At 42.1% G+C, this 218650-nt stretch overlaps 1 protein-coding gene across 3 annotated transcripts; it reads left to right on the top strand.

Moving 5' to 3' along the window:
• The first annotated feature begins 323 nt into the window (after positions 1 to 323).
• LRP6 (LDL receptor related protein 6) lies at positions 324 to 150391 on the top strand. 3 transcript variants are annotated; one of them, XM_071551427.1, is made up of 23 exons: positions 324 to 866; positions 17107 to 17500; positions 58769 to 58966; positions 75150 to 75346; positions 76094 to 76225; positions 87034 to 87430; positions 87902 to 88073; positions 110994 to 111210; positions 112512 to 112801; positions 115353 to 115579; positions 118165 to 118349; positions 118764 to 119090; positions 124087 to 124289; positions 127541 to 127752; positions 127943 to 128133; positions 132418 to 132627; positions 133942 to 134067; positions 135424 to 135618; positions 137172 to 137282; positions 138834 to 139064; positions 140264 to 140400; positions 141633 to 141730; positions 144328 to 150391. In XM_071551427.1, exons 1-23 carry the CDS (start codon positions 812 to 814, stop codon positions 144617 to 144619), a joined length of 4797 nt encoding a protein of 1598 aa, XP_071407528.1. In that variant the 5' UTR covers positions 324 to 811; the 3' UTR covers positions 144620 to 150391. The 3 variants fall into 3 exon arrangements, with proteins under 3 accessions (XP_071407528.1, XP_071407527.1, XP_071407529.1); XM_071551426.1 differs by having other exon boundaries at positions 135382 to 135618; XM_071551428.1 differs by lacking the exons at positions 137172 to 137282; positions 138834 to 139064; positions 140264 to 140400; positions 141633 to 141730; positions 144328 to 150391 and adding an exon at positions 136976 to 137165 and having other exon boundaries at positions 135382 to 135618.
• The last annotated feature ends 68259 nt before the right edge of the window (positions 150392 to 218650 follow it).

Here is a 218650-nt window from a genome sequence, read left to right as displayed (position 1 = left end):
CACACGCCCCAACTCCCCGGGCGATGCTCCGCCAGCACAGCCCGCTCGGAGCAGGAAGGGCCCTTTTGTGCCGCCCGCTCGGAGCAGGAAGGGCCCTTTTGTGCCCCCGCTCCAGCAGCGCCGCCGCCGCTCTGGGACACTAAGTAGTCCGGCTCACGCGGCGCGTTGTTCCGCCTCGCAGGCGGAGGGAAGCAAAGTAGTCCCCCTGGAATGCGACAGCGGCCTCTTGGCTCTGGCCCTGGCCTCGAGGGGTGACGCTACTCCAGTCACCGTCCCGGAGGGGGCCCTGCCGGACTTGTGTCGCCTGCGGTGCTGCCGGATATGTGAGCGATTGCACCTGTGTGAGAGAGGCCGCCGCCTCCGCCTCTCTGCTCTGTCCCTTCCCCACGGGCGCGGTGCCGGAGGGCGGGAGCTGCGCCGGGAACCGGACGGGCACGGAGGAGGAGGAGGAGGAGGAAGAGGAGGAGAAGCAGCAGGAGGAGGAGGAGCAGCGGCAGCAGTAGAAGGAGGAGGAGCAGCAGGACTGTATCCTTGCGCTTGTGCGCGCCCGCGGAGGGTGAATGGGGAAGCAGCGCGGCGGTGGCGGCGAGGCCGCTGCTGGCATGGAGGGCAGCGCCCGCTCCCGCCGTGGCGCGCCGGGGAGAATGGCCTGCTAGGGACGCGCGACGGGGAATCTCCGCGGCCGCCCTTCCCCACCTCCCGCTCCCCCTTCCCCGCCGGCTCCCCCGCCCGCCTGGAAGCATGAACTGGCAGCGGAGGTGCTGCTCCTCGCCGCCGCCTCCCCGCCGGTGAGAGCGAGGAGGGAGGGAAGATGGGGGCCGTGCTGCGCAGCCTACTGGCCTGCAGTTTTTGTTCCTTGATGAGAGGTGAGCGGGGCGGGCGGCGACGGGAGGGGCAGGGGGAAAGTTGCAGGGTTGGTGGCGAGGGGCCATGTTTGGGCGTGCGGGAGGGGAGCGGCCAGGCCCGGCTGCTGGCGGGGCGCGGGGCCCGGCGCGGGGGCAGCGCTCCCTCCCTGCCGGCCGCCGCCTCTTCCCCGCTTCAGGAGCAACTTCCCCAGCCGAGCTGGGAGCAGCCCGCCCTGCCAGCGGACACCGGCAGCCTCTCGAGTCGCCCCATTGTTGTTTTCAAGGTGTTTTTTTTCGTTTCTTTTGAAGGGCCCCCCAAACTAGCGCATGCCCCCATCTCTCTTCGCACCCCCAGCAGTCCGTGAGCGCCAGCGGCTCTGGAGCAGAGCTCGGCCGTGCCAGTGTCAGGCGGTGTTCCCATCACCAGGCTTCTCTCGTTTTCCCCCCGAATATCCGGAGCCTCGCGGGTTCGGTGTTGGGGGGACTGGAAAGTGCCCAGGATCTGGTGCTTCACCGATACTCTTCTCGCAGCGAAGTGAGCGAGAGGAGGAATGAATGTTCCTCTCAGCTGGTCTGGCTCTGCGCTGGGACTTCAGAGAAGTTTGCGTTTCACGGGTGAACCACCACAGATGTTCATTCAGCTTTAAACCAGCAGTCGGGTGCCTTACGAGGGGATGTCACTTAAACTAGCTGAGAATTTTGATTCCACTTCCCGGCTCCAACAAAACTTTTTGTCTTGCAGGGCACAATCTGAAAGAAAACAAGATTTTCTTTCTCTCTCTCTCTTTTTTTTTTTTTTTTTTAATGCGCTAAACCTAACTCTGTGCTGAGTATTGCTGGAAAGAAATCACCTGTGATGTTTGCATACAGCATTTTGCTGCTTGCTCGATTTTTTTCCTACTAGATGGGGAAGAGGTTAATTGCTAACAGTTAATCAACCACAGTGATTTAGAAAATTTGGCTATGCTAGAGCATTTCGATTAAGGTTAAGGTTCGATTAAAGGTAGTGTAGGCTGAAGTAACTGTTCTGTTTCCAGTTACTCGTGAAAACAAAGATTTTCATTTCATCCGTAGCCTTTTTTTCCACTCTGTGCATCTGTTTGCCATATTGTATCCTGTTTGCAGAGATACAAATACACTTATTTCAATGGTATGTGTAACATTTCATACTTCTGTTGTAGCAGTTAAAGTCCAGTTTTCAAAAGTTAAGTTGAATCTGCAGTATAGGGAGAAACTGTTTCTTGATTTATGTTAATAAGTAACAACATGCTCACTCTCAATATACCAGATTTGTCTTTAATGTTCAACCTAGTTCAAATGATGGCACAGAAATAGCTGTTGTATGTGATGTCACACGATATTGTTCCTTTAATTTCTTCAAGTTATTCTTGAAATAGTGACATGTGCTTTTGCAAATTTTTGTGTACTTGATGCTTAATAGGACACTTTCAAGAAGCATTCGGTTTATAAACCTTTCATTTATTTTCTTGGCTCTCTCCTCTATTGCCAAGGACATTTGAATCTAAACAGCATTTTTGTTTCTTCTGTGTTCATGGTTCCCTGCTGTTTTATCACCTACCTGAAGTCATAATCTTCTGTTTGTGACACAATAGTAATTTTCCTACTGGCTAATTGTTGCTTTAGATAAACAGCAGGAACAGCTGAACCATGAACAAACAAAAATCAGATTTTAATGCCTGTATCCTTCCTAATAAACAGTATCTATGCAAGTAGAATTGGTTCAAATAAGAATTGTTGAGTTCAGAAGGGGTGTCAGCAGTTCCTTAATGAGGCAGAGGCAATGCCAGCATGAGTATCAATAAGTTTATACTTGAAAGTAGAGGTGAAGTTCTGACCTTCACTATTTGGTTTGTGCACTCAGTGCTGTGGAGGATGCCAAGCCAACAGTGCTGGAAACAGAAACTCAGAAAACGTCATAGTGTGTGTTTGTGGATTTGCAGCATCCTCTCTGCTTCCAGCCTCCTTGTTCTTGTGAAAAAGCAAATGGACAGAGGTTTACACAACTGAACTGTGACCATTACTCTGAGAAAACTGTGGTAGACTTGTTTAGTGATCTGGTAAGGAATTAAATTTGTACCCTGGAAATACATCGGGACTTGAAGAAGTACAAGGCCTTTACTGGCTAGAAACAGTTGCACAGGGCAAGGCACTTGTCCGTCAAAAATTATCCGAGGACTGTGATAAACCAGATCCTACTGATGTATTCAGGGCAAGGGTTTGGATTTCTAAGAGACAGAAGGTTACTCTCATGACAGCTTGCTGTGGACATTCTGTTTTGGGGTTTTTTTACTGTTACGGCTGGTGGAATAAAGAGGTCACTGGTCTCTGTTCTGTCCTCTTGGCCCCTGCTTTGACTTGGGGTGTTGGGGTTCCACCTTCCTGCCATCAACAGTTCTTCTTGAAGCTGCTACCTGAGGGTGTGTAGGGAGGAGTGAGAGCTGTTTCATGACAGCTTTGAGGTGTTCTTCAGAACAGCTGTGAAACCAATCAGACAGGTAATTTATGTATAACTGACAGCTGCAAAGAGGCAAAAGCGGTGACATCACATCTGTCAGGGTGCTGCAGACAACTGTGAAACTGAGGTTTCAACTTTTTAAAAAGTGATGGAGAGTTCTTTCTCCACCAACATTCAGGGCTCACTTTTTTTCCTGAATTAGTTCTCCAGTCAGCTTGTTTTGGTTTTAAACCCTGACCATGCAGACAATGCATAACGTTCTCATTTGAATAGGAATCTTATAAACGGTGTTTATGAAGACCTGCTGAGTGTTGCAGACCTCTGTGCTTAAGGTCAGTTAGTGAAGAAATGAAAATGGCTCTTTGGTAATGGGCATTTTAAAACTACACTTTTGTCGTATGCGGGACAGTGTTTGCATTAATTAATTTTTACTGATTTAATATTGTTATTGTTTCAATTGGTTTTATTCTCTTGTTACTTGGGTTTCATAAACAGATAGTGGGGGTTTTGCATTTTTATTAGATAGATTTGTTTACATGATTTTAAAAGAGCTAATGATCAAGCCTTGCTAAGCTTGACTGGTCGTGTGTGCAGATATTTTTCTACCAGAAGTCAGAGAAGGGGACAAGGAGTAGGTTTTTACTTCTGAAGCACTCAGGTTAGAAATGAAGTGTGGTGTTTCCAGATAGAGCTATGTTTGTGCCTTCAGGTGAAGGGTCTCTTTACCTAGGACTGTACAATACTTTAGTGTTCTGTATCTTCACCCCAGCTTGAATCAGCCATTTTCTAGTCATGTTTCTTCATTGTGTTATGCCTCAGAAATCAGTGTGCTTTGTCTGCTGTGATTTTCAATAAGTTTTCCTCTTCCATTTCTTCATAGAACAGTCTAAGACTAATGTGATGTAAGATGTTACAAAATTCACCATTACTTTAATAGTTCTTGCAGTTGCATCTCTGTGATATAGTTCACTTACCATCAGATTGCTTTAGCTTTTATTTAAAACTGAAAAATTAGGACTTAAAAAGTTTAATGCCATTTTTTGCTATGTTTTGGAGGAAAGGTGAAGTAGCAGTTTTGTCAAGGTCCACTGAGGGTATAGCGAGGTTCTGGAGTGAAACTGTGTCTGTCTGGTCAGAGGTGTATGCAGATGAAGGGCTTCTTGTATTCCTCAGTGTGAATTATATGAAGATAATCAGGTGGGAAGTTTTGTTATTGTTTCACAGCAATACTGGTGAGGGGAACACAAACTGTATTCATGCTTCTTTTTTTCACTAGTGAATTGATTCGATCTGCATTCCCTGAGTTCTAGATAAGGAATTTGGCTAGAAGCTGTAAAATGTGTAGGTGGGGTTTTTGTTTTGTTTTGTTTTCCAGGAAGATAGGTCAGAATGGGGCATATAGGAACCTTTAAACTCTGTCTTTGGAAGCTGGAGAAATCTGATTCCTTTGGACATCTGCAATCCACCTTTATGAAGATGTTGCATCTCAAAAATGCCAGCTTCAAAAATATTTGCTGCAGTGCATTTGATGGGGGCTTTACTTTTTAGTTCAAATCAAGTAGAGCAAATGTATTTTGTTCTTGCTTCTGAGGGGGTGGGCTAGGGGAAAAAACCAGGGAGGAACAGGTCTCAGTTTCTGATCTGTCACCATTCATCTCCTCTGGCAGCCAGTTTGCAGACTTAAATACAATTTTCTTTGTCTCCAGCATATTTAGAATCATAGAATCGGTTGGGTTGGAAAAGACCGCCAAGATCATAAAGTCCAACCCTTGGTCCAACTCCAGTCCATTTACCAGATCATGGCACTCAGTGCCACATCCAATTTGCGTTTAAAAATCTCCAGTGGTGGTGAATCCACCCCCTCTCTGGGCAGCCCATTCCAATGCCTGATTACTCTCTCTGGAAAGAATTTTTTTTGATATCCAACTTCAATTTCCCCTGGCAGAGCTTGAGCCCGTGCCCCCTTGTCCTATTGCTGAGTGCCTGGGAGAAGAAACCAGCCCCCACCTGGCCAGAACTTCCCTTCAGGTAGTTCTAGACAGTGATGAGGTCACCTCTGAGCCTCCTCTTCTCCAGGCTAAACACCCCCAGCTCCCTCAGCCTCTCCCCATAGGACTTGTGCTCCAGTCCCTTCCCCAGTCTCGTTGCTCTTCTCTGGACCCGCTCCAGCCCCTCAATATCTTTCCTGAACTGAGGGGCCCAGAACTAAACACAACACTCAAGGTGTGGCCTCACCAATGCAGAGTCCAGGGGAAGGGTCACTGCCCTGGTCCTGCTGACCATGCTATTTTTGATCCAGGCCAGGATCCCATTGGCCTTCTTGGCCACCTGGGCACACTGTTGGCTCATGTTGAGCTTCCTGTCAATTAGTCCCCCCAGGTCCCTTTCTGCCTGGCTGCTCTCTAGCCACTCTGCCCAGCCTCATTTAACCTCATTAATTTCCTTTGAAATACTAAATATTTGGTTGCTTTGCCAGTGGTTCTTCAAAAGAGTCCAGCTCCTTGTTCTCTAGGGAAGAGTATGTGTTTTTGTCTAGTGGCACCAGAAATCCAGTTGTAATTAAAGCTTTGTTGCACGCTCCTGCTTCTGGCTGAGCCGGTGCCTCGGCTGTGTCTGGGAGAGTCCTCAGCTCCTCTTTCAGTTCTTTTGAGGAGCCCTCACATTTCAGCCCACTTGCCCGAGAGATTCGGGTAGTGAACTGTACGTGGCTGCCACCCACCTCTTTGGTGGCACGTGGGGGACGTTTGTGCTTTGAAAATGGTTGTTGCCAGTGAAGCAGGATTAGGTTGATAAGGAGTTTCCCCCAGGTGGACTTTTACCAGTAAGTGATTTAAGTTGCTTAGAAGGATATGTGGAGATGCAACTGCCATGCAGACTTCAGGGATGGTGTGTTCACCTTTATAGCTGGCAATGCTCACTTAAAAGTGAGCCCTTGTACCTGCCTGTGCCTGCACAGGAGGTTTAGGGTGAGCACACAGTGAGTGCTGCCACTGATGAGCACTTTGGAATAATGACTCTCCCACAGTGTAATTTCTGTTCAGTGACAGAAATACTTTCTCTCCTGATAACCTTTAGTTTTTCAACTTACACATTACGAGTGGTTTCCAAGTATATATTGTTGCAGAATTAGAGAATATACAGTGCTCTAAACAAAGAACCTGTGTCGTTCTTCTGTGGCCACTGTCCAAGTCTTGGAAGGGGAAAGCTTTAGGACTTTAATAGATTGTACATGAATGCTGGACTGGGACACCCTAAATATTGAATTTTCCAATTTATATATTTGGCAGGCAGGTGGACATAGAGCACCTTCATTAAACCCTCTAATTTATAAATATTTATGTCAGGAGATTAACAACACAAACAGACTTTCTATTTGCTCCGCCTGGACAAACCTGGTCAGAACACAGTGCTTGTATTTGCAAGTAGAAATAAGCTTGGATTTTTGTTCTGTGAAATCGTTATAAAATTAGAGTGATTTTTTTTTTGGTCTCCTTATGAGTATCTTGCTACAGACCTTTCAATTTCAATTTAATTGGCACAGTTCCCCACCAGTTTTGAAATGGAGTTGAACATACAAGTCTGTGAATAGAATGGGAATACTGTTAATACCTTTTTATGTAATACTTTATTCTTATACTTTTAAAAAAAGGAACCAGTCAAAGTCTCGATTAAAAGAAGCAATAGTTTAGTTAGTGATACTTTGTTTCATTTGTAAAGTGTTACAAAACTATTTGGAGAAAGAAGCATATCAGTTTAAAAAGATGGAATGCTTTTCAAGCTTCATTATTTATACAGAGAGAACAATAAGGAAATGTTTTTAATATAAACAGGCACGGAAAAATGGCAACATTCATACAGATATTTTTAGTATCTTGTTACAGGTTCACATTACCTAAATAGAATTACTCCCTTGTGATATAATCAGTGTGGGCAAAAATGGGATTATAGTTTTAATTCTGTTTATTACGGCCATGTGTGAGCTCTTGATGTCAGATTTGAAAAGTAATCATATTTGATACAAAATTTTAATCAACTGGCTGTATAATTTTGGTTATTCAAAAATTGTTTTCCTTCTCTGTGATACCAAACTGTAATGTTCTCTTTTATCTTTTTCTCCTTGTTCCTCCTCTCTGATCCCATCCCAGTCTGTTCCCAGAGGAAAGATGTAGTTTGTATGTAGTTTGCTGGGGTTTTTTTAACTGTTTATGCCTCCAGAACTCCTTGATATTGATGATTTTCCTCTGTCCATTGTCAGAGAGTTCAGGCTTCTAGGAAGTGGCTGATGTGGCTGGAATTCTGGAGATTAAGGGTGTGTGAAAGGTAACAGAAATGTAAGGTGGTGTAGAATTTCAAACTTGATCCCCTTAGTTGTTCTGTTAAAGCAGGGAATAAAACCCTTGCTTATAGTCAAAGTATTAGTGTTAATTAAAATATTAACACTTTGGAAATCCAAGAATTCTCGTGTCCTCACATGGATTAATAGAGAAGGAATATTAAGAATAATAGAAGAGTAGGAATTTGTAAATCTTGTAATGTTCATTTAGAAAATATAGTGATGTTCTAATAACTTAGAAACATAACTGAGGCTCAGCAGTTACTCTGTAGGTAATGGTAAAATTAGTAAGTAAGGTAATTCAGTCCTGGGTGGTTTTGTGTTCATGGGTTTTTCTTTTTGTTTTGGATTACCAGAAATTAGCCCCATTCATCAGGAAAAGACAAGATTGTTCGTCTTGTTCAAGAGATCCTGCATGTGCTTGCTTGTGATGTTGTATGGGGCATGTTTGGTTTGGTTTGGTTGTTTTGGCTTCCTATGTGTCACTACATCTAATGTGAGCCTGTTGAAGACTGAATGTTGATACTGCTGGAATGTGAGTGTTCTTGAGAGTTAAAAATAAAAGTAAGATAGGTACAACCAGGTTTTTTTTCCAAACAAAAATTAATTATGCAATAATTCAAGTATTGTGCACATTGTTCCTTATTCATTGAAAACATTCCCTAACTGCTAATTTGGAGTTGTTACTTATTGTATTAAGCTGTAGCAAGTTTAGTAGTCTTTAGAATTTGAATATTTGAAGTTTGATTTTTGGTTTGGGAACTTTTTTCTTTTGGCTGATGGGAAATTGTTTTAAACTTGCACTGTGATTTTCTTTTCATTTTCTTACAGTGCTGTCTTCTAGTTCAGTGTTAATTCTTGATATTTTTGCAAAATCGTTGATTCTGCCTTAAAGAACATGAGAAACAAAATCTGTGACCTCGTATGGAAAAAAGTGTTGTAGTAGGAGATGCAGCTTTTTCTGTTCTGAATTCATGTTATGATGAACTGGCAAAGGTTCTGTTTGCCAAGCATGAGCTGCAAAGTCTGCCACAAAGGAATAATTGCGTGTGATCATTGCAGCTGATACAGCTGGTACAACATCCACTTGGGTGTTGTAGGACTTGCAGAAAGATGGGGATGAATGTCTTCAGGCAGCACTGCTGCCCCTGCCTCCCGGTGCCTCAAATCCTTCCCATTATTATGTCCCAGCTGAGGTTGGTCACTGACTTTTATCGTGTCCTTGTCAGTGCTGGCAACTTTTTCATTCTATTGGTCATTCTGTCCTCTGGGGTTTTTTATGCTAAATTCTGTGTTCATGCTTGACCACAATTTCCTGATACTGCTTCAAAGATCTAAACTAACAAAAAACCCCGAACCACAAAACAGAAAAAATTAAGTTGTTTGGTTTATTTGCCTTTTATCTGGCAAGACAACTGACACACCTCAAGAAATGTTTTAAAGTATCTTTTAGACCAGCGTGCCATTTTGGATAAATTGTTGTAAAAGCCATCTAAGAGTATCTCAGTGCCTGTGAACTTGCCACCATGGAGAAAGGCCTTGTTTGTTTGAGGGTAAACCATGTGCTGCTGTTCAGGGCTTGGGTTATTTGGTCCATGTAGAACTATTAGCCAGGGATGAGACCCCTTGGCTGAGACTGTTCCCCACGTACTCTCTTCCAGTATAACTGGGGTCCTCCAGCTGTGGACATAAGTGAGCTGGTAGGAGTGACTGTGAGTAAACACTCTCAGCCCACTCGTTATGGGATGTGCACAACAAAATGTGTGCTGTCCAGGCTGGAACACACAATGAACTGCAATTGCTTCAAACTTTGGAGCATTCCTGTCTGAGCTTTCCAGGGTGTACAAGGCCTATGTTGCAGCCTTTATCCTTCCTAGGCTTTAGGAAATGGGCTGCTGCTGTCACTGCATCACTGTTGTGTCTCGGTGCTCTAATTCACTGGAGAGACACTGCACAGTCACTTTCAGCAGCTTCCTGAGGACTATGGTAGAAGTTTCTGGTTTGTTTTCTTGCTGTTAGAAATGCTGTAGAAAGTGATGATTCCAGAAAGCGTGAAGGGTAGTGTTTTGTTTCAGTGTGATCTGGTCATCTTATCTGTTGTCATACTTCTTCAAGTTTAATTTGCAAAATATCATCTCTGTTCAGATGTGGGACTCTAGGGTAGGGTATTAGCCAAACAAGGTTTCTTTTTTTCATGAGCAAAGATGCTGCTAAATGTTTAATTAAACAGATTGTGTTGATTTAAACACGGGTGGTACCAGCCCAACTAGGGAAGTATTGCCAGTGTGTGTGGAGCTGGTGTGACTTCATCTGCACAAGAGTGTGTTATCTGACAACTGTTTGAGAAACTGGAAGAGCATGGAAGGAAGATTGAGGACATGTGAGGAAATGGGAAGTACAATGTTGAAGTTCTTCCGATGTTAATGTGGATCTTGGTACTACTTGATGACACATCCCCGAAGGAGCCTCTACTGGCCTTGGAATTTGCCAGATCACCTTTATTTTGTTGCTGCTTTGTAAACAGAAGGGTAATGGAAGAAAGTGGTAGTTTTATATGGCAATGCAGCTGCAAGCAGGTGGCTGACCACGGAGCAAAGCTCTCTGCTCATCCTGTTGTCAGCAAGAGAGATTCAGCATATGAAGTCAGGAAAATGTCAGTCGTTAAAGTGCCATGTTTTATCCTCATGAGAGTGCAGTGAGGATAGAGAGGAAGTGTTACTGAAAGGTGGACAAAAGTTCAGCATGAGTGTGCTACCCAACGCTGAGAAGAGACATGCTGTGGCAATCCTGCTGTAAGGCTCTGGTGCCAGCAGGATGATTTGGCAACTGGGGCCTGCAATTCAGAAAGTTAATTTGCCTGTGATAGGCCAGAACTTCATGGTGTGCTTCAAACGCGAACGTTTGCTTTAATCTGACACGTCTGTTGGCTTGTTATGTGTGGACCTGGTATTTCTGTCCTTCCCTGTAGTCCTTTTTTTTTCCCTCCCTCTCATTCTCTTGACCACATCCTTCTATCTCTTTAGTAAGATTATTTTTTTCCTGTATTCAGCATTCTAAATGATGCCTTACTGCCTTTGTACCAGGTAGTCCTGCAGGATATCTTGGTCTCTATAGCTAATACCTGGTGAAAGACCTGCAAAACTACAAGTTAAGCTTGGTGCAGAATCCAAGTGCTGTTGGTGCAGAATCCAAGTGCTATTGGTGCTACTTGGTGTCTTTGCTTTTGCACTGATATGGTTACTCATCTCATTCACTGGTCAGCACCACTGTTCTTGTGATCTTTTGAGTTACCATCTGAACAGCCTTGAGTGTCTTTAGCATGGAGAATACACTTAAGGTTAGCTAAAAAGAGGAGAAAAGGTCCTTCCTGCCAATTTGAACTTCCTCATTCTTGTTTACTAAACTCCTGTTTGGCTGTCTTGTTCTGCAAATATATTTTTGAGAACAAGGAGGTTCAGAGAGCAGAGTCTGTTCGTAGTGCAAGTGGAATGGAAGCCACTGGTAAATCAGTTAATTAGTTTTATTAGAAAATAAGTGTGGAATTGTGTATTGTGTGGAATAAATCAGGGAAGTGCTATGATGGAGAACGTGGTGCAAAATCTTGGCCTGTCACTTGCTGTACTGAAAACTTGTAATGTACTTCCTGGTGATTTTGTTGTTTGGTTGAAATTACAAACCATCTCGGTTTAAATTTCTTGAGGCTGGCTCCCTGCTTTTAGGGAAAGTTTAATTTAAGTTTCAAATTGTCTCTCCTCTTAGTTAATACAAGTCCCTCAGGCTTTATTCCCAGTGCTACCTCAGCCTGTCATTCTTGCTTCTCCAAGCAGCAAAGCTCAAACAACCACAGAAAACAAATATATAGAATTCCTTATAAGCGCGACCAATGATGAAGAAATTTGAAACCTGGGGAATGATGGGAGAGACCTCTCAACTGCCAGTTCCAGAATCCTTATGTCAGTCCAGAGATTTCTCATTATGTTCTTGTCTTGGTTCTCTGTGGAACATCTTGGGGATGATTATTATATTTTGAATGGTTTTAAGGAGGTTGCAATTAATGTTCTTTGCTGGTTGTCTATGCCTGTTTCTCTGCCTTTCCTTCTCTTCTGGGCTGAATGTGGGTGCATGTTATTCTGTCCAGGCATCTGGAATCCTCCTCACTGTGCCTCATCCAGGTCAGGTATATTTCCTTGGTACACCTTGTCACTGTCTCCTCTCCATGCTTGCCATCCTCATGGCAGCGTGGTTGGCAGTACCAAGTCATATTTAGATGCTCAGAGTTCTTCAGTAAGACTGTTAAAAGATGGGGGGAGTATCCTCTCAACAGCACCTTCTTCCAATGTGACAATCCATGTGTTTCTTATCAGTGGATCTACTGCATGGATATTTTATTCCAGTGATTGCTCAGTGGTTTCCACAGTGTGAGCTGGGTCACAGTGGGATTCTGGGACAGGTTGCAACAACTTAAGGTGGCCACCTCTAGTCTGAGGAGTCCTTTTCCTTAAATGAAGGTTTACAAACAATTGGTTCAATTAATTAATCAAAACTGTTGCAATCCTTCCTTTCCCTGGTGTGCTATTGCTTATATTTATTTGATTTTTTTTCTGAACTGGTTCTGGATGATGGCTGGCTACAGAACTGCTTTTTAGCAGGTGGTGGGGAGAGCTCAGTGTGGTATTTTCTGCTGGTTTAGCTCCCTGCATGGGAGCTGATGGTGTGGGAAAAGCACTGGTGCCAACATGAAAGAGAAGCTGGCAACCAACAGCTGAAAGGGAAGGCAGGGAGAAAGGATATGGCTGCAGTCACACCTTGAGCAGATCTAGCAGGCTGCCAGTGAAAGCAGGAGAGCTGCTCCCCCCTCATCAACATGCTTCTTACCTTATGTTGGTTTGGGAGTTTGCTGGACCACTTCTTGAATTGATTCAACTTGCTAACCCAGTCAAACCTTTCATTGACATAATGGTTTGAGTCAGGTTGGAGAGGGACCCTTGACTAAATGAGGGGGTAGAGAAGCATTGCTGGGGGTAGGGATGTAGAATAAAGGGTTTGGGGAAAATGAACATCTGCTAATTGCTTTAACCAGGCTAAACTCCATGTCAGAGAGAGAGAGGCACCCAGAGCTGTCCTGGATTGTGGAAGGTGAAAAGAAGAAAATGGGAATTTGTGGAAAAGGCCACTGGGCTACTTAAAGAAAAGCATGACAAATTCTGGCAGCTTTAAGGTGCTGCTTAAACACCAAAATTATTAAAAACCATTTTTAGCTGTGAAGTGATTGTTTTATGCTGGTTCATCCCTTTGCATTCTGTGGGCAGCAGTATTTTTATGCCTGTAGGAGATGCTCACAAATGTACAAAGCAAGGCTTAACTAAAAAAGTGTAAGGGAAACCAGACTTGACTGAGTATCTCGGGGATTGGCAGCTTTCAGTGTGCTGGGGAGAGTGACAGCCAAGAGAAGCACATGATACAAGAACTGGAGTTCAGCAGTGAGAAGAAAGCAGTGAGAATTTTAGTTGTAAAGGTAAGGCAAAAAAGAAATGTCTGGACTTTAATACTGAATGTAGTAAGCTTAAGGAAGGTCTGACTTGAATATCGGAGTTAAAAAGCAGTTATAGGCTCACTGATCACTACTGGAAAGAGTTTATTATGATTTAAATTATTTTTCTTCCAGTTGAAATGTGTTAAACTGGAGTTTTTACAACTTTTGTGTTCTTTAAGGGAACATTTATTCCTGCTAGTGGACTGAACCCTCCCTTACTTTATAACTAAGCAAAGCTTTTACTCTGTATTGGGGGCTTCAGTTAGAAGAATAAACTGCATGTAGACCTCTCAGGTGATGGAAGACATGTTAATACTCACTACTTACTGTTTTAGTTTTTGATTTTCAAGGTGAATGTTTTTTCTTTTAAAATGGTTTGCTTCTCTTCAATGTATTGTAGTTTGTTGCTGTTACAAAATATGTTTTTATGATGTCTATAGAAAGAGAAATAAAAACATGTAAAGAATTCAGCCTCTTAAAAACAAATCTGAGTTGTATCTTTTTGCCCCATTATAACTTAAACTACAAAATAGTTGCATGGCTTTGAAAGGGGATTCTCTTGGACTTCTTCCCTTACGTTATTAGTATAGTTCATAACTTCATTATTCAAGAAGGACTTTTCAGTGTCCTGGTGCTTCTTTCGAAGCTGGGACAGGATGGGATCTTCTGGCACGATCTTCCTTTTGGGTTGCATCTGAGTGAAGTGAATGCAGAGGTGATATAGGTACTAATGCTGCTGCCAACCTCAGTAACTGGTTTTGTAGGACATTGAAGGCTTCATGTTTTCTGGGAAGGATTGAAGGCGATGGGGGAACAAACCTGTTTTTTATTATTTTGCAACAAATGGGTAGCTCAATATCCCAATCTGCCAGCCCTCTGGAATGTGTTACAAGTTGGACTTTGAATCAGTTTGCATGAAGCTACACATCCCAGGTGTAGCTGTGATTCTTCTGACTCATCATTCCCCTAACCTGTACCCTTGTTATGGGTTTAGCCAAGTAGGCCAAGAAGTTAGGCTTTAAAGTTCAGACTAGGCCTGAAATTGTCAGCTGATTTGAGCTGAGCAGGGCTAGCTAACAGCTGTCTTCTTCTAGCCAATAATATTGTATTCCATACCATATTGCATCATCTCAAAGAGTGTAAAATCCAGTGTGTGGGAGTGGCTTGGTCAGTTCCACTATGGCTGGAGTACAGAGAAGACTGCTACAGTTGTTCTCTTCTCTTAGGCCCTGCTCCTGCTGACACTACATAGTATTTTGTTTGAATTCAGGGAAGTAGAAATATTTTGTTGTTATACTTTCTCTTTCTTGCAGGGTGTCTTTTAGAGTACTTATAGATTTAGAGTAATACACTTTGTATTAACTGGAGAGTGGGAAGTTCTTTCTTGTTATACATAACCTGTGTAAGTGTGTGTTATATTGTAGTTTTCTCTTAATTTTCTCTTTTCTGTACAAATACATGTAGTTAGTTTCAGCATAAACCTGGTTTGAGGGTTTTTTTTCCTCTCCCTCTTCTTTTCCCCTAGCTGGTTGGGGGGGGGGGAGGGGGGGAGGAACCCCTTTCACTCTGTCCTGGACAGTTGGCATTTTGTCAGCTCAACCCAAGACAGCCATTGATGAAAAGGAGGTTTCCTCCAGTCCTTTCTCAGCCTGCTTTGAGCTGCAGCAGGGAGTGAGTCACCCACGCACGGTGCTTGTGATGGCTCAGTAGTGCCTTCAGGCCTCGGTGATTACCCTTGACGTGCCTGGTGTTCCAGTTCGGTGCATGAATACTCAGTGTTGCTGGTAATAATGGAGGTTGTGCTTATTTGTGTGGGGATTTACTTTTTTGAAAAAATGCTGGGCATGCTGTCTTGTTAGAGAAATCTCTGCCAGTTGGCTGTACACTTTCCTCTGGTGCACTAGATGACATCAAGCTATTAACTGGATTTTTCAGGATACAATAGTTGCATGCTGGCTTTAAAAATAGAGAGTTTTATTGCGTTACTGTTTTCTTACACGTTGCAGTCTGTTGAATACTTTTTGAAAAACATAAGCAGCCTACACTTCAAGAAAAATCTACTGTAATTAATTTTAAATCTTAGGGGGTGGAAAATTATGCAAGGAAGGGAAGGAGATAGCAAAGTAAGATAATAATAAAACTTACTATAAGGATTCTACTTCAAATTTTAAAAAATCTACTTCTCCATGGAAAGATAATCTCTAAAGTGAATGGTTTTTTGTGCAATAAAAATTGCTTTCTGGAGAGTGGGATACAAACACAAATTTGGTATGATTAAAACCAACAAAGTTTCACCCCTCCTTCCTTCTGTCTAAAGATCATCATAAATCAATTTTTATTCAGTGTTTTTAAATTTAGGATGACAGTCTAAGGAATTTAGTTTAAAAAACCAAACAAACAACAAAAAATCCCCCAAACAACACCAAAACTAACAAAGCCTTTACCCCCAACTACCTCAAAACATATATAGCAGAACTCATTTAATTGGAGGTAAGTGAAGAAACCTTTTAGTTCTTTCAGCTTCTCCCGGTTCACGTGTGACAGTGTATTTGGGAAATTGTTTTGTGGTACAACAGGGAGTACTCTGCTTTTGGAAAGCAGCTTTTGAATTTACTGAAGTTTGTGTTAGTATTTCTAATTTCAGTGTGAGTTTCTCACATGAGGCATTGTATCTCTTCTAGCTGTGTGACCTTGATGTTATCGAGCCATGCACATCTTTGGCTCTTTAAATGTGAACCTCTTGGTTAGGACCTACATCCTGCTGCAAGTTTAAAGTATCCACCTATGCTTATGAATGAATCTGCAAGTTCCTGGGGCAATCTGTGTAGGGACAGGCAGAAGACCAGTTAGTATGACACTCATAGTCTATATGTCTCAAAATGCCTTTATACAGCTCTGTTGCTGCAGTTTCTGAGTAAACGCAGGAAAAGATTGAAATGTTTTCTGATGGTGGATTTAAAAGGATGTAATTGTCTAATACAAATGCAGTATTTTTCTTAACCTTTTGTTGAAGTAGGAATGACGCTAGAATTTGCATGTATATATAAATATAAATACATATACATAGCATGTGGTTAAGGACAATTAAGCAAGCATATTACATCTAAGAAACTGTCTGTTTTCATGGTTACTGCTTTACATGAGTCATCTTAGGTGTTGTTAGGAAAAATATACAGACTGTGGAAACTGACAGAGGAGGCAAATAAAGCCTATAAAATAAAGGCTTTGTGTTAGAGGACTAAACAGAAGTGGTACAGCGGAGTCTGAACGAACTCAGTGTTGTCCATTCCTGTGGAGTTATTTTTCTCCCTACCTCCTCATACCACCTTCAACACCCTAAACCAACACCTTGCACAGTCCCATGTTATGCAATGAATTTTGTATTTTTTGTGCTATATGCAAAGTGTCCGAGATACATAATTTTGGCAAGTATCAATGTGCAGGTGACTTTGATAGCTTGACATGAATTACACTTTTACAGAAGTGGTGTGTGCGTTACTAAATTCTGTAAAGAAAATAATCGTTGCTTAGGTGGGCCAGCACTGAGTGCTTAGAAAACTGCTTTACCCTTGTCTTTCTGATTCTTAAGAGCCTTTCTATACAGAACAGTGCCATTTGGATACTTCAAACCCATATTTTGTTTGTTCTCTCTCTTTAATGTTATTTTAATGAAGCACAACTCAGAATAGTTGTTACAAAGACATGGTCTTCATTTGTGACAAAGTTGAAAAGCTTTGAGTGCTTTTTAGTCCAACTTCTAAGTGTCTCCTCGCTATTTCTTATTTTTTAAAAAATATTCTTACATTGGTAGCTACTAATGGCCTGATGCACCATCACAGTGCAAGTTATATGTGATATGAGTGATGTTAATGCATCTGTCTGTGTGTCCCCCCCCCCCCCCCGTTTCTCCTGTTTGAAGCTGCCCCGCTGTTGCTGTACGCGAACCGACGGGACCTGCGCCTGGTCGATGCTGCCAACGGGAAGGAGAACGCCAGTGTGGTCGTGGGTGGCTTGGAGGACGCAGCGGCCGTGGACTTTGTGTTTGTAAAGGGGTTGATTTACTGGAGTGATGTCAGTGAAGAAGCCATAAAAAGAACAGAATTCAATAAATCTGGGAGTGTACAAAATGTGGTCATTTCTGGACTTCTGTCACCTGATGGGCTGGCGTGTGACTGGCTGGGAGAAAAGTTATACTGGACAGATTCGGAAACAAATCGGATTGAGGTTTCTAATTTAGACGGATCACTGAGAAAAGTTTTGTTTTGGCAAGAGTTGGATCAACCCAGAGCAATTGCCTTAGATCCTGGAAGAGGGTAAGTCTTTGTTAAACCAAAGTAGTTACAAATATCAAAGTTTGCACTATTTCTTGTCTACTGAATGATTTTAAATAGGTGATGGTACTGTTATTGAAATTATCCTAAGCCAGTTGGCATTATTTGCTTCACTTTCTATTAGTGTGATTTGCAATTTGCACCTCTGAAATTGTATTCATAGTGGTTTGTGAACAACTAGAAATTATCAGACTCTTAAAAAAGAACTAGGAACTTCTTTTGGCACTAGTGCAGAAGATTAACAGAAATGGGCAAGTTCTAATGTAAAACATAATACAATCTGCTTTGCTCCAACAGCCATCAGCTGCATGTGGGCAAACAGACTTGTCCCTCTCTGACATGTTAAGTAATGAAATTTTGGAGGTGTAATCATTATTGATATTCATGCTTTATTGGAGTATCTGAAATGAGAGAAATCGGTATGTGGTATTCGTAACAATATGAGATGTGTTTTGGCATTTGAACAGAAAATTGACAGAAAGGTTCCTCTCCCTACCCTTGGAGGAACTTCAGTTTTAAAAAATCCTGTGTTTTGGCTTAGCCTATTCTAGAACTGGTGTAATTTTCTCAACTCTTATTAGAATCCCTGGATATGTCTTACAGTGTAATCTTTTTGCTCTGTTCTTGGGGCAAAGTAGAGTTTTCCAAAAATGCAAAATTCAGTAGTGTTTTGGTGGTGTTACTTAAATGGTTATCTTAAGGTTATCCCATAGATAGTGATGCCTCAAAAACCCTCTGAGGCATCAGTGGTCATCTGTAGTAAAGTGTTTGACTCTCCCAAAGTGGAAAACTAGTGCTGTGTAACCTCTGGCAGATTTTTTTCTGTCTGCAGTATAGCACTTATTTATACTATCTGGTTTTTTTCCCCTGAACAAGCAAGAAAATTAATCTGTTGCACTGCCATTTTACGTATGTTTTTCAAGCTAACTTTTTTTTGGAGGGGTGAATCAGTGCTTTGTTTCTTTGTAAAGATGAGGGTTGTGTTTAGTTGCCTGTCACTTCTTTGCATTCTAATTTGTGTTTGGTTCTTTTTCCTCCAAAAGAAGAAAAATCTCTGCAAAACCTGGCTCTTTTTGTACTTCATAGAAGTACTGTATCTTGAATATTTCCTTTCACAGTTTCAATAGTCCTTTGATGGTTTATAAACAGAAAAGATGTTTAATTTCCGTTACAAATATCTCAGGCTTTGGAAATAACAGAATGGATTGATGCTTTTCCTGTGTATTTCACAACTTGTAAATTGGAGCCAATGATAGTGTTAGTTTTATTTTATTAGGTTCTAAAACAAGTAAGAGTGTAAGAAAAGTGTAATGCTCATGCTCCTCCCACCCACCATCCAAAGACTCAGATTAAAACGAAGGAAAAACACAGTCAAGGTGCTTATGGTTTGGCTTGCACCCAGAGAGACTGAGGTTCTGTTTAGTTAGGAATGTAAGTATGTATGGCCAAACTTTGCGAACGCAGATTTGGGCAGGGCTGTCCCCACGTGGGTGCCCTTCAAGCCTGCACAGTGGATTTTTTAGGTGAGGCACAGCGTGCACAGAACTGGCCCCACCGTTTAAGTCCTGAGGTCCATCTGCCATGGCCGAGAGAGCTTGGACAGTGACAGTGAAGTCCTCAGGACTGCCACAGCACCCGGTACTGACCGGGGCTTACCCTGCTGAGCATCCAAGATCTGATGGGATGGGATGGCAGGGAGGCTTTAACTGCTAGGGGACGGTCCCCACTGAGTCTCGAACTCACGACCTTGTGATCCAGAGTCCGGAGTGCTCACCATTACACCACAGGACCGCCCCTAGTTAGGAATAATGCTTTGTTGTGAAGCCAGCTGGTCTCTTTTTTAGAGCAGTATTTGTATTTTCTGAGTATGGACAGTAATATGCTCAGTGATCTGTACTAAATGATTGCATTCCCTTTCACTCTTTCATAATTCTTTACACCAAGAGGAAAAGACAAGAAGAAAAATGAAATAGATCAAAGGTAAAGCAAGCATGTAACTTGTTCCATATTGATAATCTCTTAAAGCAGTAGGCAAGACTTCAATATCCCTAAATTGAAAACAACTCAAAACAAGGAATCACCAAACTCCCTTCCCCAGCCCAATCAAAATCCCACTAACAAAAACAAAAGACCCTCCAACAACTGTGATTCAGTGACAAAATATTTTTTCTTCTGAATTTTTGAAGATGTCACTTTCTGAGTAGTTATATGAAGGGTATGTTTTAGGAAGGTAATAGAGAAATGTAGCCAGTTTCTGTCTTACCATATTGCAGTTACAAAAATAGCAGTTCTTTTATGCAGTTTTTTAACAGAAAACTTTTCAGCTTTTAATAAATCTGGTTGTATTTCAGAACAGCCTCCAAAGCTCGAAATGTGGATGGAAGGGTGACTTCAGCACAGAGATGTAAATTAAATAAGATAAATGGTTCCCCAAACTGTTCTTGTATGTGCTTCTTTCACTAGTATTTAGATTTTTCAGTCCTGTAATTGTCTTTTGGTTTCATGATGTTGCCTGGCAAATAGGGGTAGAAAGAAGCCATAAAGAATTCTAAGAGCAGTTAATGAAATCCAAAACCTGGAAAAGCAAGACCCTTCTCATTTTCCTGCAGTCCAATCCATCTCCTGTTATGCTCAGCTGGTGTTTATTTCAGATACAGTTTTATGAGATTGTAATTCATGAAAATAAATGATTCAGCAGCAAAACTTACACAAGGGTCATCTTTATCAACAAGTTCAGTTTTTCATCCAAGTTAAATTGTCACATGTAGTTCATCTAAAGTAGAATAGGTAAGTGTTTCATGAGCAAGTTGATTTCAGTACCACACTACTGGCCTCTTCTGTGTTTGTATATATATTTATTAAGTGTATCTATCTTGCTGAAAAGATGAGGATGCCTACTTGGAAATGAAATGTATAAGCCAGCAAGAATATGTAGCCATGAACAGTGCATTTTCTTGGCAGTAAGAAAATTTACTTCCCATGCAGTAAAAATGAAATGTTTTACCTTCTTATTTTCATCTAGAAAGGCATTAAAATCTGATACTTCCAGATTCTTCTTACCAGCCATTTTCTATGTACATTTTGAGGTTTGAGCTTCTTATTGCTCACATTCATACACTACCACTTACATTAATTTTTTCAATTTTAGTTGTCTTGATACTCAATAAAATATTGTGTGTGCCAGGAGGGAGAAGGGAGGGGAGTGTTTGTTCAGCCTTCTTTGAAGTGAGACAGCAGGTTTCAGGGCAGTTTCAAGAAGGCTTCTTGGTTCTATCCATCCTTCCTGAAACTGTTTATTCCTGACTGGTCTTAAACATGAGACCCTTCTTGATAAGATCAGCAGCTGGGAATAACTCGGACACTGCAGTGTTGGCTTTTGCCAGGAGAAAGCCAGGGATTAGGTCACCAAGGGCAGGAGAGCACCAAGTTTCAGAACAGTTCACATTAAAGTTGAGCAAGTGGAACAGAAGTTTCTGCTTCAGCACTCAGGATGGAAAGAAAAAAAAGGCATATGCAGATTCTTGACCAAGTACTGGTTGAAAATGCAGTATTGTACATTTGTGCTGCTGTTTTCTTGTGTTGCTGGGTTTCTGTTTGTTTGTTTGGATTTATTGTTTGTTTTTTTGTTGGTTGGGTTGTTGGTTGGTTGGTTTTTAAAAATTTGTACAGTTCTTTTGTCTTCATGGAAAAGACTTCATTGTAATAGTTACAATTCCTCCAAAATTACTCTTTAGATAACTTGATCAGCTTTCTTCATCAGGAGGGCTATCAAAATGAGCAGGCTTTTCTCACTTCCAGATGTATTGTTTATCACAAAGGGAATTTTAAGTGCCTCCTAGAAGTGGTAACTAATTGCTTGCTTCTCAGGACATGTTTTAAATCAAATTACTATATAGAGTTACCTTAATTGTCAAGCTCTTGTAAAACCTTTGGGTTGTAAAGGTTTTCAGTTAATGAATGGAATTAAGAGCACAAAGAGCTACAGCACTTTTTATGGCAGCTGAAGTTGATTTCTGGATGAAGTACTCCTCATGTTGGGGAAGATCAGCAGGTTTAATGGGTACCCTTCCCCCAACAGACTTATTTTTTCCACACAAAACCTTTGCAGGGAACACATTCTTTCTTTATGGACCTACTTCTTTTGTTTCTTTGAAAGTTGGAAACTTGTGTCTGAATGTGTCAAGCAGAAAAGCAACTGTAGTACAGGACTTGCATCTGCACACAGTAAAACATTTGTGGGAACTGGTAGTACTTTTGCTGAGTGGTACATGTTATACAGGAGTATAAGGAAAGGGAAACAGATGGTTCTAATAACAGTTACAGTATCTTTGATTTTGGGGAAAAAATTAAAAAGGAAAAATACAGGAAATTTTTGGTAAAATCACTTGTACAGTGAAGGGTTGTTGGTTTGTATGCAAGTTAGTATTGCATAAAATGGCACTTTACATGTAAGTTCCCAAAATAATGCAAAGGCTTTGCTTCACACCTTTTCTTGCTCTGCCTTGGGCAGTTTGCATCTGACTGACAATCTTTCTGCTGCTCCTGAGGTTTCACAGGTGGTGGATTAGTGCCCTCAGCTAATTGGCTGCTGTATAGCCTGGCCTGTGTACTAAGGAGTTAATTTTGAGGCTTTATAGGACACTTGTAGACAAATGTTAAACTGATACAAAATCTGCAGACTGCTGTGATATTGGCACAGAGATTTAGAAGGTGTATTTAATCTTTCTTCCCCTAAGGAGGCTCTGTTGATCAGAAGATGTTGGTTGCAAATTCTGGTAACAGCTGAGATTAAACAAACCACAAGGTATTTTTTCGGTTACTTAATGATTAAGCAAAGGCAAAAGATTGCAACTACCTGAAGGGAAGTTCTGGCCAGGTGGGGGCTGGTTTCTTCTCCCAGGCACTCAGCAATAGGACAAGGAGGCACGGGCTCCAGCTCTGCCAGGGGAAATTGAAGTTGGATATCAGAAAAAAATTCTTTCCAGAGACAGTAATCAGGCATTGGAATGGGCTGCCCAGAGAGGGGGTGGATTCCCCAACCCTAGAGACTTTTAAACGCAGATTGGACGTGGCACTGAGTGCCATGGTCTGGTAAATGGACTAGAGTTGGACCAAGGGTTGGACTTGATGATCTTGGAGGTCTTTTCCAACCCAATCGATTCTATGATCCTATGATTCTGATTCTATTGCAGAGGTTGTCCTGGTGAAACTGCCTCAAGAGTGGCCTGCCTTGCCTCTTGGACTGCATGTAACTCTTGGAAGAGCTAAAATGCACCACTGATGTTGTTGGTAGTTGGATGATTCCAGCACAAAAACTGTTGGGTGACCTGAATCTCCAGGCATGGGAGACTACAGAGCAGAGAAAATTGCCTAGGCCAGTATTGTACTGTATGATTCAAACCCCAACGGTGTGCACAACAGTGCTTCATCCTGCAAGAGGCTGGCTTGGCATCTGAAATGTCCTTGCCATGTTCTGCACCTGAGCTATTGTAACTCCCTCTGCTTCTGAAGTAGAAGGTGTTGGTGATTTGGCTCTGGCTCCTGTGAAGATGTTGGTGGCTACTGGGAACAAGATTAGACACTATTCACTTATTTTAATAGGCTTGAATATTAACTCTAGGGGCTTGTTTATATGTTTTTCTTTGTTTTGTTTTGTTTTAATCTTATTGACAGTTAATTTTCAAAGTTTCTGTCACAAAACTGCGAAGTTTGTATGAGATTTGTCATGTTTGGTTCATGTGATGCTGGTTTCCAGTCCAGTGCTAGGATGGATGCTGAAATTGTAAAGGTTTCATTTTATTGCACAGCTCAAAATGTTGGTTTCTTTCTCATCATCTTTTCTCCACATGTGAAGGAGGAGGTGGAGGAGGTAACCAGAAACCCACATATTTAAAACAGAGTGAGGACTTAGAGAGGTGACTTCTCCTGTAATTCTTGCTGTGCTGGTTTAATTGTTACTGCCACTGTCTACCTGTCCTCACCTTACTGTCAGAGGTTGCCAGGAACTCAAAAGAACATACTTGTTAATGTATTTTCTTTATTTTGGTGGTGTTTTATTAGGCTTCCCTGTGTGAAAAAAGATGACAGAGATTGTTAGAAATCCAACTAGAGTGTACAAAATTGATTTGCGTGGTACAAACATTTGTCTTACAGACTCATATAACAAAGTTGTAGGCACTTTTAGCTGTAGGCAAGCTTGAAAATATTCTTTCAAACCCACCTCCTTCATTCAGTTACTGGGCTATAAAACACGACTGTCCCAGCTCAGTTGAGAGCTGGGCTTTCCCTTCTGCCAACTTCCCTGTGAATGAGTTTGTTGCACTCGAAGCACTGCAGAGTTTGTCAGAACACTCCATTAACTGGCTTGTTTTCACTCTGCCTTTGGTTTCAGACTTGTTCCAGTGACACTTGTGAACACAGGATGCAAAATGATGGTCAGTTGACAATTTAAGGGAACTTTCAAGAGGATGATTTGGTCTGTCCCATAGCAAATACTTTGGTGTTGCAGTAATAAGGGTGACAAGAATTAGTAAACTTTATGCAACTTGCCCTAAAATATCAATGTGTGCTTCAGATACTTGAATCCAGTGTTTATCTGATAAGTTAGAACTAAGTATTTAAACTGAGGTAGGAATTTCTGGTCTGCATGAATAACCTCTGATGATGGGCATGCAATTATAACTTAGCATCTAACTTGAGACTATGAAGACCTGTTGTATTTAAAAAAAATTTAAAAATGATTTTAGACTTCTATTAGGCATGATGTTAATTAAAAATTTTTGTTCACACACTTTTAAAAATTAAAATAGTCCTAAGGCAACTTTAAGAAACTATTATCAGGAACTTAAAGGGACCATATTAATTTACAGCAAGAGTTATATGTTGCTCATTCTGTGTTCCTGCTTGAGAAGTCCAAAGTAGCATTGATTGTTAAGGAAGCAGACAGGCTTTAAAAGAATGTCTGTGTGGTTTCTGTGGAAGGGACCAAAGTAAAAAAAAACCCTACAAATAATCCTCTTCTCCCCCAAATGTAACTTGCTCTTTGTCAGGAATTCATTACTTCAGAATCCATGACAGCCATTAAGACTTGTAGCAGGGAGCTGGTGATTGCTCACTGAAACCAGTGCAGCTGACTGAGCTTAATAATTGCAAGAAATTATTTTTATACTTCATCTTGGGGAAAAGTTTTGTTTGTAATCTCTTTAATTTCAAGGCAGGATATTATAGAGGGAATTTTTTTTCAGAAATGATGATGAGCATTGCAATGTGTGTTAAAGCAGAGCTGCACTAGGGGACATTTATTGGCAAAATGAGCCTTTAGTGATTACAGCTCATTGCATTGTGGTTTAAACTTTCTTTGTACATCCTGCAACCATCATCTTCCCTTTCTGAATAAACTTCACTGTCACTAACACACTTTTCTGCCATAGGTGAAATTATACTCACAGTTCTTGCTGTGATAGTTTGTCCAACATTCTGTACCCCCAGCAAAGGCATTTTCAGCAATGTAGGCCCAGGTGCATCTCAGTGGGTAAGAGGAGTGTGGGAGTGTCTGGCTTTATCAGTGATGAGTCTGCTGGTCATGGAGTATGCAGATGAAAAGAGGAGCACGGGAGGAAGAAATCTTATGTTTTCTTCTTTTAGAATCAAGATAGGGTTTGGTGGTGGTGAATTGGGTGTGTCTTCCATCAGTGCTTTGGGAAGTTACTGAAATATGTCCATTTTAGAGTGTGAAGTTTGGTCTTTGTTGGAGAAAATGGAGCAGGAAGTCGCCTTTGTTCCTCGGAGGAAGTTGGTCATTGGATTTATATTGTTGACAAAAAAAAGATTGATTTATGTCTCATTTCTTGAAGAAAGCTGATAAAAAATTCCCTTGCTAGCGTGATTTGAAAGAGACAAGACTAGTAATATTCTTTAGGTAAACTATGGATTAAGTTTGTTTAAAAAATGAAAATTCAGAAATGATTAACAAAGAAAAAAGTCTATAGAAGAACCATCTTTATTTGGCTGTGTTCCTGGAAAAAATAGGATTATTCCTGTGGGATATGAGTGTATTTCAGTACTGTCTTCTTTGTTGAATGGTTAGACAAACTATCACAGGATATAATGTTGTAGAGAAGGTGCTGAGCAGATGCAGGTTTTACAGTTCAGCTAGTGAAAAAGGAGGACATACCAGGGATAAATGTTGAAGTGGCCTAATAAAATATCTACATAAGCCTTTTGAGAACTTGTCTAGTGACCCCAGAACAGGAGGAGATTGGTTCACATTACAGAGTGCCAGGGTTGTCAGCTTAGCCTATATCTGAACCAGGACTATTTTACCACTTCAGCATCTGTGTGTATGACTCAAAAATAAGCTGACAAAGCAAAATTTAGTGCTTTGGATTTCTGCTTGGCACTTGCTCCTTTTAACTCTTTGTTGTATTACTGTAACATAAGCTGTGAGTTTCTGCTCAGTTTGTTTCTTTGGTAGGGGGTGCCCCCGTCCAGGCTGTTTTTAGAACATTGGCCCAGTCATGGATGTTCTGTAATGAAAGAAAGCCATGGGAAAAACCATAGTGGCCTTGTCAGTGGGAGCAGAGTCACTTCGGGTGGTCCAGGGATGCTGCTGTTCCACAGTAATGCTCTACATTTTGAATTGTGTGCTTTGAATGCACATGTGTGGGTGAGAATGTGCATGTAACATGTGTTTGTGGTGTCTAGTCCGTTGTATCTTACACTTGGAATGGCCTGACTCTGTTCTACCTTAAAACCTAAACACGAACAAACTCCCAAAATGCCTCTTTCCTGCCTTTCTCAACCCTCCTAACCAAAAAATCAAACGCAAACAGGAAACCCCAAATGCCCCTAAGTATGGAAACCATTTTTCCCCTTGGACTGATGAATAGAAATATAAAGAACAGAAACTCTTTTTCTGGACCTTAATAGTTGCATCAGAATCCTTCGAATAACACTAAAAAACAAAGTCAGCTTTCTGGGCCTCTTTCTTCCATCTCCTCCCCCACCTCCTTTCTTTCCCCAGGGTTGTTTAACACATGCTTTACATTTTCATTTCTTATTTTCATTTCTCATGGGAACTCTGTCATTTCTCACTTTTAATTCCATGTTTCAACGTAAAGTATCAGTTGTATAAAGTTTTTTTGCCACTTCAAGCAAGAAATAGTAAAGATTGCAAATGATGCAACTAAGAGCACTGTCAAGTCCAAGAGCTTTTTTCTAAATAAATCTGTTAAGTGTGGAATTAATTTTTCTTATTTTAAGGATAAGTGTGATCCCTACTCTAGCAGGTTGTTTAAAAATTCCCTTAGAATTAAAGAAAAATGTCTTGCAAATTAAGCTTGTGTAATTTTTTTGCTGTGTATGGTAGTGATGCATATAAATATCTTCAGTTCTTGAGTAGATTTTTTTAGTGAAACCACCTATGTTTGTCACAGAATAAAACTGCGCCTTATATCATGGTCTAACCTCCATCTTAAATTCTGGCAAACTTACTCCTGAAATAAAAGATGTATGTTAAAAAATTCGTTCAGTGAAGTACATTTTTAGATCTGGATACAAGCCTGGATAGTGTGGGTAAAAATTAAAGTGAGGAGCGTGGGGGAGAGTTAGTCAAGAGGTACGTGTGGCTCAGGCAGGTCTTGAACTGTAAGAACGTCCTGGAAAAACACTTTAAGATGCATAAAACAAAAGCTGCCTATTTCTTACTGTAAGCACTTGAAATACCATGAAGATTGAGCAGTTGTTCACAATCCAGAGTTGTCTGGTTATATTGTCCCTGTATGTGTTGGTAAACTGGTGCTTCACCTGATGGTGAGATTTCACCCAGCTGTTCTGGTAACTGTATGAAGGGTGTACAGTAATTTTCTGTGCTTTCCTGATGAAACAGTTTGGGTTTTTATTGCAATATGGTGACACGCTCTTTTATACAGTAACAATGTACTTATTGTGGCTGGAAGTGATGGCTGGAGGTTCTGACTGAGCTTTTGTGTCACCCTCTCTACACAAGTGTCAAAGTAGTTGCTTGGCTGAGGAGAAGGGTTGCTGGATGTGGAGCTCAAGCCAGCCCTCACCACTGAGCTGGCAGGCACACGATGGCTTGGCCAAGTAGGCAATACCATAACCAGAGATTTGTTTTAGTAAAGGTCTGATTGCTGCTTGTAACCACTAAAAGCTTTAGCATTAAATAAATTATATAGTCTTAATCAACATTTTATAACTACAAACCAAATTTGGATTTAAATGATGGATACAATGAAAGCATGAAAGTACAATGTGTTCTTGAGGTTTGGTAGGAATTTGTTACTTAACTAGAGAAGAATTTTCTCCCTGCATAAAAATGTTCTTGTATTTCAAGGCAGAAATGAGACTTGGAAAACTGAACTGCTAAACTTAGGCAATGAGACTTGAAATACTGAGTTCTTTATATAAATATATTTGTTTTATGTCATTAAAATCTGTGATCTCTCATCAGCTTATGTAACCAGAGCATTTTGGCCCCTGTTCAGGAAGTATGTGAAATATAAAAGTCTCTGCTTGCACTCCCGTTTCCCTGTCTAGGGGAGATTCCCCAAAAACCCATGTTGCAATGTGGCCCTATTGTTCCAAGTTCTGTCTTTGCATCCTCTTTATAGAAAATCACAGAATCGATTGGGTTGGAAAAGACCTCCAAGGTCATCAAGTCCAACCCTTGGGCCAACTCCAGTCCCTTTACCAGATCATGGCACTCAGTGCCACGGCCAATCTCAGTTTAAAAATCTCCAGGGATGGGGAATCCGCCCCCTCTCTGGGCAGCCCATTCCAATGCCTGATTACTCTCTCTGGAAAGAATTTTTTCCTGATCTCCAACTTCAACTTCCCCTGGCAGAGCTTAAGCCCGTGCCCCCTTGTCCTATTGCTGAGTACCTGGGAGAAGAGACCAACCCCCACCAACTTCCCTTCAGGTAGTTCTAGACAGTGCTGAGGTCACCTCTGAGTCTCCCCTTCTCCAGGCTAAACACCCCCAGCTCCCTCAGCCTCTCCCCATAGGACTTGTGCTCCAGTCCCTTCCCCAGCCTTGTTGCTCTTCTCTGGACCCGCTCCAGCCCCTCCATCTCTTTCCTGAACTGAGGGGCCCGGAACTTAACACAGCACTCAAGGTGTGGCCTCACCAATGCAGAGTCCAGGGGAAGGGTCACTGCCCTGGTCCTGCTGGCCACGCTATTTTTGATCCAGGCCAGGATCCCATTGGCCTTTTTGGCCACCTGGGCACACTGTTGGCTCATGTTGAGCTTCCTGTCAATTAGTCCCCCCAGGTCCCTTTCTGCCTGGCTGCTCTCCAGACACTCTGTGCCCAGCCTGAAATGAATGCTATCAACTGGTCTCACACAAATAAAAAAAATGAAAGAGAAAAATCCATTTAGTATATAGAGGATTTCTGTGCATCAGCTCTTAAATGTCCAGCAGGACATACCTGGAATAGAGCCATGCAGTGACTGGGAGAAAACTAAAAATAGTACTGTGCTTTTGATAGTCTTAATGGTCATCCAGGGGCTGTACAGGGACAGTCTTTCCCTTTTCTCCAGTGAGAAAAAGATTACGGATGCCAAAGGGCCACCTGTGCAACAGAGTGGGAAGATTCAGATTCTTGTACTCTGGCCCTCTGGAAATAACTGCTGGTAATCTAAAGCTGAGATCTTATGAACTGAATTTCTCATGTGTGGCTGTGAAAGTACATATGAGGCAGATTGTGGATTTACATAGTTTGGGACTCCTACTCCCACTCACCTGCATGGTTTGTAAAATCTCCCAAAGCAACCTTGTCTGTTCCCTTCATCCTCCTTACAGCATATTAGAAGTGATAAGTGAAAACGCCCGAAAAATAACTGCTAAGAGAAGGTTTTATTCTAATAGCAGTGAGGTATTTATTGACACTGCTGGAGGCAAGCCAGTTCATACTGGGCAAAACTTCCCTAACTTGCTTGTTGAAAATAAGTTATTTTATAGTCTTAAGTCTATAGTTAACACCTTCTAATTTCCATATTAATGACTAGGCGGAATCTTGCGCAGAGCTTTCTTTTTAGCTTCAAATTTGGCTAGTGGTCTCCTGACTTCATCCCTTGGGGTGGTCTTGAAGCATCTTCATCACTGCTGGACTTTTGCCTTTTCTTTGTTTGATGACATGACCTGTAAAACTTGTAAAACCTTGGCTATAACTCTATGAAATCTTGGATCTTTACCATTTCATCCTATTGAAATGTCTAGCTTAGTTTAATGTATGACTTCTAACCATGGTACACTGGTCTCTATCACTGCTAGACAACTTGTACCTGAACAAAGTGGCTCCAGCCCTTCATGCTGTTTAGCGGCCTTGCTGTGCAAACAACATTTTGCAGAGCAGAAATAGAAATTTCACAAAACTGAGGGTTTTGGTCTCTTTTCTCTTTCAAAGCTCCCTTAGAAAAAGGGCCATGTGGCACCCTAGAAATACATAACCTCAGCCAAAACTCTGAATAAAGAGATGTAACTTTGTAAAGGTGGTGGACTACATGATGTTATCCCACATGTGCCCAGCCATGGCTTTTCACTTATGTGAGTGTGTGTATGAATATTTTATCTGTAGAGTTCACCAGTGTGATATTAACAGTATACAGACCAAATGATGGATGTGTAAGAAGTGCCTGAAATCTGTTAAAGCCGACCCATTAAAAACTGAATGGAGTTATGGAAAAACTTGGTTTGGGTGTAGCTCTTTCAGAGACTATATAAAGCCTTTGGTCTTAAATGTTTTACTTAGCAGTTTGTGGACCTGGAGCTGAGGGATTGGAATAGCTATCTATATGTTTAGAAAAAATGGAATAGAGATAAACTTCTGAAGATACTCTAAAATTAAGATACTCTAAAAAATTAAGATTAAGATACTCTAAAAAAATTAAGATACTCTAAAATTAAGTTTATGAAGATGAGAAGTAAAACTTGTCATACTTGACTTGTCATATTGGAAAATGCTGTCTGACAGCTGTTTGTGGACTAGCAGAAATCCTACAGTTAAGGAAAGAAAAGATGAAGGGAAATAAAGTGACCCTAAAAAGTTAAATAGACTTGATCAGAACACTCCTGAAATTGAGTGGAAGGACATCTATGGTAGATACTTGATACTTAAACCTTGACTTGAGTGGTGCCTGTCTAATCTTAAGCTCATGAATGATGTGGCATGATTCTTCCATTGTCAGTTTCTGGGACTGAATTTGTTTGGGAATTGTCATTCCTGAATTCACAATTGCTTGCTCAAGTAAGAAGAGTAATTGTTTTGTGCAGTAAAAGCATCTGTAGAGCCAGTTAGCTCATAAACTGAATCTATGAAGTGAATATACTTTAAAGAAAAAGGTGCTAATGGAAGAGTCAGAAGTATTCTGGGAATGGTTGTACTCAGTGAAGTTTCTGCATTAAATAAAAAGAAGCAAATAATTTACATTCTGAAGTGGAGGAAGATGAGACTTTTTTAAAAAACATATTCATCAAGATCATGAAATTGTGCCATTCTCTTTCTCTTCTCTCCATTTCCCCCACAACATACAACATCCACTTCTCCAAGTTTCAATTTTCAAAGTATGTTTTACCATCAGCTTTTGGAGGGAATGTATATAATCTAAGCACTAAGAGTTTTCTTTCTGGAGTTCTATTTTCCAAAATACCTTTAAAGATGCTTCTTAGATTCTGTCTTGTGAACTGTCTGGCTTTTCAGGCTGGCTTGTTGTGGTGGACTGTAAAGCTTGGACAGATAAAATCACAGTATTAATAATTATTTTGCCATGGCAGTGTTGAGTATCCTGCTTAGGCAGAGAGCTGTGGTTTTGCACAAAGAGAGTGTGTGGCATTGCAGTGTCCAGACTTTAATGATTGTTTCCTTAGTGCAGAACCTGGATACAGAATAAAACTTCTTTTCAGGAACTGCTGAATATTAACTTCAAGGTTTTCCCTGGAGATGGTGAAGGACATGAATAAGCTTAATCTATGTATTTTTTCTGTTAAATAATGAAAGACCAAAATCACATTTAAAACAGTGTGAGGGATGACTGTTCTCCCCTATATAAGTATATGCCAAGTTTGGTTAATGAAAAAGAGTTTAGCTGAGAATTTGAATAATACTCAAGCTAGATAGTGAGAACAAGTGTCTGATTACTTTTACATTTAGTACTTCTTTTAATTCATTTTAGTGAAAAGAATGACTACCTTTTTCTTTGGCACATGTATCTTCCTGACAAATGCAGTGTTCTCATGAACCACGAAACTTGCCATTTTCATGATTTTCTGTTGCTTCTCGATAAGTTTCCTTTGGTGTGAGCACGGTCAAGAAGTTCCTGTGGGTGTAAGACCCAGCTTGTCAAATGTATGTTGAGTGAATGCTTCACTAATGGTTTTGGTGGAGAAGTTCTGGGTCCTTTTTTTAGAAACAATAAGAAAAGTCTATGGGAACAATTAGCCTTTTTATGACTGACTTTGAAGACATTACATGACTTGTTTTTTCATTTCAGCTTCTCCCTCTGGAATTGTGAAGTACTGTCTACAGTCTTCACAGAGATAGTTTGGTGTTTTCTTTGTGTTGCTAAATGTGGAGTTTTCAGTCCTAAAAAAACCATAAAAATTAATACTCCAAAATCATAAAATTATATGAACAATTGATATTTAAAGAGTCAACAAAAAATTGTAGGCAAACTATGTACATAGCAAACCTTTTGACCTTAAATAGTTGTATTTCACCTGGAATTACCCTGTTTTGCATAATCAAAGCCAACACTGTTTTAAGGTAGTTCTGTTTCTGTGCCTGATGAGAAATCATGTAAGTTAATAAAGTGGTAATTTATGACCTGGTGCAGTCTCCACCTAGACATTTACAGGCTGAGTTACACAATTCAAAGGCCTTGTTACATAGTTGATTTCCTTACATCATTTTTTTCAGTGTTTCAGCAATAGGAACTGTTTAGAGGAATAGCCATGCCCAGTTTTATTTCAGAATTTAAGTGTCTTATTTATCCAAGACCTTTTTTTCATGGATAGATTTGTTACCCTCTTTAGGATTCGATGCACTTGAAGTTGTTTTCAAGAACTGAAATTCTCTACAGACAGCTGATGATTTTTAGACAGTGGTGGGCATGGGCAGCATTCTGGTTTGGGGAATAAAGTTGTCCTTCAGCAAGGGCAACTGCAGTTTAGTAGTGGAAGAGTTCTTTTGATTCTTTCAGAATTCAGTTTTATTTTATTCTTGATCTCTTTTTCACAGGATTGACTGAATTTGTGTCTATCACTCTGTTAGCTATTGAAGTGGGAAGTTATGAAAATGGAGTGGGAAGATAGGAGGTTTTTACTTAAATAAAAACAACCAGTAGTGAAGACAATGTGACTTGATAAAGCGTTTCTCTCAAATGCACATGAACACCAAGCTCTGCTTTTTCTCCTTTCTACCACTTCTTTGCAGCCAAAATGTTCTACTGCTATTCCTCTCATCAGAAGTAGAGTTGATTTCACATATCATAAAAGGAAGCAAACTTTTTTGTTGTTTTGACAATCACTTTTTAAGAGTTTCTCTGCTCTTTCAGCCTTTAATCTGCATTGTGATGTTTGTAATGTTTTCTCTGTGTCACTCTTGACATGTTACAGAGCGCATTGAGTGAGTGTTTAACGAAGCAGTTCTTCTGTTTGTATCTTCAGAAGCACAAGAATGTGCCAATGTATCAGCAGAAGTTGGTCTGTGAGGTCATTCCTTTTACTTTTGTTCGTGACAGAAGGAAAGTACCATTCGATTGAATTGGCATTTTAATGGTAACACTGTGTGTATTCAAAAATAAAATAGTCTTCAATATGTGACAATATCCAAGGTGACTGTGAGTGGGGTAAATGTTCTGTACTGGGAGTGCTGTTCATAAAGACTTGGTCACTTGTTTTCTCTTTTGTGTGTAGCTTCTTTTTGCGTAGAAACACTTAAGTACAAAACGGTGTGATTTGTGGAACGATTGTGTGAATAATGTGTGCACCAGCACATGGTCATGGTGGCTGCTGGGGGGGAACCAAAATCCATTTGGAGACATCTTTTGTCACTTGCCCTTGGTTCATGAGTCGATGGGTAGTGGTTGTACGTGCACTCATGGTACAGAACTGCTTCACTGACTTTCTCACTATGTGGGACTGACTGAACATGAGAAGTGGCCAAGTCTGGTTTGTGTAGGTTACAGGGAGCCTGTGCAAAATGATGATGTCCACAGGCTTGGTTTGAAGCCAGGTCTGTTTGAAGACAGCGACTTCAAGAAATGAAAAGTGTCTCCCTGTCTTGGTTTGAGCTGGCAAAATGCCAACCCTCCAAGTACAGGGTTAGAGCCTCTCCCCTAAACACCGAGGAAAGGGAGGAAAAGAGAGGGGAAGGAAAAAAGACAACTTAAGGCCACGTCTATGCTAAAACTACATATATTTTACAGACGGGGGAAAAAAAAGACAACTAGGAGAAAGTACAAATACTCACACAAATTAAGAGCAACAAGGAACAGTTCCTTACTTCCTAGTACACATACAAAGTCCACTATTCTAACCCCCAAAGTATCTTAAAAGACTCAGTCCCCAGAAAACCAGACCTGAGCAGAGGGAGAAGAACCCACAACAAACATTTTACTTCCCAAAACAACTGCTGGGCTGGTGCTGGGCCTGGTCCTCCCCATCTCTCCTGGGACTGCACCGTGTGTGTGTCCTCCCAGCAAGAAGGCTGTGGGGTGACTAACCAAACCACTCCCACACACTGATTCTACTTCCCTGGAAAATGATGTTGTAATATGGTATGGAACAAAACACTATTGGCTAGGAGGAGTCAGCTGTCTGCTTAGCCCAGCCCAGATCAGCTGACAGCCCCCAGGCCTAGGCTGAACTTCAAAAAACTCAAATTTAGGCCCACCTAGGTGAACCTATGACACTCCCCTTTCATCTTGGTCTTTTGTGATCTGATTCTTGGACACAGCAAAAACTATTGCAGCCAGGTATTTTGGTCTTGTCACCTCACAGTAGTAAGACTTCCCAGGCACTGGGATGGAGTTCTCTGAGGGTAAGAGGCAGCAGTGACAGGTTGCACACGGTCTGTCATGGTGTGGCAGTGCTGCAAGTTGTATGCCTGGGTGTGGATATTTTCTGAACTGGGCCATAGTAAGAGCAGTGAGTAGGTATTTACTCTGCAGAGGACTGTTGGTGCTGTAGGAAAAGAGGTTGTTGTCGAATCTGTGTGACCTTGTAAGGAAAATATTTATCCTCTGTCTTTTAAGCTTATAGATGATAGCTTAAAAATCATAATGCTGGACAAAACCCTAAACAGACAGTCACTTAGGGGATCATTTAATTGATGATTTGTTATCTCTAAGGGTGTGAGCTGAGAGTTTTTGATCTAGTAAAGGTCTAAAAGCAACCTAGAAAATGAAGTCAGGAAGCCCAACAGCTGAATATTTTAGTTGAGAGTGAGATGCTATTTAAAGTTAAATGCTGTCAAACCACTTGCATAGATAGTCTCTCAAAGGGAAGATTTCAGTGCATCACTCTTGGTACGATGTAGGCTCAGTTCCTGATCAGGCCATGATATAAAGTAACAGGCATCCAGACAGCATGATAATTCTTAAAAGTCAACAGCTGTTTTAAATAAGTCAGTGTGTAGAAAATAACTGTATAGTTGTGTTGCATCATCTGAGCTTCAGAACTTAATTCTTTAGATAAGCATGTAACCTGACAAGAGCATAGCATATTTAGTGGTGTAATATGCCTAAAAAGAGTTTTGGTGGCAGTGCAGTTTGCCTTATTCCTGTGTTTGAGTGGAATGAGTGATATGTGTGTGTCACTGAGCAAATACACTGCTTACTGCAACGTTTTTCAAGGAATGGATAACTGAAGATTTTATTTTTGGCTCTTCTTTAGGCAGTATCTTGTGGGTTTGGTGCTTGTTTTTATGAGAAATTTTGAACAAATCACTATTCTGACTTTAACTTTGTTTTTCAAGGCATTTGATGTTATTTAGCTAGTTTGTGATCCCAGCACGGTTCTCTGCTTTTCCTTTTTCCTCCTTCCACTCCTGCAGGTGCCTGCTCGAAGAGGTGTCCTGAGATTCTCTCTGCCTGAATGGGCCAGGCTTGGGCCAGTGCTGGGCCAGTCTTCTGTGAGTGTTTTAAAATGACTGGAGCAGCAGCTGTGTCGTTATATATTCCTTCTAGCAGCACTGCCAGTCGAACAATTCAGATGAATTAGAAGGGGAAAAACAAAAATGTATTTCAAAACCAAGATTAAATATAAACACTTCAGGAGTGTTTTGGGAGTACTTTGGGAGACTGTGAGACAGACTCCAGGAATGCTTGTGATAAAAGCACTCTTTGCTGTTACCGCATCCTCAAATGCAAAAAACATGGTGCTAATGTGCTGCTGTCTATAAAGAAACAGACCTGTTGACCTGAGTTGTTAGTTTGAGATAAATCATATAAACTATATCAAATGGTGAAGTAAGAGCTAACACTTTCATTAAAGGAATTTCAGTTAGTTGAAGTTGATGTGGAATTCTATGACAGTTTATTTTTGTAAAAGTGCTGATTCATCAAAATGGACTTTTTTGTCAAAACAAATGTTTCCACAACTTTTTGTTAGGCTGTTGTCCTGGGTCACGTTGGAGCCCTGAGCTTTCTTCTCTGTTGCAGTCATTCCACAGGAGCTTTACACTGGTAAAGTGGTTCAGCTGTGGGGTAGTTTATGATCACCCTGTTCTTAAGTGTTTCTATCCACATAGATCTTTCAGTTATAAATGATTGTCTCATGCTGTAACTTGTAAACTTTGGGTTTGTCTCATTGCTTATAACAAGGCTTAGATGAGAGTATAACACTTACTGCTAAAAGGAAGTACTGCCATTTCCACATCCCCAGTTCTCATTCCTTTGTCAGCTTTTCCTCATTTTGGCACTGCACTGGGTATTGCCCAGATGGAAGGTATGAATAAGGCTTGTCAGGGTCATCAGAATTTTAGTACCTGTCTTGCTGACCCTAGAAGGCAAGAGTGTGATAAAAATAGAGGTTTGTTTTGGTTCATTTTATATTTTCAGGAGGCAAAAAGAGCAGCTGAAGAGAGATGGAGCCTCTTCTCCTTGTCAGAAGTTCTCCTGGTGGTTGACTTGTAGGTGGTTGTAGATTCTGGTTGCATATAGAAATGCTAATTATCTGTTAACTATTTTCATAGGCAATCTTTGTTTTAATAGTTACTAAGCTGTTGTATCAGCTTTCTGATTTTTGTTCACTGGTGTTTTTTCCTCTAAGATTATTACAGATTTTAAGACACTTCTCAAGTCCTAGGCTATCCCTATTTAAAGGTGTGATTTTCATGGTGATTTATCAAAGTCCACACTATGAAATGAAGGAGCATTTTTCTTTTTCACTTTCCAAAAGCAATGATATTAAATTGCAGCAGCAGCCTTCTAATTCACCCTGTGATCTGTTAATCATTCTTCTCAATACTGAGCAGTTTGCTATGTGAAAGTTGTATTGTCTTTAAATAGATGAGCAGATGCAAAAGAGGAAATATAGATAGTTGCTTAACAGACCCTTTTTATCATTTGGTAGATGTTCTTCATCACCTTCTAGCAGAGAATGCATTCTTGCTTCTACAGGTGGTATTGAGAGAACAGAAAAGAAGTGGCATCATTGTACTGCCAAAATAAACAGCTGGTGTGCCTCATCTACCACTCCAATCTTGTCAGAGACAGCTGTTACCTCAATGGTTGAGCTGCTTAATAGTGTGGGGATTGGATTTTGGTGGGGTGGCGTAGTTAGTGACAGATTGTTCTACAAATGAATACCTGTTTTTTCTGATAATTTTGTCTTAAATATGCGTAGGTCAAAAACAGTGTGGGCACAGATTGGTGCTTCCAGCGGAGGGTTGAACGAAACCAAGGGTAAGCCATTCCTACCTGTGGTGCTACAAGAGCTAATGTTTCTTTCTACAGTAAGTTTTTCAGGAGCTCTGCCAGCTGTCTAGCTTTCCACATACTTCATGCATGGATATTTGGTCTCTTGCTACCTTTGCCAATGTGATTAAACCCAAAACTGGTTAGTAGTATTAGCTGGTGATGGATGGCAGTTTTCACTCCTGACCTTGGGTCATGTGTAAGAGTGCAAAGGAAAAGGTTGATGCACAACTTTGCTGTACTCTTAATTAGCTCTTCTGAGATTAGATTTGCGCATCTGAGGTTTATGTAGCTGAGGAAAGCTGTGTTATGTTAAGCTAATGCTGAGCACACATATACAAAAAAAAATCATGGATCAATAGCCTAAAAATAGGGAAAAGCACCATTAGTAGCTAATATATGATGCATGTGTGCATGCTGCAGGTATTTGAGGCCAAAGTCATAAAATAAGTCCCAATTTGGTCTTTGCAATTTGTTGCTCAATTTCGGTCAGGCTGCTCCTCAGCTTCATCTCCCAGTGACCTCCCAGCCTGGTGGCATCGTGTGTCTGTAACAGGGCACCCACATGGGACAGAGCTGCTCCAAATGCTGTAGGGGCTGGACATGCTTCATTCAGTGGCATTGTTTTCATTAAACTTCAAGGAATGTATGATGTGCCTCCTTGTGGAAGACCAGGTTTTCTTTATTCCAGTGTTCACAGCGAAAGTTGCATTGCTGTGGGTCCTCATTTTCAAAGGTTTTGTCCATTGTTCAGCATTAAATACCAGTTCATTTTAGAGGATGCATAACAGAAAAAACAACACACAGATCTCTGGTACTATGTATTTTGCCACAGCCTGTGAGTGAACTTGATTTAAATGGTCTAAGAAAAGTTTGTCCTTTATTTTGACAAAACTCCTCATCTCTGCTTTGACAGAAGTTTCATATCTCTCTAGGAGGAGCTATCTACAGAGGAGGAGATGATGTGTCTGCTTAAATACAGAAGTTGGTGTAGATACTCATAGATATAACTACCTCATTTACATCAATTTGGCCTGGGGACTCTGCCTCTGAAAAGGCAAAAAACCCACATAGTAACCTCTCTTGTCAGGATTTAAATGAAAGCTCAGTTCTTGACAATCTGAGCCAACCTTATTTCTGTTGCTGTTTCCTTGGATCCCTAGAAAGAAAGGATTTTTTGCCTTTCTGATTGAAAATTAGTCAGAAAACAGTCTTTGAGGGGAGATACTCCTTTGCCATACTAAGGTACCCAACTGCCTGAGTTGAGCTGGCCACAATGCCCTTTTACAGTTGTGGAGAAGGGTGGCTTTCGTGTCAGGCTGAGTTGTAACTGTACTGTAACCCTTGCAAAAAGCCACTTCTTTCCACCTTTTATTTGAAGAGCCCAGCTGGTGAGCTCACCCTTTGGAACTGGGTTTTAGAATTCGACATTGTGATTAATGCCACTTACCCTCAGAGGACTCTTTGATTATTTAGAATTAGTAATTCTTTGCTTCATTGCCAGACTTGCTGACTGCAATTGCTTCTATAGACTGGAAAAAAGAAGGAGGAAAAAATGTACCTTCTTGGTTTGAAAAATGACTATTGTTTAACAATCACTTTTAAAAACTAAAATACCCCTAAAATAAAGCAAACACCCGAAATGTGAGTTTATTGGACAATCTCTTAATGTGGTGTAACAGACTGAGAAAAAGGATTTTCTTGCTCTCCTATTCCTGTTCAAGAAACCAGAGCTATAGAACTAGAGATGTGAGTGCAGCCACAAGGCTTTGATCTCATTGCAGTACAGAGATGTGGTGGGATAGCTCATGTGATTGGAATGTTGTCATTAAGGGGTACAAAATGTTTTAGGAAAAATAGACCAGGAAGTCATGGTGGTAGAGTTGCCATCTATGTGAGGCAGCGCTTGGAACGTATTGAGCTCCGTCTTGGTGAGGATGATGAGCAAGGCGAGAGCTTACAGGTCAGGATAAAAGGGCAGACTAATAAGGGCAACACTGTTACAGCTGTGTGCTACCGGATTCCTGATCAAGGGGATGAAGTGGATGAGACCTTCTACAGACAGCTTGAAGCAGTCTCAAAGTCACAGATCCTGGTTATTGTAGGGGACTTTAACTACCCTGACATCTACTGAAGAAGCTACACAGCAAAACACAAACAGTTCATTAGGTTCCTGGAAAGCATTGACAATAATGTCCTGTCACAGGTAGCAGAGGATCCCACACCACAAGGAATGGTGTGCTTTCCACCTCATACTAACCCATAGGGGAGGCCTTGTTGATGTGAAGGCTGGGACACCCTTGGCTGTAGTGAGCATGAGATTGTAGCATACAGTGTTGAATGAAGAGGTAGCAGGACATCAAGCAGGATTTTGACTATGAACTTCAGGTGAGCTAACTTAAGTCTCTCTAGGGATATTCTTGGAAGAATCCCATGGAAGCAGGCCCTGCAGGGAAGAGGGGTTCATGATAGTAAGCTGGTCTTCAAGGCTTACTTGCTTTATGTTCTAAGGCTCAAGAACAATGCATCCCAATGAGAAAGAAATCAGGCCAAGAGCACAAGAAACTTTCTGTTGATGAATAAAGAACTCCTGTCACTGCTCAAGTATAAGCAAAAAGCTGAAAGGAGATAGAAGCAGGGTCAGGCCACTTGGAGTGAATATAGAGAGGTGATCAGGATAAGTGGAAATGAGACTTAGAAAGGGCCTTTTTCAAATACAGAAATAACAAAAGGAAAACAAAGGGATAATATGGACCTATTAGTAAATGAAGGGGGGACTGTGGTAACAGAGGATATAGAGAAGGCAGTTACTGAATGCCTTCTTTGCATCAGTCTTCACTGGTATGACCAGACCTTGGGGATCTCTGACGCAGGAGGCCAGAGGTAAATAAATGTTATGAGGAAAACTATCCCTTGGTTAAGGAGGATTGTGTCAAAGAACATCTAAACAAACTTGGCATCCAGACGTCCATGGTCCCTAACAGAATGCATCTGTGAGTGCAGATACAGCCAGGCCTCTCAGAATCATCTTCGAGAGGTCATGGAGATCAGGAGAAGTGCCTGAGGACCAGAAGAAAGCAAATGTCACTCCAGTCTTCAAAATGGGCAAAAAGGAGGACGCAGGAAACCTGCTGGCCAGTGAGCCTCACCTCCATCCCTGGAAAAGTGATGGAGCACCTCATTCTGGAGGCCATCTCTACCCACATGGAGGGCAAGAAGGTGATCAGGAGTAGTCATCATGGGTTCACAAGGTAAGTCATATTTGACTCACTTGGTTGCCTTCTATGATGAAACAACTACCTGGACGGATAAAGGGAGAGCAGTGGATATTGTCCACCTTGACTTCAGCAAGGCTTTCAATGCTGTCTTTCGTGCCATCTGCATAGACAAACTTGAGAAATGTGGGTTGGATGAGCCGACAATGGGATGTATTGAGAAATGGCTGAGTGGCAGATCCCAGAGGGTTGTTATCAGTGGTACAGAGTCTAGTTGGAGGCCTGTCACTAGTGGTGTCTCCCAAGAGCCTATACTGGGCCCAGTGTTGATTAACTTGCTCATCAATGACTTGGATGAAGTGGTAGGTGCCTCCCCAGCAAGTTCACTGATTATACGAAACCACAGAGTAGCCAATACCCCAGAGCTCTGTGTGGCCATTCAGAGGGATTCTGACAGTTTGGAGAGATGGAGAGACAGGAACTTGAAGTTCAGTGAAGGCAAATGCTGGGTCCTGCACCTGGGGAGAAATACTCCCAGGCACCAGTACAGGCTGGGGGCTGACCTGCTGAAAGCAGTGCTACAGAGAATGACTGTGGGTCATGGTGCACAATAAGCTGTCCATGAGCCAGCAGTGTGCCCTGGGGGCCACAAAGGCAAAGAGAATCCTGGGACGCTTTAGAAATGGCATTTCCAGCAGCAGGTTGTGGTGATCCTGCCCTTCTACTCAGCTCTGGTGAGGTACATCTGGAGTACTGTGTGAAGTTCTGGGCTCCTCAGGACAAGAGAGACATGGAGCTACTGGTGTGAGTCCAGTGGAGGGCAGCAAGGATGATTAATGGACTGGAGCATCTCTTAGAAGGAAAGGCTGAAGGAGCTGGGGCTGTTCAGCCTCAAGAAGACATGACTTAGAGGGGATCTCATCGATGTCTATCTGTATATCTGAAGCGGGGACCAGACTCTGCTCAGTGATGCTGAGCAACAGGACAAGAGGGAACGGGCAGAATCTGATTCCCAGGAAGTTCCACCTAAACATGAGGAAGAACTTCTTTGTTGTCAGTGACTGCACACTGAAACAGGTTGCCCAGAGCAGGTGTGGAGTCTCCTTCATGAGAGATATTCCAGAACCATCTGGATTCAATCCTTTGCCATGTGCTCTAGGGTGACCCTGCTTGAGCAGGGAGATTGGATCAGATGACCCACTGTATTTCCTTCCAACCGGTCTGATTCTGTGATTCCTGCGCTGGAGGCTCCCTATTGGACGTAAAGGTTGGTTCAGTAAGATGACACTTACTTGCATATATTTGAGACTCTTGTGGTGTTTAAAGCATGGTTCCTGATAAAATTGTCATGGTAGAAAGACTCCTTGTATTTCACCTCCATTGAAATGTTTCATCTGTGAAGCAAATTGAAGCCATATACATTTTTCCACCCCCCACTTTTAATAGGAATTCTCATGGTTATAGCATTCATTTCCAAAGCAAATTCAGACAATTGTCTATTAGGCGTTGCAGCCCAGTGTAGAGGAGCATTGAAGTGTTCTGAGTAGAGAAGATTTGTGTACTGAAAATCTCAAGGCATTAAGATTTTATGTATTACTTGGAACTTCATCTGCTTCCCTTCCCTGAGTACAGAGCATGGTATTGAATACTGTCCTAGAAAATGACTTGTGTACAAAATGAATTCTTGCTGCACTGGAAAAGCCATTTCTCAAGTAATTTTGCCAGCTCTTTCAGTTGATCCTGAAGACACTAGACAGTTGGATTTGAGGTGGAAAAAATATCTCAGTAGCCCCACCTTCCTTCTTCACATTTCTGAGTTGTGACTTGGGGATTGGCACTGTTACTGGTGTGGGAAGGGAGTTGGTTAGAAGAAGCCTTCAGGAGCTGGGGCTTGTCCTACTGCCATCAGTAAGTCCATTTTCTTGTCCCATGCTGTGAAAAAGCTGCAGTGCCTATTTTCTTGCATTTTAATTAGTAAAGATAAGGTAAATAAACATTTGTTTCCATTATCAAGTAACAGAGTATATCTTTATAGTCTAGTTTATTCCTTCTGTGCAATTGGTCTAGCTCTATCAAGCTGTTAGTGGCAGGTGTTAAGGAAACTTCCCCATCTGATCATCCAGGGGTCAGTGTGTTGGTCACTCTCTCACCACTTGAGCTGGGACCAAAGCTCCTTTGCAGCTACATACCCCACACTCACGTTCAGACCAGGTGGTTCTTTACTGGCTTGATGCCAGGTTTCCCACAGCAGAGTCTAAGACATTTTGAGCCTTAAAATAGTTTAATCTTGGTGCAATAACTAAGTAACAAAACACCTGGTGTTGGGTGCCTCTGAGGAGGGATCCAGAAAAAAGGAAGGGCTGGCCTTTTGTACCCATGCAGTCTAAACATGGGATAGGCTGGGGGCCTCCTGCCATGTCCCTGAGTGTCCTGGCTGGGGCACAGGACCCCAGGCCCTTGGTTGTGCAAAGGGTCAGTAGCTGGTGGCCTCTTGCTCAGGCTTGGACTGCTCCAGAGCTCAACCTACTGCCTGCACCGCAAGCTACCTGCACGGAATGGACTCCTCTACAGCAGGTGCCACTGTATCACGGTCTTCCCTGGTCTCTCTGTGTCCTCTGCCTCCTCACTGTATCTGTGTACAAAACCAACCTATTCTGGCAGCTCACACTGAAGTCCCCCAAAAAGAAAGAGGAGCGAGGTTATGAGAAGTTAAGACTCCCTTAAATAAATTCACTATTTTTCTTATGCACTTGGGAGAAAGTCACTCTGAATAACTTAATTTAGTTATTTTCCAAACTTCTTTTTTGTCCTTGGTGTGGTAAGCCCAAGATGTGGGATTTTGGTGAGGTTTTTCTGGTTTGTTTTGTTTTGTTTTGTTTTTTTTTCCTTTGGTCAGTTACAGAACTGGAGGTCCATTTTATTACAATTCAGTTCAGAGAAGAGTAGTTAAATAGTAATTGTCAATAAAGCAGATTAAAGCCTTTGGTAAAATTGGATAACAACCATGAAGGGATTACTGTTCATGACTTATAACAAAAGAAAGTATTATCTGAAGCAGGCCACAGAATGGACAGACTAAAGGGGACTTGATGTGAAAGGAATAAATTAAACATAAAGCAAATGTCAATTTTTTTCTAAGTATATGCACTACGTTTTCAGAAATTCGTGCATTTGAAATTTGAGTTCATCCCTGGTACACATAAAGTCTTGAAGAAAAGAAAATCCAATACATATGCACACATAATATGGGATTTTACTTCTCTTATGTTTTGTTGCAAGTGCTGGCTGGTGCAAAACTTAGAGGGGCTGGGTTGTATGAGCATGTTACTGCATTTCCATGAAACATATAAGCTTAAAGGAAAACCCAGAACATAGTTGTGTATATGCATTGGGACAGAAATCATATACATCAAACCCTGGAAATTATGCGTGGCTTGGACACAAGTCTCAAGCTTTCTGCAGTCATGCTCAGGGCTGCCTCTATTCATGAAGCTGCCTTTTGGCCCCAGGCCTTTTCACCCTTACAATTGCACTTGTGACTGTTACAATTTGGGAGCAGAACTGCTTTGCCCTTTTCAGTGCTGTCCTGCTTCCAAGTTTGTTAGAGTGAATCATGGTTTGCTTGGTGGACTTGGATTGATGACGAATAGATGGAGTGTTCAGTCAACCTGAGAAACAACTGAAGGTTTAGTTAATAGTGGAGAGGAACAGTGTTACACCAAGTGCTAAAACATCTGCTTTTGGGTTTAACACTGAGTGGGAACAGTGGGAGAGCAATAATAATGAAAGTGTGGTTTGAGGGACAAGAAATTTGACAAACAATTAGTATCCTTTCAGTCATCCCAGTAAAGCAGTTCCTGTAGAGGCAGAAGGGCTGAACCCACCATTGTATGTCAGTGATCAAAAAGGAGTAGTGTTACAGCTAACACCGATACCTATCATGTTGCATTCCCACTCCTGGAAATTAACAGTTGTACTTTGAAGAGTAGTTGATCTTGCCTGCGATAAAGATTACAGGTCAGAATGTGACACAAGTTTATATATTGGTAACCTATTAAAAATACAATTTTATGTGAATTTGATTGCTAATTATTAGGTTGGTATTCCTTTTGCTTCACTGTAGCTTGCTGTTGAAGTGTAGTTCAACAAGTTCAAGTGTAGTCAAGATACTTTTAACTTTCTGAGTTGACTCCACTTGCCATCGCCCAGGCCCTCAGGTCCCTTTCTGTGGTGCTGCCCTCCAGCATCTCGTCCACCAGTCTGTCTGTCCATGCAGGGTTGCCCTGTCCCAGGTGCAGAGTGGAGTCCTTGCCTTTGTTAAACTTCCCATGGCTGGTGATTGCCCATCTCTCTCATTTGTCATGATCTTTCTGCAGGGCCTTCCTGCCTTCCAGGGAATCAACAGCTCTTCCCAGTTTAGTGTAGTCTGCAAACTTAGTTAGGATCCCTTTGAGTCCTGCATCCAAGTTGTTTATGAAGGTGCTGAAGAGAACTGGGCCAAGGGTGGAGCCCTGTGGAATCCCAGTAGCGACCAGTGCCAGCCTGATGTCACCCTGTTCTCTAGAGCCCTTTGTGCCTGACCCTTGAGCCCGTTGCTCAGCCATCACATCATGTGTTTATCCTGCTGTGGGTTGAAGGATACTGTGAGAGACAGTATCAAAAGCTCTACTGAAATACCAAAGATTACATCAACTGACTTCCTTTAGGTGAGTTCCCTTGTCATAAATGAAAATCAGGCTCAACAGGTGGGACTTTGCTCTTGTGAAGCTGTGCTGCCTGTGACCAACAACTGAACTGGGTTGTCCTTCAGGTACTTTTCAATACCTCCCAGAATAATCTTCTCTGTAATTTTAATGGTTGTTGAAGTGAGCCTGACAGGCCTGTAGTGTCCAGGGTCATCCTTCTTGCCCTTGAAAATGAGGGCAATGTTAGCCAGCTTTGCGTCAACTGGAACACTTTATGTTTGCTCTGCTATGTATAATGTTTCCACATTCCAGGATGGAAACATGAGCCTCCTCTGTAGTTTAGCTCCCTTGAAGCTTTTGTATTTAGTGCAATATTCTAAAGTGTCAGTAACTGCACTCAGAGTTGTATTCAGTTCTGGGTGAAGCTTACCTAAGGCTGGCACCACTGCGAGAAACAAGGTCAACTTTTTATGTACCCCATCTCTGGGATTGCTCCCTTCCCTTGTTACCTCAAACATTTTTCCCCTGTGGCCTCAACTTTTGCTTTCACTCACCTGTTGGCCATGGACAAGAATTTAGACAATTACCTGATGGCAGGATGGGTCCTTTATCCATACTGTATTATTTGTATGCCCTCTAGTACAATGGTTTCCACTTGCAAAGTACATTTAGAATCATAGAATTGATTGGGTTGGAAAAGACCTCCAAGATCATCAAGTCCAACCCTTGGTCCAACTCTAGTCCATTTACTAGATCATGGCACTCAGTGCCACGTCCAATCTGCGTTTAAAAATCTCCAGGGATGGTGAATCCACCCCCTCTCTGGGCAGCCCATTCCAATGCCTGAGCACTCTCTCTGGAAAGAATTTTTTTCTGATCTCCAACTTCAATTTCCCCTGGCAGAGCTTGAGCCCATGCCTCCTTGTCCTATTGCTGAGTGCCTGGGAGAAGAGACCAACCCCCACCTGGCTAGAACTTCCCTTCAGGTAGTTCTAGACAGTACTGAGGTCACCTCTGAGCCTCCTCTTCTCCAGGCTAAACAACCCCAGCTCCCTCAGCCTCTCCCCATAGGGCTTGTGCTCCAGTCCCTTCATCAGCCTTGTTGCTCTTCTCTGGACCTGCTCCAGCCCCTCCATCTCTTCCTGAACTGAGGGGCCCAGAACTGAACACAACACTCAAGGTGTGGCCTCACCAATGCAGAGTACAGGGGAAGGGTCACTGCCCTGGTCCTGCTGGCAATGCTATTTTTGATCCAGGCCAGAATCCCATTGGCCTTCTTGGCATGGTTTCTCCCTGCTTAATACCTTTAGTGTTTCATTCTTCTGCATTGTGCCATATAACATGATGTCTGGCTGATTTTTGTTCAGTCAGAGGTAAACCCTAAGTAAAATACCTGATTTTGAAAAAAAACTATAATTGAATTGACCTAGGTGGGCTTCTTCAGTATCAAGACTGTTTTAGGGTTTTCTGCACATATCCACATTTTTCACCTCTTTGGAGGATTTCTGGGTGAATAACAGAGCATGTGGGTCTTAAATGCTGTGCCCTGATCCCATGGGATTGATGAGTGCAAGATGATTCTTCAGTCCATCCTTCACAAAGCCTGGGCCAGATGAATTCTGGACTGACAGATACCGGTCTTTTCTGTCTGGGCAGGCAACAGCTCGCTGGCTTAAGATGCTTAGAGGTTCTCTGTGTGTGAGATATAAGGGAAGAAAAAGATAACTATTGTTCAGAGAGCACCTGAAGCAAAACATTAGGTGTAAGAAGAAGAGCTGTTGGACTCTTGGTGTCACTGGCTCTTTTCTTCACCTTCTGCACTGATACAGGAGAGAGGTGTAAGGCCTCTGTCAAAAGCAACTGCAAACAGGTAGATGATTTTTATAGGTAAAGTATTTACTGGGCAGGAAAGAAACATTATTTAAGTAAGCAAAATATTGCTGGAATTTTATTTTCTGCTTCTATCAACATCAAAGTTGCACACCAGGAAAACTGGTTTTTTTGCTGACTTTGAAAATCTCTGATTTTCAATAAGATGTGTAATTTCTAGAGGCCACTCATGTATGCAATAGTTCCCCACATTGTTGTTAAATAATTATAATTTCCCTTTCCCAAAATGTTTCAGTATATCATTGTATCATTTCTGTAGTACCTGTTCTCCACTCACCCTCCCATGCAGAGGCCGAGTGTCAAAACTTGTCATTCTATCTAGTTAAATTGTACAAAATGTGATCTTTGTTTTTTCCTTCAGATAGGAAAAGAAGGAAGAGCATTTATCTGCTTGTTTGTAAACAGCTTGTATTTTGTAAAAACTTTTAAATAGTATTTGGTGCAATTATTTTAAATTATGAGAACGGAAGGCAAATGATTAGTATTTTTTTCTAACTGAGCAATTCAGGCTTGAGATGAAAGTTTTAAACTTGAGTGAGTTTTACAGTTGAGTTTTTGGAAGCATACTTGGGGTTTCTTCCCTTAGTGTAATATTTGGTGGGCATTTTCTTTGTGCCTTTTTGCAAAACATCTTGTGAGTGGCTTATGCTTGGGCGAGGAATTGGATTTTTCCCCTTTTTTGGTGTGTCTCTGTGCTGGAAGTGATTTGCATGCAGGGTGTGTGGTTAATGGTGGCTCTGACTCCAAGACCAGGTGAATGACCTGCAAAAGCAGCTTGTAGGGAGAAATGCTAATGACTTGGGTTTAATGCTGTTTTGATTTTTAACTTCAGAATTCAGGTGCATAAATACTAGAAAAGTTGCTGTAGAATACAAAAGCCACTTTTTCCATAAAAAATGACTGCTTAACATTTAACTGTTTATGCTTGGAATGGAGAAGTAAAAGCATTCTTACTTCCTTTATAGAAAAATCTAATTTAGAAAAAGCTTGAGTGAAGTCTCAGACATGTGAGTTATTTGACAATAATGTTTTCAGTATAAAAAATGAAGATGTTTGTTTCACCTGAGTATCCAATCTTTGGCCAGCATTCGGACTGCGTTTAGTGGGCCCTTCTAACTGCTCTGTGAAAACTTTCTTCTCAATAAAAGCCAAGTCCACCCAGGTTTGTATCTCCGGAATTAGGTCTTTAACCAAATCTTCGGTGTAATGTAACCTGTCTCATTATGCATTTAATTACACTTAGTCCTTCTATTTCTAATATTTTTTATCTTCTCTAAAGAAATCTCTCTTCCCCCCCCCCCCCCCTCCACTTTTTTTGTTGTTTATTTGTAGTGAACATAATGTAGCTTTCAGGTTAAAAATAAAGCCTTATTCTCTGTAATTTTATAGTGTGAAAAGACTAATTGGTGTGTTCTTACAGGAGAATAAGCAATTTAGTGAGTCTAGTATAGAAGAAAAAAAACCAACAGCCAAGGCAAATGAAGCTGTTTCAGGAAAGCTGAAATGAATAAATTGCTTGCCTGCATGTTCCTTACTGAGGGTATCAGGTTGGGTTTGGTATCAACAAAATAATAAATCACAAGAACAGGAACTGCACTGAAAACATACTGAACTCCTAGATGAGAAGAATTAATTTGATTTAAAAAAACCCTAAAGAATGATGGTTACATGTAAATAAGCCTGATTTGCATACCAAAAACCAGGATGAAAACTATGAAAAAAAGAATTAGCAGATTGCTGAAATGTGATATGCAGAGTAAGAGTCAGCCTGGTTTAGCAGAACATTAAAGTTCCTTAGGGTTTCTTGGAGGAATCAGGAATCAATAACACCAGAATAATCCAGTTGGTAGTAGTGTACTGAGAGAGGGGCTGAATAACAAGGGGATATTTTACTGATGAAAGACTTGGAATGATAAAAAACACAGAGGAAAAATTGCAGACAGATTTTATGATACTGAACATTGTTGTTTTTCAGCTAATTTTCTCTCCTCATGTTCCTGGCTGAGCCATTCTGCCTTCCTATGTTTTAGCACAGATACCCATTTGATGGTACAGTGAACTGTATCAGGGGATTGGTGGATCCCACTTAGAGTAAACTTCCCTTAAAACAGAGAGTTAAGTGAGTGGGTGTCTTATTTTTGAGGGGAAGAACCAAAATGTTTACCCACTTACGGAGGAGGGGATTCCTCCCCAATAACCACGTCACCCCTTATCAAATTTAAGAAAGGGAACTTTAATCAGAAAATGGATATAAGAAGGATAACTGTTCTTAACTGATATATAGATATATATATATACACACACATATATATATATATATGTTTATATATGTTTTTATATGTATATATATATATGTTTAGATATAGATATAACTGTAAACAGACCAGAGCAAACTGCTTCCAAAACACAAGAAAAAAACCCCGAAACACAACAACCCCCAAACCGTCAGGTTTCCTCCTGGAGAAAAGTTATACTTAAGGACAGTGTCTGTGTCACAGCCCGGCTGGCTGCAGGGTGAGCTCCCAGTCCCTCTCCAGCGAGACAGACGAACGGTGAGCTCTCAGATGAACTCTGTCTCTCCCTCTGTGTTCCTTGTCCTGAACGAAGAAGGAAAGCTGAAAAACGGAGAACCTCAGCGTGTCCCAGAACGCAGCCGTGACCTCTCTCTCTCCCGGGTCGCTGCTGCAGCCAGGGCGGGCCGATCGCGACACTACAGGCGGTGGTGGGATGGGAGCGGAGACAGGGACCCCAGTGCCGAAACCAGGAGCAACAGCAGTGGCAGGAAAAAACTGGCCTACTCCACAGTCCCAGCAAGGAGCAGCAGCAATGGCCTCTCTCCCCCAGCAGCACACACCGCCACAGCCATGTGTGGTCCCCGAGAACAACAGAGACAGTCCAAGCCCATTTCCCAACACATCCTTCCCCAGTCTCCCCCACCCAAAACGATCAAGAAGGAATTGGTAGTAGTTAGCTACTTCTTTTGTTAACTAATGGCATGGGGAGTTACTGACGGGGAAAGAATTTACATTAAAACTACAACAGTGGGTCTTGGTTAAAAACTGTTACTGTTGTAGGCTGAGTGTGCATTAAGGATTCCTAGGATGGTGATACCAGTACATGCCATTGACTGTGAGTGTGGTTGATCTGTGGTATGTAGTATGAACTGCATACCTGGTCTGTAGTTCACAACTCCAGACCTTGCACAGTCATGAGCAGTGGGATGCCCAGACTTGTTTGTTAGAAACAGCCCAGAATGCCAAATGACAGATTTGTCTCTCTCACCATCATTCAGTGGGCAGCACAACGGGCGTGTGTGATTGTGCTCTCTTGCCATGGAGAAGTGTGTGTGTTTCTAGGGCTTCAATTTAAGTATAGAGAAAAATCTTTCTCTGCTTCCTGCATTCAGGACGTATCCGGAGAAATGGAGAATAATTATCCCAGATTTTTACTGAAATATAAAAAAGAAGTTTGATTACGACTGAGCTGGAATGATCCTTATGTGTCAGGGAGTGAAAAATTATGGTAGCAGCTGACTTGTCTAGTTCAACCCAAGGCTCTTTGAAATGACAGAATTCTAAATTCTCATTTATAAACTAAATATTTATAGTGCAACTGTTTATATTTTTAGTGCAAATTCCTGTAAGGGAAGGGATTTATTTCATTGTACAAAGAAGGTAAATTTTACCTGAGAAAGATGATGAACTGTTTTCTCACTCCTTTCCCCTACTTGTTTCAATGTAGCTAAATATTATTTCATACTAGCTTTCATAATTTTGTTCAGTTCACAAGTATGTAAATCTGCACCTTTTAATAGGCTCTTAACTATTTGAAAAGTGTTTCTGTGCGCATGGGCTCCTCTGGGGCAATGCTGAGCAGCTACACCTCGAGGCCCTGCCAGGGCAGACCTTTGTGAGACTCCTCAGCCCTGCAAAGTTACCCAGCTCAGCTTCTTTCCTGGCCTCTTGAGAGATTGTGGCAGTTATTGGTTTGTGGTACTTTTGTTCGTTTGTGTGTTCATTTTTTGAAAGTTTGTCAAAACTGCCAGCTGGTTTGCTTTTCTCTATTTTCTCAGTGTATTTGAAGGACCAAGGTAGGCTGGAAAGCAAGAATTTTTCTTTTCTTATTTTATCCAGCTCCTGTTACATTAACTTATGTTTTAATTTTCTGTTGGCTTACTTGCCACTAAAAGGCTGTCTGACCTTGGCTAGGTCTGGTGTATTATATCTGGAGAGATTCCTGTGCAAAGGGCTGGCTGAGGCCTTCCAAAGCAGATCTGCCTCTTGCTTCTGTCTTGCAGTCAGCAAGGATGGTGTTAATCAGTAACAGAGAGAGGAAATTATCTCTCTTTTTTCTTTTTGCTTAAACTGGGAAAATCGTTGTTTCAAATATTGTTTTTTAAATGCTATGAAGTTTCATGAAGCTTTATTTCCTGCTTGCTCTAGGAGTAACCAGAAAATGGCTTTTGTTTCCCAACTGTGGAAAGCATGTCATTAGACCTTTTGTGTCTGGAGATAGGAAAGGGTAATTTACAAGTTCAAGGAGCAAGAGACCTTTCCACCTGCTCAAATAATTAAAATTCTGCCTTTGTGAGCATTCAGCAAGGAAACAGATACTTCTTGTTTTTTAATGAACCACTTTCTCTTTTTCCTTGGTATCTGTGGCCAAAAGGACAACCATATATATGTGTGACTCTGCAGTGTGTCAGTGTATGTTTGACAGCTAAGTCAAACCTTATTACCTAAAGATTTTCAGAAATGTCTGTGTGAAAATGAAAAACAATGTCTTATCTGTGTTTTGTCCGATTGCTGAGCATATTCTTTAAACTAGAATGCCTGAAAACAGAGGGCATCATGGATAGCTTGAATGCTGAGTTGTTTCTTTTTGGTTATGAAATGAGAATATCATGTAGGTTTGTGCTTCTGTTTTGATTTCTTACAAATGACTTTCAGTGGTTTTACTAAGGCATTCTTTTCAGGGCTTCTGAAAGCCATCTCCAAAATATTTCTTGTTGTTAATTCTGAGCTAGAGACATCTTCTGATCACTTCATCACAGGCTTTCTTCTTTCTAAAAATGGTATGTTTGCATTTATCCCTTATTTTAGAAATTGATTCCAAGAAGAGGGAAGGTCTGGTGATAATTTTATTTCTTCTGCTAGATAAGGTCTGAGTAAGAGACTAAAGCCATCTCTAAAGTGGAAATCCTCATATTACCATATTGGTTACAGATGACTTTTGCCTAATTAATATACTACTTCATGTCCTAGGATAAATGCAGTCATTTGCATGAAAGTGCAATCACCAGGACACCATCTGATCTTAAGGGAACCAATACAGAGTGTACTGGGGAAATACTTGTATGCCTTACAATGCGTGTTCCAGTAGAGCTTTTTCCTGGTGTATATAGTAGATTTGCTTGTGCCTTCTCCCACTTAGCTGAGTCTGTTAAGCATCCCTGGAGTAATTTATTGATAATAACCTTTGTTTCTCCACAAGGTTAGTGCTTTGTTAGCAGTGATGGCATATTAAGGTCTCCCTGTTACAGTGTTTTGAGGAATAAAACCCTGTAATCCAGTGAGGTTATAGAGAGGTACGTTTATTCCAGGCCTGGGCACATGGGGGAAGCTCCTCCAAAACATGTGCACCTGGTTGAGCTAACAAAGGGCTTATATGCAAGTAAGTTATACATATTTATTTTTCTTTCATGCATAAACATTATTTTCTTGTTTGAAAATCCTTTTTCTGTGTCATTCAGTACTGCTATGTGTGTCTGGATTTCATTTTTTATCCCTCTGTGAACTTTCCTCAGAGTCTCTGTTCAGGATACCTGAAGGGTCACTTGATTCAAATGTCTTTTTGTAAACTCTGGAAGAGCCATGAATATTTCTTCTCAACTTAAGAGCTATTTTCAGTAGGCAAAGATGTGTTTATTATGTGTCATTTTCCTGAACTACTCCAGTGCCTATCATTTGACTGTGTATTTTTTGGTTAGATGAGTACCAGCCCTGTTCGTACTGGAACTGGAGCAGGCTTTGTTTCAGGAGGACCACTGCAGACCTGATGAGCTCCACGGAGTTGCTGCACTTCCAGAGTCATTGCAGGCTCTGAAGTTTGGCAGCTGTTTATGTCCCTGTAAAGCTTGGAGGTTCTTAGGGCCTGAAACTGCCATAATTGCGAAGTTGGGGCATTCAGTGTGAAGGAGCTCACCAAATAATTAGCTGTCCCAATTAAGCAGCTGCTCTTCCCACTGAATAACATTCAGGAAGGTAAATGTTTGCCTACCCTGTACAGTGGCCCAATTAACTGCCTTAAAATTGGCTTAGTGTTGCGTGGGGTATCTCTGTTTAATGAGTGAGTCAGCTGTGTGCATCTCAGTGGGGGCTGGTGTTCCAGTGACACTCAGTTCTGTGCAGAATGGTGGGGCTGAGGGGGTCTGCAGCAGTGGTGGGGAGCAATGCATATGAGAAAGTTGCAAAGCTGATGGGTGCTGGTGATAAATTTATCTCCTGTGCAGAAATCACTGCTATATTATAGCATTTGATCTTGGCATTTGTACTCTGTAAGTTTTTTTCTATGGATGTGGGATATTCTGCCATCAGCATGCCTAGACTTCATGGGGTTTGTGGAAAACAAGGGCTTTTTGGAATGGGAACTCTTTATTTATTATATTTGTTCATAGTTCAAAATGGAACCATGAAATGCTACTTTATCCTTTTTCTTTCTTTGTGTTTGTTTTACTATGCAAAAACCTTCTATTTGAAGCAAATCAAAACTGTGAAGATACAGCTGTACAATACATAGTGATTTCTGATGCCTTTTAAGATGAAGTTTTATTGCCTGAATTCATCTTGTGAGATACAAAAATTAAGAAATGCTAGATTTAAAGATGCATAGAAACAAGTTTATAGGAAAAACATAAAACTTCCTCTAGTTCATAATGTTTAATGATGGTATAACGTTTTAAGATAAACCAACATTCTGGGCCACAGTCAAACAAAATACTATTTTTTTTTACTTCAGTCTAAGAACCTTCTTACCTTCTGTAAGTGTATGTCAAATACTTGATGTGCCTTAAGTCCTTAGAGGAGCATGAGTCTCTCAAATTAAAAGCATAGAAAAAAGAAATAGAATCATAGAATCGATTGGGTTGGAAAAGACCTCCGAGATCATCAAGTCCAACCCTTTGTCCAACTCCAGTCCATTTACCAGATCATGGCACTCAGTGCCATGGCCAATCTGCGTTTAAAAATCTCCAGGGATGGTGAATCCACCCCCTCTCTGGGCAGCCCATTCCAATGCCTGATTACTGTCTCTGGAAAGAATTTTTTTCTGATATCCAACTAAAATTTCCCCTGGCAGAGCTTAAGCCTGTGCCCCCTTGTCCTATTGCTGAGTGCCTGGGAGAAGAGACCAACCCCCACCTGGCTAGAACTTCCCTTCAGGTAGTTCTAGACAGTACTGAGGTCACCTCTGAGCCTCCTCTTCTCCAGGTGTTGTAGTTTGGGATTATTATGTAAATTCTCTCCCCTGCCACTTAACTGCCCAGGCCAGCGGTTAACAAAAGAAGTAGTTAACTGTTGATGGCTGGGGTGGGGGCAGCTTTGTCTCTTTTGGTTTCTTTTTTTTTTTGGATTTCTCGGGAGTCTTGGCTCGGCGGAACGGGGGAGTGGGGGCTCGAAGGAGGCAGGCTGCTCTGCTGGTTACTGCTGGGGTTTTTTTCCTGGCTGTCTTGCCGCTGCCCACCTCGGACTACTTTTCCTGCCGCGCTGCTGTTGCTACCTGCCTTGGATTTGCTGCTGGTTGCTCGTACCTTTTCTGCTTCTTGGACGGGGAACACAGGGGGAAGAGACTGAGTCCATCTGAAAGCCCACTGCTCGTCTGTTTCGCTGGAGAGGGACTGAAACTCACTCTGCAGCCAGCCGGGCTGTGACAAGGACACTTAAGTATAACCTTTTCTCCCGGAGAAAAAAACCTGCTGGGTTTTGTTGTTGTTTTGTTTCTTTTGGTTTGTTTTTTTTTCCTCTCTTGTGGTGTTGGGGAAGTGGGTTGTACTAGTCTGTTTACATATATATATATATATATAGCAGTTATCCTTCTTGTATTAAAATTCCTTTTCTTAAATTTGATAAAGAGTGGTGTGATTATTGTGGAGGAGGCCCCTCCCCTGCTTGTGGGTAAAACATTTTGGTTTTTTCGCCTCAAACCGAGACACCAGGCTAAACACCCTCAGCTCCCTCAGCCTCTCCCCATAGGGCTTGTGCTCCAGTCCCTTCACCAGACTTGTTGCTCTTCTCTGGACCCGCTCCAGCCCCTCAATATCTTTCCTGAACTGAGGGGCCCAGAACTGAACACAACACTCAAGGTGTGACCTCACCAATGCAGAGTACAGGGGAAGGGTCACTGCCCTGGTCCTGCTGGCCACGCTATTTTTGATCCAGGCCAGGATCCCATTGGCCTTCTTGGCCACCTGGGCACACTGTTGACTCACGTTGAGCTTCCTGTCAATTATTCCCCCCCCAGGTCCCTTTCTGCCTGGCTGCTCTCCAGCCACTCTGCCCAGCCTGGAGCGCTGCAGGGGGTTGTTGTGGCCAAAGTGCAGGACCCGACACTTGGCCTTGTTGAACTTCATCCCGTTGGAATCAGCCCATCTCTCAAGTCTATCCAGATCCCTCTGCAGAGCCCTCCTGCCTTCCAGCAGGTCGACACTCCCTCCCAACTTGGTGTCATCAGCAAATTTGCTGATGATGGACTCAATTCCCTCATCTAAATCATCAATAAAGATGTTAAACAGGACTGGACCCAATACAGACCCCTGGGGAACACCACTAGTGACATTATGTTGTTTTTCTTTTCGATTTTCATGGTGGCTCACAACCATTTCCAGAGTCTCCTGGTAAAATCTGACCTCTGGTGGTATTTCTGGCTAGGTTAAAGAGAGATTTTGCCTATAAGGTTGATTTGTTATTAAATTAAAGGCCCTCCTGCTGAATCTGGTACTCTTGTTAAATGTGAAAGTTGCTTGCTGAAATCAGTTGCAGCACAGCATGTCTGTGGGGTGCCCTCTGGATCTTTACAGCTTTGGGATTGCCCATCATGGAGCCCAGTTTGGTTTCTGTGCCAGTGTACAGTACACACGCTCCATACACATGGGGTTTTCCCTCAAAGTTCAAAGGGTGGTATAAATTCTAATTTTAAATGTTATTTTTTCTCCTGGGCTCAGATTAAAACCTTGATTCCTGGATTTAAGTTGTACAGCAAGGTATAACTAGATGGGAAGAGAGATTGTCTTCTGCTGGTATCTCAATGCCATAATTTAGCACAAGACAATACTTCTCTCTTAATATTTTCTCTTAAAATTTGCTCTATCCTGTGAGCTTTGGTGATGGCTTTTTTTTTAATTGAAATAACTAAATGTGTTTGGAGAAGATGGGGAGGAGGAAGAATGGCCCTTACCTTGTCTGTATGGCTGTCATCAGCTGGAACATGGCTGGCTCCAAACATGTTTCATGAAGACATTAAAACCCGTAGGCTTTCAAGCCAACTGGAGGAAAACAAACTCGTGATAGTGGAAAAACCCCAAACTGTTGGAGAAACTGTGCAGAGGTCACCAGAGCTGACTGGAAATGTTACTGAATCCTAAAGCCAGTTCTGTGTGTATGTGTTCTTCTCTGACAAATGAAGTAGGGTTGGTTTTTGAAGTCTGGGAAGCCTTTTCTTTGTTACCAAACTACTCTTACCTGTTTTTGCTTGAGTAATTGCAGCATGCATGAGAGATGAGAGTGAGATGGGGAAGAAGATGAGGCTGTACAGCAATTAATGAGTTGTTTCAGGCTGAAAAAAATCAGTCTAGCAGTGTGGTCAGAGCCTTGGGACATTAACCTTGATTTGGAAGTTTGGGACTTGACAGCTGAGGCAAAGAAGGGCTGTGTTAAACAAGTTAAAAGTAAATACCTCTTCTTTCTCACATACTTCCTGGTGAAATGTTGCCTGGCTTTTTTTAAACGTTTCTTTTTTCAAGCATACATTTTTCTTATTGCATAGCTTGATCCGGTGGGTTGCTACTGTGCTATCTTAACTGGATGTTATTTGGGTTTTGTCCTTCCTGATGAAAAAAAGAATTTATCTAAGGCACTTGTTTATGCCTAGAGAAATCTCACATGTTCTTTTCAGATATTTTTGTGCACCGTGTTTAAGATAAGCATATTGCTCAATGGATAATGACTCATTTGGGATCTAATAGGACAATATTTGTGTTAATCAGCTGCATTTCTGTCCGAAGATATTGCTGCACATTAAAACAAACATGCTGTAGACATGAGTTAAGGGGGAAGATACAGCATGGAATTACCTGACTTTTTAAAATAATAAAAAGAATAAATCTTTGCCAAGAATAATTTAATTTGCAAATGTTTCTTAAATGTGTTGCACATTTGTTTTTCTTTAGATGAGTGGTCAGGCTTCTTCACATGTGGGCACCAAATAGTGATGTGTTGTGGCTGTGTGACGATCTCAGTTAGTTTAAAGGCTTCAGGTCTTTCCTAATCTGGATTGTTTTGACTGAGCCGGGTTAGGGAGCACAGATACAAGCAGGTATGTTAGCAGATGTCATGAGGTGATCAGAGCAATTTAGAGGAGTAGTCTGTTCCAACTACAACAAAACAGAGCAAGCACCATGGACACACTTTGTCTGATCTGTTTATACTATATGTTATTTATGTTTACTTGTCTGTTCTGTTAACAACCCACCAAAGTAAACCCATTTTCTACCACCTACAGAAAAAGGACAAATATTCTTATCCCCTGCTAATCTCCAGCCATACTAAAGTAGGTTTCCCTTGCTTCTCCTTAGATGCAACTGGGCAGCTTCGCTCTCCCCACTACTTGTTAAATAATGTTTAAACATTAGTATATGTTATATGTTTCACAACTTGCTTGTCCAGTCTTAAAAAAATTGACAGAATGTTTTGCCCAGTTACTGAATGCAAACTGTACTTTTAAACTTGTTCACTTATCTGCCTGTCTCAGAATTTCTGTGGAAAAAAGGACATGCATTGATCTCCATCAAATCACTTAACTGCATCACATGCAACTATGTCTGCTATAAGTCCACACACCTTCTTTTTCTGTTCCCCTGCCAAAACTCTGACCCATGTTAAAGAAGCTGTTGTACTTTTATGGTAATCTGTAATACTTGTCTTTGCTATTTAATGTTGAATTCTGAGATGATGGTCAAGATCTGTTGGATTTCTCCAACCTTCTCACTTGACCCAAGGAAGGAAAGAAACATACTTGACACAATACTGTGCATTGGTCTTAAGTTGCTTTTCTTTAGCTTTTTGTGAAGCAGCTTTGCTGTGTTTCACAGGGTGTGTGTACCTTGCCCAGCAGAAGAGAGCTCTGCAGACATTGTCTCTGCCAAACGGAGAGTGCCTTTGTCTTTACTGAAAGTTGTAGTCAGTGTTCCAGTTTAGATTTATACATGATTGCTTTCTTTTTTCATCTTTTTTTCTTTTTAAATAATTACAGGTTTATGTATTGGACAGACTGGGGAGAAGTGCCAAAGATAGAACGCGCTGGGATGGACGGTTCGAGCCGCTCCGTTATAGTTAACACAGACATTTATTGGCCGAATGGACTAACACTGGATTATGAGGAACAGAAACTTTATTGGGCAGATGCTAAACTGAATTTCATCCACAAATCAAATCTGGATGGCAGTCATAGGTAAGAAGTTTTTGTTTTATGTGTGTAATGTGGTGCTTTTCTTAAATGTTGCTTAAGCAATATCATAAGCTGTGTTGCGGTGAATTGTCACATTAGCACTTAAAAAATTTTGAGCAAACTAGTGCTGTCAGAAACTTTTATCCTTCCCCATCCTTCCCTTTCCAGCACTGGGAAGTGGGATGTGTGCTCTGCTTCAGGGGTATCCCGTAACTCTGCCAAAGACTTTTCTTAGAACCAGTTCCATAAAGAAATCCTTGAATCCTGTTCTTAATTTTTTAAGACTATATAGCAAAGTTGTCCCTTTTCAGTAGGTCTCCTGTGCATTGTTGCTGTGGCATTCAGAAATGAAGAAAATACTCTCAATAAATAGATTGTCATATATTAGTATTACAGTTTCATTAATCCTAGGGGCTGCAAAATTACTGAAAAACAGTAAAAAAAACAGTCCTTACAAAGGAATGATGTTAAAATTCCTGTTTTCCTTGAACAGTTTCATGGAGATGATGTAATTCTTTTTGATCCAGTCGTGGCTACATCTTAATTAAGAATATAACTGTTATATTTTATAAATGCATTTATCCCTAATTTGGGTGATGAGCCTCCTCATTAGATGAGAGAGCTTTGACAAGTACTGTTTGCACACGCAAGTGAATCACAGTTAGCCTGTGCCTGAGGTATCACATAGAGAGATGATATTTTGGCAATTTTTCTTTGCAAATTTTTGTGGCACTTCAGCTGGTTTATCTGGGCATAAAATATCCTTTCCTGTGCTCTTTGTTCTGGCCTCTTAGAGACTTGTCCCATCTTTCACCACAAATATTAATTTGACATAAAGAAATCAATGACATTGATAAGATACTTGTTTTATGTGGGCTGATGAGTGGCCTTCCTGTCTTCCTGTGATATTCGTTTTGAACTCCACAATTTCTTTTAAGTGCTGGTTTGAAAGGTTATATCACTTTCTTCTTAAATTCTACCTTTTAAGAGATCAAAAGTTCATGCAGTATTTTTATAATGGTATTTGTTCATAGAAAGTAACCAGTTTTAAATTTGTGTCTTTGGATATAAATATTATAACTAGCTTTTTTAATTTGAAACATGGAGATGTGGATATCCATTTTGAAATAGCCCTTCATTTGCTGTTTGTTTCAGAAGAAAGAAAACTTAGCACCAAAAAGAGAGAAATATTTCATAGTGATACTTTCTTTAAAATAAAAAGACTGTTATGTAAGTTTTCAAGTAATGGAGAAAAAAAGGATAAAAAATTTACAATGCAACTTGAGTATTTTTTATTTCTTTTTAGTTATTTTTAACCTGTTTTGTCTAGTATCTGCAGTCTTTCTTGCTCCAAAGCTACTTCAGTGTTTCTTGCTAGCACTTCTGCTTTTTCAGTCTTTTTTTTTGCTGTTTTGTTTGTAGTTTTTCTCTTACTGGTGATCTCTTGCACAGTGGTGTAAATATATTTGGGTTTGGTATTCTATTTTTATTTTAATTGTGTTTATTCCCTGGTCTGCCATTGATTAACCTGAGGGGTCAGGCTGTGAAGATGCTGATCTTTCTTGGTGTGAGGGACTGACCAACTTTGTCTGCAGAGAGCTGAGTCAGACAGATGTCACATGACGTAACATTGAAGTCACTTGGGTCCCAGTAGTTACCTCATTCCAGAGTAAATTCTCTGGAATTAGTTAAACCTGTAATAAAAACTTGTATAGCACAAGTGGTGTTTGCCTCAGTTCCTGCAGTAGCAGGGATGAATGAGGAGAGGAGTAGGAAAGCCAATAGGTGGCTAAAGGATTGGTGCCACCAGCAGAATTTTGGGTTTTTTAACCATGGGGCAAATTCCATGGTACTTCAAACCAGACAGGCCTCATCTATCTAGGAAGGGCAAAAGAACTGTAGTCCATAAGTTGGCAGGGCTGATCAGGAGGGCTTTAAACCAGGTTTGACAGGGGAAGGGATTGAAACTGGGCTCTCCAAAGATGAGCCTAAGGGTGTAAAGCCTGAGTTGAGTGAAATCAGCAGCCCAGCTGAAGTGCATATACACCAATGCACACAATATGGACAACAAACAAGAGGAGCTGGAAGCCACAGTGCAGCAGGAAAACTATGACAGTCGCCATCACAGAAACGTGGTGGGGTGACTCACATGACTGGAGTGCTGCTGTGGGGGGGCTACAAGCTCTTCAGAAGGGACAGGCAGGGTAGGAGAGGTGAAGGGGTGGCTCTGTATGTCAGAGAGTCTCTTGACTGTTGAACTTGAGGTCAGCAGTGACAAGGTTGAGTGCCTGTGGACCAGAATCAGGGGGAAGGCCAACAAGACTGGCATCCTTGTGGGTGTCTGTTACAGACCGCCCAACCAGGATGAAGAGGGTGATGAGTTATTCTACAAGCAGCTGGTGGTTGTCTCAAAATCCTCAGCCCTTGTTCTTGTGGGTGACTTTAACCTGCTGGATGTCTGCTGGGAACTACATGCAGCAAAGAAAAGGCAGTCTAGGAGACTCCTAGAGCATATAGAGGATAATTTCTTACTTCAGTGGGTAGGGCCTTGCTAGACCTTCTGTTCACAGAGAGGAACTGGTGGGAGGTGTAGTGGTTGGAGGCCATCTGGGGCTTGGTGACCATGAAATAATAGAGTCTTCAATACTCAGGGATGCAAGGAGGGCCATCAATAAAACCTCTACACTGGACTTCCAGAGGGCAGATTTTGGCCTCTTCAGAAGACTGGTTCAGAGCATACCCTGGGAAACAACTCTTGAAAACAAAGGGATCCAGGAGGGATGGACATGTTACAAGAAGGAAGTCTTGAGTGCTCAGGAACAGGCAGTCCCTGTGTGCTGAAAGACCAGCCGGAGGGGAAGATGACTGGCCTGGCTGAACAGGATGATTTTGAAGGAAATTAGGGTAAAACAAGAGAGCTTACTGATTATGGAAAAAAAGGCTGGCTACTCATGAGAAGTTTAGGAATGTTATTAGGTCATGTAGAAAGAAAATTAGAGGAAGGCATAATTTGAACTCAATCTTGCCACTTCTCTTAAGGATAACAAAGTCTTTCTAGAGATACATCCATTGCAAAAGGAAGGGCCTGGAAAACCTCCATTCTTTATTGGACATGGTGGGGAACATAGTTATCTGAGATGAGGAAAAGGCTGAAGTATTTAATACCTTCTTTACCTCAGTTTTCAACAGTAAGACGAGTTGTGCTGAGGACAACTGGCTTCTGGATCTTGTAGACAGAGATAAAAAGCTGAGTAGCCCTCCTGCAATCCAGGAGGAAACAGCAACCTGCTGAGCCACTTGGATCCTCACAAGTCTCTGGGACCAGATGGGATCCATCCCAGGGTGATGAGGGAGCTGGCAGAAGAGCTTGCCAAGCCACTCTCCATCATTTACCAACAGTCCTGACTCACAGGGTGATTGGAAGTTGGTGAATGTCACGCTGATCCACAACAAGGGCCTGAAGGATGACCCAGGAAACTACAGGCCTGTCAGCTTGACCTCAGTGCCTGGCAGGGTTATGGAGCAGATCATCCTGAGTGCAATCACACAGCACCTACAGCATGGACAAGGGATCAGACCCAGCCAACATGGGTTTAGGAGGGGCAGGTCCTGTCTGACCAACCTGATCTCTTTTTATGATCAGGTGACCCACCTGATGGATGAGGGGAAGGCTGTGGTGATCTGTCTGGACTTCAGCAAGGCCTTTGACACTGTCTCCCATAATATACTCCTGGAAAAGCTGGTAGCCCATGGCTTGGACAGGGGTACCCTCTGCTGGGTTAGGAGCTGGCTGGAGGGTCGGGCCCAGAGAGTGCTGGTGAACGGAGCTGCATCCAGCTGGCAGCCAGTCACCAGTGGTGTTCCCCAGGGGTCTGTATTGGGTCCAGTCCTGTTTAACATCTTTATTGATGATTTAGATGAGGGAATTGAGTCCATCATCAGCAAATTTGCTGATGACACCAAGTTGGGAGGGAGTGTCGACCTGTTGGAAGGCAGAAGGGCTCTGCAGAGGGACCTGGATAGACTTGAGAGATGGGCTGATTCCAATGGGATGAAGTTCAATAAGGCCAAGTGCCGGGTCCTGCACTTTGGCCACGACAGCCCCCTGCAGCGCTGCAGGCTGGGCACAGAGTGGCTGGAGAGGTTTAGATTAGATATTAGGAAGAAATTCTTTGCAGAGGGGGTGTGATAGTTTTGATCCAGGCCTTCCTTAGTAAGCAGTTGTAAGTAGGGAAATGCCCATTTCCCAGGTATTCCACACTGTTTTTTTTACTAACAAGGGAGTATACGTGTCTTAGTTTGAGGGGAAAAAAATCAAAAATGTTTACCAAAAAGCAGAGGAGAGGATTCCTCCACAATAATCACGTCACTCTTTATTAAATTTAAGAAAAAGGAACTTTAATTAGAAAATTGATATAAGAAGGATAACTGTTCTTAACTATTATATATATACATATATATGTAGATATAGATATAACTGTAAACAGACCAGAGCAAACTACTCCCCCTGCACCAAAAGTAAAACAAAAAAGAACAACCCCCAAAACAGGAGGTTCTTCTTGGATCAGTTATATTTATGGACAGTGTCAGTGTCACACCTTGGCTGGCTGCGAGGTGAATTCTCAGTCTTTTCCCAGTGAGGCAGAGATAAGGGATGAACTCACATGGACTCTCTCTCTTTCGCTCTCCTTGTCTTCTGTTCCAAATGAAGAAGGAAAAGCTGTGAGTGGAGGAAATGGTGATAATTCCCAGGAATCTCCTTGCAGTCCAAATCGGTCCCCAGGAAGAGGGAAAAAAGGTCTGCAGTGTCCTGAAACAGCTGTGTCTCTCCCTTCTTCTGTCTCTCTCTGAAGCTCAGGGTGCCCAGAGGTGGAGGGGGAAAAGCAAAGAGCAGAGCCAGCTAAAAAGAGCTCACAAGTAAGCAGTGGCTCCTTTTCTGCACCTGCCCAAAGAAAACCCCCAAAAAGTCAAACCAGCACACAGGGAACAAAGAAAGAACAACTTCTCCCCACCCCCAGGTGCTGGGGTTCTGTTTTCTCACCTACACCCCACCATTAAGCTTGAATCTAAAAGTCACCAGTTATCTTTTGTCCTCAGTCCTGGGACTCCAAGCCTAAACCTTTTTTGTTGATATAGTGGGAAAAATTCTCTGAGGGGTCTCCTCCCAACACCACCTTCCTGTGTTTGAACCTTTAGCAATATATAAGAGAGAGAGAGAGGAAGTTTCTTGTTTCTTCTTCTTCCAGCAAGGTTTGGGAGCTGTTGGTTTCTGCATTGGTCTCACTTATCAGAGCCTGAGGCCTCTTGCAGTGACTGCTGTTTTCTGCTGCAGGGCAGAGCAGAGAGTGTTGGCGTTCTCTTGAGAGAAGTTTAGTGATATTGTATTTTGCTAGTTCTGTGTTGTGCCAGTTTTTGGGCATTTGATTGTACTTGTCTGTTCTGGGGGGGTTTGTCCCTCCTTTGTCCCTGTTTCCCTCCTTTTTCTCTTTTCCCCTTGGGAGCTCCCTGTTGTATGTACAAATTGTATATATAATTGTAAATATCTGAAAATATATACATATTCTGATATAATTCCGTTTCAGTCAAGCTTTTGGGGGGGGTGGGGAGGAGGTGTTCGTGGTTTTTTTTCCCTTTGCTTACAAGAGAGGGAAAAAGGAGGGGGAGCAGCTTAGCCTGGGCAGGGGACTTGGGCTAAACCAATACAGGCATTGGAATGGCATTGGAATGGGGTGCCCAGGGAAGTGGTGGATTCTCCATCCCTGGAGGTGTTTCAGATGAGACTGGATGTGGCACTCAGTGCTATGGTCTAGTAACTGCAGTGGTGTTGGATCAGGGGTTGGGCTTGATGATCTCAGAGGTCTTTTCCAACCTGGCACTCAGTGCTATGGTCTAGTAACTGCAGTGGGGTTGGACTTGATGATCTCAGAGGTCTTTTCCAACCTGGCTGATTCTATCATTCTATAGATAAGTAATTTAGATTTTTTAGATTACTAATTCTTTCTTACATAGCCATAAAAAGCAAAGCAGTCTTAATGCTTTAAATTGTTGGGTTTATTTTTTTTAATCAATACAATTCAGTATCAGAAATACTTTGGGGCAGTATGCCAATACATTGCCGTTTGAGGGAGAGAAAGGGAAGTCATCTCTAGAAAGGAAAACACAGATGACTTCCCGTAAGCGCTCAAAAACAGAGACCAATTCTGACAGCACCTGTTTTTCCCTAGGCATGTGAGAGAGTTCTGAAGATTCAGATTACAGTAAACATCTGTATCCAGGCATTTTTGTTTCCTTTTTTACTCTTTGCAATTACATCATCAGGAGGGGGGAAAAGGAAAGAACTGCAGAAATTAGGCCATACTAATGGAGTTTTTTGATTTTTTTTTTTCTGATTTGACCTCTTAGCCTCTGTCTGTCTTAAGAAAAAAGACCTTCTGGGTCTATCTGAAGTGATTCTTTTTTTGTTAGATACTGTCTTTCAGAATTCAGCTTTTTCAATATGGTATTTTACAGCTGTATTTCTGAATTTTGTTTCTTAATTATTTAGTTCATCTTTTTCAATTCCTCATTTTCTAATACTCAGAAAGAAAAAGCAGTTTTTAGTTCTGCAGACAAAGTAAAATCCTTTTCGATCTTCCTTTGAATTGGAAAAAAAAATCACACCACCAAACTTCCCAGAACTCTCAAAGCCTTCAATTTTTTCACCTTGTCATGTCCAACCTCCTGGAAAAAAAAGAACATCAACAAAAAAATCACCACCACCAAAAAAACCTCAACAAGGACCACACACCTTCCCCCCCCATGCAGAACAACCACCCCCCCCCTCCCCCAAAAAAAAAACCGACCAAAAAGCCACCAGATTTTTCTGTGAGGCAACTTGACAAAGTGTTCCTATTTCAGCTGTTCCTCTTGGCAGGAGGGTCAGATACAGGGAATGTAGGAGGGCCCATATCTTCACAGCTATCCATTTGTTGAAGAAAACTTACAAAAAGTAAAATTAAAACCTTTTTTGTAGTAGTGTTGCATGACAGGAGGTGGGAAAGAGTCTGCAGCAAACAATTATTGTAAAAGCTTCATATTAAGTAGGATGCCCTGAGTTTTAATTGGTTTGGGAGAAGTGAGAAATATTTAGCAGAAACTAACATCTTTGTGTGAAAAAAGAATTTCTAAGAGTTCAAAGAAAACTGATTTTGTGTTTTGGAAGGTGAAAGAGAATATGGGATAAATAGGAAAAGATTTTAATTAGTGTCATTGACAGTATTAAAGTATTGAAGTTCATACCTCAGAGATCTAAAATTTGGATGGAGTTCTTCTCTAGAAATTCTTGGTGTATTTCTAAATCTGGAAGAAATTCCAAAGTTTTTTATCATTTTATTTCTACAGTCTGACTATCATGGTTCTACACTTGACATTACACATGAATTAAGACTTTAAAGATTTGTATCTCAGAGCAGGACTTTGATATAAATCATAGAATATCCTGAGTTAGAAGGGATCCACTAAGGTCATAAAATCATAGAATCGATTGGGTTGGAAAAGACCTCCAAGATCATCAAGTCCAACCCTTGGTCCAACTCCTGTCCCTTTACCAGTTCATGGCACTCAGTGCCATGTCCAATCTCAGTTTAAAAACCTTCAGTGACGGTGAATCCACTCCCTCTTTGGGCAGGCCATCCCAGTGCCTGAGCACTCTCTCTGGAAAGAATTTTTTTCTGATATCCAACTTCAATTTCCCCTGGCAGAGCTTGAGCCCGTGCCCCCTTGTCCTATTGCTGAGTGCCTGAGAGAAGAGACCAACCCCCACCTGGCCAGAACTTCCCTTCAGGTAGTTCTAGACAGTGATGAGGTCACCTCTGAGCCTCCTCTTCTCCAGGCTAAACACCCCCAGCTCCCTCAGCCTCTCCCCACAGCACTTGTGCTCCAGTCCCTTCACCAGCCTCGTTGCTCTTCTCTGGACCCACTCCAGCCCCTCAATCTCTTTCCTGAACTGAGGGGCCCAGAACTGAACAAAGTCCAACTCTTAGCCCTGCACAGGAAAGCCCCAATCATCATAACATATGTCTGAGAGTATTGCCCAAACGCTTCTTAAACTCTGTCAGGCTGTGACCCCTTCCCTGGGGAGTTTGTTCCAGGGCCCAACCACCACCCTTTGAGTGAAAAACATTTTCCCAATATGCAGCTGTAACAGGGAGGGTTCTAAGAGGCTCCTGGAAGTGAGACAAAAGCGCTGTTGAGAGGTTATAGCAAAATAGTATCTTTATTACCAGAAGTGGGCAAGTAACAGGATTTTTGAGCAAAAAGAACAAGGGAGAGAGAGAAGGAGGAAGACCAAGGCAAGAAGCCCAAACATGTAAGCACCCCACTTACCAAGGGGTTACTCACGCAGGTTGTCTTACCAACCCAGAACACTTAGATTCTACGGAGAAAGAAGCAGGGACTGCAGTCTCTGGGCACCAGCTGGCTCACAGCAATAACGGGAGTCCCCATTATAGGAAACAAGGTCTTTCTTGTGAAGCGAGCAAGCCCCAGAGCACAAGTCATCTGCTCTTAAAATACAGTCTGCAAGTGACATCTGACTGGGCAGGTGTGGCCAGCACCACCCAGTCAGAGGTCTCTGGCTCCACCTTCCTGTTATGTAAGGGTTGTGAGGGTCCCCCATGAGCGCAGGCATTGGAATTCCCCCCGAGCATGCATATAATCACTTGGGGGTCTCCAGAAAATGGGTCTGGGGGCAACCTTCCTCTTCCTCTCCTCCAAATGTCCTCTAAATGCTGTTAGTGAATCAGAGAAAACCAATTATCTTTAGTTTACCAAGACTCCGTCTTCAAGGGCAAAGCTTTCCTCTTATCAGTGCTTGTTATCGGTAGCTCGGTAGGAAAAGAATAATCTTTTTCCGGGTGGCTGGCCACAAACACATACCAAAATGTCAACATTTTTAATTCCTGATACAGCAACCCAAGTTTCCCCTGATACAGTTTCATGCCATTCCCTTGGGTCCTGTCACTGGTTCCCAGAGAGCAGAGATCAGTGCCTACCCCTCCACTGTCCCTCCTGAGGAAGTTGTAGACAGCTGTGGTGTCCTTTCAGTGTCCTCCAGGCTGAACAGACCAAGTGACCTCAGCTGCTGCTTGTACGGCTTCCTCTCTAGACTGTTCACCATCTTTGCAGCCCTTCTCTGGGTGTTTTCTGGTAGCTTAATGTCTTTTTTATATTTTGGTGCCTAAAACTGCCCCAGAACTCAAGGTGAGGCCACACCAACACAGAGTAGAGCGGGACAATCCCCTCCCTCGACGAGCCAGTGATGCTGTTCCTGATGCACCTCAGGACACAGTTTGGTCCTCCTGGCTGCCAGGGCACTATTGACTCCACTTGCCATCACCCAGGTCCTCAGGTCCCTTTCTGTGGTGCTGCCCTCCAGCATCTCGTCCACCAGTCTGTCTGTCCATGCAGGGTTGCCCTGTCCCAGGTGCAGAGTGGAGTCCTTGCCTTTGTTAAACTTCCCATGGCTGGTGATTGCCTGTCTCTCTCATTTGTCCTGATCTTTCTGCAGGGCCTTCCTGCCTTCCAGGGAATCAACAGCTCTTCCCAGTTTAGTGTAGTCTGCAAACTTAGTTAGGATCCCTTTGAGTTGTTTATGAAGGTGCTGAGGAGAACCGGGCCAAGGATGGAGCCCTGTGGAATCCCAGTAGCGACCAGTGCCAGCCTGATGTCACCTTATTCACTATAGCCCTTTGTGCCCGACCCTTGAGCCAGTTGCTCAGCCATCATGTGAGGAGCACGAACTCTTTACTTGTTGCTTGCAGAGGTCTGGATAGTGGAAGAGTACAGTAGGCAGGTGGGAGGAACATGCAGAGAGAGAAACAAAAATAAGCCTTGATTATTAGATTTTATTGGGGTTTCTTGTCAGCTCTTTGTATAGGATCTAGATAAGCTCCCTTTAGAGTCACAGTGAGATATCAAAACTAGTAACCATGTTGACAGTGCTAGCTGTAATAATCAGTTATGTATGTCAGGAGTAAACATATCTGGCAGATTTTACGGGGATGATGTATTGTTCATTGCCTGGTATCCCTGGGACTAAGTAGTCCTAGTTGCTCCAGTGATGAGGTCATTAGAATAAAGAGGAAGAGCACAGAAATCGGCAACTAATGCCCTTGGTTTGCTAACGAGAGAAAGAAATGAACTTATTTTCATGTCAGAATGCAATAATTAAAAAAAAATTGATGCATAGAAGAGATGTTGGATTTTTTTGCAGCTCTTGCCCATCTCTTATCGTAGTGAACAGTTGCTTTTTGTGGGAGTAATTAAACAAAATGGAATTGCAGACAGCTCTCCTGTGAGTAGAGTACCCATGATAGGTTTGCCTGCTAAGACAGTTCTTGAATTAAATTCATCTTTCTTTCCCTACAGCAGCAGTTCTAATTAACAAGTTAACACTTTACTGGCTGAAGGGAAATGCACTTGCAAGGTCCCTTAGGAAGAGTTTGTGCTAATGAGCTGGTTTTTGAGGCCACTGTAAGAAAACATACTTTTAGCAACTGTCAGAAAGATGGGAAGCTCTTGCAAGGAGTTGAATGTCTTAAGTTTGCATTTGAGCATTGATTTTTCTAGTTTCTGTTTTCAAGCATCAGGTCATGTCTGTCTGCCAGATGATTAGTTGCAGATTGGTTGAAACACTAAAAATACTGTGTCACTGCATTTGAAAGGGTTTTTTTCATTATTTGCTTATAATATGTACAATACATGACATTACATACAAGGTATAAAATATTGTCTTCTGTTTATGTATTTTGGTTTATTTCTGTGAGATACAATTGCTTAACAGCTTCAAGCACTGAAGAGGAACCAGTCAGTGGTGAGAAGTCTGTTTCAACTTCTCACCAACACGTTGGAGGCCAGTGCAGAAGCCAAACAATGCCCTAATTAAAACTGCTAGAGGATCTTGCATAAACAGACTTAGTAAGATTATTTGAACACAGAGCTAGGTGAATTTCTTGGTTCTTCCCAAAGGTGCTTCTGCTCTAAAAGTGGAGCTTTTCAAAACATCTGTAGTTGACTGCATGGGATGCACAAACACTGTGATTAGCCAAGGTGTATCAACAGAGCAGCTCATCAATACTTCTAAGAATGAAATGGCAAATGCAAAATTAGTTCAGGAACACAACCCTGCTGAAAGCAAAGGAAGAGCTGTGTGAGTCAGGAAGCACTCTCTAGTTAGTGGATCTACTGGTGTCCCTTCTTCTCAAGTCCCTCATCTCCTCCCCTTATGCCAGGGGCCCTTCCACCCACACTGCCTGTCATAGTGCTGTTTGCCTGAAAAGTGACCCGCAGAATGGCTTCATTTCTCAATCATGGTTTCATTTCTGATTGACTTTTTTGAGAATTTCATTGCAGGTGGGATTTGAAATGTCATTGCTAGACCTCTTATTTGTTACATAGACTTTCTGGAAACACATGGCAGTTGTGGCTTAAAGAAGTGGCAAAGACAAAACACTTTTGTCTTAAAAGAGAGCATTATATCCCACAAGTCATGTTTCCTGCTTACTTTCCAAGGTAATTAGAAGCAGACTTATCTTCTGACAGGAATATTTGAACAAGCATTCGTGGTAAAAATCCAGGTTAGTTTTTTGAGTTTGCTTTGCAAATGTTTTTGTTAGGTTGGCAGGAGAGGAAATCTTGTGAGCTTCTGAGGAAACCAGAGCTCCCTCCTTGAGGCAGCCTTGTGGCACGGTGTGGTGTTTTATAGTTGCCTCTTAGTCCTTCGTCCTTCATCTGATGGCATGTGGGATTCATGGTTTGAGTGCTTTGGCCACTTGCAAGTATTTCCAGCTGTGACAAGTCAAAGATGTGAAATTCATGCAATTTTGTAAATGCTTAAAGCATTAAGCAATCTGTCGATGGAGAGAGAGATTTTGTTTAAAATATTGTAATTTGTTTCATGCAGTCCTGTTACATTCTTTCTTTAACATGATGAGCACTTGAAGCAGATGAGGGGTTTTTTTTCCTCTTTTTGATAGCCTAGGAAATGGTAATAGGTATGGGATCCCCCACAGCGACACTGGAAAAATTGAGTGAAATATGAAAGTGAAAATTCTTGCACCCTGCCCTGGAGACTGAACACAAGCAGCCTCAGGGATCCCCTAAAAGAAGTTTTGTTACTCAGAAGCTGGAGTGTTAATGGTTTAGAGACATACAGGGCAGGACATTTAAAGTACTCCAGGTTTTCTGCAGGTGTTCAGTTCTTGAAATTAGAGAACTGTAATACAGCCAGAATAGAAGGGATTTGGTTAATCGAAAGTATTTGCTTGTTGCTGTTGTATGACTTGTTCCAGTCAAGCCTGGGCTGATAATGTAGTTGCCACCAAAGTGCTGTCAGGTCCCATCACTCCGGTTACACCTGCAGTGCTTTACCTGTGTCTTAGTTTGAGGGAAAAACCAAAATGTTTACCAAAAAGCAGAGGAGAGGATTCCTCCAAAATAATCACGTCACTTCTTATTAAATTTTTTTAAAAGTAACTTGAATTAGAAAATGGATATAAGAAGGATAACTGTTCTTAACTACTATATATATACATATATCTGTAGATAGAGATATAACTGTAAACAGACCAGAGCAAACTACTCCCCAGCACCAAAAGTAAAACAAAAGAGAACAACCCCCCAAACGGGAGGTTCTTCTTGGATGAGTTCTATTTATGGACAGTGTCACTGTCACACCTTGGCTGGCCGCGAGGTGAATTCTCAGTCCTTTCCCAGTGAGGCAGAGACAAGCAGTGAACACTCACGTGGGCTCTCTCTCTGTCCTTGTCCTTTGTTCCAAATGAAGAAGGAAAGGCTGTGAGCGGAGGAGTGATGATAATCCCCAGGAATCTCTTTGCAGTCTAAGTCGGTCCCAGGGAAAGAAAACAAACGTGTGCCGTGTGTCTCGAAGCAGCCATGACTCCTTTTTCTGTCTCTGTCTCTCTGGGGTCGCTGTCACGGTGGGGCGGGGCGGCTGCGACGCTGCGGGCGAAGGTGAAGCCGGAGCAGCGACCCGACTTGCAAATGCTGAACCAGGAGAACAGCAGAGGCAAGAAAAAAAAGAACCAGCTCATTAAACAGCAGCAATAGCAGCGAGGAGCAGGAGAACGGCTTCTCCCCGACAGCAACACACACAGCTGCAGCAAAAAACAAAATAGACAGTGCAAACCCCTTCCCCCACCACGCCTTCCCCCAGTCAGCCCTCCACCCTAAACGATTAAGCAGGAATTGGTAGCAGTTGACTACTTCTTTTGTTAACTAATGGCTTGGGGAATTAGTGGCAGGGAGAGAATTTTTTCCTTTAACATCACAAAACTACAACAACCTGGTACCCAGATCAGTGGTTTTATAAGTGAGGCCAGAAATGTGGAGACTTCTCTGCTCCCCAACCCCGAGCTTGTGAAACACATTATAGGTGGGAAGCACCGGCTCCCAATAATTTTATGCGGCAGTTGAGTACTACAGCTGGTGTTCTGGCCCTCTTCATCCACCTGGGTGTACTTAATAAATATTTGGTCAAGGCAGAAGTTGGGACCCCTCTTCTCACTTGCCAAAACCAGAGCTGTGCAGTTCCTACCGTAGGTCGTGCTGAAGCATAACTGCCTCACAGCAACCATCAGAAGGTCATTTCTTGCTCTCTGTCTTCTTCCTTTTCCTGTTTTCTAATTGCAGCCCTTTCCTTTTGCTCCTCATTAGGCTGTGGAGAATTACTGAGCACAACTCAAGCTACTGTTTCTGTGCTGACACATCACGTGGCTGGTGTTTCAGCAAAGCTGTAAGTGTGGCCTTTGGAGGATGTTCGAAGAGGGGAAAAGCCTCTCTGGCTTTGCTGACTGAAAGTGAGCCAGCACCCTGTAGGGGCTTGCTGGAAACAAAGAGTAAAGAGTAGATATTACTGGTAATATTCATCCTAATGAGATGCAAGAAATACACACTGGCCCAAAGACATCTTCATGTGTCGGAACCTTATGTCTGCTGAGAAAAATATCCAAGTTGAAAAGTAATTGCTTCAAGACTGTGACTAAGGGTACAGACGAATGAAGTGCTCTTGAGTCTCTCTGAATGCGGGCTGGTTTAAATAAGGGTCACAGTTCACCTGATGCATTGTCATATGAATAGATGGTTGGCTGAAAGTTAGGCATGTCAAATAGCAGCTATTGTACTTAAAGGTTTATTCCCACTAGCACTGGTGAGTACTAAGGACATGTAAAATTCCTCTGTTGGGGTTTTGGGGGGTTTTGTTTGTTTGTTTTTTAAGGTAAGATAGAATGCTTCATAGTAATGTGGCTTCTCCTGTGCATGGGAATGCTGTCTTTAGTGTAGGTTTGGTTATAGTGAGAGTTTTGGACTTCTGTTGCTTCTTTTTCATATGAAAAATGTCATAAATTTGTCATAAAGACTAACTCTCCAAGTCTGCTCTAAACTAAAATTATTCAAATCTGAAGACATTTAGAGTTTGAGCATGGGTTGATAAAATTGTTTACAGAATTAGAGTGCCTTTGTGTTTGTGATGGTGCAGGAGTGCGTTGTTTCATTCTGGCTTCACTGTTTCACTGGTAGGTGTCAGCTGTAAATTCTATTTTACAATAGTCTTTGGTGAGATGGTTAGTGGGTGCAGTTAATTAAAAGCAAATACATACCTGACTCCAGACAGAGATAAATAAAAGATAATATGTCCTACTTTTGAATGAAAAATACCAAGAAATAGAAAACTTTGTTTGGTGTAGAATTGGAATACCAGAGTGACAAGTAAGGGAATATACATTTTCTTCTCATGAGCAGAAAAAAATAAAAGCTTTACAGAAGTGCAAGAGCGGTAATGACTGTAGTCTCCTTGTACTCAGAGTCATTGGCAGAAGACACCTTCAAGTTTCTTGCTTTAATATACTCTTCTGTTATAGTTTAGCAGAAAATATTTGGAAAATAAAAGTGTTTTTGTTGCCTGTTAAACCACTGCAGTTAGACTGATCTGCAAAAGTGATGAGTATGGTGTGGGGGTGTTTTCTCCATAAATATATAGGGATATATATATAACTCTCTTCCCTGGAAGAAGAAAATTAGAAGGCTGATGTTTGTAGTATGCCTTATTCTGAAGAAGTAGCAGGGCTGTGTGTCAATCCCTTACGCTTTCAGTTTGAGAAATAGATGGTGGTCCCTGCTGTTCAGCAGGAGCTTGTGTATGTAGGAACACGTCTGCTCATGCAGTCAAGAAGAAAGAAGATGGGAAGAAGTGCTTGTGTGGCCCTGCTTTGAGCAGGGTTTTGGTCCTCTCCATCCTATGTTTTTTTTATGATTCTGAATAAAGTAACCATAAGAATTGAGCTACTTAATTCAAGTTCTGAGGAAGTTTGGTACAGATAATTAGTTTCTACATCACAAGAACCTGGAAAAACTGTCTTTGGTAATGTTTACACTACATTTTTGTGATTGTTAATGAGCATATGTTTGTACATATTCATAAAATATATGGGTATACTCTTTAATTTCGTTTATGAACCTGGAGAGAGGCAGTGACCCAGTTTGTTCAGAAATTATTCCATTACCATGGCAGAAGATCACTAGAACTCTGTTTAATGGCACTGCTTATAATAAAAACATTAGCTTAATAATACCATAATAATGAATCATGAAAATCATGAAAAGTAATTTTAAGTTACTTTTTTTTATAGTGAAGCTATTATCCATTAGAGAATTTTTTTAATGGTTCAAAAGAGCGAAACTGGAAGAGATGGATGGACAAGTCGAAGAGATGAATAGACAGCTAATTGAGCAGTTTGTCTCAGTTTGAAATGTGCTGAGGCTGAAAATGGTGGACACCATATATCAGCAGGTAGAAGTCAGACTTGCATAAAATTAGCTGGCATTCCCCCCACTCCACCTGGTGCCACACAGCCCTACAGATACTGAGTGTTCAAGGAGCAGTAAGAAGTAGCCACACACTTAAGTAAGGATTTCAGTTGGCATTTCTTGGGTATCTTAGCAGCAGTAGGTGGCTCAAAATTAGTACTCCTGTATTATTCCTTCATACCATTCCCCAAAGTGGGGGCCGTGTATTTGTTCCCCAAAAATAAATATAAAGAGTGCAAAACCTCTCACAAAAGCTTTGTTCAGGCAGAACTGTAGTATGAATTGTGTCTGAGCATTCGTTTTCTTCCCTGTACTCTATTAGGCAAGCAGTGGTTAAAGGCTCCCTTCCACATCCTTTTGCTTTGACGCTGTTTGGGGATATGTTGTACTGGACTGACTGGAACACACATTCAATCTTAACCTGCAGCAAGTACTCTGGGGAGGACCTGCATGAAATACATTCCAACATCTTCTCTCCCATGGATATCCACGCTTTCAGCCAAAAGAGGCAGCCAAATGGTAAGCTGGTTTTGCTTTCCTTTTTTAACTGCAAGGTGGAACTGATTTGCAAAAATTAATCTTTTTGGATGGTGTTGGCTGGCTTCACCTACATCATGATGCAATTTTTCTGATGCAGAGATTGGGCAAGACCGAAAGAAAAACCAGATATCCTCTACATTGGTTTGGGGGGGAGGGTTAGAGTGCAAGAAAAATCCCTGTCTCTTACTTTTTTCTGCCTGACCCATCTATCCTCTTGTTGTATTCGTTTTTGTTTCCTGTGCCATGACTTCGGTCAACATGATATTTTTATTTTTTGACACAACAGTTCCAGTCTGGAGCGTAGTGTTAATTTGGCAGATGACATTAAGCAGGAATAGCTCTATGTAATAACCACTGTCTTAATCATTGTGTTAATTTACTGTGTTTGCATTTTGTTTGTACCCATACAACCTACTATACATTCAGCACCAGTATGCTGAATAACTTGTAAAAATCAGAAGGGCAGAGCTGAAACAAGCTTCATGTCTAGAGCTAAGTGTCACTTTCCCAAGAAAGGAAACCTTGAACATCTGTGCATTTTGGTACCATAAATACCCCACTACTCAACATTTGGAAGTAATTTTTTCATTTTTCTGTGTTTATCATTTCCTCCTATAATCTGTGTGGCTGCCACTGACCCTACCACTCAAATGCCGTATGTTTTTTAACACGAGATGAGGTCATTCATTATCAGAAACATTAATCTGTGTGATTTATGTTTAACAGCTACAAATCCATGTGGAATTAATAATGGTGGCTGCTCCCACTTGTGTTTGATGTCTCCTACCAAGCCCTCTTATCAGTGTGCATGTCCCACTGGTGTGAAACTTCTCGAAAATGGAAAGACCTGCAAAGATGGTAGGATTTGTTTTTAAAAAATCCTTTAGACTAAGAACAAAATAGCTTTTGGAGGGAAAGGGATTCTTCCAGCTTCACTATATAATGCATGTTAAGGGTGGCAAATTCTGAAATCATGTGTGCTTTTACAGTACAAATAAGAGGAATTGGAAAATGCCCTTTACATTTAAAAAAAGAAAAATTCTCATGGCTAAAGGGCAGGTTACCTCCAGTTACAATACTTAAGGTGAAATTCTCTCTCTGTCACTAACTCCTTGCAAGTTTTTTGAGGGCTCTGTTGTTCCTTTTTCTTAGAGAAAAAGATACCTACTTCCTCTTTTGTCTCTAAAATATTTCTGACATTTTTGATTATGAATTAGTGTTGGGCTAACAGGATTGCACAACAAACCCTTTTTAATTTTTTTTTTAAATCTGATGTCCATGTATTATACACATATATATATTTATACGTGGAATCTCTTTTCAATTCTCATGTGTGGTTAGGCACCTACATCTGTAGAGAAGTGAAAATAATGCCCTGGGTTTAGGGGTGTTAAGGGTGTTTCAGACTTAAAACCCAAGACATGATCAAGACTTACAACTGCAAGTACTCACTCAAAATTGCTTTTAGAGTGTCATTGTGGGCTGATGTACGTGATTTTAAATTGTTACATTTTTAAAGTAGAGGTGTTGTGATGTTGTCCTGGAGTTGCAGTAGTACATTAACAGAATCAAAATTAACACTGGCAGATAATTAGCTAGCTCATAAATAACCATCTTTCATGCAGATCATTTCTCCATGACAAAGGTAGAAATTATAAAGCAGAGCTTAGTGTAAATAAGCTAAATAAAATGTATATAGAAACAAATTTTTAACTGGAGTTTTATATTTTAAAAATTCTTCTACACTTGTCAGCAACTGTTCAATGTTTGCTTTAATTTCGTGCTATTTCATGCCCTCTGCTGATTATTTTTTATTGTCTGTGTGAAACTTGTTAAAATAGATTGCTGCTTTTATATGAAAAACAGTTCCCAATTTAGCCTGTCAGGATTGTTTGTAAGAATTTACAACACACAAACAAGATGTTTTTCTTCCATTTCCATTGGTATAAGGAACCAGCTTTAATAATACTGCTCTGGGTTGCTCATATGTAGTCAAAATTTGACATAAATTCATGTGCTTTCTTTGAAAATACTTGATATGCACAGATAAATTCTTTTGTGGCACCTGATAACACCAAAGCAATTGTTCCTTAATACAGGCATGTTTCCAAAAGCAGAGGTGACAGAAAGTCCATGCAGGGGACGGGGAGTGATGAAGGCTCCCCAAGGCAGTGGCAATGGCCCCAAGGCTGCCAGAGCTCGAGGAGTGTTTGGACAATGCTCTCAGGCATACGGTGGGATTCTTGGGAGGTCCTGAGCAGGGCCAGGACTTGGACTTGATGCAGGAGGGCTCTGCAGAGGAATATGGATAGACTTGAGAGATGGGCTGATTCCAATGGGATGAAGTTCAATAAGGCCAAGTGCCGGGTCATGCACTTTGGCCACAACAACCACCTGCAGCGCTCCAGGCTGGGCACAGAGTGGCTGGAGAGCAGCCAGGCAGAAAGGGATCTGGGGGGACTGATTGACAGGAAGCTCAACATGAGCCAACAGTGTGCCCAGGTGGCCAAGAAGGCCAATGGGATCCTGGCCTGGATCAAAAATAGCGTGGCCAGCAGGCCCAGGGCAGTGACCCTTCCCCTGCACTCTGCGTTGGTGAGGCCACACCTTGAGTGTTGTGTTCAGTTCTGGGCCCCTCAGTTCAGGAAAGAGATTGAGGGGCTGGAGCGGGTCCAGAGAAGAGCAACAAGGCTGGTGAAGGGACTGGAGCACAAGTGCTGTGGGGAGAGGCTGAGGGAACTGGGGGTGTTTAGCCTGGAGAAGAGGAGGCTCAGAGGTGACCTCATCACTGTCTAGAACTACCTGAAGGGAAGTTCTGGCCAGGTGGGGGTTGGTCTCTTCTCCCAGGCACTCAGCAATAGGACAAGGGGGCACGGGCTCAAGCTCTGCCAGGGGGAATTGAAGTTGGATATCAGAAAAAAGTTCTTTCCAGAGAGAGTGCTCAGGCATTGGAATGGCCTGCCCAGAGAGGGGGTGGATTCACCACCCCTGGAGATTTTTAAACTGAGATTGGCCATGGCACTGAGTGCCATGAACTGGTAAAGGGACAGGAGTTGGACCAAGGGTTGGACTTGATGATCTTGGAGGTCTTTTCCAACCCAATCGATTCTATGATTCTATGGTTCTGTCCTGATGAGTCCCTTCCAACTCAAGATATTTAATGATTCAGTGATTTTCTGAAGGTTTGGTCACTTGCCAAGCGTAGGTAGAATAGAAAGTTTCAGCCCTATGTCCTCATGGCATGTAACCTACCAGAGGGATGAACTGACCTGTGCTAAGCGATGAATGGCACCTTTCTACTTTATCGAAGTAAGTTGCCAAAGGTAAGTAGAGGAACGGTATTAAAAAACCCTCAAAACCTTATTAAAAGGACTTTAACTCCTCATGCAGAGATATTCACAAGCATCAGTTCACATTTTTAGCCATTTCTTGTGTCTCAGAATTTATAATTGTTGCTCTTTTCTCCCACTCCCTGAACATGAGAAGCCAAACTGTATGTTCCTAGTTGGCCATAACATATATTTGGCTTATAAAATATAAGCTCCACTTTATCAGAAATTTTGTTAACCAATTTGCTACAGTACATTGTCCACTTGTATGCAACAAACTTTATACAAGAACATTTATCTTATGTGATGTTGCATTTTAAGTTACCCTTCTGCTGTTGTGTCTTTTGAGAACACTCTGCCTCTCTCTTTTCAAGAAAAAAAATGAGAGGGAAGAGCGGAGAAAACATGAGTCTCTGTTTAGCTTGGGCTTAGAAAGGAGATAGCACATAACACAAATGAAAGAAGATACTCAAATTATGCATCAGATCAATTGGTTTTACTTAACTTTGATGATCTTGTGCAGAGCTAATTTCTCAGACATGCATGTGGGAAGCTCAGCATTTAGAGCTGAGCATACCCCAAAACAATGAATTTGTTTTTTCCACTCCTCTCTCACTGAAGAGAGGTGTGGGTGGTGGGCTTAGGGCTTTTCCAAGTGACCTACAACTTTCCAGAGCTCTTCAAAGCAGAGATTCACTGGAATTTCTTCCCATAATTGCCAAGGCTACAATTAATGATTCGGAGAAGAGAGGAGAGCATGGCCATTGAACAGAGCCAGACTAGACACAGACTAGAGTTCAAGATGTAAACCTGTACACATTTGTGTGGTGACTTCCTTTCTTAGGCTCCTCAGTGACCCCTGAGAAGTATATTTCTTTTCTCTTTTGCAGGTGTGTGTGGTAGGGAATTGATTCCCGTTTCTTAGGCTGGGTTTTTTTCCCCTTGTATTTGCCTACTATATCTGCTGTGAAAGTAGAGCTGAACACTGAGAACTGAACGTTTTTACCTTGGATAGTTTCAGTATGTAGCTATTATGCTGAAATGCTGAAACCCTGAGTGCTTAAATCTCTGTTTGCAATTAGAGTGTGTACATGACTGTAGGCGAAGGAAGGAGAGACTGGTGACTCAGAAGTGAGGAAAGGTGAAAAATGAGGCTGAGTTTCTCTTCTTTAAGATGGTTTTGCCTTCTAGCAGTAGACTAAAATCAGACTGGTTCCTAAACTGAATTGTTTCATGATAGAATGAGCCCTTTTGAGGAGAGACTTCATTTCATGCTGTGCTGTTGAGAGTACTGGTCTGGACTGAAAAGATTTTGACAGGTGAATTTTGAGTGTGTGTTTCTGGTGTTTGCAGTGCTTTTGCATTGACAGATGATCCCAACAGCCAAAGGTGAGCCTGGCTGACCCTCCCTGAGCAGTTTCTATGACAACCTAGAGTTTTTGAATAATCTTGGTTTCTAGGAAATCTTTTCCTCCCTTGCCTTTCTCCCAGTGTTAGTTTCTCCATTTTCTGTAGTTTTTTTCTCATCACACCTGAGAGGAGTTTTACTAATTTTTATAAGATCTATGAATGCAATAACACACAAACACACAGATACCCCAATTTTGTAACAATTCTCCATAGTGTTTCAGGAAAGGGTGATAGCTTAGAATAAAATTATCTATTTTTCTGATAAATGGTAATACAAATGAAAACAGTTAAGTAACTGAGATGTGGGCTTCTAGCAGGGTTTTAGTCCCATTCCCTTGTTGCCTAGGTGAAAGTTTGTAAATCTCTCTCCCTCAAAATAAAAAGAATAAGTTTTTTCATGTCCAAGTATTCCTCCATCAGTAATGTCTGAAGCAGAAAGCCCTTTCTGAGCACCCAGGCACTTCTACTAGAGACTTTTTACCTCCTCTTGTCATGTTGGTAATTTATTGTTCTTCTGCAGAACATACTGGGATTTCTCTTTTTCAGTATTATGTGCTCTGCTGTTCCGAGTTTGGCAGTGCTACATTTAAATGATCTTTTGATAGTTGTAAATCAAACCTAAATTTTCTTATAAAAATGAGTTTGTCATAGGAGTTACATTCTTGTTAGTGCTTAAAGATCTCTCCATCCATGTGCTCAGCTTATCTCTGCCTGTAAGAAGTTTTACTTGTGTCCCACATTTGCTACTGCCAATTCTAATGTGTGGTTTGTACTGAGAAAACCTGTGGTGGCTTCAGCTGAGCAAGGTGATGTGAGTTTCCTCATAAAGAAAAAGCACTACTTTGGACTTTGATTTCAGCCTTTCTTTGGACAATCTGTTCTCTTCCAGGAAAAGAGTCTTTATTTTGACAAAGGATGCTCACATTCTATTTTGCTTGTCAGCCTGGAGGCAGTAATGAGAATTTTGCATTTCCTTTTGCAGTTTAGGGCTGCCCAATGGGTAATTTGCTGTCCTAGTTTAAGGGAAACCAAAGTGTTTACCAAGACTAGAGAAGGGGGGGACTCCTCAATAACCACTTCACCCCTTATAAAATTTAAAAGGAACTTGTAATTAGAAAATGTATATAAGAAGGATAACTGTTCTTAATTACGATGTATATAGATTTAGATATAGCTATGAACAGACCAAACTACTTTCCCAGCACCAAAAAAATCAATTCCTCAAAACTGTAATTCCTCCCGGTGCAATTCTGTTTACGGACAACAGGTGACAGTGTCGAACCTCAGCTGACTGCAGGGTGAATTCTCATTTTTTTCCCTAGTGAGGCAGAGACAAGAGGCAACATGACTCATGTTAGGGAGGGATGGAACCTTTCCCGTGGGGGAAGAGCAGACTATCTCTCTCCTTGTCCTTAGTTCAACTTCCAGTTGAGGAGTGGTGGTAGTTCCCAGAAATCTCCTTGCAGCCAGTATTAGTCCCCAGGAAAGAAAGTCTACAGTGTGTCCCAAAGCAGCTGTGACTCTCTCCTCTCTCTCAGGACCTCAGGGTGCCCAGAGATGGAGAGGGGAAGGCAAAAAGCAGAGCCAGGTGTTCTCACCAGCCTAGCAAACAGTGGCTTCCAGTCACAGCAGCTGCCCAAAACGAAGTGAGGCCAGCACACAGGAAGCCTCTCCCCTTCCCAGGTGCTGGGGGTCTGTTTCTCACCTCTGCCCCACCCTTAAGTTGGAATCTAGAGTCATCAACCACCTCTTTGTTCTCGGTCCTGGCACTTCAACTCCCAAAACCCGGTCCTGGCACTTCAACTCCCAAAACCCGTGTGTTAGTAGGGAGAGAAAAATTCCCTGAAGGACCCCTCCGCTTTCTTTGTTTGAACCTTTAACATTTGGCTTGTCAGGAATAGTCACAATCCTGATTTGACTGCACAGATCAAGATGTTAATTTCACACCCTTACTCTTTCATTTCTTTTAAAGGAAAAAAAACGTGATTAGTTTCAAATGCATGTTCTTCTGCCTTTGTCGTTCGGAATTGAGCTTGTCTAGATGAAAAAAATTTGTATTGTTGTATCAGGAACTCTCCCACAATAGTGACTTTACAACTGGGGAAAGACATTTCGCAATTAAATGTTTTGGTCCAAATGTGAAGAATTATATTTGGGATGTATAAATGACCTTGATTTCTCAGATACAGAGAATGCATTATACATGTCTTGGGTCTAGCACTTCTTATGTATGAATTCCTAAGTGTGTATCTGTGTAGCTAAGCAACCTCAGCAACCATTGATGGTTTTAAAATTCAGTAACTTACAGGTGACTGAAGCCTGAGTATCATTGAGAACCTGTAATTAATTGTAAATGTTAGAAGGGCATTGCACTTAAAGCTATGCCATTGCATGTATCTGCATGCTTGCCCTGTTGCCCTTTTCTCTTCTTTCCCTTGACTTCAGCTAGCACATAGATTTAAATTATTTAGAATTTTAATAGTGATTTTTTGAGGAATGTATTATTTCCAGAACTAATGTAATGTACCATGCGTGAGCTTGTAATCCCAGCTTTCAAAGTTCTTAATAAAAGTAGGCTAAAGCTCTCAAAACTGAGAGTCTGGAGTAAAGCTTATATGTCTGTATATAGATAAGTAAGGGACTTGCTTTTCAAAAAATTGCTAACTATCTTGAATATCCTGGGACTTGTGGCACTGCTAAAAAGAATCTTGAGCTTAGTCACCAGTTTGAATGTTTTGGGAATTTGCAGGGTTGTAAGATTGTGTGGGAAATCAACATGGGAGGACCTGACTTTTGATGGGGGGAAGCAGAATGTTTATTTCATTTATGCTTATTCTACTTATGCTCATTTTTTATGCCTATTTTACTTATGCTTATTTACCTAGGACTAATGATAATACTTATTTTCTTATTTTACTTATGCTTTTATGCTTATCATGGAATTTGCTTAGTTCACTGTGTAACATGCAGCAAAACCCACTCACTGTCCTCGAAGGTGCAATACCAAGGGGCCTGGACCAATTTAAACAGCCAGGATACCCCATGATAATTCAGAAAACGTGTCAAAAGAACAAAATAAGTCCACTTAGACCAGCTAAAGTTGCCAACAAGACTGGTTTAAAAAAGTTCACAGGAGGAAGACACCTTACTTCATCCTCAAAGACCACCACTCTGAATTACCCAGAAGAACAGCACAAGGGCAAGAAGGAGTGACATGAGGCGGAGAAAATGGAAATCAGTTCCTGAGACTCATTATAATAACCCTGCCTTCTCTCAGAAAATAATGTTTATGCATGAAAGAAAAATAAATATGTATAACTTACTTGCATATAAGCCCTTTGTTAGCTCAACCAGGTGCGCATGTTTTGGAGGAGCTTTCCCCCATGCGCCCTGGGCCAGAATAAACGTACCTCTCTATAACCTCAGTGGATTACAGGGTTTTTATTCCTCAAAACACTTTAAATGCAGGACAGCCTTATTCTTGTTTACTCTGCCTGCAAGCGTGTGCATGGGACCTTTGTCCACGGTAGTTTGAAGGCTGTGAGCACACATCTTGGCACACCTGGTGGTATGTGCTCTCAAACCCAGCACTGTATTTGAGATGCCCTTGTGCTACAGGCATGTGTCTGTTGGATGCAGTAGAGATTGCCAGTAGGTGAAAGAGAAGGCACCTGCATGGGCAGTAACCTGCCCCAAGTCTCATGTGTGTTTGTCTAGGCCACTTCATCCTTATATGTTCGGTTTGAGGTGTTTAAAGGGAAAGCTGCCTCATGTCTGCGTAGGTATGCTGAGGTCAGAGTTCTGGTTGCAGCTTTCATGCATCTTTTGAAATCATCTAAGCCAGTTAAGATTTTAGGTGTTTTATGTTTGTGGCTCATTTCAGTTCTCCTAATAGGTGCTGGTAAATTGGAGAAGGAAAAAAAGATGTGGTCATGCAACCTGCATTGTCTTTTTCTGTTCTTTTAGTCTTTCTTTGAAATATGATTCTTTACTCATGATATTCTCTTCATCGTGCTCATCTTTAGAGGTTTGATTTTCCTTAGAGAGGCAAGAGTCAAGAAGTCTGGAGATCTTGCTGTCATCTTAGCTTTTGCATCCTAACTAGTCTTTGGAATAAAAGTGAATAAAATCAATTGATTTTGTTACATCCTGGCAACCTTGAGCAGTCTTCTGACTGGTGGGTGGTCAGTGCCTAGCCAGGTAAAATTTGCACAGCTGGTGTTTGCCACCGTTTTGAGAACACCTGTTGTGTTTTGTTTTTATCTTGACTGCTATCAAAGTGGTAATGGGATCAGTCCATAAATACTCCCAGCTCTTGGATTTGTTATTTTTGCTGTTATCAGGACAAACCTGAAGGTATTCAGAATGATCTTTCCCTCAGTCTGCCTTGAGGTGAGATGCTTCTCTGCTGCTAGGTTTCTTTCTCCTGAAAACGACTGTTGATCTAAGGAAACAGCTGAGGTGATAGTTTTGGAATGGTTGGGTAATAAATCTGGAGTAAGCTTTAAACTTTTTTTTGCTTGATTGGAGGGGCTAGGGGTGGTGTTTGATCTGGGATTGGAATGCTATCCAAGACCCCAGATAAAGACCATGAAATTCTTAGCTTGGGGTTCCAGAGTGCAATATGTGTCAGCTGAAAGCGAGTCATTTCCCAGTGCCAAATTAAACACATTTGACTAAGCAACAGAGTTGCAGCCCGAAAGCAGGATACTGAAGCTGTTGAAATGGGCTGTCTTTGAGAAGAACGACAAGGTCGATTGGTCAGTTTTAAGGGTGAGTTTCAGCAAGAGCATGGTTATAGTCAGATGAGCCTTTCTGGAGACCTGGTATTGGTTCTTTAAAATGATTGTCAGCTTCAGCTAGAGCACACAATTTTTTTTAAAATTATGCCTTATGCTTTTTCTGTATGTGGTAGACCTCATACGGCTTTTTAACTGTTTCAAACTCTGAGATTAGTGCATTTGCTCAACCTTAGCTTTACTTGATAGTGCAAAAATAGTATTATTGTTTGGGAGTTTTAATATGATTGTCATTCTTTTGTTTAAAAGGTATCTTGGATAAATGGCCATGCAGTTGGTAAGAAAAAGTACCAGGAGTTTCTTACTGACTTGAGCCTAAGTTGTTGGTGTTAGTTATGTACTAATACTTTATATGACTGTAATGCATCTGTATGCTTGAATCTTGATTCTGAATTGTTCGTTGCACTTAGTAGCAGCAAATACAGATGTACATACAAAGTGGCTGTGTCAAGATTAGTTGCTCCTGTAATTATAAAAGAACCATACTAACATGCCTGTTTACCATTTTCTATGTCACATGCTTTACAGTTGTTTGGAGGATACATAGACATGTAATTACAGGTTCCCCCTTCCTGATTAACCAATGCATACGAGTTATTCACTAGAAGAACAATTGAGTAGTGTGCATATATATTTCTGAACACTGGGAGTTTTAGAGCAGAGGATCCCAAAACTGGTCTTAATCTGTGCTGGACTACCAATTAGAAACATTTGTAATAATATTCTCAAATTCAGTTGTTGAAAGGTGCTGTTTCCTGCAGCACTGTGAAAGTGTCTTAGATGTTTTTAACACTTTAAACTTGCTGTAAATGAAGCAATGGCTACTTTGGCATCTGTCCAAAATTTGGCATGCAATGAGGTTTCAACTAACAGCAACATCAGTTACTGTCTTTTTTAAAAATAAATTTGGCATCAGACACCAAAATTCTTCTTTCATCACCAGCCTACATACTTCAGTTACTGCTCTTTCTGTTTTCTAGCCCATATTTATACATTTTAAGATCAAGACTGTGACATGGACAGAATGGGATTGCTCATTTTCACTGCAAATTCACGCATTTATTTTTGTAAACCTTCCTCTCCCCCACCTCACCCCCCCATCAATCCGTGCCAAACCCTTTCCTCTCTGAGGAGAACCACTGCACCACACTTTCCCTGCAATTATGCATGCATTTTTCACCTTAGCTCAGGCTTCCCTGAGGCCTGAGCTGTTCTTATCTCCTTAAGACTCCAAACTGATAAGCCACTGCAACTGGAATGGGGTGTGGTGGTTGTTTGTCCTTCATGACATTGAAAACTAGTGACAGAATAGAAAATGAAATGAAAATTAATTAGATTAGACAGTAAGTGCAACTGTCATTGATAGTACCATTAACCATGCTATGTTGCTCATGTGAAACATCTTCTGCAGTGCAACCTGATCTTAGTTATTTATTGTGATTCTGTCTTTGGACTCAAAAGCCAGCAAGGCTTTTGTGTGCTTCAGCTCAAAATTACTTTATAAGACGCTGTTATTTAACTTAATGTCTTCAATAAGCTTGTTCTCAACAAATATGGAAGAAAATGACAGCCCTCCTGCTCTGCATGGTCATTGGGCAATTGTCTGTTCCCAAATCTGCTTGCTCTGATAAGAGTTTCTCAAAAAAGATTGACTTGTGGTGTTCTATGTTATGTGTGTTCCACTTCTAAGAAATTGTTGAAATGTGCAGCTTGTTTGTCATAATTGTACCTTAACCAACAGCAGCAAACAGTAAGTAAATTATTTATATAATTGATTTTCCATTTAGGAGGTTGATTTGCATAAAAGGTCAGCATCATTGCTGCATGTCTATTTCAGTACCTTTGGAGGGAATGATATGGATAGAAAACACATCCAATGTGATATACTCTGGACAAGGAAATGACCACTGAATTGTCTCTGTAAACACCTCTGACTTGTCCTGCAGAAGAACAACCTCACACTTGAAGCCTTTGAGTGGAATTCTCTGTTGGTGCCCAGCAGTTTGGTTAGGTCCTGTGAAATCAAGGCAGCTAGTCCAGCTTGTTCCAAGCGGCACAGAATCAGGTTTGCTATTTACAGGCTTACTGCAGTGTTTGTAAGATGGTTGTGTTTGTCTTGTTCATGCAGGTGCCACCGCACTGCTGCTTCTGGCCCGCCGGACAGATCTGAGGCGAATTTCCTTAGACACCCCAGATTTTACAGACATAGTTTTGCCACTGGAGGATATCCGTCATGCCATTGCCATTGACTTCGATCCTCTGGAAGGATACATCTATTGGACTGATGATGAAGTTCGGGCCATCCGCCGCTCATTCATTGATGGGTCAGGTAGTCAGTTTGTTGTTACAGCACAGATTGCACATCCCGATGGCATTGCTGTGGACTGGGTTGCCCGAAATCTGTATTGGACAGACACTGGCACAGATCGTATTGAAGTTACAAGACTTAATGGAACCATGAGAAAAATCTTGATATCAGAAGACCTGGAAGAACCTAGAGCTATTGTGCTGGATCCCATGGCTGGGTGAGGAGCTGTTTCTGAACATTCTTTAAAATATTAGTCATGCAAAGAGGATGATACCTCTGTCTGCTTTATGTAGGTCATGGGATGCAAAGATAAATTTCTGAGCCTTCAAAATGAAAATACTGGGATTCCTTGAAAGTTAAGGTTCTGAGGCACAGGGACTGCTGCTCTATTTTGGCCACCTGGGTAGTCATGTGTCTTTATGTTTCATTCTTTTAAAAAATATTTTTGGGATTGCATGGATCTGCTTGTTTATTGTAGATAGTAGTCCTGCTGAGCAGACAGATACAGGAGTTTTGTTTAAACAGTGTGTGTACATGCCAATTCTTTCTAGATAAGAAAATATATTTGTTTTAGAAATGTAATTTTCTGCATGCTATGTGGTTTTGACGAAGAGTAGTCCAGAAGAAGCTATGTGGATGCTGAAAGTTTGGATTAATGAGAGTTCTTAAGATTTTGTTTCCTTTGCAGGTACATGTACTGGACTGACTGGGGAGAAATCCCAAAGATCGAGAGGGCAGCATTAGATGGCTCAGATAGAATTGTGCTGGTGAATACATCCCTTGGGTGGCCAAATGGACTGGCACTGGATTATGCAGAAAGCAAAATATACTGGGGAGATGCCAAAACAGACAAAATAGAGGTTTGTAATTGTACTTGCATTTTTGATTCCATGAAGTTACAGAATGTAGTTACTCTACTTTTCTAGGTGTTCATATTCTGTTATAACCCAAAAAGGCAGTGGGGTAGTGGTTGAGTTGTGTTTTAAGAAACAGCTTCTTCTGTTAAGAAACAAGAGGGTTTTTTCTCTGTCTTTGGGCAAGTTACTCTCTATTCTTCCCTCATTTTTCTGTGTGTAAAATAGAAACTATATCCATGTAGGAGAGCTCTCTTTCCAAGAATGTATGATGAGGGTTTATTAAATAAGTAAATTCTTAGATCGGCAGGGGAAAGAAAGCTTTTTACTGGAGTTAATGTTTGTAGGTTAAAATAATAATCTTTCATTCTTTGCCCTGCTCAGCTTAGATGCTAGTAAAACATATTTTAAAGAAATAAATCTCATTTCACATTTATTCGTACTCACTGAAATCCTCTATACTTTGCTTCTCCTTTATTTTATTAGAGTTTCAGCAAGGGGATAGATTTTCCTTTCTTTCTGACATGTCCTGTTAAAACTCCCATTTAAAAAAAACCCACACTTTTTCTTCTCTCTCCCATTGAAAATCTTCCATTTATTTTGTTGTGTAACATTGATGGAACAAATCTGACATTTATTATCTGTCAGTCTTTGAGAAAATAGTATTATTTAGTATTTGATCAAGCTTCTCTTGGAAGCAGAAGACTTGAGTATGCCTGGTGCATAGTAACACCATCTACCTTTGCTATATCCTGGTAGATTTGCCTTTCTTTTGATGAATTACAGCTTTCCTTATCAATGCCTTACCATTGCAAATAATTTTTAGCACTTAACATATTAAGCATAACATCTTTTCTAGCCTGACAAAATTGTTTTTACCTATTTATAACTGTGAATCAGTCAAGGTGAAGCCATACTCATGTGCTGGAAGGTCACATAACTGTTTGTTCTTCTTCAGAGCCAAAGTAACCCCAGTCCTGCAAGGTGAGTTGCTTTGAAGAAGTCCTTGGGAAAACCTCAGGGAGCAGAGTTTTCTTTGTTTTGAAAGCAAGATTTGTAGTCTATAATTCACCTAACATGACACCAGCTCGGAGAAAAGAGGCAAAAAAATTTTTAGCTATGCTTAGAGATATATTTATAACAGATTGAGCACTTCAGCCCTGATACTGTCTTGGACTTGAATGTAGTTTGCAAAAGGGAAGTTAGACGTTCTTCACTGTCATGCTTGCCAGAACATTGAGATTCCTTATTTATTAATAATGATTCTATTCAGTGCTGGATCAGTTTGTGGTAGAAATGTTCATCTAGGTCAAACATGAGCTCACTGCTGCCTTTTTGTCAAACTGGCTAGATCACATCATAGAATGTTATGCCAACATTACAATGTCTGTGGCAGGGCAGAAAATATCTGATTTGGCACAAAGTCTTTTGGGACAATTTCTATTTCATTGTTATTAAATCATCGTAAGGCAGCAGAATGAGTTTGTTCCAGGTTGTCATGTAACATCTATGCAGAGCATCAAGAAGATTATCATCCTAAGGTTTCAGAATTACTTGTTGGGGATTTTTCCTAAGAGTCTCTGTGTTAGAATTATGATATTACTGCCACTGCTTTTTATAAAAAGTCAACATTTGTTAACTCTTATCAACATACGGTCAATATGCAAACAGTCTGACTAAAACTTTTAAAGCAACAGAGAAGAATTTCTCCCACAGTTTTTCTTTGGTGTTTTGAATTTTAGTTTTGTTTGAGGATGTGGGTGTGGTTTTTTTTTAATTGCAGAAGGTATTCATTTAGGCACATGTGACAGAGATCTATAAAATCATGTATCAGGTGACCAACACTTCCCACACACACACCTTTTTTGACAGAAGAAAATGGCCCTTGTAACTAATGTGAGGTGATGGGTGCAGAACAAACAAAAGCAGATGGTTCTTCAAACATTGTGTGATAAGTTGTGGAAATGGTTGTAGATGTTAAAAGCTTACTTGTGGTACTGGGAAGACTGGGTGAGTTTGTGGAAGGGAATTCCACTGCAATTTAGTGGCAAATAGAACTGCCTTCTGAAACACAAATTTCTGAAGTGTAAATTGCTGTAGAAGGAAGAGTCTTCATGGGAAGTTTGGTCATGCATTTGCTTTATTATGGTGTTCTCTATGTGTAATTTTTGTTTATTCTATGAGAAAGGATTCTGGGAGGGGTGGACCTTTGGACTGAACCCATACAGTGTCTATTTGAAGCCATTCTATTCCTTAAATGTTTGGGGAATTTTTATTGTTAGCTTGTTGTATTAGATTTAGGGAAAACTTCTTCTTTCTTACATGCGATATTAGTGCTTGATAACTGCATTTCAGAGGGGCAAAAATGGGTTGAAAATCAATGACCCCTGATAGTCATCAGCACGTATGGTCACTATGGCTTCTGCAATTAGTAAGAGCATGGAAAGGCTCTATAGGATGAAGTGGGGGAGTCCCTCCAAGAGAATAGTTCAGTCTAAAGTAGATTTTTTTTGTCCCACCTGTCATGATTTAGGGATGGTACTCCCCAGTTCAGTGCCCCCACCAAGACTCTCCAAACCACACGCCTGTTCTCTCGCTCCCCTACTTTACCTTCCCTCTCCCACTTGCAGCGGGATGGAGAGAATTGGAGGCACAAAAGGCTCATGGGTTGAGATAAGAAAAATTTACTGTAAACAGCAATGCGATAAGAAAACCAACAGTAACAGCAACAGTAATAATGAAGGAGAGTGCGAGAAAGAAATTATTCATGTGGAAACACCCAGCAGCAGAAAATACCTGAAGGCTCCTTCCACTAGGTTTACTCGACCTTCCAACTATATTTGTGTATATATATGTACACAAGCACAAGTATCATTTCTGTAGTCAGTGGCTGTCCCTCCAAGATGTCTGTTGAGTTAATTGAGTCCATGACTGTGGGTTCTACTTGACCTAGGTGTCTTCCAGGGCAGGAGGACTGGTGTGCCATCGACTGGTTGCCAGCTGCATCAGGAGCTGTGTATCTGGAGCAGTCCATCCTCATTGTCCGTAGTACTTATGGCACACAGTGGCAGTGTCATTCAGAAACCAGTGGTGTGCAATTCAACATTACAGACTGCTCTTACCCAAAAATCAAATCTCCCTGAGGCACACATCATGTTTCCCCATCCCTCTGCGTTACCCACCAAGTGCACCCAGGTTCCTTGAGCAAAAAGAATCCCACAGAGGGGTTTGCCTTTGCTTGAGGCAGGACTAATTCAAACTGTCTTCCCTAACACATTCCTCATACGCACCACAAGGATTTTATCCCCTTCTATGGTTTGGATTGAGCAGGGCCAGCTTGACTGGTGTTAACTAACTGAGTGGCCTTTGTTAAATGTAGATCCCAGTATTTGAAGGTCCCACTGCCCATTGCTTTCAATGTGTTTTTTAACAGTCCATTGTACTGTTCAGTTTTCCCAGAGGCTGATGCATGATAGGAAATATGATACGCCACTCAATCTTTGGCCCAGATGTCTATGAGGCTGTTTTTTAAGCGATTCCCACTGTATGACTCAGTTCTTTCTGGGGTGCCATGTTGCCACAGGACTTGCTTTTCAAGGCCCAAATGGTGCTCTGGGCAGTGATGTGAGGCACAGGATGTGTCTCCAGCCATTCAGTGGTTGCTTCCACCATTGTCACCACATAGCACTTGCCTTGGTGGGTTTGCAGGAGTGTGACGTAATCAATCTGCCAGGCCTCCCCATGTTTACATTTCAGCTATTGTCCCTCATACCACAGGGGCTTCACCTGCTTGGCCCTGCTTGATTGCAGTGCTTGTTTCACAGTTATGGATAACCTGGGAGATATTATCCTTAGTTAGATCCACCCCTTGATCACCAGCCCATCTGTATGTTACAACTCTTCCTGATGACCTGAGATGTCATGGACCCACCAAGCCAGAAATAATTCACCTTCGTGTTGCCAGTCCAGATGCACCTGAGACACTTCAATCATGACAGCCTGATCCATCTGTTGCAATGTTCTTCAGTAGCCTGACGTGTGCATTTACATGATGTACTTTTACAATCGGCTTTGCTACCTGGACAGTGGTGTCTTGCTACAATTCAGCAACACTCTCTTCACTGCCAACTGGTCTTCTGCCATGGGTCTAGCCACCCCCACAGACCATTTCCTATCATCCATGAGTCAGTATAGAGATAGAATGTTGGCCATTTCTCTTGTTCAGCAATATTGAAGGCAGCTGGATGGCTTTTAGCTCTGCAACCTGACTTGTCCCTCAATAGCTCTTGCAACTTGCTGTGTAGGACTCCATATGGCAGCTTTCCATTTTCCCTACGATATGGCGTGAACTGTCAGTGAAGAGAGCATATTGCTTTTCATTTTCTGGTAACTGATTATATGGTGGGGCCTCCTCAGCATGTTACCTTCTCCTCTTCTGATGATGATAATCTGCAATTCTCACCTTCAGGCCAGTTTGTGTTGATCTCTGGACAACTGGGGTTTCCTATTTGAGTTTGTTGTGCAATCCACTTACTCCATGTAGCATCAGTGGCGTGATTTGTGGAAGGGACTTTTCCTGTGGACATCCAGCCTGGCACTGGCAGTTGGAGTGCCAGGAGGAGCTGTGCTTCAGAGCCAGTCACTTCTGAAGAACTGTGCTTCATAAGCTGCCAGAATCGTTTTCAGTTGGGGTGTACAGGCCTCAGATCCTTTGTATCCCCAGCTCCAGAATCCCAGGGGTCATTCTCAAGTCTCCACAGGTACTTTTTGCACAGACTCCAGGAAGGACTATTCTCCCTGGCTGCAGTGTAGAGCACATTTTTCACATCTTGTCCTGTCCTGACTGGCCCAAGGTCTACTGCATGAACAGTCTCCTGATTAATTTGAACAAAAGCCTGTTGCTTTTCAGGACTCCACTTAAAATCATTCTTCTTCTGGGTCATATGATAGAGAAGGTTTACAGTCTGACTGTAATCCTCCAAAAACCCACAGTGCCTACAAAAGCCTGTGTTTCCTTGTTGCTGGTTGGTGAGGATGTAGCTGTGATTTTGTTGACCTAATCCACAGTAGTCTGATTATATCAATCTTGCCATTTTACTCCTAAAAATTGAGTTTCCTGGGCAGATCCCTTGACCTTACTTTCCTTTATGGCAAAAACAACCTTCAGGAGGACTTGGATTACCTTCTCCCCTTTTTCAAAAACTTCTTCTGCTCTTTTGCCCCATACAATGATGTCATTAATGTATTGGAAGTCTGAAGCCTCACCCTTTTCCAGTGCAGTCTGGATAAATCCATGGCAAATAATGGGGCTGTGTTTTCACCCCTGGATAGTTGGTTCCAGGTGTACTGGACGCCCCTCCAGGTGAAAGCAAATTGTGCCTGCACTCTGCTGCTAAAGGAAGGGAGAAAAACACATTAGCAATGTCAATGGTGGCACCACTTTGCTGCCTTGGACTTCAGTTCCTTCTGAGTTCAGCAGCACTCAGTGGTACTGTGACTTCATTCAGGCCATGAGAGTCTACTGTTAGTCTCCACTGGACTTAGGCATTGGCCACTTGGGACTGTTAAAGGGTGAGAGAGTCTTGCTGACCACTCCCTGGCTCTCCAGTTCATGAATCATCTCCTGGGTGGGAGTCATGGAGTCCCGGTTGGTGTGGTATTGCCGATGATGCGCTGTCATGGTGGCAGTCGGTGCCTGTTGTTCTTCAACCCACAGTAGAAGGCTCCTCTGAGAGACCAGGCAAGGTATTCAGCTGTCGGATTTCCTCTGGCTCCAAAACAGGTATCCCAAGAGCCCAGCAATGGCCTTTTGGATCCTTGAAATACCCTCTCCTGAGGTAATCTATGCCAAGAATACATGGGGCCTCTGGGCCAGTCCCATTGGGGTGTTTTTGCCATTTGTTCCTGATCAGGCTCACTTCAGCTTCCAGTACAATCAGCTGTTGGGATCCCCCTGTCATCCTGTTAGGATCCAATTATTAAATGACACCTCTGCCCGAATTAAGGTGCAATCGAGACCATACGCTAAAGTCAACAGTATGGATTTTATCTAACAGTAGAGATCAGGTAAAGAGAGATAGAAATAGAGAGAGAGAAGAAGGGGGTGGGAGGAAGAAAGAGAATAAGAGAGAGACAGAAATTAAGTATATATATCACCACAACATGGATTCCAACAGCATCCTACTGGTCCTTCTTTACCCTGGTCTGTTCAGTGGTGAGAGTCCCCAAATCATGCTTCTGGGGTACCACTTTTACACAGTCCAAGCTCCAGGTATTCATGGGGATAGGTGCTGTTCCCACAACTTGGTATCGCATGTGTATAAGGACTTACTTCCTTTCCAACAGCTTGCCATGGTGGGAGTTTTGTCCAGTGTGCTTACATTCTGCAGGTGGAAATTTTTGTTGGATAGGTTATCGAGATCTGCCTTACGAGGCCTGGCTTCCTTTTGTCGCCAGTCAGGTCTGTGCCACAGTCTGCACAGTGCAATTCTGTCCAGTGTGCTAACTCCAAAACTTCACCTCTGTTTAGGCCTTCCTGTTTGCCATCTGTGGTTATCCTTTGTCGTGGCTTATCCTATGAGAATTTCCTTCTTTGACAGTGTTTTGAGACAGTTCATTCTGCTCTTAAAGTCCTGACATAACCTGGAAAAAGAGATGAGTTTTACCCCTACATATCTCAATGGCATCAGGGTACATTGTGCCCCACTGTCAGCTAAAGCTGTCTGACGTGCCATGAGATCCACACAGTCCAATAGATCTGTTTGCTCCTTTCCTCCACCTGTCTAGAGGCAGGGCCCTTTTAGTCCTTGATGCAGTACTCATTGGTCGCTTCTTGTAAATAGGACCTGGAGGTCCCTTCAGGAGGATTGGAAGTAACATCAGCCTTCCTATTCTGTCTGAGTGAGGACTTGCCTGGAAACTGGAATTTTCCTTGAAGAATTTCCTGTGGTGGATGTTCTTCCTCTCAGCTGACGCACCTGTGCTCCCAGGGCAGAGGTGTTTTTCCCATCCCACTTTGTGTTCTCTCTATGGTTATGGATGTAAAACCACAGGTTGCCTCGTGGTGTGTACCCTCTCTCTTAGCAGGCTTGTTCCTAATAGCAGAGACTGTGGTCTAGACTGACAGGGCCTGGGACATTTCCAGTCCAGTTTGCTCAAGTCTTTCAAATCTCTCCACAGTCTTGAACAGCCTTTCCACAGCTGAGGCACAGGTGAGTAGGGAGGAAAAAAGCTGATGTTCATATTGCCAGTTGAGTAGTGCCCTGAAGCCCTGTTTGTTCTCCTCCTTTCAGTGGCATCAGTGCCAAGGAGTTGGTGTACAACAATGGTGTGCTCTGTACAAAGTTCCACCCCATGGATTGTGTGCACTGGACCTCATCTGGATCTGCAGGGAACGCTATTTGAATCCCCCGGGATTACCTCCAGCACAGCTAATTCTCTCAGGAATGATACCTTTCTCATTGGTGTTTCACCTGCTTGGGCACACTACTAGGACATCCTTGAGAGAATCACTTTCCCTTATGGTTGACAGGAGTTGCCTCCAGAGCCTGAGAGTTTCTGTCCTCTTCCCAATGCCCACATCCCGGGTCAGGGATTCCAGGTGCTTGGCTTCACTACCATCTAGTTTCATACTGTGGGCCACGATATTCGAGCACTGGAGCAGTCAGGTCACTGGGGGCTCACCTGAGTGGCAGCTGAAATCCTTTCACATATCTCGCAGCTCACTCAGGGATAGGGATCTCTGGCCCTTCGTCTTCCTCCTGTTCTGAGGGCCCTGCTTTCTCTTCATCCCTCACTCATTTTGGGTTACTTCTTCTGTAGAGGGGCGACTGCTACTGGCACAGTTGTTCAGCTGCAATCTGAGTGGCCACAGTGCCTGTTGGTCTGCTCTCTTCCTCCTCATCCTGAGGGTGCTGTTTAGTGTGAAGCAGTGTCTGATAAATAGTAGCCAGGGCCCAGCATATTGCATAACTTTGTGCCTCTCTGGAGCTGCCACAGCATTTTTCTTTCACCTATTTTCTCACTTTAACAGGGTTCTGTAGTTGTTCAGGCATGAATTGGAGTGAACAGACATGAATTGAATGAGAGAAGTCCTCCTCTAAATACTGTTCCATGTCCTTCCACATTCCATGCCACTCATGGCTATCCAATCCTCAGGGCAGATCTCTGAAAGACCCTCCTAAAAATCTCTTGTAACTCTAAACATGTTGTGGACTGCACTGAGGAGACCTGGCAGACCTATCAACAAGAATATGCTTTCCTTAACATCCAAGGGGAAGTGCAGAATCCTCAAAAGCTGTTTTACCAGGCCTGAGCAAGGAAAAGGGGGTGAAAAGCTGGGGAAAATCATCCTCTCCTGTTGCCCCCACAGCCTGGGTACGATTATTAATGGACTCCCCGAGATAGCACCCAAGGTAAGGACAGGAGAGCAACACGTCCCAAATGACCCTCATTGCCCCTGATGTTGTCATGTCATAAATTTACATCCCACAGCAGAGCAACAAAACAATACTGATCCCTCTCTCTGCTCTGAAAAACAGCACCACCATGGGCCCATATGGGTATATATGCAGGGTTAGGTACCACATGAACAGACCAATCAACATTGTGACTGTGGTTCTGTACTTAATACAATAAATGCTTAGTTCAGATTTACTTCCCACATGGCCTGGGCAGATCTATTGCTATTTCAACCGTTGGAGCCCAGCCAAATAAGGCTGTTGTTTTTTAGGAATAGTGCTTCCACAGAGACTGCAAGCCAAGCTGTGGCTTCTCACTCCCCTCCTCTTCCTCTTCCCACCCCTCACCCCCCCTCTCCCCTGCCCTCCACTGCTCCCTGCCAGCAGTGGGATGGAGAAGAGAATTGGAGGCACAAAAGGTAAAGATCATGGGTTGAAATAAGATCAAGATCAATTACTGGAAACAGCAATGAGGTAAGAAAACCAGCAGTAACAGCAGCATTAGTCATGACACAGGGTGCGAGCAAAGAAATGTTTCACACAGAACAACACACACCCCCACCAACAATACCTGAGGGCTCCTTTCACTACATTTGCTGGACCAGAAGGAACCCTTCTCCATGGAGGAGACTCCCGTGCTCTTGCCTTGGCAATGACATGATGGGTATAGAATAACCTCCAGGGCCTGGCCATGCCCCCCTCCTGGCTACTGCAAAAATTAACCTTGTTTTGCTCAGAACTGAGACACTGCCCCATATGCGCAGTAATGCAAAATGTACTAATTAGTTTCTTCATTTATGAATCTCAGTGAATTTTCCCCTGGATCTTATGTAGCTTCTCTGTAGTGTTTTATGAGAGATTAGCTTTGTTGTGGTAGGCTACAGAAAGAAATCTCAGGCTTCAATGGCACTGTCAAAATCTATGATTGCTAAAATGTTACTAAGATTTCAAGTCTTTCTGTTTGTTCACACTGCCTTCTCTCCTATGGCAACCATGAATTCTCAGGAGAGTTGTTGCACTTTCCATGCCCTTGCCCTCGCCCTCCATTTTTTATATCAGTTTAAGAGAAGATGGTTTGGCCTTCAGTTAATGTTGTAAACTTACATTTGGAGAAAGGACACTGGTGTAGGTGCAACAAAGAAAGATAGTTGTGACAAGTTCCAAAGATGAAACTTGGAATCGGACATGAAGACATCAGAATACATGCCTAGTCCCTGCTTTGCTTTATGTGTTTGTTTATATATGGAAAGGGGGGTAAAAGCAGGCAAAACTCATTTGTACTTGTCTCTCTTGCCTTTAAGTAGTTTTTCTTATGTATTTTGTGCCTTTTTATTTTCCCCTTGCATGTGGAATTCCTCAGAACAGTTTTATTTCATTGCAGTGCTATCAAACTGAATGTTTCTTGCAAGTTATGTTTCTGGTTTAGTAATGCTACATATGAGCATTTATGTTTTATTTTTTACCCACTGATTCATGCTATGCTGTTCTGGAGTCCCCGCAGGATAATAAAGCATCAGCAGGGGTTAATGGAGACTGGTAGGGGGTACAGTAGGGAGCTTTTGTTCCCATTTTATCTGGCAGCCCACAGGAGGCAGAAGCAGACTGCGACTCAACAGCTTCCTCATTTATCTCAGTCAGGTTTCACTGCTGATAAACTTCTATTGAAATGGATGGCTGCTATTGTGCTTACCAGTAGGGAAGATTTCTTACTGACTTGCTACAGGTTTGAAGCATTTTCCTGCCATGCTATGAGGTTAAAAATGTATGATCTGCACTGTTGAGTTGATCTTACATTTTCCTGCTCAAGTGAATATTTATTGTCTTAAAACATATACTACTGGTTTTAAGGCATAGGTTGGATTTTAAATGGTCAGCAAAGCTCATATTAATAAACCAAATAAATGGCTGCAAGCATGTGTTACTGTGTACATTAAAAGGAAATCATTATGATGTGGCTGATTTTCTCACACTTTTTCAGTCTTTGCTTCATTATTCTTTATTAATCCTCTCTTCTATTCTTCATTCCCAGAGCCAGAGGTGGCACTCAGTAACACCTACTAGTGACTCGTGTAAAGGAGGGCCTCCTGCACATATTTAATCATTATCTAGTGATTTTTGAGTGTAGCTCCAACTTGAAGTGTTTGTGTGTTCCCAAATCTATTAGCCGTGCTTGGAATTACTGTCTCTAATCCTCATGATTAATTAATATGGAAAGTACTACATCCTTCTGTTTTCAGCTTAATTACACAAAAGTCCTCAGAAATGAGTCTTGCTGGACAACAGAAAGCAGATGCTGCTGAGACTTTTTCGAGCACAAAAATATTGAACAGAGAAGACCTTTTTGTCTTTGACCTAGTAGCTAATAGTTTGGCATCTAGCAAATGTTCTCATTCGTATTCTAACCCTGAAATTGCAGGACTGCATTTTCCTCCAATGACAACTCTCTCAATTTTACTGCTACCCTAATAAGAAAATTTTTTTTCTTAGCATTTACCATTTATTTTGTGACTGAGAAATTTTGCCTCATGGCAAAAAAAATCTGTGAGATGCTGATGACTTGTAAGCCTGATGACTGATCCTACCCCATCCACCCTACCTTAAGCCAAGGTTTGAAAATTGAGAAGGGGAAACCATTGAATTCTTAGCTCTTGAACACAGTTGCTTTTGTATACTTGCATTAAACTTTTGCAGGTATAAGCAGGAAGGTAGTTGAAACAAATACTTGAAGTTGCTTTGCTGTTTGTTTGCCCACATCCTGATTTGGATAGCTGTGGCACTTGGGAACCTCATTCAACAAAAACAAGTATGTGCTGCAGAGGGTAGGGTTGGATCCTGCATTCCATCCTAGTTTCAGAAATTTAAAGCTTACTTTGTCAGGGAATTTCCAGGTATGTCTTAATCCCTGCTAAGTCTTCATTAGGAAAAATTACAGATTGTTTTATAGAAATTAGTAGTAGAGGAAGGACTTATTTTTTAAAAAATAACATTATTACTTTATACTTTGCATTTGGGAAGTTTCTTTTGAACTTCTGCATGAACTCAAAGAAGAATTAGATTTTGTGATGCAGACCAAGATAGTAAAACTATGTTACAAAGTAAACGAGTGACAGCCACAGATCACATATTAGTAAGGTCTCCTGACTGTCACAGCCAGATACAAGAATTTGAGTGGACTCTTATCTGTGGACTCCAAAGACTGAGAGTCAGGACCTGCTGGCATTTTAAGTTTGTTGCTATTAAAAAAAAAAAGTGAAAAAGAAAATTACTTTTTCGCTTTGGCTTTTGAATATGGTGCTACAGAATTGTCATTTAAAGATGTAACTTTTCACAGAATCACGGAATTGTTAGGGTTGGTAAGGTCCTCTGGAGATCATCTAGTACCCCCCAGCTGTTTTAATGCAAAAGTCAAAAAGAAGCAGCATATTTGAAGCATTCATGCTGGTTTCAAGTTGGGAAACAATAAACATTTAACGTTTTATTGCTTTTGATAAATTGATACTACCTAAATAGAACTCAAATGTGAAAATTGAGACATTACATTACAAACCACTTCTTCTGACAAATTCTCAGAGGTCCTGACAGATCTGGTATTGACAGGCTGCCATACATAATGGAATAGGTAGAATCATAGAATCACAGAATCATAGAATCGATTGGGTTGGAAAAGACCTCCGAGATCATCAAGTCCAACCCTTGGTCCAACTCCAGTCCATTTACCAGATCATGGCACTCAGTGCCACGGCCAATCTCAGTTTAAAAACCTCCAGGGATGGTGAATCCACCCCCTCTGTCCAAGAGTAACCTGACTCTCTGATCTGAGTACCAAGCATGGTCTTTTTCTAAGAAGTAAAACAGGGCCCTAAAAATTATGTGAAGAAGACTCTGACATTCAGGTTGTTTCTTTTTTGTCATAGGTATGCAGAGAACCCTAAAATCTGTAGTTGGTTTTCATCTTATGAGATATAGATATATTCAGCTCAGTTAAGTTGCCTTATGTTGCCTTTATAAAAAATGTTAAAATCAGTACTTCCACACTATAAATGTTTAGAAAAGATTAGATGAATCCTGCTGTTAAAGCACCTATTTTTTTTTCATTACCTCTAAGGAGAGCCTGAACTGGACATAGCAGAGGCAGATGCCCACACTTGAGATACATTTGAGCAGAAAGTTGCACTGACTTTCCACATTAGGAATTCAGAGATGTTTCTTCCAACCTTTGCTAACAGATGAGCAGTCCTGGCTTGCTGATGAGAGCTCTGTAGGCCTTGTGGCTCCCAATGGCCCAGCATGGAGCTGATTGAAGTATAACATTTGGATCTACACTAATTTGTCATAAATGCTTCCTAGATTTTTCACATTGGAGTTAGGAAATTGTATTTCAGTTTGCGCAGGTGTCTCACGTAGAAAGGAACAAACCTCTACTGGCAGTCACGATTACCTAAGGAAAGACACAGAAATCCATCAAACTGAAACAACTAGAGCTATAAGCTAACCTGACTGATGCATAAAACATTTCATGGCAAGCTGGGGAGCAATGTGAAGAGATCTTGAGCTATCATAGATGTTTTTGATTCAGATGAGTACTGTTTGTCAGTCTGCTGTTATCCCTTACTCTCCAATATTCTAGCAAGTTTTTTATTTTGTTTTGTTTTTTTTCTTAAGCTTAGTTGCATTACTGTATAAAAAGATTGTACTGATCTCGGACCTGGGCTTCTTTGGAAGTATTCACCTTGCAGTCTCTCTCAAGAATTATCTAGTTTCTTCACACATCTTCTTACTTTGCTGTGGGATTTTGTAGTCTTAAGCTGAACATCTTTTCTGGTACCATGCATGATCTTGTAACACGGCAAAGGGTCTATGAAAAGAGCTAGAAAATCAAGCTCTTGGACATGGCAGAGACTATTGGAATTGAAGTGATTTAGTGAATGGAAGCAGTTGAATCAACTTAAAAGCTTACTGCCTCCAAAGGGTAAAGTATCTCAGAACATTCCCCCAGTTTTGCACTGGTCGAGTCTCTCATTGGACTGTTCCCTGAACCACTTGGACACGCTTAAATAGCTGAAAACTTTCCACATTTTTTACTTCTACAAAAAATAATTTATGATTGCTTATGAAGGAGTCTGGAAAATACAAGGTTAGGTAGAGAACAACTTAAAAGTAAGTTTCTGGGGCAAGGTACTGAAAAAAAATACCTTGGGAAAGAAGAAGAGAATGAGGCTTTGACCCATATGCAAGAGCATTGAGAGTTGTTTTGCCAAACTTTGTAAAACTGTCTGCTGAACCCACTGTGAGGATTCAGGTTGTTCTTGGCTAGACTTACTTGCTTTCTGCAAAGCATTGTGTATGGTTGCTGTCCCAGTTTAGAAGAAAACTAGGTATCTATAAACTAGGCAAGGGCCCTCTTTCAAAAAAGAAAGACCACCAGAACCTTTGAAATTAAGAGACTTTAATCAGGAAAATTGTATAGAAAAGGATAACAGTTCTTTACTCCAAATATATGTGTGTGTATATATATAGATATATCTCGAAAGAAACAGAACAGAACAAACAACAACACTGAAACCAGAACTTTGAAACGCTCTCGGTCCTCTCTGCCCCTTTGGGTGCAGTTTTACTTTCGGACAGCGGGGGCCGGTGCTGCGCCTCGGGAGGCACCAGCCCCAACAGCCACATCCAAGGGCCAGCCAGACTCGTTCTCAAAACCTCACGTGGGAATGGCGGTCACATGGGCCGGGATGGAGCCCCTCCCGTGGGCACTGCAGAGATCCTCCCACTGTCCGAAGGCATTGGGTGTGGGGTGGTGTGGTTTAATGACGCCCTGCAGACGATGTCAGCCCTCCAGGACTCTGTGGCAAATCCAAGGCAGCGGTGACCTCTCTCTTCCACTCTCTCCCTCCCTCTCTCTCTCCCTGAATGACCGCACCAGTCCTGCAGTGTTGGTAGGGGGCCCAACCCAAAAAGGAAGCTCCAAGTGCCTCCACCAGTCCAGTCAAACAAGGCTATCATCCACACCGCAGGAAAAAGTGGCCAAAAAAAAAAACTGAAAGGAAAAAAACCTTCTCACCCCCCACCTCCTCAGCGATCAGGTTGCAATTGCCCACCCTGTTGTTAGCTAGCTCCAAGGGCAGATAATGGGGCTGGGGCAGGGCCACAGCTCCCAAACCTTCCCGATGGTAGGGAGAGAAAAAAAATTCCAGGATAGATTTCAAAACTATAACATTGCTCCTAGGTCTTAGTTTGCTAAATAAGTTGCAAAGTGCAGTTATTAATTTCCTTTGTTACTCCTACAGACGAACCCCAGATAACAGAACACTCCTTGATTGTTGCTGCTCCACTTTGTGTTCCGTATTAAAATTAAGTTTCGGCCGAAGCACTTTTATTACTTGTTTTACCACTGAATCTTCTCAGAGTAGCTTTTTCCCCATCAAAATCCCTCTTGCTCATTGATTTGGCTCATTTTTTTTTCTTGGCCTGTTCTTTACAAATGCAAAGGGTTTTATGTATAGCATGAGATTGCCTAGGAGATGTCATAGGTGATTGCCACAATGGTTCAAAAATCCTTTCCTTGCCTACTTGTTGCTTTACCTGACTTGAACCATTACATTTAAAACTGAACCAATTGTTTGTAAAATTAAATTCCATCGCTGAGAAAATATTTCTACTGTTGAAAATATTTCTACTGCTATTAAAGTTGTCTTGCTGTGAAAGAAATGAGCTTATAACAGTGTCTGTAACATCATAGTAAAGAGTATTTATGCAGTTATTCTCTATTCTGCTTTTACGTATTTATCTGGACTGAAGTCCTATTAGGAATATTATCCATGCACAGAATTGCATGGATTTTGAATTCTTTGCAAAAACTGTTAGAGCTCAAAAGGAAATTGAGGATGCTGGGGAACTATTAAATTAGAAATTGTTAATGACTGTTATAAAACAACAGTAACAAATTGTGGAGTTTGCTGAAGGCATTTAGTTCCTGAAGCAAATATAAAGAGTTCCACGGATCCCTTCTGCTGATTCCTCAAGATTTCACTGCAATAAAGAGATGACTTCCCACTGTATATCTAAAACGTTCCTTAATGCCTTAGAATTGTGGGGAAATGCTGTTAACAGTAACTTAATGACACAGACAGAATAATTTCCTCAAACTGGGTTGAAAATTTCAATTGCTCACTCAAAGAGACTATAAATATAGTTGATCAAGACTTTTTTTAGAGGGAAAAACTAATAAAACTGGAAATTTAGTTAAGATGTCCCTTTGTTTCTCTCTTAGAGCTGCCGTTTTGCGTAGATCCGTGTGTTAATTATATGACGTTACTGCAGCTGTAACAGTAAAATCATTCCAGTCTGTTTTGTTTATGTTGATTAAAGAAGTAAGTTGAAAATTTATCATTCTCAGAGCCAGTTTGAAAAAATGCTAATGTAATGATTAGAAGGCATTCTACCTGTCTTTTAGAGTTATTAAAAGAGATGCTGTCCCAGTTTTCTTTTTTTCCCTTAACCAAATTAATTTAATGAGTGTAGTGTTGGTTTTCACTTTTCTGGTAATGTTCATGTGTATTTAGATTGACAATGAACAATCATATCCCTGATTAAGAGTGCCATGTACTGAGTTATTATTTGTTGCATCAAACAGCATTTGTAAGTATTTACCATTGGATAATCAGGGTTGAAGGAGCTAAGTGTAAACTGTGAGTATTCCTAAATTATTTCAAGTGTAATGCAAGCCTTGCTCACTATCTTTTCCCATTGTATGTTGGAAAATCTAGGCTATTTGTATTGAATTCAGTATTTCACAGCTGTTCCGCAGCAATACGTCTTTGTAATCATCTTAAGCAGATCTGTGTTAATGATCAAATTTGGGAGAAATTCACCTTTTTACCTCTGATTTTCATTGTATCTCTTCCTATGGCGCATTAACATGACCAAATTGTGAAGGTGGTAATGATGATTTTCTGCTGGTTTTAAAACTATTGGAAGAAAAACAATTTATCATTAGAATGACTTAAGAATTTAAGGTCTGCTCAGGAAGAATTTACCTTTGCATCTGGGGTTTTGTGCATGCTGTTAGGTAAATCCCAACTATATGTCTGAGAGTATATTTCAGTGTACCAAGGAAACAACAAGCTAGTGTGTTCTGCACTTGTGGGACATGTGACATGCAAAGCATTGCCACTAGGTCAGAAGGCTTTCTGATTCCTTACCCTTTTAGAAGAAAGATAAATGCTGCAATTGCATCCTTCCTGTGAGTCAGTGTGTGGAGATGCTTTCCAGCTATGGTGCCTGATAGAAATTTTGTTGAGCTGGTGCGGTGATAGCAGCAGTATTTGAGCTGGGCAGTTGAGGTCCTGTATATTACATGAGGTCTTCTAACCCCTCTGAGGATGGGTAAGCTGGTGCTAGAAAAGATGCTTAAGTTCAGGAATCATTAGTGGCTATGGTATCTGTTATTTGTCAGAAAATTGGCTATTGATTTTAAAAATCAGGACTGAGGTTCAAGTTATTCCTGATTTATTAGAAGATATACAAATATCTAAAATTAGATGAGCTCAAGGATTTTACCAGAAGAAATTGTTTGTTTTAGATTTTTTGTTATATTTATGTGCGTGTCTGTGAAATAAGTTCTGGCAATATCTTGTAGTGTCACTGGGAACTTCCAGTCCATCACAGAGGTCTAGTCCATACTTGTAAGTAATCTTTAATTTTTTGAATATAGTGTTACTGGGTGTTGTTTATAAACTTCCATTGAATATTGACTTCCTCTGCTCCCATCATCGTGAGAAAGAGTTTAGCATGTGTGATACTTAACCTGCTCCCTGATTATTTGTAACTACATCCAAAAGAAACCCAGGAATCTAAAATCCCTTTAGTCTTACTCCAGTCCCTGGAAAGAGTTCTCCTAGATACTTGTAAGCCAAATGAAGCAGCTGACTGGGAAAAGCCAACACGGATTTACCAAGACCAAATCATGGCAGACTAAGGTGATTTCTGAAACAATATAACATTATCTGTCAACCTCGGAAAAGCAGTCACATTGTTTTACCTCAACTTCAGAAAAGCATTTGACACTTTCCCATAGCCTTCTCCTAGACAAGCTGTCAAGAGGCACTGGATGGTGGGTCTGTGTGGTCGGTATGAAATTGGCTCACAGGCCACTCTGGGGTGGCGATCAGTGCTGTTTACTCAAGCTAGCAGCTGTCAGAGGGGGAGTCTCCTGAAGGTTGATACGAAGCCCCATGCTGTTCAATATCTTCGTAAATGATCTGGATGATGGGACTGAAAGTGCTCACACCAAGTTTGCTGGTGACACGAGACTGGGTGGTGAGGTGTACATGTCAGAAGGGAGAGTCATCTTCCAAAGAGGCCTGGGCAGGTTGGAACAACGGGCTTGCAAGAAATATGTGACGTTTAAAAAGAGGAGTGCAAGGTCTTGCATTTGATATGACATCAGTCAAGAGCCCAGAACAGTGTGGGAACTGTGTGGCTGGGGAGCAACCTTGCTGAAAGGGACTTGCAGGTCCTGATGGAGTGAACATAAATCCAGCGTGCTGCTGCAGCAATGAAGGCAAATCAGATCCTGAGCTGTGTCCACAGGCCTTGCTAGCAGAGGTGGGGATGTTATCATGCCACTCTCCTCAGTGCTTCTCAGGCCATACTTAGGGAACTGTACCCAGCCCTCGTCCGCGCCATGCAAGAAAGAAGAAGACAGACTGGAGAGGGCCTAAAGAAGTCCACAATGACTATCATAGGGCTGGAGAACCTGCCCTGTGAGCAAAGACAGAAGGGGTTTGGCCTTTACTCCCTGAAGAATAGAAGGCTCAGGGGGACCTATCACATTTTTCCAGTACACAAGGAGTATGGAGGCACTTCTGGCACATGAAGCCACATGAAGAAGACAGGGACAACTGGTACAAGTTGCACTGAGGCAAGTTTCATCTTCATATGAGAAAGAAATGTTTTACAGGGGGATGTGATTGAGTCCAAATCACTGGAAGTTGTCAAGATGTGACTGGACAGGATAATCTCATCTAGGCTCCTTTCCCACAAAAAACTGGACCAGATGATCTTTCAAGGTACCTTCCAGCCTAGGCTGGTCTGTGATTCTGTGGCCCTATATTGAAAATTAAAATGTGCTTATGAGTTAATATGAAAAGTTAGTATGAATGGTTTGCACTCCGTCACGTTGACCTCAGTCATCAGTACTGAAGGCTGTCTGACACCTTGTAGAACTGGGCTCTTACGTTTGATATTAAGTAGCCCAGTAGGGACAGACGCTTTGTAAGACTTGCAACCAGCATCTCCTTAGTGCTGTGCACATAAACTAGTACATGTGCTTAGTCTCTACTGCCACTGTCCTTGGCCCACTGGGCCTGAGTAGACTGCTAGTCTGCACAGTTTTGGTTCTAGCACAAGCTCTAACCAGAGCTGAACATGATTTTAATGAATGAGATAGATTAATGGTGACACTCTAGGCTTAAAACAGTTAGGGGACAAGTTTAAACGACCATTTTTATAATCCCAGGTTATCAAAAACGTAAATTTACTGCATTAGCCTATTTATTACAGTGATTACTGGTATTCAGGTGTAAATTGAATGCAGGATGTCCAATAGCAAGAAAGATGCTTAGAATGTGTCACTCCACATTCCAGTCTGTAACTATAAATTAGAAGTAATGCTTCAAAGTTGTTATTTTGTTGTTCCTACTGATCATTAAATACAGCATCTTAAAATGTGACTACATTTCCTTTGCATAAGTTATATTTTCCTGAGGCCATAAGTTTGCATTTATTGTTCTAGGATGAACAAAGCCCCTATTATACAAGCAGGACATCTGGTATTTTTTCTGAAGCCATTTAATTTTTGTGCTTGGTGTTATCATTTTTTCATGGAACCATTCACTCTTTCAGTAAAGGGGGTGTTTGTACCACATCTATTTCCTCTAGTAGCCTATATTCTCAGTGTAGTTTGTAGTATTAGAGTGGCCTGAGAATGTGAAACTCACACCACATTGTGGTTAAAAGCAGCATAAACCTCCAGAGACACCGTCTCATAGCAGCCAAAGGTAGTTTTCTCTGTAAGTGGGATTCTGGGTAGTTTCACTGTGATGAGCTGATCCATGTGGAACTGGAGGAGAGGCAGGAATGCGTAAAGGAGTATCAACTGGGACTTGGTTGTTGTCTGAATTTCAGTATGTGAAAAGATGATGCTGAAATTCTTTGAAATTGGTTAATTAGTGCTTGTTTATTTTTTCATCTTCTTACATATATCATCCCTACATCCCTGGCCTCTTCCTTTCTGCCAGACTGGTTGATTCTGTAGACTATGGATGAATTTCTATTCAAATCACCTAAAATGCAGCCAAGTGCACACAACATAGTGCAATGGAAAAAAAAATTAAATATATATCTGTGGTGGTACCTGGCTGCTGGCAGGCAGATGTTTTTAGTAAGTAACATTGCACAGATTTGCTCAGGTAGAATTGCAATGGAAGCAGGGTGACAGGTATGTGTAGGTACTTTCAGATAAGTGCGTGTTTTGTGTAGGTGACATAAAGCTGTCTGTCAAAATAGCTTGTATAAGTCAACCCAAAAATTAATTAAAAGTGGATACTTAATCTAAGTTCTCCCTTCTCTTTTCCTGACTTTCTTCAATATATTTTCTTCAGAAGCTTACTTGAATATCTCTTGTTTTAAAGTTTGCCAAAAAAGTTCATCTGACACCCCACAACTTTCAATTAATTATCTTTGCCAGTATTTAAGCACTCCTTTAAACAGAGAAGTTTCTAAGTACAAAGCAAAAAAAATAATTTCTAAAGATACTACTTTGTGATGGTGATGTTTGATTGCTTTTCACTATGTGGTTTTAGTTGATTCACTTTGCCACATCTTTCCATTCTGTGTATCTTTTTGGTCTGCTTGGCAAGCACTAATTGCCATGAATTAATTAGTTGCAGACAAATGACTTATCTCTGTAGTTTAAAGAGGAGAGGGAAACAAATCATCACAGACACATCTATTCTTGAGTTGCATGTGCGTTAGTGCGTTTGTAGAAGCACACTGTATACACTGCTAGACTGAAAGGTTTTTTGTAAGCCAGTTCCATAAAGGAATTAAGAACTTTTCTTAAAAAGAAGATATTCCTACAAATCAGCAAGTATACAGAGCCTCTTTCATTTTTCTATAGGAAATGTGCACGTAGAAATCCAATTCCCACTCAAATATACTGAGTGTAACTGCCGCAATGTCAGGAAGTTTATGACAAAGAATAGTTCTAAGAAGAAATGAAATTATTGTGAAGATTTTAGCATTTCTTCTACTTTTTTAGAGAATTTGTAAATATTTCATTAATGTGGACATTATACTGTGTCATAAGAAAGGTGTGTTTCAGTTCTGTTTCACTGCTCATTTCCTCTCTCCTCATATGTGCTTGGATAGGCAAAAGGTATGAGTTGCCCCAGACTAGGCTTTACACTTCTCATGAGCTAGGACATTATTCTGGATGAAAACTATCATCAGTCTAATCTGATTTCCTAAATCAATTGATTCTGAAGGGTGTCATTACACGCATCTTTGGGTTTAAGACATGGGAAGAATGGGAAGTCATACAGACTTGCTTGTGGCTATTTTAATGCCATGAAACAAGTGAGAGATTTGAAAACAGTGATTTAGTAAATCACTCTTTTTCCAGTCCTTTACTTAGAACATCCTTGGGCGGTGGGAAGGATGTTTTAATGTTTCAGGGACTAGTATGCTACCTTGAATTTTGTGACTCACATTGTTTGGGGTTATGATTGGGGGCTTTTTTCCTGTCTTTGGAAGGGTGGTATACATGCTGTAAACTTCAAACAAACAAATATTTCAGACGAATTTTTTCTGAAAAGTTGCCTTGGTGAATAATTTTTAAGATTCTCTTGGAACACAGGACTCTTCATTCATGTGAGTTTGGGACTTTTTTTGTAATAATACTTGGCATTCATATGGTACTTCATCACTTGAATATGCATATATATGTTTAATTAATCCTTTCAGTGCCTCTTTGAGGAAGTTAGGTGTTACTCCTTTTTAGCAGCAGAGAAAAATGGCACAGTAAATTCAAATGTCTTGATCAAAGGCATGAAGTTATATACAGACTGTTACTGCTTCTTGTAGTAAAAAAATTAATGTACTTAATTGTGAAGAATGTAAAGCTGGTTCCTTACTCAGACTTGGGAATATAAATATACTCTGTAGATTGTCTTGTCTGCCTCCTAGTATTTATGTGGGGCCTCCTCTTACTGCTGTCTGCATGCTAGGCAAAGCTCACTTGGGAGGGACTGTGGAATACAAGTTGAGCCAAAATTCCCTGATCATTTGTCCTAGTTCAGCAGGCAGGACCAGTTTACCACTGTGTGGGTGTGGCCAAAGCTGTGTATTCTACACCGTCTATGTCATTTCCCATGAACTGTTAACAATGGACCATTTGCAGCAGATGCCCAGGGCACACCTGACTCCTCAGGATGCAAGCTGGGTGTGAAAGACATCTGTGAGATAAGAGCTGTGATAACTCCCCTCCAGGAAGTCGTTAGCACCTCCACACCCAGCCTGAGGGGTCTTGTCTGCTAATGGGGCATCAACAGTTTCAAAAATATCCCATGGCTCACAGAGTCAGATCACCTATTGTGGAACTCCCCACCCTGGGCAGGGGGTTGGGGTGTACTGGGTATTCCCACCTGAACCTGAGCATATATAATCTTGTGGTTTGGAGACCTCTGGGACCACTTGTCAGATCCAGAGGAGGACCAGAACCTTGACAGGACTGCGACCATCATCTGCACCAACAGTTTTTTCCCTTCCTTTTACTTTGGACTCAGAAGAACCACATGGGGCTCAGCACAGGGGCCAACAAACACCATTCTGCTCGTGCTCCAGGGTACTGGGTGATACTTGTGGGTTTTGTGGGTTAAAACCAATTTGTCTATGTGTCATTGCATTTATTGTAATATTTTTATTAAATTGTAAGTCTGACTTACAATCTCTTTTGTGTTGAGTTCATTTCTCCTGCTGGTTTACCTTTAAACCAGCACACCATTTTAAGGCTATCTTCATTCCTATGAAACAAATGTCTCCCATTTAAAATTAAACCAAAAGTCATGTCAGAAATGAAAGAGAGAGAGATGTTATGGGGATAAGTACTGTTGTATAATAATAGTTCCTAAAGCAAATGTAAGGAATATTGTGTCATAATTTCATATTACAATCTACTTATGAGGCTAGCCTTATAAATAAGGGGTCCTCTGTGGCTTTTAGAGTAAGTGCCTGTTAATATAGTCTTTTTTTTTAATTAGGATGCTATGTAACATTGATAGCATTATAATGGATAGGAAAACATTTCTTAATCTAAGTGTGGAGCAGCCAGTTTAGTAATCTGAGAAATAGTGGCAGATTTATTCTATATATCTAATCAGTTTGTGTTTGTGTATATTCACAGGTCATGAATACTGATGGAACTGGTAGACGAGTTCTGGTTGAAGACAAGCTGCCTCATATATTTGGATTCACATTGCTGGGAGACTACATTTATTGGACAGACTGGCAAAGACGCAGTATTGAACGCGTGCATAAGCGCACAGCAGAGAGAGAGATCATTATAGATCAACTGCCTGATCTAATGGGCCTGAAAGCTACAAACGTTCACCAAATAATGGGTAAGACTTCTAATGAGACAAGTGAAAAGTAAGAGAATTTCAGCAGTGCTATTCTGCAGATTTTTAGAAATGTGCAGAATCCAGTTCTGCTACATGATAACTGCAGGCTGCAGTTTGATGGGATGGGTTAGGTTTTGTGTGAGGTGCTTCAGTTCTCTAACTTGAAAGAATATCAAGCTGGAAAAGAACCAGGCACTCCCCAAAATGGGTTATTTTCTGCTTCTTAGGGATTTGGAACAGCTCATAAGTCCAAACAGCCCTGGATCCAGTAAGGGGAAAAGAAGAGTCACAGAAAATGAAACTTCTTTTTGCAACAACCTGCTGTTTATGAAACTAGTAGCTGCTTTTCATCTTGCACTCTGAGCATGTACTCCCAAGTATGCAAAATCTAAGAATAAGCCAGTTTTAATCTTTTAAGTACTTTTCACATTCATACTAGAAAATTATCTTTTAAAATAATTAGAGGTACTTCCTGTCCTATAGTGTCTGTGATGTAAAAAAGCAGGATCTAGCTTTAAATTGACAATCATAGGCTATACAAACACTAACTGCAGTGTAACTGCACCATCACACAACTCATCACCTTACCTGAATATTCTGCTATGTGGATAAGGCTTCTTGCTGCCATGTCTGGATTATACTGCAGGAAATAAGTCAAATGTAGTTGAGATATATCATTATGTAGCTGCTGCCACATTAGCAAGATGCCCCAAGGTATATGTGCTTTAATTGCAGCCATATTTCCAACTGTTTCGCTAACTGTACTCGTTAGTGCCAAGCTTCTATTAGTAGGTCAGTTTCCAGCATGTGCAGGTACACAAGTGAGTATTGCAAAGAGCTGCTTCACTTGCATCCTAGAGAGAAGAGACCGTTGAATGGATGTGAAAATAGATCTGCAAAGTTTTCACCTCTAGGAATGCGCCTTGGTTGTAAGAATGCAACTGGACCAGTGTACTGTAAAAGGGAGCAGAACATACACTTGCTTACTTACTTATCATGCATTCAGTGCTTATGCGGTGAACTGGGATCCTCAGCAGCTGTTGGAGTCCAAATCCTTTTCCCTAATGCTGGGTTTGTTTCATGGGGTAAAGAAAATAAGCACTGGTTTTCCAGCCAAGTAGAGTAACATTTGTCTAAAGGATTACAGGAAATGAACAAAAATCAATTTGTTCAGACAATACAAGGAGAAAAACTGTATGTTTACTGAAAGGACTCATAGTGTTGATGCATGTGAGGATTAGCTTCACCATTCATCTGAAGTCAGTTTGCAATGGTTGCTTTTGTTTTTGCTGCATGCTTAGGTACAAACGCTTGCGCAGAAGAGAATGGCGGCTGCAGCCATCTGTGTCTGTACAGACCACAAGGCCTTCGCTGCGCTTGCCCCATCGGCTTGGAGCTCATCAATGATATGAAAACCTGCATCGTCCCAGAAGCTTTCCTGCTGTTTTCTCGGAGAGCAGACATCAGACGAATCTCTTTGGAAACTAACAACAACAACGTTGCTATTCCACTCACTGGAGTTAAGGAAGCTTCTGCTCTGGATTTTGATGTGACAGACAATCGCATTTACTGGACTGACATTTCACTGAAGGTAGAGATTATTCCATATTGTATATTAAGCTATTGCAAGCTTCTTGAGATGATTAAGACTGTATTGACAAATGTGGTGTAAAAAATTCAAGGGATATGTAAAAGAGCATTTTCTAACTAAGAATGGCATACAGTTTTGTTACACTACATTTTCTCCTAGAAGTTTTTTGTATTGGTTTTGCATGGCAAGGTTTTAGTAGTGGGTGGGCTACAGGGGTGGCTTCTGTAACAAACTGCTGCAAGTTTCCCCACATCCAAGAGCCAATGCCAACCAGCTCCAGGATACACCTGCCACTAGCAAAGGCTAAACCTAATCAGTAACAGTGGCAGAGCCTCTGGGGTAAAGTATTTTTTAAGGGAAAAAATGTTGCTACACAACAATTGCAGCTGGGGAGAGGAGTGATAATATAAAAGAGAAGCAGCTGTACAGACACCAAAGTAAGCGAGGAAAGAGAGTGAGAAGATGCTTCAGGCATCAGAGTAGAGATGACCCTGCAGTCCATGGTGCAGGCCTTGATGGGGCAGCTGTGCCCCTGCTGCCCATGGAGGTCCATGAGGGTGCAGAGATTCACCTGCAGCCCATGGAGAGCCCAGTGCCTGAGCAGGTGGATGCTTGAAGGAGGTGAAGGAGGCTGTGACCCCATGGGAAACTCGTGCTGGAGTACGGTCCTGGCAGGGACCTGCAGACCTGTGAGACAGGAGCCTGGACTGAAGCACATTCTGGCAGGGCTTGTGACCTCATGGGGAACTCAGGCTGGAGTAGCATGTTCTTGAAAGTGCACCCCTTGGAAGGGACCCACTTTGGAGCAATTTGGAAAGAACTGCAGTCTGAGGGAAGGACTCACACTGGAGAAGTTCATGGGGGACTGTACCCTGTGGGAGGGTCCCCACACCAGAGCACGAAAAGGAGTCCTCCCCCTGAGGAGGAGGGAGCAGAAGAGACAATATGTCATGAACTGACCACAACTCTGTGAGTTGGACCAACTCAAGCCGGGGGCTGGGGTTGGAAGGGATAGGTCACATTTTACAGAGGTGAGGTAATGCCCCATCTGATGAGCTCATGGCTCAAGATTTAGGATCTTACAAACCCCCATTTCCTGTGCCATTGTGAGCAAGGAGGTAGAGAAACTGGGAGTGAGATTGAGCCTGGGAAGAAGGGAGAGGTGGGAGGAGTGTTTAAGATTTGGTGTTATTTCTCATTATTCTATTCTGATCTGATTGGTAATAAATTCATTTTTTCCAAGTTGAATCGGTTTTTCCTGTGGCAGTAACTGGTGAGTGATCTCTACCTGTCCTTATCTTGACCTCCAAGCCTTTCATTATATTTTCTTTTGACTACTTGACATCCAGTCAGGATCAACACACACTATCATTTAAATCTACTGTATACATTTTTCACATAGAGGATGTTTTCAAAAGAATTTTTTTTATACAAAGCTGACAAAATCTATGTATCATCTGTTTTCTCTGGAATTGGTGAGGCATTGCTTTTTGTTTTTCATGGGTTGTAGAAGTAGTCAGAAGTGTGAGCACTAACATTTAGTTTTTAATGACTTCCTGCAATTGAATCAAGCCCTGTGCCTTATGGACTTTTGCAAGTAAGGCATCATAAAAGTTAGAAACACAGAGTTTAAGTGGCTTTCCATGAGGTGACTTGGCTCAGCTCTTTGGCATGGTGTTTATTTGAGCTGTGTAAGGGATACAGATGAAGACTGAGATATAAATTTCCCTGCTGTGTACTGTCACAAGCTGGCATAATTAGCAGGTAGTGTTCAAATTGGGAAGTAAAAAAATCAGGTCTGGTGTTAACTTCTGGTGGGTTATGAGTATGAGGAGTGTGTGCAGATAGGAATATTAGTACATAGAAAGGTGGCCCATGTTTCCCAAAAGAGTTTTGTACCATCCTAACATTAGTCCTTTACTTTCAGGAATATCAGGGAATGCCTAAACTCCATTACTAAAATATAATTCTAGCTGTATCTGCTATCACAGGTTCATCCTGATGACAAAGGGTTAAAAAAAGTCTTTGGAATAAAAGTACAAGAAAAAATTCTGCCTAGTGAAATTAAATTTAGCCATCAGTCCTGAAGCACTTACTTTACTGACCTGATTGGTCATTTGGTTGTTTACTTCTGTTTGCTGTTCTGTCCCAAACTTTTTCATTAGGCTGCTTTAAATAGTGCTCCGTGCAGTAACATTGATGCTTTTATACATCCTGGGAGAGCAAAAATATTCCCTCTCAAAGTTGGCACTGAGTTATTAGGGTCACGTGGGCATGTAGACTGCTTAACTCAACCAGACTGGTTATCACATTTATATCCCCCATGAAATGCTATCATAATTGACACAGAATGCATTTGTAGGGCACAGCAAATCATTAATTCTGAATAGCAGCATTGTTTGCTTGGAAAATAAGTAGTGTATTGTAAGATCCTCTTTCCTAAGAGATGCCTAAAATCTGAAAATGTTTAAAATACAACAAAGAAAACAACCAGCCCGATGACAGACTGGTAAAATTTCTAATTTGCCTATGTATCTTTGTATCCCTGCAGACCATCAGCAGAGCATTTATGAATGGCAGTGCACTGGAACACGTTGTGGAGTTTGGCCTGGATTACCCAGAAGGCATGGCTGTAGATTGGCTGGGGAAGAACTTGTATTGGGCTGATACTGGAACAAATCGTATAGAAGTGTCAAAGTTGGATGGGCAGCATCGCCAGGTGCTGGTGTGGAAAGATCTAGACAGTCCCCGGGCATTGGCACTGGACCCTGCTGAGGGGTGAGTTGGTGATTTAATCTCATGTTTATGGACAGTGTAAAACAGTATTGTAATGCTTCCTAGAGCACATTAGTTAGGCACTGTGTGTAAACCCTAAGAGAAATGAGCTGGGGAATACAACCTGGTAATATGCTCCATATGTTTTGAATAATCATTAAGAATATTAAAAAACCCCTCCAAATAAACAAATTTATAAAAGCAGCTCATTAAAAAGGGATTTATATTTAGTTTTTTAATGAACCACAGAATCAAAGTAGTTTTAGGTTTATGGAATTCATTATTTATAAAAGGACTGTAGTATTGAAAAGAATACATTTATCATTTTTAAAATTAGGATTCTTTTTATCACAAGTTAGAGTGCAATAAAGGTATGGAATTTAATTTGAGAGTAGGGAAGGGAAGATTTTAGTCTGAGAACAAGGAAGGTGTTTGTTTCTTCAGATAAGGGAGCCTTTTTAGTTGGTATGGGCAAGGGAAGCAGAGATAGAGGAGTGGAAACAGTTTTATCCATGTATCCCCAAAATTAAAGACTTCCTGGGAAGAAACTTCACAGCTGGATTCAAATGTATTAAAAAAAGCAAAAGTAGGGCAATAAGCAGGGAGAGGGAGGAAGGAGTAGGGCAAGACAAGGTAAACTCTTCAGCTTCTGAAATAGCTCTTCTACTGGGAAATGCTCATTACTGCAAAACCTTTTTGAGGTTATACCAATGTTGTATTATTCTTATTTTGCAAAAGAAGGAACTTCATTTACAAAGGTTATGAAATTATCAGTTGGCAGTGACACTGCAAGAGCTTCAGCAATGCGTAGAACTCAGAACATGTTCCTCCTGCTTTATTTCAACAAGGGGGTGGCAGTGGTCGCAGTGCTTCATTGAGCAGAGTTCCAGTCTCGCCAGTGGGACTTGTAGACTGGACTCCATCCTGACATGCCAGGGGTTGCCTGGAGAAGTACATGAAAAGGAATTAAAGATCAGATTCTTAGATACAGTTACTCATGTGTAACAAAAGGTTGCTATGGACGATTCTAGTTTTGCACTGGAAATAGGTTTTTCCCAAGGATTATTATAATTCAATGCTTTGTCTCTATCACAAATCTGAAAAAAAATTTGTATGTATGGCCAGACTTCATGAACGAAGATTTGGGAAGGGCTCTCCCCACGTGGGTGTGCCCTTCCAGCCTTCGCAGTGGATTTTTTAGGTGAGGTACAGCATGTGCAGAACTGGCCCCACCGTTTCAGTCCTGAGGTCCATTCACCACAGCTGAGTGAGCTTGGACAGTGACAGGGAAGTCCTCGGGACTGTCACAGCACCTGGTACTAACTGGGGCTTACCCTGCTGAGCATCCGAGATCTGATGGGATGGGATGGCCGGGAGGCATTTACTGTCAGGGGATGGTCCCCACTGAGACTGGAACTCAAGACCTTGGGATTCAGAGTCCAGAGTGCTCTCCATTACGCCATGGTACCGCCCTTGAAAAAAAAAATTACTTGAGTGGGAATGTCTGTTTTCTCTTTTTCCTTATAGCAATAGTATAATTGTATACTTTATATGTATGTACTTATATAAGTATACTTATAGTGTACTTCTACTTTATATGGGAGTTTTCATGGCATTGCATTATGGGGGCAATTCTAACACTTAGCTCCACACTATGTAAAACTCGCAAAATTTATACATAAAATATTTGCAAAATTTTTTTGAAAAATTTGCAAGTATTGCTGGTGTCTAAAGAATAGCTCCCCCTTGATCATCAGTTTTTGAAGCAACTTTTCTCATTGTGCAGTTGGTTGGAATTGAAAGACTTCACAGGTTTTTATTACTAGAGGCAATTAAACAGAAAGGTGTAAACTTTGGATGTGAGCTGCATTTCACTTGTTTTTAGAATGGTATCAGCTTTACATTTTTAAAGAAGTGACTAAGTAGCTATCAATTACACAAATATACAGCTTATTCTACTGTACAGTGCCTAAAGAAAATGTAAACGTGCAAGTCTGTCCCGCCAATTGAGGCATAAATTGGCATGTGAGTATGTAATAGTTTGTACTTTTGCTCCAGTATTCATAAACACAATTCTCATGTTGTTCTGCTCTTGATTGATACATATAACACACTTGTTACGTGGCTGATTGCCTCAGTTGTGTGGAGATGAGTAGTGACACCTATTAACAAAAGTACTCTGCGTACCTACCTTTTCTGTATTCCTTCATTTGACAGACAACTGATTAGAAACAGAAGCTAAAGTGCCATGGAAAAATATCTTGCTGAATACTGGTTATAAATGAAGGTGCCCAACTGCCAACTTTTTGTCTCTTAAATGGTGTACATGGATTAGTTACTACTGAAGTACTGTCATACAGAACTTGCTGGTTAAAATCCAAGCAGAAAAAATAATGTTGGAAGCATTTTGAGGAAACCTGACTCCCTTCCTTCTGTTTTGAAAAACAACCGTTCACATAATAGGCCTTAATAAATGCTTGAATTTACAACTGTTCTTTTTCTCTCAGTCTTTCTAAGGATTTTTAATTTGTTTTTCCTCCTGAGTTCTCTTGGATTGATTACTTTTTTCCTTTTGTTCTTTTAATCAGGTTTATGTACTGGACTGAATGGGGTGGCAAGCCAAAGATTGATAGAGCTGCTATGGATGGCAGTGAGCGAATTACTTTAGTACCAAATGTGGGACGTGCTAATGGCCTGACTATTGATTATGCTAAAAGGCGCCTGTACTGGACTGACCTTGATACCAACCTGATAGAATCCTCCAACATGCTAGGTGAGCCTCATAATGCAGTGTTGAATTTCATTAAGCTCATACCAATTTTTTTCCTTGTAAGCAGCAGGCAGAGACCCAAATATGATGCAAGAGCACAGTGTCAGGATCCTACATCAAACTGAGAGGGACCCTGTACGTTTTGGGGAGGAGGGAAAGGACAGAATCTTTCTGCAGACCCTGATAATTTTCAAAATTAATATTTTTTCCTTCAACAAAATACATTATTTTCTGTGAATTGCAAGTGGCATTAGCACATTTCTGTGGCAGGCTCTGAGATTTCATTTGAATATTGTACATTACATTACTAACTTTAAAGTAATCATGTGTTGACCTTTCTGTGCAGGGGACCTGTTCAGCAGCATATTGCTTGTCCCCCTATAATTCTTTTTTCTCTCCATTCCTTTTTGGAAACAGGCCTTGACCGTGAGATTATAGCTGATGACTTGCCTCACCCATTTGGCTTGACTCAGTATCAGGATTACATTTACTGGACAGACTGGAGCCGGCGTAGCATTGAACGAGCCAACAAGACCAGTGGCCAGAACCGAACAATCATCCAAGGGCATTTGGACTACGTTATGGACATCTTGGTCTTCCATTCCTCCAGGCAGGCAGGCTGGAATGAGTGTGCCTCAAGCAATGGTCACTGCTCTCACCTATGCTTAGCAGTGCCTGTTGGTGGGTTTGTCTGTGGCTGCCCAGCTCACTATTCCTTGAACTCTGACAACAGGACCTGTAGTGGTAAGCCATAATGAATGACAATGAAATGCAGAAGACACGTGTTTAGTAACAGATGCAAGCATTATACTTGGAGGAAAGAGTAGTTTTACAATTTTCTAATTCTAAAATCCTACTGACTTTTAAGATAACAGAGGCTATTGAAAGAAATTAAAAAATAGTCTTGCCCATATCGTAATTAAGTGAGAGGAATGGCTGTTAGAGAATCTTTTCAGTGGTTCAGCTGCCTCTGTGTAAACAGAAAGGCTAAAAATGCTTTTGGTTTTGTATGTCTGTCAGACCCTCTTCAAGTGCTTACTTGCTTGTTTATCTATCTGCTTATTTATTTCTAGTTTTGTCTGACATAAAGGATATGTGATATTTTGGTCTGGATTCTGGACTTTGTGCAGGTTTTGGGTGGTCACGATTTAATTTTGTAGTAGCTGTGTTTTCTGGCTAATGAGCTGCTGAGGGGGGCCACTCTCATACCTTGAAAAGTGTTTCTTCCTCAGTGAGGACAGGTTTGGCTCCACAGCCTCCCCAGCAATCTTAATTTCTGATCTCAGTGCAGCCAAGGCCCATTTTTCTTTATTGTTGTGTGGAAGACAAACTGCAAGGCCCCTCAGGTTGTGTGTAATTAGTTTCTAACAAAATCATTTATCCATCTCTCAATTGCTGGCTGCCAGTGAAGCTGTCATAATTTTGGCAACCACACTGGATGGTTGATTTCCACTGGTGTCATTCAGATTAGTCAGTGGCTGAAGAGATTCATGGTACAGAGAGACAGATTGTATCTTGTCCACCTTATGCATGAGTAGAGAGATCCAGCTGTTGTTTTAAATCCAAAAGCGGGACAGATTGTTCCACAAATGCCACTTCATGGCATTTTTTGAAAACCATGCTTTTCAAAGAACTCTGCCTTTCTACCCCCATGTGTGCTGTACTTCTCCTTTCCTTTTTTATTATAATGGTAATGACAATGGCAGTACAACTACATTCTTGCAGTCTTGACACTCTCACATATTCATGTGAGTTAGAGGCACAGCTGGCACCTCTCTGGTGATGACTGTGATTTTATACGCAGAGGAATTTGACTTCCAGCAGAGAATAAGTAGCAAAATGATCAAAAGTCATGTTTTGTTATGAAAATGCTCTTGTAAGGGAAGAAGTAAAATACAGGAAATATGTTGTGAGCAAATAGAACCATTTCTCCTGGTACAATTCAAGGCTTTTTGTGTGGCGTTAATTTTCCTCTGCTGTATTCAGACCTGGGAGCCTTCCAGCTTCTCATTTGTAGGTAGTTGGATATTTAGGCTTCTCTGCATATAATTTTTTTTCCATTGTAATTGAAAAATGAATTGTTTTAACTTTCTTTTGCCTGTTTTACTCGGCCTACGTACTCCTGAACATTATTAGTCCAAGCCCTGTCTAGAGACCCTCCCTTTTCGATTACCCTGCTCTTGTACGCGTAGGTTCTTTTAATGATGGAAAGGACATACTGCTCTGGGGAAATCTGGTCTCTCATCAGACCTACCACATGTCATGAAGTTTAAAGGCAGGGTTACATAGGAGACATGCTTATTGCACTCTATTTGCCTGCCAAAAATGCAGCTAAAGCATATGACTATTGGGAGGGAGAATGATGAAAACTGGGAAGAGATTTCTAAAATTGGTTCTGTTTCAGAGATGTGGAGTGTCAAGGGGAGGAACACTGCTGTTGCTTTTTATAATAAGACATCAATTCAAAGTTGTAAGCCAGGCAATCTTGTAAAGTGAGAGAGTGTCTTTGGGGAAAAGTAGAATTAATTTTAGGTGCTTATGATGATATGTTTACCTGCACTCTTGTGTCTTAAGCTTTTTTCCCTTTACCTTCTTTGTGAGAATTCTCATGTGTTCTGAATCCACTATTTTGCTGTACACATTCATATAAAATTTTATTCCTTGTTTGAGTTTTGGGTTTGGGGTTTTTTTTGGTACTTTCTTCTACAATTTAGAGCTAAGTAGAAAGCAGTTTAAATTATTGGAGAAATGCTTGGAGAGAAAATACAAGTTTTTCCAGAAAGCAAGAATACCTTGCAATTAGGCCTGATTTTTACAGGATGTTTAGGATGTCAGGTCTGTGTGTTAGTGTTATGGTTTAGCTTGGCATGAGGCTGCCCTGCCTCTGGCCAGGAGGAAGAAGACGACTTTGTCTTGGGTTGAGCTGGCAAAATGCCAACTGCCCAACACAGAATTAGTTTCCCTCCCTTTCCCAGCTGAGAAAAGGGAGAAAAGAAAAAAAAACTGGAAACAGGCTTAAACTTAAACTAACTATATATATTTATACAAAAAAGAGAAAATTAAGAGTAAATAACAATATAATACACACTTACACATGTTGGAAATAACAGGAAATAACTTCCCACTCCTCAGTGCACACAAATTCTACTATTTTGACTACCAATCATTCTAGAGAAATTAACTCCCCAGAGACAGACTTAAGCAGAGAGAAAGATGAAGAGCAAACATTTTAGTTCCCTAAGATAACATGGTGGTGAGCTGGTGCTCTGGGCCTGGGCCTCCCCATCCCTCCTGGGATGGCACAGTGTGTCCTTCTAAGACAACCGCTACGAAGGAACTGACCAAGCCACTCCCACACTGGCTGTTCCCTTTTGAGATGACATTGGAATATGGTATGGAATACTACTGGCTAGAAGAAGTCAGCTGTCAGCTAGCCCAGCCCAGCTCCAGTCAGCTAACAGTATCAGTCCTACCCTGAAATCCAAACCCTAAATTTAGGCCCACACCTAGCCAAACCCATAACAGTTAGTTACCAGGGAAACTCTTCTATGCCCTTTTCATTTTTCCAGCAGTCAGAATACATGTTCAAAGTGTGTACTAAAATAACAAAGCAAGGTGATGTTGTTTAGGAAGCTTTTGCTTCGTCCCATTTCCCAGATACTGCATTACCTGTTTTACAGGCTTGTAAATTAATGCAGTGTCATAGAATCAGAATAGATTGGGTTAGAAAAGACCTCCCAGATCATCAAGTCCAACTCTTGGTCCAACTCCAGTCCATTTACCACATCATGGCACTCAGTGCCACGGCCAATCTCAGTTTAAAAACCTCCAGGGATGGTGAATCCACCACCTCCCTGGGCAGCCCATTCCAGTGCCTGATTACTCTCTCCCTGAAAGAATTTTTTCCTGATATCCAACTTAAATTTCCCCTGGCCAAGCTTGAGCCTGTGCCCCCTTGTCCTATTGCTGAGTGCCTGGGAGAAGAGACCAACCCCCACCTGGCCAGAACTTCTCAGATAGTTCTAGACAGTGCTGAGGTCACCTCTGAGCCTCCTCTTCTCCAGGCTAAACACCCCCAGCTCCCTCAGCCTCTCGCCACAGCACTTGTGCTCCAGTCCATCCCCAGCCTTGTTGCTCTTCTCTGAACCTGCTCCAACCCCTCAATATCTTTCCTGAACTGAGGGGCCCAGAACTGAACACAGTCCTCAAGGTGTGGCCTCACCAACGTAGAGTCCAGGGGAAGGATCACTGCCCTGGTCCTGCTGGCCACGCTATTTTTGATACAGGCCAGGATCCCATTGGCCTTCTTGGCCACCTGGGCACACTGTTGGCTCATGTTGAGCTTCCTGTCAATTAGTCCCCCCAGGTCCCTTTCTGCCTGGCTGCTCTCCAGCCACTCTGTGCCCAGCCTGTAGCGCTGCAGGTGGTTGTTGTGGCCAAAGTGCAGGACCTGGCACTTGGTCTTTTTGAACTTCATCCCATTGGAATCAGTCCATCTCTCAAGTCTATCCATATCCCTCTGCAGAGCCCTCCTGTCTTCCAGCAGGTCGACACTCCCTCCCAACTTGGTGTCATCAGCAAATTTGCTGATGATGGACTCAATCCCCTCATCTAAGCCATCAATAAAGATGTTAAACAGGACTGGACCCAACACAGACCCCTGGGGAACACCACTGGTGACTGGCCGCCAGCTGGATGCAGCTCCGTGCACCAGCACTCTCTGGGACCGACCCTCAAGCCAGCTCCTATTCCAACAGAGAGTACACTTGTCCAAGACTGTTTGTCCTACTGCTAAACTGTCTCCAGATTTGTGCTATAGAGAATTGATTGTACAAACTTCAGGGAGGCTTCAACCTGCATTTCTGTCTACTGGCTCTTGTTCTGTCTTGCACAGCAGTGGCTTCAGATAGAATGTTATTGAAAAGAACCCTCTGAAAAGGGAAAATGCTTCATCTGCCTCCTAGGATTTCTGACCCAGTTATGTAACAGAGAGATAATTTTTTTCCAATAATGTATTAAATGCTTTGCGCACTTATTGTAAGATACAGCTGGTAAACTACTGAAACATGGCATTTTGAAGAAAAAAACCCATTTGTCCAGGACTTTTTTGATGGGTATGTGGAGCATAGTATTAGATTTTATGTTTTTCTGATTGCAGGTTACCATTCCCAGATAAGTATCTAGAAGTAATAAAGATACATAAATTTGAGAAGAGTAAATACATTTTTCTCCAAAAACACGGCCTCAGACACAGTTAAGAGATTTTCCTGATTTAGTTTTTTTTCTCACCTTCCTCTGCTAGTAGAAGTATACCTGGCAGAGGGTTCAGCTTCATGCAGGTAGATGCATTTTCCCAAGACCCCTTTAGAAAGAAAATGGACAGTTCTTTGAGAGGCAGGCATGATTGGCTGTTCTTCTTTGAGGTGATCTTGGCAGAAATCTTTACGTTCACTAGTCCTCCCACTTACAAAATTTATATTTGCCTGTCACATCCATGTACAGACATTTATAGTAAAAAGAGATCATTTGAAAGGCTTTTCAAAGCTCATCAGAGATTGGGATTTTTATGTATTATTTTAGTTTTTTGTTTGTTTTTGGCAAAGGAAGAGGGAAAAGGGGAATGAAATAACAGGTACTGTCTGGTTTTGTTATAGTGGTTGTCATTCTTAAACACACAAATATCCAATGTTATTGCTATGTGTAACTCTTTCACCCCCCTTTCTTCTTTTAACCCATGAAGCTCCTACAACGTTTCTGTTGTTCAGTCAGAAGAATGCAATTAATCGCATGGTGATAGATGAGCAGCAGAGTCCAGACATCATACTCCCCATCCATAGTCTTAGGAATGTTCGAGCCATTGATTATGACCCCCTGGATAAGCAGCTGTACTGGATTGATTCTCGGCAGAACATTATCCGGAAGGCACAGGAAGATGGCAGCCAGGTATCCTGATGGTGGTGGAATTACTGAACATTTGGCATGCCCTACGCCAAACAATGGCTGGTTGTATATGAATAATTTAGATACACAGACTTCCTATAGGTCACTGTCACTTGGCAAAACAAGTGGCATCTGGAGTTTTCTGGAGTTCTCAGTCAGTAAATTTGGGACGTGCAGCAAGAAGTAAAACATGGAAAACCAAGGCCAGCTTGAAAATACTGTTGTTCACAGTGCATTAGTTGCTCAACACTGTCTTATGTCCGGAAGCTGTTTGAAGCCCTTATTTGAGACATGAAAAATGGAAGGGAAAGTTCTTTAGAGAAACAGTGTGTGTGAGTGAGAAGGTGTGTCAGCAGGGTGCATGGGCAGTGACTCTAAGATGAAGAGGGTGGGACTTCATGAGCACACAGCTTTGTCTGATGCAGATAGGAAGAGAGCTGTTGTAAACCATGGGGGCACTCAGTGAGGAGCTTGAAACTAGTGACTGGTAAGAGATGTAGCAAGCTTGGGAAAATGTATTTGATTGGGGAATACAAAAAAACAATAGAGTAAGACAGAAGGCAAAAGTTAATACAGGTTGTGGTAGTTTGACTCTGGCTGGCTGCCAGGTGCCCACTAAAGATGCTCAGTCACTCCTCAGTGAGACGGGAGAAAAATATAACACAAAGCCCATGGGTTGAGATAGGGGTAGAGAGAGATCACTCACCAGTTACCATCATAGGCCAAACAGACTCAACTTGGAGAAATTAATTGAATTTGTTATCAATCAAAATCAGAGTAAGGTAATGAGACCTAAAATCTTAAAACCACCTTCTCCCACCCCACCCTCCTTCCTGGGCTTAACTTTAGTCCAAATTCTCTTATCTCCTCTTCACCAGTGTCATGGGTAGACAGGAATGGGGGTTATGATCAGTTCATCACAAGATGTTTCTGTCACTGTTTCCTTCTCAAGGAGAGGAATCCTTCTCCTTCTCTAGCATGGAGTCTCTCCCACAGGAGGCAATCTTCCATGAATGTCTCCAATGTGAGTCCTTCCCAGAGGCTGCAGTTCTTCACGAACTGCTTCAGGGACCCACCAAATTAATGTCACGTGAAAGGGAGGAGGAAGACAGAAATACAAAGATTTCTAGTCTTAACTGTATTAACTAAAAGTTATTAGCTGTAAGCGCTTCCAGACAATCAAATCCTTATGTACCCCAACATTGCCTGTCTTTTAACTGACAGCACACAGGTTGGAAGGGGTTCTGACCTCTGATATGAAGCCACACTTCACCCAGGGAGAAATTATAGCTATGAGCATCCTCAGAGTAATCAAAACTTTATGAACCCAGCACTGCCCACCTAACTCTGGACAGAACACAGACTGGAAAGATTTTTGACTCCCCTATGAGGACCACACTTAATAGCAGCAAGAGAAAAGAACCCTTCTCACGATAGCTCCCGAAATAACGTTTATTAATACAAATATGTGACAATAACTATATGGGTTACTTAGTCGGTGATAACACTTAGCTGCAGGATTGTACAAAATACACCCCCAAAGACACCAGCACAACACACATTCCTCAAGAAGAGGCTGCTCCAGCCTGGGTCCCTCAGAGGGTCACAGCCTCCTTCAGGCATCCACCTACTCTGGCATGGGTCTGCTCCCTGGGCTGCAGGTGTATCTCTGCATCCCCAAGGTCCTCCATGGGCTGCAGGGGCAGAGCTGCATCACCATGGGCTGAACCACAGGCTGCAGGGGAATCTCTGCTCCAACGCCTGGAGCACCTCTTGCCCCGACTTTCTCAATGACCTTGGTATTTGCAGGGCTGTTTCTCTCACATATTCTCACTTCTGCTTTCTCTGGCCTCATTTACTTCTGCCCAGTAACATTTTTTTCTTTTTAAATATGTTATCACATTTATCTTTACCACCATCATGGATGGGCTTGGCCTTGGCCAGCAGCCAGTGAGTCCTGGAGCCAGCTGGCATTGGCTCTGTTGGACATGGGGGAAGCTTCCAGAAGCTTCTCACAGAAGTCATCCCTATAGCCCCCTGCCCCCTACCAGAACCTTGCCACACAAAACCCATACACAGGTTTAGTGTGATGTTAATTGCAAGCAGTGACTGCTTATGTATTTTCATATTTTAAAATGGATTTTTTTCTTCCTGATTTTTTGAATATGGGAGGAGCAGGAGACAAAGATGAGCAACACAGAGGTGCTATACTCAGTTTAAGAGTGTGGTTTCTGGTGCTGGGTGTGATGATAGCTGGAACTCCTGAACCCCCTTTAGCCCTAACTCTTGGTTTAGCAATGCTTTTTATTTTGGAATATCTAAATAACACCCCAAATTAATCATGCACCATGTTTTTCTACCTTTAGCGGAATAAACAAATATAAGACTTGTAGGCACACTGTTTCACAGAGGTGACAAGCCAAATAAAGTTGGGCAAATTTTCTGGTGAAGTCTAATTTGAGGATGAGAGGGTGGAAACAGCTCACCTCAAAAGCATGTTTTTCCAAAAAGATTATGTAGGCTGTGTTTAGTGATTTACTAATTATCTTCAAATTTTTTGAAGAGATCATTAACCATGTTTATTAAGGTCTTTCTAAAGATAATAATTAAAAAAAGGCATATCAACTCCAGAAATCTAGAAGTCAAGAACTTTGAACTTGTAAGATGTTAGCTGGAAGTGTGCTGAAGTCACTGTTGTACGCTGGCAGATGTCATTTCTGTCTTTGGCAGTGCTGCTTTCCCATTCACCCTTGTGTTCCCCAAGTGAGATGGCAGTGGTGGTGAAAAAAAATGAGACAAGAATTTCAAGTGTTTTCTGGCCTCCCTTTGCCTGTGTTTTTGTCCATTCAGCTGCAGCTTTGGGAATTAGTGGTGATGCATTTCTGTTGTAGAGTGTTAGATGTGCTGAGTTTGGGTCTATCCAAACTGAACTTAAGAGTTGTCAAAAAAGCAAAGGAAATACAGACCCTGGACCTTCAACACAAAGACAGTTTGGACTTACTGGTCAAACTTGTGAAGGCTTATGAGCTGCAGTCAGCTTAACGTGATTGCCATTACAACAAAGCATTAGGACTAAGTTTCTATATCTTATCAAAAGTGTTAGTGGGACAACAGGAGCTGAGTCTCGCCTTACTTTATGGTAGTATTTTGGCCATCTCCTTTTTCTGAGCAGTATTTTGACATTAGTACAAATAAAATCATTTGTGTTCCATGAAGATTAAATGTTGTGTGTGTTATTTATCTTTTCTTTGTAGAGCCTCACTGTTGTGACAAGTCCAGTTCCCAATCAGAACCTAGATATGCAGCCTTATGACCTGAGCATTGACATCTACAGCCGTTACATCTACTGGACCTGCGAAGCTACTAATGTGATCAATGTGACACGCCTGGATGGGAGACCCATGGGAGTGGTGCTCAGAGGAGATCAGGATAGGCCCAGAGCCATTGTGGTGAATCCAGAGAAAGGGTATGTAGCTGAAACAATGATGTGGGGAAATTCAGGGTGAAGGTCTTGATATCAAGTTGTTTTCTTGCTGCAGCTTGGTGTCTGTTTGTCAGAATAAAAACAACTGATGTTTGTTAAGATGTCTTGGATTTATAGCAAAAATGTGGAAAAATCAAATAACTTTTTTTTCCTCTAATCCTTTCTCTTCCAGATACATGTATTTCACCAACCTACAGGATAGGTCTCCTAAGATTGAGAGGGCAGCATTGGATGGAACTGAACGAGAAGTCCTTTTTTTCAGTGGTTTGAGCAAGCCCATAGCCTTAGCAATCGACAGCCAGCTAGGGAAGTTGTTCTGGGCTGATTCAGATCTTCGGAGAATTGAAAGCAGTGACCTTTCAGGTAGAGCAGCACTTTAATTCAGTGGTTCATTTCTGTGGTGTGGAGGAATGCAGAGAAAAGTGTCATCTGTTTCTTCCTGCTCTAAACAGTCTGTACTGTTATTGTAATCACTCCCTAAATTCCCTGCTAGGGAATGTTCATGATTCATGCAGCATGCCTCTACAGTTTCATGCCACTATCTGTGATTTGCATTATTAATTGCTACACATGCTATTTACTTTAGTTTCTCGCTGCAAGACCTTCATGTGGTTTCCCAAAGTTAGTCCACAAATCAATAGTTGCAGTTTTGAAAAGGGTGGGGAGAGGATTGTTTTTAAAAGCATTGGTTTCGGTGCAGTAATCTGTCAATCAGAGGAAAGTTCCCCATCAGCAGGAAAGTCTGTCCTGCAGATTTCAAGCAACAAGTGTCCACGTTACTTATGCTTCTGTCACTTAGGATGAAAAGCTGTGAGACGAATTGAGCAGATCTAATGTCTGTTCTCAAAAGACAACAAATCTCCCTCTTCCAGCTATGGAATTCTCTTTGCTTGCTCCCCAAGGTTGGTTATGCTGCTTATCTGACTCCTCTATGAGTTGATTCTGCTCAATTAACCACATGAGCAAAATAATAAAATAATAATAATAACAACCTAACAACAATATATAGAAAAAGAGAAATAGAGAATGGTGTTCTGTTGGCTTGGAAAGCTGAATTGTTTCAGGAAAGATTCCAGCAAGCAACCAGAAGTGGAGTAAGAGAAAAGGGAAAAATCACATGGTTCTTATTGGGTGAGAAAGATTGAAATATCTTTCATTTACTAGCCTGATCCAGCAAACTGCTGGATCAGCTCAGCTGCCTCATCAGTAGTAATTCATGATACGAACTGGGCCAGATGTTGCTGCTTTCAGTGAGAGGGTGTTCTGAGCACATACATACCCATCTCTGTTAGCTGATGGGGTTTATACCCGGATCTCACTCCTGCTAGTGGAGGACTAGAACAGAAATTCTCCTTCCTCCATGGTAAGTCCATCCCCAGTTTGAATAGTGCATGTGTATACTTCAGTAGAATGGTTTTTACTATCAAAAGCATAAGTACACATATAAGGAAATAAGGACACGGCTTGGAATCTGTAAACGACTTTGAGGACTTTTAACAAGTGTTACAATAGCTTATAGTGATGTCTTTTACTTATGACATGATACCTTCATTCAAACGAGCAGCATGTAACCCTGTGACTGATGTGATTTTCAGTCTTTTACTAAGTTGCTAGAATAAGCTTTTGTTTCAGAAAACATTTCAGTTTTTCTAGATGGTTGGAGTTGAGGCTCAGAAAGAGTAATTTTTTTCAGTGATGTGTGACTGAAAGTTTCAGGGTCACTAATGAATTGCAATATCTTGATTGTTTACTATTTTAAAACACTAAGACATAACCTGAGTTTGCAAATTATTTTGGGAAAAAAAAAGAAGAAAAAAAGTGGGATGGTGTAGCTTAGTACGTTCTAGGCTTGTCCCAGATCCAGAGTTTGCATGAGTAGAGTACTGGGCAGCAGTACCATGCTTAATTTCTCTCTTTGTTTGTTATCTGCCCAAAATTAAGAAACCAGAGAAGGAGATGAGTCTCAATTACAACTCAGTCTGCTTTTAATGATTCTGCTTTTCTTTTTTCTTAAAGATGTAGTTGTTGGATCACCAATATTCTATAGTAAAAGCTTGCCATATTTCAAAGAACACAAAAAAAAATCATTCCAAAACCTCTCTTGCTTTTTGGCATTTGCACCACATTGCTATAATCACCATGTTAAATTGCTAACTGCTGAGATGCATTCCTGTGCTTAGGAATGCTGATTGATGGGCTCTTTTGACCAGCAGAGTAAATTTTCTGCATGTTAGCTTCTTAAAAACATTCTCAGTCTCTTGCTCTGTCAACTCTGTAGATGCCAGTACTCATATAGACAAGGACACCTAGAATGCCTTTTATGTGATGCAGGTCTGTCTTGTCCTCCCTGTCCTTCAGGCATGCAGTTAGGACTTGATCATTTTGCCCGAATTGGAGATCCTATTGAAGTTAACGTGATTCTTCACATGATTAAGGGGTTGTTTATGAAAAGATGCCTGGAATTGGCTTCCTACCATGGAAACTATTTGGAAATTAGTTCTTCTATTCCAGAAAAAATTATTGTGATTTGGAAATGTCTAATGGTTTTAAAATTAAGTAATTTTTATTTGGAAATAGAATGAACTATGGCTGTGTCCTGATTTTTGTACTTATTTGGTTGGGTTTAAGTCTTTTGATAAAGGCTGTTGCTGGAGAGAGGATGGTGATGCCAGAAGACAAAGCTCTTCTTAATCATGTCTTCCTTTCATATGACATTCCCAATAAAGGATACTAGTACTCTGATGAGTCAGCTTCAGATTGTATTATTGGTTTATGGAAGAAGGGATTTTAGGGTCTTGGTTTAGTCAAAAATAGTCAGTTACGCTTGGTCATGAATATTAAAAAAAAAAATTAAAACATTAAGGAAGTGAAAATTTTAATCTTCTGAGCTTTAGAAGCATAGTTCAATATGCCATGCTGAGTGACATGGGCATGGCAGAGCAGGGCATGTACAGCCTCCATTTGGGTGGGTCAAGGTCTTAATTTTTGTATTTCTTACTGGTCATCTTTGCATTTTGCCCTATTCCCAGCTAAGATTTTCTTCTCAAGATGAAGGTTTCTGTTCCTTAGCTTTTCCCTATTCAATTACTCATGTTCATGGGGGTTAATAGATGGTTGCAGTTATGGGAGTTAATAGGTGGTTGCCGTTATTTAAATTGGCTTACATCACTCAGTCTAGTAATTTCTACATCAGTCTGGGTTTAACCTTATTCAGAATCCATCAACATCTTTTCTTAATCAGACCATTGCTGGTGTGATTCCAAAGTGGTGAGTGAGAGCCCAGTCTAGCTGATTTGTATTTTTATGTTCTGCTTTAGATTCTAATGCTTAGTAAATGTTTGGAGGATTGCTTAACTTCCCAGCTCTGTGTGCATTTAGCAAAAATGAGGTAAATACATTTTTCACCGTTGAATTTCTTTTTAAGTCATCGTCACTGACATACTGTTGATTAAATTCTGAACAAGCAAAAAACCTCTACTTGCTACTAAACAAAGCAGAGAGATAGAACTTACTCAAAGTATAAAATCAGAAAATGCATGTGTCTTCTGTTCTGTTACAGTACCTTGTGTGGGTATGGTATTCAGTTATTCTAGTGTATTTTTACAGAACAAAATATAGCAATTTACTGGAAATTGCTGCATGGATGAATATATGTAAAGCTATTGTCTGCTGTAGTAAAAGTGAAAAATAAGCCCAGGTATCTGAAATACTACGATTTATATGTAAATTTTCAAGCTGTAGACCGTGTGATATTGTTTCAGCTTTTCAAAACTAAAGCAGATTCCTTATGTTTGCAAGTAATTTTGTGCTCAGAACCTGATAAACACACTGAATACTGGAGTGTTAATGACCATGTCATATCATGTTAAAGAAAGGAAGCATGGATTAAACCTCCCTCTTGAGCCCTCAGGTTTTGACTAACATGTCTTCTGTGTGAGTTACAAAGTCTTCACTGTCTTTGGACAGTCTTTAATGATACCTTTAAAACAACTGTTGACTGTCTTTTGTTTATGTGGAGTGTTAACCATGAACTAGCATGATTGCTAAAGGAACTCAGGAAAGTAAGTTTTTGCTAGAAAGAAAGGAACATTCCCAATTTAGCATGAATAGCTTAGTGAAGGTAGTGCAGTTGAAAGAAAAGAACACGAGGAAGTCAGAAGTCAAGTGTTGATCTCATAATTCATCTGAGAAATAATAAGTACTTTGCCTTTACTTGGACTTCATTTTGTATTAGTTAGCTCAAGCTAATCTACTTTCTCTTTCCCTGTTGTATGGCACGACAAAGCAATTGATCTCTCTGAAAAGGGAAAGAAGAAGGAAAAGAATTACCAATTTCCATCACATCGAGAAAAGGCTGGAAAGGCTCATGAGAGCTGAGCCCCCAACTCCAGATGCTTCTTAAGTACAGTAGATGTTTTTGAAGCACAAAAAACTGTCTTCTTGATGAAAGAAGAAAAAGAATTTGATCATTTGTCTGCAAAATACATTAGTCGTGCATCAAAGGACCAAAGATTGCTTGGGATTTTATAGTAGCCTTTCCTGGTAGTATAAAAGTAGTGAAAAATAGTGGTGTAAGTAGGTAGAAAATGTTTCTGATAGTATTTCAGTTTATTGAAGTTGAACTACACTACTCTTTGCCTTCTGCAGGTGCTAACCGGATTGTTTTGGAAGATTCTAATATCTTACAGCCTGTGGGCCTAACTGTATTTGAAAACTGGCTGTACTGGATTGACAGGCAACAGCAGATGATTGAAAAGATTGATATGACGGGTCAAGAAGGACGTACAAAGGTCCAAGCTCGTATTGCACAACTCAGTGACATCCATGCTGTGAAAGAACTCAACATTCAGGAATACAGTAAGTGCAATTCCTGTTTGCAGGTGCAAACAGTGCCTGTGAAACTCGAGCCAAGAAGTGGCTGCAGAGACAGGAGCTTCTTTTGCCTTGTTGGTGGCAAATCTCTGCAGATCAAAGAGACCAGAAGTTTATATTGGTTTGTTTCTGTACATTGTCACAGTGCTGTTAAGGTTGTTTCCTTCACGCAGTTGTTAATGGACTGGAAATGTATCACAAACCCAGCTGATTACACCTTTGTTGCTGATTACAGCACTATTGGTAGTCCCATACAGGCATCTGGCATTGTAGTGTCTCTAGGCACAGTGGAAACATCCTGTTATCCCTAGAAGCATATTTTCTAGATCATGCTAGGGAGTTGCTGTTAGGTGCTCATTTAGGCAAGCACAGCTCTCAGGGCTTTTCTAGCAGTAAATGTTTCAATGGACTGCCTGCCTTGAAGGCAAAATGAACAATTTTGGGTGGTGGTAATTCATATTGAACATAAATGACAGAAGAGCAGTGTTGCACTGAACAAAGGAGGTGTGAATTAAATAACAGTTTGTATTGAACACCGCTGCACTTTCAAAAGTTTTCTGTTTACCAGGGCTTTTCCCCCCACACACACTCTTGGAGTGGTGGGAGATGTATGGTTAAAGCAGTGGAGTTGGCTGCAATCCTGGAGGAAATAGGCCTAGTTAGTAGGCTGTGATGCATGCCTGGGAGGAATACGTAGAAAAATGTCTGGGGATTTTTAATTAAAACATCAATGCAAGCTACTACTAGTTTTGTGTGCTATTAATCTCAATAAATCTGTCAGGAGTTCCAAGAGAAGTATGTTGCCCTTACTAAACATTAAAATGAAGAGACATGTTTATCTAGAACATGTTAATTTGAGTTTTGGAGACAGCATGGAAGCTTCAGAATTCATAAATTAGAAAAGTGTACTTTTTTAATGGTCTTTCATAGAGAAAATGAAGTATGGAATTCAAGATATCGTTTTGTATTACTAATGCTACTATTTGCAGCAGAGAACTAATTCTACCTCACACAAGAAGCAAAATGCTTTGAGTACTGTTTAGTAGATACCATGGCACAATCCTTGCAGTGATTTCAGATCATGGACAGTTACCAATGTGCTTTATAATTATTGATGTGTGTAAAGGGAAAAATACACATGGGAAAATATGACTCTTTCAGAGATTTTTTAGTAATGCACTCTCCAGGGGAAGAAAAGTAATGAAGGGAGTCCTGTGGGCCCAAAGAAATCACTGAAAATTTGTAGAAGAGGTGGGGATTTCTTGTCAGTCCCTGTCTTTCTTATTTTTAAAATCATAGGACAACATCCTTGTTCTCAAGATAATGGTGGCTGCTCACACATTTGCATTGTGAAGGGTGATGGCACCACTCGTTGCTCTTGCCCAGTCCACCTTGTTCTGCTACAAGATGAGCTTTCCTGTGGAGGTAAGTCTTTTCTATGCTCTGTGTCACTGAGCTGGCAGCTTCTCAGGGTTGTGGGATGTCTCCATATTTGAGGCTGGCTTCTGAGCAAAAAGAATATGGCAGTGCAGCAGGTGCCATTACACACTTTTACACATTACCTCTTTCCCACCCTCTTCAGCTAAATCTACAAGTACTGAGAAGGAGTAAGAGAAGTGGAAAAAATCACTAACTGACTGTTGAATAAGGATTTCTGTTCATCCTTTTTACTTAAGACCACTGAATTATTTCAGCTTCATTTTTTAATTGTATGATTTTTATTACTTTTTTCTATCAATCTCTATGTTCCCCTTCAAATAGGGGTAGATTGTCACATTCTGGCATATTGCACATTTTATTCTTCTCTGTTGTCCTCCTCAAGCTCATCCTGCATGGGTCTTTCTGAACTTCAGTCCCAGAAAGGCAAGTTGCCTCTTCCATGGTGATACAGTCACAATAACCCACACCCAGGTGTCTCCAGGGGTGGCGCTGAAATGGGGGAGAGGAGAGGGAGTTTGGTGCTTGGATCTCTTTGTGCCACTCTACTGAATACGTTTATTATGCAATCATCTCACCACTGAAGCAACATGTGGTGTCACAGTGGAACAAGAGCAAACATAACCCAGATATTTTTTCTCAGAAAAAGTTTAACACCAGGCCAGAAAGCAGGGGGAAGACAGGGACATTAAAAAAAGGGGAAAAAAATCCACACTTACTGCATGAGATTAACAGTTAATGTAGTTCATGTGAAATAACAGCTAACAGATGTATTGAGGTAGCGGAATTTGACTAGATGGAGCAATTTTTTGTTTTAGAAGAATTTTGACTGAACAGAACTGTCAAGGGCACATTGAGTCACAGTGCATCCATGTGCAGCACATTACATACATCCTTTTAATGTTTTCTATACGATGACTGTCAAACATGAGAGCAAGCCATCCGCTGTGTATACGGTGGTGTTGCAGGAAAGGGGGAGTAGAAAAGTGTGATAACTTTAAATGAAGAGCTGTAAACCTACTAAGAGAAGCGTGTAGGAGTCTTAAATGGGAAAGGAAGAAACAGTTTTATTTGCATGTTTCTCTGTTCCTCTTGTTCTTTGCCTGTCAAAACCCAGTTGATGTGAGCCTTCATCAGTCACATGGAGCTCAAGGTCTGCACAAATGACAGTGAAGGCAGTAGGTGTGGAAGTTACCTTATGACATGGCATGTTTATCAGCTGAGATCATGTCCTTACCTGTCCCAGTCTGCTGTTTGTTCACCTGGATTTTTAATTTTTGTTTGTTTGCTTGATTTTTGAAGAACCACCAACATGCTCCCCTCAGCAGTTCACCTGTTTCACAGGTGAGATTGACTGCATCCCGGTGGCCTGGCGCTGTGATGGTTTCACTGAATGTGAAGACCACAGTGATGAAAAGAACTGCCCAGTGTGCTCAGATACCCAGTTCCAGTGTGAAAGTGGACAGTGCATAGAGAGTGCCCTCCGGTGCAATGGAGAAGCAAATTGTCAGGACAACTCAGATGAGAAGAACTGTGAAGGTACAGAGGATACTTCAAAGTGTGGTGAAAACAGAGCTGTCATAGGGACCCTATGATAAATACCAGTGTTACTGTTGAGTAGGATTTGGAAGGCTCCAAGTTTCTACTAGTTTTTAAACTAGTCTATTAAATGGAAATTATTTCATAACTCCATACTTTTGTTTCTTTACCTGTGAAGTGGAAATTAAAACTGATCTCCAGCACAGTGGTTTAAACACTGTGAAAAATACTATTAAAAATTGTATGAAGCGAAGCAAATCCTTGTCACAGCTTTTTGTGTACCTTGTACCAAATAAAGGTCTTGGTTTATTTTAAAATACTTCAGATGAGATTTCTGGGGACATCCTCTTCCTGTAGAGCAGGCAAAAGAAAGTATTTAAGCCATCGTTACAGAGGGAAGCACTGTTGCCAACACAATGAGAATTAAGTTTTCTCAATTTTGGAACTACTCTACCACTATACCATGTGAAACATTACCAAACTCACCATTTCCTCACTGTGCAAGTAGTGAAGAGTTGTAGGGACAATTTTAAGTTTGAAAGGATCCTTCTTTATATGCTTTCAGTACATCTTCCTGCTTTGAAGAGACTGTTGAAGTGTCTTTAAATCAAGACTAAGTTTCTTTCCAAAAGATGTGCTTCATCTCAAACAAAAACATACAGATGCAGAAATTCCTGTGCAGTGAAAGGTGATTGTTAACCAGTTGAGATGCTGACATCTGAAAATGTGTTGCGCAAGACAGCTTCCCACTTGTCATCCAACAACTGGAGGTGTCAGACTAGGGACCCTGTTATTCAGAATATTCAAATTGATTACACATAAGAAAAGCCTGTAGTTTAACTTCTTAACTGAAGACAGTATTTCTGGATTTATGAGAAACAGGCAGGAATATGACTGAACAGCAGCAGCCAGCACCTTGCCTGCAGCACCTTTTTCCCCAAAATGGTAGTTTATTTTTTGAGTGTACTGGCAAAGCTTCAGTTTTATATTCTGTCTTTCACTTCAGTTTAAAAACAAAATGTCTAGTGCAATATATTGTCTTATGATCAAGGAGTTTTCTGGTTTACAGGAAGAGCACATGGACAATGAGAAACCACATTTATCTTTCTTGACCAATTTTTTCATAATGTTTAGCAGATTTATTTTTTAATAACTTAATTCTTCTCTCTTTTATTATAGTAAATGCTTAGATTTGGAGATTCTTACAGTAATTTTGCAATAACCATGTCCTGGGATAAGTGCCTATCATCTCAATGGCCTTCTGCTTCTGAGTTATTTTAGATGAGGTAACTTTATAGTGTTCTTTTTGTAAATAGGCAGTAAGGACCAGATACCCAATGTGCACTATCCTCAACAGAACACTGAATCACTCTGCACAGTTCACATGAGGGACTTTGTGAGCCACTGGGTACTTTCAGAAATTAAGATTGCAGCACTCTAGGCTCTCCCAAGGTACTCCTGATTGTACACTTTGGTGTCTTTGTTTCTTAATAATTTTAAAGAGGAGAAGCCTTTGGTACTGACTCTTGGTATGTGGGTGTTTCTCTTTGCAGTGCTTTGTTTAACCGATCAGTTCCGCTGTGCCAGTGGGCAGTGCATTGGGAAAAGCAAGAAATGTGATCACAACCTGGACTGCAGTGACAGCTCAGATGAGCAAGGATGCTGTAAGTGTATTACCTGAGACTACAGACTTGGTTGCAGCATCCAAAATTTGTTTCTCATCTTCCCTACTTAGATTTATTTTTATAACTGCTGTCATGCAATTAATGCACAGTGTGGTGGGACAGAGGTAAGAAAAATAGTTAGTATTCTGAACAAGTAGTTTCTGAGGCAGAGAAGGGTAGTTATTTTTCCACTTACCTTTTTATACTTTTAAAAGAAATAAAAGATTTAGTTTACTATAATCCAATAGTATGCTGAGTTGGTGCAGTGTTAAAATCTATCACTGTGAGGTTTTTATGTATAGGTGCTCTGCTTCATGGTTTTCTTATCCACAGAGTTAATAGCAGGTGCTTTTAGAATCAAAGGAACACTGTTTATAGAGTAAACTTTCTAAAATTTTCTTTTTATCTTGAAAAGATGTAATTCTGAGCTTGATACATAATTTGTAACATGTGATATCTCCTACCTTGAAATTTCCCAGCACTACGAGAATACCATTGTCTTTAAAATTCCAACTTGAAAGTTCATTTTCACTGTTGGTACTTTAAAAGAAATTTTAAGAAGGAATATCTCTTCTTGTGTTAGAGATCCATATATCACAGTTGACACACATGTAACATGAAAATGCACAAACAGAGTTGGACCCTTGATCTTAAGGAGTAATAGGAGATGCTCTGTCATGCTACCGAGTTACTAGTGATATTATCACAAACTTGTGTAGCCATCTTTACTATAGTTTCATATGTTTAGTAACAGAGGATGGAAAATTTGCCCACCCAGAATAAGATTGCAGTTGTCACCATCCCTCTTTCAGTATGATCAGAAGTCTGTTTACATATCTCTGTAGACTGTGGCAAGCTGATTAAAGTGTGGGTTTGGTGTTCGGGAAGAAGAAAATGTGTTGTGTAGAAAACTTTCAGTAATGCATAAGATGACTAGAACAGGAAAATACTTTAGTCTGCTTTTCTTGTCAAATCCATAAAGCACAGGCAGGACATTGTTAGTAACTCCCAGAAATGTCATTGCTTAGAACTGGTGTTGTAGAGAAAGCCACTCATTTTGATTGTTGAGTAATACTTATGGATACAGTATCCTCTTAAGATGGCACCTCTCAAGCTGATGCTCAGCTATATGTGTAACCATCAGAGTGTGTCAGATATGTTGTAGGATAGGTAGTTTAAGAAATAGCATCAAACCCAGAATTTATCACTACTGAACGACAGAGGTGTTACACCATAAGTGAATGTTAACACTGGTGAGAAAAGGAAGTATCAATCTGTCACACTGAGGGATAACCTGGGTGCTTATGTGACATAAACAAGTGTGACATGAAAAGTAAGTTACTCACTGTCTTAATGACAAGAAAAAGTGTAAGTGGAGTCCCCAGCACAGTGTCATCTGTCCTAGGAGCTGTTTGTTTTTCCCATCTATTAATTTGAAAGTTGTTGTCTGCCTACAGAAGAGGAGGTATTTACTTTTCCTGTGTGGAAATGTGTAAGAAAAACTGATGTTGGTTTAAACTTTCCTAGTCTGATTTTCCTTTTCCCTTTTAGACACAACAGAGGAACCTGCACCACAGCCCAACAACACGATAGGCTCCATCATTGGTGTGATCCTTACAGTTTTTGTGGTTGGAGGAATGTACTTCATCTGCCAGAGGGTACTGTGCCCACGCATGAAGGGAGATGGAGAAACAATGACCAATGATTATGTGGTGCATGGACCAGCCTCTGTACCTCTAGGTTATGTGCCTCACCCAAGCTCTTTGTCAGGGTCTCTTCCTGGTAAGTAAATAGTGTGATCATTGTCCTGTTCTTTGATACCACACAGTTGTACTATATGCACAGGAAATGTCTGTTCCACATGCATAATTCTAGGAAACTGTTGGAAGCCAGGACTCTCAAGGCTCATTGCTATCCTTCTTTATAATAATGAACTGCTATTTTATCTATGCTATTCATGAGCATTTGGGTACTTAGCAGAACCATAAGCTCAAATAGATGTAAATACTGTGTGAGTTTTCTTCTTTAGCTACTCAAGAATCCTCTTTATGGACTATTGTAACATCAGCAAAGTGTCATGACAGTACAGGGTAAAGATATACAGAGTTATGTTCATTGGACTTTATGTAATTATTCGTGATAGGTTTGTAGATTGAGTCTGTATGCTTATGAAACTTCTTGCAAAGTCAGTCATGGCCAGCAATACCTGTGGTCTCAACTTGTTGTGTTTGGTCATGTTTCTAACACAAGTCCAAGCACACTTTACTGCTGTCTAAGAAGTAAGACTTAACAACAATATTGCACTTCATTTATATGCATTGCTTCTGTATATATTGATTAAATATGTTTTGTGACTTGTGGCTTTAGATCCAGCAGATTCCTGTTGGATCAAGTTCTGTGAGGGTGTTACAGGGTTAAAATAATGCATCAAGTTGCTGTGTGTAATAACCTGCATAAAGACTCTTTGAGCAGAATTTTCCCCATTATTTCAAGCACAGTGGCATACCTGTCCATTTCCTGCCTGGGCTCTGTGCCAGCATGCTTCAGTCTACTAGCAAAAGCTCACTTACTGCTAGTCGAAATGAGAGAACAAGAAACCCTCTCTTCTCTTGCACAATTTCAGTTGCTCAGTTGAGGTCGTTGGTTAGTTTCATGGTTTATTCTGTGGCACAGAAATAGTGCCTGAATGCCTGTTCTCTCAAGTCTTTTCAAGCCATTCAAATGAAAGAAATGTATTTTAGCTTTAGTATAGGCCGGTGCCAAGTCCTGCAGCTGATGCACAACAACAACCCACATATTCCATCACAGACTTCTTTTCTGTTATCCACCAAGGAACACTGAATTTGTTTATAATCCTGAGATGGTTAATTTTGGTTCTGCAAATTGTGATTATACAGCTGTTATTCTCTGGATTATTTTTTAAGCCTCCTTTTCTGTGTGCCTCAAAGAATTGAATATTGACTGACATCTTTGTTCTTCAGGTATGTCTCGAGGTAAATCTGTCATCAGCTCCCTCAGCATTATGGGAGGGAGCAGCGGACCACCCTATGACAGGGCCCATGTTACTGGAGCCTCTTCCAGTAGTTCTTCAAGTACCAAAGGCACTTACTTTCCTCCAGTAAGTCATTTTATTATTTGTAGACTTCTAATAACAATCAGGAAAGTGACAGTGTCTTTCTAAGGATAATTAATTGACAAATTAATGTTTTGGTTTGGATTTCTAGCCTAATAAACTTGTTTCAATATGCAGTAAGTGGTTTTGAAAGGGAAGAAAGATGAGATTGTCTTTTTCCAAAACAGTATAGAAATTTTCACTTAATTTAAAAAAGTTGTGAGAGATCTCAGTGCCTGAAGAAAATATTAGATTGAATTTCAGGGGAGATGAAAAACATCCCTGTAAATGTTAAGCAGCATTGTCAGAGAGATTTCCTTTCATATACTCTGCCACATGACTCTGAGGGTGAAACTGATTAATTCTGTATAGACCTTTCAGGGAATTAAAATGAAGTTTTTGTGTCATGTGTCTTACAAGTGATAGATAAATAAGTAAATGTTTTCCAGCTCCATAACATCCCTCCAGTCACAACAGGGTAGTGTGCTGCACTAGAGTCTATGTAAAAGTTGGTACCAGCCCTAGAGGGCTTCCCATCTCTTCACTTCTAGCATCTGTGGTGGTTGTTTTAGAACTTTTTATGAAGTTCACCAAGCCACTGTTGAGTGGTTAAGAGTTAAATGCTTGGTCAGTGAAGGTTGATATCTTAAACTGTTTTGCTTTCAGTTCTGAGAATCAATTGATCATGCTTTAAATAAGCATTAAATTAATCCAAATACTGTATTCAATAAGAATATGTCTGTATAAGGCCTTCCCAAATCTTTGTTCACAAAGCCTAGCCATGATGATGGTGATGATGATGGTGACTTGCCTGGGCTAGCATGCTGCAAGTATTATAAGCAGAGTATTTATTTGGGAACTAGAACTAGCAGTAGTAGGTATCTGCCAGTTTGCCTGGGGCAGTGGTATCCCTATTGCCAATCTAGTATTGAATACCTACTTCAGCTTTACTTTTCAGCACTGCATATGTCAAAATAGCCATAGCAGTCAGCACTTTTTGAGAAGAGCTTAGTAGTAGCTAATAGGAATGGCAACAAATGGCATTTCCAGTGTCTGTTAAAGAACTTGGGAATAAAGAAAAGAAAAATCCTGTTTGTTGAGGGAGCTATGCATCCAGTTCCTTATTTAAGGTTCCTATTACACAGTACTAAAAATAAAAATTATAAACTGATGCTTTCTCTAGTTTATTTTGTATCTTTTCTTTTAACTGTGGCTTTTTTCCTTTTTTTACTTCTTAGATTTTGAACCCACCACCATCACCAGCTACTGAACGTTCACACTATACCATGGAATTTGGTTATTCTTCAAACAGCCCATCCACTCATAGATCCTACAGGTAATTACTATTACAATAGCTTCTGTCAGGATCAAAGATTTAGTATAGAAAATGCAGAATAAAGATAGCCTCTGCTCCATAAGAATTGCAATCAAAGGCCCTAATTTTGCAAGCACTAGACTAGTGCTTAAGTGGGTTCACATGTATCAGGTCACTGATGCTTATGTACAAGTGCAGTACTGTTTGAGGTAAATCATACACCATGTGGGCTTAGGATATATTGCATTGGGGGGAATGGCAACACTCATCACAAAACTAGGTAAATACCAAAAGAAACATAATACCATAATAACTTTGAGGCAAAAATACTTACCCTGGAATGAACTTATCCCTTTTTTAGGCTTCTGTCAAAAATAATTTGTTATGTAATTATCAGAAATTATAAGCAAACACGCTGTGGAGGAAATGTTGGCAATATAAAGGAGGTCAGAATTAACATTTAATATTGTGGTCTAGATAGAGGACAGAATTTCTAGTTTGACGTATTAAGGGTTAATATTTGGAAAAGGTTGCCAGGCTTTTGCTTATTTTCTCTGACTAGTATTATGGACATGCATGTTTTATTTCTGTTTACTTGAATGTATCTTTCTTACCTTTCCTGTAAGCATGCTGGAGTTATCATTTTATAGCAAGTTAACACAAATAGAGGGACAGACCCCTACTATCTGAGGGTGTAAATGTTCCCCTTCCAAATCACCAGTAATCTGGTCAGTGAGAAGAGAGTGCTGTTATTTGTCTGTTGAAAGATATGCCTTCCTAACAGAGTGCCTTTGGGGGCTTTTGGCTAATGAGGTCTCTGGGGCTGAACAGACATCTCTTCTTCATTAGCAGAAAATATGGCCTCTGCTGTGCAGAAAGTCAGGCCAGATGTTTATAATGATCCCTTGCAGCGATACAAAAAAATCTTTTAAAATTATAAGTAATTTTCTAATGAAAGGGACCTAAATTCTGGTGCCAGCATGAGTCATGCTGATCACTAGTTAGCTGATGTGACTTTTAGTATGATAAAATGCTACTAGGGGTGTAGCATAAGATTTAATGTTTTCCAAATGCTCTTCCAGCCAAAAATAAACATTGATCTTGCTTCTTCTGATCTTACTTCTTTCCTAATATTCTGACTTGACTATAGAGAAGCTGCATGCCCCCATATTCCCAACAACTGACTGTGATACTGGGAGTTGTAGTTACCATGCACTTCCCTTTCTAATTTGTTTCCTTGAAACTACCATAGACTCATTTTAAAAGATGTTTTGCGGTAGCAGCCTTTGAGAATTTCATCCTAGTTACTGCTCTAAGGAATGATTCTCCTGACTGATATAAATGGGCCAGATAATTTTCAGTCTCCTTGTCTGTTAGTATCCAGCAATTGCATAATGCAAAGAGAATATCTTCTCCATGTAATTGCAACACAGCTATTACACACATGCACATGCACACCCGTCCCCTTCCTTCCTCAGTGTCTTAGGAGCAACATTTTCTACCTCAATTAAGTCATAGAGTCATAGAATCGATTGGGTTGGAAAAGACCTCCGAGATCATCAAGTCCAACCCTTGGTCCAACTCAAGTCCATTTACCAGATCATGGCACTCAGTACCATGTCCAGTCTCAGTTTAAAAACCTCCAGGGATGGTGAATCCACCACCTCTCTGGGCAGCCCATTCCAATGCCTGAGCACTCTCTCCCTGAAAGAATTTTTTTCTGATCTCCAGCTTAAATTTTTCCTGGCAGAGCTTGAGCCCATGCCCCCTTGTCCTATTGCTGAGTGCCTGGGAGAAGAGACCAACCCCCACCTGGCTAGAACTTCCCTTCAGGTAGTTCTAGACAGTGCTGAGGTCACCTCTGAGCCTTCTCTTCTCCAGGCTAAACACCCCCAGCTCCCTCAGCCTCTCCCCATAGGACTTGTGCTCCAGTCCTTTCATCAGCCTTGTTGCTCTTCTCTGGACCCACTCCAGCCCCTCAATATCTTTCCTGAACTGAGGGGCCCAGAACTGAACACAACAATCAAGGTAAACGTTTTTAAAGAATGGCAAACTGCCCCATGCAGCACCTCACTTGGAAATGTCTGCAGTCCTGGAAGCTTGAACTTTTTCGGAGGTTCCAGCAGGGGAGCGCAGCTACCATATACCCTTGACTGATGAACGGTACCGTCTCTATCGCGGAGGTCGTCCTCTTCGACCGGGCACGCAGCTTTGGGAGGGATGCACATGGAGCGTTGAGGGAGGAAGGGGACACCTGCCTAGCCAGCCAGATCAGCCGAATCAACCCTGGCAATCAGTGGGGTGACAGATGTTGCAGCCAGATCGCCCTCACATCCTTAGGGAATGTGTTGTCTATAGATAATTAATAGTTAGCATCGCTTTCACTGGTTACTATAATTTGACTGACACTGTAATATGAGTGGTCAAAGATGGGGCCTTCTGCAGGGAAATTAGCAAGACAAAGGAGTGTGATGGTGTGTATCGATGCAGAGAGGATGACCTGCTTTCTCTTTCCACCTTGGCTTATGCCCTGCTGGCTTGTTCATGGGCACATTGCCCAAAATGCACAGTCTTTCTATACGCTGACCCTTTTTTTCCCATTGATCTCCCCATTGCAGCTACAGGCCTTACAGCTACAGACATTTTGCACCTCCCACAACGCCCTGCAGCACAGATGTCTGTGACAGTGACTATGGCCCCAGCCGAAGGGTCACGGCAGCAACAGCCAAGGGCTATATGAGTGACTTGAACTATGATTCAGAGCCCGTCCCTCCACCACCCACCCCACGCAGCCAGTACCTGTCGGCAGAGGAGAACTACGAGAGCTGTCCGCCTTCCCCCTACACAGAGCGGAGCTACTCCCACCATCTCTACCCACCTCCACCGTCTCCCTGCACAGACTCCTCATGAGGGGGAGCCCCCCCACCCCATTATCTGCCTCCGCTGTGAAAGTGTAAATACAAAATATTCCACTGGGGAGGGGGGGAGGGACCTCTCAGTGAAGGATGAGGTAGGACTGTGTACAGTTAAATGTTATTAAATGGGGTGGAGGAATACTGAAGACATTTGTACAGAATAATAAAAAAGGGTATTTATATATTTTCTTAAACAGCCACTGCTGCTTGATCTATAAGAAGAAAATTTTGTGTAAAAGAACACAGACGTTTGTACTAAAAGTTTTTATTTTTGCAAATGGAACACAAAAACATGCCTTAATCCAGTGAAGTGACTAAGCACATAAGGAAATGGAAGGACTGGGATATGTTACTTGTCCAGCAAGATGATATGTAGAGTTTGTCAATACCAAAAATGTTTAAAGTAATTAATGATAAAGAAGTCCATCTCAGAGCAGCATACCATATATACTTGGAAGTAGCCAAATAATCTCTATGTTAACTGCAGAGGGCCAACAATTAAAGACAAACTTGAAAACACAGGACAGATATTAACCTTGTACAAAGGGCTTTGCTTTCTACAGAAATACAGCAATTGTAGCAGTGAGTCCAGGAAAATAATCATTCACTTTTTAAAATGAATACACACCTCTGTTTTTCCTTAATGCAGTTAACAAACTAGAACATTTAGAGCTCTCTCCTTGCTTCTGGAATTTCAATGTTTCTTTTAGGGTGTATTTTGAAGTTTGTTTTTGTAATCCTGATTAGGTTTTCTCATCTCTTCTGCATCCTTTTTTTCCTGCCTGTGTCACTTTACATCACGATATTCTTATTTAAAAAGTACTGCCAGAATTGGGCTGCTGTAAATTCTGGTTTTTCTCCTAATTAGCCTTGTCATGCAGTGATTATCATGCTATACATTACCTTCTTCATTTTGCCAGCATGGTAGAATTCTGTTTTGTACCACGTCAGTATGATTTTCACCTAATTGACAAGGGTAATGTACATATACCTGAGTGATTTTTAGTCCCTTAAAAAGGAAAACCTTATTTTGACCTAGTGCCCACAAGATGTCAATTATTTTTATACCACATATAATATAGACAGCATATTTATAAACTATAAATTTAACCATGGATTGTTAGTTTTACTGTAAATGAATAATATATCCTTGCAGTACTTACAGTGTTTATTGATATCACAGTATTCAAATCATATATAAATAAATATATATATTACTTTTTCCTACTAAGGAAGCATTAAATTTTCAGTGGAGCAACTGTCCTTAAAGAAATAGATTTTTTGATCATTGAAAGGGGTTCCCCTCTCATGTTTTCTTTGTGTTAGGAAAAGCCAGTTTCTCTCAGTATGATTTTGACATACCTCCTCTTTTGCATGGTGTAATGCTTTAGTATTAACCATGGTGAATGTCAAATTTTAAGATATTCTTAACAAAATAATTTTATATTCACATGTCTATTTTTGTATATTATCATATTTAGTCCCTTCTCCCATCGGCCTTACCATGGTGATTTTGATAGGGAGACTATTCAGTCAAGTGAAAACATTTTTTCTGTAGGTTAAGGGGCAACCTAGGATATTAACTCCTCTTGGACTCCAGTGCAGTGCTCCTCTTTGATTGTAGCAGAACTCACAGTATACCTGAACTTAGATGGCATTATGCATTTGCACCTTGTGTTGGCATCAAATCCACTGAAGGTGCTCAGTGCCTTTAAAGAAAGGTTTTGTGAGTCTTCTCTCTCAAAAGAAGGTCCTGAGGAACTTCTGCCTTCTCACCTTTGGGCATACTGTGGGAGTAACAGTTTTCCAGAGGTGCCATTTGTTGCTTGTTTCCCAGCCAGTTTCAACTAAAAGAGAAATAATCTGAAAATATGGCATGAGCTTTAATTCATGCTGTTGACAAAATTAGTGCTAAGTTATTCTTGCTATCTGCCACTCATCTGGAGTACTGGATCCTCACGTGATTTCAGTATCAAGGAAAACTCTGTCACTGGGATTCTATCTATAATAAAGGGTGTTTCCTAGTAGTCCAAGATACCTGAAGAAACTTTCAAAAGCCTTGGTGATCTCCAGGCTATTTTTGTTGATCCCTGAATCTGGCATACTAAGGGGGTTTTTGCACAGCTTCATTCTAGGTGTCTAGGAATCATGGTAGCTGTTCTTCTGGCTCTTCCTTGCTGGTGAAGAAGCTTGCTTGTGTTCTCCAGCAGGATGGATGTCGAGAAGGGTGCTGTGAACTATAAGGCAACTCGAAACCATGTATATGAAGGGTGGGGAGGGAGAGTGTGTCGGGGCAGGGAGGGTTGAGGCTGGCACACCAATGAAAATTGAAATTTCTCTGTTGTTTACATTTTTTCATGTGCAGCATTCCGTGGGGTTCACATGTGAGAACTTGCAGTAATGAACTCTGAAGAATATTGTGGTGTTGTATCTCAGTTCAAGTGCTTGTACTGCAATGGCAATGATCTCTTCTTGCAAAATACTTTTTTCAGTGTGCCAGTTTGTATTTGAAAAACCCCAGGATGGTTGAGCTTAAGGAGTGGTATTCTCTTTCTGGTGCAGTTGGACTACCCCGCTGAGGCTTCCTCTTGGAGGGAACTTCCTGCAGGGAAATTCAGAAGTGTGTTAATTTTAGCAAGGGTTCTTTAGAAGAAAGATATTCTGTGCATATGGATTATGCTGCCTGCCTTCTGTGCTAGTTTATGTCCATGTGTAACCCAATTGAAGTCAATGGAATGGAGATATAATTCAGTGCAGGATTTGATCAAGTCTCTCTGATATATACATTTCAGTTTGTGCATCAAGTATTTTGAGTGATCTGCCTCTGAGAGGTTCATGTGAAGAGGGGGAAAATGGACAAGCTGTGTTTATCCACTGAAAATGACCAGCATAGAGAACAGTTTGTTCCTCATCTGAGTGGGAAGCTGTGATCTGCTTTTGCAAGTACAGGTATTTTCTCAGTAAATCTAGAGTAAATTTTGAAAGAGTTGATGATCTGTGAAGCTTCTTTTGGGCAGATCACCAAATTACAAAACCATTAATGCAACTAGTACACACACCTGCCACAGTCCCAGTGGATAGACCCTAGATTGAACATTTTCTCTCTGTTCCTCTTTCCCACTGAGCCAGTTGTGATTCATATTCTATCCTTCCCTAGTGAGGATCATGTTTTCTCCTGCTTCTGAAATTGACTGAGATGCCAGGACTGAAGATAATACAGGCATGTCCATTCTGTTAAAGTGGGTTTGTAGCATTAGCACTGATCTCAATGAAAATTGCTCCTTGTCCTTTAAGCTAAGCACAAATGTCCTTATCTTACAGCATCAAGTACAGTAAGGCATTAACACAGGTAATCATTGTGCACTTTTTCCTCTCTGTAGACATATGGAAAGTGTTCATGGCTGGCTGGCCAGTGATGGAAATAGATAGTGTGCCCAGTCTGGAAAGTAACAGTCCTTTGTAGTTAAAAGACAAAACAAAACAAACCAGGACATTACAGCATAATTTGTTGAAAACTAACCTTTGCATGTTCAACAGGAGCTTAGCATGCTTTAAGGGCAACATTAATAAGACCTAGTCTTGTATTTTAAAGTTATATCTGGCATGTCATGCTGCAAACATTTCATACCTTCCTAAGGAGCACTCGCTCCTCATTTCTCCACTGCATTTGGATACCAGGATATTTATTTTAATGTAACTTAAATGTGATCAGTGGAACACACACATATAATTTGCATTTGAAATAAAGAATGGCTTCCATGACTATAAATTCCTGTAACCTGTGCACAGACATTAAATGAAATATTTACAGTAATGCAAAATATGTAAATGAGCCAGTTGATATAAAAGGATTAATTTTGCTGTGAGTTGAAACTTTACAACTGTATTATAAATTCCAGATTACTGCTATAATATTTCCCTCCTAACATGCATGTACAAGTATATGCATGCAGGTACACCTATCTTTGATAATGTGAATTTACCCAAAGCTAATAATTTTCTTTCATGCATACACATTGGCAGATTCAGCCTCCCTGCCTTTTAGAGTACTAGTGCTGAATGCTGTCCAGTTGTGTATTACCTACACTGGACTCCTTTTGGTCAGGTTGTATGACAGACACAGAATATGTGCCACTTCAAACCCAAATACTAAGCACTCTGTCACATGAGACAGGAGAAGCAGAACATTTTTTATACTGTTCCCCTACTTTTGGAGTCCATTTTGCAGATGAATAAAGCTCTTATGGTTTTTGTAGGGACGTGCAAAACAATCTGTAATTCTGAAGAAAATTGCACCCAAACTGCTTGACACAGTAGGTGCTACAGTCAACTGTGAGTGAAGCTGCATGTGGAATATCCCTGTTATTCCTATTTATTACACTAATGGGCTTTGATGGTGTTCTGGGCTCCAGTTCTGCATTGTTCCTCTAGTTATTACAGCCTGTTCTCTAGAAATGGCTTGATTGGAAGTCTTAAACAGAGATTAACTTGGTTTGCTTTAAGGTAGTTGAACCTGTGCTAAGATGAAGAAAAAGCTACTGTCTTGAATAATGACTTATTTCCATTCCTTGTTGCTTGGCAAATCTCAAATTAATTGATTACCACCATTCTGAGAGGAGCTGTTGGAACTACAGAACTCCCTGGTACACATGCTATAGAATTGGATGACTTCTTCAAAATCTCTCCTAAGGAGGAGTAATCGAATCACTTTTGTTCCTGACCTTTTCGCTTTGAGCATGTTTGTCACACAATATTGTTACTGACAGAATCTGCTTTTCAACATGTACTGTGCATGGAGCAGGTTACTTATTAGTTCTACAGCAGAAAAATAACTAGTTCATTGAGTGCAAAAATAATGTGAGCATTGTTATTTGGAAATCACTTTCTTAGCAATTAGACATTTTAATTGCATTTTGTTGGTGTTATTGCTTGAAAATTAACCTTTAACTTAATGGCAGGTGACAGATACACCTTGAAAATAAGTTGAGTGAACTAATAGCTTGAAAATGGCTGCAAAATAGTCAATTTCTTTCTAAAAGAAGTAAAATAAAATACACCAGGCATTCAGATTTTATTGTTGTTTCCATCTTTAAAAAGAGTAGCCATGATGCCAGCGTAGCATTTATAGGGACTAGGTGATTCAATCCAAAACAGTGCAGGGCTGGGTAAGTAAACTGTCCATATTTTATTCAGGACAGAGATTGTCTTAGTAGTGGGCAGGGTGATTGTTAAGGTGAAAATCCTAACAACCAGTCTTGTTCCCCTCTTTTAAATGAAGAAGGAGAAGCTTTGAAGTCTTGATTAAAATGGCAGTAGCCTTAAGCCATGCAGCTAAGAGTCAGCAAGGGAAAATGAAAGTATTTTTTGTAAAGAGGATACCACCAGACTTAAGCTTAACTAGCCTTATTTGCAAGTGAAGGATCTGGTGCTGCTTTCAGATTTTAAATATTTGCTTTGTTTTTTGTTTGTTTTGTTTGTTCTTTTTTGTAAGCTTTAATCACTGTTTGTCATTGTCTTAAAGCCAGCTGGTGTCTCTTGTTCATCAACTTTGGTACGACGGTGCTTTGCAAGGATGTATTTATATTATAATGGCCAACATTTGGTCAGCCCTCATTCACTAACTTTTTTTTTCCTTTTGTAAAATAAAGTGCTTTACTTATATGGTGTAAATAAACCTTGTACAAAAATCCTTTCCAATTATTACTATAAACCGAGTTGTAACAAATGACATGTTGATTTTTATAATAAAACTAAGAGTGAAAAAGGAGAGGTACTCTTCATTTTATTTTAGCATCTGAAGGACAGGTAGTTAAAGGTACAAGTCCATGTGTGTCTTTGCTCTCCATAAAAGTCAGAATGTGCTTTGTTTTCTCATGCTGTAGGAAGGCTCTGCAAACATGCATTTGCAGTGCAACTAGGTATATTTTAAAGCTTGAAGTCTCAATTATTGATCCCTTAGATTTGTTTACAGTATAATTCAAAACAGAGAATTTTACTAAATCAATTTTCATCAGACTAGAGATTCCTGGTGACTGTTTTGGACACTGCTGATCTTGAAATCTGTATTGAAACGTTTGCAAAGACAGAAGGGTTTAACATCAAAATACAGAAGAAATTCCCTCAACACCCCATCCTATTGCTGTAACAAGTAATTGGATGGGAACCAGATCTGAATTTATAAGCTCAGCACAGGAATTCCCCACTCCACTTGTATCTACTATTCATGGAAAAAAGTATATGACTTTGTATTAGTGTGGATCTGGCTATACTAAGATTCTTTTACAGCTTCAGTTTTTCTACATGGAGTCATGGACAAGCCATATCACTTCCCATGTCAGTAAAACAGGGGTGCATTTATCAGTCTCACAAAGTGTCGTAAAAGTAAACACTGTTCGCTGTCAATTAGGGTGCTATGCTATTTTGTTTCAAGGTGTAGTATTTATTTTGCCTTGGGAAACCAGCCCTTAGCATGGAGCTGCAGAGTGCTGTGTTTTCCTCTACAAATGCCAGTTAGGAATTGCTGTTGGGCTGCAGAAGGCTTGCCAGCTCCTTCTTTTTCTTTCTTTTTTTTTTTTAAATTATGATGGCTACCTCTTTACAGAGTCTCTGCAGTTGTAATAAGGTAGCAGTTCTTGTATAGCATTCATGTTCTTTTGGATTCCCTGAATCTTGGGCTTTTCCCAATACAGCTGTTAAGCATCAGAGTGCATGTCAGATGCAGTTGTTCTTCAAAGTGCATAGCAGAGAGGCAGGGTATGGACAGACACACAGAGAGCATGATTAGCTCTCTCAATGAGCAACATGAGTTAAATCTTGGGAAAAAAACCCCAAAACTCTTGAGAGAGAGTGTAGCTCAGGAAACATAACTTCTTTTAAGTTGTTTTACCATGTGTCTTACCTGTGCCAGGTATCAGGGTCTCCAGAGACAGCAGAGCTGCTGAAATATTGTTTACCAGGCAGCAAGGAGCACTGGAATATTTTCCATCATTTAAAAAGGTATTCCCTGACTGTCTGAGAAAAGACCACTTGGAAGTCTGAAAAAAATTGAATTCCTTTGTGTGATTCCTTGCACATGAGCAGAGATGACTCTAACCTCTGGAAGCCTGCCATTCATGTTACACTAGAAGAGGGATAACACACTGTGGCTTTGTTTTGGTAGAGGGAATAACCCTTTATTGAAAGCATAAAAATGATTATTTTTTTTAATCTAACAGTATTGGTAGCACCTCCCTAAGAAGGTGGGAAAGCAAAATCACATGCTTGTTCCTAGATGGGAACTGCTGAAGGTGGTATGCCTGTTTTCATGGAGACTTTGTAACTAGCTGAGAGCCCTTTGCATGGGAACAAAAGCGTATTTGGTAGAACTGCTTAGCCATCTATGGTGGCAACTAAATCCAAACTCTCTGTTTATAAGAAAGATTGTGAGCTGATGGCCCTCTCCCGCTTGCATAAAGAAAGTCCTTCATAGGAGAAGTCTGATAGTTGGGTTATTGGCTTTGTGTGGCACAGCAGTGATCTTACCCCAGCTTTGCTTTCACAGCAAGACACATTTTATATGAGTCTAAAGAGAATGCTGTGCAGAAAATACAGAGGACCTATAAAGAACATCAGTTGGGTCTGAGGAGGTGCAAAAATTTCATGTGGTAAGTGTTCTCTATTTGTTAGTATTGCCAAAATTCTTAGCCCTGTCTCTTTCCCAAGAAACCAACAACATACCTTAACTTGTAGAGTGCTTGGCTGGAGAGGAACATCTGAGGAACCCTCCACCAAGCTCCCCCAGCATGTCCTTAAGAAACGTGTTTCAAACCACTGATGATCCCTGCTGGTGATTCACAAGATACAAGTGGCTCTGATGGCTAGCTGGGAGCATCCAGCTGTCCCAGGAGAAAGCCCAGAAGCCTTCCATTGCACCTTAGGTGCTGTAAGAGCTGGTCTTGTTTCCTGGGCCCGTTGTCCATGCAGGTAAAGATTAGTAGAAAAATATTGCACCTCAGAGTTGGGCAGAAAGGACTGATGCAGGTGGAAGGTCTTTGGGGAGGGAGGAGAGGTGTTATGAGGTTGGTTGTGCTCTGGGCTCCTTATTCATCTTCAAGAATATGCATGGAGGAGAATTAGAAAAGTAGTACATAAATTAAGATGAATAAAGGATGCAGAACATATAGTAGGAAGGGTCCTGAAAGTGAGTGGCAATAAGAAGAATGTGTAACATTACAGGAGGCTCTCAGAAGTCACTCAGGAACACAGCAATTGCTTCTCAACATCATCATAAGAACAACGTGCTTGGTTGGCATGGCAGGGACCCCAGAGGGATAACCTGGCAACAGTGGAGAAAAGGAATGTATTGGGCAGTTCAAGATGAAGAGCCAGAGGAGTCTGGTAGAAAAGGACGGAGTCCTGTGTTTTCTGCACACTGTCTGTGCTAGGAATGAAAGAATCATTACAAGGCCTGACTCCCATACGGCCAGATAAGATCAATTAAGAAGGGACCAGAGGAGATGACTTGAGAGGCTTCTCCTGCCTACACCCTCAAGTACTCTAGCAGGGAGAGGAAAACAGGACACATAAACCCCCCATTTTTTTCCCCCTCTCCTCTTTGGTATAGGCTGAGAGTGGGGAAGAAAGGGCATCTTGAAGTAGCTTAGAGCATTCCCTTGCACTCACATGCATAGGAAAAAAATGATGGAAATAAAGAAGTGAAAGTCACTGGCTCCATTTTAGAGGGTGGGAGAGGAAGATGTCAAAGCTGACCGGGTCCAGCACTGAATAAGGCTTTCAGAGACTGTGCCCAGTGTGAGTTTATTGCTGATTTTGTGACTTTGGAGTTATGCTTGGCTTTGTCCTGCCTCTGTTCAATCTTTAAGGTGGGAGAAAAGTGCCCCTGAAACAAAAGAGGTGAAGCTGGAGAAACCCCAGTGCTGTTAGTTCTCCCATCTTCCTTGGCAAAGAGACTGTCAGACAGGGAAGCAGAGAAGGGCAGTGCTTCATGGCTGAGGGAATAACATGGTGATAACACAGTGAGCAAAGCTGTTTTCTGCTCAGGGCTTCCTTGATATGGCTCACAAAAGGTAGCCATGCCACTTTTGTCTCGAAGATAAGAACAGTAGTATGGAAATCAGCATTGTAACTTGAAGGGGCAGAAAACATGTCCGCATGGTGTACTTTGAAAGACTATGAGGTCTTTCTGGTGGGAACAATCCCTTTCATGCACTGCCCTGACTGCATTTTTCAGCACCGAGGGACTTCTGCGCCAGCAGGTGTTACCATTTGCCAGGATTTGGGGCCAGCCAGAGGGGAGTAGGCAAGCTGGAAGAGGAGGTGGCATCAGGAATTATCTAAAGCACCCCAGCATGCCTCAAGACCTTCTTCCTCCCATGTGCTTGTGGAAAGCATTACAAAATTCTCCTGTGAGCTGCACCCGTGTATGGCCTTTTTCCTGCCTTGCACCTCCCCTGCCTCTCCTTAAGTGTAGTGCGTAATGAAAACCAGACCTGGGCCTCTGAGGGCATTTCATGTGCTTTTGTGGCTCATTCCTTAACGGAGGCCACCACTGTTTACTGTGAAATCACATTTGTGGAAATGATGTTGTCAGGCTGATTTGACTTCAGGTGGGGAATGAGCAGCAGGTGAGTCCTGCTAATAAAGATCCAGATTTAGGCAGACATGCCCTGTGCTGAGAAGCCAAGGAAGAGAATCAGAAAATGACCACTACATAGACAGGAGAGAGTCTGTCAATGAGTTTGTGGTTAAAATGCTTTAAAAATACAAATCCACTGGTGTATTTTCTCTAACCGTGGTTTTCAGGTATGTTCTGTTTGCTGTAGATAGAGTCATTCCTCCCTCAGTGCCACTCTCTTCTTTCCATCCTGCACATGTTTTGAGAAACCCAGTGGCTGCAGCATTGCTGTGCAGATGGCTTAATGTAGGCTGTTGTTCTGAAGCACAACTTTTAGGGATTCACTATTTGATTGAAGAAAACCACTTTCAGATGCTTCTAATAAAAAGTTGTTCCAACAGAAGCACTAATAATGAAGACTGAGATGTATTTGTCTCTCCTGTCCTTCCAGTGTGATGGCCTCGTGTCCATTACATGGAGTTGCATGTTGAGCAGAGGAGTAGGAAAGACATATTCCTTCAAATATAAGCGATACTAATTGTCTCCTTAATTGGCATCCCTCTGTCTCTCAAAAAGAGCCAAAAAATGCTCAGGAGTCAAAAGTTAGACAGAAGCATGGGTTTGTCATAAAGCTGGAATCCCTGGGATTATTACTTGGTGAATGACACCAGGTAAAGAAGAATTACAAGTCTGTCTGTCAGCACAGGGCATATAGGAGTGGGTGGGAAAGGCAGAGATGGGGTTTGCTGCTGCTTTAGAATACTTGGCTCCTTCTACCACACAGGTATTTTTTTCTTTTCATTTGTCCTTCAGCTTTAGAAGTCTCCAGAAAGACAGACAAGAGATGTAATCATCTTGTTCTTTGTTTCCTTGAGTTAGTTTTATGTTGGCAATAAAACCTCTTTCCATAAATGTAAAAGACAATGGACAAAGCACCTGTAGAGCAGGGAGAGCTTGGTGATTCAGATCCAGGATTTCTCCAAAATTTGTTTCTGATGCATCTGGTATTTTTCTTATTGTGCACAATTAACTGCTGTTGCTGTAAGCAGGTACACACTGGATTTTGTCTCCTGATTCCAGCATGCCACTGGAAGCCAACTCTAAGGCACAAAAAAGATTGTTTCAGAGAGAAGGATTTGCAGTGGGTTGTTTTGTTTTGTTTTTGGCAAGATGGTCTTCTCTGTTGCGTTGTTGTGTGAGACGACTTCATATTTGAAATTATCCTGGACAGTCCTACACCTTGTTATTTTGCGATATGGAAGAGTTGGTGGGGAAGAAAAAGCACGTGAAGCAAAGATTGTATTAAATATTAAGATCCTTCCACTATGTCCAAAGGTACTTAGCTAAAATTGTAAGTCTAATCATCCTTAGGAGGAGTTGAATTTCACATGTAGGATCAAGAGTAACAATCTGCTCCTTTCCCTCTGTTACTGCTGCATTGCAACTGTGACATTAGTTTTATAATTATTGATTTCTACATCAGTTCCTTCCAGATAGAATAGATTCAGTGATCTGATGTGTCTTTTCCTTTTTTTTTTTGTGGGTTTTTAATGTATTTATATGTTATATATATTTTCTTATACCTAGAAGAGATCAATACCTTATTTGTTATTACAGATGCCTCCACTGTTTTCATTGCAATTTTTGCAGGAAAAGCCACAGATACTGGATTTTTGGGTTTATGTAGATATTTATTCCAGAATGTGCACAAAGATGTTATGCTTGGCATATCCTTGTTACCCCATTCTTCTTGGGAACAGCTACAGCAGAATACTCGGCTCTGTAATAGCTGTGAGAACACCACTATTACCCTGTCCTTGGGTGCCTAGAAAGAGGGACCCTGAGGCCAGAAGGTAATTACTTACTTTAGTGCTGAGATGCTTGATAATGTCCCTACTGAATGCTCATGAATAAACTGCACATTCACATGCATAATATTAACACCAAATTTCTTCTCATAGTTGTTTTCAGCTTGCTTTGCTTGAGCCACTACCTCTAGATAAAGTAATATGGTGGCTTCCAACCCTTTCTTTTGAAAAACCCTAGTAGTAGTGGGATGAACAAGCCATTTAATGCTTGCAATTGGAACATTTTGTGGGTTTCCTCACTCCTCTTTCCTGTATGAGACGCCCTAGTATCTATGCAGATGTATCTGTGCATTTTGCTATCCTTTCTCCTGTAGTCTGTCCAAGCAGATGTGGCAGTCTCAACCCATAACTGCCTACTTGCTTTTCACAATGCTGAGAGTACAAAACAGTTCACAGGCTGGAATGCTGAGAAGAAAGGGAAGTTGCCCCAGCCCTCTACACTTAGAGCAAAATACACTCTATGAATCTTAAAACCTTTTCCAAAAGCAGAAAATAAAAAGAAAACTTAGCCTTCAAAGTGATTGTGAGTCACTCCCCTTCAAAGCATTTCCATAGATTTCTTGAAGTTTCTTTCCAGTGTGTATTCCAAGCATTTTTTGTGGGGATGATAAATTCTTTCGATCTCACATTTAGTTTTGGTCCATCACACTGGAGCTCACTTTGGTTTCTCTTCTGGCACTAAAGGCCAGTTAATTGAATGCAGGCACTGCATCTAACATGACAGGCACTGCCCATTCAAGAATGGAATATTGTCTTTTCTGACTCCTATTTGCCTTAATTAAAAGCAGAGGGCTGACCTCAGCCCTGAACTCTGCCCTTGCTAATACTTTTACACGTCGCTTCATGCTAAGGCTCAACAGAGCACATGCAAGTTTCTGGCTTACCAATGTTGTTTGTTTGTTACAGTTTCAAGGGAAAGTTTCACTTAATTTGTGGGAGGTTCCTCCTTGCGCAGGTAGGGCTGGCCTTGCCCCATCTGCTTTTCACCTGCAGGGAGGGAGCAGGTGCATGGGGTGGTACCACTGGGCAAAGTCACTGTGAATACAGGAGCAGATTTGAGCTGAGTGAATGTTTCAGTGGTTTGATGGCATTCTGTGGCTGTACCACCTCCTGCATGATCTCTGGCTTGTGTGCTCTGCCTTCCAGATGGACAGAAATCTATTTTCAAGGAGGACCTAGGATCTAATAGATACCATGAGGTCGATTAGATATCCAGCCTTGGTTTCAGGCTTGAAGTCAGGCGTTTAAACATTTGAGAGGTTTTTTAACTTGTGTCCTGTTTTGACTAAATTTAGGACTTCACTGTGTGTACTCAGGTCCCCATCACTTAAACCTCCACAGGACCTCTAGTGGTCAGCAATCCTTAGGTTACTTTGTGAACTGGGAGAGTACAGAAATAGCTACCCTGGACTGGTCACAGTGAAAGTGTAACAAAGCGTGTGCCACTTGCCCAAGTACCCCAGAGTGGGATACATACAGATGGATGCAAACCAGGAGGCAGCAGTGGCTGAAGGGATGCTCTCTGCACAACACAACAGATAAAAGAAGTGAGATAGGGGATGTAGATGTGGTGGTGAATACTCCTTGCTCCTGGGGCAAGTGCTGAGCATTCCTTGTGTGAGCAATAGCTTCTGAAAAAACACACAGAAATCATCTGTCCATACAGCATGTTTGTGCAGTGTATATTTCTTGTCATCATATCTACAGAGAAGCATTTTGCTTAGCCTCCAGCTCCTGGAAAGAGAGGCATGGGAGAGCTTGGCTTTCCATTACAAGCCTTGGCTCTTACACTTCTGGAGCAAAAGTAACCAAGTGACCTGCATTTATCTGAAAGGATAAAACTGGGAAGGCAAACATGGCACCCAAACTCCACAAAAAGTTTGAAAAGCCCAGAACACCACCTGAGGGAGGGATTAATCTGTCAGGGTTTTCCTGGGAGAGCTTAAGGTCCTCGCTCAGGGCTTTTTGATGCCAGGGTTGGCAAGGAAAAGCACAAGACATTGCTGCTATTAAGAGCCTTCTATATCTTTGGCAGAGCTGGTCAGTCACAAGCCTTCACCTTTCCCTGCTACTTAGTGCGATGATAATGCCTGAACCAATGCACGAATCCCCTGCCCCATAGAAAATCTTTGTAACTCCGGTGCTGACAGAAAGGCACCTTTCCCAAGGCAAAAAGTCATGCAAGTCATGAAAGCAGAAAAACCAAGCCAGCTGAAGCCAGGCACTCAGCTCCTTTAAAGGCAAGAGCATGCATGTACTTTTCCTGTATTCTCAGCAGAGTTCATACCCTTACCTCTGATGACTGTTCCTAGGGCCTTGACCAACCAACAGATTTTAATTTCACTATAGGCACCTACAGGGAATATTTAAGTACTGCAGGTGTAAGTAAAGACTTCCTTCAAGCCTTGCTTATCAAAAATAGTCCCATACTTGCTGCATTTCTGCCACCAGTTTGAGCCATGATGAGCTCCTTGTCGCTGGGTGAACTCTTGGCTGTTTAGCGACAGGACCAGTCTAGCTGATTCTTCCCTGAATATGCCATTTCAGGTTGTGGGGAGCAGGGACAATAATACTGGTAGAATTATCCAAGTGGTAAGCCCATCATCAAGGCTAAGAACAGGTAGCTGGCATGCAAGAAAATCTGGATGCAGATCTCTAGAGAAGATAACATAAACGTAACCCAAAGTTTCTATTGCAGTGCTGTATGTGATTAATATTTAAAGCAGAACCACTGCAGTGGAAGACAGAAAGATCTACTTCGGGCTAGCTTTGGCTGGGAAGCATCTGAGCTTCACCTAAGAGAAAAGAGCCACCCTTCACTCACACACAATGCCTCAGCTGTGAACTTTTAACCCTATTAACTCCCTTTTAAACCCCCTATTAAACCCCTTTTAACTTGTTACAGATTGTGAGCCTGTACAGCAGACAAGTCATAGGCAGTAAATCCACTTTCAGACAACAGTGTCAGAGTGCAGGGGAGTGGAGCTGCCCCCCACCCACCGCCTCGGTGTAATTCACTTTCTGTCTTCCTGCTACTATGTGTGTGTTGGTAGCAGCAACTCACTTGCTCACCTGCAGGAGGGAGAAGCAGCTTAAAAAGGGGAAGACTATGTGATGCTGTGAGAACCAAGGTTGCATTCTATGACTCATTAGCCTATTTTGGAGAAATACTGGATTTACCAGCATTTCCTGAGAGCTGAAGCAAAGGAAAGTGATGCCGAAGGGGGTTTTGATTTTTGATTTTTCATTTTTATAGATTTTAAAAGTACTTGTAGCTGTAGCAAATGTAGATTTAATGTGCTAGTATTCTGGTAGCCTAAGTTCATTGTTTATGTATCCTAACCCTTAGCATTGATCAGTAGCTCAAATTCTCTTAGTTATTTAATCTTGTTTAGACTCTCTTCAAGGTAAAGAGCTGGAGGATACCAGAAAGGCCTGCAGGATGAAGCATAAACACAGGTCAGAGTGTCCCAGAAGTCAGAACTGGAAGAACTCCAAAAGCCCGAGGAAGAAGAGCTGATGAAGAGGAGGTCTTGCCGACTCCAGCCTCAATTCCAGCGGGGTTGGACCAGGGGTGGAACTGGGGCTGGACTAAGAAATGTGTAAAGTCATGATTGGAGGGATCATATTATAAAAGCCATGGAAACTAGAACTGGGGGGCACATGCATGTCATCATGTATTCCTGATACTAAAGGACCTTTACTTTTTATCTTATCCTACAATAACTTGGCTCAGAGTCCTGCTTTGGGGGGGGGTGTGCGGGGCACTCACAGCATTAAAAGTAACAGATAAGTAAAGTGTTTGGATTTGGCTAAAGACTGTTTTCTACTATTTCTGCCTCCTGCTTACTCAGTAGAGCAAGGAGCACTGCAGGCATAATATGGGACAGAGCTCCTTCGCCCAACATGTGTGCACATGGACAGTGGGATCTTCTTATCTGATGCTTTAGCTGCTCCAAGGAAGGGCAGACAGGACAGGTCCCACTTGCTCCTTGGAGCTCTGGCTCTCAAAGGGTGACATGAGGCTGGGTCAGCAGCTCCTGGAAGCCAGTACAGGCTGCCCAGTGGATTGGCTCCCTTGGACACAGTGTCAGCTGCAGAACACATTTAGCACTCTTTAAAAATTAATCTCAGCATCACCCGCACAGGGCCAAACTCTGTTCTTGCAACCCTAACACACAGTGAAATCAGCACATTTTAAACTTAAACTTGCTGATATAACAAACAGTGTGATGCTGAATTGGGTACTGATGTACAGGAAAATTGCAAAGTGACACATTTTGTTTTAACAGTAAACCTCTCTACCTTCTACAGTAACACCTATGACAAAACACAAAGATGTCTTGTGAGACATTAACGTAAAATGAAAGCATGACCAGTCACTCTTCATAACAATATCCCTTCCAGCTTTTGTATGCGCCCAAAATGCACATCTTTGTTTAGCTGCCAGTTTAATCCTCACAGAATAAAAAAAGGCAGCAAGAGGAAGACTGGTTGAAGAGATCAGGGGGAGTTTCTGCCTAGGAGGAGATACCTTCTCAGGAGCAAAAGCACTTGAGGCTTCACCTTTGTCCAAAGCTGCTTGGTTAAGGCCTTTCCTACCAAGAGAGGAATTTTACTAGCAGAAACAGAAATATAAGCAGAGCCAACTTTTGATATTCCAGGGAATAGTGGCTTGGAGTTCACATAAATATAGTAGGCTTATAGAAGGCTTTTTGTTCGTGTTCACTGAAGATTCCTATTTCCTTCCTGCTTCCCTAGGGCCAGCTGACCTGAGAGCAATAACAGCAGATGGAAAGCTTGTGTATTAAGGATTATTATGCCCTGGACTGCAAAAACTTCAATTTTTGTTTTCTTTTCAAACACACCCCATATCCTGATGCAGAATATATTTGCTCCAATATTAAATGGAGTGGGGGAGGAGAAGGGAAGTGGTATTTGAGGCCCAGTAAAGGATAGCCTGATGAAAATAGGAACAAAAGACCCAAACAAACACAGCTTTAAAAGTGAAATTTTGTATTTTGTAGCACCAGTCAGAAAGAGAGAGGACTGGGCAAAAGCAAACTAGCATCAACTCTGCTCCATTTTATCTATTCAGTTCCTATAGAAATGATTGCTTTGTTGTTCTGTGTTATAGCATGACAAAACGAGCAAAAATCATCAATTTTCTACTTGGCAGTTGTGTTGATCTTATAACCAGAGCTGTACTTATAGCCCTGCATAACTTTTGAAATATCCTGGCAAAGCCAAACTTGGATTGGATTGGATTGGATTGGATGGGATTGGATTGAGGCAGTCTCATTACCCATGGAGCAATGACTTCTCTGACATACCTAACCCACTATTTCCCTGAGTTTCTGCAATTTTCCACCTCAGAATATACCTTAGACAATAGCCATTCTGGCCATAATTTTAAACTCAAAATCAAATCAAAACACCTGCATTCTTTTAAATCCCTGGTGGTAGTTATAAAATAGTGTAGCAGTACATGTTTGCAAATTGCCAGCCCTGGCTGCACACAGGAAAAGCCATAGCCAGCTTTCGTCCTCAGCTGGAGCTCTGGCTTTCTAAAACCTGTAGGTGGAGGGACCTGACTTTCTCCATTATGGAGCAATATTAGGAACAGAGATATTTCTAGACATGTTACAGCCAGACTGGGTAGACGTGGGTGTAAGAAAAGGTGTGCTGCAACCAGGACTACTCCTTTCATTTTGGCAGTAGCATTTTCAAACAAACAGATCTGGAAACTGTCCCAGAGGAGGCAAGATGGATGTAAAGGGAAAACTCTCTTAGAGAAAATACAACATTTTTTTAATGTGCTTTAATTATTTTTGCTTCATTACTTTTCTTTATTTTCCTCCCACTGTTTTGTCTCCCAAGGAAAATTTATTTCAACAGCCTTTCCTGAAAGAGGATAGAAGAGAAAACATTCTGAGTAATGTCAGTGTAATTCCCCACTTTGCCGGACATTCTCATTTGGTTTCTCTTTTGCTTCTCACTCCCTTCATGATGTTTCTCACATTGTGATTAAAACTAGGTTCTCTATCTCACTTGTATTATGGATTTTAATTTCCTGGAAACCCCTTGTATTATCTTCCTAGGTTTCTTACCTTTCTTGTTGCCATCTGTCTTATCTAAATCCTTTAGCCCTATTTTACCTGTCTCATTTACCTTTAGCTAACCTAGCCTAACACTTGATGTTGACTCATGCTGTTCTCCATAGGGAATAAGCTGCTTTAAGCATTTTTTCCCCATTTCTCACCTCGGGCAAATGTAGGTCAGTCATAAAGTAGTTTCAGTTTTGTTCTATTTACTTAGATTTGCATAGTTTGTAAAAGGAACACTTAAAACCGTTGTTTCTACTGACTTTCAGAGTGCCTGAGAGGATTGATTTTTATGATGTGTATTGAGCCATATTGTGATATCTGCTGAGAGGAAATAGTTGTTTCCAGGAGAGAAAAATAAATCAAAGAGAAAAAAACCTTTTTTTTGAGAGATGGAAAGGCTTGAGGTTTTCTTTTCTCCCACCAGAAACAACTTGAGAATTTGTCCATTCTGAGCTGAAATTGCTGTGAAGAAATTTCAGTATTTACTTAGTTCTTTCCTTGCAAGTTTGAAATGCCAGAGGATAACATGACCAGGTCATTCAATCTGAAAGAGCTTTTTCTGACAACGAAATCCAGTAACTGAGTCCATCTAAAAAAAAAAAAAGGTAGAAGAGAAAAAAATAATAAAGACCCATCAAACAAGGTAGATGAATCTCCTCCAGTCCCCAGCCAAGCTTCAGAGAACAGTCATGTAACACCTGAGCATAGCAGGGAGGCTTCAGCTTTTGGCAGTGCAGGGAACATCCAAGTGCCTGCATAAACTGGGCAAAGTGGGAACTGAATCCAGGTGGGTCAGTGGCTGCTAACAAATCCCAGTATGCCTTTTGATATAAGGGGTTGCTGCCACGCATACCACGGGCTTTCTGACTGCCCAGCTCTTTCTCACCGGCGGGATGGGATGCTTGGCACAGCGGCTTACGGGGTGGAAGCAGCAAGGGATGAGGTGGCTGCTCTCGCCAGCACCACCCCTGGCCAGTGCTGCTCCTGGGACGGCAAAGGTGGGAACTGCGGAACACCCTCCGTCTCCTGGCCGGGCCACAATGGGGGAAAGATGCCAGGCAGTGACACCCGTGGGGGAAATGTCTCCATGGCTTGGGGGAGCTGTCCTTTCATAAATAAACTATGGCATTTGGCACCCCACATAGCTGGGGTGATGCGTGTAGCTGGTGATGGGTTTTAACCCACAAAACGCAGAAGTATAACCCAGCACCCCAGGGCACAAACAGAATGATGTTCATTAGCCCCTGTGCTGAAACCCACGTGGTTCCTCTGAGTCCAAAGTCAAAGGAAGGGGAAAAAACCTGTTGGTGCAGAGGCCCGTCGTAGTCTGGTTGAGAGTGGTGATCACAGTCTTGTCAAGGTTCTGGTCCTTCTCTAGATCCAATGAGTAGTCCCAGAGGTCTCCAAACCCCAAGGTTATATATCTTCTGGTTCAGGTGAGAATGCCCAGTACCTCTCCTAGGGAGTCATGGGGTACTTTTGGAATTGTGGATGGCCCATTAGCAGACACGCCCCCTCAGGCTGGGTGTGAAGGTGCTAATGACTTCCTGGAGGGGAGTTATCACAGCTCTTATCTCACAGACTTCTTTAACCCCCAGCTTGCATCCTGAGGGGTCAGGTGTGCCCTGAGCAGCTGCTGCAAATGGACCATTAGAATCATAGAATCATAGAATCGATTGGGTTGGAAAAGATCTCCGAGATCATCGAGTCCAACCCTTGGTCCAACTCTAGTCCCTTTACCAGATCATGGCACTCAGTGCCATGCCCAATCTCAGTTTAAAAATCTGGGTAACCCATTCCAATGCCTGACTACTCTCTTTGGAAAGATATCCAACTTAAATTTCCCCAGGCAGAGCTTGAGCCCATGCCCCCTTGTCCTATTGCTGAGTGCCTGGGAGAAGAGACCAACCCCCACCTGGCTAGAACTTCCTTTCAGGTAGTTCTAGACAGTGCTGAGGTCACCTCTGAGCCTCCTCTTCTCCAGGCTAAACACCCCCAGCTCCCTCAGCCTCTCCCCACAGCACTTGTGCTCCAGTCCCTTCCCCAGCCTTGTTGCTCTTCTCTGGACCCGCTCCAGCATCTCAATATCTTTCCTGAGCTGAGGGGCCCAGAACACAACACAATACTCAAGGTGTGGCCTCACCAATGCAGAGTACAGGGGAAGGATCACTGCCCTGGTCCTGCTGGCCACGCTATTTTTGATACAGGACAGGATCCCATTGGCCTTCTTGGCCACCTGGGCACACTGTTGTTAACAGTTCATGAAAAATTAGATAGAGGGTGTAGAATACACAGCGTTGGTGATACCCACACAGTGATAAACTGGTCCTGCCTGCTGAACTAGAACAAAGGGAATAAGAAATTGAAATGGTTGTTTCCCCCTCAGATGAAATTGTTTTATTTTCTCTCTTTGGACTAAGGTATGTTTAGACATATTTTTTCAATTATATTGAAATTAAATAGCATTACAAGTACCTTGTCTGGTGTTGCTTTTCTTCATGGGAGTTGTAGTTTAGGTCCCATTTTGAGCCCTGGTTTTGGTTCCCTGGGGAATAATATCTCCCCTCTGGCTGGGCTGGTTAGATATAGGGTGCAATGCCCAGCAACGAAGAAAGAGTTAGGTAAAATACTTATCTTTGCTCTGACCCAAAATATTTTATTCCAGGAAAACTGTCTTTGGCAGTCCATGCAATGCCAGAAGAAAGCAAGATACTGAAATAAAGAATTTCCTACAACATAGAAACTCCATTTTTCATTTGTCCCAATTCTTGTTCTATGCCCAGAAGTGCTGTGCCTTGTTGCTGCTATTATTTTGGTCCAAAAGTAGTTACATGTCATCTTCAGGGTGAAGAGGGATACATGCTTGGTGATCAAGGTTGTTTGGGGGTTGTTTTTGAGAAATTATTCTGAGTGTTTGCATTTGTAACTGTTCAGGGCACAAAGTCTCACTTTCAGAAGTAGCTTGCATTTGGCAGTGCCCAATGAATTAAAACCAGAAATTAGGATCCTAAGTAGTCATTAGGAGAAGACTTTCTAATTGCCCTAATTGGTACACTATCAGGTGTAAGTCAATGCTGTGCTGAAGTCTTAAGTCTTCTCTTGATAGATGTGGTAAAAACTACCTGAACTTCAAAGTAACTTTCAACTTATTTTAAACAGAAATTTGTGAGTCTATATGTAAGAAGGCTTTTTGTTTTTTTTCATATCTGACAGCTCCTACGATTTCCAGGTGTCACTGTTCCTCTTTGGATTGTACAATTTTGGAGGCGTATTGTTTAGTTTAAGACATGGGCAAAAAAGAAGAGATATGCAGTAAGTTCTATTCACTGAATAGAGATACTGAAAATGTTGAAGATATTCTCTGAAAGCTGTCTAAGATTAGATTTACAGCAGATTTTTAGATTAAAAAAATAAATCCAGGTTTTAATGCATACAGAACGTGTCAGTAAGAAACACAACTATGTCAGGCTACTACCAGTTTTCATACCATTCATTTATATTTATGTTTGCCACGTGCTGGATCTCATACTCACACATGGTAGGCTGCTTGTCCTTTCCTGAAAATCTTACAGTCACTGCAGTGCAAAAAAGAAGGATTTTATTTGCTGAAGGCTGAATAGGTCCTTCAAACATCTGCATGCTGTTAAACAATCCAGAAAATAACAATGACTACAAAAATAATGAGCTGTAGCTTCCTCCACACCTGGCTTTAAAGGCACAGAATTCCTTCTCCACTATCACCGAGTCTTTTCTTTTTAAAGATCCATCTCTTCACTGTGGAGTTAGGAATGGACTGTACTTGTATCACAGAACGGAAAAAATACCAGCTTGCTAGTAGCTCTTATTTGGACTGTAGTTAACTGCAGCCTGACTAAGATCTTCTACTGCATTTCTTCATCTCAGGAGGAGGAGGAACACCTCGTTCCCCTTATCCAAGCCGTCTTGGTTTAAAGACAAATATTGGGGCAGGTAATCCAATAAAATGAACTCCTTCCCCTTTTAATTCCCATAAAATACAGAGAGATCCTGGGAGGTACAGGTGAAAAATGCTGACAAGGAAGTAGCAGCAAAAACAATACCAATAGAATGGCTCAAATTAACAATACAGAGAGAAATCGCTTCCAGTTCCCCGGCGCGTGTACTCCCTTTTGTATACACACAAAAGCAATAATCAGCAAGGGATAATAATAATCCCTTCCCCCTACCTCAGGAGAACCGAGAACGAAAAGTAAAACCGGGGGGAAAGAGTGGAGGCAAAGCAAAACCTGGAGAGTTCGTTCACGCGAATCAGGGGTTGTTCTGCTGAAAAGCTGACCCAGTGACGGCAACACGGGTGCAGGGACTGTCTCTCTGCCCAGGGCACAGCGGCGGTGGCTGCAGCCGTGTCCGTCCCAGGCTCTCTGTGGCTCTCCCAGCTGCAGTCAGTGCTTTGATGGCAAATCCAGACTTGATGGGAGCGGCGGCCGGGACCCCGGCAAAAGACGGCCCCGCGTCGGATCTCTAGGCACCACCCCCGTGTTGTCCAGTTCTCCATCCAGCTTTTTTTTTTATTTTCTTCCTTTCCCTGTCCAGCTCCAGCGGGGGTGAGCGGGGATGGGCAAAGGAGGGCGGAGAGGGATGGGGTGGGTTCATTCTTAAAGACACAGTCCTTCGAAACAACGTTGGATAAAAAGGAATAAAATACAAAAGAACTCCTATAGCTATGACACAAACACACTCCTAGCTGCTGCTTTCCCACTCTATCAACAGACATTTCTATGCCAGTAGGACTGACAGGGATGGTTTTCTAATGACAGCATTTTCCCTAGTGCTCTGTATGTTCTGCCTTGTAAACTTTCTGGGCCAATAAGATAGATTCAGCCTATTTGTGACAGAAGGAAGAATTGTATAAAAGACCTGGGGGGGCAGGGGAAGGAAGCAAGAACCCCAAATGCTGTCTGTTTAGTTTAATAGCTGGACAAAAAGTACACAGCATGCAGCACTGTTTTACTTAGGATTGGCATGGTTATTTTGATCAGGAAGCTAATTTGCCACTATTGTAATGATACAGTGTCAAGCAATGCTCACCCAGCACCCAAGTCCACCTGTCCACGATGTATTGATATGTAGCAATCAGCAGTCTTTCACAAAAAACCCTTAGCAGGACAGGTAAAAAGGAGGTACGGGGTGTGTTCACCAAGGCCATGCAGCTGTCTAGAGAAAAGGAGGCTAAGATGTTATGTAACAGCTTTGTAACCCACAAAGACCTTGAAAGACAGAGCCAAACTCTTCTCAATATTGACTGAGCTGAATAGTGAGGGCCTGTCTCCACTTATGCTGTAGCTGCCTATGGCACCGTGTCTCTTGGAAAGATTTCAAGCCTATGTTATAACCTTGTCTCTGGCGCCATCTCCTCACCAAGCTTCCTAGATGGACCCTGAAGGTGGTTCATCACATCACCTGGTTAAAGGCTATTAATGGACACTGTTCAGGTCCTGTGGGACTGTGCCAGAGGGGTGGAGGTGTGAAGGCACTGCTTGCACTGTGATGACCATCAGCTCCTGGTTTGCCCTTCCTTCTGAAGTAATTTCTTCCCATACCCCTTGTTGGTCCTTGATATGTCACGGACCTCTGTTTTTAAGGCCAGAATTGACCAGTTATATGATCTCAGATTTTCCCTCCAGGGAACCTTTTATCCAGTTGAACCTTTGACACTAATAGCCTTTCACTGACTGACTGTACCTAAATGCTTCTGGGGATTTCTTTGCTTCAGGTATTTCCCTTGGTTAAATGAAGGTGATGCTCTAATCATGTTGGATTTCTATTTAGAACTTTTAAGACGTTAAGTTAGTCAATTACTATATTACAGAATACTTTGTACTTGAAATTGTATTTATTACAGGATAACTTTTGCTTGTTTTGACCCTTGCCACTTCATGTTATAATTTATCTTATAGTTAAAAAAACACACATACAAAATCTTACTCAGTAGCTGTTGCAGCAATTGATTTGAGCATTGCGAATGGTCCTTATTCCTTGATGAGAGTAAACCTGGATGACCAGCAATTGCTTAAGTGTAACATTAACCATTTGGCTGCTGATCAAAGATGTTTGAAAGCAGAGGAAATCTGCAAATTTCAAAAGTAGAATCAATCTGTGCTGAGTGAATCATCATTTTGGTGTCATGAGGCATTGATGCCTGAGGAAATGCAATTGCTTGTCTTTTCTTTCATATGTGTCTTGGAAAGCCAGAATAGAGCAGCATAGAGAAAAATGAAGGAATAATTGCTTCTTCAGAAAATTGTAAACTGATTTCATTCACAGAGCCCAGGACAGCAACACAGTGTTTCTTTCTCATCATAAATCTTGCTTTATAAGCTCTCTTTCCCTTGTTTTCCATAGCAACTGGCAGCATAGCATGCTAAAGGCTAGCCTTGGGCACATGGCAGGGTGATAGATTGATGGCCTCTGCAAAAGCACTGCCTTTAGAAGTTGAGTTGCACCCAAGGCCTACGTTGTTGCTCTCTCAAACCTGCAGCAACTCCCTGAATTATTTACACGGGAGCTGCAAGTGTGCTCGTCATTTCCAGATCTTAAGTGTTTATTTAGGTGCCTCTATGGACAGAAAATCATGCTGTCTTTCCTCTGCTTAGACCTCAGCATAAGAAACCCTGTGACTGTGTACCAGTGGATCCAAAGACATGCCAAGCTTTAGGCACCATGGCTTTAAAATCATTATTTAGAAGACTGTAATTGTTAGCTGAATAATAATGTGGACACTATTTCATTGTTGCAAACACAGCGTAACAGGTAAGGCTTGATGGATATTCCTGAGGAAGAGATGATCTGAAACAAAAGGTAATAGTGGAGTTACCACTGTAGGGCTTAATGTTTTAGGATGGGAGGTAAGGCTATTGCTGCTGTTGAAAAGTAGGAAAAGCTGAAAGGTAGAAATAATTTAGTCACATTCAAAAGTGTGCATTTTAAGACTCAAATTATCAGGACCTTTATCTCCACTGTTGGCACCAGAATGATACCCTCATGTCCTTGCTCCTGACAGGAGCTTGGCAGGGCAGGAACCAGGCTCTGCCTTGAAGGGCCATCTCCTGATTGGCATGCCAGCTCCCTGTGCCAGGCTCTGACCATAGCAGGACAAAGGACTCTCATGTCTGGGCAGTGGGCAAGACCCTTTCTTTGGAGCTTTCCTCTGTGGATTAGAGGTGTTACCCACCCAGGTAGCCTCATCTGACAGTGCTGTTTCTTAATATGTCATGCTATTGGGAAAATTCTTAGAAAGGCCATCACTTTAAAGCGCTTTAATCCACCCTTTACCAAGGTGACATGGCTGCTTTGACAGCTGACTGACCGTCAGGAGAATTCAGTAAAAGCTGTGACTCAGGTCAATGATTTGTTTATTTTAAGTTAGATTTTAAAATATTGTTTTAGTTAACTTTTTTATTCTGATTGACTTGGAAGAAAACCCTGGCGAGGCCCCTCTTCCCCCTGGAGACGCCAGGTGGCGCCGTGGCGGCGTGGGAGCCTCTGCCGAGCCGCGCGGGATGTCCCCACTGACCCTGGGGCAGCGCTGGGGGCCCGGCAGTGCTGCGGCTCTGCCAAGGGCCGCTGGCTTGGAGGAGCTGGAGTGCCAATAAGGGACACTTGAGGCTCCAGTGTTGTTCTGGGGAGGAGGCAGGATCTCGGCTGTGTCGGTCAGTTAGTGAGTTTGGCTGGTGCTTTTAAGCTGCACACAGGCACAGTGCACATCTGCCTTGAGCATCACAGGCACTACTCACTCCTCCCTAACATCTCTCCCACCCACTCCAACACCCTCCTCTATCCCAACACACGCTCCCACCCTCCATCTTGAAACCACTGAAAACGGTGGCATTTCCCTCTCAGACTGGGCTGCATCAGTTCAAAACCAGGGGAGAACCTGTGGAAGAAAATGTACGGTGGGTCTCGTTTAGGATGACCGACTTCATCTTTGATGCTATCCGCTTTTAGGAGAGGGGAGGGAAAGGGGAGAACAGATGTTTCTATTTTTCTGCATTAGGAAGAAAACCTCACCTTGTTTCATGTGTGTCTCTACCAAGAGGCAGCTTTTCCAGCCTCCTCAGGCTCTTGCTCTCACACACTGTGGTTGTGGCTACCATTTCCTGTTGTCTGTTCATCTGTTCAGGCCTTGTGCTTTGCTGTTTTCTTACCAATTGTAGTTTAAAGCCTCACTTCATAAATTTACTAGGATCAAATTCTGCTTACCTCATAACCTCCCAGGGTGCAGTTTCTACCAAGCTGGAGCAGTTGATCAGTCACTAAAGCATTAAGGACCTTCCTTGTAGGATGATGGAGCAGAGAAACCATGAAGTAGAACAGGCCCAGAGGGGTCCGTCTATATATAGACCCCAGAGGGGTTTGCACACTACCTTTGCAGACCACAACTTTGCCTGGCCTTCCCTCATCTTTGTTAGAGGCTCACGGAATGCTGCCATGGGGAGGAGAAGTGTCCTATGTCAGTCAATTTCAAAACAGTTTGATCTTGCTCTAGAGTGTTGTGATGCAGTTTCCTCTGCCATACAGAACCTGATGGGTGTTTGCCTGGAGCACAATGTCCCCCAGCATGATGTGAGCAATGACTGATAGTTTTTCTCATGCTCTGAGTGGTGGTTTGTGTCTGCCTATGCTCTAGTTCCACTGTCAGTCCAGTTGCTGTCGCTTCCACAAAGAGGAGCAAACCCCTACTTGCTGGCACTATCCTTTGTGTGATTGCCCAGTGATCTGATCCAGCTGAGAGCCAGGGGAAAAAAAAGCAGAGAGGGCGAGAGGAAGTCAGTTTTCTGTGGGATCAATTCCTTGCTCCAAACACTTGCATAAGTGAAACAGAGGACTCGTCCTGGGCACAGGAGCGAACAGTGTGGGCACAGAGGGAACACAGTGTCCCCATCAGCTAAAACTGGTACTGATATGTGTCAAAAGATACCCTGAGGACTCCTGACAAGAAAGTCGTTGAGACATAATCTTCCATGCTTAGACACTCCTGAACTTACCTGGTGAGCTAGAAACAGAGGAGGTGGTAGAGGTAGTATCATCACAATTTCACAAAGTGGGGTTATTTTCTTTGAAAAGTAGCACCTTTTACAGGCAGGCAGGCAAGGCAGACAGGCAGGGAGGGAGGGAGGAAGGAAGGAAAGAAGGAGGGAAGGAAGGAAGGAGGGAAGGAAGGAAGGAGGGAAGGAAGGAAGGAGGGAAGGAAGGAAGGAGGGAAGGAAGGAAGGAGGGAAGGAAGGAAGGAGGGAAGGAAGGAAGGAGGGAAGGAAGGAAGGAGGGAAGGAAGGAAGGAGGGAAGGAAGGAAGGAAGGAAGGAAGGAAGGAAGGAAGGAAGGAAGGAAGGAAGGAAGGAAGGAAGGAAGGAAGGAAGGAAGGAAGGAAGGAAAGGAAGGAAAGGAAGGAGGGAGGAAAAATATCATAAACCAAAATTCTCTGTTTTTAAAATAGGGCCATTCTATTCCTGGACTGTTTTTCCAGTGCTATCCGTTAATGGTTTAGCTAGGTGTAAGCCTAAATTTAGGGTTTATATTTCAGCTATCAGCTGAAACTATCAGCTGACTTGAGCTGGGCTGGGCCAGCTGACAGGTGGCTACTATGGCCAATAGTATTCCATACCATATTCCGACATCATCTTAAAATATAGAAGCCGGTGTGGGAATGGCTTAGTTAGTTCCTTCAAGCTGTGGTCCCAGGAGGATGCACTGTGCTATCCCAGGAGGGACAGGAGGGCCAGGCCCAGCACCGGCTTACCACCCTGTTATCTTAGGGAAGTAAAATGTCTGTTCTTAGTCTTTCTCTCTGCTTGGGTCTGTCTCTGGGGAATTGAGTTCTCCAGAGTGATTGTAGTTAGAATGGGATTCGTGTTTGATGGGAAGTGGGGAGTTTTGTTGGGGTTTTTTTTGTTATTTCTAACTTGTGTGTTATATTGTAGTTTTTTAATTCTCTCCTTTCTGTATAAATATGTAAACCTAGTTTGAGTTTGCAGGTTTTTTCCTTTCTCTCTTTTCTTGGCAGGGGGAGGGAGGCTTTGAGTCTTTACTGGGCAGTTGGCATTTTGCCAGCTCAACCCAAGACATTGCTCCATTAAATGGAGGTGTCTTTTCTACTTCCCTTTTTCCTCTCCTCTTCTGTGGCAAAATACAGATGGACTTTAAACAGAGGAGTGGGGTGGAAGGCACCCTGTTTGTGAGAAAAATCTCTATTTACAATTCATTTCAGTACATGGAATCAATTTATAGCAAAATAATGAATTTTAATACAACATGTGTTGGGTACCTTGATCTGCTGATAGACTGGAGCACACTCAGGGAGAGGATGAATCCTTCTTTTATAATCCCCAAACTCCACTCTTTCCCTCCCACTACTTAGCTCAGCCCCTCTTTCCCTCTTTTTCTTGTTGGTGGTTCTTCTAGCCCTTGATTGGTGTTCCTTATCTGGGCAATTTTAACTGTGCAATATCTCTTGATTGGTCCATTTCCCAGCCTATCCTATCTCTATTGCTGGCCACCAGTCCCTTAGGAACAAGCCCTTATTGGTCTTGTTACCCTACATGCTTTCCTGGCCACCTTGCTTGTTAGCACCCTACAACTTTAATTATACAAGTCATCATAAAACCCCACAATCATTAACATTAACACTTTAACAATTAATTCTTTTAACAAATTAACATGATTAACTTATACCTGCTTGGAATAAGACCTTCAAAATACATTATTCCTCACATATTGATTCTTGTGAAGATGTTCTTTGTTACTAGATTATAGGATGAAGACAGATGTTTCTTCTCTTTACAACATGCTGTATGGACCATCTAAACATAAGGAAAACAGCATTTCTCCAGACAGTGCCAAATTCCATTCAAGTTTGGAGTCATCTTTATCATGAGGCAGTTGAACTCTAATAGATACTTTGATAAAATCGGCATCCAGACTCCTTCAACATCACAGTTCAGAATTTATTTGGCTTCTGTTTCCATTAAAACTTGTAATTTCCAAGATTCTCTAAAATTATTAAATGAATGACTTTAAAAGGGGGATGGGGGACATACATTTTCACCTGTGTGCCTGTCTTTCCTGCTAAACAAATGCATGCTCACTTGTTTCAGAAAAATTATTTGCTGGAGATCTATTTATCAGACAGTGTTTTACATGTAGAGAACACCTTTTGCAGATTAGATGTTTTATCTCATGAATGAATATGTAAAGAATTTTTACAGAGACAATAGACTTTGCATTTTAGTCTAGGTAGAGTTTGTTGCTGAGATTTTGTTACAATTATTTGTAAGCTGGGATCCTCTGTTTTCAGGGGAAGAGCTCTTGTTGGGCAGATAAGAGTACCAGAGTGGACACTGGTTTTGTGAATTGAAGTGCTGAGGACACATGGCTGTTGGGCAGATTGAAAGCACTGTGTCTCACTTGGCCAGAGTCATCAGTGCTATGGTTGGAAAAATTCAAGTCCAAATTAATATGCTCATGTAAACAGTTACATAGAAGTTAAACCTTGAAAGCATTCACATTAACAGTAAATCTTTCTCATTTAGTAGTTGTGTCTCTCCACAGGATGTTCCTGAAATTTTGCAGGGAATTAGCTTTGGCTTTTATTTAGAGCTAATTTCTACTAACAAGAATAGCCTTTGTGCTTTTAGTTGCTTATCTGTAAGTCTGGAAAATCTTGATTCATGAGCAATTAACCTTAATTAATGCAAAAACATTTCTTGCTGAAACAGCTGACAATGGCCAGGTGCTACTCTGACGGTGCTTGATGCCAGTGACTCTTTTCCCCTTATCTTGGCATTTTTGGATAGCAGTCATATGGCCCCAGAGGTCATGCCATAGAAACTAATTCACTGCCCAAGGCATCTGCTCCTTGGAAGGTTCTGTAGACATCTGCATAGGTGGATCTTCTTTCTGTCACAGAGCCAGGTACATGGGAATGTAGTGAGGGACTTGCTTTGCTGGGTGTTTCCTTTCCTTTTGGTTTTCTGGAGCTTACTGAATCAACCAAGTGCCTTTTTCTTTATAAGGAATTGGCTGTACATCCCATATGTTCCTCTGTTGTTCACACTGCGAGAAACTGCACTGAAACAGGATCTCTCTCCCTGTACACAGGCTGAAGTCATAACCCTCTCTGGGAGTCGTTAACATTGATTATTCTAGAAGCAATTTTGTTTTTCTAGACAGCTGTTTATAATTTCAGGTCTGTGAGGGAATGAGTGATGAATTTAGAGAAGCAAAGCTACTTGGGAGACTTCATGCTATTTGCTGGAAAGAAGTAAGGAAATCTTGGGAAAATAAAACATCTGGAAGGCAGGGAAGCATTGCAAGAAGTGGATAGTTGCAAAATGAACCTTATAAGGGAATACATGCTTGGGCTCACCAAGTTTAGAGGACTAGACCTAGAAAGGCATACTAGGTGATTTTATTTTACACCAGCTTGAGTCAGAGAGCAGGATGAAACAGTTTGTCAGCTCTCATAGTAAGCTATGAGGTGGTTAAAGCATTTGCTATTGTTATTTTTAGGAACAGAGAAAAGAAGTTCTCCCTTGTTGTCATTCACCAGCAGGATGGCAGCATCCACCTTTTCTCCCCCTTCCCCTGGCTGATCTTTTGCCAAGCACTTTTCCTCCCCACTTCCAAGGCTAAGCTCCTCTTGTTTTCATCACAGGTTACACACAGTCCTTCCCACTCCTTTCAGTGAGGTGACAGGTGGCACATAGCATTGGAATTGTGTTCTTAATAGTTTTTATCTGCTGCTTTTTGTATCCTAGGAAGTGTTCCTTTGGGCTTTCCAGGGTTGCTGCTGTGATGTGGGACCTTCACAGGCTACAGTTACTCAGGGCTATATTTGCCACTCCTGGTCCAGGCTAAATGCATTTTACAGTGTTCTTAAAATTGAGGCATTTGATTTTACATGGATTAATGAATTTGTGCATTCTCAGTCTGCCATGAACTGATTTAAAACCAGTACAATTCTGAAGTATAAACAAGATCTAAAAAAATAAAAAAGGAAAATAAAAAATGTCAATAGTTTATGTCTCTTCTTAGTCTTTAGTTAGTCAGAAATTACTTCCTCTGTGCACTAGGTATGGTCAGTTACAAAACTGCAGAGCAGCAGAAAAACCTTTTCACATGTAAAATGTGAAAGGGGGGACAGGGGGCATACTGTCCTGAGTATTACATGCTGAGAAGCAGATTATTAGTTCCAGCTTCTGGAATCAATTAAATATGGAAATAATCTGTGTGCTCATATAAAAAAAGAAACAATATGCAAGGGCATGCTTTGGAAACTTTAGGAAGCTGAAGTCAGACTCACAATTTCTGAAGCCCTGATTCATGCTTCCTGAAGGTGTAGGATTGCTGATGTGGTCAGAGATTTGACCCTTGAAGTGTGAAAGGCAAGTCATCTCCTGACTCTCTGATGAGGCATGTCTTGCTTGTGACTCATATTAGAAGCTCACAAACTCCCTGTTCCCAAGGTATGGGGAAGGGGACAGGTGTCCCCGTTTTGTTAGTTCTTTTTTTAACATCTTGAAAGCTATCAAGGCCCTGGTTTCAACCTTACTTCTTCCTCATCACCTGTCTTCCATGTAGACCTTGCAGCAACAAGTCAGTCTGTGACTTAGCTGCAGATAGAACCTGCAAGTTTTTCTGTGTCCTTGCCAAATGCCCAGGCTGTTCCCAAACACTGGTCATCAAAGGAAGTCTTTATTTCCAGAGACAGTTAAATGACTAACCCAAGATCAAACAGTGGGTCAGTAGCAGAAGCAGAAACTGAATTCAGGTCTTCTGACTCAAGTTTCTCTTGGCTATACCCTCTGGGTTACACAACAGAATTAATTTACGCTGTAAGTTTCAGCAGTTGCTGAGACAAAACTTCATTTTCTTTCTCTGAGATATCGTATCTGTGTCATCCTGTTCACTGCCCACTAGGGTGCAACTTTTTAGCATTAGACTTTAAAAAGGGAAGGCAGGCAGGAGGTGTTTCTAAGTGGTTGCACTCTTTTGATCGATGAGAGAGGTGAGCCAGAGTGTGTTCCAGTGACCTTCTGCTGTATAAAGCCTTGGCCTCCCTGACAGGACTTCTGGCTGCTGAGTAGCTGTGAGTCACAGCCTTTACTGCTTCAATTTGATGTGGATTGTTACAGTAGAGGTAGCCTCTTGAATATTTGCATTGCTTGGCAAGCTAGGGTAAATTGGGGTGGATTCAGAAGTTCTGGCAAGGGCAAGCACAGCTGGTGTTAAGGCCCTTCCAGGGCTCCTTTTTTTTCACATGTGTGTATATGTAGGAAAATAGCAAGGCCCCTGGAGTTCTTTTCCAGCCAAGGGTTCCTGGGAAGGGATGAGTAATCTGGAGATTTCCTGTGACTTTGGGAGTGAGGAAAAAAAATGCTTCGCCTTTTGGGGAAATCTTGGATCTTCTACCATCCCACTTCTTATCTGAGTGGCACAAAGCCTGGGCTCAGCACTGCTTTGCTTATCACAGCAATGCAGGCTATGCTGTGCAAGTTCCATGCCTGCCCTTGTTTGCCTGGACAGTCCAGGATCCAATCTATACAATTCCTATTGCCTCCTAAACTCTGTGCAGAGCACAGTTTCCAGTAGTCAAGGTGTGCCTGGCCTGGGATGCTGAGAGTGTTTCCCTTTCATGACTGAGAGCATTGGTCCTGTAAGGGACGGACTATGTGGCTGCATATAGTATTTTGCACAGCACCTGGTTCGGCTGGGTTCAGTTTCAGGACTGAGTCAGCTGGGTTCTGCTGCAGTGCAAATGCATAAATAGGAATGACAGAAGAGATGGGGGGGCTTCCTGTTGGCAGAGGTAGAAAGGAGCGAGGTACCTCATCTCGGAAGTTATTATTATTTATTATTTCACTTGCAATACTGCCTGCAGACTGCCTTTAGGGACAAGAGCTCTGTTGTGCAAGCTGAGCCATTCCCCACCCTGAAAACAATGTTCTCCAAGTTGTTTGAGCTCTTTGAGAGCGTGAGTACTGCAGTGATATAGGGGCTAGGGTGTAAAGCAAGGAGTGCTGTTGCAACCAAGAGCTGTACACAGTTTAGACACCAGGTGTATGTCCAAAGATCTGCTTCTATGATTTCTATATCCTCATCACCACTGTTTGGCCATGACTTCCTCTAACTAGTATTTTTTTATGTGTGCTTAGTCATTTCATGTTCCAAGTGCTTTAAAAATATTATGTAATTAGGAAAATAACTCTTTATTTGCTCAGACAATTACCCAACCTCATGTTCAAAATTCAGCTTTCGGAGATGTTACCTCAGCTGAAATTGCCTTATCTGCTCTTGCATCTCCCAGTTGCTCTTCCCAAAATGATTTTTCATCTCCTCAAGCCCATAACTGACTGTGACGGTGGTAATAAAATGAATACAGCCTGGGCAGATAAACTGCCTGTCTCTGCAGTCTAAAATGTAAGACTGGTAAAAGAAAGTAAGGGCTGATGAGTACATGTTTTGGATTCCAGTGTCAGTCCATTTGCTAAATATGCTGGCTTTTAGTAGAAGAAAATCAGTGCAAAACAAAGGGCTGCAGCTCCCAGTGCCTCATCTCCAGTTGATAATGATAGAGCCACAGACTCAGGAACATCCCAGTTGCTTCACTTTTCCACAAGCCTTGGTGTTGGGGCTAGGGAAGGATTTATCCCTATGATTGCCTGTATAAAGTGTGAGGCATGGACAAAAAGCTCAAGATTCATCTTCCTACTAAAATCCAGGATATTTTTGTTTGGTTTTGTCTTTTTTTTTTTCTTCTCTCTCAAAGGTTAAATGGTTCCCACAGGCTGCAAGGAAGGGTTATTGAAAGCAGCAGGTCCACTTATGAATATTGCACTTCTGGTAAATCTTTGATCCAGCATCAGTGGTGGTTAACCACTGATCCAGGAAATGACATTTAACATTTCATCACTCAGCCAGATATGGAAGAACAAGGCAAGTCTGTATGTGGTGAAGGTGGAATTGTCTGCTATCTACCCCTTAAAGGCATATCATGCCATTTAAAAGAAAATGTTTTTCATCCAGGGACATTTTCCCCCTCTTTGTGTACCTTTCTGCTTAAAGCAGACTAAAAACCTGGAAAAAAATCCCCTTCTTCCCCCACTCTGTGAGGTTTTCCCTGTTTAAATAGGGGTTATGGCCTTATGAACGACTTAAATCCTCTTTTCTGCTCTTTTGTGTCTTTTGGAAGTGTGTTCTAGGCCCTAGAGAAAACTGGAGGGGATATGCACCTGACAAATAACCGGTGATGGAAAATTCGGGTTTCAATAGGGGGCACTCCCTGCCCTGACTCAGAGCTCAGCTCTCGCAGGCATGACGTGGAGCTGCCTTTGGTCCAGATAGTACTGAGCAAATGCACTAAAGTGTCAAAGAAAGGAAAGAGTAAAAAAAAAGTCATCAAAATATGGGGCTGAAACTTCAGCAACTATAAATTGTTGTTGTTTTTTTATTTCAGTGTAGCTGCATTGGTTTACAGCAACAAGCACCTGCCTGTTGTCAGCACAGGCTAACCACAGCCACTGTGCTTTCTGTCAGAGCTGCTAGAACTTGGTCTGATTACAGAGTTGCATATTCAGGAAGCAAGGAAGCAAGCTCAGAAATTCAATGGTATGTATTGTCCAACTCAATCTCAAAAGGCTTTCGCATCTGCCTAAATAAATTCTAACAGTTTCAGACACTTTCATCGTACATGCTGGGGTGAAATAAAATGCCAGAAAAGATGCAGCAAGGCACTTTCCTCCTGCAAATAGGATATGTGGGCGAACACTTTGATATTTTAGCTATTTCAGAGGCTATTTTCACCTAATGACACTGTGTGAGATGTTTTCCAAAGAAAGAGCTTCACAGATTGCCAAAGCTTTCCTGGAAGTGAGCACAGAAATACATTAGAAAGCAACATATTAGAAGTACGCCAGTTCTTCTGACCTATGGGGCTCTGCGACATGATTTTCACGAGCCCAAGAGCAAAAATAAGCAAATTATTCAGAGAACCAGTGAGTGGTGGTGGCAGCAGAGATATCCGTGAGAAATTCAAAGGCTATCGATAAGGGCAGCTCTCCAGAAGTCCTCCTGCTTTCTGGCTTGGCTGGAATTGAAGCTGGATGATGGGGTGAGCACTTGTATGCTGGAAAGCTGGCTTGCTCAGTCCTACAGCAAGGATCTTGGATCCCACTAGCTGGAACCTACCAGCACCTCCCTCCTGTAGTTGAAGCAATAGCTTGCTCAAAGTGTTTTAAAGCCATCCTTGCAACATTATGCTGGTAAATCAGGCAGAGAAAATCAAAATGTCTATGATCTAGAGACAAGTTCAGATTTGTGTTCAAGTGGAGGTCTGATGCATACTGGTGTGAACTGGAAATGGGGAGTAAGGATCTGCAGCCAGCTGGGACCAAAAATGGGTAAAATAGAAGAGTGTAATTCTAGCTCTCAGCACACTCACTGTTTACTTGGAATGTCAATTCTTCAGACTCTTGCTAATTTTTCTCTCAATTGTGCAAAGTGAGAAAGCTGTGGAAGCTGCTTAGAGCATGAGGATAAGGGCTCTGCAGAAACACACATGCATCATCTACAAAGAGTGAAGATGCACATGCATGCATGAAACCAGATTCTCAGCCCTTAATGCTGCATATTCCTGAAACTGTTATGATGTATTTTGTACATCTGAAAGCCCACCATACTCAGGCACCCTGGTCTGTGTAGAAAAACCTCTTCTCTGCAGCCTTGCAAAGCAGTAGGGCACTGGTCCTGCCACAGTCTGCAGAGACCTGAGCAGGTCTTTGATGCTTCTGAGTGTTTTCCAGCAAACTGACTATCAGGATCAGAGCCTTGAGCTACACCTTGGGAAGTGCTAGTGTTTATCTCTACACCTGATTGCACTCAATTACTTGCTAAGAACATGTTCTTTGAAAAAAGATCTGGAGCTGGATTCTTCTCTCATTGTGACTCTGCCAGCTGCCATCCCCAAAGCTATTTTTGATCAGACAAGCGTCTCCATCCCTGCCAAAAAAGCCTCGTAACAATTAATAACAATAAAATGGAGGCAGCCTGGATAAATGAATTGTGCTTGCTCTATAAATTAGTGGCAAAGGCAGCTAGGGAAGATCAGCACAGCATTGTTAATGTGCTGTCTTCCATTTTGCTACAGCCTTGTTCTTCTGGTTCACACTTGGTCCCTTTACACTGTGCTGCTGGTCTGCACACTGCCTGTCACAGGTAGGCTGGCATATGGGCACAAGTCCCTCTGCAAAGTGTGTGCCTTTGGTTTGTCTTGTGGCTGGGAGGTGGGTAGGAATGATCATGCTTACCTCTTATGTGCCAGTTGTGTTGCACTCTTAAGTTCATTAATTGTGGGGGTCACAGTTGACAGCTGAACTCAAAGTAGGCTTGGTGACTGGGTTAATTCTCGACACTGTCATGTTGCAGCCTCTGGTGTGATAATTTGCCTGCGGGCACGTGTGTACCTGTACTGTGATCCTGTCAGAAGTTAAGCTGTGTTGGGCTGGGTGAGAGAGCATGGACGGGAGGCCTCCAAGGACAGGCTGCCACTGAAGCCGTTGCAGGCAGTGATCCCAGGAAGCAGTAGGTGGTAACTGTGCACTGTATCAGCTGACAGGATGACATGCTGCAGTGCTGTTGAAAGTTTCCTCATCTGGGTACAAGCTGTTGTTGTTTTGCCCACCTTTGTGGTAACAAAACATTTCCTGGCAATTTTCTTAAAAAAAAACCCAAAACAAAAACAAAAACAAAAACACAAACACCCCTCCCCCCCCACACACACAAAAAAACCCCCACCCAAAACCAACCCAAACCAAAAAATCATGGGGGCACGAGTCCAAAGGTACTGTACTGGACAAGTCCCTGGCTGGGTATCTGTATTTGGTTTACTTCTTCCTGCTAGACAAAGTATTTCTTAACCCTGGCTCCAGACTGTTGCTTTTCAGCTGTTATTTCCTGCTCCACAGTTGAAGGCCTTCTCTGTTGAGGAGCTGCACAGTTTTAAGGGTTCTGGAAGGAAAGATGAACAAGAAATGGAAGAAGAAGAGGAAAATATAGGTTAAAAAGTAAATAAGGAAACAACTGCACCACCTCCAGCTCAAAACCTGCCCCCAGTAAGAGTGTGACTGCTTCACAGACAGCAAGGATTACTTTCCCAGGCCAGTGGGGTAATACCCTCGTCTTCTAGGTAGAAAAACACTGAAGCCATTTCATAAACTTCTCAGTCAGCAAGGGCACTGCAGAGACCACTGAGAAGAAACGAATGTGAAAGCAGGAACAATAGGACAGCAGCCTGAGAAGAGCCCTGGTGACCCATAGGGAAACAGAAGGAGAAAGCTGCCTCCTATTTCTCTTGCCTGTTAATCTCAGATCCTTAGGATCCATTTCTTAAGTGTGTCAAGGTGATGTTCACAGTACCCTGGCAGGTGATACAGGCAAGGCAAGTGGCAAGTTTAGAGTATTGGTGGCCATCAAATAGGCCACTGCAAGGCAAAGCAGCAAAAACACTCTGTGCCTGCCAGCTGTGGAAGCAGCTAACTCTGAAACTGTGCACTGAGAAAGCTTATTTTGCTCACCTACCCAGGGTTTCTTTTTGTAATCTATGACATGAGTACAGATCTATTTCAGGCAGTGGTTTTAATTTAAATGGGTGAGTATACAGATATTTTCCACTGGAACTGCTTCTCCTGGGCTACTCTAAAGCTACCCATGGACCTTTCCCAGCCTCTTTCAGACAGCAGCCACCAAAGCAGGCTACTTCTGTGCTTCTGGGGCTGCAGGTAGGAGTGGTTTCAGGGGTGGCCATCTGAACGCATCATGCCGGAAGTCTGCTAACATGTGGATCTCCCCATCACACAGGTATTTCATCAGCATCTCAGCACTGCACTGCCACTTCTACACTGTTAGTAAAGCTATTTTGGATGTATGTGTACAACTGACAAATTGCACCATAGTCAAACCAAACATGTGCTTTGCTCTGTGCCTGTGCATAATCTCACCTTAAAGGTACCATTTGTTCCCACAAAGTGAAGAAACACCACAAACACCATGTCTGTGGTGCTCCTATTGGCTCTGAAACCACACTGGCTTTCAGGTAGAAGATCTTCTGCAATAGTGGGTACTAATCTGTTCAGAAGTATTCTTGCAAGGATTTTACCAGCAATGGAGAGCAAAGTAATACCTCGGTAATTTGAGCAGTCTGATTTTTCTCCTTTCTTCTTGTACAGCGTGATGATGACTGCATCACGGAGATCTGGTGGCAGTTCACCTTGTTCCCAGCAACGCACAACAAGCTCGTGGAATTTGTCATGGAGTGCTTGACCTCCATGCTTCCAGATTTCAGGTGGAATTCCATCAACCCCAGCTGCCTTGCCAGTTTTCACCTGTTGTATGGCCTTGAGTATCTCTCCCATAGTAGGGGCTGCATCCAATTCATTTTTCACCGGTTGTTGTGTAATGTGCTGAATTGCTGAGCCTTGGACTACACAGTTGGCATTGAAGAGAGTCTGAAAGTGCTCAGACCATCGGTTCAGGATGGAGGCTTTATCTGTTAGAAGCATTTGACTATCTGCACTGAGTAGGGGGCTTTGAACCTGGTGTGTGGGTCCGTACACTGCTTTCAGGGCCTCATAGAATCCTCTTTGGTCACCCAAATCTGTGCATAGTTGTGTCTTTTCTGCTAGGTCGAGCCACCATTTGTTCTGGATGTCTCGAAGTTTCTGTTGGAGCTCACTGCATGCAAGACGAAAGGCGACCTTTTTTATATGGCAAGATGGCTGAGCAAGGTGTGCTTGGTGAGCAGTTCTCTTCTCCTTCAACAATTCCTGGATCTCTTGATTGTTTTCATCAAACCAGTCTTTGTTTTTCTTGGAGGTGAACCCTAAGGACTCTTCAGAGGACTGCAGGATGCAACTTTTAATATGTTGCCAAAGCGCTTCAGGAGAAGGATCTATGGGATTATCTTTAAGTCTAGTTTGAAGGTTTCCTTGAAAGCTGTCTCTCACTGTAGCTGTTTGAAGATTGCTAACTTGGAGCCTCCTCCTTGGAATGCTGCCTCTCTTAGGTTTGGGCTTGAAGTGGAGGTTAAGTTTGCAGCGCACATGGCGGTGGTCTGTTTGACATTCTGCACTCGGCATCACTCGAGTATGATGGACATCACTGACATTTCTCTGTTGTACTAAGATATAGTCAATGAGGTGCCAGTGCTTGGATCGAGGATGCATCCAGGTTGTCTTCAGGCTGTCTTTCTGTTGAAAGATAGTGTTGGTGATGGTGAGCTGCCGTTCTGCGCAAAACTCTAGCAGGAGGCGTCCGTTGTCGTTGCAGTTTCCAACGCCATGCTTGCCCAGGACTCCTTTCCAGGCTTCAGAATTCTTACCTACTCTGGCGTTGAAGTCACCAAGGATTATGATCTTATCATCTGCAGGAACTTTTTGGGTGAGGCGGTGCAGGTTGGTGTAGAATTTGTCTTTTTCCGCTGGGTCAGCTTGGAGAGTTGGGGCATATACGCTAAAAAGAACAACATAATGCGATCGGAATGACCTGTTTGGTAGATTTTCAAGTTTGGAGGCAATGGAGTTTTTAATCATGAAGCCAACTCCTGAAAGGTGTCTTTCGGTTTTAGGTTTGCCTGACCAGTAGAGTGTGTAGCCAGCACCGTGTTCTTTAAGGCTGCCTTCCTCATGAAGACGAACTTCACTGAGAGCAGCAATGTTGATGTTGAGCCGTGACAGTTTGTGGGCAATTAGAGCAGAATGATGCTCAGGATGTCCACTATCCCCAGTATCAATATGGTTCTGATGTTCCAACATGCGAGTGTTAGTTTGAGCACACCTTTGCAGGCAGGTGTATGCCTTTGAAATCTGTTTTTGTTTGACCGCATGGAAGATGCCGGCTGGATGCAGTTATCCAACCGGGTGTGGAGATGAGCTTTGTTTAGACCATCTTTGCTAGGCCCCTCTCTGTGTGGAGCAAGCAGTGCTGTCCCTAGAAAAGGCTGCTTGGTCGTTCAGGATGCTGCCGCAAGAGACTGTCATCTCTGGGGTCAAGTCTCGAATGACCAATATCCTGAACTGCCTGCATGCAGGGTTGGGTCTGCGGCTTCCAGCTGACTAATCCCAAAAGGAATGTGAAATGACCAAGGTGGACCATAAATTTTAAGAGATGAAAACATGGGGGTTTTGTGAGAGTGTTGGAAGGTAAACTGCTCTGATTTCACTTCAAGTGCTTTGCATAACTGGCACTGCAGCAAGCTCTGCACACACATGCGCGGATGCTGTTGAACGTAGTGTGCAGGCTCAGTGCAGCCACATTGGTCACCTCTCCTTTGGAGAGTCTCAGCTTCTGTCATCAGGTGTGAAATTCACACCATCTGCACACAAATTAGCCCCAGATGGTCATCTCAGCCATGAGATCAAAGCCAGCCTGCAACACCAGGACTGGACTGTGGTGGACTGGCAACAGACTGGGGTGAGTGGGTGTATAATCACAGAGCACAGGGTTCAGTGACAAATTCAGGCTGACATACCACATTCTGCAAGGAACACCCAAGTTTTATTCCTAAACTTGGTACTGTAAATTTGTGGAAATGAGCTCTATCAACATGAGTGTCCTTATGCTGTTGGAATGGCAGTCTTAGTGGTGATCATGGTGGCTTTCCCCTGTGAAACAGAGTAAGCAGCACTTCAGTGAAATCCATGGATGATCTTGTGGTTGTGATCTATGCACTTAAAAACTTTCTTAGTGGTTGAGTTTCAGAAAACAAGCTAAGCAGTAGCGAAGGAATAGAGCTAAATCATAGAGCTAGGTCTTGTGTGTTGTGCAAATGTAATCTTCCATTGCAGGTATCTCGGTGTTCTGATGATTTGTGTAAATGACACTTTTAACTTTTTTTTTACATTAAGTGAAAGACAAATCAATGCTGCACTGGGAAAGGCTGTGAACACCCTTTTAAACAGGAAAGTGATATGAAGCAAATCAAAGGAGATTAAAGAATGGCTGGAAAACAACAATACAAGTTCCAGCTTGGAAAGATGCAAACTGGAGAAAACACCTTGAAACTCAAACACTCGTCAGGAATACATTTGTTAAAGGAGATCTAGAAAAGATAGCAGCTAGCTGATTGGAAGCGATATTTCTCAAGCTACAGAAGTTGGCAATGCGTGGGAAGGCACCCTTTTACATATAAGAAGGCAGAGCTGTGTAATATTGCCCTGAGTCTTTTGTACTGCACTTCAAGGCAGAAAAAGGCATGCTTGGAGAGGCTTCGAAACAGCAATCAAAAAATAGGGGGGGAGGTTGTATGTGAATATGCTATCCCAAAATGTTTGCCCATAAAGTAGACAGGTGACAAAGAGGGTAACAGACACCAGTGTTAGGAAAAAAGTAAATGCTAACCAGATTTACTTAAGGCTCTATGCTGGAGGATAATCAGGAATAATGAGAGTGCTCCTACAAAAGGAACATTTAATTGAATATTCAAGAATCTCTTCAATGGAGAGATATACAATGCCTTGAAAGGAGGTGGTGGAAACTTCATCCCCTGGGAACATCTAACACTTGACCACACAAAGCACTAGGAAGTTTTTTAGAGGAAATGACTGTATTGGGTAGGCAGGGGAATTATGATACAAAATATCACCTTCAATTTATCTGAATGTATGATATGAATGGGAAAATGAGCATCAGGATATTTGGGATTTTCACATTCAACCGTCTTAAGCTGCCTTTCATTTACAGTGACGAGAAACCAATTTATTCCCTCTTTTTTCCATTCTACCAACTTTTCCTTTTCTTATTTGTGCTGTGAAGCAATAACATCAGAGCACAGAGGAACAGGAGGCCTTTTTTCAGAATAAACAATAGTGTGGGGTGATGGCCCTGATAAGCCTGGATGGGTTGAGGGAAACGCCTCAGCTGCCTGGAGAGGTGCTCCCAGCAGAGGACAGAAGCTTTCAAACTGATGAGATTAACAAAGGATGGAGTGTTAAAAAATGACACGGCCCCCCTTTGCAGTATCTTCTATGACCACTCAAGGAGCCACCACCCTCAGGCATCTGTATCACCCAACAAAACATTGAATGTAGTCACATGAAACCACATGAAGGAAAAAAAAGGTATAATAAGTGTGGAGTTTAAACTCCAACAGAGAGGGGGAAATGCTATAGTCTCTGTTGAGGTAACTGCTGCAGCTTGTCCTGCCTCCTCCTACCTCCTGGAATAATGTAGGGGTAAGGAGACCATGTGCTTTCTATTTTTCTACACCTTCACTTTCTTTACTTTCTTACAAAGCTTATTCCTTTATACATTCTATCTTACATCTTATGCTAACAGCTACTTTGATTCTTACTTTATAAGCACCTCCTTAACTAACTGTGTTTTGCTACCTTAATACTAATAACAATAACTTGCTTTACACTTTGCTACTTCATATTAGTTATTACTTTCTTTTGCAATGCGCAGTTGCTTTTTCAACATGTGTGTTGATAAGAAGCAGTTCTGTTCTTTCTTTTCATTTTGTGTTATAGAGAGAGTGGTGTGCAAGATATTTTATTGTCCTGTTATTGAGAGAGTGTCTAGATAAGTGTTTTTGGTGGCTGTGTTAGTTAGTAGTTCTTGCTGGTTTCTGCCTGTCGTGAAAATGGGGCACACTGCTGTATTGTAACTTGAGTTTGGTGTGTTTGTCTTCTGTGCTGGTTTCTTTTGTAGTCTTTCATTATCAATTAAATACAATCTTGCAGCTGAACGTTATCACCGGCAAAGCAGAACCCACAATAACTGTCACATATTTGTATTAATAAATGTTATTTCAGAAGCTGTTGTGGGAAAAGTTCTTTTCTAGCTATTGAGTGTGGCTTCAATAGCAGAGGTTAGAAATCCTTCCAGCCTATGTTCTTTTCAGCAGTTCGGCAGGCAGTGCTGGGTTCATAAGGCTCTAATTTTCTGGAAGCGCTTATTTGGCTGATAAGTTGTCCCCGACTTAAGTGTTGGCTTCATATCAGAGATCAGAAACCCTTCCAACCTGTGTGCTGTCTGTAGTCGATAGGCAGTGTTGAGAACATAATGATCTGATTGTCTGAAAGCGCTTATTGCTAATAATTTCTTATTAATACAGTTAGACTAGAAATCTTTGCATTTCTGTCTCCCTCCTCCCTTTCACATGACAAACAGTTTTGTTGGAAAATCTCAGTTTTTGGCTGGATAATGCCAAAGCATAGAACAGGAGTTAGTCATGTTGAATTTGAGAGTGTCATCTCCTTCTGCACTGGAAAGAAGCTTGGTGTTCTTCCTGGAGGCACATGACTGACTGTTGTGGATTATATAAGCCACTTGCATTTGCCATCAAAATTGGCTTCCAGAATGTGAATTGCCCTGGTTGTTTAACTGGAATGCTTAAAAGCCCTGCTATCCATTAAAAAAAAAAAACCAACAAAAAAACAAACCAAAATTATACACACAACAAAAAAGTTCACAGCCATAACATTTTGAAAAGCATGCACCTCCCATCTGTGCAGGTGCTTCCCCATCCTGCTGGGCGCTTGCTACTGAGGGTGTAGCCTGAGCACCACATTCCTGTGGGCTTCATAGGCTTTTATTATTGCTTAGACATTTGGAGATAAGGTGGTCAAGCTGTAGTGTCAGAGAATTAGGAGCTAATCAGGGAGAGGGATAAAATATATAAATGTTCATTTGTATGTGCTGAAAACTCAGCCTTGCTGCCAAGCAGCTCCTTGAGAGGTGTCCCAGCACTACATATTTAACCCTATGCTCATTAGCCTTGACAATCTCTCTGGACGGCTGGCCATCTCTATAATCTAAAGCTTTGTTGGGAAGATAAGGGCTTTGTGTACTGGTTGTAAACATCAAGGCTGGAGAGGAAATTCACAGGGCTGGAAGTCAGAGAGCAGCTTTGCAGCTCAATTGAGAAAAACTCAGAAAGGCTGAGAGCCAGAGCTCCTTCTCCCTGCAGATTCAAAGCACTTTGTCCTCCAGCCTCTCACAGGGCATTTTTTCATGGTTTGTGTTCTGCCCCCACCTCGAAAAGTCCTCATGTTGAAAGGTTTTTCTTGTTTTATTGTGGAGTCACTTTGGTTGCATTGTCCTCTTCCAAGCATTTTATATTTTTGACAAAAAAAGGTGCTTGCAAAGAAAGGTGGAGGGAAAATAGTAGGATTGAAGGAAAAACACTTGTTCTGGGAAAACTTTAAGAATCTTTTTTTGCTTTTTGCCATAGAGCAAAGGCTGTTTGTCCTTTGAATGTCCATAGTTTCATGGTATTTATCTTCTTGCGTCTCTTGGCTCTTAATTGATTTGGACAATTCCCATATTTATTCACTATTAAAGTATTGAAAGCCCTCCCACCACCATTCATGTCCTGTGTATTAGTAGATCTTGGGGAAAAGCTGGACTTACAGGGTTCTCCTTCATTAAAAGAAAAAAGCAAATCTAATGCTTCCACTTTTACATGGGTGAAATGAATAGAGCTGCAAATGGTTCTCAGTAAAGGATAAGTGTGGGCTTGGTCAATTGAACCCAAGTTATTTGTCTTTGGTAAGAAACTATTATCTAATAGCCTTGGAAATGATATAAAGAAATTGCAGTAAGAATAAGGACATCAGCTGTGAAAGGATGCAGTTCCTACCCCTCTGTGCTCCAGCCTTTGTGTTGTCCCAGACTAATATTCCTATTCACTCACCCACCTGCTTGGCAGTTTTCAGTGGGCTTAACAAAGCAAACAAGGTGGAAAAAAAACATGAGAAGATAATAGGCTCACAACCACTATCCAGGGCAGAGGAGGGGAGGAGAGGGGAGTGGAAGGGGAAGGGTTCAGGAAACAAATGCCAACAACCTTTTAAGGAATGACACTGTGCCAGAGGAAGGTTTATTTGACGTCAGCAACAGAAATGTTCAGACAGAAAAAAAAAATGGAAAAAAAAGCGCAGCAATAAATGAAGGACAAAGGAGAAGAGGAAAGGCACTAAAGGGAGACTAGGCACAGAGACCAAAGGTCTTGGCTTGCTGCTCTGGGGTCTTTCCAGGGACTTTAGTGGGAGCAGACTGGGACCCAGAGCATTTGAAATTACTTTAGCCAGAACTCATTCTCAGAACCCCTATGTAAAAATTATGTATTTTTGAAGCTGTCCTGGACATGTATGTATGCATCCCCAACCCGCCAATCACAGTACTGCAAACTCCTAGATGACTAATGCACCCCCTGGAGACTGAATTGGATTTGTGCTCTCCAAGTGTGTAAACACTTGCTGCATAGGTTGCACTTTGCCACTGCAAATAGAATCACTGACCTACAAAGTACAGCAGGTTAACTCTCAGTAAAATAGATGAAGATCAAGGTGTCACAGAGTTAGGCCCAAGACTGCTCCATGGGGAACGTTCTGCCCAAAGGTCTTTTAGATGGAGTCCATGTGAAGCAGCAGTTTCCAGCAAGGATGGTCCCCATATTTTCATAGTGAATTTTTGATCATGATTTTGGAAGGCTGTTCCCTGCCAGACTGTTTTCGCCCTTTCTTTCCTCCATCCCCTTTCCTCCTAAAGAATGACGATGGTGCCTCTGAAAGTACACAAAGCACAGGACAGGTTTGGTGGGACCTTTCAAAAGGAAAATATTCCCCTTCCACCTGAGTGGTTATGAATAACAATCTGTGTAGCACATTTAGTTCAGACTTGAAGCCTTTTTTACTGAAGCTTTGTCAAAGCTGATTTAAAACACAGACTGACATAGGTGAAAACGCTCACAGGAAATACAATTTGTGCCCAATACAGATTATCAGAGTACCTGTGGCCACCTGGGTTAAGCTGCTTTTATAAATTACTAGATTTCTCTGCTCAGCACCCTCTACTGGCTTTCTGTCTGCCCTTGCTCTTCCACAGGGAAGTGTGGCTTTTAATCCTGCCTTCAACAAAGGCAAAGGGTGCAAATTTGCTCAGCATCTTCAAAAATGGTCCCTCTGCCACATCACTGGTATCTGGCACTGCTGTCCCAGTGTGATAACCCTCCCAGTGCCTTTCCATGGTCTGCAGCAATTTGCCTGCCTATAGAGCTGCATTTGATGAAGATCCGAGTTGGAAACAAGGCTAGATGAAATCTGCTTGGCTAATTTCTTACCTCACTCTCAGTAAAGCACTCAGCCTCTTGTCCTTCTCCCCCTTCTCACAAGCAGAACCAAGATGCAAACTGCTCACATGCCAGGGTGATGAATGTGAAATAAAAAGCACATGAAAGCAGCAACCCAGCAGTCCTGTCACAGCTAGATGGACCCCAGTCATTGCTAGGGTAACTCCCTGGGCATGACATTGCCTTTTCCAAACTCTGGCAGTGTATGCTCCTTCTACAAGCCAAACACAGATGCCTCCATCCACTTGAAAAAACCTTCACACATAAATGTTGCAGACAGCCAGTACAGAATGTTGTGGAGTTCACCTGTCTCCCAGAAAAGCAGAAAGTCTTGTTAAATCTTCTTTCTTTCTTTTTTTGGCCACAGACTGATGGCACATTGTTTGCATTTACCTCTGCTGTGGCTTTCTGATTGTCCTAGTTCAGCAGGTGGGACCAGTTATCACCGTGTAGGGGTGATCAAAGCTGTGTATTCTACCACTTCTATTCATTTCCCAAGGACAATGGACCATTAGCAGCAGCTGCCCAGGGAGTCATTGGCACCTTCACTCCCAGCCTGAGGGGGCATGGCTGCTAATGGGCCATCAACAGTTCAACAATACCCCATGACTCCCAGAGTTAATCATCCATTGTGTGAGTCCCTGCCCTGGGGGAGGGACTGTGTGCTCCCTGAGGGTACATAAGTGGTGGGTAAGAAGACCTCGGGAACCACTTGTTGGATCCAGAGGAGCAGCAGGACCTCAACAGGAGGAGACCACCACTTTCAACCAGCTTGCGGCCACCACTCTTGACCAGACTGGGACCGTCATTTGCACCAACAGGTTTTTTGCTTCTTTCTATTTTGGACTTGGGGGAACCATGTGGGGTTTGTACCCCAGGGTGGTGGGTCCTACTGGGTTTTGTGGGTTAAAACCAATTTCTCCTTGTGCCATTGTATTTATTGTAATATTGTTATTAAAATTGTAGCTCTGACTTATAATCTCTTTTGTGTAGAGTTCATTTCTCCTGCCGGTTTACCTGTAAACCAGCACACTGATGCAGGGGTGGCAAGCAAATACAGCATGATAACCCCAGGGCTGCTGAGCATGATCAGTACCTACCCTGCAGCATGGTGAAAGCCAATGGACAAAATGGGGTCCTTGTTCAACTTTAGTAAGGTATCCACTCTTTGGCAAGACCTCAGGATATCTGCTCTAAACTGACTGCCTTTGTGCTTGTGTGTGTGTATGCACATGTAGGTGGCCTGTAGTGGGTGTGGAGCAATTTTAGTACCTCTAGGCTCTAAAAGAAATGCCCCAAATCAAGGTGATTACAAAAACCAAAGAGCAGAGGACTACAGAACAAATTTGCCTTCCAAAATTGTTAAAAGAGGTTTTGTGGGATTTTTGTAGAGATAAAAACTGTGTTGAATTCTTTCTGGAGCTGTTGTGGCTGAAATCTGCATCTGACTCAGAGGCCACCCCAGATGAGAGATGCAGACCCAGATTTCGGAAAAACATGCATGCCTCTGGTTTTGGATGCCAGCAACCTGTTTTTGAAGAGGCACTGAGTTGTTTTTTTGATCTCAGTAGGAGTTCTGGAGTTCTGGGTGCATTAATGTTGATGCAAATCAGGCTGCAGGTATCTGAAGTCAGTCAGCCAAAAACACAGGCACCCCAAATTTGCAGGCTGCTTATTATGTCATTGCAGCTCAAAAAACTCTCCACATGTAATTTTCCCATGTTGATAATGCTGCAACTAAAATGTTCCTCAAATGAACTCTGAGAGGAGAGTTAAGTCTTCATTTGGCAGGAAAAAAAACATTCCCTTCAGTGACAGGCACTTTTATTGGGTTACTGACAGGAAAATGCCTGTCAAAATATCTAAAGTTTTATTCTGATTTTCCTTGCCCATCTTACGTCCCTGGATATATTGAGTAAATTCTCTGTAGTGCTGGTTGTCCATGCCAAAAATACTTATCTTGAAGACATACTGTGAGCTGTTCTTAGTGTTTGCAAAACCCTGTGAGGAGGTGATTTTGGTTTTGTTCAGGGGCTAATGTGAGTGTTTTAGGGAGAAGTGCTAGTTCAAGGCAAAGAAGATCAGGATTTTTTTCCCCTAGAAAAATCAAAAAATAAAGCCAAATATTTCTTACTATCTTGAAATGCTACACATGATCCAAAGTAGTATAGTTGTCTTCCTGTTATTTAATATCTTCCTTTTAGAAATTTAGGTCAATCTTTGAATGAAAATTTCCATCCTGAAGTGAAAAAGTAAAAAAGTTTCCATTTGACATTTCTGGAACAAATAATTTTCAGGTATGCCAGACTAAATTTTTCAATGCTATACAATTTTATCCTGTTTTAGTTCCAGATGAAATTATTTGCTTCACTTGACCTGAACTTGCAGTTCTTAACAGTACATCTGAAATGCCTTTTTTCCAGGAAATACAGTATTCACAAAAATAGTTTGTCCAGCTAAACCCAGACAGAGGATTTTAGTCTCATCTGGTTGGTTACTGATGTTGTAAACTGGCCAGCAGCCTGTAGCCTGGTAGCCAAGTTGCCAAGTTGATCTTTATTTCTGTTGAATGAACTTCTAGGAACTCCAGCAAGTGAGCAAGGCCCTGTTTTATTAGGCATCACACATCCATGTAAAGCCAAGCTTACCCATGCTGCAAAGAGCATATTTCTACCAGGTAATGAAATCGGCTGGAACAAAGATATTTGTGGGCTGCAAATAAACTACAAGCTTCTGCTGAAAAGGTAATCAAGAGAGCACGTGCTATGTCCAAATCACTGAAAGCAATGGGAGTCTAAGGGTGAGAGACTGTGGGGGATAATGTGAGCTGTGTTTGGATGCTGGCTCGGGATTTTGTTCACAGATAAAATGCAATAAGTGCAGGCCTCCACCAGGAATCTCTTCCCTGGCTTCAAAGTGGTGTTATTATTCTCCTCAAATTCCTGACTGGAAATTTGGTGCAAGTTATAAAAAAGATTAGATGTCAAAATGCGATGAATTAAGCGCCACTTCTGCAGTTTCTTTTCTGTTGTGTTCTTGATGCAGAAAATAAAAGTGGTATTGGTTGTGCTGATGTAAAATTTCCAAGTGGATTTTTTTTGACAGGTTCAAGGAATGAGAGTTGGAAACTTTGGGCATTGGACAGGCCACCTGTTCACCTAAACCAGCCACGCTGCACTTGCAAGCAACACAAGTAGCAGGGATGCAGGCACCTCACCTGATCTGCCCAAAGGACTGGTGGAAACCCACCTCATGTCACCTGAGATGCCACCAAAACTGAGGCACTGCTGCAGTGCAGTCATGCTGTGGGAAACTTCTTTTGTTTTGATGGAAACTGTCTTGGCTTGAGCTAGCAAACAGCCAACTCCCCCCAGTACAGAGAGAAAAGCCTTTTTCCGCTCACCGAAGAAAAGAGGAAGGAGGGAAAAAAACCTTCAAACTACGTTTGTGCTAACACTACATGTATTTTTACAGAAAGAAAGAGAAAATTAGAAGAAAAGTACAATACATGTTCACACAAGTTAGAAACAAGAAGAAACTCCCTACTTCCTAATGAACACACAGATTCTACTATCTTAACTACAAATTACTTTAAAAGATTTAGTCCCCAGGGAGACAAACCCAAGCAGAAAGGAGAGAACCAGAACAACACATTTTACTTTCCTGAGATAACTGGTGAGCCAGTGGTGGGCCTGGCCCTCCCCATCCCCCCTGGGACAGCATTGTGCGTCCTCCCCAGAGGAAGGCTAAGAAGCGACTGCCCAAGCCAGTCCTACCCAGGCTTTTACTCTTTTGGAGAATGATGTCGTAATATGGTATAGAATACAATATTATTGGCTATAAACTGTCAGCTGTTAGCTCAGCCTAGCTCAAGTCAGCTGACAGCTCCAGGCCTACCCTTAGATTTAAAGCCTAAATTTAGGCTCACTTAGGTAACTCTATAACAAAGCAAGATCATGAGAAATTTTCCAAAGGGGTGTCACTGGCACACAGATACCCTCAGAGCCCAGCCAGGTTGGTTGGGAGAGTCCTGCTCTGCAGTGCACACAAGGAAGAAGAGAGCTGACAGACCTGTTCTGGCAGGCTGCGAGGGGAAGCGTGCTTGAAGCATCTCAATGGCACTGCTGTCCTCGCTTACCTGTGATGGGATCCCTACTCTTGCCTTCTCGGAGCAGCAGTTACAACTCTGGAGCAGGGGGATCAACCAGGCAGAGGAGAGGAGCCTGGCATGACACAGCTCTCTTAAGGCATGAGCCTACTGCTCATGAGCCAGGGGATGTTTCTCTTCCTTGGCCCTGCTTTCACTCCAAATGGCTGCTAAAAGCGGGCATGGCCGAGGCAGCCCCAGGCATTGCAGTCCCTCATGGGCACATGGCTTTTCCTTCAAAGAAAAGGAGCCCACCCTGTAGAGGGTAAACAAGGCTCCTGGGGCAAGGCCTGCCACTAAGGGTGGTTTCAGAGGTTGCAACATGGAGCTAGGCTTCATGGAAGCCCAGATTACCATGGCATGTCCTACTCTGCCCTGCCAAGGAGTCACAGTTTCCCTCCAGGCACTGTGTGAGAAAGTGAACATGGATTTAATTGCCTTGGTGGCACAACATCCAGATGTTTCAAATACTTCTGTAAATTCCTCCTTGTTTGTGATGTGGTTAGGGCTTCTGGCAGAAAGGTGGAGAGCATTTAACTTTGTGTCAGAGGAGAGAAAGTGATAACCCACTGTGATAAATTGGTGTCTGTGGCTCACTGGAGCCACTGCTGCCACCACTGCTGCTGCCACCACTGCTGCTGCCACCACTGCTGCTGCCAGCAGAGATATAGGCAGTTAAATGCCTCCCTGACATCCGATCCCATCAGATCTCGGAAGCTAAGCAGGGTCAGACCCGGATTAGTACTTGGATGGGAGACCTCCTGGGAAATACCGGGTGCTGTAGGTTCTAGTCCTGAGGACTTCACTGGCACTGTCCAAGCTTGGTCGGCTGTGGCAGATAAACCTCAGGACTTAAACAGTGGGGCTAGTTCTGTGCACGCTGAGCCTCACCTAAAATCCGCTGAGCAGGCTGGAAGGGCACACCCACGTGGGGGACAGCCCTTCCCAAATCTTCATTCGTGAAGCTGAGCCAAACACACACCTAGCCAGCAGAGATGGGTGAGGCTGTTGGATCTGGAGAAGTGGGGTTCCTCAGAGGCCCCTTGGGCAAAGGGAGAATGGTCTGACGCAGGCACAGCAACTTGGTGGTGAAAGCTGTTGGGCTCAGTCCTTGGCCAGGGGCTGAAGGTGGAGGCACACGAGCAGTGAACAAGGGCTTCTGTCCTGCCTTGCTCCAACTCACCGATGCAGTAGCTCTGGAACAACAATCTCACACATATCTGATCCTGAAAAATCTGACTTAGGTCAGGACACCGGATGCAATTCGCATGGAGGATCTTGAATGAAGTGCTGGGGCTAAATGTTGGTCCTGCTGGCCTCACTCCCAGCTGGACCAACCAGTGCAACCTTCTCCCCTTGTGGTCCCTGGAAGCCCCACACCCAGAGCATGGCCCCATGTCACTGAGGTTACTGACTCCAGTTGGGCCCCATGAGTAAGAACTTTCAGCCCTGAAGTTCACTACTGGTAATTGAAACTCCTGTGAAGTCCTGCTATATTGTGGACAGGGTGGCAGTGGGTGGAAGCATGCAGGACAGGTCAAACGATTAACCAGCATTATAAAGTGACTGCAAGAAACAAAGTTAAGCTATTGTTTGAAATATTTGCTGCAACTGCTTTTGGAGGATTATGCATTGTTCTTTTTTGTGTCTCAATCATACATCTCAATATATGACTGAGACTGGAGATGAAGCACCTCTTCTAGACAAGGATGTTGCTTTGAAAGGGCACTGCCTGCACCTGCTTGAATGTCTAGATATGGACTATCCTTTACTGTTTTCAGTCTGTCTCATGCCATGCACTGATCGCAGCTAGGCTCTCATGCTGATGGCTGCAAAGTTGGTGCTTCTGCATGCTATGATGGTAATAGATGTTCCAGTTTCCATCTGGGGTCAGGTGTTTAATGTCAATCTGGTTTCAACTATGCTATGCCAGTTTATCACACTGAGTTACGAGGACATGCTTCCTGGGAAGGTGCTTTGGGAAACAACACACTATCACTGGCAGAAGCAGAAGTTGCCACAGTTGTTTTTGTAATCTCCTTCTGCAATGAATGGATGCAGCTGTAACTTTAAAAAAGCTCTTTTTTCTTGTATCTTTGTCTCCTTGATGGAAGGGACGGTCCCTGGGCATCCTTTTCTCCCTTTCTATGGTTGGGAGATCAGCTCTGCCTCTGTGGCTGTAGTTATCCCACTAGTAGAGTTCCTTACCTTATCAGCTGAACTGGTTCTCTGAAAGCAAGAGAATGCACAAGGTGGGTTCTTGTTTTGCATGTTTTTTAAAAAGAAAAATGTTTCTGCATTTTATATTTATGTATGGGCCCACACAAAGAAAAATTTTCTAATTGTTAATGATGCAATATGTTTGGCAGTGAGAAAGAAATGTGGGTGGGGAATACATCTATTGCAATGTTCTTCTTGCCTCCTTGTGGGGGGAGGGAAGAGAACGAAAGCAATTTTTCTTTGGCAGGCACTTGTGCTTTTCTGTAGGGCTCAGAAGAGGAGGCTGAAGTTGTCAACCATATATGCAAGCAAAGGTCTGCACACCTAGTGTCATGCTTGGGAAAAGATGCAAAAAAACTAAGCAGCATGCAGAGTCAAATTAATGAATGTGATATGTTTAGGGAAAGAAACAAAGGGGTGGAACCAGGAGCCATGACTATTTTGTAGCATTGTTGACTTGGACACGTGCTTCATCATGTGCCTGCATAAGTCAAATCCCAGTACCTACTGGGCTGCACACCAGGAGAAATGTTCAGTGAGGCGTGGCTCTGCTGCTGGCATGCTGCTTACACAAGCAAGTGGTCACACTGAAGTGTTAGGGGCTTTCTGGAGGCAGCTGCCACACAAGGTTGTAGCAACAGAAGTTCCACACATGATGCTAAATGACAAAACTGAACCCCCAAAATCCCTAGGCAGCAAAACCCAGAAGGGTTCAGTGTGAGGGGGAATGGCTTAGGGGCAATTGGGGACATTAGGAAAGTACCTGCTCTCTCTGTGAGCCAAGCAACATCCATCTATCTTGCAAGAACCATAGTCTTCCCCAGCTCATCTTCACTGAGGCTGCAAAGATCAACATACTGGTGGAAGCTGGCAAGTAAATATCCTGGAGATTTCAAAGCCTGGGAATTACAGCAATCTTGTGTGGAGGTGGTTACTTCTGTGGCCAATTCCTTATCCAAGACCTAAGGGCTGGCTTTTGGAGGGTGCTGGAAGTGTGTATCGCAGTGCCAAGGAAGCCGCCAGAAGACTCTGCTGGGTTTTGGATTATCAAATGTAACTTGTAGTGAAGTGAACTCTTGCCAGTGAATTTTTATCTTGCAAAGGATGGGGTGTCTCTCTAAAGCCTTCACGTAGAGTGGTGTTGACATAGGAGATGATCAGTGGCAGACAACAGTGCTGTTCTGAGAGACACAGTGCTCCCTCATAAGTAAAGGGAAAGATGCCTGTGAAACATGGCAGGGTCCAGCCATGGGAACTGGGTCTTCTTATATGAACTGTGGGAGTGCCCCATGATGCTTGTCTTCCATGTTCCTCTACCCTACTCTTGTTCCTCTGCTCAGACACAAAAGGTGTGTATACCAGGACAAAGGAGCTATGGGCTCTTTTGAAGCAGAACTGTTGCATTTGTGGGTCACTTCCAGATGGCTGCAAAGAACAATTTGGGGGTCATAACTGAAAGGTAGAAAATTAGTGGTGAGGTGTGGTGTGTAGTGAGACACGTGAACTGCCTGCACAATGTCTGTTTATTGATTGTTATGAGCAAGCATATAAATGGCAGGAAGGGGGCGGTAACATATTATAATAACCCTGCACAACCCTTCCACAAATCAGCATTGCTCCTTCAGCAGGTATGTGCACTCAGCCACTCCTCCCTCGGCGGCCTTGTTTCCTTCTGGGAGATACAGTTTTCCTGCAGTCCCTCTGTTTCGGGTTACCTGCATCTATGCCATGCAAACCTTTGTTTTAAACAGATCCCAACAGTGAGAGCTGCAGCTGAAAGCCTTAGAGAGCTGTTGCACATACGAGCTCTCCTGAAGTACTTTAGCTAGCTGCCTACACCGGCTTGGATAGCAGGACAGCAACAAACTATGCTGTTTGGCAGTGTGCAAACATTGTGTCATGCCCCAGGAATTCAGTTTTCCAGCCTGGTTTGCTTGAAAGTGAATTGCTCTAGGTGTGTTGGGTAGGGACAGCTGATTAGATATAAGAAAGCACAAAGAAATGGCAGCACGGAGCATCATGGGAAGCAGATAGCTACAGAGAGCTGGCCTAAGTGGGCATCTTGCTGGGCTGTGGTTTCCCTCTCCTCTCCCCACTTTGGGATGCTTTTCCCCACTGTTCATATTGCAGCAGCACTGCTGTTTGCACAGTTGGGCAGTGAGTCAGATTGAGTAATTGAAGCAGTTGAAAACCATCGTCTTCTTTCTGACCAGGTTATTTTCACCCAGGTCAGTGTGCATGGTGGCTGCCAAAAGGCCTGAAAGGTGCTAGAACCACGAGGGTAGTGGGAATGCATGGGAGGACCTGTGTTTCAGAGACTAACATTTGTAGCTGCAGATATAGGAAAGAGACTCCTTACTATCAATTAGGGTAAGCCAGGTTGCATTGGCTGTTCCTGAGGACACGTCACCAGAATGGATAGAGCTGGGAGCCTGATTCTTTATCATATTTTTATCCTTTCACCCCCTTGTTAGCCTTAGTTACAGCTGTGCGTTCCTCTTGTGTAGGCTGATAGCCCTGATATGAGTTGAGGGAAACTCCTTGACCCCCTGCAGGGATGCTTGCAGGAACGATTAGCTCCCTGAAAGTGCTTATTGATGGGGTTACCGAGTAATGGAGTGTTCTGGAAATGACATGGCCTTTCTTTTCTGCACCCTATGGCACCCTGCAGAGACCCAAGGAGCCACCCCTCAGGCATCTATCTATCACCCCCAAAATACTGACTATAATCACTCAACTCACATAAAGGGGAAAAATAAAAGGTATAAAAAGAGATTGGGCATGACCAAAAACTATCCTGTCTTCCCCCCGTTCCCCCCCCCCCCCCGCCCCCACTGGACATTGCAGGGGTAAGCAACCAAATTCTTACTCTATTTTCCTATGCCTTACTAATTATAATTTGTTAAAACTCACCGGGTGTATACGTGTTAGTGGAAAGCAGCTCTATTCTTCCTGTTGCTTTTGCTTTGGGTTTCTGAGTGTATTTAAATGTGGGGTTGAGCCGTTGTGTTTCTGGTTAGTAATTGAGTTTAGTAATTAAGTTAAGTTTAAGTTAAGTTAAGTCTGTAAGTTAAGTTTGTCCTGGGAGGGGTATACTGCTGGAGTTGCCTGTAGAATGTGTTTTGTGCCAGTTTCTTTTGGGTTTTTTTGTCATCAATTAAATACAATCCTGCAGCTAAATGTTATCACCAACTAAGCAACCCCTATAGTCATTGTCACATAGTTGTATAAATAAGTTATTTCGGGAGCTGTTCTTGCTATTAAGTGTGTGTGGTCCATAAACTGAGTATCAAAGACCTTTCTAGGCAGTGTGCTGTCCTGTGTTGTCTCTTCAGGTGAGACACAGGCAGGCTGATCTTGGTTATACAAAGCTTTGATGCTTATAGTGAATAAGTTCTCCATGGCTAAAGTGTGATCTTCATAGAAAGGTCGAAAATCTTTCCAGTCTGTGTTCGACAGGCAGTGCTGGGTTCATAAAGTTTTGATTGTTCTGAAGACGCTTATAGCCAATAACTTTATATTAATACAGGTGGGACAAGAAATCTTTGCAGTTCTGTCCCTCTCCCTTTCACGTGGCACTCTTGTTTCTGCAGCTGCTCCTGGAAGTAGCGTGTTGTCTCCTGCTGGTTTGTAACAATTACGCATGATTGTTGGTGAGCTGACACCTCTGCTTTCCCTCGTGGGCACATCCATTCCTGCAATTAGATGGATTTACCAGTATGTTCTCAATTTGGTTACATGTTAAAGACACTGTTGATTTTCACAGGTGCAAAAGGCAGCCTACAAACCCAGGGACAGTTCCTGTGTCCACACCCTGTGATTTTTATTCAATTTTGTTTTGTTTCAGTATTCATAACATTTCTATTACAAGCAAATAGTTTGCCTGATTGGTCAGGTTATTACCACAGCAGCTGAAACAATCTGTGAAGCTGGAGGTAACATCCCTTGGTTTGGGCCCCAGTGGACAACAGGAGCAGATACAGCCTTTGAGAGGACCTCATCCTTGGTAAAGCTGGGCTTAGTGACAGACTGGGTTATCGGCCCTCTGTCATAGTACAAAGCCTGTGAATTTTTTATGTGGCTTCCTAGGGATGCTGGCAAAACTGCTGTGAAATGGAAGATCAAAAGAGAAAAGACAACAGGACAGTTATTTTGTGGACTGGAAATTGCTTACTCATTGCATACAAACTGCATGTGGCTGGGACCTACAAAGAGGCTTCTGTCTTACACACAAATTATCAAGGTGGAAAAAGTAACAGTGAAGTAGATGCTTGTTTTCTGACTAAGACTACTTAAATGGCTGTTGAAGAGGTGAATCAATTAATTTTTCCCTTTGCTTTTCTAGTAGTCAGCCTTTGGCTCTATTGACCTCATTACAACTAGCCTCTAGTTGTAATGCCCATCTCTAACAAGTGCAAAGGAACAGAATGGCTCTCCACTGTCCTCTCCTCTGCTGCCCTTACCTACCCTCCCCTTCTACAGCTGCTTAGCAAAGCCTCACATTTTTTTCCTTTCTGAAAAATGACTTCACAACTGAAGACATGAGACTTGGTTGACATTTTGTGGAGGACAGATAAAAAAGGACAGAACTGAAACTCTTCCCTCTTTTGTAAACAAAAGCTGTGAGAAAAACAGTTGGTTTGAATTTAAAGAAATGTTTTCATTTGAAAAATGAATAATTTCCTGAAGGACTTAAGACCAAATGAAAAACGTTTCCTTCTTTGTAAAATTCTCTTGGATAAATATGTACCCTTTCATAACTGGCCTCTCACACTCCTAGCTTTGTTCTGGTGTTTGTTTTTCAGCAGAGACTGGGTGTATTTCCCTCCTCCCCTTCCCATACTACTTTGGCCACAAATGCAACACTTTGGGGACACCCCCAATCCCCCAACATTTTGCCGATGGTCCAGAGCACAAAAGCTGAGCTCATCCCAAGGCCATTTCTTCTCTCAAACATCATCTAAAAATCTCTCTACTGGGTCACCTGCCATGAAGGTAAAAGGGTGGCTTTATCCTCCCTTGCTAGTGTGTCTTTGTCATCTGTGCTTACAAAACCAGAAGCATTTGGGAAAACAGATGCATGTCTCCAGTGTGTCCCACAAGGCCTTGGGTACCTCAAACGGCATTTGTGTTTTGCTCCTGTCCTCCCTCTATGGAAACCAGCCCTTGCACTGATGTTTTCCAAGGGGTGTCACTTGCCCAGCCCCTTGCACACCTCTGAGCACCACTCCTAAGCCAGGCTCCTTTCATAGGGCAGAAGGGAAGCTGTCTGAGCTGCAGACATGGTGGGACCTTAACAGCAGACAAAGCAAGCAGCTAGGTATGAACCATATGGAAAGGGCAATGCAAATAAAGACTCAATGAATGTAGGAGTCAAAAGGACGCTCTGGTTTCTAAGTGCAAAATCAGTGAGTTTTGTTGACTTCAGTGAAAACTGTAGGTTAATTGAAATCCTTTTAGAAATTTGGCCATATGTTCCCAGGTCTTGAGATGAACTTGGCTTGATTTTATAAAGTGTGTGGGGTTTTGTACAACAAACTTATGTTTTGTGGTGAAATTATTTCTACTGAAACACTTTTAACTGGAAAAATGCATGACTTGACAATCTTGGATGCCTCAGCCCTTGATACCCCTCTGGCCTCAGGTTGATTTGGTGCTGTAAGTTCATCTGTTTTGGGATTTGATGGATGTCAGCACTGAATCCAGGTCTCTTCAAAGTACCATCAAAACAAATTGTGTTTTCACACCAGGGTGGGAATTGATTTGGTTGAGGAGGTTGCCATGAGGGTCAAGTTTTATTTTTGTAGTGAACCCTCAATTTTTCTTGGGTAGGATATTTTCAGTAGACACTGCTTGGCTCTTTCTCTGTTGCACGGATTTTATACAGCCCTAATTTTCATTTAGCAGAGCAAAGATATTGCTTTATGCATGGAACTGTTAGCATGAGCTGGCAGATATCTCTCTGGTCTGTTTTCCTCCTGTTCTATATGATGTTGAGATTTCAGTAGTGGGTCAGACTAAGTGAATTAACTACTAGGTGAAGTCCTGGTCATGTGAAATTTGGTTGCCTGTTAATTATCCTTGCTTTCTAGTTCCATCGAATTTTTAGGTGTGATCTGGGATGTGAGCTGGGGAGACATATAAAAAGGAAGAAACATTTATTAGTGAGACATCAAGTTCTGAAGAGCACTAAGAATATTTTGAAAAGAAAAAAGGAAACAGGCAACTTCTTTTGCTGATGTATTTGCTACTGCATTTGCAGGCAATCTCCCCAGGGTAATTCACAGGTAAGGAGAAAATCTCCTGCCCTAACTGGAGTGTTGGAAGAACCATGGCAATTGGGTTACCTAGGCTCTCATGGGACCAAAATAACACTTCCATGCAGGTTTCTCCCTTTCCGCATTCTGTTTCACATCAGCCAGTTCCCAAGAAAGTAACATTCTCTCTGAAGCTTCTCCTGCAGGAGAGGCCCAGTCAGCACACCACAAAACAAGTGTGGCTGTGCTCTGAAGCTCTCTGAGCCAGGATGAGCCCCTCCAGGAAGTCACTGCAGAATGAAGCTTCAGTTTCCCCCTTGCATTCTGTTTATTTAGTTGGAAAAAAAAAGAAGAGTTCCATTGATTGCAGTCAGTAAGGATTCTTCATGTACATGTGGGAATGGTTTACAGAAGTTAGAGAAGAAAAGCATAATGAAAGCTAATGATTAGAAGTGGAATTAAGATAGTTAATTGGAAAGGACATATTTTAGTGCAAGAGATGATTAACCTTTGGTAGAGAGGAGGTGGAGTCCTTATTCTGCGGGTCTTCGAATCTGCTGTTCAGATCCTGCAAACACCCATTAGCCCAGTCAAAGTTCATGAGCTTGGCCCTGCCCTTGAGGAAACGTGGTGAACCCTCCCAGCTTGCATCTTTGTGATTATCTGAACTGCCTCTTTGCTTACATCAGCTTTCATGTCATCCCTGCTTCTTTTCCTCACTTTCTTCTGATGGGTCATGCACTCACATTTTTACAGAGCCTACAGGAAACACCACCTGCTTTGTTGAAGCTGTCTTCACTCTTACTTCTTTCCCCTTACCTTGTCAAACACCAGGAAGGGTTGTCTTGAAAACTCTGTCCACCATTTAGCAGAGCTTGGCTTCAAGTCAACAACCCCAGGCTAACAGTGTTTATCAAGCGGTAGGAGATCAGTTCTAATTCATAGAATCATAGAATCGATTGGGTTGGAAAAGAGCTCCAAGATCATCAAGTGCAACCCTTTGTCCAACTCCAGTTCCTTTACTAGATCATGGCACTCAGTGCCACATCCAATCTCAGTTTAAAAACCTCCAGGGATGGTGAATCCACCCCCTCTCTGGGCAGCCCATTCCAATGCCTGATTACTCTCTCTGGAAAGGATTTTTTTCTGATATCCAACTTCAATTTCCCCTGGCAGAGCTTAAGCCCGTGCCCCCTTGTCCTGTTGTTGAGTGCCTGGGAGAAGAGACCAACCCCCACCTGGTTAGAACTTCCCTTCAGGTAGTTCTAGACAGTGCTGAGGTCCCCTCTGAGCCTTCTCTTCTCCAGGCTAAACACCCCCAGCTCCCTCAGCCTCTCCCCACAGCACTTGTGCTGCAGTCCCTTCACCAGCCTTGTTGCTCTTCTCTGGGCCCGCTCCAGCACCTCAATATTCCTGACCAGTTATCTTTTTTCCTGTTGTGCCTGTTCTCCAGCACTTCGAGATGCTGAGAAACTTCACGCATAAGTGTTTGCAGGAGACAGAGAGATTGATGTATCCCTGTAGGTATTACAACTGATCATATCAGTCATAAACACCTCTACTGTCTTATGGGAGGGCACTTTGTTTTCTTTTCCCCCCCCCAAGTGTTGCTCAGAGCACTTACACAAAGAGGGTCTTCCTGGTTTTAAATTGGTATCTCAGCCCGGTTCCTGTACTGGAACATGTTGATGCTGTACTGAGGCTGGCAGAGATGAACGCACTTGCTTTTGTTGGCAAATGGACAACACAGAAGTAAATGTATGAACTGCTGCCATTTTCTATAATACTTGCAAGATTATTTTTCCCCATTTGTATGTTTAGCCTGCCTCAGTCTGACAAGAATAACATGAAGAGATGGGTGTCCTGCAGATTGAACCATTACACATAACCTTCAGTGGACAATCTAACCAGGGATGGAGAGACGGTCGATGAGCAGACAGGTTGCCTGACTTATGATGACTAACCCTGAAAAATGATCTGGTAGTGCTGTCCTTTGAAGCAAATGAGGGCTGTTACTGCCACAAGGGAGAAGAAAAAAGGTCATTTCATTCACTGGTGACATAGCCACTCTTGGACCCAGCTCAGGCTGAGCAAGGGGGCTGGCATGGGATAGAGTCCCCTCTGCTTGGCAATGTTACAAATATATTTGTAAATCTAACTGTGGAAGTAGTTATGCTAAGGTTTACGGGGTTTAACTGGGCCTGTGGTGAGGTAACTTGAAACAGTAGTGGGGGCCCAGAAACTATTGGGAACTTGCTAGGAACAGCAGAACAATAATTAAAGCGATTAGTGAAGTAAATAGAACCTGAGGAAGAAAACAAACTGTTGCTTAAAGATAAGATTAGAATCAACATATGTAAAAGGTTTGGTGATGGGGACCTAATTAACCAGAATCCTGTGTTAGACGAGCGTGGTAGATTTTTAACCCTTGGAGACGGACATCAATTGTATACATATAACCTATGTAACTGATTTATCAATTGTATACATATAACCTATGTAACTGATTTATGAACGAGACCGTGTGTCTTTGTGCACGTACAACGCTGTAGAAAAAGTATAAAAGCTGTCTTCGAGAACGGCTCGTTGGAATCCTGGCTTAGGACAGTAGTCCCCAGGTTTCCCGGGCCCAGCAAATAAAGCACCGCATAAACTGATACTCTGTCGGTTTGTGTTTCTGTGAACGGGCAACAGTTTTCTGGCGCCCAACGTGGGGCTCCGAGGGTTGCTGGGGCGGTTCGCGTCCTGATCCACTCCAAGCCGGCACCGAGCAGTTTCCTCGGGGAGTCATCAGTTCGTGCCCGGCCCCGCGCCCGTCGGACAACTACATAGAGGTGAGCCCGAAGGTGCTTTATTTTGAAAGGGGGGTGGCTTTATTCTGAAAGGGGGTGGTAAGATTGGTTGGTTGGTATTGGAAGCCTGGGCACCGGCCGTAAGACACGTACATAGAATTCGTGCAGGTCCGGTACTTGCCATTCGGTAGCGACTAGAATTGGCAAGTTGGGGATATAGGTTGGTGGTTAGTCGCAGCGTCGTACGTGTTTCTGTTATATATGTTGTCATTCGGGAGCTGTGGGATAATGTCTTCTAACGATAAGGATATTCCCGAGGATTCCCCTCTCGGGTGTTTGTTGAAGCACTGGAAAACGGGGAATTTTGAACAAACTATGAAGAAAAAGAACTTGATTGATTACTGTAATCATGTTTGGCCAGAATATGAAACGGGGGGAATGCAATGGCCGCGGAATGGTACAATGACTACGGAGATTATCGCCCCTTTGATGGGTTTCTTAAGGGAAAATGATAAATGGGATGAGATACCTTACTTAGATTTGTTTTATCATTTAAAAGGAAAAACTGAATGGTTAAAAGAATGTGGTATGCTGGTTTTGGAAACTATTAATAATGAATGTGTGGGTTGTAAAGAGCGAAAGTTGCGCTTTATTGAGCCCCCGGAGGAAGATGTGTCGTTGTTGGTCTCCCCTAGTGCACCTCCGTGTCCCTCTCTTGAAAGCCTTAAAATAGGAAAAGGAAAGACCTCTGCTCCCTCCTCTTCAGACGAAGAGTCGGAGCTAGATAATAGGGGTGATGTACAAAGAACCCCATTAGCTGGACGCACACGCCGGGGAAGGCAAAAGGGGAAGGAGGGGGACGTGCGGCCTAAATTGATGGCACCTCTACGGGAGGCGGTGGGGGCAGATGGTGGAAGGGTTATAGTTAAGGTCCCGTTTTCACCTAGCGATTTGATGATTTGGAAACAGTCAGCCGGAGCTTATCGGGAGAATCCGGAGAAGGTTGCACGGGTAGTAAAAATGGTTATTAAGGCGCAAACACCAGACTGGAATGACCTCCAAGTTCTGTTAGATACTCTTATGGATTCTACTGAAAAGGAGATGGTGATGAAAGTTATGACTGACCGGGCTAGGGACATGATAAGGGCTCAGGTAACCCATAGTACGGTTAATGAGTTAGTGCCGAGGGATGACCCAGGATGGAATCCTAATACAGCCAGGGGATATGAGGCGCTTAAGGCATATCAGGAGTTGTTGGTTGAAGGAATTCGAGATGGCATTCCTAAAACAATGAATTGGTCGAAATTGTATTCGGTTCGGCAGGAGAAGGGAGAATCTCCGTCGGCATTTTTGGAGAGGTTGAAGGATACGGCTCGAAAATATACTAACTTGGATGTAGAATCAGAACCTGGTAAACTTCAGTTGGCTTTAATATTTATGGGACAGTCTCAGGAGGATATTAGGAAAAAGCTGCAAAAATTAGAAGGAGAAGAAATGCGGAACTTAGAAAAGCTGTTAGAGGTGGCATGGAAAGTATATAATAATAGGGAAAAGGAGACGACAAAGAAGCAGCAGGCAGGTATGTTGGCAGTATTGAAGCAAGCGACAGGGGGAAATACAGGAAATTTTAGGGGTCGGGGCCGGAGCCGAGGGCGAGGCGGACTTGGAAGGGGTGGCTTCGGCAATCAAGGGATGAATATGCGCGGGATGTTGGGACCTAATCAATGTGCCTTTTGTAAGGGATTTGGACATTGGAAGAACGAATGCCCGCTCAGCCAAGGAATGCAAATGGGTGGCAGTTCTTTGCCCGGGGTTAACTTGGTCAGTGCTGTGGGGAATGGAATGAATCCATTTGCAAATAATCCACAAAGTGTCGCTCAGGCACTGATGATGGGAAATACTCAAACTCAAAGCTGACTAGACCAGGATCTTAAGGTGGTCATGGAAATAGAGGGGGAGCCGGTAGAATTTAGGGTGGATACTGGGGCTAGTTATTCGGCAGTAAACGAATTACGGGGAGTTTTGAGTGAATCGAAAGTACTGGTTGTTGGGGTGTCTGGGGAGGTGGAAGAAAGGCCATTCCTGCGGCCGCTTGATATTAAATTTGGGGGGAAGGAATTTGATCATCAATTTTTATATATGCCGAACAGCCCAGAGTCACTACTTGGAAGAGATTTGCTTTCGGTTTTACAAGCAAGAATAATATTTGATAAGGATAGGGTAAAATTGGAAATACCAGAAGAAAACTTAGCAAAAATGTTTATGATTAAGGAAGTAGAACCAGAGACGATACCAGAGGTGATAGAGCAGGCTGTGACTCCGTGGGTTTGGGAGACGGGGATCCCTGGTAAATCGAAAGCGGCTGAGCCGGTAGTAGTAAAACTGAAGGAAGGAGCGCAACCGGTAAGGGTGAAACAATACCCAATAAGGCTTGAAGCAAGAAAGGGAATAGCTCCAATGATTGATCAGTTTGTGAAATTGGGAATATTAAGGGAATGTGAATCAGAATATAATACCCCTATTTTTCCAATAGTGAAGCCAAATGGAAAATACAGACTGGTGCAGGATTTAAGGGCAGTTAATGCAATCACTAAAGATATATATCCTGTGGTAGCTAATCCGTATACGCTGTTAACATCTGTCTCTGAGAAATTTCAGTGGTTTACGGTAATTGACTTGAAAGACGCCTTTTTCTGCATACCCCTGGCACTTGAGAGTCAGCACATCTTTGCATTCGAATGGGAAAATCCAGACACGAGACGGAAGTGCCAACTGACTTGGACCAGACTGCCTCAAGGATTCAAATCGTCACCTACTATATTTGGTAATCAGCTAGCCAAAGAATTGGAAGAATGGAGAACTACTCAGGTAAAAGATTCACCTTTTTCATATGTAATTCTACAATACGTAGATGATATCTTCCTGGGAGCCACAGAACGAGAACTCTGTTGTAAACTGACTATTGATCTATTGAACATGTTGGGGCAAGCGGGATACCGAGTTTCTAGGGAAAAGGCACAGTTGGTAAAACAGAAAGTTATCTACCTGGGTTGTGAAATTTCCCAAGGCATACGTAGATTGGGAACGACCCGCATAAAAGCAATCTGTGACATTCCAGTGCCTCGTAATCACCATGAGTTAAGATCCTTCCTAGGAATGACTGGATGGTGCCGGCTGTGGATCCCTAACTATGGACTAATGGCTAAACCATTGTATGAGGCTGTAAAGAAGCAGGTGTTTACCTGGGAGCCAGCAGAAGAAAAAGCGTTTCAAAAATTGAAACAAGCCCTTAAGGAAGCGCCGGCCTTGGGACTGCCCGACCTGACCAAGGATTTTCAATTATATGTGCATGAGAAACAGCAGCTGGCGTTGGGAGTCCTCACCCAGAAACTGGGGTCGTGGAAGAGGCCGGTGGGGTATTTCTCTAAACAGCTGGACGCAGTGAGTAGTGGTTGGCCGGGGTGCTTGAGGGCGGTAGCAGCTACCGTGATACTGATACAGGAAGCTCGCAAATTGACTTTGGGAAAACATATGACAGTCTATGTGCCCCACATGGTGATTACTGTGTTGGAACAAAAGGGGGGACATTGGCTCTCCTCAAGTCGTATGCTCCAATATCAGGCCCTGCTAAGGGAGCAGGACGATATCGAATTAAAACTAACCAACCACCTTAACCCGGCAGAATTTTTATTGTCTACTCAGGAGGAAGGGAAATTGGAGCACGACTGTGTCGAAGTGATTGAACAGGTTTATGCCAGTCGCAAGGACTTAAAAGATGAACCATTACCGGACCCTGACTGGGAACTATTCACAGACGGATCCAGCTTTGTGGAAAACGGCACCAGGTATGCTGGATATGCAGTGGTCACCCTGCGACAGACAGTGGAAGCAAAAGCACTACCACCGGGTACCTCAGCGCAAAAAGCTGAAGTTTGGGCTTTGGTGCGAGCTCTAATTTTAAGCCAAGGAAAAAAGGTGAACATTTGGACCGATTCTAAGTATGCCTTTGGAGTAGTGCATGTGCATGGAGCCCTGTGGAAAGAGCGTGGACTGCTTAATTCACAGGGGTCTTCGATAAAACATCGAGAAGAAATCCTCCAGTTGTTGGAAGCAATTTATAAGCCTACCGCAGTAGCAATCATGCATGTTAAAGGGCATCAAAACGATTCGGGGAAAGAATTTCAAGGTAATCAACAAGCAGACCAGGTGGCACGCCAGGTTGCCCGGGAAGTATGGACTCAGATGGCATTATTACCAACCCGGGAAAACCCTGCTGCATCTTATATGGAGACAGTGCCTCATTATTCTCCAGAGGACGAGAAACTTGCACAAATGATGTGTGCACGGAAGAATATCAAAGGATGGTATGTAACCCCTGTTGGTCAAGTGATACTGCCGGTAAAAATCATGAAGCAGGTGCTTGAAGTGGAACACAATAAGTGCCATTGGGGTGCAGAGGCGTTAGTAAAATTTTTAAGGAAAGAAATATTCTCAAACCAGATGTTAACATTAGCAAAGAGGATCAATGCCATGTGTGCGGTATGTATTAAAAATAATCCAGTGGTAAGGAAACAGGTAAAAATGGGTATAATTAAAGTGGGGCCACAGCCTGGGGATTATTGGCAGGTGGATTTTTCTGAGTTTCCTAAAGCCCAACATTTTAAACATTTGTTGGTTTATGTGTGTACCTTTTCAGGATGGCCAGAGGCTTTTCCCTGCAGAACTAATCAGGCAAAGGAGGTGGTTAAAACGTTGTTAAAGGAGATTATTCCGAGGTTTGGAGTGCCTTTAGGAATTTCATCAGATAGGGGACCCCACTTTGTGGCTGGGATTGTTCAGGATCTTTCCAGAGTTTTGGGAATTTCCTGGGATTTACATACCCCTTGGAGGCCTCAGTCTAGCGGACAGGTAGAACGGATGAATCAAACATTGAAAAATCAAATTACAAAAATTTGCCAAGAAGCAGAAATCCAATGGCCGCAGGCATTGCCTTTAGCTCTGCTAAGAATCAGAATTAAACCCAGGGAAAGGGTGGGAGTTAGCCCATATGAGATTTTGTATGGGAAACCCTATCATGCTGCTACATATCAGGGGGACCCTCATTTAACTGGGGATCAAATGTTGCTTAATTATGTTTTGGCTCTGAATAAAACTCTTACAGCAATCAGAGGGACGTTGCAGTGGAATCGGCCTTTACCCCTGGAGAATCCAGCACACGATATTCTTCCGGGTGACCAGGTGTATGTGCGAAAGTGGTCTGAGGAGCCGTTGAAGGAGAGATGGGACGGACCTCACCAAGTGATTATGACTACATATACCGCCGTCAAGGTTCAAGGGATCGACAACTGGATCCATTACACCAGGGTGAAAAAGGTTCCTCTGAAATGGACAGTAGAACCACTGTCACCCACCCGATTAATATTGCGAAGTCAGTCCTAATATTGTGGTGGTGGATTGTTCCAGTGGTAACGGTTGAAGTTCCAAGATCTTATGTAACTGTACGTGAAGGGAACGCTGTCAATCTAACTTGTTTATTTATTTGCGATCAGAGAGTTGGTTTCCGAGAAATTAAAGCTAGATGGAAGGCTCGATGGGATGGGGCCGATGACGATCAAGAATTGACTTCAAAATTGACTTGGGATGAAAGGATGCGAAGGGGCACTTCTATCATGCATATACCGAAAGCTACAAAAATGTGGACGGGACACTATACATGTACAATAACAGTTCAAAGTAGTAGGGACCAGGGAAATGTAGAGTTACGGGTGATAGGTTCCTCTGATCAGGAACCTGTCACTGACTCCCCGAATTCAGGGGTAGGTTGGGAAAAGGAATATGGACATCGTGAAAACTTAGTGATAGGTCTAATTAGAGATTTTGGTTTGATACAAAATGTATCTCAGATTACCGCCTGTTTACCTATTCCCCGGACTGCAAGTGATCCTATTCCGTGGGGGATAATCCCCGTAACTGTTATGCCATTATCAGGCAAGAATTTTTCATGGACATGTCATAAAGTATTTGGAAAAGTACCTCGACCAGAATTGAAAGGGGCTGATATATGTTTGACTAAACGGGTAATGACAGAAACAGAGTGCAAAAGGAAACCTACGTATTATGTATGGCAAAGGGACACAGGTAGATGTTATATCGAACTCCCTTTTGATGAACCCTGTGATCACGCCCGTACTGGGGCACCACGACAAAATATAAAATGGGGAAAACAACAATATACTATAGAATGCCGGAATGTTACTCATGATGTTGATATCTGGAAAAAATGGAAAACTACTTGGGGTTCTAGTATTTCGGAGCATTATAGCTATATTGGCAAGGTGCAGTGGTGCATACAGTGGACAGGAACAGAAGATCAGTCACACCTAAAGGTTTTTACCACTGAAACCTCTTCCAGGTATTTTCATACGCAGCTAGAAGAATGGAATTGTACCCAAGTATTTACATGCGACACTCCAGAGGATCAGATAGGACTTGTTCCCGTAAAAATGGTATTGAAGTGGGGATGTGAGTGTAGAGGATATAAACATTATATTACTATAGAACAGGAAGAGAAGGCTGTTAATTGTAAATACTCAACTGTACATAGCCCGGGAAATTTAGTATGGGTACTAGGACACGGGCAGTGGACAACTCACTTGCCCTTAGATGGACTGATTACACAAATTACTTTAGGAATTCCTACATTATGCCCTTTTTGGAAGGAATCAAAATTAACTAAGGAAGAAAAACAACTACGAAGTAGACGAAGTGTGGATCAGGATTTGCAGGATTTAGGATTAGATAAAGAAGGTTGGCATGAACCCTCAGGGGGAGTTAAATTTGGGTGGGCTCTAGAATCTTTGTTTGCACCAGTTGCCTCCTATCGGAATAGGGAGATGTTGTTTAAATTAATGGGTCAAACTGAAAGATTGGCAGCAGTAACCAGGAAAGGATTCAAAGCTATAAATATCCAATTGCAGGCTACTTCTAGGATGACTTTACAGAATAGAATGGCTTTGGACATGATACTTCTCAAAGAACACGGTGTTTGTGGGTATTTGCATGGTAGAAATGAGCACTGCTGTATACACATCCCTAATGTTACTCAAGATGTCGAGAATGACATTCGTCAATTGGGACAAATCGAAAATAAGGTACGTGAGGTAAAAGAAGAAGCAGAACATAACTGGATTGGACAAATCTTTAGTTCCCTAGGAATCCAGGTCTCTGGTTGGCTCTCCTCGATTATACAGTATGCAATATCAATCGTAATAATTGTTGTGGCAGTTTTAATTGTTTATAAGTGTCTTTTAGGAATGATTCTAAAAGAAAGTCAGCACACACGCCAAGTAATCAAGGCTGTCACTCGGAAAGAAATGATTATACCGGGAGCTTTGAATCCTGATATGTCAGCTCCTCTGCCCTATTCGGAGGCAACTATTTGAATGATTGAGCATCCTTGCGAAAAAGAAGCTCGAAGGATGCTCAAAAGGGGGGAGTTGTTACAAATATATTTGTAAATCTAACTGTGGAAGTAGTTATGCTAAGGTTTACGGGGTTTAACTGGGCCTGTGGTGAGGTAACTTGAAACAGTAGTGGGGGCCCAGAAACTATTGGGAACTTGCTAGGAACAGCAGAACAATAATTAAAGCGATTAGTGAAGTAAATAGAACCTGAGGAAGAAAACAAACTGTTGCTTAAAGATAAGATTAGAATCAACATATGTAAAAGGTTTGGTGATGGGGACCTAATTAACCAGAATCCTGTGTTAGAGAGCGTGGTAGATTTTTAACCCTTGGAGACGGACATCAATTGTATACATATAACCTATGTAACTGATTTATCAATTGTATACATATAACCTATGTAACTGATTTATGAACGAGACCGTGTGTCTTTGTGCACGTACAACGCTGTAGAAAAAGTATAAAAGCTGTCTTCGAGAACGGCTCGTTGGAATCCTGGCTTAGGACAGTAGTCCCCAGGTTTCCCGGGCCCAGCAAATAAAGCACCGCATAAACTGATACTCTGTCGGTTTGTGTTTCTGTGAACGGGCAACAGCAACAAGGCACATGATGCTGTGCATGGCACACAGATGTCTCTCTGTGGACACCTGGTTGCTGAGTGTCCACATCCCACTTCCCCTTTTTTAAGGTAACAAAGTGAGGAAAGAGCAGACTTGGAGGGATGAAGACAGGAAGACAGGCTCTTGCTCTTTTTCTGCCTTAGCTGCAAAATGACATGTTTGAGTTGGTTGGGGAAAATAATAGGTAGCGACACCTAGACTGAAGAAACTGATGTGGTTTTTGTTCACTAGTGGGCACAGTCCCGTTTTACATTTTGTGCTGGAGTTCTGGCTACCCTGGCATTGATTTATTGGCACCTCATGTCCTTGCCTCTTTTGGAAGTGGGTGCTGGGAAACTCATCCTCCAACATTAACCATGTTTTGGGCACTTAGGAGGCTGTTCAGGTGTCGGGATACCCTGAGATGCAACCCCCCAAGGACCTGAAGTCTCTCACACCCCCCCATGTTCCCTCCCCCTCTCCGTGTGTTTTTCCCCTCGGTTTTTCCTAATGGTCCACGCCGCGGAGGTGCCGCGACGGTTTCCCCCGGACTGGGACGGTCCCGCGCCCTTCCCCCGCGGACCCCGCCGGTCCGGGAGCGGCACGAGGCTGCACATTAAGGGATGAAGCCAAAGCAGCCCTGTGCCATTGCACAGCAGCTGCGGCCAGTCCCGCCCGGGCGCCTCCACTTCCCCGCGCTGCGAACGCCGCTGCCGCTCCGGGTGCGGCCGCCACAGACGGCGGCTGCCCCCTCTCCCCCAGTGACAGCTCCCTCTCTCCCAGTGACAGCCCCGGGGACAGCTCTGCCGCCTCCGGAGAGCGGCAGAGCCCCTGCCCGGGCAGGACTGGCGGCAGCGCTGGGCAGTGGCACGGGCGGCATACCGGGACCATGGCACTCGGAGCCCGCCGGCAGATCCAAGCTGTAGCAGCCCTTCCCGGAGCCCTGGCACGACCTGAGGTCCGACAGCACTGTGCCAAACTCTTCCGCCCATCCAGCCCTGATCCCCGAACCTCTATGGGTTATTCGGGCTGCCCGTCACCAGTTTGCCCCGTCTTCGAGCCCAGTTCTTGAACCCTCCCTCAGATGCCTTACCCAATCCTCACTAAGTTTCCACCACTAGCAAGCCCCTCCCTGAACTGACCCGCTTAAGAGTCAGTGCTAAGGTTGGATAAACGCTTTTTGGATTACTCCACATGTTGGGTGTGGTGTGTTTTCTGAAGAGCCCTTTTTCCCCCTAGTCGGTTCCTGTTAGTTCAGGGGAGCGAAAGCTTGAACCAGGCTGCGTACCTTGCCTTTCTTCTTCCCCAGCCTCCTCCTTGCCTGGTAGGATGGCAGCATGTAGTCAGATGTTTCTTCTGAAGCAGATCATGAAGTTGCACTGTCGTAGTATCAGGTGGATATAAATTGGCATGACTTTTAGTTCTGCTGGGCTTTGAATGGCATGAGAAGGGACACTGCTGTCTGCAGCAGAACTGAGTAAGGTGTGCCTGGGGTCAATCCAGTGTAAGTAGCAGATCCCTGGGTGCACACGAATCCAGTATGGACACTCCTGACATGGTAGATCCACTCGTTCCTGTGCTATTAGAATACTTACACTGACGCACCAATCTTATCTTTCAGGTGATTAATGAAACACACTTGTTTTTTGGCCTTCATACCCTGCTGGTGCATCCTTTCTCTCATCTCCTCACATCTTTCATAAATGATTCTTTATTCAGTGCTTGGTTTCAAACTGAAGACACCATGTACTTGTTTGCACGTGCCTCACACAGGTGGAGTCTTATCTGAGAGAAGTGAAAACCTTTCTGCTATTAGAGTGGATTCCTACATAATTAAAAAATGCAGTTGGCCAGGACTTCACCAGCAGCCTTCTGTAAGTCCCTGGGATGTGTGGACAGTTATTGAGTTCCTCTTTGACACCTTTGCAAAATCTCTCCTGGTCAGCACTGGGGAGCATGATGAAGTGTCATGCCTGGGGCAGCTGCAGTTTGCAGATGTATGCATCATCCATGCTCCCTGTACTGATGCTGGCCTGGAGACTTTCCTTTACAGCTCAGTCAGTTTTGAAAATGGGAGAGGAATATTGGACATGCAGTGCTGTGCCTCTTCTGTCCCACGGCCTCTAAAGGATGTTCTCTAAAGACTAGTTTTCTTGAGCTGAGACTAAACCTCACTGGGGTAATAGCCAAAACCACTGAGAACTTCCTCCATGTGCCTTCAACCTGCCGCATTTCCTATTGTTCAAAGTGCAGAGAAAGCTGCATGAACGTGTAGGATACATCTATTTCCTCTTCTAAAATAAAATGAAAATTATCTGAGGGGGCTGAATTACGGAGCATCACACCTTGTTTCCTTCTTGCTTGATGTCTTGGTTCAGAAAGGAGTTTGTTTACTGCTTACTCCTTTGCCTTTTTGTTTTAAAAACAACAGTGAAAGAAAACCAAGAACCTACACATCAGCCAGGTTGTCATATGTGGTCATCCTGAGCTGTAGATGGGATCTAAACATTTTAACCTACCACAAAGACCTGTTGGAACGAGAGAAGAGCGCCACAAAGATGATCAGAGGGCTGGAGCACCTCTCCTGTAAGAACTGTCTGAGAGAGCTTGGGTTGTTCAGTCTAGAGAAGACCTTAGACAAGACATCCAGTGTCTGCAGGAAGCCTACAAAAGAGTTAAAGAGGGCCTGACTTTAACCTGAAGGAAGGTAGGTTTTGATATTAGGAAGAAATTCTGTACTGTGAGGGTAGTGAGGCACTGAATAGGTTGCCAGAAGAAGTTGTAGCAACACAACCCCATGCCTGGAAGTGTTCAAGGCCAGACTGGATGGCACTTTGAGCAACTTGGTCTAGGGAAAGGTGTCTCTGCCCATGGCAAGGAGTTTGAAATGAGATGATCTTTAGGGTCTCTTCCATTCCAAACCATTCGGTGATTCGATGAGTTGCTACCACCAGAGAGCACTAGTTGTGGCCTGTGTACTGCTGACTGGATGTGTTTGTTTGCCACAGCGTTTCATGGCACCTCTCTGGATCAGTGCGTTCTGAAACCCTTCAGAGGCCTCGCTGCCAAAAGCACCAGTAACCCCATGCTGCAGGAGACAAGAACTGCCACAAGGACTGAGGGACAGCAGGGAGCAGTTTGTGCCACCTCATCTTGCTGTGCCCTCACCACCTGGTGGCACCGAAGTCCCTCTTGCCTGGTTAGGGTGAAGACATGAAAATAAGGTCACCCTGTGCTGGAAGGGCAGCATATCAGGAGCTGGATTTCTAGACTGGTTTGCAAAGATGAATACTTTAGGAAAACCTCTTGGTTTCAAACTGTTTGACCTCACCTGTTTTAGCAGGCTAAAAAAAGATGCAACAGTCATTTCAACAAGTAATTTTTGGATTTTTTGCTTCTATATCCTCTCCAAGAGAAGGAATGAGAACCAGGTACACCCATCTAGTCATTAGTCATTACCTGGCTCATCTTAGAGCAGGCAGCAAAGTAAGGGACAGCCTTAATTTTTCCAAACACTTCCCAGGAAAGATCAAGGTACTGTTCATACATGTTTGGGCAGGGGAAGCCTGCAGGTTTAATTTCCTGATAGAAAGCAGCTGCTGTGTGCCATAGATTATTTGATACCACGTTTTTTAAAAAGAAATAACCTTGTAGCGATGATTGCACAAACAAATTTGGCATTCCTGCTTTTATATTAAAATTTTTTTTATTGAGATGATGTAATTACAAGCATTTTAAAAATTATTTGCAACTCACTGGCCCTGAGAATAGGCTTTTTTTTTTACATTCATTTGATTCAGTCCCTTAGCCCCACACCTTAAAAAACCAAAAGCCATCATCAATAAAAACACTAGAATTTTATTTAAAAAAACCCCAAATGTCAAACTCTGGATTTGGACACAGTTGCAGTCTGACAAATGAGATCTGGTGAACTCACACATGGAGTTTGAAATTTGGGGAGGATGGCAGTAACTCAGTGTTCACAGAAAGGGCTCCAGTAGTGTTCTCTGGATGGAGAGGCAGTCAACAGGTTTCAAATTTAAGTCAAGAAAATATGGAACTGTAGCATGTCCTACCTACAAGCTTGAGGCTTGTTCAGACTTGTAGCAAGGTGAGTGCAATGAACTTAACTGCAGAGTGTGAAGAATGGGGTGTTGAAGTTTGCAAGGACCTCTGGAGGTCATCTGGTCTAACCTCCTCTGCTCAAGCAGGGCCAGCTAGGGCCAGCTGCCCAGGACTGTGTCCAGAAGACTTTTGCACGTCTCTGAGGATGAAACAGTTTTTCCCTTTCCCCACTTGCTTTGGTGGCAAAGGTAGAAAGTTCGGCTGTTTTGCTGCTGGCAAATTCTACACTGGGTAATCAGAATCTTGGGGGGGAGGGCAGGTGTCAGTGTTACCTTTGCTAGGCCTGACAGGCAGGAAAGCATCCTTATAGCTCACTATATTAATGCTGTCTTTGCACTCCCATGTATCTGCCATGTGGTGCTCTAGCCTTGTTCTACCTTTTTATTTTTAGTCATAGCTGATAAACTTGCTTCAAGGCCCCAAGAGCAGTTCAAATCCTGCAGCTCCCATAATAAGTCCCAAGCCCCCACACTTCTTGCAGCTGCAGTGCCACCCATGCCACTCACTTTGGCACCATGCAGATCTGGCAGGAGGAAGGAAGGTTCAAAGGCTATTTTCATTCCAACTAGCACCAGCCTTGACAGAACTTTTTCTCCGTGATTGTGATGAAGTTTTCTTAGGATGTCCTTTATGTGTGAACTGGGAAGAGTTTCCAACAGCCACCAACAATTTTTTCC

The sequence above is a fragment of the Pithys albifrons genome, chromosome 3 (genome assembly GCF_047495875.1).
Source record: "Pithys albifrons albifrons isolate INPA30051 chromosome 3, PitAlb_v1, whole genome shotgun sequence".
NCBI lineage: Eukaryota > Metazoa > Chordata > Aves > Passeriformes > Thamnophilidae > Pithys > Pithys albifrons.
The sequence above is the reverse complement of the archived record's forward strand: the minus strand, read 5'-3'. Positions and strand labels throughout refer to the sequence as shown.

Excerpts from the sequence above, each read along its gene's own strand:
- LRP6 (XM_071551426.1), top strand. The coding sequence starts at position 812 with ATGGGGGCCGTGCTGCGCAGCCTACTGGCCTGCAGTTTTTGTTCCTTG. Across the intron at positions 115,580-118,164 it reads GCACTGGACCCTGCTGAGGG|GTTTATGTACTGGACTGAAT; the intron begins GTGAGTTGGTGA and ends TCTTTTAATCAG. Across the intron at positions 141,731-144,327 it reads TCCACTCATAGATCCTACAG|CTACAGGCCTTACAGCTACA; the intron begins GTAATTACTATT and ends TCCCCATTGCAG.